The sequence below is a fragment of the Scardinius erythrophthalmus genome, assembly GCF_964197995.2.
Source record: "Scardinius erythrophthalmus genome assembly, chromosome: 2".
NCBI lineage: Eukaryota > Metazoa > Chordata > Actinopteri > Cypriniformes > Leuciscidae > Scardinius > Scardinius erythrophthalmus.
In genome coordinates, this window is record NC_138222.1 from 51,059,551 (window position 1) to 51,333,099 (window position 273,549).

The 273,549-nt window shown below is 37.6% G+C and overlaps 8 protein-coding genes across 14 annotated transcripts; 5 read left to right on the forward strand and 3 right to left on the reverse strand.

The window, feature by feature from the left end:
* The first annotated feature begins 3,917 nt into the window (after positions 1–3,917).
* Positions 3,918–5,027, forward strand: saa (serum amyloid A). The gene is made up of 4 exons (XM_081356186.1): positions 3,918–4,056; positions 4,204–4,299; positions 4,377–4,515; positions 4,647–5,027. The coding sequence occupies exons 2-4, from the start codon at positions 4,212–4,214 to the stop codon at positions 4,783–4,785; spliced, it is 366 nt and encodes a 121-aa protein (XP_081212312.1). The 5' UTR covers positions 3,918–4,056; positions 4,204–4,211; the 3' UTR covers positions 4,786–5,027.
* A 4,660-nt stretch (positions 5,028–9,687) lies between these two features.
* Positions 9,688–15,736, reverse strand: rplp2b (ribosomal protein, large P2 b). Its single transcript, XM_081356199.1, has 5 exons — positions 15,548–15,736; positions 14,867–14,990; positions 14,706–14,754; positions 10,259–10,354; positions 9,688–9,805 (listed from the first exon to the last, which is right to left on the reverse strand). Exons 2-5 carry the CDS (start codon positions 14,987–14,989, stop codon positions 9,729–9,731), a joined length of 345 nt encoding a protein of 114 aa, XP_081212325.1. The 5' UTR covers position 14,990; positions 15,548–15,736; the 3' UTR covers positions 9,688–9,728.
* A 9,121-nt stretch (positions 15,737–24,857) lies between these two features.
* Positions 24,858–33,840, forward strand: slc25a22b (solute carrier family 25 member 22b; the record flags this gene model as incomplete). Its single annotated transcript, XM_081389956.1, has 10 exons — positions 24,858–24,940; positions 25,649–25,774; positions 25,867–25,922; positions 26,058–26,148; positions 27,440–27,497; positions 28,574–28,634; positions 29,491–29,647; positions 29,754–29,908; positions 33,514–33,589; positions 33,687–33,840. The coding sequence occupies 10 exons, from the start codon at positions 24,858–24,860 to the stop codon at positions 33,838–33,840; spliced, it is 1,017 nt and encodes a 338-aa protein (XP_081246082.1).
* Positions 33,841–47,004: 13,164 nt separating this feature from the next.
* syt7b (synaptotagmin VIIb) lies at positions 47,005–181,492 on the forward strand (the record flags this gene model as incomplete). The annotated part of the gene is made up of 12 exons (XM_081359679.1): positions 47,005–47,038; positions 98,960–99,063; positions 113,703–113,794; positions 118,961–119,095; positions 132,341–132,691; positions 139,471–139,590; positions 172,479–172,596; positions 174,791–175,058; positions 176,016–176,185; positions 177,805–177,919; positions 178,274–178,473; positions 181,379–181,492. 12 exons carry the CDS (start codon positions 47,005–47,007, stop codon positions 181,481–181,483), a joined length of 1,812 nt encoding a protein of 603 aa, XP_081215805.1. The 3' UTR covers positions 181,484–181,492.
* Positions 181,493–197,904: 16,412 nt separating this feature from the next.
* On the reverse strand, positions 197,905–201,454 carry sdhaf2 (succinate dehydrogenase complex assembly factor 2). Its single transcript, XM_081394459.1, has 4 exons — positions 201,085–201,454; positions 199,810–200,021; positions 198,443–198,552; positions 197,905–198,254 (listed from the first exon to the last, which is right to left on the reverse strand). The coding sequence occupies exons 1-4, from the start codon at positions 201,109–201,111 to the stop codon at positions 198,127–198,129; spliced, it is 477 nt and encodes a 158-aa protein (XP_081250585.1). The 5' UTR covers positions 201,112–201,454; the 3' UTR covers positions 197,905–198,126.
* A 608-nt stretch (positions 201,455–202,062) lies between these two features.
* On the reverse strand, positions 202,063–203,468 carry polr2l (RNA polymerase II, I and III subunit L). Of its 3 annotated transcripts, none has more exons than XM_081352455.1 (3): positions 203,398–203,468; positions 202,617–202,728; positions 202,063–202,530 (listed from the first exon to the last, which is right to left on the reverse strand). In XM_081352455.1, the coding sequence occupies exons 2-3, from the start codon at positions 202,709–202,711 to the stop codon at positions 202,422–202,424; spliced, it is 204 nt and encodes a 67-aa protein (XP_081208581.1). In that variant the 5' UTR covers positions 202,712–202,728; positions 203,398–203,468; the 3' UTR covers positions 202,063–202,421. The 3 variants fall into 3 exon arrangements, with proteins under 3 accessions (XP_081208581.1, XP_081208582.1, XP_081208583.1); XM_081352456.1 differs by having other exon boundaries at positions 203,423–203,459; XM_081352457.1 differs by lacking the exon at positions 203,398–203,468 and adding an exon at positions 203,262–203,383.
* A 6,415-nt stretch (positions 203,469–209,883) lies between these two features.
* On the forward strand, positions 209,884–252,266 carry dagla (diacylglycerol lipase, alpha). Of its 5 annotated transcripts, XM_081359671.1 has the most exons (21): positions 219,230–219,356; positions 219,477–219,529; positions 223,061–223,162; positions 224,321–224,532; positions 225,128–225,229; positions 227,417–227,555; positions 229,925–230,012; positions 230,122–230,256; positions 230,347–230,424; positions 230,505–230,629; positions 231,798–231,951; positions 234,629–234,712; positions 236,199–236,276; positions 236,366–236,446; positions 237,166–237,308; positions 239,011–239,079; positions 239,152–239,224; positions 242,105–242,313; positions 243,034–243,160; positions 248,541–248,704; positions 249,455–252,266. In XM_081359671.1, the coding sequence occupies exons 3-21, from the start codon at positions 223,068–223,070 to the stop codon at positions 250,578–250,580; spliced, it is 3,282 nt and encodes a 1,093-aa protein (XP_081215797.1). In that variant the 5' UTR covers positions 219,230–219,356; positions 219,477–219,529; positions 223,061–223,067; the 3' UTR covers positions 250,581–252,266. The 5 variants fall into 5 exon arrangements, with proteins under 5 accessions (XP_081215795.1, XP_081215798.1, XP_081215797.1 ...); XM_081359669.1 differs by lacking the exons at positions 219,230–219,356; positions 219,477–219,529 and adding an exon at positions 209,884–210,433; XM_081359670.1 differs by having other exon boundaries at positions 219,330–219,529.
* A 2,335-nt stretch (positions 252,267–254,601) lies between these two features.
* Positions 254,602–268,627, forward strand: arih1l (ariadne homolog, ubiquitin-conjugating enzyme E2 binding protein, 1 like). The gene is made up of 14 exons (XM_081354767.1): positions 254,602–255,075; positions 258,360–258,427; positions 259,020–259,164; positions 259,306–259,398; positions 259,485–259,540; positions 259,626–259,692; positions 260,814–260,920; positions 261,232–261,274; positions 261,385–261,456; positions 262,237–262,367; positions 262,449–262,506; positions 262,743–263,003; positions 265,794–265,906; positions 268,334–268,627. Exons 1-14 carry the CDS (start codon positions 254,767–254,769, stop codon positions 268,416–268,418), a joined length of 1,608 nt encoding a protein of 535 aa, XP_081210893.1. The 5' UTR covers positions 254,602–254,766; the 3' UTR covers positions 268,419–268,627.
* The last annotated feature ends 4,922 nt before the right edge of the window (positions 268,628–273,549 follow it).

The following is a 273,549-nucleotide window of genomic DNA, read 5'->3' on the forward strand; positions in this document are numbered from 1 at the left end:
TCACGTGCGGGTCTTTTCCGCTCGGTGTTTGCGCCGCGCTCTCCGTTCCGTGTGTGTGTGTGTCGGCGCATTGCGCTCTCTGCTCAATGTTCCACTCTGTGTTTGCGCTGCGCGTTCTGCTCCTTAACGGCCCAAACGCCGATCACGCACTGGAAAAGCAAAGTCCGCTCAAATAACGTGAAATTTCTCAGTAGTAGACTTCTGTTTGCAATAGCCCTACTGAGCTGGAATAGCCATGCTGGGCAACAATGGTAAAATTACCTGCTCTGGTCACATGCTCTGGTAATAAGAGCTTTGTATGACTATACTTTATTTTGATAATTAGTCAAAAAATAAATCTGTTAAATCTGAGTATGTTGCATAGAACTGAATGAAGAATAATATATTGATGTTTTATATTTTAATATAGGGCTATTTTCTGTCCAATTTGTGTGGACATTTTTCCTTTTTTCCCCTTTTTCGTGTGTTTAATTTAATTAGTGATTATTCTACATTTAAATATTGATGATTACAAGTTTGGGGGAAATGCGATTAATCACAGCATTACATTTGAGCCCCTGACATGCAAGCTAGTCACCTTTTAAACTAATGAAAAGTTTCATTTGGATTTTAATATTCAAAATGTCTACAGGATAAAATAAATGAAAGTACTGGTTACATGATGATGTATCTAAGTGCTAAAGTGTGTTACAGAAAAAAAGATCAGTAGTGCAGGTGAGGGAGGAAAGAGTTTAATTTTTCCACTATCAATTTCTACCTTACAGCTGAAAATTAACACAAAAGAAAAACATTAATAATCCTGTCCTAATCCTGTTTGTGACCAGTTCAAGGTACGTGATGCAATAATCATGCCTTCTGTTGATGGTATGTCAAATTTGTATGTCTCAAAATGTCCATTTCTATCCACAAAACTTGCCAGAAGTCATGGTTTAAGGGGTTATAAAAAAAAAAAATGAAAAAAAAATCTTGCACCCCCGGACCCCCCGCGACCGGCTTGGTAACAACCTCCGGCACGTAACAGCACCGCTGCTGGAAAATTTCTAGGGGAAACACTGAGCTATGTAGTATTATTGCTATTTAAGAACTTATACATTTGAATATATTTTTAAATGTAACGTATTCCTCTTATACGAAGCTAAATCAGTGTCACATGATCCTTCAGTTACTTTACATCTATTTAATACATCCTTGCAGAAAAGCATTACTGGCCTCAAACTTTTGAATGGTATAGTGTAGGTTGACAATAAATAAACCAGAATTATTTTCATAGCTGTAGCAGTATCTTCCTTTCAGTTTACTCCTGTGTGGGTTTGTGTTTTCTACATGTCACAATGTGACTCATAATTTGCAAACTTTTGCATCAAGTTTTTATTTTTTATGGTATTTGATGGTGATAAATGTGACCAAAGTCGTCACAGTCTTAGAGTAGACTTGCATTGATGCCAGTGAATCTAGACACCCATCTGATCCAATGTTGTTTCAGTCCATTACAACACTGAGTTTATTATGAAGCCACTTATATTACATTTAGGCCTGGTTTCACAGACAGGTCTTAGATTAATCCAGGATTAGGCCTTAGTTCAATTAGGACATTTAAGTAGCTTTTATAAACACGCCTTTAAAAAAAAAACCATACCTGGCATCCATCTTGAGACAAAACAATGACGAGACATATTTTAAGATATGTCACTGCAAGTTGCTTTCAGTTAAAACCGCTCAAACATGCATTTTAGTCTGGGATATTACGCCTTGTCTGTGAAACTAGTGCTATAGCAGTGTTGAAAGTGTTAATATTTCAGCCAGATCTGACATCTAATATCTGTAGTCATTACATCAAAATAACAAAAGTGGTCGAGAGGGAAATAAAAACGGGCTACTTCTCTTTTCATAAGAAGCAGGTTTTATATAACCTGAGTATACACTTCCTCTTCTATCAACAGACCAAAACTGACACAAATTATCCATTTGAAAGTGTTTCAGTTCATTGTGTACTTTTTTTTGTTCCAATACAAATGATTCATTTTAAACCATATACTTTAATTGTCAATTTTTGTCTTGAACTGGTCAGTGTTTATTCATTCGGAATTAAAAGCTAATCACATGATGAATCCCATTTAGTGACTAAGAACCTTTGAACGCGAAGTACAAGACTAAACATGACTGAATAATGAATTCATAATCCAGATTGTCAACAAAACAGATATGAGGAAGGCAGCATTAGAACGTGGTGAAACAAGAACAAGAGTTTGATCCAAACCTGTATTGCGTCTATGTGCTTGTCAAGATGATCTTGCTAAATAAAAAAAATAAAAAAACTGCATGTCATCGTGAGCCCTGCTTTGTTACACTGATTATATATGCAATCTATTTTTACGCTCATTCTTACAGACAGGTTAGTGTCTTACTTTTAAGGCCATGCACATGCAGCAGGGAATAGCAGATTAAAGTATTGGTTGGTATATAAACTATACAATTCTGTTTTTGGATTTACCAATTTTAGCAATTCACTCATACTCATTTTTTTTATTTATTTTTTCAAGAAATTAAAACTTTAAAATTAAAAAAATTAAATTGGTCAAAAGTAACAGTATAAACATTTATAATGTTACAAATGATTTTTTTTTATGTATAAACGCTGTTGTTTTAAACTTTCTATTCATCAAAGAATCCTGAAATGTATTTTTAATCATGGTTTCCAATAAAAAATTAACTGTTTTCAGCATTGATAATAATAAGAAATATTTCTTGAGCAGAAATCATATCATTTAAGAATGATTTCTGAAGGATCATCTGGAGTAATGATGCTGAAAATTCACATTTGCATCACAGGAATAAATTACTTTTTCAAATGCATTCAAATAGAAAATAGTTATTTCAAATTGTAATAATCGCTGCACAATATTGTAGTTTTACTGTATTGTTGATCAAATAAATGCAGCCTTAGTGAGCATAGACTTAAAAAAAAATGTATGACCGACCCCAAATTTTAGTAGTGTAAATAATTAATAAAATCTGATACATTTTAGAAAATGTTTTGAAAATTTGTTTTTAGTTAGAATGATAGTTCTTGTTAGGGGATTTTTTTAAAATACCTCTTTTGTACAATATTCTTTGTCATGCATTTCTCATTTTCATTTCTGTTTTGGTAACTGGAAACTAAACATGTGAGCTGTTGTACGCTTGAGAGTTTAAGAGTCTGAATTTGTAGTTTAGCTAATAATTGATTTATTATCTGACAAAACAATCTTATAAGGTCATAGCCCACTTCTCCGTGTGTGGGTCAACTGGAATTCAATTGGAATTTCCTTCTCCCGGAGTGACCTTTATAAAGATGATTCAACAGCCATGAGAGCTGGAAGTGACAATAGTAAAGAAGTGAAACTGAAATTATTTGCATGAATTTTAAACTTCAGTCAGAAAAGTTTATACTAAAAAATTTATATTTATAATATTTACATTAAGTTGAATTACGTTACAATTATTTATTTTGATTAAACATACTTTTATAAGCACTTTATACCACAAAACTAATGCATTTCTGCCACACTACACTTCCTTTGCATGCATTTAATTATGGTTTCATTTTGTAATGTACATCCAACTATAAAGGTTGCACAATTTGCAGTGTCAATATTTTTTACGAATTACAATTGCATGTTTTAAATTATTCTTTATTAATAATAATAATAAGAAGAAGAAGAAGAAGAAGAAGAAGAAGAAGAAGAAGAAGAAGAAGAAGAAGAAGAAGAAAAAGAAGAAGAAGAAGAAGAAGACGAATTACATTTTTATGGTTTAATTTTGTATTGTACATCTCAGTATGAAGATTACAAAGTTTTGAGAGTTGCATCACAGAATGCTTTGTCTTCTGACGCAATATCTGAAATATAAAGTTATATTTCATAAATTCTGACTTTCCCTGAATTAGAGCTGTCAGATTTTCCTAATGCAATCTGGCGCATCTCAGTTGGGAAAATCCATGCCCAGCCCAGTCCGAGCCTTATAAAAATGGAGCTGGCTGCATGAAGACATGATGTGACTGAACTGAGCAAAACAAAGGTAAGAGACTGACTACACTGACTCACCTCTATATTAATGCAAATCTAATGTCTATGTACAGGGATCACACTTCTCTTTGAGTGTACGATAAGTTGCTAAGGATAAAAGCATTTTCTAAGGATTGTCCAAATATGTTTATGTGTTCAGTTCTAATCATGAAGCTCATTCTTGCTGTGCTGGTGGTGTTTTTGGTGGTTGGGACCCAGGCGCAGTGGTACCGCTTCCCAGGAGAAGCCGCTCGAGGTCACTTATTTTTCCTTTTAATAGCACTATGAGTCAAACTGTAGGCATATTTGAACCATTTTCACTATGTCTCGTAGGTGGGAGGGACATGTGGCGAGCCTACAAGGATATGAGGCAGTCCAACTGGAAGAACTCAGACAAGTATTTCCATGCACGTGGGAACTATGATGCTGCAAGAAGAGGCCCGGGAGGCAGATGGGCAGCCAAAGTCATCAGGCACGTACAAAATCATACTAACTGTGGCAGATTTGATTACTCGATTCCTGATAAGCACTTAGTTTAATTAAAATGGGTGTTTAAATGATTTTGGGGAATTTCGAATCATGATATGTTAATGATGTGTGCAGTAATGGAAGAGAGGCTGTGCAGGGTCTCAGTCGCCGTGGCAACTCTGATTCTGCAGCTGACCAGGCGGCCAATCGCTGGGGGCGTAACGGTGGAAACCCCAACCGCTACAGGCCCAACGGCCTTCCCAGGAAGTACTGAAAACAGAAAAGCTCTCAAATCATCAGTGCCTCCAGGATTTTTTTTTTTTTGCTCTAAAATTGCTTGGTTAAATCTTGCATAACAAATATAAAACTAACACTCTCTTTTTACATCTTGACGATTATCATTCATTAAATCTGCATTTATGACAACAAAAATGTAATCTTTATGTCACTTGACTGTTTTGAGCATCATTTAGTCTATGTAACATGTTTAAGCGTCTGATTAAAGAATGCAACTTATTCATGTGTATGCCTATTTTCATTGTTGTTGTTTTGTTTTTTTATTTGCATTTAACAGTACACTGTAAAAGAATATATGATTGATAAGTTATGACAACATAGGTTTTTACATTGCTTTAACTCATTAAAATAAGTTTTTAACTTTTTTATAAGTTATACAAGATCAACTCATTTTTTAAACTCAGTTTAATATAGTTTAAAGGGGTCATATAATGTCATTTTTGTACAAGCTAATATGATTCTTTAGGGTCTAAATTAAAAGTTTGTAATATAGTTTAATTAAAAATTCTCATTAGTATTGTAAGAAAACACTAATTTTACCTGGTCAAAAACAGCTCTGTTTTCAGCACGCCGTTTCAGTGTATGTGTCTTTAAATGATAATGAGCTTTGCTCACCCCGCCCCTCTGTTCTGTGCGTACGAGATGGTCCTCACTGCAGAGCATAAAATCCGGGGGGAGGAGTCGGATAAAATCCAACTCCTCCCACCTTATATACCTAAACCTACCAATCTCCACCCCCTGATCCCTAAACCCACCCCTTATATAAGATCCGACTCCTCCCCTCGGATCTTGTGTAGCCTACTGCATTGAGGTGCTACTGGAGAGTACACCGTTTGTAACACAATAACACAATAACCAGAGCCGTCTATGGACATTCTCTGACAATAACCATAATGCGTCGTTCATTATAAACGTGGGATTATGAATTATATTGATAACGTCATACATAGAAAACATGCCGTAATGTACCTGAGTGTAAAAATAGCCGCATTCATCGTGAAGCGTGCAAGCTATTTGCAAAGATTAATATAAAGATTAATATAAAGGTCAATAAAACGTTACACTCACTTGTTCTTCTGGAGGTTCAGCAGGAACACGAATAGTTGGTACTGATCCTTTTTTCAGGAGCAGCTTCTTAGCAAATAACCAGGGGCCGGTTGCACCAGCTGGGCGTAAGTTATAACTTAGCCTAGTTTTGACGTAAATGGACACTAAGTTACGACTTGCGCACTTCTAAATATTTTTGCGTTGCACCATTAAACTTAGTTGAAGCGTAACTCTACGTTTAAACTAAATATTTACGGCAGCCTCCGATCAGGAGTAACGGATGGAATAAAATATCAAACACACTGAACTTCATCAATAAGCTATTATTTTACCTGACAGACTTCAATTCTTAATACATATATGATTATGCAGACATTTACACTTGCTTACATTTTAAGAGAGAGAACATTATGTGAAAAGATTACTTTGTTAGAGGCTATCTTTAACACAAACCCATCCTAAACAGCACGTCGCTGTGTGCATCGGTCCATGGTGTGCATGTCAAATATCAGTCATAATCAATAAACGTAATTTCTTATGCTTTTTGTATCAATATTTATTTATTTATCCTTATTCATTTAATTTCAAATACAGTTTCTGAATGTTACATATAAAAACACTTATGCTATTCATGATCAAGTATCGTATTTAATGGAAACTTATTTTTACCGTTAGTAACGTGAGGCAAAAGAATGAAGGATAAACTGAAATTCACAGCATTTCAACACAACATCTGCTCACGTATTTGAAGGCTGCTATTGGATAACCGAGGCTAAACGTCATATTATGCGACTACGCATTACTTTACGGAGAGCTTACGACCTACTAGCTTACGAACAAATGGTGAAACGGAATAAAGTTCAGAGTTAGTTACAAACTAGCTAGTAGTTACTAAGCCTCTAGTGTGGACTTTACGTTCCAATTTAAGAAAGAACTTACGAACGGCTGGTGCAACCCTACCCAGCTTTATACTGACCCTCGTTTGTAAAGCAGTCTGGTGAAATGATTCGCGCAAACATGAAAGCATTGATGATCGTGGGGAATATTCCCTTCGAAAACAAACTCAGCCACTGCGTCTTCAGCTGTACGGATTTAGAAACATCATCAGTATGACTGCTGTGTTCGTTATTACACCCAAGAACAGAGCACCACAATCGCTTAGACGCCACTCTACTCAGTGCTGCAGCTATCAGCAATGAACGCACCGGTTGGCGCGGGCTATGATTGACAGCTCGCTCACGAGGGCGGGTCTGTGTTGAAACGCTGCTTTCAATCAACCATTGTGGGAGGGGCGTCGATTTTGTGACGTCACAATATCGAACAGCTTGATTTGAGACAGGAGGAAACATATAAGATTAAAAAAAAAACACTGGATGGATTTTTATCATTTTATGATGGTTGTGTACAGGCACTGCCAACACACATTTCAGTACAATCAACTTGTAAAAGTGCATGTACCATTATATGACCCCTTTAAGTTGAAATGAATTAAACATAACATGATAACAAGTTGAGTGTCCTTAAAAATTTAAGTCAGCAACTTTTTTTTTACAGTGTAATATACGTATGACATAAATACAAATTTGTCCTTAAAAATGGTAGACACACACACACACACACACACACACAGCCATGAGAGCTGAACTTCATGTCACTTCAACTAAGCTCGTTCCACCATAACACGGGCAACAATTCTCATTCAGAAAGCATACAGTCAATTTACTTGCCAAAGAAAAAAAAAGTTATGGCAAAAACAAAACATCAGCAACATGTAGGTCTATAATAAAGCGTTAAAAAAACATCAAAAACATGTAGTACAACGTATGTGCAGTATTGGAGTCCAAAATGTGCCAGGAGGCCATTTTGTGAAGTTTGTTCTCCCCGTGTTGACTTTGGCTTCCTTTGACAATCCAAAGACATACAGGACAGGTGAATTGGAAACTGTAAGTTTGCCTGTAGGTGTCAGTGTGAATATGAATGTGTGTGTGTGTGTGTGTGTGTGTGTGTGTGTGTGTGTGTGTGTGTGTGTGTGTGTGTGTGTGTGTGTGTGTGTGTGTGTGTGTGTGTGTGTTATCCCTGTGATGGACCGCCTCCTGTGCAGGGTGTTTTCCTGCCTACGACCCGAGGCGCTGGGAAAGACTCCAGCCTCCTCACGACCCAATAGGACAAACGCTATAGCAAATGTATGGAATAGATGGGTGGATGAACAGTACTGTGAGGCTTCTAGTCCTCCCTCTCTCTGCCACTCGTCTTTCCCCACTAATGTGTCTCATTCACGTCACTGGTTGTTTGAGTTGGAGCGCCTCCAGCTGGTCAATCAAACACACTGTCTGTACACGAATCCACCATGCATATATTTCATTACTAATAGTGCAATTCTGGTTTCTTTTAAACCAGCCCTTCACGACTATTATAAAAGAACTAACATTTTGTGTCAATTTTATTTCATTTGGTAACATATTCCCAAGTTTTAACTCATAATGAAGGAGGGATAAAAGTGTTTTAGTTCTTAAATGCTTTAGAAAAGTTGACTTTATGAACACATGAAATGCTTCATATTTAAGAAGGTTTTTGTTTTATTTTTTAATATATTCCCATCTTGCAATCATTCTATGTTGTTTGATGCTCTTGTCTGATTTACTGTTGCACTAAAACTTCAAACTTTCAATAAAACTGAAAGTCAAAATTATTTTGCCAATGTACCTAATGAAAGTGAAATCATATATCATGCAAAGTTGCAAACACAATGTTTTGCTAGTGTTGGCTACATCTGACTGCAGGCATCTGGAATTTCCATGTATTGGGATGATTCAGTGTTTACACTGAAAGAACAAACTGTTTTAATATTTGGGAGTGCAAACAGCAAAATTCCATACAAAAGCAAAACTGAAATTAAGGTAGTCAATGATCTGTTTTGAATCATTTCATAAGGGGGAAAAATACCACAAAAATGATTAACTTCATCTTGGATTCACATCCTGATGAATGGCACTAGCAACATCAAGATCATGGGTTTGATTCCCAGGAATGCATGACCTGATCATACATGTAACTTGAATGCACTAATCACTTTGGAGAAAAGTGTCCGCCAAATGCATTAAAAAATACATATTCAGATATAAACTATTCAGTTATATAATGTTTGGATTAGAATAGTAGATAGCTACATGTACATGTTTTTTGCACCTTTGTGATCCTAAGTAAATAATCATGTTGGACTAAGACAACTGACTTCCCCGAAAAAGTTATGCAACACAGGCATTGGCCACAAGAACCAAAACATTTGCGTCACATAACACTCTGGAAACTCCACGTCCAAGCACAAGCCCATTACGGTCAATGAAAACACTGACTCAGCAAAAAGACAAGATTAGAAACTGCCTCAACACAATGTAAGAATGCCGTGCTTGAGAGGTTTTAGTTTACAATTTATGTGCAAAGATTTAATATATATATATGTAATGTGAGCTTTTAATATTTTTTGTGAGGGAAATATTACACAGACTAAGGATCATCCTTTTTTTTTTTTTTTTTTAAGTCTCAGGCTTGCAGTCATGAAGCTATTTGTAATCAATGTTTAGCGTAGTGTGTGTATTTAAATAAAACACAATATTACAAGATTTCATGCCTTCAACCAATGGGTTTTTGCATAGAAATTACTGGAGGAAAAGTTATTTGAGTGGCATCAGATTCAAAGCAGTGAAAATGTAACTAGATTGTAACTCGTGTATTTGTGTGTGATAGTGGGGTACAGATTCTAATCACTCATCCTACTCCACATTATAAACATTGAAAAAGACCTTAAATTCTGAAATGAACTAGGAAGCAAAAATCATTTTGTAATAAACTTTATTTTGGTCCCGAGGAGACAGATTAGTCAAAGAGTCCGAATCCCATGTCATCTTCGGATTCTTCAGACTCCTCTTTCTTCTCTTCTTTCTTCTCCTCCGCTGCAGGAAAAAAGAAAAGGGATAAAGACGTTAACAACATCACAGGACCTAAAGGAAACCAACCAACACTCCACCCTGAACAGTTCACATTTATTGATTTCATAATACTGCCCTTAATATCATCTAAAATATGCCAATAAAATATAAATTTAAAGACAATGACAAAATGTTTGTTGGTTGAAAGAATGATCAAGACATTGAGAAATACTTGCATCATTCACAATAGATAAATATAGATACAACCATAATAGCGTTTATTTAGTGAAAACATACTTCGATTACTTTCAGCAACTTTACTGTTTAGTTACTTTAAACATTTTGAATCTACTTGCCTATAATTGAAATTTATCATGCTAAAGCATGTTATGCTTTTAGCATTTATATGCTAAAAAGTTGTGAGCTATACTGTCAAACCCCATGAGAGAGATAGACAGGGTAAAATAAGGCACTGACCTGCAGGGGCGGCAGCAGATGCTCCAGCAGATGGGGCGGCAGAGCCGGAAACGGCTACAGCACCACCGGACGGCACGCTGGCCAGCTTACTGAAACCTGACAGACGGCGACAAACACACACACACTGAGACATGCTCAAACTTATCCTGTACCCTTGTTTCTTATCCAGGACACTCTGCAGGGTTCCCATGTATAATATATATAAACACTCAAAAATCAATTCCTATGAAACAATTTTAAAGCTGGAATTTCTCTTAAATTCTTAATATCCTCAAGGTAGACCAAAGTGCTGTACAAGACAATTACATAAATCAAAAAAAGCCTACGTAACACCCAAACGTACAAACTTAAATGCCAATGAAAATAAGTCTTAAAGGTTTCACCCTAAAATGAAAATTGTTACTCATTGACGGTTTAAAACGTTTATAAAAAGACTTAAATAAATCCATATGAATCCAGAAGTTTAATTAAAGTCTTCTGAAGAGACACTAACGCTTTATATGATGACCAAGCTTAATTTGGCTTTTACGCAGGGGACAATCCACGGCAAGATGTGCAATAAACGATTTTAATGCATGACATGGAGGCAAAGAACCACCCGATGTGAAGTGGAGTGTATTTAAATTGTTTAACACACAGTTAGACATGAATATTCCACTTATACCATGGTCATTGGCCAGCATTAACAAGTTAAAACTGTTATTGGTGTTTTCAGAACAATATTTGACCTGGAAAAGTAAAAATTAGGGTTATTTTCATCAGTTATGGCTCGTTTGATCTAAAATTATGCCCCCTTTAAATCAGACTGAGGATCTTAGTGCCGTAAGATCACATTTATTTGAATGAATTATAGCCTTTATTTCAATTAATTTTAGAGAGAAAGAGAAATATGTTTGTGAATCACCTGTCTGTGCAGCATCTTTCCTCTAATAGTCGAGATTCAGAAACTGTATTTTACCCCCTCGTTGCTGAGAAACAATGTAGCGCAATTCAGTAGTAAAGCTATTTTAATTAATAAAAGTTGCGGGCCAGTATTTCGGTGCTCCTGAACGTTTGTGTGCGTGCACAGTGCAATCTCCAATCTCTGTGTGCTTCAATGAAATCAGCGCATTAATACAGAACAGTGATTAAACTGGCTGGAAATATCTGTGCATTAAACAGTTTTAAATGCACACCTTAGAGCCAAACAGAATTGAGTATTCAGACAGACCATTGTATAATCACATTTAAACACTGAGCAATATAAACAGAAGCTCAACCGTGCTTGCTTGATGCGTGAGAACAAACCTCATTGGTTCATGGGTAAGCTCAAACATGTTGGTGTGACGCGATAATCTCATTGGTTCTTGAGCATCAAGCAAGTACGGTTGCGCTTCTGTTTGTTCGCTGGTCAATGTTTATATGTGATTATACCAAGGTCTGTCTGAATACTCAATTCTGTTTGATGTCAGAGTTTTGGGTAAATAGACTATAAATTTAGAAAATATCTACATTTCGAAAATGAATGAAAATCTTATGGGTTTGGAAAGGCATGAGGGTGAATATTGAATGTGTATTTTTAGATAAACTAAGCCTTTAATTATATAGTCAGCGGAATTTTATATATAGTCAACTATATAGTCAGCGGATTTGACATTCAAAACTTTTTAAAGCTTTGAAACAGTTTTAAAATTCCCTGATATTTTTTCAGGTTTTCCATGACCATGGGAACCCTAGCCTGGACTTGAAGGGTTAGTTCACCCAAAAATGAAAATTCTGTAAGTAATTAATCACCCTCATGTTGTTCCAACCCCGTAAGACTTTCGTTCATCTTCGGAACACAAATTAAGATATTTTTGATGAAATCTGAGCCATGTCTCACTCCTCCGTAGGCTTCTAAGATACTATAACTTGCTGGCCCAGAAAATGTATTAAAGACATTGTTAATATAGTCCAAGTGACTCCAGTGGCTCAATCTTAAGTTTATAAAGCGACGAGAATACTTTTTGTGCGCAAAAACAAACAAAATTAACGACTTTATTCCACTTTTCATTTCCTTCTCTCTGGGCCTCGAGTTTTTTTTACGTAGTGTAACAGTGTAGCGCGTCTGTGTTGCACGTCACCACGTAGGCTCACTATTGGGCGACTCTGGTCATGTGTGTGATACGTGGTGGCGTGAAACACAGACGCGCTACACTGTTACACTACGTAAAAAAACTCGAGGTCCAGAGAGAAGGAAATGAAAAGTGGAATAAAGTCGTTATTTTTGTTTTTGCGCACAAAAAGTATTCTCGTTGCTTTATAAACTTAAGATTGAGCCACTGGAGTCACTTGGACTATATTAACAATGTCTTTAATACATTTTCTGGGCCAACAAGTTATAGTATCTTAGAAGCCTATGGAGGAGTGAGCCAGCACTCAGATTTCATCAAAAATATCTTAAAGGGGGGGTGAATTACTGTTTCATGCATACTGAGTTTTTTACACTGTTAAAGAGTTGGATTCCCATGCTAAACATGGTCAAAGTTTCAAAAGTTAAGTTGTACGTTTGAAGGAGTATTTTTGTTCCAAAAATTGTCCTTCCGGTTTGTCAAGTTTCGGAAAGTTTTTTTCGAGTATGGCTCTGTCTGACGTAAGAGAGGGCGGAATTTCCTTATATGGGTCCTAAGGGCACTTCTCCGGTAAGATCGCGGGCGCGCGCGCACTCGTAAAACAGAGCAAGAGAGTGAAAGCAGTTCGCCATCAAAGCGTCCTGCCCGGCTTTTGGGAAGTCAGTGTCACCAAAGAAGCGTGTTTTTAGTTGCCAGGGCAAGACAACCCTGCACAGATTCCCAAAGAACCCGGCGTTAAGGCACCCGTGGATGGAGTTTGTTTTCCTGAGCATAAACGTTGTGTAAGACTGTTGTTCCCTGCATTTCGACGATGATTGTTTTATAAACAAAGCCCAGATCGTCTAATGCTTAAGGATCGAGCAGGATCGAGCAGTCACAATGATAAAGGTTCGCGGTCGTGCGTTGGAACGGTGAGTAAAACTGTTGAACAAATGTCTCTGTGTGTTGTTAGCTCGGCGCGTTAGCACAGCTTTAGCTCCGCCCACACGACCAGCCCCCAGCCGCTCGTTTTTTTCCGGAAAGACTCGGTACAGCCATAGCCTGGCTCCGCCCTCCTACGTACTTCCGCTCAATTTCATTTTCCTTCAGTACTACGTCTGGGACTGCTGTATATTCTTAGGTTTCCAGAAATCAATTTTTTGTAGGACCAATCAGCGAACAGAGGGAGTGGCTGAGAACGATGACGTTGAGATCGTGCGCTAGTTTGAGTTGACATACGTCACGACCAAATGTTAGCGATTGGTTATGGCAGATCCAGAGTGACTCTGGGCAGATCCAATAGTTTTAAACTTCGACAGAGTACCCGCCTACAAGGAAGTTAACGCTTGTCAATGGAGAGAGGCCAGACTCTCTGTACAAATGAAATGTACGAGAGTCTGGTAGAACCAGGCTAGTACAGCCAATCTTTCAATTAAAAATATGTGATGCGATCTGGGAAAACCCACCACATGGTGAAATTTTACCTATTACAGATTTTGATATCATATGGAAGCTGGTATCAAGCCCTTTCCAAATCTGTTTTTATTTTTATCATAGCTTGTTGGTAGCAAAAGTTATGTTTATCTGAAGTCGGCCGATCGCTATGATTTTCTGGAACGGAATTTTGAGAAAAACAGGTTTAATTAACTGTCACCGTCGAGACGCTTCTTGTCCATCTCGCGACTGTTATAAAACTGCGTGACGTTATAGTTTAAACAGGATTGCCGCGAGATGCGCACTATACACATTCACTGTACATGTATGTGGTTTATTTTAAAGGTAAACTATCTTTGTAGTGTTAAGGGACGGACAGATGTATGGGATATACGGCGATTGTTTTTTTTTTTTCACCTCTGCCGGGCGTTAGAGAAATGGTCGCATAGAATGCATTAGAGAAAGAGAGTATTTTCAGCTTGACACTATAAATCGCTGTTTTTCTGCACTAAACAAGGGAATTTTGCCAAGATATTTTCAGAGATAAGAGAAAAGATGTTATAGAATGATAATTTAATGGAAAAAAAAATTGACAAAAAAAATGACATTCAAACTATTTTGGAATTTACTGAAAACGGCCCAGCGCGACATCCGAATGGTTTTCCCAGATCGCATCACATATAATAAAACAAAAGACTTTTTGGAGATATGAAGGATGCAATATTACTCTATAGGTACTCAAGATTAACAGGAGATTGAGTGAAAATGAGCATTTCACCCCCCTTTAATTTGTGTTCCGAAGATGAACGAAAGTCTTACGGGGTTGGAACAACATGAGGGTGAGTAATTACTTACAGAATGTTCATTTTTGGGTGAACTAACCCTTTAAACATCTCAAACACATCTGTAACACTATGCTACCAGTTTAAAACAACCAAACTTACCTTGGACAATCACTTCCTCGACATTTTTGCCATTGAGCTCGGACACAACCTACAATACAGAAAAGTCAACATTAAAGACAAGCTTAATGTATGTAGTCCTTTACAAGCACAACATTTGATCCTCTCTCAGTGTTCATGCGCAGTTTTATGAATAGATTTACCTTGCTCATACGAGTATCATCGGCTTCAATGCCGACGCTCTCCAGGATCTTCTTGATGTCGCCTGTGCTGGGACTATCTTTGCCTCCAAGGGCAGCGAGCAGGTAAGCAGCTACGTAACGCATCCTACATCAAATAAAGAGAAATTAATGCATTAACCAGAATAATGGTCATCATTCAAAAATATTTGAGAGCTGAATGCCTCAATAATGATTTTTTACATTCAACAAATTTAATTATAGCAAACAAAACTTCAAAATGTAAAGGAGTTAATTTTACACTATATTTATTCAATTCATACGTTTAAAAAACAAAAAAAGGTGCATCACAAATGTGTACATAAAACCTTAACTAAACAATATTTGAGTTCTTCTCCTACTAAAGTGATGCATATTAAAAGAATAGGAAGACATTTAGTGTACTTTAAATAAAACAATGTCTCACACGCCATCTTTTACTACATCTTTGCATTTCTTTTACTATCGTAAGCTACTCTTTTGCCACATGGCTGAGTGAATTACTGCTAACGTTAGCGTACTGAGTATAATACATCAATCTGAGCTTCTGTACGATATCAGTCTAGCAAATGAAGGACTGAGGGTCTTTATTGTTTCTAATACATTCATCATTCGCTCGTTTGAACTTTATGTGTGCTTGTTAAATCGGTGCTTTTATTCACTCACTTTGCGGAGAGAGGAAGACTCGCGTGTTCACAAGCGGGCTCGTGCAAGCAGAAAGGAAGCGGAAGGGTGGCGAAAACCGGAAAAACGACACGACCAATGACGTCACCTGTGAGGAGCGAATCGAAAAGACGAAAAGCACGTCAATCACGAGGTTGAGGGCGGAGTCTCTTCTCGTTCCCCCCTTTTTTCGGATGAAATCCTATGGATGAAACATTATGTTTAATTAAACATATTACGCTAATATTAATTAGCGTAATATCAATCACTGAACTATAATAGTTCAGTGTGCCCAGTAGATATGACAGGAAAATTTTCCATAAATGTGCTGTTTGTTTACTGTTTTTGGCTACATCATCGTTTACATTTAGGAAACACATCATTTAAAAAATGTATGGACACTTTTATAACTTTCAGAGAAATGGCAGAAAAGCACAGACTGATGAATGCATGTCCTCTAGGACTAGGTTGCTCATTGTTTGTGGAGTTAGGCCTTCTTTTCTTCTCACTCTATCGTGTTGTTTTCCTTCTAAAAGTCTACAGAACAAAATTAATCTGATAAATTCCAATATATTTCGTTATTATATCAATGAAATCCTCAAAAGCAAAAATGTACCATTACAGTCTAAAACATGCCAGCAGAGGTCATTGTTTATCATCATCCTACTCGTGAGCATATTTAAAAGTGTAGGACTCACTGATCTATATAATGACATTGTTTGATATTGTTGATATTGTCATTCTATATAGATCAGTGGTAGGACTATTACGCAAAATCACAATTACCTGGACAACAGAGTCAGAAAATAACTTGTGAATTACACTTATTTTACTTATTAAAATAATAATATTTATAATATTTAAAAATAATAATATTTTCTAACTTTAAGAAAACACTGTAGGTAAATAATGCTCAAGGTAACAACATTCTAGAATAGGCTACCATTTAAATATTTGTTAGATTACACAGCTGTCTGTATCACACACACAGCTGTTTTAGAATATCAATCTACCTTCATTGTATGCAAAAGAGCAGTTAATGCATTCTGGCTAAAATCTCATTATTTTGTTTTACAGAAGAAAGAAAATCATACAGGCTTGGAATGAATAATTAATGACAAAATTTCATTTTATGTGAACTTGTTTTAATTGCTCATGCAAGTGTGTTAGAAAATCATCATGAAAAGGTTTCTGATATAGAAAGATTGGTAAGAATGTGAGTGTAAAGAGCACATCAGACTGTCTGATTTAGCACTGATGTCAGTGTGACATGGATTTGTGAATAATAGTTCACCCAAAAATGAAATTTCAAAAATGGAATGAAATAATCATGTTATTTCAACCTAGATGACTTAATGATTTTTTTTTTGACAGGATGACCTGACTACTCTTTTCAAAGATGAGATACCTTGATCAAAGTACAATAAAAAATCTTACAGGAATGGTTCTCCACAGACTATAGGCCAGAATACAATGAACATTATGCCAAAAAATATACATATATGCATAGATAACAAAAAAAGTAAAAAAAAAAAAAAAGCATAAATGTCCATACAGTGGAAGTGAATTGTATTCAGAGATAAAAATAATGATATTCTATATAATCAAAATTATAATTAATATAATATATAATAATTATGATGATAACAGTTATAATAATCTATGCAATTAAAGTGAAATAACTGTCAAAAATGAAAATAAATGAATGAATAAATAAAAACGTTACTTGTATGGCTTTATAAAAGACTACATAAGACTATGGACGATATGATAGTTAATAAATGATGAAAGAAAATTCATTTTAGAATATTTATTTTTGCACGGAATGTTTCTGCATGTTGCACCGATACACCAGTAGGTGGCGACAAGTGACCTTCTTGAATCGATCATTATTTCAACCGATTTATTAAAATTCATTCATTCAGGAATGAAAACTGTTGACTCATTCCTTCAACTCACCCGTTCAAAAAAGCCGATTCGGTTCAGAAATCGAGTCATTGAACTGTTCACTCAAACGATTCGGTCAAACCCACTGAATCATCTAGAAACAAAACACCACTACTGTATTTTTGTTCGGCTGTGCTTTGGGTTTGTTTGGAACTATTTTCATTGACAGATAGAAAAAATAGAATGATGTGTGTTTAAAATGTAAGCCAGTACAAGTCTTATTGATTAAATTGTTGCATAAAAGCAATATTGCACTTTGATACTCGGTATCGTGATGTTTATCCGAATGTTTGCTGATGTTTTAGTGCACAATGAGATTGTAAGACACCCATGAGACTTGAGGAAAACTGACTTCACACAACCACAAAAACTATGGAGAAAAGTGACGTAAGTTCTGATAAAAACTCCTGCAGCATTTGCTTGCAGATATTTTATCCAAATACCTTTATAAGGGCCAGTATTGAATCAGACTGCAGTGCAGACACAAGTAAGAAATTGAAATGCTTTAATGCTTCTTGTGAAAATAAAAGCAGAGAGAACATTGAAGGCTAATGTGGGACCCTTTTAGGGCTTTGCTCTCATCTTCTCATCTTCCCTCCCAGGTCTTTTCACTCTCTGTGTCTTCTTTGAACACCATTATTTACTTTCTCTCTTTCCTGCCTTGTACACTAGCAGCCTCTGTTCCTGTAAGTCTTATCAATGGCTGGTTTTGGGTTTCTGAACATAATCTCTCAATGGGATGCATTGTGGAGACTGCCTGTGGATTCAGGATAAATGTGAGTATGCTGGCTTTGCCAGAGTTTTATTTGTCACATCATTCAACAGGCTTGTTTTCGCCGTAGTGCACAGAATAAAAACCTCAAAGCCTTTACCCAGAAGAAAAACACGTCGCACAGAGTTGCTCGTTCATAGCTCAGGAGACTTAATGGAGTTCTCAGTTGGGTTTCCTGTAAGTATCAACTTGGTCTCAGATGTTTCTCCTATAGTTATTTAGGATTAATAAGAATAAATACTGAGATGTTTGTATGGAGCTGTAAATGAATATATGATTGTGAATAGCAGCTCAGCTCAGTTGGTCTTAAAAGGAATTAGATGAGAAATTATGTATAATATTGAGATTATTGACATTTGATTGCAGTCTCTTGGCAAATCTGAGTACTTGTGAGATTCATAGGTCTTTTTCTCAAAGGAAAAGGCTGGTTTCCTTGCGATCTCCATTTAATTTCCTTGCTGTCTGATGAATTTTTTCTTTTCTTTGTATTGGTTTAAAAACTATTTTTATATACAACAAGTGCCTCTAAAAAAGCTGCATTTGGGAAGTTTTTGATTTCTGCTTTTCAAAGAATCATTTTAAAAGCCACAAATCCTCAGTTGTCAATCATATCTTAGAAATGAAATGCGGTGTGCATTTCGTGAAACCAGTGTTGCTGTTGCCATGTTTGCTTGTAAACTGGAGACATTTAAGGCTATTGAGAGGAAATTGAAAACTGATGCACAAAATGTCTTAAATGAACCTGCATTTGGTGACCCAAGTTATGGTTTAGATGGTAGTGAACTCATTCTGGTTTTGCATATCTTAATTGGCACAAATCCCATGTTCTTTAGAGAGAGAACTATTAGGTTAGTTAGATCAAATATTAACTAATGTTAACATTTTTTAACATTCAAAGTTTTAGTTAGTTCCATAACTCAACTAATGCAAAGATCTTGGCTTTGATTCCCAAACATTGCTTAAATTTATAGCTTGAATGCATTTTTTCAGTCTCTTTGAATATTAGCATCTGCCAACAGATTCTTAACGTGTAATTTATGGGAAATACTTTAAGTTTATCAATAATCACAATGCAGTTTTTGGTCCGTTCTGAGTGCTAGCTTAATATTATAATAATAATACTATAATATATATTAAGTATAGCTATAATATTAGCTAACATTAAAGCTGAATATTTTATGTTATTGGAACCGTTAATATGTTTATAAGTTTTGTTATTTCATGTAATATTTAATGTTAGAAAATAAAGCAATAGGCTAACACTGTCACGGGACACTGAACGAGAGACGAGGATTCAAGTGCAGAGGAGATTTAATTAACAAACACAGACAAAAATACAGAAAACTCAGAACTCAGATAATCAACAGACAGGAACATCAAAGACAGGTAACTCGGACAACGAACCAGCACAAGACTACAAACACAAGGAGGCTAAATAGGGGAACAAACAAAGGAGGGTAACGAGACAGACAGGTGGGACAAATTAACCAATAATCACATAACAAGATGGGAGGGGCTAGACAATAGACAGGAGAGCACATGGCACAAAACAACAAACACCCATGTGCAGCACAAGACTGGACAGACATGTGACATTACCCCCTCCTTAAGGAGCGGCTACCAGACGCTCCACAAGACTCGGACGGGACGGGAGGGACAGACCAGGGCGGGACAAGGGGACAGTTCAGAAATCCAGGGTGGAGACGACCCCTCGGGCGGCCAGGGCGGAGACGACCCCTCGGGCGGCCAGGGCGGAGACGACCCCTCGGGCGGCCAGGGCGGAGACGACCCCTCGGGCGGCCAGGGCGGAGACGACCCCTCGGGCGGCCAGGGCGGAGACGACCCCTCGGGCGGCCAGGGCGGAGACGACCCCTCGGGCGGCCAGGGCGGAGACGACCCCTCGGGCGGCCACGGCGGAGACGACCCCTCGGGCGGCCACGGCGGAGACGACCCCTCGGGCGGCCACGGCGGAGACGACCCCTCGGGCGGCCACGGCGGAGACGACCCCTCGGGCGGCCACGGCGGAGACGACCCCTCGGGCGGCCACGGCTCGGGCACTGGAACTGGCACCACCGGCTCGGGCACTGGAACTGGCACCACCGGCTCGGGCACTGGAACTGGCACCACCGGCTCGGGCACTGGAACTGGCACCACCGGCTCGGGCACTGGAACTGGCACCACCGGCTCGGGCACTGGAACTGGCACCACCGGCTCGGGCACTGGAACTGGCACCACCGGCTCGGGCACTGGAACTGGCACCACCGGCTCGGGCACTGGAACTGGCACCACCGGCTCGGGCACTGGAACTGGCACCACCGGCTCGGGCACTGGAACTGGCACCACCGGCTCGGGCACTGGAACTGGCACCACCGGCTCGGGCACTGGAACTGGCACCACCGGCTCGGGCACTGGAACTGGCACCACCGGCTCGGGCACTGGAACTGGCACCACCGGCTCGGGCACTGGAACTGGCACCACCGGCTCGGGCACTGGAACTGGCACCACAAGCTCCGGTTCAGGAACAGACAAAGACACAGACAAAGACACAGACAAAGACACAGACAAAGACACAGACAAAGACACAGACAAAGACACAGACAAAGACACAGACAAAGACACAGACAAAGACACAGACAAAGACACAGACAAAGACACAGACAAAGACACAGACAAAGACACAGACAAAGACACAGACAAAGACACAGACAAAGACACAGACAAAGACACAGACAAAGACACAGACAAAGACACAGACAAAGACACAGACAAAGACACAGACAAAGACACAGACAAAGACACAGACAAAGACACAGACAAAGACACAGACAAAGACACAGACAAAGACACAGACAAAGACACAGACAAAGACACTGGCTCAGGCTCAGGAACAGACACTGGCTCAGGCTCAGGAACAGACACTGGCTCAGGCTCAGGAACAGACACTGGCTCAGGCTCAGGAACAGACACTGGCTCAGGCTCAGGAACAGACACTGGCTCAGGCTCAGGAACAGACACTGGCTCAGGCTCAGGAACAGACACTGGCTCAGGCTCAGGAACAGACACTGGCTCAGGCTCAGGAACAGACACTGGCTCAGGCTCAGGAACAGACACTGGCTCAGGCTCAGGAACAGACACTGGCTCAGGCTCAGGAACAGACACTGGCTCAGGCTCAGGAACAGACACTGGCTCAGGCTCAGGAACAGACACTGGCTCAGGCTCAGGAACAGACACTGGCTCAGGCTCAGGAACAGACACTGGCTCAGGCTCAGGAACAGACACTGGCTCAGGCTCAGGAACAGACACTGGCTCAGGCTCAGGAACAGACACTGGCTCAGGCTCAGGAACAGACACTGGCTCAGGCTCAGGAACAGACACTGGCTCAGGCTCAGGAACAGACACTGGCTCAGGCTCAGGAACAGACACTGGCTCAGGCTCAGGAACAGACACTGGCTCAGGCTCAGGAACAGACACTGGCTCAGGCTCAGGAACAGACACTGGCTCAGGCTCAGGAACAGACACTGGCTCAGGCTCAGGAACAGACACTGGCTCAGGCTCAGGAACAGACACTGGCTCAGGCTCAGGAACAGACACTGGCTCAGGCTCAGGAACAGACACTGGCTCAGGCTCAGGAACAGACACTGGCTCAGGAACAGACACTGGCTCAGGCTCAGGAACAGACACTGGCTCAGGCTCAGGAACAGGAACAGACACCACCGGCTCCGGAACAGGAACAGACACCACCGGCTCAGGAACAGGAACAGACACCACCGGCTCAGGCTCAGGAACAGACACCACCGGCTCAGGCTCAGGAACAGACACCACCGGCTCAGGCTCAGGAACAGACACAGGCTCGACGGCGGCCATCTTGTCAGAGGACACAGGCTCGACAGGTATGACGTGGACACTCTCGGCGGCGGCCATCTTGTCAGGGGACACAGGCTCGGCAGACGTGACGTGAACACTCGCGGCGGTGGCCATCTTGTCCGAAGACACAGGCTCGGCAGGCGTGACGTGAACAGGCTCGGCGGCGGCCATCTTGTCCGAAGACACAGGCTCGGCAGGCGTGACGTGAACAGTCTCTGTAGCGGCCATCTTGTCCGAAGACACAGGCCCGGCAGACGTGACATGAACAGACTCGGCGGCGGCCATCTTGTCCGAAGACACAGGCTCGGCAGGCACCACCGGAACTGGGACCACCGGAACAATTACGGAGGGAACCCTTCTCCTCCTCCTGTGTCTTGAGACCACCGGAATTGGGACCACCGGACTCGGGACCACCGGAACTGGGACCACCGGAACTGAGACCACCGGAATAGTCACAGAGGAGGTCTTCCTTCTCCTCCTCCGTCTCCGGACCACCGGACCACCTCCTCCGATCTGATCACCGTCTGACATGGTGCTCTCCTCCTCCAAAGTCCTCTGAACACATCTGGAGAAATATTCAAATAGGGAAATGGAATTTCCCTTCTCCTCCTCTGAAGAAAAAATCTCGCTCCGCTGAATCCACATTTTGGCTGGTTCGTTCTGTCACGGGACACTGAACGAGAGACGAGGATTCAAGTGCAGAGGAGATTTAATTAACAAACACAGACAAAAATACAGAAAACTCAGAACTCAGATAATCAACAGACAGGAACATCAAAGACAGGTAACTCGGACAACGAACCAGCACAAGACTACAAACACAAGGAGGCTAAATAGGGGAACAAACAAAGGAGGGTAACGAGACAGACAGGTGGGACAAATTAACCAATAATCACATAACAAGATGGGAGGGGCTAGACAATAGACAGGAGAGCACATGGCACAAAACAACAAACACCCATGTGCAGCACAAGACTGGACAGACATGTGACAAACACAAATCATGGTTGTAAACTGAATTCAGACATATATTATAGTAATATTTAGTTTGACCTCCTCAGTGTTATGATTCTGTTTAGTTTCACTGTGTTTCGGTTTCGTCCCAGTTCCTGTTTTCCCTGTGTTCCCGGTCATTATTAATTTCCATAGCTTCTCCTTAGTTACGCCCGTTTCTGTTCCAGTTCTGTTCCACCCTGTGTTTTTAAGCCCCTGGTTTTTCTCAATCGATTGCCTTCATTGTTCCTAGTGTTCATTAAAAGTTTTGTGAATCTTCTTCCTACACATTTTCTCTGTAGATACAGCTACACTAAGGTGGAAAAACTCAAAAGTTTTGAAGGTTATGCTACACTTCTTTTCATATTTCAGAGTTTGTAGAATATTTTCCACTAGGAAAATCCACTAAGTTTCCACTAGGTGTATTTTTCATGGTGTTTCTGGAGAGTATACCAATAATTCATGTGGATTTTAGATTCATAACTCAGATTCATCTCTCACACACACACAGAAACAGAGGTATTATTATTATTATTATTGTATTATTCATAAAAAGCACAAAGCTTAAGGTTGGGTCAGGCGAGTATCAATGAGCAGAATTAGGACGTATTTAACAAAAGCAAGATTGTCACATGTAATTTTTCCATTACACACACACATACACACCTTTGCTTTTATCAAGCTTTCACACACCACACCACCTCTAGAGAGATCCTCTGAATACAGAATAGAGAATCAAGCACATCCTGTCATTGTCTCTGGAATTATTATTTTGATTCTTACTGTGCTGTGTTTTCACTAATGGATACTAGTACAGGCCAGAGTGAACGTGAGCGGCTTTGATGGCATCTGTGCTGCTGTCACAGTGCGTCTTTGAACCTGCATCCTGCCGCTCTAAATTATCTATTCCCTGACTTTGTTGCACATGGTTTTGAAGTCCAGAAAACATTGTGATGTTTGTAGTGTTTTTTAGCTGTTGCCATGGCCACAGAAACTCACCCGTATCCTTGAGCATTTTACAGTTTCATGCAGCACTGGAAAATAAAAACGAATAAATAAATGAATAATTCTCAGTATTTTTGTCTTGTTGTCCTGTAAAAATATCTGTGAACATCCCTAAAACAATAAATACATTAAAAAATTCAAATAAATTTACCCACAAAGCATATTTGTATGGGTTCATAAGGTTTGTTTTCTTTAATATATTAATTTCACTTACACTGCTTTTTTGTGTTATATGTGTGTGTTTTAATGACCAATAAGTTCAATTAAACCTTCGAAATATTGTATATTGTTTAAATATAAGGGAAGAACAAAACACTAAGCTTGTTTAAGGTATTATCTGACAAAATTCTAGAAAAACTAAACGCTCACAGGAAAATGAGCAAAAAAGGAATTTTTGCATGTGTTCATACATTTTTGTCCAGGCTGTCCTATAAACAAATATGTCCGCACAATTTGGCATGTTTCATTGCATTATTATCACAAATAAAACATTTGATTTAAAGCACAACCACGCAATTTGCTTACAAAAACGCGAACACATTTTGTATTAAATTTGAATAAAGGGTGTGGTCACTGGACATCACTTTTGGCCACTACTGTAAATGGATAAAATCTTATGCTAAAATGCAGATTAGTAGTATACAGAGAAAACTAAGTAACACATGAGATGACGCCTGTGCATGTAGTTAGATTGGTTTGATACTAATGTTTATTGTGATGTTTCTAGGAATTATGAAGAGAGAGTCTGTAAAGCAGCCTGAAGTTCGGCTCATCTCCATCTTCTCTCTGGTCGTGTTGGACACCCCTGCAGCTGAGTACATACTGCACAACCTGGAACAGGAATAGAAATGTGCTGGACTTAAATATCAGCCACTCCTGATTCAGTTTCCATCAAGCTTTTGACACTCAAAATATGTACAAATGTAATTTCATAAAATCTGCTCTGTGACATTATTGACCGCTTTGTCTTCAGTTTAAATGGCTGGAAAGCAGATAAGGTGAGTTTTATTTATAGAGAGAAATGGCCAATACTCACTGTAGAGTAAAAATAGTTGGGAACCAGAACGACACAAGTACACAAAAGCAAGATAGTATTTTAACATGGAAAAAATAACATGTTTCGTCTTTAATGATTACTGTGATGTAACGGACCTCACAACTCCACTGAGAGAAGGGTCAAATATCTGTGGCATTAAATCAGATGTGTCTATTCTCATTTCTGGAACACATGAATTTGAGATTGTGTAGCTAGATGCATTTGTTTTGATGTTGTTGACTTGTGTGGAGTCGGGCCATTAGCTATTGCTACTTGATCGGACCCTTATGAATTACTTTTACTGTCAGCTTATTTAATTGTTTGGATTTTGTTGAATTAAACCAGTTAATTTAGATGTTTAAACATTAGCACTTAAGTACAGATAGTTTCAGTAATTAACATGTGGCCTTTGAACACATAAAAAGGTGAACTCTTTTTAGATGGCATGGTTTCTGTTGTGCACTATTAATGTGTAATGTTGTTTCAGCCTGCCTGCTAAACTCATCAATGGAGGCATTGCTGGATTGATTGGTGTCACTTGCGTGTTTCCGATTGATCTGGCAAAAACACGCCTCCAAAACCAGCAAAACGGATCTCGCATCTACACTAGCATGTATGCTTTACGTTCCTTTCATCGTCTGAGCAAATTAATGCCTGTGCTTCATGCATATAATGTATATGTGTGTGGATGTGTTTCATTCACAGGTCTGATTGTCTGATAAAAACCATCCGATCTGAAGGATTCTGTGGGATGTACAGAGGTGATCACAATGTCATACTGTTTCACAATGTATATGTTGGTTTACATCATTTGGAAGTGTTCATGCTCTGGAAAAACTCCATCATTTATCCCCTTTTCTTCTTAATATATCTTTCCTTCACACTTTTATTTCTAGGAGCTGCGGTTAATCTGACTCTGGTAACTCCAGAAAAGGCCATCAAACTGGCCGCCAATGATTTCTTCAGACAGCAGCTCTCCAAAGATGGGTGAGAATAAAAACACTTTTACATACATGTGCGGAAAACAACAAACAGAACTTAATTTCTTATTTAGAAGCTTAAATTTGAATTCTGCAATTTAAGAAATTGAGATACATTAAGGAATTTGCAACTGCATAAATTTAAGTGCATTCACAGTTCTATTCAGAATTTATATAATTTTTAATCATATTTATAAAATTATATTACTATAATCGGAATATATATATAATATTATATATATTTATAATTTATAATAATAATATTACTCGGTTAGCTGTCTTACTTTTTAACCCTGTCCATTAAATTTCTCTATGAAAACTTATATAACATAATATTCTTAACTACAAATAAGCAATTGAACATTTAGAAAAATAAACATTGTTCGACACTATATTCTATGGGGTAAATCATTACACAATTGACATAATTTGAGAAGAATACTTTTGTTTAAAATAAGCAATACTGTCTAGGTTTTTAAAGGACTTTTCTGCTAAATTTAATCAGAAACGACAAAGAATTCATCAAATAATGAAAATAACAAAAATATCAATACAAAATACATTGTTTGGCCAATATAAATTGTAATTATAAAATGCATGTGACAACTTGAAACAACCTGACATTTATGAAATTACCCTTTTGTGCAATCAAAGTTCAACCTTTCAGAATAAACCTTCATAGTTATAGTGATTCATATTCATTTAAATTAATTAATTTGCTCATTTGCATGACTCATTTACAGGGAATGTGCTCAGCAGTGGGACTTAATGGAAGTCTCATAACTTATTTAACAGTTGCACTGATTTAGAAAGAGGAATGCTCATATTTTAATTTATTCTTTTTTGCTGCGGGCATAATGCAGGCTGGATGAAGTCTCAGATCTACGTCTTATTTTTTAAGGGAATGAATCCACTGCACCGCTGGATTTGCGCACAGAGTTTTGAAAACAGAGTTGATCTGATAAAAGCCTTCCATAGGCTTCTGCATTATAGATAGAAATTGCGTTACAACTCAGTACACCTTGAATACCTGGAGCTGGGTGAGCATCTCCGTGGTGACTAATAGCTAGACTGCTAAATTTTTTATTAATGCAGTCCAGTAGACTGCAATGAACAGATAAATTATTCAAATAAATGTGTGTGAGTGTGTGTTTGGGTGTGTGATGTCATCGCACAAGGTAAGAGTCTGACCCCAGAGCTTCTTGTTTACAGAGGAAATGGGCTTATCGTCATCTTAAAATAATGCTCCTTCCTTCTCTCTCCCTCTTTATCTTTCTGTTTTTCTGGCTCTCTCCCAGACAGAAGTTGACATTGGTTGGAGAAATGTTAGCTGGCTGCGGGGCGGGCACATGCCAAGTTAGTCACTCTCTCTGCTGCACTCATACGACCCACATTTCTCACACACACACACACACACACACACACACACACACACACACACACACACACACACACACACACAAGAAAGAAAGAAAGAAAGAAAGAAAGAAAGAAAGAAAGAAAGAAAGAAAGAAAGAAAGAAAGAAAGAAAGAAAGAAAGAAAGAAAGAAATATGTGCCACCTGACTAGAAAACAGAAAAATGCTCTTGTCATCCATTTTGCGAAGTAGGAAAGAAAACTTCAATACCCATAATGCACCGGGCATGTTGCCATCCAAGGCCACTCCCACCAGTCGGCTATGGATACGGTTACCTGAGTCAAATACTGCCTTGCTTTAGTAGGAAATACTTCTTAGCAAACTTTAGTCAAAATTTTAAAAAGGAGTGAGTTTACGTTCGGTTTCCAGTGAAGGATCCAGCAAGTTGTAGGCAGCGGCTAAAGGCTGCAAAGAATCATGAAAATGGATGGAACACTGTGAAGGAAAATCTGAAAAACATCCGTGTTTGTGGTCAACATTTCAAAATGGATGACCAGCAACACTGTGTTTAAGGCCAATCGGAGGGAAAAAACTGAAAAAACTACGCCATTGCGTAGGCTATACATGTAAGAAAGCTTTTGCCATTCCATTTTTACCATAATGCTGTTTATAGAGTAGACAAAGTATGATACAAAATTCAGTGATAAACCTACTCTTACAATAACTGTTCTGTTAATAGACCTGTCTATTATTAATAGATTATAATAGATTAATATTGTTAATAGACTGTCCGTGGGCAGGGATGCAAAAATGCGGAAGTACAATCTGTAGTTTTTAAAGAGCCGTCAAAATAAATGTGACTTTTGCTGACAAATAAAGGTGAATTTCTCGGTCCACGGAGAATGAGAGAACATTGCTCATTTACATATACTACCGAGATTGTAACAATACAAAGCGGGTTGGAAATCTGTGAAGTTACACTTAAAATTAATTATATTAAACCCTAAACATTCCTTCAGTCTTACTAACGTTACCTTAACTAACTTCTTTCTCTATGCGGTCTGTGTTTTGGCAGGTGATTGTAACCACTCCTATGGAGATGTTAAAGATCCAGTTGCAGGATGCCGGCAGAATAGGTAAAGATATACAACTTTCTGCCACCGTTGACACGTCTCTTGTCCACTGATAGTGTCTTGTAGATGAAGGGTAGGCATAATGCCATGCTGTGCATACCATTTCTGCAATATGTGTAATGTGAGCAACATACAAAATGTCTGTATGCACGGGATACTGGATGATTTGGCAAAATGTGGCGTGCACAACAGTGCAATACTGTTGCATCCCACAATGCAATGCACTTAAAATGACCTTGACCACAATATCAACTGTAGATTATAACAGGACAACACTTGCCAAATTAAACATGAAATGTGGACATGAATCAGCAGTGTAGCATAGAAAAACATGAAACCTTGCTAAATACACTTTATTATATTATTTTTATATGCTATTTATCTGATCAAAAACACAGTAAAACATATTATGATATGTTCTGACAATTTTCTAAATCACTGTTTTCTATATTTTAAAATGTAATTTATTCCTGTGATGTAAAGCTGGATTTTCAGCATCATTACTAGTCTTCAGTGTCACATGATCCTTTAGAAATCATTCTAATATGCTGATTTGCTGCTCAAGAACATTTCTTATTAATAATGTTGAAAGCGGTAGTGCTACTTAGTGATTTTGTGGGAACCGTCATACATTTTTTCAGGAATATTTGAATAATAGAATGTTGAAATGAACAGCATTTATTTAAAAAAGATATCTTTTGTAGTATTATAAATGTTTCTACTGTCACTTTTGATCAATTTAATGCTAAATAAATAGAAGTATTAATAAAAAAAAATCTTACTGACCAAACTTTTGAACAGTAGTGTGGAATTAGTATGATTAATATGCTATTCTGAACATAGCCAATGTTTCTGACAGAGGCCCAGAGGAATCTAATTGGCCGGCATGGCGGAGGAGGAAGGGCTAAAGCGAATGCTGTTCGGAAGTCTCCTACAGCTCTCCAACTCTCTAGAGATCTGCTGAAGGACAAAGGCATCACTGGTCTCTACACGGGACTGGGTGCCACTCTATTACGGTAGTCTGACAGAGTCACTCAAACTGTGGGACGCTTTTAGTCATAATGTGCTTTCTCTCCATCCTTTGTCTCACAGTGGCGAACTCTCTCTCTTTCTCTCCCTCAGGGATGTGCCCTTTTCCATCATCTACTTCCCACTGTTTGCTAACCTGAATAGCCTAGGCAGGAGGAACACTGATGGTTCAGCTCCATTTTACATCTCCTTCCTCTCTGGCTGTCTTGCAGGCTGCACTGCAGCTGTTGCCGTCAACCCTGTGGACGGTGAGATGATCTACATTGTATGAAAATGCATTTAATGAGATGCACACTATGGTTCAAAAGTTTAGGGTTGGTAAGATTTTTAAATGTTTCTAAATAAGGTTTCTTATACTCAACATGGCTGCATTTATTTGATCAAAAATAAAAATAGAAATATGATCAAATATTATTGCAATTTAAAATAACTATTTTCGATTTGAATACATTTATAAATTATTCATGTGATGGTAAAGCTGAATTTTCAGCATCATTAGGCTACTCCAGTCTTATGATGATTTAATGCAGAGAACAGCAGTTATTTAAAGTAACACTTTTGTAACGTTATGTCTTTGTTGTTACAAACATAATTGCTGAAAAAGTATTAATTTCTTAAAAAAAAAAAAAAAAAAAAATATTGCTGACCCCAAACTTTTGAACAGTAGTATATGTGAAACAACTAGAAATACAGTTTCACGTTGACCATAAAATTGAAAGGAGCCAAAATCCAGGATTGGGTATAATCTACAAAAATCATAAAAAAATAAGGAAATGTGTTCATTTATTTAAATCTTCAGTGTTTACTCCTTACAAGATCAAGGCTGTTTTCCTAAATATAGTTAGCTGCCTTTTTGTCCATGGCCTACAGCATCTTGAATGAAATGGAATCTCGTAAGTGACTGATTTGGGACACTCTACATATAGTACCTCCATTCATTATACAAGTAGCGCTCCTCGCATGCAGTACACAGGAGATCTGAGTTGATTTCAATCGCTAAGCTAACAACACATGACAAACATAAAAATACATTATATATCAGGTTAAAAAACCTCTCCTCTTAGATTCAAATCTTTCAAATTTAACATCAAATTTAGTTTTGTCAGCCAATATATTATATTGAACAATTGCATTTGATATTAAATCCATAAGGGGCACAGTTTACCCTGGTCTTACACCCAAACAGTTCAAAAGTAAGCTTAGAATGAAAAACAAATCAGAAAAGATTGGTATGTGTGTAATAATGTGTGACTTTTTAAAACGCAATTAAGTCATATGTCAGTAAGCCAATATCAAAGTGATTGCATCTCAGATTTCATTTCAGCACTTAATTCAGTCAGGCAGTGACTATTTTTTACTTAGTGGGAGCGTAAGTATCACAAATGGCAAATGTGGTATTAAGAAGTTTCCCTTTCCCTGCTAAAAACCCCTAATAAAGTCAACAAACATTACATCAGGTCAAAAATATATTGCAATGCTAGAATAGCTATGTTTACATGGACATCTTTTGTTTGTGATTTCAAACAGTGTTTACATGAACGCTAAATAAAGTGATCGGGTTGATGTGTGTGTTTCCTTCTCAAAAGCAAGCCTGCGTCCTAGTGAGGTTGTGTCCTTCCTATATCAGTCCTTCTGAGGCTTCTAAGGAACACGTTCCCACCCTCCAAATCTTAATATCAACTGGATTTTTATTAATGCAATACAGTGAGTGACAACCGTCTGTGGTCTCACAGTGGCTTGCATCATTGGCAGTTTAGTGTTGTTAAGTGATTCATTTACACCAAAACAAAAGATAACGTAAGCCTTAATTTCCGAAAACATTGTTTTTGTCTTACATTTCATAATGAACTTTTTTGTCAGTTTATTTTCGTGAATTGGAATGTGTGCAAAGGATTGTGGGTGATTGAAGGACGAGAAGGATGCCTTCCATTGATCCTTTAAATTGAGACGGCCTTCAGCGGCGCTTAATGATGTGGCAGCCGAGAAATGCAGCCTTCCGTTCGAGAAGCACCCTAATATGTCACACACAAATTGGAATTGATCTTTTGACATGTGCACACTGCACAAATATACAGAGTTTCCAGCTGTTGGCACATTCTAACCATCCTCAAACCATTTTTTTGTTTTCTTTGTTTTAAAAAGCAGACCTAATAATTATCTATTTTAATTATAATTGATCTATTACCTAATTAGGAGACGACGAGCACAAAAGGCATTTTGCCCCGCTGCTTATATTAATCAAGCAGTAAAAATGCCCCTTCTCACACCCCAAACAAGATGTCTTATGGATGAGAGTCCTGAGCAACTTAACTTTACACTAAATAATATATCTCCTTTAGCATACAGTATTTTGAGTGATGATAGTAATAGGGTCGCTACCGCTTACATTTGCTAGCAGTTCAATAGCTACTAAGTTAACGAAGAAAATAGTACAGTATTTACAGATGAAACTGACCTACACTTGAAGCCCTGAACAGGTCAGTAGGCCTAATTTTGCAACATTTTGCTGCTTCTTCTTCGAGTCCTTTCTTTTCTTTGTCCTTTCCCTCTTTCTCTGGCCATTTTCTGTCCATCATCGCATCGCACCATGCTCGCATTTTCTGTTTAACCGTTAAGTTTGGCTGAGGCGTATAAGTCGAATTGTAGCCTTGCCAGTCAAGACTAACAGATTCATGATTTTATTAGTTATAGATATATATTAATAAATATAATAATTTTATTGATTTCTGAATTCGAAAATGATCACTGGTGAAGGTAGTAATATAAAATAATAATAATAATAATAAAAAAATATAAAAAAATAAAACACTGGCTAGCAGGAGGCAAAATTAGTCGCCAGGCCACCGGGAATTCTCCCGGTGCTCCCGATGGCCAGTCCGGAAACACTTTAGAATAATGGTCCGTCATTAATAAGTAACTATGCAGGAAGTAATGCAGGACTAATGAGTAGGCTAGTACATTAACACTTCAGCTAACAAGCTTAACTAATCAGCAAGTAATATCAAAGTTAGGAGATAGTTCCTTATTAGGTAATTAAGAATTACTGAATGAGATTTGCCTCATTATTAACTAACTGACAAATTATAGGCCTAAATAACATTATGTGTGTCTGAGATGTAATCAGTAATAATTTTTACTCTGAATATAGTCATAATGCATCACTAATTACCCAAGCTAGTAATCTGGACCATTATTTTAAAGTGAAAAACATCTTTTTCACTTTAAAGAAATGGTCCATTTCTAGTTCCTCTAATTATTAATGACCTAATAAGGAACTATCTCCTAAATTTGATATTACTTACTGATTAGTTAAGCTTGTTTCTATATTAGTTAATAGTAGTAGCTGAAGTGTTAATGTACTACTCATTAGTCCTGCATAGTTACTTATTAATGACGACCATTATTCTAAAGTGTTACCACAAGGACTAATGGGACAATGTTGTCCTGCAACACTTCACATATGATGAGTGGAGGGAGAATATTAGATTGACACATCATTTATTACACTATATTCAACAACAACAGCTAGTTCCTCTCGTCATACGTCATTACGCCATTTCTACATCATTGCACATGCGCAGAACGTTTGGGTTTTCAATCTGATCAAGTGTTTACATGTCCTATCGAATGGAATAAAAAACATTTAAACCACCCTTTTACAATCTGAATGAAATTTCAATTGTATTTGGCCAATTCATTCCGATTGACGTGGTTACATGTGACTTTTTTTTCCCGACTGTGCTACTTACAATCAGATTATTAGGGTCAATGTAAAAGCAGCTAGTCTCTTATAGAAGACAGAATTTTGTGAATGCAAACTAATCATCTGTATGCGTGTGTGTTTGTGCTGCAGTGCTAAAAACCAGGCTTCAGTCTTTGGCCCGTGGATGTCACGATGAGACTTACAGCGGAATGAAAGACTGTATCCGGTAAACTGACGCTAACATACAAGTTTAGTTTCCTCCATCACACAAAATGTCTTCCATCTTTTTTTATTCTCTGAACATCCCTCAATCTTCCCCACAGTAAGATTCTCCGTCACGAGGGTCCCTCTGCGTTCCTGAAGGGGGCGTACTGTCGCGCACTGGTCATCGCTCCGCTGTTTGGCGTCGTACAGGTGGTTTATTTCCTAGGAGTCGGGGAATTTGTTCTGGGTCTCCTGCATGGACAAAAACACTGAATATTTACTGTGGATGGAGCCGCTACTTGTATTCAAACCGCAGCAATAATAATCAAATGATATTTTTTATATTCATTTTAATAGATATTCACAAAGAATTACAAAGAATCTGCTAGTAACACATTGATTTGAATGTAATATTTTGTAATAATAGTAGAAGGACGGAAGTACTATTCTCTTGTAAAATGTACTCTGGAAATTTTTGTTTTACAACTTTTCAAAAAACAACAAAACATTTTTTACAGTGTAGGTTTGAGATCAGCATTGATAACCAGGTTCAATAATCAGTCTATCAGTACAGATTGACAATAGCTCTGAGCTAGTGAGCTGCCTGTCTAGACAGTATTTTAGCCTGATACTTGTCACTATTTATTGACTTTTTCCCTATGACATATTTTAGTAATCATCAAAAATTAGGTATAATTTAAAACGCTCAAAATTGAACATTTCATTACCATAAAAATGGTACTTTAAAGGGACACTCCACTTTAAAATGAAAATTCTGTCATCATATACTCACCCTCATGTTGTTTCAAACCTGTATGAATTTCTTTCTTCTGCTGAACAGAAAGGAATATATTTAGAAGAATGTCAGTAACCAGTTTCTGGTACCATTGACTTCCATAGTAGGAAAAAAAAAATACTATGGAAGTCAATGGTACCAGAAACTGTCTGGTTACTGACATTCTTCTAAATATCTTCTTTTGTGTTCAGCAGAAGAAAGAAATTCATACAGGTTTGAAACAACAGGAGGGTGAGTATATGATGACAGAATTTTCATTTTAAAGTGGAGTGTCCCTTTAAAACCTTTTTGGACTATGGATTGAATTTTCTAGCAATTTTCTTGTCAAAATTATTTTGTAAAATATACATTGTGTAAAATAAAAATGTTTAGTTCAGTACATTTGCTTTACTTAAATGTAAACTTTATTACACTTTATTTTTTCAAGCTGCTTTCACTTCTGCAAAAATCTGTTGAGTGCTATGGTTGAGTGTCTTTAAAAGACCAACCGTATTCGAGGTCTGTATTCCAAAGCATTTAATAATTAAAACCATTTAAGTTAATTTAATTCAAAACTCCTGACACACATTTGAACACATAAATAGAAATTATTACTTTTATTCAGCAGGGATGCATTAAATTGATCAAAAGTAACAGTAAATACATTTTTAATGCTACAAAAATATATGTATTTCAAATCAATGCTGTTCTTTTGAACTTTCTAGAATCCTGAAAAAAAATGTTTTCACAAAAATATGAAACAACTGTTTTCAACATTGATAACAGTTTCTTGAGCAACAAATCATATTAGAATGATTTCTGAAGGATCATGTGGCACTGAAGACTGGAGTAATGATGCTGAAAATTCAGCTTTGACATGACAGGAACCATTAAAAAAATTTAATGTATAAAAATAAAAGTTTTCAATTGTAATAATATTAACAATAATACTGTTTTCTTGCTGTATTCTTGACCAAATAAATGCAGCCTTGGTGAGACTTCTTTCAAAAACAGTAAAATTACCGTATAGACTGTCATTTTAATAAAAGTATATATCTTCAGCCACAGAATATTTTCCATTTAATTTCTGATTATTGCAGATTTTTAAAAGAGATGTCCTGAACAAGTCATTTATGTTCAGAATGATTCATTTATGGACAATGAAACATTTTAATTCATGTTCAAATGTTCTGCGAAATGAGAGAGAATGATTCCCTGTAGTATGAAATCTGTGATTACGAAGCGTTTTATTTTAAGCTTGTTTTTATGATTAAGATCAAGCACAGCGGTTTCCTTCGTGTAGCGTTTTATTGAATTGTGTTTACCTTGGTCTTATCAGAATCAAAAGAGACAAACAGCTTTCTTTGAGCTTGTTTCTGTGCATAAAGGATGGTAAAGTGCCACACGCACACACACCTAAAAAACAGATAATCTTCAAAACAGATTTTAATTGCACTCTATACCAAATTGCTTAGGGTTAGAGGTTAAGAACAAACCCTGAGCAGAATATTTGAGGAATATTAATACAGTTCAGCCTTGCAAGCACTGTACAACGAGAGAACACAGGGGATTGTGGGCAGACATGCTGCCAACCACTCAAGCAAATCAAGGTGGCAGGAGAAATGCATTGATTGCTGGGTATGTGATTGTATCTGCAGGGGCTTTAGATCACATTTAGTATTCTGAGCACAGAGCCTTTTCCCATGGCAGGCTTTTAATAGCTTTCATGCCATACTGTCCAAGGGGACATTTTGAACTATACACCGGTCGCTATTTTCATCTGTGCACTGTAGTGGCCGTCTCTCTATTTCATTCTAATCTCTGCCATCTCCTCTCTGCTCTAATCATACCTCTCTGGCCTCATCTCGGAAAAATTTTCTATGTCCCTGGTGGCCGCTGTGATTGATTTTTGTGTGTTTTGTGCGCTGGAAGTATATTTCGTCTCATAGTATAAGACAGAAGTGGCGGAATCACAGACATATTATGGGAGATCCGTTTCATCTTGATATCATAGTCTTGAAATGGCCGTGCTTGAGGCGCTGATTGCGAATTCGCAGGAAGGACATGCGATGCATGGACAGCTCTAATAACTATGTTCGTGTCTTTGTCTGTGCCTTGGGGAATATCTGTCTGCTGTCTACATTCTCCTCTGATTTCTGCTCATAATGAAGCCAGACCTTTTTATGTGCAGCCAGCGAAGTCACTTTGTAACTGAGATGCAATAGAGACGAAGGGAACAGTGGGGAGTAAATCTTCACAAAGGGGCTTCAGAAACGCATTTTTTTTACTCGAGTGCCACAATTTTTAGAATGGCGTTGAGAGGGGGACGCTGCAAAAGACGTTGAACACGAGCACAACGGTCAAAAAGAGCGGCCATATTTAGCAAATTCCACAGACAAAATCCAGTCATTTCAATTGGAAACGACGCGTTCGGGAATTTCACACAAATTTTGCATTGGGTTCAGTTGGTAATGCGAATTTGCCTCGTTGACCAATAGAAAGCTGCTTGTTTCGAAAGTTGTGCTTCATACATCGCCACATCTTTGACAAGGGACTTTTTTCCCTGCGAAATTCAGCTGAAAGGTGGTGACAATTATAGGGGCCTCCGCTGCTCAGGGGGCCCCACAAAATCCAGCAGTTATAGGCCCCTGTTGTATGATTAATTCTAATATTTAATTTAGTTGTATGCCTGAGATTTAAATGAAAACCACAAAAACATGCAATTTGGTTAAATATTTTTTCCAAATATCTGCTTCTCTTACCTCCATAAAAATGGTTAAGTCCGATTTAAAGTATTTATTAATTATTGGGTGGGGGGGGGGGGGCCCGAATCCTCTACGGCCCTGGCTATTGTGATTGCATCTAAAAACAACAACAACAACAACAATTTAAGGTATGTTATTTTCCTCAACACAGTATGATCAACTGCGGACTAACAAAAACACTAAAATAAGCACAAAAAACATACATTTATGTAAACCATATCTAGGGGCAAGACTGAAGTCAGTAATCAACCACCCAGAAGAGCATCATCATTTGTTGCTTGCAATGTTGTAAGGGTGGATTTCCTGCAGGGGTTCAGTCTGCAAGACTGCCGTATGACTAAAGAAAGTTATTAGCAAGATGGTAGAAAACTGCACATTTCTTGTCTATTACCACCCAATGCTACTTATACCAACGACGGAAATAAGCACAGTTACAAAGCTTAATATATGGGAGAGCATTGCTATAGAGAGTGACAATATTGTATTGCAATATGTAGCAATTCAAAGTCAATACCAAATCAAAACTAGTTAGCACATTATTTAATTGAAAAGGTTTAATGGCAAAATATGGTTCTGGTTACACTTAAAATAGTTACAAAATAGATGTATGAGATGATAACTTATACCATTAGTCTTACCCAGCATATATGTAAAAATGTTACCAGAGAGAGAGAGAGAGAGAGAGAGAGAGAGAGAGAGAGAGAAAGAGAGAGAGAGAGAGTGTAGAGAGTAAGAGGAAAGAGGAGGTAAAGAGAGAGTGCCCCAGAGAATAAGAAGAGAGCCAGAGCACCCAAGAGACAGAGCAACAGTTACAATCTTCTTTTATCCTTTCCCTGACCATGTGACTAAAACCCAAATGTGAGACATTCAAGCTGACCAATCAGATAATTACAACTTCCCCCATTGTACTAAAGGTGTGACAATTCATCGACCCCCGAAGTACACACATCTTGGCTTACAGGCCTTGATCACTATCACCTCTGTGCCTTTAGTAACTTCAAATGGTCCTTGTGGTAGAAAGAGGGGATGGAAAACAGTAAAGCAAATGTCTTTGTTCATTTCAAATATCTTGGATTATTTTCAATCCTACAATGTGAAATGCATCACTTTATGGATCCTATTGAGTCAAGTCACCTTTATTTATATAGCGCTTTATGTGTAAACACGAAAATAATGATCAGTGATGCAAACAAAATTCAATTCTGCTGTAAAGCAGCTTTAAAAAAGACAACAGTGTTATTATTCAACTGAAGTCAGTTCAGTTACAGTTTATAAAACTATGAAATGAGTTAAATTCATAAAGCAGCTCTGGAGAAAACAGTGATGCCATCATCCAGCTGAGTTCAGTTCTCATCCAATAATGTCAGTGCAGTGAAATCTATAATATTTCTGAATATTAAGTGTCCCCAACTAAGCAAGCCAAAGCTGTCAGTGGCAAGGAACTCAAACTCTATCAGGTGATCTTTTGGAGAAACCAGGCTCAGTTGGTGAGCCAGTTCTGGCCATTTAACATGGTGTGATTATGATTCCAGGCTGCATCACAAGTCAGATTGTAGATTGATATTCAGAATGTTTCATTCAGCTCCTTCTGCTTGAAGATCGGCCGGCGTTTTGTAGAAGGAGGGTTTGAAGCTGGCCATAGGGGTCTGTGCAGAGGACTGTTAGGGCTTTAACCATTTCGTTTGTACTCTACACTTTCTCACTTTCTCTAAACATTGCCCAGTTATTCTATTAATACAGAATTTCACCTGAATCCGTAAAAGCAATATGTCGGCAACAATGTGATGTGCAGCATGCACTGTGTGCGCAAGGTGAACCGATCAGGAGATCAAGGCTGTACAATTACCCAGACCCTTGAGCTTGATTACCCATAAAAACAGTGTGAGATGAAAGGCACGATTGTTGACTTGAGTTCAGAAGCAACCAGCGAGGCAGCTTAAAGAATATTCCCCTCAAAGGGAGCGAGATATGAGCTCTGTTCCCAAACCTAGTGAGCTGCCTTGCTGTTTACTGTCTACATAGACAGCTGTCTTCTAAGGGGCTGTTCACATGTTTTTACTTTGAAAAACATGAGACGTGGGCAGCAGAATGGAAAACGCAAGGTCTTCAGCTGCATTTTGACCTTAGGGGCAGTTCAACGTGTTTTTGCATTTAAAAATGCAGGAAAGTTGAATAGAAAATGCAGTCTCAAGACATTCAACTTATTTTAACTTGAGCGGCACAATTTTTAGAACACATATTGTGCGTGAGACACTGAACAAGACACAAAACGCGAGCACATTGGTCAAAGAAGTCCATCTAGCACTTGATTGCATAGAAAAACAACGGGAAAGCTACACAGTGGAATGCAAAAATGCGATCTGTGTGAATGGTCCTGTAATGGTCACCAGCTGGAGTGCCCTTGAGAGCCACCAGAGGGCACTCCACATCAGACTATTGTCATTCCCTCACAAACTACATCTCCCATAACTCTCTGCCCAGACTTTTCATCCATCATCATATTCACCTGTATCTCATTATCTTGTTTAGCTCACCCCATATAATGCTGCGTTCACACCAAACGCAAATAGAGCGTCTGGCTCGAGTGATTTCAATGTTAAGTCAATGTAAAGACGCATTTACGCGCGTCTGGAGGTCCTGCGGCGCGAATGAGGCGTTTAGCACGGCGTGGTGGATGCGAATTGAGCGTCTGGCGCGATACGCGCAAATTATTTTATTTGGTGCTTTTTGTGCGTTCACGCATTTGGCGCGAATTCGCGTCTGACGCCCAAGTTGAAAAATCTTAACTTTGGCGTCTGTTCGCGCCGCGTTAACCAATCAGGATCTTGCTTGCTGCTGTCACGTGGTGAAGTGATGGGATAAACTCCTGTCCAGAGTAACTCATTCGAAATGGAGTATAGCAGAATATAATATTCAATATAGCAGTTAACTGAGTATCACTAGAAAGTGAGTGTATATACTAGTGAGTATCACTAGAAAGAGCACCAACAGTGGTATCTGTACCACAGATTGAAAAACATTGATAGTTTTTCAATATTTAATATACTGTATTTAAAATTTCATTTACATTTTCTAACCGAAGACAGGCGCTCTGCAGCTGGGATAGAGCGCCTGTAGTTGGTGTCCTGAAGGGTGATCCTCACTCCGATACGGTAACTCTCTCGATGAATGCTCGATCAACATCAGCCACCTTGCAAACAGACAAGCGGATTTCGCCTCAGACGCGCGTCAATTTCGCTTCAAACTTTTGCTTTTTACGCGCGTAAATTTCGCTCTGGCCACGCGAATGGATTCAAAATGTTCAAGCATCCAACTAGACATGGTAGACGTGAATTTGACGCGCTATTCGCGTTTGGTGTGAACGCACAGTAAAGCCTGGTTCACTCTTGTTTAGTGTTACACTGCGATTCCGAGCATTCTCCCTGGTTTCATGTCTCTTGGTTTTTGGATTTCTTGCCTGTTCCGTGACCGTGGATTACTCTTTTGCCCGTGTTCCCTGCCTTGTTGTGTTTGTTTGTATGGTCTGCCTTCCTGTGCTTGACCCTTTGCCTGTGTTTGATAACGATTCTGGATTACTCTAATAAATTGCATTTGGATCCTCAACTTTGTCTCGGAGCAGTTCGTAACAGGTCCCTCATTTTACCTTGAGCACCACAGTTTTGAAACGCAGCGTCATGCGCGAGACGCTGAAAAAAACGTGAGACGCGAGTACAATTGTCAAAGACATCCGTCTAGGGCATGTTTACTTAGATAAACAATGGAAAAGTAGCATGGTGAACTGCGAAAACATGATCTGTGTAAATTGAGTACAAAAATGCATTGTGTTTTTCAAAAGTTTAACTGTGTGTGACAATTTTTAGAACACGTGTCATGCATAAGACAAAATTAAACAAAATAAAAACTAAATTTGGTAAAATATTCAATATTAAATTAGATGTATATATTTATTTTACTAATAATGTCCAGTATTGAATAAATTGTATTTATTTACATTTGGCAGGTGCTTTTATCCAAAGTGACTTACATTGCATTCAAAGTAGGGATAGACAATATATTGGCCAGCATATTGGTATCGGCCGATATATGTTCATTTTCATTGATATCGTTATCAGCCCGATAGGAAAATTTGGCCGATATATTAAAGCCGATAAATAATGGATTATTTCCTTCAGCTGAGACACTTCAGATGTGCACTGTTCACCATGATGGTTTTGAATTTCTTGAAATATGATTGGAATCGCTTTGAAAAGGAAAATACAGTTAAGTGCAACATGCAAGTCTGTCATATAGGCTACATAAAATTATGATGAGAATATCATTATAATTGTGTGATTGGGACATTGAGACTTTTTTTTTTTTTATATATATATATCGGTTATCGCCTTTCAAATATAAAGAATTATCGTATCTGCGAAAAATGTCATATTGGTGCATCCCTAATTCAAAGTTTACACTTTATCAGTTCATTTATATCAACGCTTTTGCATTATCATGTGAAATGCATTTTGTTATTTCAAGTTATCTTTAAAGGCTGCATAATTATACCACCTACAGGGCATTTTCACGTATAGAGATTCCTTAACATGCTGCCCTATGTATGCAGCTCACTAGGTTTTGAATCAAAGCCATGCAGGATGGATAAAATGTGATTTATTCAGAGAGTTTGAAATGCTAAAGTGAAAGGATTATGGGTAAATGTCAAGGATGTTGACACAAATTTGACTTGAGTTTAACTTAATGGATTTTACAATAGAAATTAGGAGTCAAGTGGGTTGAGAAAGCAAGTCTGAGTTAAAAAGAAAATGCTAAAACATCAGTGTTTTTGTTTATGCATGCGTGTGTTGTGTGTAAAAGAGAGCAATACAGACAGACTGATGTAAAAGTGATAGTGTGATATCAATGCGCCAGTGGCAATGACAAGAAGCCAGCATATCAGGTTCTATCTCATTTAGGTGTCCAGCTACTCTAACTCAAGGTTAAGCCCCCAGCAGATGCGCGCGCGCACATACACACACACACACACACACACACACACACACACACACACACACACACACACACACACACACACACACCCCAGAGGCCAGTGAGATGCCAAATGATGCCTGATGCCTTTATTTGTTTTCCCTTTTCAACATTCTTTATGCAAAAACAATACTTTGTAGCCAAACAGTGTTATTTTAGTTTTACTTTAAATGTATTAATATGCTGAATTAGTATTTATTTTAATATTTGTAGTTTTTTGTTGTTGCAATTTCTGTAGTTTTAGTTAATGATAATAATCCTGTCTTGAAAATACAGAAATTCATAGAATTGCAATGCACACTTTACTCTAACTGATCTCTAACAGTGTTTACAGTGCAGACTCATCATGGAAATGATGGTTCTCAGATTGCAGTGGGAGTTTATGAAATACATATGAATGCTTTTACTTGGTCAGGGGGAAAATACATTATGCACAAGGACATAGAGATACTCAAGGCCTTTCAAGGCCGTTCAACGTTCTTATTGAGTCTTTTTGCACAGAATCCACATAAATTATTAGATTCCACTGATCTAGACAGACTGTGTCTGAAACCAGAAAAAAACGCTGCCTTGGCAGGTAGAAATGCTTTAAGGCATGTCTGAGTCCAGTGCCGGTTTACTAAGCAGCGTAGATGCATCTATGATATTCCACAATTCTGTGCTTACAGTTTGGCAGAATAGAAATGGCATCTGATGATGAAGTGGTTAAAAGAAGTCAATTGTGCAAATTATAAAATAATTTCTATAAAACATCAACTATCTGAAATACTCTTTAAACATAAAACAAGTTTTTTTGTGATATACTTATTATATGTATATTTATAATTCAGTGTGATATCCCCAAAAATATTCTGTAATTCTGTAAGGGTTATAAAACCAAAACCATAAACATTGTTTTAATTTGAAATAAAATCAAAATTTGATTTAAATATAATTGCACTCAAATAAAAATAAAATATAAAAACTTCCAAAGTTCCAAAGGCAACATTTGTCATTTTCGTCTTCATTATTATGTACTAAAATAACTGAAATAAAAATGAATAAAAACTATATCAACATATATATAAAAAAAAAAATTACAAAAAAAAAATGTACAACAAAATTACTAAAACTTTGTAATGTAATAAAATTGACAAAAACACAACAAATTTAGGCTACTAAATCATAAACTAAAATTAAAAGGGAAAATAAATAAATAAAAACTAATTCTAAATATGGATAAAACCTATAATAGTATCTCAGTGATACTAAAATAACAGATTCATACCCTGCGTATATAGTAAATGTCCTTTTTAAATTAAGGCCTGATTCCATTTCGATTGCAAAAATAATCATTATTATAGGCATTAAATATGTGCTTGGTATGTCTAAAGCTCTCTTGAATTTGTTCTAGATCATTCTGTTTTGGAAGCCTGTCTGAAACACATTTCTTTAAGCGGTAGCTTTATACAAAAACACCGTCTGTTTCTTCTCTGACTGACTGCAGCATGGCTGCTGTTCCCTCACTGTTCAGAATTATAATGCAACTCTAGTGAAGATCCTCTAGGGGGCGTCAGTATCACTGGGTTTCATTGGAGAATCTGAACTAGCAGTCGTGAGCTGAGAGTCAATTAGTTTGTTGTGCTGTTTTACCAGCTGGGAAAACAGATTGTCTCAGGAGACACACAGTGTAGTGTGCTTTCAAGATGAGTCTGAGTGATTTCATAAAAAGAGACATCTCTGAGTGTTTAGGAGGCACGGTGAGTATGATGGCACTTGGATGCAGGTAATGTTGTCATCAGCACATCAGAAGGTATAATTAGCATAAGCAGCTGTCAATCATCCACCTAGTACAGATGCTAAATAGCTTGCGAAAATCAGCGGGAATGGCAAAACACTGGCTAATCACACACAGCGAATACCAAATTGATACGCTTTCAAGGTAAGGTTTTTAAATCTCGCTTAATTTTGGCATTGTAAAACTGACTATTCTGTCAAACCATGTACAACGTTCTCAAAGCTCTACAAAGTGCAGATAAACTCTTATATTGAATCACATATATTAGTGATAGCACAATTTGTAGTTGCTTATGAACTATATTATTTGGCCAATTCAGAATGGGTAATTCTGATTATTTCTATTAATAAATGCACATTTTTATTGAACATTGTCATTTATATAATATTGATTATGCTGCCGTTGAATAAAAGCACAAAAAAAATCATTTTGACAGTGTTTTTACTATGCCTGTTCAGGGGGTTATAAACTAAAGCATGCCTCGAGACGAGAGACATATTTCTTATAGTGTACGGGTCAGAGAGCAATACATTTAAAGTCATTATGAAATGGAAGCTGCGATAGGCTTTTCTTCCGTATAGAGTGGTTCAGGTATGACGTGACTTTGTTGGCCAATCGGCAGTTAGCATCTTGACAAACCCAATAGGCTTTTTCCATAGGCTCTTGGATTATCGCAACCTCTGTGATCAACAGTAGTTTATGATACTTACAAGTTTTGTCCATCAAGATCATTTTCACAGATGAACACGACTTTTATGAATTTTAAAGCCTAAATGCAGTCGCCAGAAGTAAAAAAAACTAGGCTATAAACGAACTACACCACGCACGGTCCCACGACTTCACCGTCACAATCACTAAGCTTCCGACAACTCTTTTAGTTTTTATCTAAAAACATTTTCCAAGAAACTTTGAGTTAGAATACAATTACAAGCATAACGAGGCTGTAAAAGCAGAGCTGAGCTTATCTTTTCGGAATGATGACGTTTAATGTCCCCAGTCCCATTTAGCCATTGGTTAGCAACTGCCTTTTTTAAGACACTTAAAATCTGTGGGGTAATACTGATGTGTTTTATGTTCTAGAATAAAACGTGAAAGTGTCTTGAGCTTGTTCACCACGGACCTTAAATCCCATTTTTAAAAAAAACATTGACTTCGGGACGATGGAACCAGAAGAGCTAAAATGCAAACTCGTTTCCGCGTTTTGGCCTACAAAGTGATTTCATACCTGCACCAATCTATTGCGACGTATATCCGAGTGAAACAGCTTCTCGAACAAGAAAAAATGTAGGGCGGGGCTTAATTTTGTCCATTGGAAATTGATTGGATGGTTGTGGTTTGCTATTGGTGGATCTCATATGAGTGACAGGTTGTCCCGCCCTCACACCAGAAAACATCATTAGAGAAGAGAAGAGATGTTGCTGCAAGAGGGAGGGGAAAGGTGTGTAAATCATTTAGAATGAATAAAATACTGCAATATTCCATAAGAATAAGAATGGTCAATTTGGTGACTTTAATTGTTTTATTGTCCCACCTACATTTTTAGTGTGGGAGACGCAGTGACCATAAAACTCACAGGTCCTTTTGTAAGATTAAGAGGTAAATGTTGCCCAACATAAAGTGATACAAGAATCAGGATTCATACTTGAGTCAGCTAAAGTTTTAAGTGTAATAAAACTGACAGATATGAAAAGAGATCAAGGCTATAACTTCAAAAGGGTCATCAAATATGGTTAAACAGCAAGCTTGAAATATAAAAAGTGAGATCATGAATGAACACCAAACTGCGAGTGGCCCAGCTGAAAAGCAGTCAGATTGGAAAATATAACAAGGCGAAGAGCCTCGCAACGTAAGTTACTTGGATAGTAACCGAATGCACAAATGTCATGTCAAAGTTCATCAAAAATATACAGGTCAAAGGTATGTGTACAACATATATGCAATATGTCATGTATTCACACAACATACAAACAGAACACTTCATCAAATGTCAAGAAGTTCATTAACTTCTATAGTTATGCTGAAAGTATGAAGAATTCATTTGAGAGATTGAGAGAGCAAGTGTACAAGGTTAGATGATTAAATGCTAAAATCATATTAATTAGCAAATGAAAACCAATAAGCAACACAATAATGATAACACATCACTTAAATTATTATATTACAAAACACCCCCAAATATGCCATAAGCAAATAATTTATTCTTCAGGTGTCTGCATGTGGTTGAATTGCAAACATTAATCGGGTGATGTCAGGTAAAGTTGGGAGGGTCATATATTTCTTTATTCAATATCCAATTATTCCAAATTATTGGAAACATTTGCAATCATAGTGCTTGATGTATGAATTGATTTGATTTGATAGGCTGATGGGAAACGTTTATTCAGCTGCTGTCCCATTTTATCTTGATGACTTTTACAGATATTTATGATTTATCTAAATCATATTTATATTAGGCTACATGATTGCAGTATTCATATAGCTAAGTGCACGTGCATACTGTGAAGCCATATTAGAAAACACATTCAAAGATGTATTTATTCACAATGTACTGTACAGATTCACTGTTTTATTTTATAGATACTAATAGATTTCACCATTTTATCAGAACACAAACACTTTTGGCATTTAAATGGCTCGTGCTTAAACAGTTGTTGTGCCATTTTCAACATATAATCATAAAATAAGCCTGTGAGCAGTCTTCAGAGGTATTTTAACGCTGTTCAAGGCGATTGACGAAAACACGTCCCAATTTACTCGACTTCATCCACACAAACTGAGATTTTAGAGCTCGTGCCATCAGCTGACGGTGACACGGACGCACAACTCACCACTCCTTGCCCTCATCTCTCCCTTCAAACCTTCTCTCTGCCATCTCCCGAATCAGCCGAATGAGAGGACTGGGAAAGAAAAAACAAGTGAGTGAAAGAAAGAAATAAGCTGGGAAGGAGAGAGAGAGAGAGAGACAACGCGCGAGCGCGGTGCTCCATGGTCACTCGCCCATTGGCAGCTCGAGAGCACATTTTGGATTCGACTTTTTCTTGGAGGGGACTTGGGGAAGAAACAAGCGTTTGTTGGCGTGCCAAAGGCGAACAGCCATGCACCTGAATCGGGAGGACGAGGAGGGAAAAGGTGAGATACTTTGGTGGATTCCGCTCGTTTGTTTTCAGCCAGAACGCCCGCCCTTGAACGGCAGACGATGTGGCGGCACCCGGTACCGCTCGTGTACGGGTCAGTACCGTGTCATTCCGAATGCATTTCGCTTCAATTTGTCCTCAACTGCAAACTGTCAGTTGCCGTACGTGCAAACAGGTGCAACCAGGTTTCTCTATATACATTCGTTTGCGTCTGGACACATTTACAGCACCTGTTGTTGTGTTGTACCGTGAAGGTAAAAACATTTACCTTGGTGCCTTTGAGGGAGTTGTCATCCATGCACGCGCAAGGTCATCATCTCTCATCACATAGTCATGATAGGGTATCTGCGCGTGCGTTTATTGTTCCGAGTGTGCGTGTGCTCGTCTTGTCCATTGTATTTGCCAAACATTTATCAAAAGCATTTTGCTCACTTTTTCGTATGCAATTGAGAGAAAGTGTGGATGGGTCATTAGGAGGACGAAGGGACATGGACATGCGTTGGCCTCTGCTCTGCCCCCTCCTGTTGCGCGCCACGAGATTTGTCAGGTGGGGAAATTACGATGGTCAATTGTTATGTGTGTACAGAGATTTGTTTGGAGAGACACTGTGGCAGAAAAAAACAAGCGTGTGTTGCAAGACGTCAAATAATAAGGCACTCATTTGTGATGCGAGATGGCAGTTCAGAAATAAATAAAATAAAAGCCTATGGTTTAACCCTTGAATGTCAGGGACATAAAAATACCTTAGAAAATGAATTTATGGCTATACACCAATTCAGTCATGACGTCAATTTGTTGACCAACCCGGAAGGCTAAATGGGCTCGAGTACCCTTGGGAATTTCTTGAGGGTTTTTAGAACAGTACTGGTATATAGTTTCTCCCATTATAATAGGCTGCAAGATATCCAGGGTCAGTGTTCAGGGCATTTAGATGATGCCAGAGTTTTTGTAATATTTCCCTCAGACACTGGACCCCTCACTCGCTGTAAACATGCAAAAAACAAACACATACACGTTAATTGTATTTGTACTTTTTTTTTAGGTCAAGTTCAGTTATCAGTTATTTTTTCCCCTCAACATGGTACCTGTCATTGCTGGTTAACCCATTTGGTGACATATAGGCAAACCAATTGGAGGCACAAATTACCAAGCCAATTTCATAAAATTGTACTGATTTAATTCTTGTCTGATGAGAGCTGTTACTGTATAGACGCCTGCAAAGTGTTTGCCTTGACAGTATTTCAGAAATCATATGTGTCCCACATTTTCTGTAGGCTGTTTAGAATCAAAGCTATTGAGCTGATTTGTGAGTGAATCACTCTTTTGAGTCGATTATTTTCAGTTAAAGGGATAATTACACACCTTCATGCCGTTCCAACCCTGTAAGACTTCCGTTCATTTTCGGAACACAAATGAAGATCTTTCTGATGAAATTTGAGAGATTTCTGTCCCGCCGTAGACAGCTACGCAACTGCACTTTGACGCTTCAAAAAGTTCATTAAGAGATTGAGCGGCTTTGAATTGAGCGGTTTAGTCAAAATTTTATGAAGAGACACAATCGCTTTATATAATGAGCAGACTGAATTTTTATTCACTAATAAACATTGATCAGCAAACATAAACAGAAGCCCAACTAAACCAGCTTGATGCACGAGAACAAAACTCTTGCTGAAGCTCAAACGTGCTGCATAACATGAGAATGAACCTCATTGGTTCTCGCACGTGAAGCGAACATGCTTGAGCTTCTGTTTACCACAACTGTGCGAGTTGATGAATGTTTATATGTGAATAAAAGCCTAAATTCAATCTGTTCATCTTATAAAGCGATAGTGTCTCTTAAGAATATTTGGACTAAACCGCTCAATTCATATGGATTAGTTTTACGACCTCTTTATGAACTTTTTGAAGCGTCAAAGTATAGTTGCGTAGCTGTCAATGGAGGGACAGAAACCTCTCAGATTTCATCAAAAAGATCTTCATTTGTGTTCCGAAGATGAATGAAAGTTTTACATTTTTGGGTGAACTATCCCTTTAATTGTTTAAATATGTGAGCAATGAGCATAGTGATGTCTGATTTGTAAATGGATCATACTTTTGACATATTTCTTTCAATGACCCCATGTCCATATTTTATGGTTTTTGTCATTTTGTCCCACCCAAATCTTAAAGTCGGCATGAAACAGAAGTTGCTATAGTCTGTTCTTTCCTATTGTGATGTATATCCAAGAACAGCTTCTCGAACAAGAAAAAATGTAGGGCGGGACATGATTTTGTGGAGAATTAATTGGATGTTTGGATGGTTTTGGTTTGCTAATTGGTTGATCTCATGTGAGTGACAGGTTGTCCCGCCCTTACGCAAGTGAACACGTCATCAGAGAAGAGAAGTGAAGAGATGTGACCAGTCCTTAGCATAATTGAGGCAGGTGATCTTCAGACTGCTACATGCAGAACAGAAGGTATTTTGTATTCAAACCTGTTTGCCTGTAACAGCAGCGGCAACTGTATTTCAGCAGTGCGTTTGTCTTGACATTTAACTTATGTTTCTTGAGCAAGGGACATTAATCAGGAACATACAACCTGAGTCTGCAATGACTTTGCTTTTGCAACTTATTTTTTGCAAAACAAAACAACAAACAAACTAATGAAGAACCAATTTTAAAAAACATACCAATAATATTTATAATTATCTGGCTTTAGCTACTGTTCAGAACCAATGTATATATTATTATGGAAATTTAATTAATGTTTAAAAATGAATTATGGTAATATGTTTTTGTTTTGATTGCCAACTATGGCAACATTTAGAGTAGAAATAAAAAATTGTTGTGTCTAAGGGATATAATCCAGTCTAATATGAGAAGAAGCTTGCATTCTTTTATTAATTAATAACATTTTTTGGGGGGTATGACAGTAGTGGATAATACCATGTTCCCACAGTTTTATCATAGTAAAAAATAACTGTAGTTAGTACAGCTATAAGCATTACTGTGGTAATTTTTTGTAAGGCATGTTCATTTTATTAGAAGTTTTATTAGCGTTGTGGATGTAATCGGCTTTAGCTCGTCCTAATGTGAATTCAGCTGGGAATCTCCTGCTGAATGTATTGCCAGAGATGTCATGCTGTACTAGACAAAAAGCAGATTTTGTAAGCACTGATTTGGGAATATCCAGTTGAAGAAACGCTTAGCCCAAGCAACTGAACAGAGAAGTGTTATGTTTTAAAATTCACCATGTTTTTAAGAATTAAGATGTTATATAAAATACAAGTGGTGCTCCCTGTAGAGCCAAATGATGTCAAGCTTTACCGATTGGCTCTGTAGTGAGCAGCCTCTCTAAAATCAGGCAAATCATATACAGTATTAACAAACCCCTCTAAAAACCTTTATATAAAATTAAAACACTTGAGAGGACCTTATTATGCTTTTTTACATTTTCAACTTTCTTTAGTATATAATTATGTTGTTTGAGCATGAAAAATGTCTGCAAAGTTACATAGCACAAAGTCATCCCAAAGGGAGTTATTCTATACAGTGAGGAAAATAAGTATTTGAACACCCTGCTATTTTGCAAGTTCTCCCACTTGGAAATCATGGAGGGGTCTGAAATTGTCATCGTAGGTGCATGTCCACTGTGAGAGACATAATCTAAAAAAAAAAATCCAGAAATCACAATGTATGATTTTTTAACTATTTATTTGTATGATACAGCTGCCAATAAGTATTTGAACACCTGAGAAAATCAATGTTAATATTTGGTAAAGTAGCCTTTGTTTGCGATTACAGAGGTCAAACGTTTCCTTTAGTTTTTCACCAGGTTGGCACACACTGCAGGAGGGATTTTGGCCCACTCCTCCACACAGATCTTCTCTAGATCAGTCAGGTTTCTGGGCTGTCGCTGAGAAACATGGAGTTTGAACTCCCTCCAAAGATTCTCTATTGGGTTTAGGTCTGGAGACTGGCTAGGCCACGCCAGAACCTTGATATGCTTCTTACAGAGCCACTCCTTGGTTATCCTGGCTGTGTGCTTCGGGTCATTGTCATGTTGGAAGACCCAGCCTCGACCATCTTCAATGCTCTAACTGAGGGAAGGAGGTTGTTCCCCAAAATCTCGCAATACATGGCCCCGGTCATCCTCTCCTTAATACAGTCCAGTACACCTCCAATACCTCCAACAGTGGACCTTTTTTCACCGAGCTGCTTGGCAATTTCTGTCATGTGGAAGGAGGCTGATGACGAACCCAAAAGCAGACTGAATGCTCAGACACAGTTTATTGTGACAAAACAGAGAAAACAAAACCCACGAGGGGGCAAAACAAGGGCAAGACAGACGAGGGATGACTAAACTAGACTAACACTAGACAAACTTGACTATAACAGTAACAGGATCAAACATCTACTTAGACAAGACTCTCAACAGATTTACTCACGGACAGATCTCACATTGATTGACAATGAACCAGCACAGGACAGCAAACACAAGGGGATTAAATAGGGAACTAATGATAACATAACAGGTGACACTGGTGAAGTAATAATGAAGACTCAACAAGGGTAACAAGGGGGCGGGGTAACGTGACGAGACAACGCAAGCACATGGCCAAACAAATGGCCATGTGCTGCACATAAAAACATGGGCCTGTCATGATTCTGCCACAAGACAAGAGAAAATCAAGAACAAGATGGCAGAATCATGACAGAACCCCTCCCTTAAGGAGCGGCTACCAGACGCTCCCTAAGGGAAACTAAACACGAGACATAACAGACTGTGACAAGGACACAAACCAACAAAACATGACGAATAACACTAATGGCAAAGATGAAAAAACAATCACAGGGTTAGGGTGCAAAATCAAAAACAATAAACAGGGCAGAGGAGGTGGAGGAAACACAAAGTCCTTGGGGGGCAGTCCAGGGAGAACAGGCGGACTAGGGGTCTTGGGTGGACAGGACGAGGGCTGACGGCGAGGGGTCCGGGCAGACATGGATGGGGACACATGAGGAACAGTCTTGGGAGAAACAGTCCGGGGTGATGTGGTGACAGGGGTGACCGGGGAAACACACAGGGGTACAGAGGGCGAAGAAACAGGAAACCAGACCGGGGGAACAGCAGGGGACACAACATGACACATGACATGGGGTGTAGCAGGCGGCTGAGGCGCGGAGAGAGGAATGGAGCTCACAGAATCTGACTCAGATCCCACGCTCCACATCTCCGCCTTGGAAACAGCGTTGTCTGTGGCTGTCTCTGTAACGGCGCTCACGGCAGCTGACTGGGGTACGGCGCTCACGGCAGCTGACTGGGGTACGGCGCTCACGGCAGCTGACTGGGGTACGGCGCTCACAGACTCAGTGGACTTAGGACTAGACATGACAGGGGCTTCTAGAATCTGGACAAGACGTTTTAGATATTCTGCAAATGTTTCAGCAGCAACGAGGACAGGCATCTCTTGATGAGCCGAAACAGAGCGCAAGACAGCTTCGGCAGCAGAATCAGCTGCTGCTTTCTCCTCAGCACTCACGGCAGTGGGCTGAGGAACAGCGCTTGCAGTAGCGGGCTCTGGAACAGCGCTTGCAGTAGCGGGCTCTGGAACAGCGCTTGCAGTAGCGGGCTCTGGAACAGCGCTTGCAGTAGCGGGCTCTGGAACAGCGCTTGCAGTAGCGGGCTCTGGAACAGCGCTTGCAGTAGCGGGCTCTGGAACAGCGCTTGCAGTAGCGGGCTCTGGAACAGCGCTTGCAGTAGCGGGCTCTGGAACAGCGCTTGCAGTAGCGGCGGGTTGGGGAGTCAACACAGACCCAGGGGAAGACTGAGACAGAGGACAGAGGGCTCTCCTCCTCCTCTTCTTTCTCCTGGGTCGCGGGGCTGAGGCCGTAGCCGGACTTGTGACCGGTAAGGAGGGAGCAGCGAGGACCGTTGCTGGAACAGGGGATACCACTGCAGGCAAGGTAGATTCTGTGGAGGAGGACTCTGAAGCTGACTCCCACGACAACCGTCTACCTCGTTTTCCGCGGAGACTGATGGATATGGTAGGTGTCTTGGGAGTCGAGGTAGAGAGGGCTTGGTCCCCAAGCGTAGCAACGGCTAACACACGACCTTCCGGGATCACTGGCAGTGAGGCAGATGGTGGAGATCTCGAGGAAGAAGCCCTTGTAGAACCCTCTCGATCACCTCCTCTACTGCGGCCTCCACGGATCCCGCGAAACACGACCAACCGGGTCCCTTCAAAAGATTGTCGCTTGAGCTGGGAGGACATACTGTCTGCTGGGTTCTTTCTTGGCTGGTTCATTCTGTCATGTGGAAGGAGGCTGATGACGAACCCAAAAGCAGACTGAATGCTCAGACACAGTTTATTGTGACAAAACAGAGAAAACAAAACCCACGAGGGGGCAAAACAAGGGCAAGACAGACGAGGGATGACTAAACTAGACTAACACTAGACAAACTTGACTATAACAGTAACAGGATCAAACATCTACTTAGACAAGACTCTCAACAGATTTACTCACGGACAGATCTCACATTGATTGACAATGAACCAGCACCGGACAGCAAACACAAGGGGATTAAATAGGGAACTAATGATAACATAACAGGTGACACTGGTGAAGTAATAATGAAGACTCAACAAGGGTAACAAGGGGGCGGGGTAACGTGACGAGACAACGCAAGCACATGGCCAAACAAATGGCCATGTGCTGCACATAAAAACATGGGCCTGTCATGATTCTGCCACAAGACAAGAGAAAATCAAGAACAAGATGGCAGAATCATGACAATTTCCCCGTAGCCCTTTCCAGCCTTGTGGAGGTGTACAATTTTGTCTCTAGTGTCTTTGGACAGCTCTTTGGTCTTGGCCATGTTAGTAGTTGGATTCTTACTGATTGTATGGGGTGGACAGGTGTCTTTATGCAGCTAACGACCTCAAACAGGTGCATCTAATTTAGGATAATAAATGGAGTGGAGGTGGACATTTTAAAGGCAGACTAACAGCTCTTTGAGGGTCAGAATTCTAGCTGATAGACAGGTGTTCAAATACTTATTTGCAGCTGTATCATACAAATAAATAGTTAAAAAATCATATATTGTGATTTCTGGATTTTTTTTTTTAGATTATGTCTCTCACAGTGGACATGCACCTACGATGACAATTTCAGACCCCTCCATGATTTCCAAGTGGGAGAACTTGCAAAATAGCAGGGTGTTCAAATACTTATTTTCCTCACTGTATATTAGTAAGCACTGTTTCTGAACTCCCTGAAACGCCTCCATTGTAGTCTTGAGTTTTCTTACGGAATCGTACATGTCATAATATCCCTCCTTTAAATAATTCCCGCCCAAGTAATATCCAAAAAAAAGGGCAGAGGCCTGGTTGAGTTGCGTTAGTAGTGTGTTGAAACTCTCGAAACAAGCTCGAAAAATGGTTGGCCAATCACAACACACTGATCCATCTGACCAATCAGAGCAGACTGCATTTTTCAGAAGGAGGGGCTTCATAGAGACCAGAACTAAACAGACCACTACTGACTAATGGGAATAGAGGTGCTGCAACAATGTAAAATATGTGGAAAATAATGTTTTTGTTTTTTTTTAACATTTAAGCATGAAATCCTATTCTATTAGACTAAAAAACAAACAAAATCAAGACTTTGTAAAAGGGCTTAATAGGTAAAAAAAAAAACAAATAGCCCAAAATCTCAAAATTAACCAGTGCATAAAAAAAAATCCAGTTTTTGCCTAGTGTCTTGGCTTAAAAGAGAAAATAGACACATTTAAAAAATAAGAAATGCTGGTATTTGCCATGGAAAACGCTGACTAGGTGAGCTAGATTGCAATTTCACGACCATGATGACGGTTTTAAGGACAGCTGAAGATCAAACTGACAGCTCAAGGATTCCCAGGGGTTTGCACAGAGACCTGCCCTGTGGTGGTTTTGCAGTGCTGCTACATGATGAATGATAAGAATGTATATAAGACACTGACAAGGGTTAATCTTTGACAGAGGCAACATTTCAATCACATCAGATAATTTCACACCCCTTAAGCCATCCCGTCTGTCTCTGCGTTCAGACGTCCTCACACGTGACCGTGCGCTCTAATTCACCACGGAAATTGTGATGCTGCTCTGTATCTTTTTTTTAGAACCCTTTTCATGTACACTCTACCCAAGCACACATTGTTTGAAGTTTGTTGGCGATAACAACAGTTGTTTCAGACGCTGATAGCAGAAGAGCTTTGACATATTGCGGTGTCTGTATGCGGGGTCGTTTCCTGGATTGGATCTTAATGTCATTGACATTCCTGGTATGTTCTGATGTTGTTGCAGCGGTATGATAAGACAAACACAGTGAGAAGGTCAACTGGCGGCCGCAAAGCGGATGCTGGATGGGTTGGCGAAGGACACCTCTGGACGGAGCAGGGAGAAAGTGGAGAAATGCAACGGATGTACAGGTGCATTTGGAAGCTCGCCAATTGCTTCCCCTTAGATTGGAGTGACATTGTGAGTTTGTAATGCTTTTAGCTCGCGTCAATGATCACTGATGGCCGGTGTGGGATCAGATGACGCGCCTGCATTTAGAGCATGATGCATCCTGTATGAATTTCTGGATTTTTCAATTTCTTGAGAATGTAGGAGTTTAATGAAAGTTGCAAATGTGAGAGCTCTGTTAACCCTTCTTTGATCACCAGACCCGACTTCTGTTTCCAGCTTATTTGAAAGATAGATTAACTGACTTATTTTTGCAATCTCAAAAAATAATGTTGTTCCAAATTTTCATTAAAAAAATTAAGCAGCAAAAATAGAGGCTACAATGGGGCACTTACAATGGAAGTAAATGGGGAATTTTTTTGGAGGATTTAAGGTCACGTTTATTTATATAGCACTTTATACAATTCATAGTTTCAAAGAAGAGTTATTATTGTCAACTAAAACTAAAACCATAAAAATATTCACTTAAAATAAACATTAATTGAAATAAAATATAAAAAGGCAGCATTTTTCATTTTCATTTAGTTGAAGTTAAAGAACTAAAAATAACTAAAACTATATAGACATATAAAAAAGAGTCAAAAACGCATAACAAAAGTACCAAAACTTTAACTAAAATGAAAATGAAAATGAAAAGAGAAAAAGATAAATATTAAAAAAATCTAGTTCAAATTATTAACAAAAACTATAATAGTATAACAATAACACTTTCAAAGCAGCGTCACGTAATAAAACAGGAATGTTGTCAATGTTGCAAAGTTCTTCATTAATTATGAAACAACTTCAAAGGCATCTCTACAGAAGAATACAGTGTCATTTTTCTGCTCAGTTCAAGTTGTGTGCTTTCATCTGATAGTGTAGATCGCTCAACATATTTTCTGGTTATTAATTGTCTTTTAACTGTCCATTTTTTGGGGGTGGCATTTGAACTGTAAAGCTGTTCTCTTCATTTGTACAGTTGTTTTAGGGTTCTAGGTACCAATGAAGTTGTGAAATGGATTAAAACACACTAAATTCATGTTAACACTCATATTGCTTACACATCGTGGCTATTCTATTGAAACGGTGGGTATTTTAATGTTTACGGATTGGCCCTAGGCTATTTTTTATTTATTTTTACTTTATGAAGAAAAAGAGGGAAGAGCCAAAATTAAGGCTTTTATTTATTAGTCTTATACTCTTAGTTTTGACAAGATCCAAAATAACAACTGAATTCAGCATATTAATGCCATTGTGAAGCATATGTCATTTGAAGCAACAGTCAGGAGTTATTTCATTACATAGTGATTGATTTTTTTTTGTAAATAAAAGCATTTTATTTGAGATGCAAAGGGGAAATTAAAGAGGCTGTGTAGCATAACAGAAATAAGAACAGGGCGTCCCATCATCTGCTTCTAGTGTAGACACTAGACAGTTTGTCGATTATAATTGGATCTTTGTATTATAATTGGAGCAATCTTGTTTTATGCCATCCAGTTGTTTTACTTCAGTTTTGAAAACTACGTGATTAGTACATTATCCCGCTCCGACAGCCACTTTTTGAGACGCAGGTGTTTTTTTCTAGCACACAATGTAATATTATCCACTGAAGGTGAGTTGAAGTGAACCCAGATGCAGTTAAACAAATACAAAATAAACAGAGCTAAGATATGACATGAACTTGAGCAGACTTCAACTTGACATAAACTTAATCAGACTTGAAACAGACAGCGAGTCACATTTAACAATACACAACAAGGAAACATGGCAAATTTGAGGGCTTAAAGGAATAGTTCACCTAAAATGAAAGTAATCCACCTCAAGCCATCCTCGGTGTATATGACTTATTTCTTTCAGCCGAACACAATCAGAGTTATATTAAATAATATCCTGGCTCTTCTTGGCTTAGTAATGGCATTGAATAGTTTCCGAGTTTTTGAAGCTCCAAAAAGAGCATCCATCCATTATAAAAGTAATCCATACGACTCCAGTGGGTTAATAAATGCTCTTTTGAAGAGAAGTGATGTGTTTTTGTAAGAAATATATCCATATTTAAAATGTTATAAACTATATACTGGCTTCCGGCAACGGCGTGTTCACAAAAGAGTTTCGGCAAAAGAGTGACCTCTGACCCGACAGGTCAGACAAACTTTCTAACCAGAATGCATTGCGTTTGACGGGCATCTGTCTGCACGGCGCCGCATTAAGTCAAACTCACCTAAGATAACAAGATAATGAACTAATGAGGACATAAAACATGAACAAGCAGGAAACAGGTGTCACATGACAGGAAATGGGCCGAATTGGTCCCTGGCCTTTGGTGTTATGTAGATGTAGAGTCCCATCTTTGTCCACTTAAGGGGCATTCACACTGGAGGAATGTTTTTATAGCTCCTATAACTATTGGCGGAAGTTCTCTCTTATTGGTGTGCTCACACCGCAGGAACTGGGAATGATTTCAGTTATAGGAATTCCTTTTAAGGTGTGGGGGTAGGGGTAGGGTCTAACCGAGCACAATAGGAACTACCAGTGAGGAAAGTGTATGTCGATTGAACGCATGCATTTACCTGTCACCATTGTCTGCGCCGTTCTGTTCTTTTCTCAGCCTCGATGCATGTAGCACCGAGATTTCATCTCTTTAGCCCTCCTTTTTTCTCTTTCAGTCGCATAACTTATACGTCTACATTCCAGTCTCTATCACGAAACCCATGACACTCAACAAAAACGCTGCTCCGATCGCGGCGTCCTCCATCCTTGAATGCCGGGCTTAAATTATGTCGGCCGGTTTACATCCCTTCAGAGTTCCTGCTGGCAGTTTAAATGCTAGGAAAATGGCCCTAGGGGAAAATTTAGTTCTCGGGGGACCGCACTGGCTAGTTCCTATAACTGAAAGCCCCTTTGCGAGGTGACTGACAGACCTCCAAAGTAACATATCATAAAGCTCTTATCACAAAACCTTCTTCCAGCCCTCACCGCCCCTATAAATCTACAGACATCGCTGTGGTTTAAGGTGCAGTTGTTGCAGTCATCAGTGGTTGAGATAAACCTGCCTGTCTTGCTCAGATGCCGAAAGACAAAAACGACAGATGAGTGCGAGAGACTGGAAGGAAAACACAGAGGCAGGTTGACCTTGTAGTTTGTACACATCACGTCTCTGGGTAATTGCGTGTTAATGGCTGTTTCCAGTCCTGTTGTCAAGGGTCCTATTAATGTTTCATTCAGAGACAGTAAACGAGAAATGAATAGCTTGAGTAGTAGCTTTACTGACACATTAGAGTGACGTGAAAGAAAGCACGAGTGGTGAGGGACAACCAGACAGACAGAGGGAGGTGGAGATGGAGACAGTAGCCGCGTTTCCATTACCCTTCAAATTGCGCAAATTGAAATTGCGAATTAAAAATACGCTCAATGGAAACACGTCAATTTCGCAAAAACTCCCGTTTATCGCAAAAAAGTTTTTACGCTCTCATGAGGTGGTTTTTCAGGCAATTCGAAAAAGGAATATTTCGCAAAACTGCAATGGAAACAGTTTTTGCGCATTTACAGTCACCTGACTTAGAAGACGCGGTGTGTTTGAGGTCCATGTATAGCTACGCAAATAGGCCTAATAATTATTTTATATTATTTTATTTTAACATTTAATAGGCTATATTTAGAAGACGCTTTTATGCAAAAAAAGAACAAAGCGTGAGGAGCGCGCACTGCATGGCACAGAGGCGCGGGCGTGAACACTTGCATTTTCCTATCAACAGTGGAAACAACTTAAAAATACTCTATCATTTCTGGCCATACAGAAAATAATAATACATTATTCTCAACTACTTTTATTTGTGTATACTCACAATAACAAAATAAAACGTTGTGCTTTTGTAAAGTAAAAGAAAACAATCAGACGCACTTTCATGATCTCCGTAAACTGGAGCGCGAGAACTGAAACAAAATATAGGCTAAAGCTTGAAATGTCCACTTTAAAACGAACAAATTCGAATCGAAAGCTAATACCTTCTGATTTTGTAATTCGTATGAAAGGTGCATTTCTCTCTAAAAGCGCATCTGCTTAACAGCGGAGATGGAGATGTGATTTTAGCCAAAACAATAGTTTATTAATAATATTAATGGCTCTTCTCATTCAGCACTGCGGGAAAACATCAATTCCAGGTTCTAATTTGGCCTTAGAAAACCAGTAAAATCGAGATGTTTTCCATATTAATTTGTGACTATTTTAAATGTTTAATAAAGGGGCAAAAAGTCCTAAACAAAAATCTGAAAATTCTTCGATATTTACTTTTTTTTTTGCGCAGCAGTTGGTGTAGCCAGTTCAAATTAAAATTTTGGTGTTCAACTTTGCGTTTTAAAAAGACAACAACCGTTCATTTTTCGTTTTTCAACTACGGGTTAAAAAAGGAAAAACGAATGGACACAAAATAGCCTACATGGATCGTTTGGACAGAATACGAGACAGAGTTCTTTATTAAATTCATTAAAAAATAATAATAATTAGACTATAGGAATACTGGATTCTAAATCTCAAAGAAATGCCACAATCAAAACCTCGGAGCAGAAATGAGGGCGAAACACCCAGAAACATGTGTCGTTCGCATTATAAGGGTCTTTCCCTGATGCTTGGATAACACGCCACGTACTCCTTCCATTAATAATAATAATGTCTAATGCGTTGGCTGTGATATGTTATAAACCAACGTCAGTTGCCGTGATTTTTGGAATGACTTACCGCGAGAGAAAAAAGGACGTTTTAGTCGCATAACATCGGTTAATGGAAACGCCGTCATTTCGCAATAGTTTTTTATCGATATTTAGATAATAGCGCAAAACATTTGCGCAAATCTGTAATGGAAACGCGGCTAGTGATTAGTCAGGTGCTGTGAGGAAAAGCTGTCTGAATATATATTTTTATCCTTTAATGCAACTTGCGGTGGCTGTGTGAGAAAAGTGAGATTCAGTCCAATTACTTTTCTGACTAACAACTAAAATGTCAACACAATGTCCCTGCATTGCAAATTTAGTAAAGCATTATCGTACACAGTTAAATCTCAGATTTGATGATTTTTCCCTTGTTTATCCCAACTTTTGAGTGGAGAGATTTAGCTATACACTGATTTATATAATCCAGGGCTGCGTTTCCCTAAAGCATCGTAAGTGGATTTTATAGACTAGGGATTCCCAAAACTTTTTGTCAGCCGAACTTCTTTGACTCAAAATATTTACTTTTATTACCCCACGAGATGAGATTACTATTTCATTAATTTAACAAATTTTTTTTTGTGTGATTTAATTCGTAGCTTTTCATCATCTTACAACCCCCCTCCAGCGATGCTACTAAGTAGCATAAAATTAAATATTTATTTGTTTACCTGCATACAGTGTTAAAGAGAACTCCGGTCAATTTTAACATTGAGATCATTTTTTGTAAATTTGGAGTGCTGTCAATACAGAGAACAACGACAAAAATCAGTGTTGCCTACACCGTGTTATCATCTTTTTAAAATTTAAACCCTGTTGACTTCAATGGGGCAAGTTTTAAACCTGCTTTTAGCCTCTTAACATCCTTGATGTGTCATTACAAGTGCCCAGCCATGTGGAGTGATTCCTTCAGAGTGAACACGGGTGAATCTGACTGCAGTAGATGTGAAAGATATGAATAAAAGTGATGTTTATTTCAGCCAGCGCACATACCTGTATTTACTTCCTGTTTTCGGTCGAAGTCCACAGTAGTCGATTGTCGAGTTCACGCGCGTGATCATAGGTAACTAAACCTATGTGCGTGAACTCGACAATCGACTACTGTGGACTTCGACCGAAAACAGGATGTAAATACAGGTATGTGCGCTGGCTGAAATAACATAATTTTTATTAATCTACACATGGTGTAGGCAACACCGATTTTTGTCGTTGTTCTCTGTACTGACAGCACTCCAAATTTACAAAAAAAAATGAGCTCAATGTTAAAATTGACCGGAGTTCTCCTTTAATAATTTACTAATATAGATGTATTTTAATATTTTCATTTTAATGTAAGTTTTAGCCATTTTGTTATGTTCGGTTATGTTCAGTTTGATGTCATTGTCCCTGTCTTCTGTTCCTGTTTAACTTGCTTAAGACGGAGAAGTTTTTCCTTTGAGTTTTCAGCATAGACGACATCATTGTCAAAACGATCCCCATTCACACGGATCCGCGAATACAACTAAAAACGCTGTATTCTGCTGTCAGGCCATTAGATGTTCGATGAAACATAGACTGAACATGTAATACGCTTGTGCATGACGTCATCGTCTTCAGAGATTCATGTTTTTTTTTTTACACGCAGACCGTTTTCAAAAACTTGTACTTTGAAACCCGTTTTCAAAAGTTTGCGCTTTCAGTCCCCCAAAATGCCGTTGTCGTGTAAATGAACGGCCAAAGCGCATTAAAGTTTTTAGTTGAACACGGTGTCGTGTAAACAGCCTCTTAGTTCTCTAGTGTTTCTTTGTTCTCATTTTCCCACCACTAATTAGTCTCCTTGGTTACTCATTAATTAGATAGTATTCAGTTCGTTATCTTGTTATAAGCCCTTCAGTTCCTTCTGTTCTGTCTGGCATATGTGCATGCACACTGTTTCGTTGAGTTTGTACCTTTGCGGATTTCCTGAGTTTGCTGATTTTAATAGGCACAAAGGATGAAATAGTAGCGTTTATCTTCATCGGGCTAGAATGACAGTTATGTGACTTTATTTTTATTAGTTACTTTTTAGTTTTAAGTTATTTTAATTTCAGTTTGATTTTAGTAATTTTAGTACTTCATCTTAAAATTATTTAATTTCAGTTAGTTGCCAAGGCAACATTTCCAAATTTTCCATCTAAATATTTATATTTTATTTCAGGTGTGCTTCGATCAATAATTATTCTTAATAGTTTTAGTCAATAATAACAACATTGCCTGCATGTCATAATGTGACCATTAACTGACATTAACCGTGAACATATAAATGTGTTATGTTATTGAAATAATATTAACTTCAAGTAAATATTTCAGGTCAAGAGGTTTGGCTGACAAAAATCAGTTTGGAAATCCCTGGAATTGTGTATAGTTGCTTCCTTAAAATCCAAAAAGTGCAATCAGAATTGGAACCAAAGAAGGAAAGTCTGATTCCTGTCCAGTTATTTTTTTGGTGAATGGACCTTTTCAGGGCATAAACATTTTTAGCGTAAACTTTGACATTGGTTACCTCCTTCCCTTACAAATCCATTTAATATGATGTTCTCTGAAGGACACGGCGGTCAAATGCAGTTCACTACATTTCTCTCATTCATTATCCAAGAGCTGGGCCTCTGGATCCAAGGATGAACAGGATGAGAAAGAGAGAGATCTCAGGCTGAGTGCGTACATCTGTGTGTGTGTGTGTGTGTGTGTGTGTGTGTGTGTGTGTGTGCGTGTCCTATTACATAACCGTCTCTAGATCAGTTCAGTCACACTGAGAGTCTGGGATGCGTTTCCGTATGTCTGCAGACTTGGCACAGCCCAGTTTCCCTCCGCTTTGTTGAGCTCTTTATCTTCTAAGCAAGGACGTCTGTCGCCTTCCTTTTGTCTATAAAGTTTATTTCTAGTTTTTATGGTGAAAATAAAGATCACCATCACTATGTCAGAGAAAGCATGTATAATGTATATACGTCACTCTGATGTATAATGATAGTATACAGAAAGGCATTACGGAAAAGGAGAATATTCATATTGGTGGACAGGAGCAAGGTCGTATCCTGAAGCAAATGTGAGGGGTGTTTGTTTGTGGTCACAAGGGTGTTCTGGGTGGTTGCACAGGTTTTTATGTTTTATTTTTCACAAGTTGATTTTACATGTTAATTTCCATAGGAGAAACGGTGCTGGATGAGTTATGTGCCAAAGTTTTGGTTAATAATTTTAAGGATTTGTACAAATTCCCAGCAGCAATGATAATAATGATGCTTGGCTTGGCAAATGTCATTATTAATTAGGCTTAATGAATCTTAAATGAATATATTCAACATTTGAAGTGGATCAAAACCTTTCATCAAAGTTATACATGAATTTTGAACTTTTTTGATCCGCTTCAAACGTTGACGACTGTATTTGCTTTGACGATAACATTTATAGAAATGGAAAATGCCACACTGAGACTTGAACTGTCAACATGTTTGAGAGGTGACATAAATGAATCATTGAATCAGAGTTTCTGAATTAATTCATTCACAGAAATTAATCAAACAGCTCTAATACCGTTTTTGCTATTGCAATATCTGCCTTTATAATTGCCAAATCTTGAGAAGACTGATTGAAATCAGTGATGGTAAGTTTGGATCATTTTACTGACTCTCTTGTTCGATCTCGTTCATCAAAATGAACGAATCTTTTTTCGAGTCATTTAGTTCAATTAAGGGGCTTTAAGTTTTATAGTTTTAACAGGCAAATTCCCCGAACGCATCCACCTACGCAATCTTGATCATATTCTGAATTAAGAAATCATTATAATGCAGTCAAAAATAATTTACAGGGAACATGAATAATTACTTTACCTTCTGAGTCTTTTGTTCATTTGTCACGTGACAGACGCTCATCGTTCATGAACGACTCATCACTAATTGAAATACTAGTCGAATGCTGCAGTCTTTGGAAACCATGATGGTTGAAACGAGGTCAAAAAAAGGGAGATATCAGACGGGGATATTGGAGAAAAACAAAAATAGTGATGAATGCAATTGGAAAAGAGCAAATTATTCTTCAAAGCTTCAAGCCATATGAGTGGCGTTTTGTCTTCATGTCAAGAGGGAAATAATTTTGGAGGGAACGAAGGAAATAGAGCAAGTGGGAAAAAGGGGATTGATGGTGTTTGGAGGCACCATGTGAGAGAGGAAGAGCCACTGAATTTGTGGCTGAATCAAGCATTTGTTTTGGAGAGAAATAAGGATGTACTGTCACCCAGTGAATTCAGTGTCATAATTCTGCATACTGTAATATCTGTCTGTTTTTGAGGTCATTTGTCATATCAGTAACGCAGTAAATATTTGATGAAATTCAAGAATGAATGAACATCTGTCAGAATGACAGAATCAACACAACCCCCTCATTCCTCATTGATCTGACAAACTGTTAGCTCCGCATCTAAACCATTGCCATTGGCTGAGCCAGTGTTGCTGTGTGATTCTGGTTGGGATACAATGTTTGGATCACGCTGTTTATACTTTTCAGGGGAATCAACCCTGAATCAAAAGTCGTCCCGAAATCAAAATCGACTCTATTTACTTTGTTAGCGCTCATTAGTCTTGTGGTGAACAATTAATCCATGCAAGTTAATACACAGAAAAAACGTTTTGTTTGTCGTGGTAATCTTTAATCAAAATCACAAAATTTGCTTCCGCTCTGGAATGGCGTTCCTTCTCCAATGACGTCAGTTTGACGGCTTGGGTAGAGTATCCATAAACACTCCTCTCCAACCGTCATACTACTATGAGCGAGGGATGGAGAGGAGGAGTGCTAAAATAAAATGCTGCCCTCTGTTCAATTTTCCGTTTCACTTGGAAATACGTCACAGGGGGACTTTAAAGGAATTGTTCGTCCAAAACAATTCAAATTTTGTTGTTCAAAACTCATATTACTGACTGTCCTTTGCTGCTCTTTTTGCATACTCTTTTTCCATGTATGTATGTTCCATATGTTTCAAGTTCTCTTTTTGTAAGGAACTGAATGAAAATCTTGTGCTCTCCCTTAGCCATCAAAGCTCTTACACTAAGTATTATTGGTTCTCTTGTGTCTCATACTCTACTGTTGAAAAGTTTGGGGGGTGTACAATTTTTTTTTATGTTTTTTGAATATACATATATATATATATATATATATATATATATACAGTGAGGAAAATAAGTAAACACCCTGCTATTTTACAAGTACTCCCACTTAGAAATCATGGAGGGGTCTGAAATTGTCATCGTAGGTGCATGTCCACTGTGAGAGACATAATCTAAAAAAAAAAATCCAGAAATCACAATGTATGATTTTTTAACTATTAATTTGTATGATACAGCTGCAAATAAGTATTTGAACACCTGAGAAAATCAATGTTAATATTTGGTACAGTAGCCTTTGTTTGCGATTACAGAGGTCAAACGTTTCCTGTAGTTTTTCACCAGGTTGGCACACACTGCAGGAGGGATTTTGGCCCACTCCTCCACACAGATCTTCTCTAGATCAGTCAGGTTTCTGGGCTGTCGCTGAGAAACACGGAGTTTGAACTCCCTCCAAAGATTCTCTATTGGGTTTAGGTCTGGAGACTGGCTAGGCCACGCCAGAACCTTGATATGCTTCTTACAGAGCCACTCCTTGGTTATCCTGGCTGTGTGCTTCGGGTCATTGTCATGTTGGAAGACCCAGCCTCGACCCATCTTCAATGCTCTAACTGAGGGAAGGAGGTTGTTCCCCAAAATCTCGCAATACATGGCCCCGGTCATCCTCTCCTTAATACAGTGCAGTCGCCCTGTCCCATGTGCAGAAAAACACCCACAAGGCATGATGCTACCACCCCCATGCTTCACAGTAGGGATGGTGTACTTGGGATAGTACTCATCATTCTTCTTCCTCCAAACACGTTTAGTGGAATTATGACCAAAAAGTTCTATTTTGGTCTCATCTGACCACATGACTTTCTCCCATGATCATCCAAATGGTCATGGGCAAACTTAAGACGGGCCTTGACATGTGCTGGTTTAAGCAGGGGAACCTTCCATGCCGTGCATGATTTCAAACCATGACGTCTTAGTGTATTACCAACAGTAACCTTGGAAACGGTGGTCCCAGCTCTTTTCAGGTCATTGACCAGCTCCTCCCGTGTAGTTCTGGGCTGATTTCTCACCTTTCTTAGGATCATTGAGACCCCACGAGGTGAGATCTTGCATGGAGCCCCAGTCCGAGGGAGATTGACAGTCATGTTTAGCTTCTTCCATTTTCTAATGATTGCTCCAACAGTGGACCTTTTTTCACCAAGCTGCTTAGCAATTTCCCCGTAGCCCTTTCCAGCCTTGTGGAGGTGTACAATTTTGTCTCTAGTGTCTTTGGACAGCTCTTTGGTCTTGGCCATGTTAGTAGTTGGATTCTTTCTGATTGTATGGGGTGGACAGGTGTCTTTATGCAGCTAACGACCTCAAACAGGTGCATCTAATTTAGGATAATAAATGGAGTGGAGGTGGACATTTTAAAGGCAGACTAACAGGTCTTTGAGGGTCAGAATTCTAGCTGATAGACAGGTGTTCAAATACTTATTTGCAGCTGTATCATACAAATAAATAGTTAAAAAATCATATATTTTGATTTCTGGATTTTTTTTTTAGATTATGTCTCTCACAGTGGACATGCACCTACGATGACAATTTCAGACCCCTCCATGATTTCCAAGTGGGACAACTTGCAAAATAGCAGGGTGTTCAAATACTTATTTTCCTCACTGTGTATATATATATATATATATATTTAATCAAAAATACAGTAAAAACTGAAATATTATTACAATTTACTGTTATCACATCATTAAAAATATAATTTATTTCTGTGATGCAAAGCTGTTTTTTTCAGCATCATTACTCCAGTCTTCAGTGTCACATGATCCTTCAGAAATCATTCTAATATGATGATTGGCTGCTGAAGAAACATTTCTTATTATCAATGTTGAAAACAGTTGTGCTGCTTAATGATTTTGTGAAAACCATGATACAATTTTTTTCAGGATTCTTTGATAAATAGAAAAGAAGAGCAGTTTACCTAGTGAATAAGATTTGGCTAATCTGGACAGTTTTTCTGGATTGAATGAAGACAGAAATTTCATTTTTGGGGAAATGATTCCTTTAAACGTAATCCATTCTGATGTTGGTAAGGTCTGTGAGGATTCCAAGCTATGGGCTTCAAAGTATGTGTAAATCCTTTGAATGGAAATTAACCCGGTCAAGCGAACGCTTATCTGAAAACCAGACAGGAGGAGTGAGGGCAAGAGAGAAAAGAAGAAAGTGTCCGAGTAGAGGTCAGTAGCACAGTTTGGGTGCCTTGCAATTATGGGCACTTTGTTCATTTCACACAGATAGCAATAAGTGACACATGGCCTTGACACAAAGAGCATATCAAAACACACTCATTTAACAAAACATACTCATTTAAAAATAAAGCAAAAGGTCTTAAATTTATAACACCATTAGTTGTCATTCTAATGAGCTGATTTGCTGCATCGTATTATGATCAATGTTGAAAACAGTTGTGCTGCATAATGTTTTATGGAAACCGTGATTTTATTCAGGATTCTTTAAGGAGTAGAAAGTTCAAAAGAACAGCATTTGAAAGAGATGATAGTCTTTTGTAAAAATGTAAAAGTATTATCTTGCTTTCTGTGCTGAAAACAAAATTTTAATTCTGATGGATTATCCCGAAAAAAGTATTTCCATGTGGTTATGAATACATTTAAACAATTTTGTTGAATTTCCAGGAAAAAAAAACTATTTTAATATATACAGTATATGTCTTTGTCAGGATATAAGATTCATACCATGATATTTTGGTTATGTCAGCCGCTCCTATGACAAGCTGGTACAGTGGACCGGAGCGCTGATCAATTCACACACACATATATACTGAAAGACAGATGCACACACTCACCCTTGTCAAGGAACAGATGGTGAGACACATCTATTCTCAGACAGACTGGCAAGGTATACGAAACACAGACTGTGAAAGTACAAGACACGAATGCTTGTCCACACACACACATACACACACGCGCATATAGACATAATGATTTTTATACTGTACAAACGGTATGTTCTATCCCCTAACTCTATCCTTACCCCTAAACACAACCCTCACAGAAAACTCTGCACTTTTACATTTTCAATAAAACATCATTTAGTTTGATTTATAATGTCATTAATGTAATTTTTTGTCTCGATAACATAGGGTTTAGCTGGACCGCACACACACACACACACACACACACACACACACACACAAATTCAGGCAGTAATGAATTCAGGTAACATCACTGAGTAATTGTTAATTTTTATAGAATTAGTTATTATAATAACTAATTGTATAATCAAACTCTCTGTGTGTGTAGTTCAGTATTCCTTATGTTGTGGGGACATTTTTTTTTTTTTTTATTCCCATGCATGAGGAAAACAGCATATTACAGTTTTTTCCCTTGGCCTTTGGAATTAAAATAGCCCCACATCATCACATAGCCTTCACCATACCTAGAGATTGGCATTGAGTACTTTCCATAAGATAATTTCTCAATGCAAATCAAACTAACTATTAGGCTAACTGAAATAAAACCATGCCAATCTCTAGGTATGGTGAAGGCTATGTGATGATGTGGGGCTATTTTAATTCCAAAGGCCAAGGGAACTTTATCAGGATGCATAGTATCCTGGATCCATGAAGTAACTGGCCTTTAAAAATAAAGATCTGCCTGCCTCTATGGGAATTTAACATAGGGGTGTCCAAACTTATGCACCCTGTATTTTAAGGAAGAACATTTATTCATTTACGATACATTATTCATTCACAAAGAAAATTGGTGTCCTTAAAGGTTGGATTTTTCCTAATTTTTTAAATTAAGGCATTAAGTTCAGTTTCCAAAAGATGATTTTTTTTCCCTCTTTTTAGTCAACTTTAATATGGGTGTCTAAACTTATGCATAGCACTGTGTGTATATATATATATATATGCATGTATATTTACACTATAAACAGAAATTCAAGGGGGTAAAAATGTCTTTCTCAAAACTGAGTTTTGATTTCTATGTGATCAATTTATATATAAGTGTTTTCACACATGATCATTGGGTTAGGTCATCAGTATATGAGTGTGGCATGTAGAGAACTGTGTTTAGAGTTTTGAAAAAAGTTTGTTTTTCAATTTCAAACTGAGTGTAAAGCTTATTATGTGTTTGCAGACTTGGTCTGAAGATTCGGTACATGAGTGAATGGTTTCACTGAGTGGGCCTCATGTTCCACTTTTAGCTCTAATGTGCTTAATGTGGAAGCAATTTGAAAAAACTGTAATCATACTAAATTATGTTTTTTGAACATGTAAAAATGCAGATGGGTAGGTTTAGGGGTAGGGTTAGAGTTGGGGTACAGTATCAAAATCTTTATCTCTAAACTCTTAAAACTTTATTACCTTTTGGTTTACTTCTGTGGGAATGAGACCATCGTACAAGTCACACTGAGACATTTCAAATGATACCAAACATGTATAGCGTTGTATGATATTTTTTCACATTAAACCTTATAGATTTTTGGGTGAATTTCAGATGATATTGGCATGTGGAGAGAAGAGATGAGGGAAGAGGGGGTGAAGGGAAAGCAATGTAAATTAAGACAATACTGAGGTGATTGCGTCTCTGGTTGGGATGCTAATTTTGAGAGTAGAGGTCAAATGTTAATTTCCAGAAAAGTCCTTTGTTTTCTCAGTGAGTAGCACTTTCTGAGTCTAGACAGTCTGGCATCAGTCTTACACTCCAAAAGGTTCTTTTGCAACGAATGCTGAGATAATAATGTAATTGTTAGAGGTTGCTTATAGCTGTAGAAACTTGAGTAAGTGTACAGAGCTATAAAATTAAAGGATAACTGTCGCCAAAATGCAACCTAGGGTCTTTTTGTTTATCTACCCGAGGCAAACTTTCGTTTAAAAGCATAATTAGAATGGAAACGCCACTTTTAAGTTTGACCGTATTTTCGTTTTCGGTCAAATTTGCTTTTGAATGGGAGTGCATGGGGCACTTCTATGATAGCATCAAAAATCGCTATTTTTAAAACACTAAGAAGGCTCGACACAACTTTAAACTGTGCTCGAAGTATCACCAGGGGCTCTACACATGAACTCGAGCATTGAGAACATTGTTTGTGTACACAGTTTACTAAAATTAGCACTCCCATTCAAAAGGCAATTTTCATTCTAACAATGTTTTTAAACGAAAGTTTGCCTCGGGTAGATTAACAAAAAGACCCTAGGTTGCATTTTGGCAACAGTTATCCTTTAATGTTGACTGCCTTGCTCAGAAAATGCATTTTAGGAAATTTGATGAGAAATGTTGAAGCTCAAATTTCTTTACAGACATTGGAAACTTGGCAAATGTGGGTATGTTTGAAATGTTGTTGAGATCTCTTCTTGAAAATGTACCGTTCCATTTCATCTAATTGCTCTCCAGGAGAAACAATTAGAGGTATTAACAAGATGCCATTTGTGGTTTTACTTTCCTAGGCGTGTCTTGAGATTCAGTGGTATTCAGTTGGTGTGGGTTTTAATGGTTTTCAAAAAACAAAAACAAATCAAATACACGCTGCTCTTTAGAACTTTCTATTCATCAAAATATCTCCCCAAAAAATGGATCCACAAAAATATTAGGCAGTTCACAACATTGATGAGCACCAAATCTGAAGGATCATGATGTGACACTGAAGACTGGAGTAATGATGCTGAAAATTGAAAATTGAAAATTGCCAACACATAAATAAATTACAACTTTAAATATATTCATCAAATATACTGATTAAATAAATGCAGCCTTGAAGAGCAGAAGACTTTTTTCAAAGACATTAAAACGACCTATACCTCAAACTTTTGAATAGTACTGTAAATAATTGTAACCATGGTTACTGTACATTATAATGCTTTAATGGTACATTAAAACTCATGGTCCACACCTATTTTGATGTCTTATGCATATAATGCATTATGGGGGTGGTTAAATTTACTTGTGCAATTTGCATAAGAAGACATCATTAAACGTATTGTTCTGACTCAATTCTGACTAGATAAGCTGTGTTGGAAGCATTTGTTAAATACAGATAAACACACACCTGTGACCACACATTCTGTATAAATGCATGTTAAACGTTGCTTGTTTAAGGGAGCCAGTCTGTCAATGCAATTGTCTGCTCAGCAAACGGTTATGTCCTGGCGTCTTGGATTGTAAACAAATGTTTGACTCACATGACATTTGCAGGGACGAGAATGAGAAATGACAGAACATTTGATGATGGCTAAGAAAAGGTTCAAACCTCTACAAATATATCATCTCACTGATTTAAATGGTTGAATTTGTGCTGCTTTTAAATGCTAGCTTACTTGTTGATTTGAGGGCTTATTCAGGTTGATGGATGGATGGATGGATGGATGGATAGATTTTTTTCTTAAAAACAAAATTCTGTTTGTTTTATACTTACAGTAAAAAGTGAGATAACTATTTGTTGATATGGCATTTATAGATTTTTACATGCTAAGACATACATGCTAATTATTATTTTTTATTATTTTTTGTGCATATAGATAACATTGGGTCTGAATTAAGCCATTTCAAGCAACATTTAAAGGGATATTTCACTGCTGGAAAGATGAATGTATTTAAATTGGGTCATTTATGTTGTAGAAATGTGAAATTATTTAAGAAGTTGGTGCCTTCTAGACTGAGAAAAGACAGAAAATGTATTTTTGGCTCATGTGGATTAAAGACAACAACTCCCAGAATGCACTTGCTTTGCTGCCCTACGAGGCCACTCCCAAGCCACGCCTACCGGTTACAGAGGGCAGTATCGGAAGAAATGATACAACTAGGCTACTAGTTGACTCGAAACTGAAAAGACGCTGTTTTATCGTGAGATCCCAGCCCCTATGGGTGGGTTAAAAACATGCAGAACAAGCTCCTACTACTGGCTGCAGTCTCTCGCCTCTGGCCAAAAAAGCCTCCGATGACGCAAAATGACGATTTTGCATTGTCTGACACAATGCAGAAATCTCTCGTCTCAGGGGGACATGAGGGAGGGAAGCACGGTCATTCGAAAATACTACCGGGTTTCTACTGATACAAAGCTTAATGCTAATCGGTGAAGTATCCCTTTAATATTATACTTCCTTGAAAAAGCCAAAGACATCAATTTGGTACTCCCTTCCATGAGTGCTGCAAACATGTAGGCTACACACACAATCTCTGTTGCTGTTGTGGTTCCCTGAGGTTCATCAGTAGTCTGCTCACTGCTGGAACACACTGCTTATCGTCTGCTGCTTGCTTTGCCACTGTAAAACAGGGTGGTCTACAGGGAGACCAAAACAACCTTTCCTTCTCCCTCCACCTCCAAGTTCTCAATTCTCTCTCTTCCTGCCTTGTGAATTTATTCTCTCTCTGTCTAGCATTCACAATACACAGTTTAAAAGCTACTTAATTTTGAGAAGACGTAAAGAGAAAGGATGTTGCTTAGGACAGCTACAGTACTCGTTCTGTAGGTCTGTCATAGTGGAATCTTAGATGTGAATGGACTTTTGGTAATTTCAACCCTTAATATTATAGTAATGTACCAACTGACAGAGTTTCCTGTATGCTTTATAGTTTGATATGTAAACGAGTCCAAACGAATTGATATCAAATCAAATTGAAGCAAGAGCTTGCGAATCAGAATTGATTAGTAAAATATGTGTCAACATCCAGCCCTAGTAAACAAACTATATACTGTAGAGTAGTATGTTAGTATGCTATTCCCGATCAGGCCAGTAATTGGAGTGTGTGTGTGTTTGCTGGTGCATGTTGAACCAAGTGCACAGTGTAGAGGATGTGGTGGAGATCTGTGAAAGGATTGCGGATGCTGCTACCCATTGAAGATCAGTGAATTATTCAGCAAGAGGCTTTTTAAGGACTCTACAGATTAAACCATAAAAAAGCATATAGCTGTTATGTGTCACCACAGAGTACTGGCTCTGTTAGTGAGATGCCTTGCTGTCTACTGCCTTCTAAGACAGCATCCTTCCTGAAACAGAACCTCAGAAGTGACGGATTTGAACCGTAATTTGCATACAATTTTGCATGCATATTGGGTAAAATAATCAAATTTTAACTTGATTTTGAACAGTTATTGCCATTGAATGAATTATACATCTTAGATGGAATTTTTTCTGCATCGCAGTGCATTCTGGGAATGTCTTATGCATTAAGGAGAAATGTGATGGTGCCTGAGAATTTGGCCTTAAAAAGCTTAAAATCTTAAAAGGCAGCATAATCAATTTGATGACTTAAAATGTTGGCTATTTTAAGGCAGCTTTGGAACTGAGACATTATGGTATGAATGTGGATCTTGCAATTTGTCATGATTAGGGGAAGAAAAAAAAAACTTACGCCATTTACCTGGAAATTAAAGTTAATAAATTATATTGTGTTACTGATTGATTTAGGGCTAAACTGTTATAAAAGGTATGAAAGTTTGACAGAAGTGGAAATGACCTTCTAATCGGGCCGAGAGCAGTCTGCTGTGAATAATAAGCCTATATCTGCTGCACAATGTGTTCCCTCGTGCTTGCCAGGGTGTTTGTGTATGTTTACTGTGTGTGTTATTTGCATATGTGTGTTGTGATGCATGTGCGTTTGATGATGTGTTTCGCCAGGGGCTAAGGTGCAAATAGAAAAAATAGTCAGATTAAGCATGTGTTTTTTTAATTCTTTAATTTTTTATGGCTGTGAAAGTGAGAGAGAAATGTGAGGATATTTTGGGCTAAAAATGGCCCTCATAACTGAATAATTTCCCTACAGGCATGCAGTGACAGATAACATATGACTCGTAAGCCCTAGACGCCAAATGAGGTGCTGGTGAAGAACACAGCATTCTGATTGGCTGACCAGTACGTGCCCACTTATGACTGGTTGAACAGTTGTGTGAGGTCACATGATCAGTGGCAATCGGTGTTATGGATGGACGCACCAGCAGTTGTATTGTTGATATGGCATCCAAACAGAAAATAACTGGTAATCTTTTATTTTTAATTGAATTCTAATCTAATCACTGGAGACTCGTTCAAAAGTTTGAGGTCAGTAAGTTTTTTTTTTTTTTTTTTTAAGAAATTAATACGTTGTGTCAGCAAGGAGGATACATTAAATTGATCAAATTTATTGATACAAATTTTGAACATATGTATGTAAATATATATATTCAAATAGAAAACAGTTATTTGAATTTGCAATTGAATCTGAATGTTTGATCAAATGAATGCAGCCTTGATGAGCAAAAGAGACCTCTTTCAAAAACATAAAAATATCTCACTGACTCCAAACTTTTGAATGATGTGTAGTTTAAAGTTTGTGAGATATCTGTGCTTGCAAAATAAGGCAGGTGGGTTGAAACGTAAGTCTGAATACAATTGTCAGACATCAACAAATCAAGTCAAATGTTATTGTCATCATAGTCGAATCTCTAGAGTATCAGCTTTTGCCAAGTCATAGTCATACACCCTTAAAATCAGACTCAACTAAGTTAATGTGTAATAGTGTTTAATATTGTAAGGGGATTTACAGTCAAAGACCCAGAACCAGATATGATGAATGAAGACCCGGAGTCAGAATTATAATAAATTAAAGAAAAGAGTTACTGAAGATAGTTTGCAGTTTCATCAGCAGAAGTCAGCTTCAAGACTCACATGGGAGATCGTAGGCCGCCCCGCTTACATTTACAAAGATCACAGCAGTTATACCCTTCACCAAGGTCTAAGCTACGTCCTTGCTTCAGGTTGCAGTTTCTGATTGGCTAAGAAATAGATAAACACATATACAGATAGACTGAAGCATATCTCCATCGATTATGCCGCTGACACTCTGACCCTGAAGTTAGGCACTTCTTGACCTTCCAGGTCGCAGATTTGGGTTGCTGGGCGCCCAGCGTGTCCAGAACAACAACTCAGTCCATCTCCAATAATGCCAGTGGTTCCTTAACCTGTCACCAAGAAGACTAACACACACACCGACACACAGCTTTTCCAAGGTTGGATTTGGCCAGGCTCTAACTATAAACAGGAGAGTCGTCTCAAAACATCAAGAGAATGCATTCTTCCTCTCAAGGAGAGCTACACTTTAGTTAACTGGAAAGTGAGGCTTTAACAAAGAAAGGATCCCTTAAACTATTGTCTTCAATGGCCCCCGTTTTAACACGTTGAAGACCTTTCTCAAACACAAAACAAGTCCCTATTTCATTTCTGGAATTACTGCATTCATATATCAAATACAGACATTAAAGAATACATGATAACTTCTATAACTAAGTAAAATCTCCAGAGAAGTCATTCAACTCATTTGTTATTTAGAAGGTTTATTATTGATTAATATCTTGATTATAATCACTCATTACATATACATTGAAGCAGCAGTGGATTCCAAAATTCACACCCTTCAATATGATCCAAACAGAAGCGTTAGTCGTCAGCACATCGGTCCCGGAGCGAATGACAGCTCCAGTGCATCTCTCAGCGGATGGGCAGTGGATGCTGATTCCATGCTATTGTTCATGGAACTTTCCTCTGGTTTGTGATTACTCAGCAGTGATTCACAGGGAGAATTTAAATGCCAGCACTGCTCCACACGGTGGCCTCCGGCACGGTTGTTTCGGCCCTGGAGTCAGAGTGGATCAGCTGGCTGCCGAACAGAAGCCATGCACTTATTGAGTGGAAGCAATATTTTGTCTATCTACACATTATACGCTGGGACGGGAGTGGGCGATTAATCAAATTTTATTTTATGATTTTGGCTTCCAATTATTATGAAAACCAGATCATCAAGATAAAATGCCTCATTTATTCCATTTTGTAATGATGCCCTTATTGCTTTTGTCTCTCCCTAAATAATTTTTTTTTAGTAGGTTGTGTAATTGCATGACAACAACATAGTTGCATACAAATTAAAATTAATTTGTATGTAATATTTAATTGTATTTATTTAAATGTTTATGTATTATATATTATTGATTTATTTATTTTTAATAAATTAATCTAATTTTTGTACATTGATTTTTATTTTTATTTATTTTTTTCAGTTATATTATAGTTATAGTATAGAAATATAATACCAAAAAGTTTTTTTTTTTCTTAAAGTTCGATAAATTCATGATGTTTTTAAAGTTGATGAACCACCGGGTTACATTATTGACCAAAATGATGATTTTTTCCCCCACAATCGAGCAGCCTTATTATACACATACTTTTTATTGTATTCGTTTTATTACTTTCATATACATTTCTGTGAGTATCTGTCTGTAAATGGCAATTTTAACTATTGAACTATTGAAATTTTGTGAATTTCACTCTATATCTCATAATTTTAAGTATACTTCCGTAAATATAATTTGACAATCTACATAATAAGCTCAACCCAAGTTAAGTTCAAATTCATTATTAAAAGAAATTCTTGAAAAAAATATTATAATTATACAGTATACATATATTTATATTTTATATTCAGTATAGAGATTTGCACATAATATCTTTAATATTATGTGCAAGTCTCTGTACTCTTGTAAGTTGTAAATCTCTGTACTCTTGTAAGTTCTTCAGTCCTTGTTTCACAAGTTATTCAGTGTTATATAATTTAGCACAAGATTTCTCACGTGGCTTCAGTTTTATACTGAAAATCAGTGGATATGTGGATGGACTGCAGTTGAAACTTTGCCCATTTATTTAGTGATCTCTAGCTAAATCTCTTGTTTCCAAATTTTTGAGTTGGCTTTTCTGTTGTTGTGAGTGTGTGCTCAGCACTGGGGGTTCATTGCCTGAGACTGTGTTCTAATAGAGAGATGGGGTAATGAAGTTAGATAAATGCCAAGAAATTATGCTTAGCTCCAGGTGAGGCTTTAATGTGGTCATAATTAGACTCGTTTTATGACTCTGGACAATATACATATCCTCAAGCATTATGATTTTATAACATTTGCATGGAACTAAATTGAAGTATCTTCAGTGAAATGAAGACTCGTAAAATGCAAACGTCCTGAACTTCCCTTCAATTTAAAATCATTTTGAAGACCAAAGTGACCTGTGTAGGTTGTGGGTGTTCTCTGCATCTCTTTATTAAATTCTCAGTTTTGGTGTGTGCCAGCATGCTACCAGCCAGGGGCGTCGGACTGGGAGTAAAACCGATACTGATTACCAGGGCCACAATGGGAGAGAGGGCCCTTGAAAAGTCTGGAATAAATTTTATTGTACCTGGATATTTTCATTTCCTAATTAAATTTCATAATGAATGTCAGATGAAATGTAAAGTTAGTGTATTGGCTGAATAACATGGTTGATTAACTGACTACATTTTGTATACAAAAAAGTAAAGACTATCTAAGGTCTCACGGTCCCACCCCTTGCTAATGCACCAAATGGTTTAGTCCATCTGCACACATTTTGTTTATGTTAGTTAGTTGAGCATCTGGTGGAGCGCAAACTTCTGCTGTAGAAATCTCTTTCTCAAAGAAAGCCAATTCAGGCCACCGAAAAAGAAAGGAAAGACAGGAGTAGGAAAGAAAACAAAATGAGGGGAAACAATTGGTAACTGACTTCTTTTCAAAGAAAAGTGAGCAGCACAAACTAGAACTCGAAATCTATAGTGCTAAACTGCTTGATTATCTCCGCGATCGTTAGTGCTAAAAATGAACTGAGACAACCCATTGAAAGAGCAGATCATACACGTTCAGATGATAATTTGGTTATACATGTAATCTGAGGTAAAGGCTATATAAATAAACTGTACTCTAACAATGCTGTTTGCATACAGAACACCATTATAATAGCCTAATATGTAGGGATTAGAAAAATAAAATGGTATTTTAAGATGTTTTATAGCCTATGTTTGGTGTTATATACACACACAAAAATATTGTAATATCATTTAGCTTTTGAGGATCATGGGGGCCCATCAGGACTGCCTAAGCATAGGGCCTGGGATCTTGTGCTACGCCCCTAGAGCCGCAGAACATTGAATAAATGAACATAAAATGATTTTACATTTACATTGTTAAAAGTGGACCAGACAGTTTCTGTACAGAAATTTACATAAGCAATGAACAAATCACACATCCAATGCAAACACTGTTAGAAAAATCTGTAGAAATTACAGTATTACTGGCAGCTACTTGCCAGTAACTTACTGTAGATTTAAATTGATGTTATTTACTGGCAACAATTTGTTCAAAATTAAATGAACATTAAACATTAACAAGTCTTTATCTATATAGAATAAAACTAAAATAACATCCTCATGCAAAGCATTCTGGGAACCAAAATCTGAAGGAAAAAAACAGAAAAAGGTTGATGAAGATTTCTGTTTCCCAGAATGCTTTGCATTAGATTGTTATTTTATAATTTTATTCTTTAAAGACAAAGACTTGTTAATGTTTAATGTTCATTTAACTTTGAACAAACTGTTGCCAGTAAATAACATAAATTTAAATCTACAGTAAGTTACTGGCAAACAGCTGCAAAACTACAGCAATTTTTTTACAGTGAAGGATGACAGATTCACCCTTGCTGTCTGGAAGAAGTTTTGTCAAAAATCTCTTGTAGTTCTGACTCTCTTTTGCCCTTTTGCCCTTCAGGATATCTGAACAACTGATAATCTATTTAGGACTATTACAGGCATTTATTTATTTTTTTGTTTTTCCATCATGTCAGTCTTACATACACACACACTTGCACACACACTTATCCTTTAGTTTAGATAGATCTAAAAGGTATCTGTCTGTAAAGGCAAAGAAAAAAATTCAATTTATTTTAAGTCTAGTTGCTTAAATTCAAATGCAATACTGATGTAATGTTTACATATTGTTGTTTAATATTCCAGGCATTTCTTCATATTTTTCTAATTGAAATGTTCTGAGATATATAATTGATTTAGCTTCCCATCATGTAAGTCTTTTGTACTGCCTCTTTAACAAAAGCCAGTTCTTTAATGACATCATCCTCCAGGAAGTGACATCATCTTGGAGGGAAAACAATAGCACAAACATTAGTAAGTATTTGCAATGGGTTTGATTGATAAAATCACAGAAAGCTACATAAAAAAAAATATTTGTTGAGATAACTTTCACTCATTTATTTAGCCTGCATGGATAATGTTATTTATGAATGTTTTCTGAACGTTTAAAATGTCTTAAACAATTAGTAACATTTCAAAAGTATTATACAAACATCCAACTAAAATGTTTCAGAAAAAACGCTCCATGAACAGTGTATAAATAACATTTTGGTGTTAACATTTTGAGAACATTATTATTAGACAACTCGGAACAATCTTTCTTTTAATGTTACTGGAAGAATGTTTGCTCACAACTTTGAGAGAATCTTGCGAGAACGTTCCCTGTTAGCTGGGAAGGAGCAAGGCTGCTCACTAGGTTTTGGAACAGACCCTCATTGTTAATTTTGTATATCAAGTTTAAAGTCAGGTTTCTAATCATATGTATGAAGTTCTTTCCCTCTCAGTCAGCAGATATAATGACTTCAACTTGTGTTAAAATCATTACCATATAATTACAGACAGGGTTTGCGTCGCATTAAAATATTGACTTAAATAGTGCTAATATGCTACTGCAACTTTCTCTGTTAGATCCTGCGTTCAGCTGTGATTTGCAACTGAATTTGGTCTCTATGTCCTTTGATACCGGCACGTATTTTCACACTGTTAGTCATGCTAAGCTAACTCACCTGTCTGTTGTTTTGCATGCGGTGTATGGGCCAATTCAGAAGCAATTTAGTGTTCAGAGAGTTTCTTACATCACAGAAAGACGTGATTATCCGTGCCCACATGGATTATTATTATCATTTCACGCTGTGTGTTTTGCCGAATGGTTATGATAATTGGTGCACCATGTGGCGGGTGAAGAATGACGTTGATTTGAGAGTTTATTATAATAATTCATTTCTGAGATTAGATAAATGTCCTCTTCAAGATTCAGAGGTATGATGTTGGGTGTTTTATCATGGTAATAATATATAATTTGGAGACTGAACACTCACTAGTCTCACCGTCACGATGGCTCAGTGTAATAGAAGCTTGTGCTGCAGATACAATAGGAGGGGCGTGATCTGCAGTCATGGTATAGCGTAATAAAGATCTGGTTAGTTTTTTCTTTTTGTGTGTGGTATGTCATATTAGTATGCCATACTGCATTACGAAATACAGTAATACAGTAGCTTTCCACATAAGGGAGTTTAACAGTGAATTTGCAGTATTATGTTTATGCAATATATTGTCCAATTTTGGAGAGCCCGTGTGAATTGTAGCGCCAGTTTCCTTTTCTCAGCTGACAGGAGTGGCACCCGGTGTGTTCTTCTGCTGCTGTAGCCCATCTGCTTCAATGTTCGACGTGTTCAGAGATGCTCTTCTGCAGACCTCGGATTGTAACAAGCGGTTATTTGTGTTACTGTACCTTTTAATCAGCTTGAACCAGTCTGGTCATTCTCCTTTGACCTCTGGCATCAACAAGGCATTTTTGGCCCACGGAACTGCCGCTCACTGGATAATTTTCTGACCATTCTCTGTAAACCCTAGAGATGGTTGTGCGTGAAAATCCCAGTAGATCAGTGGTTTCTGAAATACTCAGAATAGCCCGTTCAGCACCAACAACAATGCCACGTTTAAAGTCACTTAAATCAGCTTTCTTCCCCATTATGATGCTGAGTCTGAACTTCAGAAGATCATCAGAATTTAGATGTGCTGTGATCTTGTCTTTCAACTACCGATCAGCACACATTAGGCGGTTGGACAGCACCGTCAAACACATTATTGTTATTATTTGATATCTTTTTATTTTACAGTCATTTAGAACTATTACAATTATGCCAAACAAAACGATAAATGTTTACTTTTTCACAAGCCATCATGTATTTGCAAGCATTCAGCGAGAATCTCTTGAGTGGGAATAAGAGACTCACAGGCTTCCGTACGTCATCTATCCACAATGACTTCTGGGATTTTTAATGGATTGATTCTCTAAAATCTGCACTCTATGCAGATAGAGTTCTCTGTACTTGCATTCTTGAGTATTTGATGCTTGATGATGGCAATATAAAATACACACCATATATTTAACATTTAAACACTGTATAAACACCATTTTCAGCATACATCACTCTTGCAGACTAAGAAAATTGTTGCAAAAAAATAAATAAAAATTCCTTAAGTAATCATTCTAATGTCCTCGTTTGGTACTCCAGAAAGCTTTTTTAATCTTTAGCACAGTTGAAAAGGTTTTTCTGTTTGGAAACGGCAGTACAGGGTCATTTTTCAGTTGCTGAAGTATTGAGTACACTTGCATTCCTTGAGTTACTCTACACTTTCAACTCAAATTTTGGTTAAGAAAAAATGGCACGTTTCCCTAATCTCTAGAATTAGACTATTGTTATTTTGAGAAATTGAGAAATGAAGGCTATTCCACGCAGTTCTGTTTTGGGAGAAGAAAGCAGAAATGAATAGGCTATATAGTGCTAATAATCAGTGCAAAAACATCTTCACATTATGTAACCCAAAAACAGCAATGCTAATAAACCAGAGAGTTATGACTGCAATGGGCAAGAACATTTGTGAGCTCTGGCAGAGAGGGAAATTAATTAAAACTGTTTTACACACAAAGATTGTGTTTGAGTTCAGAAGAATTGGAAAATTGTGCAAATAGAGTCAAATAAATGGTTTATTTTTATTGTGCTTTTTGTCCTGTTTGAGCTTACATCACTTTGTCTACTTAAATCTGCGTTTTTCATTTCATGGACATAAGCAGAACATCTCATTTTGTTTTTCATAGAAAATATGTAAATAATTTATAGTTTAAGCAACATAAGAGAGTAAATGATAATGAAATTATAATTTTAGTTTGAACTATCCATTTAAGCTAAGGCTTGTCTGCCACTTTTCTGAGTTTCACCTCTGTTGACTTACTTTGAATACAAACTCTAGGATGTTTAATGAAGTGTCTCAAAGGAAATCCATCTCTGCTATAACTGCATAAAAGGCATTAATATTTATTGCACTTATTGTTTTAAAACTGACCTGGTTGAGAGCCTCTCCTGGCAGCGTCTCACTGGTGTACTGTTAAATGCTAGGTGCATTGAGTACTTACAAGTTTTTTTTCTTGTTCTATAAGGAAGTTTAATGGATGTTGATAGAAGCAGCTGGCTCTACATCTGTAGGTTTACTTCTAGTCTTCAGGCCCTGAAGGGCCTTTGAGGAGCACAGGCGTGCAGACAGCTAGAGGACACATAAGAAACAGACAGGCATAGGATGGTCACCCCGCTCAGATGTATTTGTGTTACAGTATCTTTGCAAAGCCGTCACAGTCGCTCAATCAACATGCTGCTAGACACATGCACACAAATGCATGCATTCCCAGTGGCCACCATGCCAATAATGAAACCATAAAACAGTGACAGCTAAAATGTGTTATGCAGTTGAAATTTTAATGTACTATGTTTTTTTTTGTTTTGTTTTTACCACAGTATATACATGGTGTGACAAAAAAATTATACAGCTGAAGTGTAGACAAAGTAACTGTTATATAAGTTACACTTTCTCAGTCTGGCAAAAACTAAATTGATTGGGTGGCTTTATGCAACTTTAACTGTCTTCATGGAAACCGTCGTGTTTACAAGTGATGTTGAATACCTTTTCCAGGTTAATGGAATCAAATCTTTGAAAGATCCAGAGCTTTGTTTGAGGCACTTAGACTATACGAGACTGTACGATACTATATTTAAACACACACACACACACATATATATACACACACACACACACACACACACATATATATATATATATATATATATATATATATATATATATATATATATATATATACACATATTTATATAAAATTTTTTTAGATAAGATCAGATCAAGAAATGTATGCTTCTGGTCACCAATGTGGCATTTAATATAAAAAAGGTCAAAAACCTCGAGAAGTACTATTACTATGATAAGTACCCAATTGAAATATCCATTGTCAATTGTTAATTTTTTAGCATCAAATTTTACCTGTGAGACTAAAGCACAACTTTCACCTGCCGCATTACTCTCAGTACTCCTGTTGGATGGAAATACATTCTGATAACTGACACTATACACATTTTCTGCATTTATTCCACATGTGTTTTCTGTACGACTGCAACATTCGAATGCCTTTCCAGTAAGCAACCATCCAGAACACTCTAGCAACCTCACAGAAACATGCTAACAATCACTCAGAACATCTTTGATGCTCTGGCATCTTGGCGGTGATCTTTGCACAGGCGAACACCATTCACATTTTCCACAGACAATTTAACATCCAGTGGTAACACTCTCACACCCTCGGGGAGACTGTTTTTGATTTTGCTGAAGCTCATGAGACAGATGTGTGCTCATGTGTTCACTAAACGGTCTGTCAACGCACACTTTAGAATGGTGCTCGTGAGGGAGCAGATGTGACTTAAAGCCCTTCTGAAAACATTGATTTTTCAGCAGTCACAGTGATCGGATGGGTTGGGATATCAGGGATAAACAGCTAACAACCATCTTTACGTCCCCTTCCCAGTGTCCCGTCTCAGGGATGTGCTTTGTTTTGAGTCGTTCCTTCAGCTTCCGCGGTGATAAACGAGCGGCACCTTCCTCTCAACAGCCATTCGAGCCGACCGAGAAATGGCATTTGTAAACATTCCAGTCTGTCTCATTCAATTCGAATCAGTTGAAAGGATGTGTCCTCAAATTCCACATGCAATGCATCATCACGACATCTCTTAAACTGCTCGTGACAGGCTCGGATTCTCCGAATACAGCACTGCTGGTGTTATTTCCTCAATTTGCAAGAACGCCCCGCTTCTTCTGTTATAATTGAGCCACTAGCCATTATAAGAATATGGTGAAATGTCAGAACTGATTGCTTTTCCATAACAGTACTGTAGGTTGATGCTAACAAGGTATAAACAATCATTTTTCTTGTATATTTTAAATCAGTAGTTCTTAATTTGTCTGTTCTGAAAACAATGCTGAAGGCAAACAATTAAATGCAACTAACTAATTGTGCATAGACAGCCCTATCCAATTTTAAAAGGAAGGAGAAAAATCTCAAAGATGTCTTACATCTTTGAGCTTTTTCTCCTTTCTTTTAAAATTGGATATTTTAAAACTAAAACATCAAATATATATTTAATTATATGAATATTATATATGTTAGTAGATATTTTTATAGTTTTGAAGGTTCTTAAAAGTATGAAAGGGTTCTTTATTGACATGATATTTGTTGAATTTTTACTTTATTGCATGTTTCTTAGTCACTTAGTCAGTGATGCCCACTGAAAGCTGCACAAATACTGTATATCTGCTGTGGTATAGCACATTTCTACCATATGGTAATTCAATCTATAGCACATTTAGATTGAATTACCATATGGTAGAAATGTGCTATTCCACAGATATACAATATTTGTGCAGATTTCTGGGTGGTGTGACTATATAGCCATATTGCAACACTAAATGAGCACATCTCACAGAGACTAAACTTAAGTTGGGCATTTAAAACACAAACACTCATCATATTCTTCCTAAGCAAGTATTTCCAGCATACAGCAGACTGAAGGCATCAGACTTTACTTTCCCTCTAATTTATTTCCTCCATCCTTCATTCTCATTCTGTATTCTGTCACTCAAGTGGCACTCAGTGTCTCATCTGTCATACTCCTTCATGAGCTCTCGCTCGCTCCTGTGTGTCCTCTGCCCACATGCCTCCTGCTCTTAATTCACTCTCTTTCTCTTTCATCCCCTCGTCCTCTTCATCCTCCACTCCCAGCTGACCTTCCCACCCTCCTCCATTCTCAACAGCACTTACTGTCTTAACTTCAGGCCTTTTCATCTCCTCTTCCATCCTGCATCAACTCCTCTCTCTCACCTTTCCTCCTGATATTCCCATTCCCTTCCTTCTACTTCTAAAGATAATGTTTACTAACTCCTTTTAAACAAACCAGGTCCAAGCTGGTTTGGTGCTGGTCTAGCCATTGGATTAGTATGGAGTTCGTCGGTACACTCTCACAGTCCATAAAAATAGCAAACGCCGACTGACATGATCAGTTTATGCGGCTTTATGCAACTTCCGGGGGTGACAGCTTTTTAGTGATTGTAAAGGGAGCACTTTTTGCACACTTTATATATAATCAATTCAGAATTTGAATATAAGTTTTGTTTTTCGTGCTGCTAAGAGGGCAAATGGCCACACACATGCTGCAAAGTTTTGGATGAGACATCCACATATAAATGCAGGATTCACACAAAATTACATTGATTTTTGTAGTTGTAACCATAGCAAAGGGCAAACAAATTATGTCAAAATAGATTTGCTTTAAGCGATGGAAATGAAGACTAATAGTAATAGAAAAATATAAAAAAAAATTATTTTTGAAATACTGTTCCAGTTATTTGTGAAAGTATTGAAGTATTAAATCTTTCACTGTACATTGCTATATTTGTTATGGGGGTGCTTTCGGCACTTTACTAGCGCACCCTCACTCATTTCAGAAGCGTCCACGGTGATTTCATTCTGGAACCGGGCCTAAAATATTCATCAGCTAGAAATTACTATTTGTGAGTGCACACTCCTTCATTTCATTGCTCTGTACTGTATGTTAACTACTGTCTTTTTTGTGGCTGTTTCTGGTGAAATGTCTGAGACAAAGTTAATAGTTAAAAGACACAATTATTATTATTTTTTTAAGCCAATAATGACATTGAAAATTGATTTGTCAAAAGGTGTGGGAACCTCGAGGGCACCAGTTACAGGCCTTTTTGATACACTTGTAAATGATGGAGCCTCCCGGCCACTTGCTCTGGAGAAAACAGCTCGGGATAAATCCGGCTGTAAGTCACACTGGGACGCTGGGCTGTGTTTGATTAGCTTACTTTGTCTGAATGAACGGGCAGCTCTGAAGCACAACCCGTCACATATGCATGAATAAGGCATCCAAGCGAGTCGCCTGCCACAGAAGCAAGATGTGTAAAATGCCGTGTGGAGAAACTGAGATCATTTGGTATCAAATGTATCAAGTTTTGCTTATGTATAAAGACGGGGAAAGCTTCACTGGTATTGTAAATAAACTTCAAGGTGACTGTACGCTGAAGCAGTAAATCTAATGTCACTTCACTTTTGTTTTATTTTTTTTCCGTTTCTTTGTTTAAAAATTTTAATTGTGGATTCCGCTTTAATCGTCTAACTCAGTCTTAACAATCACAAAGCACATCTAATCAACTGAATTCATAAAACTCTATGAAATGTGTTTTATTTATTTGTGTTTAAATTTTTCTGGATTTCTGTGTTTTATGATTGTATACACATTTATTCTGAAAAACCATGGTTAATCAATAAATCCATAAAACTTGAACAGTTTAATTGATATTTTATAATGTAATCAAATGAAAATGTACAATTCCTTTCAATTTTTGACAGTGCTGCACAATAGTGTGGTATTCCTTAAAAATAATGCTTTAATAAATTGGATTTATAATTTATTATTTAACAATAATATTATTGTTATTACTTTGAGAAGCACATATACTGTACAAAACTAAGTAATATATTTCTGTCATAATTTCTTCAAGTAAAATCAAACTTTTATTTTGGCGGGCTGTAGTGAAGAATAGACCGCATGAGTTTCAGATGAAATCTTAACAGAAGAAGTTAAGATTTTTTAAAGATATTGAAGTAATAAAATATATTTCAACTCAAACATTTCTTATTAAATGATTACAAGACCAAATAGTTCATTTATTCAATTCCTCTGTACTTATGGAAAAACCTCTGAGACAAAGTTGATAGTCGAAAGTCGAACATAATTAAGAACTCCATCATGTCTCCTGAGCTATGAACAAGCAAATGAAAAGTACCTCTGGGAGGCCAGCAGATACTAATGGACAGAAATTCAAGACACTTCATTTTTTATTGTCTGAAAGCTAGAAACATTAGCTTTAATGAGTAGAGGACTCATTGCCATAAGGACACTAGGACTGTGGCGTAATGTTAGAATGGCTTAATTGGCTAAATTGTTTGATGATTTGCTTGAAAGATCCAGCAACACATGTCATGATCGTACAGTTTTTCCTGTACGGTGCAGAAAATCACAGGGAAAGCGGGACGATCGTGACTCGTGGATCTTGCAAGCACGAGAACAAGTGTGTACGTGGCCATAGATTTCTAGAACTGTACTGTATCTTTATCGTTATTGCACTTAGTGTGAACAGGTCTTAAGTCAGTTTTCAACATTGTGAAAGGCACAAGGTGGCACAAAATAAGCACAAGGTGTAAGTTTGGACATGTTTGTGTGCAGGAATAATCTGGATGTACGTGTCATGACTACAGGAGGGCACAGCAGGGCTCCCATCTGGCCTCTTCAGGGGTCCTGAACGCAGAGATGCCTGGCAGGTTGCCTCTAGCTCAGAATCTAGCAGTGGTTTTGCTCTATAGCTGCATTCACACAGCTGCCAGTCCACTATATTCCATTTCTACTGTTTGGAAGACACTTTTATTTAATTTATGGGCACATTTGTTAGTGTTTGTGTTTCTAGGGAGTTGAACCCATGACCTTGGCGTAGTTGTGCTGTACCAGATACAAAAAAAGAAAAAAAAATAATAGTTATAATGTTAAGACAGTTTGCTTACCATATTCCATATCCAAATTTCAAGAGCAAGTTGATATGTACTTGCTTTACCTTTTGTGTTGTGGTTTGTAATGAAGTAAAATGATATAGTTTTTAATTGATGCACTTTTGGACACATTGCTTCATCTTTGAGACCAAGTTGTAAGAATCTGTGTTTCTGGGTCTCACATAAAGACGAAAAAAGAGTGTAAGTGATTTCAGGTCAGATGTTTTTATGGGTTTTTTTTACCACCAAGAACTTTATTGAACAATATAAACAATCATAAATGGCCTGGTACAAAATATGAAATGTCTTAATTAGACAACAGACAAGCATCATAGCATAAGAAAGAAAATAAAAATAAATAAAGAAGTAAAGTAAAGCAATAAAATAAAAATACATTCAAGTAAATAATAGATAAAGAAAGTATCAGTAGCTTCTGCAGAGCGAACACAAGCATGAAGTCCGTCGTTGTTGTTGCTGTTACGTGACTTAGCAGTGTCTGACTAGGGTCCATAAGTGGGTGATGACATCCTCGTTTCACAAAATATTCGGATTGGCTGTACTCACGAAAACGCAAGGGTGTCGTTTTCAGATTTATCCACTCTGGGACCCGGTTTAAAAAAATAGTGGTTTCAGGCTCCCAAAACAACGGATCCGTTTGGACGAAACGCCGGTACTATACATTTTTTTTTACGTATACATCTAAACGTGTCTCCGTGTGGACAGGGACTGAGGTATGTGTGTGCATTGCATGGGGGTTTGTGAGTTAAAATGAATAATTAAATTTAATGTAAAAACAATTTTAAAAAATACTAATATAGAAAATTGCATGTCATGATGTGACCATTAACCAACATCAGAGAACCACATCCGTGAACATCCAAATGTGTTACATTTTTGAGATATTAACTTAAAATTTCAGCACATACTTAAAAGTTAATATTTTAGGACAAATGGATTCAGTTGACAAAAAAGTTTGGGAATCCTTAGTTATTTTAAAAACTGCCAAAACAACATGCAAAACAATACTCGTTCTGACTATTACGTAATTTAGTTAAAATTCATCTGCCTCATTTTCTGTGCAGATGTGAGTTGTAATATTACATTTATGTTGTGGAAATGGCTGATTCATATTATATTTTCTTTATAATTTTTCATATTTACAACAGTATGTTTTTATCTAGATTGTTCAAGTGTATTCATTTTTGCATATTTTTTTGTCCCGCCTTTGTAAATTAACATTTTTGTCAGTGATTTTATTGATGAGATAAACACTGCGTTTGGGATGGGACTTGTTTTTTTGTTTGACCAGTGGCAGACGGGGCAAGTGTTTGGGAATCCTAATAATAATAATATTCCCAAACGTAGCAAGACCATCCAGGATCAAGCTATGGACCTGTGACTGTTGAAATCCCAGCAGGACATTTTGCTTTAAAAATAGATCTATGCCATAATACAATCATAGATAGAAAGTATCTTGTAATGGAAAGCCGGATCGCCCGGGCCGCTGTACGGTTCCGTAGCTCGGTATTACATGATCTTTGATTGGCTCATCCTGACTGTCTTTATTGGGTCAGACGTTTCTCACCGAGCAGGCCCTGGCAAAGCATGTGGCAAATTACATCTATTTCATCACCGCAGAGAGAGTTTCAGATCGCTCGCCAGATTGTTATTATAAAGGCAACGTGTTCCCAATAACCTGTCAGGACAAATAAATGGTGAATAAATAAAATAGCAAAAAATAGCAGGCTGCTTTACACTTCGTCTTTGTCAAATATGAACGGGGGAAAAAAACAGTTGGTTGCTCCAGTTTTTTTTTTTTTTTCATCTCTTAATGACGGAGAAATGCTGTTCCTCATATAGACGCTGAGTTGATGACACCAGCAGCCAGCACCAGACAGCTGGATCTTTGGGGAGTGCGCCGGGGCCCGAGTTAGCCTAAATAAGCCTCTTGACGTGCTGTGCAGACATGAAGCACTGTGAAACGTCTGTAAAGTAGGTTGCTGGAGACCCAGAGAGCCTCTCACGCTGGTACCCGCTTCTGCCTGTCTGCGTGACCTGGTGTCAGGGTTCGCATTTTGGACCTGGTCCTTTGCCCTGTGAATCTTCCTGGTCTTTAGCAGCCAGTAAAAGATCTATTCCCGCTGGCTTTTATCTCATTTTCTCATTTTGTCTGCAGTCTGCTCTTTTTTCTTTGATCAGATCAAAGAGGGCCCTGTTCTCACTGTAATTTAGCTGGTTTAAGGGCACTCACATCATTTGTTGATACATGGTTTACTAATAGCTTCCCTGTGTTCCTGCAACAGTTGTTGCCTGAAAGCATTTTTCTAAAATGCACTATGTAATATATTTCAACCACTACACTTAAAGGTTGACTAGACCATAATGCATTGTATTTATAATAAGTGAAGACATTTGGATATGATACGATATGATGTGATACAATGATACAATACTATCTGAAATGGCTTTTGTGTGTGTGTGTGTGTGTGTGTGTGTGTGTGTGTGTGTGTGTGTGTGTGTGTGTGTGAGACTTAAAGTAGAGATATTATGAAGTAAATATATCTATATCAATCAATAGATATATCCTTTCGTTCAAAAGTTTGTGGACTGTAAGTTTTGATTTTGCTTTACTTAAAGCCTTTATAATGCATTATAGAAATGTCCATGGATCAGTGGATTATGTCTTGCAATGCACCTTAAAGTGCATTGAATGGTCTCATGAATAATTGTAACCACAGTTATAATACACCTTTAGAAAGTATAATGCATTAAAACATGACAAACAACCAATTTCAGATGTAACAAGTAATCTGTTGATATTATAATGCATTTTAACTTTGGTTACAATTATTTATGAAAATATATTATGCATTATAAATACATTATGAATGCCCTTATAATGCATTAAAAGCTTTAAGTAAGGTTGCCGAATTCTTGAATGCTCTCCAAGGCTGCACTTATTTGATCAATAAAACAGTAATATTGTGAAATATTATGACAATATACAATAACTGGTTTTCTATTGTAACATTTTAGTTTAATTACCATAGCACACCTGCAGGTAAAAGATAAGTGCGTATGAGAGAAGACCAAAAAAAGTCAAAAAAATTAAAAACAAAAGGAAATCCCACACACTATCAATACTAATCGATACAAAAATATTTATTAGCCAGTAAATATTAATAAATAATCAATTTTTTTTTCTACTTTTTTCAAGTACTGATAGTGTGTGTGAATTCCTATTTTAAGATTCTTTGATGACTGGAAAGTTCAGAGGAATAGCATTTATTTTAAAATTGAAATCATTTGTAACATTATACATGTCTTGTAACATTATATTGTCACTTTTGATCAATTTAATGTATCCTTGATAAATATACGTATTAATTTTTTTCTTAAAAAATCTTACTGACCCCAAACTTTTCAACAGTGTAGTTACAAGACAAGTTTGAATATCTTGAATATCTATTGTTATAGTCTATTATTTTTGTTTTTATTATTATGAATACTCATCATAGTTTTGGATCATAATTAGTCATAAAATCCTTATTAAACTCTGCAAGTGTACTGATGATGGTGGGGGTTCAGCTTTAATTAAAATAAGTCACGGTTTTCATGCAGAATCATTTTCATCCTGTGCCCTGTAATATTTGCTATTAAACAATATAATGTAAAGCAGATTGAAACAATATGATGTGATATGATAGACCTAAAAAAGATGGATTTAAACTTCCATATTCAGTGCAACACATTGCAACACTAGCTGTGTGTGCAGTATAATAGATTAAAAACCATTTGAGGTCGCCCACATTCCTCTTGAAAAGAATTTCTTCATATTGTTTCTCACGCACTCTATTTCTATAACGATACCAAGAACCTTCTTGTTTGATTTACCTGCTGTAGTAATCTGAGATACTCAATAAGAGGTCTCTAGGGGGCTCTCAGACAAGCGTCTAGACGGTGGGTTTTCAATGACAAGGGAGTTGAAAGCCTATTTTTACCACCCAGAATGTGCAACTATTGTGTGATTGGGCTTATTCCAAAAATGCAAATGTTTACCAGCAGACGCTGCTTGTGTTTGGGATGCAGGCCTAATGAGTTTTAATCATTCGCCCTTGTTATTCTTATAGTAAGTGTGGCTGAGGGAGGGAGATACACTAGATGGGTAGATCCTGATAGATATATAGTCATGTGAAGTAACTCTTTACCCAAAGAAATGGTTGTAAACCGTAAATTGTTTTGCGTGAACAATCCCTTGAAATCACTTTAAGAAGTGCCACTTTTATGCTATTTTTAAGGTTCCCAATTTAGTTTTGGAGGTCTCCTACAATCGGTCAAAAAACTATTTAATTTTCTCATAGATTAACTGCACATTGCAGCATCACTTTCTCAGAGTGTCTGCAACGATTCGATAAAGGATTCAAGCCTTGTCCACACTAATACATTTTTGTTTGAAAATGCATCTTTTTCTCTTTTGCTCACACTAAGATGACGTTATTGAGCCAATAGATATGTATGTTTGCATTTGTGCCTGTTATGTGCTATTCACTTTCACACTGTTGGTGAAGATACCAACTTTGTACATTCTTCATATCGCAGGCCTGCAAAGATGACAGAAACTTTACTCACAATTGCTGTCCTGCAGCAAAACATAAGAGCAGTTACGTTTTAGTGCGACCTGGACGCAACAGTGAATGGTGATATATTTTGCTAAATTAAAATTATACTGCCAGAAGAACAGCATGATAACTTTATTATGTCTATTCCATCTGTATCTCAGTGCGCTTATAAGGTTTTTCGCATTCGCAGTAACGTGAACTTAGCGTTTTCCGACGTTTCAGCGTGGATGTAGCCTGGCTAACGTCAGACCTCTTCTCATTGAGACGTGGTCTGGGAACCACATGTTCATTTTCTCGTATTTGAGGCGTGGTTTACGAATGCCCAGAGCCGTTTATTGGGCGCTACGAATGTCTATCAAATGCGCCTGTACGTAGCTCATAGCCAATCGTTTCAATTATACCAGATGACGTATGTAGAGCGACAGAAATTCGACGAGGAAGAAGACGAAATAAACTTGCGTTCTAAACTACTTAGAACACTATCTAAGGCTGCACTGAAAGGTAACTTTGCGTCTGATGCCATGTTGGATCCATAGAAATAAACAAACTGCTTCGGTGTGTCGCATAGACGTCGTCATCGTCTTGCTGCTCCCTCCCCGTTCTGTGATTGGTTCCCTTTTTGAGGGGAAAATCTGGTCCATGGTGTCCAGGCTTCCTAGCAGCGTGAATAAAATTGCGCTGCGCGCAAGGCAGCATGGGGAAACCCAGGATAGTGTGGATGAGAAACTTTTGGAAAACGCTTGAAAACGCTAGTGTGGACGGAGAGAGTCTACTCTGCTCTGATTGGTCAGATGGCCCAGTCTGTTGTGATTGGCCTAGCGCTCATAGCGTGTGTCGGAAACAAAACGTCCATTACCATATCTGAATTTCAGCGAACAGTAATGATGGCATCGGTTTCACTGTATCAGTTCGAGCCCAAGTCCTCATCCTTTGGAAGTGCATTCAAAGTGGATTTGCTTTGGCAGTGCAGAAAACAGCATCTTCTCGAAAGGTCGACAACATGAACCAATATGAACTCTTCCAGGCCTCCGCTACAACTACAGTTTTTGAAGCCGGGTCAAAGTAAACGTTGTTCACGGGCAGCCAATGAAAACCATAGGTGGAAATTATGCAAATGTGTTACAAACCTACATAGGTTCATGCAGGAAGTAAGACTGGAATTACTGACAACTCGTTTCAAGCAGTTCAGAATCACTTCTTTATTTTGGGAGACAAAAACAACATTTGTCATGCACTTTGATCTTTGAAACTTTGCAGAACTTTTACATTCACAAAATGCTATATTACATGCTACATGAAAGGTAATATCCGAAAAAGCATAATAGGAGCACTTCGGATAAACAATCATGCGTCTACTTGGGTGTAACAGTTCAAATTACTCACAGATTGGTTTTTATCACGGTTCTAGGGTCAGGGTTTCGGTACGGTTTGGTATGTGCTTTGTTCAGGGAAAAAAGGACTACTGTCAGAAAATAAGAACAAATTATCAAACTACAAGAAACAGCACAAATAAATACAATAGAGCAAAGATACAAATTAAATAAACTGCTTTTCAGGTATCTAACAGTAGTTATCAGGTACAGAAATTGAATAAGGTGATTAAATTTAAAACAACATTGCATATAATCTTCACTGTATAGATTAATCATTATTAAAGTTACAAAAGCTATTCAGTCAAGAGCAGTGTGTGATTTCCTCTTCTTTTGTTTTTTGATTAACATTAAAAAACACATACAGAGAGCAGGAATATTAGGCTGTTGTCACTTTAAGACATAATGCACAGATCCAGTACACTGATACTGAAACATTTTTCTCGACCGTTTACGTTCACTTGAGACAACCTAAGGCATGTTGACAATTTTTGTGTGTATTTGTTCGTTCAAGCACAAGACTTAAAAGAGAACTCAATATTTGCTGTGTGAGTGCTTCGAATGAGTGCACAAATCTTCTCACAGCGCGCGCGAGATCTGTTTCTCATTTTCTTGCACTTGAATGTTTAAATTGGCAAGGCTTAAATGAGTTTAGTTTAAACACGGATAGCAATGTGTATCTTGAGCGGTATCAACACACGGGTGATGACGCGTAAATGACTGGTCATATAGAGCATACGACACATGCACGCCACAAAGTTTAGGAGAAGCCAGAATGCGTATCCGTTGTTAGAAACATACATTAGCCTAACTCTCTCTGTCTGTTTTATTTATTTCCAACAAACCATATTATAGATACATATGTGTCATCAGATTTGAGATGAACCGCAGTGCAAGTGCTTGCTGAACCGTGGGTGGAGAACGGAACAGTTCGGTTTTTTTTTTTTTTTTTTTTTTTTACAGAGAACCGTTACACTGTACATCATCAACTACCCATCTGTTCTTGTTTGACTGAAATTCATCCCTGTCTATCACTCAGTAGGCTACCATTAGGCCTGTTCAGAAGTCACATCACACATAAGTGAAGGATCTACTCTCATGGCTTTGCTTTGAATCTGATCCACAAATAATCTTGTCAGTTATTTGGCACAACCCTGTCAGAATTCCTCCCAACATTGAGAAATGTCCGATGAGACGGCACGGCCCCATTTGTCACACGATGCCATGACCCAAAATGCGCCGGGCCGCTGGGATGTTATTATTTGGGCCAGTGTCTCAGACTTTATCAGGAGGATTTTCTCAGCATTATTTACAGGTGAGCAGAGATTTCCACTTAGGCACTAATTGTCTATATACAGCTCGACCCTGTTCCCAAATCACGGGTCAGAAACCAGGGCTGTGTGCCATACAGAAATTAATTGAGAATGCCTTTTAAATTCAAATTTATTTTTTTCAATTTGAGTTGAGGTAGTATTGTAATTGGATTTTGTGTGCGCTTGGCTGCCGCTTCACACTGGCTCTTTGTTTTGTTCGTTTTGTTAGTTAGAGTGGCTGCGTCTTTTACTGGAAGACTTTTTTGGCATGGTAGCTGTTCCCGTTTTCCGTTTTGAAGTCGTGGAGTTTGCACTTGTTTGGTCTCTGTGGTTCGCCGTGTTGCTTGGTGTACCCACTTCATGAGGGACTACTCTGGTGTTACACCATTTTACTCTATTGCTCATTCTATCTGGACTGTATGGTCGGACATATATTTATATATATATTACTAAACATTTGACTCAGATTCCATGACTCAGACGCCATGTCTGTGGTGGTTGATGTCTATCTATACTGTATTGTTTATTGTATTTGTCCTGTTTTATGTTTATTCATGTTATGTTGATTGTAAAGCAGAAAAAGTGCTATATAAATTAATCTACTTCCTTACTTAATAGAATTAAAATGAATTCAAATTCAATGAAATTCATTTATACCATTAAAAATTTTGGGGTCAGTAAAATTGATACTTTTATTCTGCAAGGACACATTACATTGATCAAGAGTGAGAGTGAAGACATTAATAATGTTACAAAAGATTTCCATTTCAAATAAGTGCTGTTCTTTTGAACATTTTATTAATCAAAGAATCCTAAAAAAAATAAAAGATAGCCCTCATCTCCATATTGTTTCCAGTCCTCTCTCATTGTTTTTGTCTCTAAAAAGACAGAAATGATAGACAAAGTTGATAATGGGGCAGTCAACAGGGAGCGATTTTCAGATATCAGCCCTCAGAGACACTTTAGACCAGAAAGGGCTTCTCGCCTTTCACGGTACAATGAGTGTTGCCAACAGACCAATAAAAGTGAAGAATTCCACAGGTGAATGCACATGCCTAAAGAAAAAAAAAATTCTGATCACTATGTCTTGTACATATACTGTACATCACCCCCCCCCCCCATACGTATTTGTGCTGTTTACAAAAAAATTCTAAACAAGACACATGCACTTGCTTAAAATAGCTTAAAAGATCTTAAATCTTATGCTGAGAAAATAAATGAAGTCGGTAACACTCTTATCATTCTGCACAATTTTACTTCTCCAATGTAACTTGTTTGAAGGGTGTTTAGATGTTTTTACTGGAAAAATAAGACATAAATGCTAATTGAGAAAGTGATTTTTTTGCAAAGTGGTCAGATGGTCTCTCTCTGTCTCAGTGGGCGTCTGTAAATCAGACTTTATGCAATGAATCAAATGTCTGGCTACGCAAGACTTACAATATAAGCTGATAACATTAAATAAAAGGATAGAAAAATTCCCAGAACCTCAGGACTTTCTCTCTCACGCACATTTATCTCCTTTTCCACCTCTCACTGTAATTTTCCTCATTTTATATATTTCTTAGGGGCATTATAAAATCATTTATCCTGCTCCCTTCCGCCCCCTTTCTGACAGAACCTCTACGGTTCTCTTTTTTTCTTCCACAATATATATTATTCCTTCTTTTCTTCGCCTTCTCAGTTACCGGATTACTGTCAACTTTTCTCTCACATTTTTTATCTAAAGTATTACCCTTCCAAACCTCAAATGTGCTTCTAAACACCCGTTTCAAAAGAAAAATAAGAACGTGCCGATCTCTTTCTTACCGAAGATTGCTGATCTTCAACGCCAGATCTCCTCACCTCCCACCTAAATCTCCTCACCTCTAAATGTCTCATGCTGTGACTCAGACTTCGACTAAACCCTTATGGACTCTAATGTCATGACTGGGTCAGTGCAGTTGTATTTGACCAGACTGTTGTATTTCACATGTTTTACTCAGTTTAACTGGATTACACGCCTGCTCTCCGTTCTGCCCCTCTCTGTGAAAACGAATCTATTTCTGAGCAGCTGCCTGTGTTTTACTTCACCACCCACTCTCACTTTACTTCTGCACCATAAAATTAAATCAATCTCTGTTTGTCAAAAAAAGTTTATTTACCTAATAAAAATTGCCAATGAGGCAGTACAAGACAAGTCAGTTCAATCAAATAATGAATTAGATGTGCCCCCGTGCCTAATATACATCCATTAGTGTAGTTTAGTTTTGTTTACTTGACCTTTTATTAATATATTATTATAATATAATTTATTTTTCTTCAGGATTTTGTACTTGATACCTTCATCACTTGTTATATTAGTTATTTGTTCTATTATTTTATTATAAAGCATTTTCTTTAGAATTTTTACTTTTACTTTTATTGATATTTTACAAATATTTTTTTATATTTTAGATTATTTTTTAAGAATGTTTCTTATAGGATTTTTACTTGAGATCTTGATCACTCATATGCTGGTTTCATTTATTTTTAATTTTTTATTTTATTTTATTTTTTAAGCATGTTTCTTCAGCATTTTGTGCTTAAGACCTTCAGCACTTGTACTCTTTTATTATTTTCTTTAATTTTTGTATTATTTTCTTTTCTTTTATTATTTTTTTAAAGGGTTATCACACCTAAAAATTAAAATTTTGTCATTAATTACTCAAACTCATGTCTTTCAAAACCCGTAAGATTTTCATTCATTTTTGGAACACTATATGACGATATTTTTAATGAAATCTGAGAGCTTTCTGTACTCTCCATTGGCAACTACCACTTTGACGCTTCAAAAAATTCATAAAGCGATTGTAAAACGAATTCATATGAATTGAGTGTGTTACGCAGCACGTTTGAGCTTCCACAATGAGGTTTGTTCTTGCATTTCAAACGCCTACAGTTAAGCTTCTGTTTATGTTTACACGTGAACAAAAGCCTTAATTCAATCTGTTCATCATACTGTATAAAGTGATCCAGTCTCTTCAGAAAGTTTTGACTAAACTGGTCAATTCATATGGATTAGTTTTACAATCTCTTTGTGAACTTTTTGAAGCGTCAAAGTGCTACAGTAGTTGCGTGCACTGTTAATGGAGGGACAGAAATCTTCCAGATTTCATTAAAAATATCTTCATTTGTGTTTCGAAGATGAACAAAAGTCTTACAGATTAGGAACGACATGAGGGTGAGTAATTAATGACAGAATTTTCATTTCTGGGTGATCTAAACCTTTAGGGGTACAGCCTAAATGTTTTTATTTAATATTTATTTAATACATTTGTTTATGGTTTGTTGGATATGTATGCCAAAGCTGTGAGTCACATTATCTTACAAACAAAATAACCACTCATTTTAGCAGTGTAACATTTAGTTAAAATGTGTGCATAAACTGTTAAATATGTGCCCCCTTTGAAATGCTAAATGACCCCTAAAGCATCGACAGACTTAAAAAAACTGAACACATTTTCCTTGCTCTCATAAGCTCTGTTTCTAATTGCCACACAAATAGCATCCTGCACTGGAGACTCGACTTTCAATTTATTCCAATAGAGTTTGATGTTAACTTATTAGCAAGCTATTGACACAACTCAAATTAAATAAATGTGTTTGCATTTACAGCAACTTAAGTAATCATGCAGTGTTAACACATTACCTTTGACAGCTCTAATTTTAACGAATTGTCTCTCCACAGGTTCTTTGTCTCTGAGTGTGTTCCTAGTATCATTGGGATTAACGGTGTGTGTTGTGTGGCTGGTGGCACTATGCGGGATCTGTGGATGGTGCCAACGCAAACTGGTAAGTGATTTCACTTCCTGCACAACAAGAAGTGTACAATGTCTTAAATTGACATCTGTTGGTGTATAAGATTAAGTGAACAATAGGTAGTTGGCTTTTGTAGTGCCTTTTTAATGCTAGTAGTGTCTTCTGTTTAATGGTTGTTTGTCGATTACAGTCTGACAACAATCAATGAACATCTCAAAGATTATACATTTACATTATTACATTATTTTTCACATAAATACATTATTTTTTACATATTTTACATTATTACAGCTCTCTGTCCTGAACGCGTCGTTTTCGATGAAGCCCCTCCTTCCGAATTACAAAATGTGCTGTGATTGGTTAGCTGGCTCAGTGTGTTGTGATTGGCAGCGTTTAGCATGTGTTCGGAAATGTCGCGCTAGGGCTGGGAAAAAAATCGATTTGATTTAAAAATCGAGTTGGTAGGTCAAATCGATTCATATTTTCAAAAAATCGATTTTTTTGATTTTTTTTCTCCCAATACATACATTTTGCATTCGCCAAATCTTCCTTCAGGGTTTCCGTAGAACGCTCCCTGCGGGGCAGCCCTCGATGCTTGACGACATCACGACAAAAAGACTAGCATGTTTAATGTTTTAACGGTCCTCCACGATGATGACGACGGCGCGCGCGCGAGTGAGTGAGTGAGTGAGTGAGGGAGAGTGAGTGAGAGTGTGTGTTCGCGAGTGAGTGAGCGAGTGAGTGTGTGTGACTGTGTGCGCGTGTGTGTGTGTGTGTGTGTGTGAGAGAGAGAGAGAGAGAGAGAGAGAGAGAGAGAGAGAGAGTGTGTATGTGCGAGTGAGTGAGTGAGTGAGTGAGTGAGTGTGTGTGTGTGTGTGTGTGTGTGTGTGTTAGGGCTGTGACGGTGGCAGTTTTTTATCACCGCGGTAGTAATGGACCCAAATACCGGCGGTGTTGCGGTGGTTGGGGGGGGGGGGGTGGGGGGGGGGGGGGGTGTTTTGAGAAAAAAAAAAAAAGAAACAACACTCTAAAGCCTGAAAAGCATTGAAATAAATATCAGTAAATACTGGTAACTTACATAATATAATAAAGTTGAATCTATTAAAAAAAAAAAAAAAACTTTCCACACAAAGGTGCGTGATAAAGCCTACCGCTCTGCGCTTTGAGAGGGATGTGGACACGAGCAGGAAAGAGACCATCGATCTCGTTTCTGATATCCACATGTTTTCTACTTGTAAAAGGTATGAAGAGCGAATTTTATCTTCCACAAGGGCAAGGCATTTAAGCTGTTTGCGCGCTGCCAGAGAAAGCAAAACTAAAATCACCCGCGCGTGTGAAACGCGCTTTACAAAATGAACTTGACGCGCCTTACCAATTATCATATGTCTAACAAGCACAAACTGTGTTAAAAATAATTTGACTTACAAGTAAAAATGTTGGCTATCTGTCCTACAGCGTTTTTCTACTTTAACACAGTAAAGAATACGAAAATAATCGACCTAAAAGCGAACAAAGGAAGAAACGTTTAACGCGTCTTTGGGTGAGACGCGAGTGAAGATATGGGAAAAGAAAAAAGAGATTCCATGCAGGGATGAGTCACGATTTTTGAATATTCGATTAGTTGATTTAATTATAGAATATCTAATGTTCTAATGTCTGTTGTGCGATCATTCTCTAAAATAAATTCTCCATGTTCTGGTGCTGATGCAGTGGTGACGCGTTCATGTAACCGGAGGGTGACGCAGTGCTGCAAATAACGCACATAACAGCTGTCACAAAGAACCGGCAAAAGTAATGATTATGAACGTGTCAAACATAGCAAGGAGACATTTGAATTGTTTATTAATAAAGTGTTTTGTGTGCGCGTGTGTGTGTGTGTCAGTGTCGAGCTGCAAAGATGAAGTTGACGATGAGAAATGCACACTTCATACGGAAAACATAATGCTAGTCGGTTTATTTTCGTTTTGAATTGTTTTGTTTAAAAGTAGATAATTCAAGCTTTCTATAAGGAATAACTAATGGAATATTTTTAAATTCGCTAATAATCGGGTGACCAGATCGCAAACCAGAATTCAAAGCCGACAAAGCTTAAGTTTATGGGCTCACGTAGGCTACAACTCTCTCATTCGTCATGAATTCAAACTTTTCCATGGCTGCGATATAACATTTAATTGCTAAACCTATTATTTCTTTTGTAAACAAAGCTTTGTGTGTCATAATATTAATGTAAAACAGCATTCATATACAAACATTTTTTTTAGACAAAACACCGCCGGTACTACTCAGCCACCGCGGTGGCGCTTTACAACCGCGGTGGTGCGGTTGTCAAGTTTACCGGCACAGCCCTAGTGTGTGTGTGTGTGTGCAGGCTATGTGAGTGACCTTGTGTAGCCTATATGTGCGAGTGAATGAGTGTGTGAGACGGCTCGCGATGACTGGTCGTAAAACAATGTGTAGTCTGACATGTTTCTTGTCCACGACATGACAAGATTTTTAGGAGTCAAAATCGTGTAATCTGACAGTGACTATCGTAACAGACAAAAAAATCGTGTAATCTAAACCAGGCAAGAGTTACTTCAGGATTTTTTGTTGTTTTATTAGCTCAATCCAAATACAGTATAAATAATTTGGATGTTTAACAATCTTTGTTGCACACTGACTGCACAGTGACTTTTCAGTTAGAGAAAGGGTTTGCCTGTGCAATTTTATGTTGATGCACTTTAATTAAATACAATACATATATATTTTTAAAATATATTTACAGTTCACAGTTATTTTGTTTTAAATGGGGGGAGAAAAATCGAATCGAATCGTAAATCGAGTTTTTTATAAAAAAATCGCAGATTTTTTTAGGGGAAAAAATCGCCCAGCTCTATGTCGCGCCCCTCCATAAGTGTGAGTTCTGCTCTAGTGTAAATATAAAGGATGGCAGCAATTTTAAACCATTCGAGCCCGATTCAGACCCTGACAATATTAACAAACAAGACGATCATACAGAAAGGATTTCGTGCACGGACTTTGCAAGCCCAGATTTCACAGGACGTTTCAGAGTGGTGTGTTTTTCTCATACATTATAGGTACGGTGTTATCCACCATTTAATCATGATATTTGTCAGAAAACTATGGTTATACAAACAGTAATCGATCACAAAAGCATGCTTAATTTTCCTAAGGGGTGGTGAACAGTCTTACAAAAACGAGAGCTACAAAAGCTATAGTAAACAACACTATATCAACACTAATGTTGGCTAGCAGGCGAGCGTATAGCAACAACATAAACTATTAGAAACTATTAGAAACTTATCAAAAACTAAATTAGAACTGTTAATAGAAAATAACAACAGATTGTACCAAAGTGGAAACTGCTCAAATTGTGTGTATAGCCTGCATTGTGGTTCTGGAAGCTGTTCTTCATGTGCAGTGCACAGATAAGAATCGGGATTATAATGTTCAGGAACAGTGTTTAAAATAAATGTTACCCATTCTAAGTCCATCATCCTGAGGAAGGTCAAACAAATGAGTTGTGGAAAAAAACAGCGTCTTTTTGATAGCAGCAGCACATCCAGGCCTTGTCCGCTTTTCTGTGTATTCTGGAGGTGGGGATTATTTAAATGAGGAACATTATGACTTCATAAAGCTCGGGAATATCGCGTTTTAGTACAAGGTGTTCGTTGTAGTTCTTGGAAAGTGGATTTTGTCTAGTAAAATATCTTCTTTGGAGACTTTGAGCTAACTTTGAGTAACCTTGCAGATCTTTTTTATGCACAAACAGCAACATTGCAGATTAACTAAAGTTAAAAAAGTGAAAAAGCATAATAGGACCCCTTTAAAAGGAGTATTGTTAGTATTGCATGAGGGGGGTGGGGGGTGATGCATGGCATTCCCTCGTTTGTGTTTACATCAGACTTAGATCCAGATTGCCTTTCAATAGCTGCAAATCTTATTTTCTGTCTGGATAATTAGGTGTTGAGCCTGTAGTTTTCCCGTTCAGCCTTAGCATCTGCAAAACAAGATTTGCCATTCAACTCATGCAAAGCAATTCAGCGCAAGGCGGCCAAATGAGACTGAATCATGAGGGAAGAAAGAACATGTATTAAGGAAAAAAGAAATAATTAGTCTAAATGATTTATATATAAACATGAAAATGTGATTACAGACCACTTTTTGATTAATAGCCAGTTGATAAATAATATACACATCCAAATGAATCTCCTGTGCTCAGTTTAATTAAATAACCCTCTTCCTAAAATAAATGGATCACATAATATTCAAAATGAATTAATTACCTTTAACACATTTAACGTGTCACTTGCTTTTTTGCCTAGAAGAGAAGCCGAATGTGAAGGCATCGTTTCACAACCATTCCTAATACAAATCCACACTTTTCATTCATCAACCAGGAGGAGTGATCGGTTTTGAGATGGTCAGCACAGGCCAGACGGAGGAAGTGAAAGGAAGGAAATGAGAGGAGGAGTGAGAGGCAGACGGGAAGACTGCAGGGTGGCTAAAAAGAGATTTCAAGCTTTAATTACACTCCGTAATGGCTTCCCCACCACGTGCCCGGCCTGCGGGCATCTAACGCCTTACTGTTATTACAATGAGGGATTACAAACTCGCTTCTCATTCTATTCGTCACATTTTCTTGTGCAGTTTTTGCTCGTCCTCTTTTGCTGTTTTCATACTTAGTACTTAATGTTTCAATATAAATCAGAATTTAATTGCCCCCTCCTCCTCTTTTTTGATACTGTATTAAGCTGTTCTTAACTGCGGTTAGGTGACCATGAAATGATTTGCAAAATTCTTTTTTTGTCATCAAAATAATGGTGTTTTCACACTAGAGCTTTTAGTGAGGACCAAGTGTTTCATCGAGGTGAACAGCTGGGAGCGTTGTCCTAGAAACTATGAGAGTGGTTCTGCAAAACCAAGTGTGAAAACAGCCACTAAAAGCTAGGATTGACTTCCAGATGTGTAAATCTCATAAAAACATGGGGTTAAAAAAGGGCCTATAGCTGAAATTTCTTCATCTATGAGCCCTTAAAGATTCCCTGTGGTGAAAATCAAGTTTTTAATGTTGTATATATGTCTGTGTGTTGTTTTTATTATCCTTTAAGACAAACCATGTGCGAATTCATCAGTCGACGCCATTGCTGAGTATTTTCTCTTGAAACTGCAGTGTACCAAAGACAGTCTCAAAAATGCGTTTGAAACCACCTCTGTTTCCTACCATCACAAACATGTAACCAATCCCCTCAACGTGCGAGGATTTTCCACACAAGAACACCTTTAAGAAGGGACAGAAAAAATCAGGTACATATTGCAATATAGCGGGTGAATTGAGTATATGATGAATATATAAAGATGTTACGATGAACTATATGCCTTTCTATTCTGTTCAAAGCGTTTCTAAGGATGCTAATTTTTAGAAGGGAGCTGTTTGACTCTGAGATGGCAAACGGGAACATGGCTTGTGTAACATTAGTAACACATTATTAGCTGTTTGATAATATAGTCAAGCCAAAGGCTAATCATATAATTATCGTTGTGTCTGAAGTTGTCGAGAGCATTACATGAAACTCATTACCATTTTGATACACCAACTTGTAGACAACCTTGTATAATTCACTCTTCCTCTTCTTCTTCTGAATCAGTTTCTGGCTGAATTAAATTTCCACTTGTGTAGCATTTACTTCAGTTGACCAAGTGGATCAGGTAGTCCGAGCTGCTGTGATTGAGTGGAGTTATTAGGAGACTAATTTGCATATTCATGGTTGATGAGTTTTAAGGGATAATATTATTGACTGCAGGGGAACTTTAAATGTATTTTATTTCTTTATTAATAATGTTCAACAGTGAACATACATACATCATTTTCTGTGCTGGAAATTAAAAAAATATTAGGTTTTTGCATAATTTGGCTATTACAGCTTTAATATTTAATCTTGTTTTTTTGGTAAACAAGTTAAACATTTATAAAAGTAATGATGGTTTTTCGTATTTTAAGGTTGAAAGTAAAGCAACAAAACCTATACCAAGCATGCATTTAAAAAAGTAATAAAGGAAATACAAATGAAGGCATGTCATGTTTCTAAAACAGCTTTAAACGTCATGCAGTTTTTTTGTATTATTTTTATACCGTTGTAGAAATATTAATATTTTGAATTTGCTTTTATTTTATATTTTCATTTTTCATTTTAAGTTTTAGTTATGTGCTTTTGTTATTTTATTAGTTTATTATTAGTTTTTTATATTTTTACTTTAATTTGTTTCAGTTTTAGTAATTTTAGTACTTGAACTTTGATATAGTTTATTTCAGTTAGTTGCAAAGGCAATACTTCTAATTTTAGTTTAAGTATTATCTATGTTTCTTATTTTTTTATTTCATTTCAGCTTTATTTCAATGAACAAAAACAATTTTAGTTAACATTAACAACACTGGCGTAATGTTCATGTTTCAAAAAGTAAAAAAAAAATATCTGTAATAATTAGTTTTAATAAAAATCAACCTTGTGGAAATAAAAGTGCCTGTAGTAGAAAAAAACACCCAATTATATTTTGCTTAAAGAAAATGATGATTGTTTTAGGACCATTAAGCATTGGTCTGGTATTAAGATGTGTTTTGGTCGATCAGATCACAAGTAGACGAGGGAGACACATTCCCGTTTACACCTGGTGTTTTTAATTTGTCTCTTTTGTCCACTTTCGACCACTTCTGCCCTGATTTCTTCGAGGGGAGGGTCTATGGATGAGTAAATATATGGGCTTTTTCAGATCTAATCAAAAAGCTCACGAAAAAGCTCACTCAATTTACATATGAACCAGAGATGACAAAAAATACACGGAGAGCAGCGGCTTTCGTTTCTGCTCTGATAGACACAAGACCATGCTAAAAACTGTGAGCACGTGTTTGAAATCAGAAATGGCGAGAGAACATTGTGCTTGGTAAGTTTTTCATCTTCAAACCAAACTTACGTCTGTAGGCGGTCTTTTGCGGCTGTTCAAACACATTCGACCAAGTGACCATCTACACTATGAAAGCAATCCGGTCAAATACATTTTCGACTACTTCTAGAAGTGGTCGAAAGTAGACTTGCTCAAAACGGTTTTTTTTACCCCTGTATTTAGCGTCTACTTGTGAAATCAACAACTGGCCGAAGACTTGAATGTGTTTTACTGCAGGTTTTAAAAGCCCAGTCTCACTCCATATACCCACTCTGAACATCTCTCCACACTACAATTAGCACCCCCTACCCACTCCCTCCATCTGCTTTTCAGCCTGTACTTAAGATCTGTGAGGAGAATGTATGCTGGGTCTTCAGGAAACAGAAGATAAAGAAAGCCAAAGGCCCAGACGGTGCCTCACCAGCCTGTCTAAAAGCCTGTGCTGACCAGCTGTCATCAATCTTTAACAATTCACTGGAGCTGTGCAAAGTCCCCTCCTGCTTCAAACGCCCCACAATCATCCCTGTACCCAAGAAACCAAAAAATCACAGGTCTAAATTACGACAGACCAGTTGCTTTGACGTCTGTGGTTATAAAGTCATTCGAGAGACTGGTGCTAGACCCTCTTCAGTTTGCTTATTGAGCAAACAGGTCCGTGGATGACACAGTCAACATGGGACTGCACTACATCCTGCAACATCTGGACAATCCAGGGACTTATGCAAAGATCCTGTTTGTGGACTTCAGCTCGGCTTTCAACACCATCAGCCCAGATATCCTCCTGACTAAACTAACCCAGCTCTTTGTACCCACCTCCATCTGTCAGTGGATCCACAGCTTTTTGACAGATAGGTAACAGCTAGTGAGAATGGGGAAATTCATGTCCAACATCTGTACAATTAGAACTGGCGCCCCCCAGGGCTGTGTGCTCTACAAATGACTGTACTGTCTGCAAAAGACCCCTCTGTCAAGCTCCTGAAGTTTGCAGATAACACTATAGTTGTGGCGAGCAGGACAAGGCCGAGGACCGTGAGAGAGCGGCGCGAGGCCGGTGGCGTGATTGATAATGAGCGACACCTGCGCAACGTACCGGTCTCATATCTCTCACGGAGGAGCGGAAGCATAAAGGAGGAGCGACGACAGTATATGTGACAGCAGTCGTCCGTATTTGTTTATTTAACGTTAATTAAAGTCTTTGAATGTTCACCGGTTCCCGCCTCCTTCCCACAACCTTGCTACATTGGTGCCGAAACCTGGGAAGGAGGAGGAACGCGCTGTCAAAGAGCCCTCGCCGCTGTGGGGAATCCGCGGTGCCATCGAGCATGGTGAGCAGAGTTCGTCGCCATGGACGCTCGAGGCGGTGCGCTGGAGTGAGTTACCAGGGGGACGGACGAGCTCGCTGCCGGCCGCCTGGGTGCTGGAGGGGAGCCTGCTGCCATCCGGCATGATGAGGAGGAGCAGGGAACGGGGGACTCCTGCCGTCTGCCCATATCCGGAGGAGCCGTCGCCGTCCACCAGCCTGCGGAGGAGTGTCGAGCCGTCCACCGAGGGCTATCCAGCGCCACCGCCAGGCACCTTGGAGAAGATCACCCAGCTGGTCGAGGACCAGATGGCAGTGTGTTGTGGGAAACGGACCAAGATTTATTTATTTTTTCCTCTCTCGTATCTGTAGCTCCTCATGCTTCCGTCTCCTTTTCTCTCGCCTTATCTATCCATACCCCCAGGTGCCATGGCCACCATGACTGGTCCCCCCGGAGAGGGGGGGGGGTAGATGCAGTCTCGTGGGTACCCCCCCGGCCTGTAAGGGGCGATGGGGGTATGTGGCGAGCAGGACGAGGTCGAGGGCCGTGGGAGGACGGCGCGAGGCCGGTGCCGTGATTACTGATGAGCGACACCTGCGCGACGCACCGGTCTCGTATCTCTCACGGATGAGCGGAAGGATAAAGGAGGAGGGACGACAGTGGAGATCGAGAGAGGCCAGACCAGGATTTATGTTGTGTTTTGTTATATGTGACAGCAGTCGTCCGTGAGTGGCTGCTGTCTTTACTTTCATTTTGTATTCGTTTATTAAAGTCTTTGAATGTTCGCCGGTTCTTCCCACAACATCTAATCTTGCTATAAAAGTCATCGCCTACATCCACAATGGTGACTAGTCTGCATAAAGACAGGAAGCTGGTGCAGTCATAACAACCTGGAGCTGAACACACTCACAACTGTGGAGATGATTGTGGACTTTAGGAGAAACCCCCCCAAAACTTCCCCCAGAACTTTCTTGTATGACAGAAATGAGAATGTACTTAATTGTCAAGAAAATGTCACTATGCAAAATAGGTTTAATTTTGTCTAAGCAAAAAATGTGGGAAAAAATCTTTTATGGGATTCACCTTTTCTAACATCACCCATGAGTTCTTATGAACCAAACCCCTTTTCAAACAGACTTTCACCATTGCATTAGGATTAATGTTGTTCTTACAATTAAAGTGGCTGTGGTCAGTCTTTTGATCAATAGCAGAAGAACAACAGATCCTTAATGAGTGAATAAGCTGGGATACGTTATGTAAGGCTGCACAGCGAGAGTCTCCCTTTATGTTTCTCATACCTCATACTGCCACGCCGCAGGGCTCACTAATGATTCATATGTTTCTTGCCCACAACACCCCACGCTTCTCTCCGCGCCGACAGACTGCGTGCTTTCTCCTTCTCCTCCCAAATAGATTTGACAGTGCTGGGTACTCTCGGGTCAAGACTACTTCTCCCTGTCTGATCCAGTTCTGACTCTCTGAACAGAGGGAATCTGGAGAAGTTGATGCTTTGCTTGAAAGAACTGTTGAGAGAGATGAAAGATGCGTGTCATACGAGAACGAAAGTCTCACTGAAGTTGATTTCTTTTATCTGCTGAAATGATTTTACTCCATATTAAATGCTGTACAATCATACAGCCCTCCATCCATCCTCCTTTCATCCATCCATCCTCCCTTGATCCATCCATGCCTTCATGGTTACTTAATTTCGGTTTGTGCTTATTTTTTATACATCCATCCATCGTTCTATCTATTGTTCTATACATCCATCCATCGTTCTATCTATTGTTCTATACATCCATCCATTGTTCTATCTATTGTTCTATCCATTCATCCATCGTTCTATCTATTGTTCTATCCATCCATCCATCGTTCTATCTATTGTTCTATCCATCCATCCATCGTTCTATCTATTGTTCTATACATCCATCCATCGTTCTATCTATTGTTCTATCCATTCATCCATCGTTCTATCTATTGTTCTATCATCCATCCATTGTTCTATCTATTGTTTTATCCATCCATCCATCCATCGTTCTGTCTATTGTTCTATCCATCCATCCATTGTTCCATCTATTGTTTTATCCATCCGTCCATCATTCTGTCTATCATTCCATCCATCCATCGTTCTATATATTGTTCTATCCATCCATCCATCCTTCTATGTATTGTTCCATCCATCCATCATTCTATCTATTTTTCCATCGATCTATCCATCCATTCATCGTTCTGTGCATCCATCCATCCATTGTTCCATCCATCCATCCATTGTTCCATCCATCCATCCATCCATCCATCCATCCATCCATTCATTGTTCTATCCATCCATCCATCCATCCATCCATCCATCCATCCATCCATCCATCCATCCATCCATCCATCCATCCATTATTCTATCCATCCATCCTTCTATGTATTGTTCCATCCATCCGTCCATCCGTCCTTCATTCTATAACATATCATATCATTTCATGTATCATTTTATATATTACATTTATTTAGTTTTATATATTACAACAGTTTCATGTCCATCTTTTTTTTGTCTAACACATTCTTTCTGTTGTGTCTGAGGGGAATAATTTTTCAATAGTAAATTGTGCGGATAAGATGAAGGTGAGAAGTGCAGATGTGGTGAAGGAGATTTTCAGCTAAGAAGATCTGAGAATAAAGCACTCTTAACATGTGACAGACAGTGTGAGGGCCGAGTTGGACCTGTTGTGAGACTACCACCAAGAAACCACCTGTGAAAAATCTTCTTCCCTCCTCTATCATATTTCTCCTTGCTCATTCACCTTTTGTGATTGTAAATTCTTTTTGAAAACCTACCCCTTACTCTGCCTTTGCTGTTTCCCTTCCCTTTTTTCTTTCCCTTTGCTTCTCTCACACATACTGCATACCTGTCAGAGATCTCATCTTAAACAAATGTGTCTGTGTGGGAGGATATGCAAGAAGTATGACTTATTAGCAGTTTGTGCTCAATATTTTTTTTTGGGGGGGGGGGACCAAAACAGCAACAGAACATTATTTATTGAGAAGTTGATCTAAAAAATACACAAACCTGAGAATATGTAATAATCTCTAAAATTACCCTAATTTATGCAACAAAGATTTTACGTTTTTTAAGTTTAAGTAATTTTAAGATCTCATTGGAGTTATATTGTTCAATCTAACAAGCAATATTCAACTGTACTGCCTTACAGATTCATTTGGTCTCTTTTAGCACAATCTTTAAACTTTAAAACAGTGTAGCCTGTAAAGTTGACCTGTGGTTTTAATGAGCAGGATAATATGCATGAGACCAGTTATTCTACATTAATTTTAATTGTTCTCCATGTGAATGGACCTTACATCAGCTGAACTACATACGAATCAGTTTCCAGTTCTGCATGAACTTTTAACATTTCAAAAGGTCTTTCAAAGGCAGAACTGGTGAGTTACATCTCTCATAGTTTTTGCATAATTTTAATATAAGGATGTAGAATAAAGATTTAATAAGGTCAAAAAAAGGTCAGAAAACTTCTGTAAGTGTAATTCTTAGTACGTTTCATCTTAGTACGTTTCAATACGTTTCATCTTTCTCTGTAAATGAACCATAAACATGTTATCATACACACCAAATGGGGTAGTTCAAGAGACATAACATTTGCATTCCAAATATTAATATTTCATTTACTGTATATACTGTATATTTCATACTGTTATGGTGGAAGATCATGCTCTAATTTATTCAATATATGATGTAGTCTTTATATTTAAATTTGTTAATATTTATTTTTTTCTAATACATTTCTTATTTATATATTAATATTTATCTTTAAACCTAGGTTATTCTAGTTAATTAAAAGTAAAACATTTAAAACATGAAACATTTTAGTTTTTTAAAATAAATGTTAACTGAAATAAAATATAAAAAACTTATTTAACTGCTCTTAACTTATTCTACTTTCTAATTTTCATTTTGTTTAACTTGATGTACTAAAATAACTAAAACTGAAATAAGAATTAAAAACTACATATGCCTATTTTTAAAAACTAATGAAAAATCACAAAAACATACATCAAAATGAGTACAACTTAATATAAATCAACTAATTTAAAATGTTCACAAAAAATATAATAGTATCCCAGTAATACTAACATAACACCTCTGTAAACATTTATCTGTGGTGCTTATTTAACGGTTAAGAAAAACTGTATGTTACATCTCTGGAAAAAAAAACATAATTAGTCATAATGAATGATGCAGTTTTTTTTTTTTTTTTGCAAAACCTCTCCTCTGTGACTGCTGAATTTCTTTTACCAAATTCCTATTCCTGTAATTCCGATTCAAATTCTACACTAATTCCACATCCTGTGGGGCGTGGCACAAGTTCTAACTCATGTCTCCTGATGTAAATGAGTGCGCTTGCGTCGCAAGTCACAAGATGTTTGTACCTGTGTATGAACACAATTGTTTCGCTTCCTTTCTTTTGTTACTATTCATTACATCGGTAGACAGATCATGGCAGTGGAGCGATTGCATGTTGGCAGCCGCCGTAATTTAAATGCTTGAAACTGGCAGGCTGTTGCTGTGCCCGGGCCAAGAAGCTGCTCTTTCTTCCTCCCGTTCGGATCATTTATCATCTCTTACACAACTGCTGGCGGCTGATGGCTTTCAGAGGACTTTGTAATGAATACTCCACCTGCAGAATCACTTTGAGATGGATTGGCCAATCAAGAGATGGTGGGGAGGAGTGCATCTTTGACAGACAGGAAATGATGTAATTAGCCTTTATGTAATTGCTTGAATCGATCAGTAGAGTTGTCTCAGTTGTCTGCCAATAGCACAACTGTTTGCATATGGTGTATTATTGATGCATATGAGTGTTTTTGACAAGCTAAACTGTAGTCCTTTGGCTTGAATGTCCATTGAAAGGAAGCTTTTCAGTTTTAGAGCGTGTAGGGCATTGCAAGTATGCATGTGTGTTTGTGTGTTTACCAGGGTCAGAAATGAACTTGTTAAAGGGTTAGTTCACCCAAAAATGAAAATTCTGTCAGTAATTACTCACCCTCATGTTGTTCCAACCCCGTAAGACTTTCGTTCATCTTCGGAACACAAATTAAGATATTTTTGATGAAAACTGAGTGCTGGATCACTCTTCCATAGGCTTATGGACACTATGACTTGCTGGCCCAGAAAATGTATTAAAGACATTGTTAATATAGTCCAAGTGACTCCAGTGGCTCAATCTTAAGTTTATAAAGCGACGAGAATACTTTTTGTGCGCAAAAACAAACAAAAATAACGACTTTATTCCAAAAAACTCGAAAAAACTCGAGGTCCAGAGAGAAGGAAATGAAAAGTGGAATAAAGTCGTTATTTTTGTTTGTTTTTGCACACAAAAAGTATTCTCTTATAGTAGTCGCTTTATAAACTTAAGATTGAGCCACTGGAGTCACTTGGACTATATTAACAATGTCTTTAATACATTTTCTGGGCCAGCAAGTTATAGTGTCCATAAGCCTGTGGAGGAGTGATCCAGCTCTCAGAATTCATCAAAAATATCTTAATTTGTGTTCCGAAGATGAACGAAAGTCTTACGGGGTTGGAACAACATGAGGGCGAGTAATTACTGACAGAATGTTCATTTTTGGGTGAACTAACCCTTCAAGTGGAATTGATTCCCAGTGGAGAATCAAAATCTATTTTTGTATCAACAAAATCTTTACACTGTAAATTCCCAACCTTGGCATATGTATTTACTGCAATTGTTGATTTTAATATTGTAATAATGGTTATCAATGTTAATTCATGGAATATACAAAGCACTTTTGTGTTTGGGGAAACTCATTGTGCAGTTTTTGCCCTCTTATCTTTAATTTGGGTGTCACTTTTGTACATTTTATTGGCATTTTTGTCACAAGTGCCTGTTCATTTCCCACTCTTGTGTTTACACTCTCTTTGGCCACTTTTGCTTGTTTGTATTTGAGTCTCTGAGTCTGTATTTAACAACTTTACCTAGATAGCATTCCTAGGCATCACAGTCATGTTCAAGAAAATGTCAACTTTTGCAACAAACTCAGATGTAGACATTGGTTTGTGCTTTTGCTGATCCAATTCACTGTTTGCAGACTGACCGGCTCTTTCGACATCTTGAAAGCACATCTTATGCCTTCCGATCTATCAAAACAGCTTCTCTAATGTGTAAACACCCCGAGGGTCTCAGACTTGTCATTAATATCTGCGTAAAAATCCTCTATTTGGCTGCGCATTAGCTCTATCAGTGCATCTATCATACTTTACTGGTTAATTAAACCATGTAACTTGCAGCAATTGCACAGAATTTGCTGAAATATGCCACCTGACCAGATGATATCAGGCAATATTCTATTTCCCATCCATTTTTTGTTTGTTTTTCTCTTACATTTCTGTCTCTTTCTTTCTCTCTGAAGGGGATGAGGAATAAGCCGGGGGTGGAGACAGCGGGGACCCCAGACTCTGTGTCTGTGTCGGGGAGAGGCCGAGGAGAAAATAAAGCCATCAAGTAGGTGCCTCCTACTGAGATTAACTATTGCATTTAATGTCTTAGTAATGAGTGGAAAACATTACTTTGTGCTGAGTTGTATGTGCTGGACTCAGAATATAACTAAAGGGTCTGTGTTCAGAATGGAATACTGCATACTGCAAAAAAAATTCTGTAATTTCATGCCAAGGTATTGAAAAAAGAAAACTCCAGGTCGTGACAACCGCATTTACAAAAATTCTATCCAGTTTGTACTGAACTGAACTAGTTGTTAATGGCATATACATTCTGCCATGAAACTATAGATGGCACTGGCTGATAGGTCCTTAACTAATCTGCTTGCAATCACATCATTCTCTATAGGGCACAGCTGATTAGCTCCTCCTGTATCAGTAGCCAATGAGCTCGCTGCTCAACCTTCAAATACTGGTTAGCATTTGTTGTAGCAGTGCAGTGTGCTTTCAGAAACTTTGGTCATATCCATTACCATGCCAAAAACTCCAAGAGTTGTCATGACAGAAATGTAAATATGCATCAGGGATGTCTCTTCTGTATGTGTGTAGTGCTAGAAAATCACAGGGATGAGCCATGACTCATTCATGTTGCCAGGTCTTGCTAGAAAAGAAAAAAACAGCACAAAAGAACAAGCCCATAATAAACCAAGATAAATCCAAATGCTTCATATTGAAAATAAGACCAATATTGTGACTCGCATCTGCCCTCTTTAATAACTCTATATACTTGATCGTTTTATGAGCCAACCCCAAACAACAAGCCTGAAAATGCTTATGATAAGTGGACATGGCAACACTTCATTACAGAACATAATGAGTCTTTGGTTACTGTAATGTTGCTTTGGTCAAGAGTAGCGGATACCAAACATGTGCGACACTAATGTGACATTGCTAACTGTGTAAATGATATACAACCTCTACATTTTTAGACACATTTCATAACCCATGCTCATTTGTAATTTCAGGAGTGTTCATTTATATTTCTAGTTTCAGAAGTGTTACATTCGGTTCTCACACCAGCTGTGGTATTTGTCGTGGTCAATACTTTGGATAACACTGGCTTGCTGTTTGCAAACATCAGAAACCGAATATGTTCTCTTGTTCTGGCTAATGCCATTCAGCCATAATAAATTCATATTTACCATATGCCATGTCAATGTGCATACTTACATTTCACACACTGTGCACAGCGATCACAAAACGCCTCAATATGGCAGTGAATTTGACTTGACCATACATTTTCAAAGTGACGAATGAAGCAGAATTCTATTTTCTCTTTTAAAAATGTTTTTTCTAGACTCTTGATTTTTACGCAAATAACTATGGAAAATGCAAAAATAGCTTTTTGAAATTTTTTAAATCTCTGAATTAATCATGTAATGTGAGATTAGTTAACAACAAAGTAGCATACTACCATTTGAAACATTTATTGTTGAGTATTTTAAATAGTTTCACATATTTTGTAAAACAGCAGTAAGAATACAGTGTATGAATTGCTTACTACCAGGGTTGTGCAGTAAGCTGGTGCAGTACAAGTACTGCAGATTTAAAGTGGTTCATGTATTTTGGCTTATGGTGATAATTAGCTAATGTAATTTATTAGTTTAGTCATTGGTGTAGAAAATTAGCTCAAAACGAAAATATGAATAATTTATTATAACTTGTTATAATTAATTATAAATATTTGGATCAGTTAATAGAATTAACGTGATGTGGTTGAATTAATATTACAATCAATTGGTGGCCACTGAAAAATGACTCTTTCTTAACATGTTCGAAGCCTGATAATTCGAAGCCTGTCCGGATGTCAGTCTTTTCACACGAACAGCAACCAGAAGAAGGAAGATCAAAAAGCTGAATGGAGAGGGTGCCCTTCAACTTCCACAGAGGTCACACCTCAGGGGCTCCGGGAGCCAATGGTAACTTAAACTTTCTGAGGTAACGACCCTTTGTCTTTGAGCATGGGGTTTTGCATATTTTACTGGAATGGGTGTTGATGGAGAAACCTTTAAAGATTCTTGTAATATTAATATGTTGCATAGGTATCAACATATTACATAAAGGATCATTCGGATAATTCAAGTAGAAATTCATAGATGCCAAACATGGTGTAGGTAAGGTTACATTAACTAGTGATTCTATCATAAAGCGTAATTGTAAAAGACAGTCATAATCATGCACACAATGTCCTGGAGATATATGCATGTTCATTCATAGAAGATTTGCATATGCATTAATGGGAAGAAATCCTTTTTTTGGGGTCTTACGTGCCTTTCCTATGGGGAAACTCTCCCCAATAGTGGTCACCAGATATATATATCGCCAAGGCCCATACAAATACTGTAATAGGATTTTTTTCATAATTATTTCAAATGTATAAAATACTCATTAAAATAAATATTAATTATATATATTTATATTATATCGGCCATCTGCCACCTTGCTCTTGGCATCGGCCAGTTATTGGCATCAAAAAAAGTGGTTGACCACTACTCCCCACATTCCTGTGAGGGCGTCGTAAAACATTTTCTGTTATGGTGACCAGAGGCCTGGTTCTGCCTGGGTGTTAGTTGCTGATCTGGGGTAGTTCACAGAACTCTAACACATAGTTTGCTTGTTGGGAGAGAGGGTTTGCTGAATTATTTATTAAATATAGTGAATAATTGTGTGTCTGATTGGTCCAGACACTTCATTGGTTTAGTAAATTCCCATTACCTGATACGCAAATCCATCCTTGCCTATTCATTAGTCTACCTACCTACCATCAGTTCATATTGAGGTATCAATACCATTACTTCTACCAAAGCCAAAATATTAGTATTAGGCCAAGCCTAAACCTTATTTCATTCTGAACACAGCCAGTGATACTGAGCAATCCACAGGAATAACCTCAAAACACTTAAAAAAAAATAGTAAGTGTGTGTGAAATGATGGCTTTCACACACTTGACGATGTTTATCAGGTCAGCAGTATGAAGCTGGTCTACTTGGAGCACTTGCTCTGGTAACAACTGCAGCCTGAATATTAATCAGGCAGTGCTCTAATTAGACACCAATGCATCTCACAGCAGATGGATACTGTTTTTATATCAGTACAAGAGGCCAGACTGCTAATCACCTGTGACCGCACAAGGGCACGGAGAGACAATCCGCTGCACATTTCATTGTGTTCTTCAGACTGCGAATGAGACATTACTTTTCTTTTCTTAAAGTAGGATTGGAACCCACAACAACAGTGTGGAACGTTTGCATGCATCATACAATACTTCAGTGTATGTAAGTCTTAGTGCAATGTTAAAATAAAACAAACAAAAAATTATTTTGAGAAAACTTATATAATCATAATGTAAAGGATGAAAAACAATGTAATGTTTTTCATAATGAAATGAAATTGTTAAAAATTATTTAAATGATAATAATTGAATGTAATAATAACTTTGTAATAATAAAAAATGAAGACCATTCAGGCATTTTGCCTTATTTTCATTATATATAAAACTTTGTTCCCAAAATATTTTTTTAAAGTAGCACTTAAACACCATTTTAATTTATTTTGGTTTATATTAAAATATTGTATTGCTTATTTCTCCGAGTAGGACCATTAGAGCAGCTTACAGCACCAGAAATGAGCCAATCAGTGAAAGGAAATATGATGCAATATAGATTTGCTAATTTGCAGCATTAAAAGATCTGAAAAATAAGATTTAAATAATATATTACTGTATGTGAAAATTACTAAATAATTTAGTGCTTAACATTCATGTGTTTCTTATATGTATGTTTACATATGTCTTAATGTACCCCTCTGTGTGTGTGTCCTGGTAAACCCTTATGGGGTCAAAATGTCCCCACAAAGATTGCAATGTCCAAAACCTTGTCCTTGTGGGGACATTTTTGGTCCCTGTGAAAAATAGCTTATAGATCATACTAAGTGATGTTTTTTTTTTTTTTTTTTTGTGTAAGTGTATATAATATACAGTTTGTACAGTATAAAAATCATTATGTCTATGGAAAGTCCCAATAAAACATGAAAACACCTTGTGTGTGTGTGTGTATGGTCCTGTAAACCCTACGTTGTGGGGACAAAATCTCCCCACAAGAATGGTAATACTAGAAATCTTTGAAAAACAGCTTATAAATCAAACTAAATGTTGTTTTTTGAAAATGTAAAAATGAGTTTTCTGTGAGAGTTGGTTAGGGGATATACAGCTTGTACAGTATAAAAATCAGTCTATGGAAAGTGAAAACGTTGGACCACCTCCAACATGTTCAGAGTTCTATTATCATATTAAATGCCTGCATCAACCCAAATTAAATATTAAATGGTAGATTCATTCATAAGGCTTAAAGTTTTAATAGAGACTGATCCGACATTGTCAGAACAGATGAAACCACTAAACATCACAGCTCACCGACTGGCAGTGTCACAGGCCAGTCCGTTTGAAAATATACTTCATTTCTTAACTTCTTTCTGATGTGGATATCCTGGACCTGGAATTCGGAAAAGTATGCTTTTTTATGCATGATACATCTTATGAATTATCTTATCTTGTGGTTTGCAGCCATCCAAGTAAAAATCTGAAATGAGATGAAGTACCTTTCATTTGTAAAGTATTTACTGGATTAAGTTTTGCTTAACTTACATAAAACAACTATATACTGATATATATATCGTTACTATATGATTTCGATCATGCCACCCACCGCTAATTAGATGCCTTACCTCTGATATGATTTTTTCTGTCTTGCTTCTGTTGTTCTTATAGAGATTTGAAGTTTGTTGCTACAGTAGGTTATAAAAGACTATCATCTGTGAGTCAGAGCGAATTTAATGACAGCACAGAATACATATGACTTTGTGCATGATATCCATCTCAAAACCCCTTTAATCTCACCCTCAGAGCTATTTTTACATCATCTCTTCAGTTCAAAATTCTTTTACTTTTTCAAGACTTTATGCCACTTAAAAACACAGGAGTTCTGGAACGATGTTAGACAAGAGAAACCTTTCCTAAAAAGTCTCTCTGTGACTGAATCTTTCCACTCTGCCAGTTACTGTAGTTTTACACCAGTGTTTTCTCTCTCTCTCCGGGCTGTCTGTCTATCTAAACTCTGTTTTTCCACTCAGTTTGACTCATTGTGGCTCTTTCTCCTGTCTTTCTCTTTTGCTGCAGTGATTTAGACAGGGACTTTTGGAATAACAACGACAGCAGTTCTGTGCAGCAGCGCTGGAGCTCCTATCCACCCAAGGAGTTCATCCTCAACATGTCCCCCTACACCCCTTATGGAGACCCTCGCCTCACGCCCAAGTGAGTCTTGGTAACGGCTGGTAAGGGACCCCTTCTCTCTGTGCAGGGCTGTACTGAAAGGGGAAGTCCATTCAGTCCTCTCTATTGTCTTTCATTTCAGCGATCCTCTTAACGTACAGGGACTTATCTGTGTCTCATGAAATCAAATGTCACAAAACAATGTCCGTGGTCATATTTCACCCCAAAATCAAAAAAAAAAAAAAAATTCTTGACAATTGAGCAAATTTAAATCCTCAAATTTTCATTACTGTAATGAAAGAATGTAATAAATAATATGTCTATATATATATATATATATATATATATATACACACACACAATGATAATATTTAAAATATAATATTATATATACATATATATACTATAGAAATAATAACATTTTACTATAGCTTTAAACATCTTACTACTTTAAGGTCAATTTGCATGACCCACAAAGCACACAAAAAAGGCAAGCCATATTTCGCACTGACCCCATCTGTAAGAGCTATGTCTAGGGCAGTCCTTGTCATTTTCTATGGCTTTTTATCATTCAGCGTACAACACAATCCAGACTGAAACGAGATGAAATGTCCAATCTTTAGGTCAACCCATCACTCTCAGCGAAACGTGGGTTGAGTTCCACAGAGGGTAGTGGGGTTCGCTTCAGTCTGCCGTTTCCTTGTGAATTAATTGCTTAATTGAAGTCATTATCTTCGAGGGAAAGTAGTCTTTCTGGATTAATTCCCAGGATAAATCAGAATCTAATTGATAGGAGACAGATACAGACTGCAGGTCCCTGCACTTCTCATCCACATGGTGATAATTACAGTCTACATTCCCTCCCACAAACACACACTCATAACATCAGTGTGTGTTCAATATATGATCAGTAAGATGTCTATTCGGTCATCCACTGAATAATTATTATTGATTTTTTTCCTGACCCCTCTTTTCCATATAATGAAAGTTGGTGGTGGTACCATAAAATCAGTCTATATGACTACTATGTGCTATAAAATGGCATGTGCCATAATCTATAAGTCATGCATATGTGGATAAAAAACTGCAGGCAATTTTTTTTAACGTTTTCTGCACTGATTTTGGTGAACTTTAGATATACATTCCCATTCTGTGAATTTTTCTGCAGGCCCAGATTCCATGTGGGATTTTCGCGCTTCCGCCGCTCTCAAATTTCATTCGCAAATTTCATTTCGGATCCCGTGACGGATCTTGATGTGGCAAGTTTGAAAAACACATCTGCAAATGAAGTTTGAGAGCTGCGATGGGAAGATTAACGATTTATATTTTGGTCTGTTCCTCACACAACGCTATCATGTGACTTCAGAAGGCTTTAAATATAGCACATGAGTCACTGTATGCATTACTGTACAATAAATAGAGTCTTTAAACCAAATAAGAGTTAATGAGAACAAAATAGTATTTTTTTTTTGAGGTGAACTGTTCCATTAAAGGACTGATGGATTGCTAAAACACTTCTCAACCCCCTGTTCTCTACAGCCCTGCCAGCAGCACCAATGTTTCTAAATGCTAACATTTCACCTCCAGCCCATGGATGGTCTCCATGGAGACGGACAACCCTCAAAACCTCTGACCTTTGACCTGAAAGGTCTAGATGCATTCAAGAATCTAGTCCTGATTGAAATTGAGGGTTGACCGTTAGCTCTTCTGCTGTGTTGCTGTGTTTTTTGTGCCTTTATGGTAGTTGTTGTGTTTCGTCTCTCCAGTCACCTGTAACTTCCCCTTTGTAGTTTGAGTCTCAGTATGTACCTGTGTGACACAGTTTTAGGAGTTTACAACAAAACATCTTCACATTTGAGATCTGCTTCTGATGGCTTCTTTAATTTCAGTTTTTACCAGTTTTTCATTATTATTTTCATAGTTGCTGTTTAAGAGAATTTATTTTACAGGACATCTTACTTATTATAGTCATATTATATTTATTTCCGTGTCTATTATTATGCTCTTTTGTACTTAAAGGTGCATTCACACTGACAGCGAATAAATCAATATAAAAGTCGCCCAGTTGCTGTACTGTAGGGTAGCTAGTTATTTACAACTCTAAATAGTAAGTATATCATATATATATATATATATATATATATATATATATATATATATATATATATATATATATATATATATATATATATATTACAAGGTTGCTAATTTGTTAATTTAACAAATTAAATAAAAAAAAAAATACAAAAAAAATATATATATTAGGGCTGTCAAAAGATTAATCGCGATTAATCGCATCCAAAATAAAAGTTTGTGTTTAAATAATATATGTGTGTGTACTGTGTATAATTATTTTGTATATATAAATACACACACATGCATGTATATATTTAAGAAATATTTGCATGAATATACTGTATATATTTATATTTAATTTATATTATATATGAATATAATTTTTTATATATAAATTACACATTTTTCTTAAATATATACATGTATGTGTGTGTATTTATATATACAAATTTAATTATACACAGTACGCACACATATATTATTTAAACACAAACTTTTATTTTGGATGCGATTAATCGCGATTAATCTTTTGACAGCCCTAATATATATATATATATATATATATATATATATATATATATATATATATATATATAATTTTATTTTAGTTTTAGTAATTTTTGTACGTAAACTTTTTTAATTTCCTACATTTCAATTTTTTTTCATCTAGTATTTATATTTTATTTTATTTAATCTTTAATTTAATGAATGAAAATGATTTTTCTTTTCTTTTTTTCAATAGTTTCAGTAAACAATAACTGGTGGAAACGTGGCAGTTTGCAGATCCCCTTACAGAGAGCAGTGAACACCATTTCTCATCATTTCCACTATTTCTGTGAATTATTTTTATTTTGATCTCTTTGATGCTGACCAGTCACTGCAAATCGCTGCCAGTGTGAACACCTTTAATGAGGAGATCTTTGAAGACTATAGAATAAAAAGTGACAAGATTAAGAGGCATTACTTACAGCAGTCAGCAACCTTGTCATCTGCTTTAACAAATGTCAAGGCCCTTCTGTTCCTGTCCACCCCCTGAGGTTGATGCACAAATGTTGCGTTATGGGTCATCTGTGTCTTAAGTGGCTGTCGTCGATCTGTTGCCGTCTATGCTAGTCACGACACCTGTGTTTGAAGTGTTAACCTTTAGTCTGTCTCTGTCGTCGTTGTGTAATCAGTTCTTCTGTCACTGTACTGTCCAGATTTAGTGAACGTCAGTCCTTGTCTCACTTGAAGGGAAAGCAAGAATGATTAATACATGATGGGAAACCCAATATGATCTGGTGGCCTTATACTGTACAGTGCGTACTGATAGAAAGGAATGATGTCCAAATATGTATGTGATCAAATGTAGTATTTTCCCAGGTAACACTTTCCTTGAAGGGGTGTGCATAAGACTTACATGACACCTTCATAATCATGACATGACACATTATGGTTTTATGCATGTTTATGACAACTGTCATTAAGTGTCATTCGCTCAATTATGACATTTTTTATGCAAATGTGACATTGCTTGAGATGTCTTTGTCATGACAACTTGACATAAACCAATAAATCATAACCTGTCATAAATGTGTCATAAACATGACATAGCAGATTAATTATCAAACTTAAGAAACTACTTAGCTTTATGGGTTAACATTACATTAAACTGTCATGTGGTTGGTTTTGACATTGGCTGTCATGAGGCCATTATAACTGTGGCATGAATATATTTCTGACCACTTTTTCCCCCCAGTATTCCTGTATTAGTTATAAAATAATTTGACAGTATTACACTTAATGACATTTTAATGATAGAAATTAAATTCGTATAACTGTAGTTGAGGTCAACAAAAATATTCATGACACTGTTATAAAATAATTTGACAGAGTATTAACACTTAATGACATTTTAACCCATAAAGCCAAGTAGTTTCTTAAGTTTGATGATTGATCTGCCATGTCATGTTTATTACATATTTATGACAGGTACAGTTGTCATAAACATGCATAAAACCTCCTTCATATTTTTAATATGATTATGAAGGTGTCATGTCATGATTATGAAGGTGTCATGTCAGTCTTATGCACACCCCTTCAAGTAAAGTGTTACCTTTTCCCAATTATAAATACACTACCTTTCAAACGTTTGGGGTAGGAAAGATTTTTAAATATTTTTTTGAAAAAAGTCTCTCCTGCTCACCAAGGCTGCGTTTATTTGAACAAAAGTAAAAACAGAAAAAAATGTGTAATAGAGTTTCAATTTAAAATAATATTTTTTTATATACATTTAAAAATGTAATTTATTCATGTGATGCAAAGCTGAATTCTCAGCATCATTACTTCAGTCTTCAGTCACATGATCCTTCAGAAATCATACTAATATGCTGATTTGCTGCTCAAGAAACATTATCAGTGTTGAAAACAGTTGTGCTGCTCCATATGCTTCATAAACTGTGATACATTTTTCCAGGATTCCTTGATGAATTGACAGCTCAAAAGAACCACATTTATTTGAAATAGAAATCTATTTTAGATGTTTTTTACTGTCACTTTTGATCAATTAAACGCATCTTTGTTGAATCTTATTGACTCCAAACTTTTGAATAATAGTTGTGCAAGTGATTTGAATATCATGTAGAAGTGGGGCTGCACGATTTGGTAAAAGAATAATTGTATTGCAATTATTTTGACAAGTACTGTGATTTGAAAGCCAAAAGAAAAGGGTATAAAATGTCATGAAACAGCAGCTCTCATGTTAAACAGCACGTGCGAAAACTGCAAACCAGCGCACAAAGGATTTCGTCTGTAAATTAAGCTGTGTATTGAACACGCTCTGCTGATGATAGAATGAATTACTCTTCACGCTGAACTTCTCTTCTTCTCTCGTTCAGTTGACCCAAAAGTGCAGTGAATGAAATCCAGCTCAGCTTTCTTAGAATTCACACAGCTTTATGCTGGAAAAACATCTTAAACCAGCCTAAGCCGGTTAGTCAGGTCTGTTGCAAGGTTTTAAAATGGTTTTGCTTTTCAGAAATGTCAGGCTGGCAGACCAGCTGGCCGCCCGGCTTAGCTCTGCATTATTTTTGTGTTATTTATCCACTATTATAGTATTTATTCATATTTTGAATTAGATTTTGTTATATTTTCATATTAGTTTCAAGTTTTAGTCATTTTGTTATGTGATTTGTCATTTTTATCCATCCTATTTCAATTTATTTTTATTTCAGTTTTAGTCTTCAACTTTAATGAGAATTATATAAATGAAAAATTTTGATAATGAAAAAAAATTATTGTATATAAAAAGAAAATATGTAGTTAAAAATAACACTGTCTTATCTACAGTGTGCTGGGAGAGTAGCTTAAACCAGATAAGACCAGCAAACTTAATGTCACGAACTGCACTGAGACAAGAAGGTTGAGGATGCAAACGCAGTGTTTATTGGACAGGGTAATCCAAAGATGTAATCCAAATCCAGGCAAGGGTCATACACAAACAAGCAATCCAAACAATAACAGAAAAGGGCTGAGGCAAGGAGAGAAATCCGAGGGAACAGGCAGAGAATCAAGGTAACCAGGACACAAACACGCTCAGAATTGCAGTACAAACACTAAACAAGACTTAGCAGGGAATGAGTGTGAAAACCAGGCTTATATGGGGTGAGCTAAACAAGGTAATGACATAGGCCCTGTCCCACATGGCACCCTAAGCACTCGTGGTCTTCCTACGAGTCGGCACTTTCTTGACGTAATGCCGCTTTGACTGTCGGGAAGAAGTCTGCTGTGGAGCTCGCATCAGTGCGGGCTCGGCAAAAGTGCGCATCGAGGGTGCATATCGACCGCAAAGAGCACCCTTCTGAGGCCTAAAATGACAAATGGGACACTCTACGGTCTCACGGACTTAACGGACACGCGCACGCGGCAGCCATTGTAAGTCCACAAGACCGAAAGTGCATATGAAGTGTGCCATTTGGGACAGGGCCATACAGGTGAATGTGATCATGGCTGATTAGTCTGGGCAAAGGATTATGGGAAATGTAGTTTGTGGATGTGTGGTGATTGTCCGGGTTGGAGTGCCCTCTTGATGGTTATCCCGGGCACTCTCACTGGTGATCGTTACACTTAGGCTGGTTTACGCGTTTGTATAGGTAGTCCACTTGAATATTCAATTGAATAAACTAATAAATAATACAAATTTCATACAGTAGAACTGGAGTAGTACACAATTATAAAACTTTTCATCCTTGCTCATGCATATTAATTACCTAGAGAGTCATACAATCATGAGAGTCATTGTAGTCCTACCTGATTCACTAAAAGTCTGGATGTTGGTAAATAGGCGTTTACTAGAGTAAGATTGCCGCTTGCAGTCATTTGGCAGAGGCTTGGTCTTAAAGCTGTCCTTTGACGGGGCCATTTTATATTCTGTCAGCTACATTCTGTTCTATAATTTATTAAATTGTAGCCTTAAGCTGTTTAATAATCACTCAGGGCCAAATCGTGCAGCACTATAGAGAACACTGAGGTGTACAATATTTGTATCTTTTAATCAAATTCTCGCCCTGAAATTTATTTGGCTTCTTGCAGGGATAGTCTGTACATAAATATTACTTTTCTTAAGTGTGTGACATAGCAAACGTAGGATGCAATTCCAACAACACCTGCCTTCCTTTAACTGTCCGCCCATGTTCCCTGTAAATCAGACCCATCTGCTTGCTCTCTCAGCACCCGAGCGTCTGCCCCCTTCAGACCCCTACCGTCTAGGTTCCCGTTACACCTGCTTGCTTTACAGCTGGGACTCGAGCGAGTTTGTTTTCTACCACTGTTCCTTATTGCTCTGCCCGAAGGGTTCTGAACAATCTGTTCCTCTTCCTTCTGTCTGAATCTTTCGTTCTTCTTCAAACTCTCCTGTCGTTTCTTGTTCTTGCATATCTCCTTATCTCTCTCTTCCCTCTTTCAGTGGATCGCTGGAGAAGGGGGAGGTGGGTGGGGGGGCAGTGGGGGGTCCCAGTCGCAGTGACAGCTGCATAGGCGCAGGGACCAGCAAGTCCGGGAGGTGGCAAACTGTCCAGAGCCACCTGCACTCCGGCGGCTTGAGACCCAACAAGTGAGTGTCAGAGGATGACTTCTTTTCAAGTTTGGGGCAAGAACCAGCATAATGGTTTAGTTAAATGGTGATGTTTTTGGGGTGTGAACTATTCTTTTGTCATTTTGAAGAGATTTTACCATGCTCTTTTCCATACGACTGTGACCACAACTGTCAAGGACAAAAAAGCACCATAAAAGTCACCCATAGTCTTAAGATTAGTTGACATATTTCGCAGGTTTAATGAAATGTCATTGGCTCGCACATGTGTTGTGCACTACCTTTCAAAAGTTTGAGGTCAGTAAGATGGTTTTGAAAGAAGTCTCTTCTGCTCACCAAGACTCTATTTAAAACCGTAATATTTTGAAATATTTTTGCAATTTAAAATAACTGTTTTCTATTTGAATACATTTTAAAATGTTATTTATTCCAGTGGAGCAAAGTTGAATTTTCAGCTTCATTACTCTAGTCTTCAGTCACATGATCCTTCTGAAATCATTCTATTCTGATTTACTGCTCAAGATTATTATTATCAATGTTGAAAACTGTTTTTCTTTTTTCTGATTTCTTCAGGATTCTTTTATTAACAGAAAAGGTCAAATGATTAACATTCATGTTAAATAGAAATCTTTTGTGACATGGCTGATAAGAAAAAAAAAAATCTTTCAAAAATACATTTTTTACTGACCCCTAACTTTTTAATGGTAGTGTATGTGAATGGTATGTATGGAAGCTTGTTTCCGCCACAAAATAAAAAAAATAAAAGATAATTGCGACTTTTTATCTCACAATTGCGAGTTTACATCTCGCAATTCTGACTTTATTTCTCAGAATTGCGAGATATAAAGTCAGAATTGCGTGAAATAAAGTCAGAATTCTGAGATATAAAGTCAGAATTGCGTGATATAAAGTCAGAATTCTGAGATATAAAGTCAGAATTGCGTGATATAAAGTCAGAATTCTGAGATATAAAGTCAGAATTGCGAGATATAAAGTCGCAATTGCGTCTTATAAAGTCAGAATTCTGACTTTTTTTCTCGCAATTGCGACTTTATATCACGCAATTCTGACCTTATATCTCAGAATTCTGACTTTATATCACGCAATTCTGACCTTATAACACATAATTGCGAGTTTATATCTCGCAATTCTGACATCTTTTCTCAGAATTGTGAGATATAAAGTCCAATTCTAAGGGGGAAAAAAAGACGGACTTTTTTTTTTTTTACCTCAGAATAGTTTATATCTCACAATTCTGACTTTATAACACGCAATTGCGACTTTATATCATGCAATTCTGACTTTATATCTCCCAATTGCGTGATATAAAGTCAGAATTCTGAGATATAAAGTCAGAATTCTGAGATATAAAGTCAGAATTCTGAGATATAAAGTCAGAATTGCGTGATATAAAGTCGCAATTGCGAGAAAAAAAGTCAGAATTCTGACTTTATAACACGCAATTGTGACTTTATTTCACGCAATTCTGACTTTATATCTCGCAATTCTGACTTTATATCTCAGAATTCTGACTTTATAACACGCAATTGCGACTTTAAAACACGCAATTCTGACTTTATATCTCGCAATTCTGAGAAATAAAGTCAGAATTGCGAGATGTAAACTCGCAATTGTGAGATAAAAAGTCGCAATTATCTTTTATTTTTTTTATTTTGTGGCGGAAACAAGCTTCCATAGGTATGTGTGCGAATGAACAATGACAGAATTACCATTCCTTTAAATAGCAAGCATTTGCTTGTAAATGCATGCAGTCTTTTTTCAGTTTCACGTCACACCATTAAAAATAGTTAATTGTTTGACACAGTGAATCAATGTCAGTTTAAAAATAATAGACAATTATAGACAATAATAGATAATTTGGGGTTGTGATGATTACATTTCTATATGTTTAATTGTTTATATTACCGACAGTGTAGGAGAGATGCTCCTATAGACATGATTTCTGTTCATTTGCCTTATGCTCAGGCTAGCTGTTTTTGAGCCATGTGAACGGCCCCTTAGTGATGACATTTATGATATCAACCTGTCAATCAAGAAATTAACCATATTTGGTTGTTTTTAATGCAAGCTGAATGGGGGTTTTATCAAGTTTAGGACTGACAGATATGATAGCCCCGTCATAAAGAAAATTATGTTATGATGTCAGATGCTTCACAAAAATGATTATAATTCATTTATTTTGCATTAGTGTGTAGGTAGGAAGTATCAGTTTTATATTTCTAAATATTCCTTTAGCAAATATAGTAATTAAAAGCACATTAAAACAATATTATATTCACAATGTTGCTTAATTTGATCTGCCGCATAATCATCATCTCGCCCAGGCCTAATGTGATGTCAAGTGGGCTTTATTGTGTGATCATCAGCATTTTAAAAATGGAGACACCTGAAATTTAGAACATTTTGTTTCACTGATGAATTAAAATCATTTGCTTACTTTGTTCTTTTCTATTTAGTCGCATATCTTTCAGTCCTCAAAAGCTGTTTCTCTTATTTCATGTTTCTGTCCAATCCCATCTTCAACATATAAATGGTAGAGTGGTTTCCCTTCCCCTCATATATTTCTACCTCTCCTCTTGCACACACACATCCTCCATCAGCGTTTCTAGCACCTGATGTCTTGAAGCTTTGTAATAACAAGCAACTACAGGTTTCTGCTAAAGCCTAATGATTTACTGGAGGACTCTGAGAATCACCAACACTTCTCCTTCAACTCTTATTTGGATGAGTGCAGATGAAAATGTTAGTGTTTGTCAGGATTGCTTTGAGAGTTGTCCTGAGAAAGATTTCTCTTGACAATGGAGGTTAGGTATTTCCTCACTAACCAAATATTTAGCACAGTGAAAGAGAACAGTTAAAGGAATAGTTCACACAAAAATTTAAATTGTTTAATCAACTTCATGCTGTTCCATAGCCTGTTTGGCTTTTTATTTTTTTTTATTTTTTTTTATTATTATTTTTTTTATATATAAAAAAAAATATATATATATATATATATATATATATATATATATATATATATATTCATATTAAATATTCATATTATTTTTATGTATTTTCTTTCTTTTTTTCTTTTTTGACAACTGTTTTCCTTATAATAAAAGTGGACTAGATAATGAGAGTATTTTCTTTTTTTCTTTTTTTATTGGACTATTCCTTTAAGGTGAGACTAGCAAATACATTGATTTATTAAACTTAGTTTTAGCCATGAGAGGATAAGATCCTTTATATCTTTCCAACATGAAATTGCCCTGCGTTACAGAGGATGTGACAGAAGCTTTATTAATGTGATGTGCACTGTTAGCCACTGAATATTTTAAGTTCATCTGAAGAAGTACTGGCCTAAAATTGCCTAAAATTGGTTTTTCGAGCCCGGTCTTTAACAAAGCGTTTGTACTTTAATGTCGAATTTCACACAGTATTCATGTCTGGCAAGGGCTAGAGGCTAGATGAATCCAACCAGAAAAACCTTTCTTTTTCCCCTCTAAAACAATGATGCTTCTTTTGGGGAGCTGTATTTTTTTCATTCTTTGACGCTTTTTTTGCCTCTGTGTTTTCTCACTTTGATCATTGCTTCGACTGAGTCCGCAGCCCCCACACACTTCTTTTTCTTCCTTGCTTTCAAAACCTATTTATAACACAGAACTGAAGCAGAGATGAGAAAACGAGTAGATGAGGAACGTAAGATCCTTAATGACAGCTCAAGCTGCATAAAGGGTGTAAGTGCAGGGTGATATACTGCATTGCATACATGCGCATATTTATATGTATATGCATATATGTATGTATGGAATCGTATGATAAAAGTCATGTGTGAAACTAGTGCCGTCGCAACATGCTTGTGGCATAATGTGATTTAAAATAGGATATGTTCATGTACCAACTTCCTTGTCAGAACAAAATTGCTATCAGTCAATCAGATTTTAGCGTGACGGTTAATCTAAAGACATGACTCACTTCAAGCCTTCAGTTCAACTCTCAAAACAAGAGCCATGCGCTGCTTTGACATCCAGGTATTGTGCCATTTTACTATCAGTCTCAGAATATATCAGATAATTCTACTGATTTGTCAATAACATAATTGTATCTTGTTGGCTAACATAGTTAGCTACAAGTAACAAAGTTTTGTCTTGGAAGTATTGGTATGAAGCCAGTAATATTTTGCATCATTATCATTTGTTTTCCAGCAAAGGTGGGTTTTTGAATTTATGGAACTGTGATTTACAGTTTGTTACTTTTTGTTAATGAAACAAGAAAAAACTGTAATGGAAATCCAACATTTTATTGTAAATATAAAAACGCACTGCTAAGTTAAAAGGTAGGAAAAGCAGGAAAAGAAAAATCATAACTAAACCACAAATAATGCTTGTTTTTTAGCCCTACGTTGTGTTGTACAACTTGAGTTGTTGTACAACTCAACGTATCTGTTTTTGATTATTTGTGTTGGCACCGCCCATGATTTATCATGCAAATTGCCTGGTAATCATTAGCTACACTTCAAAAGTCATTGCAGAAATTGTTTGAAATTTGAATGTCATTTGCACGCAGTGTGGCTTCACTGCATAATGCATTGGGGAAGTTTGACATGAGTCATGTAAAAGGGCCTGTAGGGCTGGTTTTGGGCTATAACCATAACCGTTACTTAGAGTTATGGCTAAGGTTCAACCCGATCTCACGGGAAAACATGTCTTCCACCAGGTGGCATTTTCTATGAAAATGTAAGATTTTTAGAAAGCATTCATGAAGCTAACCCCACCGCTAAATGTAATCATCACTGGGGTATAAGTAGATTGTATGAAAACATACAAATGTGATTGAACAAATTAGCCACTAAAATATTGTTATAGTTTGAGAAAAAATGACAAAGGATGTTGATCCAGGAATACGTCCTATTTGGCTAAATCATGTCATGTCTTGTAGTAAGAAATGTCTACTCACCAACTCTAACAATCATACTAGCTTTCCACTGTAACATTCAAAAGACAGTCACAGAAGTAATTCTTTCATTTAACTCATCTACATGAATTCATGTCCATTAATGCGCCGCTGTTCCTTTTGCAACCTTGAAACATGTATAAAAAGTGTAGTGGCAGAGTTTGAGTTATTGCTGCTATTCATTCCCTTCACAAATACTGTCAGTAGGGACGCCTCCCTTGAGTACTGTGCGAGAATTACAGCACTGGGACCTTGATAAGGGTGTGTGGCGCTTAACCCTGGTGCAGTCAATCCTCCAGTAGAGCATTAGCATCAAACAGAACAGCTCAATGGGACTTTACACTAATCAGACACGATGCAGTGCAAAGGAAGCTGTTGGGAAGGGTTGAATGGGTAGAAATGATAATTGAATTAAGATAATGAAGACATAGAAACACAGTAGATGTAGAGAGATCTTTAGTGGGAGGAAGTTGGGTCTACAAGATATACTCCTTCATCAGGCCATGCCACAAGAAAAGCAATTACCCCTTTTCCATTGAAATGGTGCAGGTGCTCTTCCCGGAGGAACTGTGAATCTTGTCAGAACCAGTGTTGCACAAGATCCTATCCTTCTTGGACTTTATTGTGGTATTTGTTTACTGGTCTTGCGAGTTTTACAAACATATTTTATGACATCTGAAGTTGCTACAGTCAGTAATTTAATTATGCAACTAATAAATCAAAACTGTTTTCTGTGGTAAAAATCCAGTTCAAGATTGTCCAGAGGCTCTGGTACCAGCACCGTCAGTGGAAAATGGGCGAATGCGTGTGTTAATTAATGTTGCACATTTTGCTAATGTTGCTGCCTAACTTTACTCTCTTTTTCTTCCCTCATTCCCTCATTGTGCCTTTGTCCCCCCAATGGACATCTTAAAATGTCTGTTCCTTCACGTTCTCTTACCTTTCCCTCCCTCCCTCCCTCAACTCAATGGTCTTGTTTGTTTCTCTTCTGTGCCCCAACACTCTTCCTCATTATGTCGTCTTTTCTTTCGTGTCTGGCTTCCTCTCCCTTGTCCTTTTCGGTCTCTTTGGTCTTAATTAATCGTGTCTACCTTCTCTTCCCTTTATCTTGTGACTTCCTTTCTGTCCCTGTTTCTCGTGTTCGTCTCGCCCCACAACTTGGCCCCTTTCGTATTATTCGGTGCCAGTTTTGGGGACCCCTCTCTTTCCACCACCTCCACTTTGGAGCATATCCCGTCCTCAGCAGCCCGCCCCAGGCCCCTGGTCAGGCAGCAAAGCCTCCAGCAGCCCCTAACCCACCAGCCCCCTCCAGGCCCCAACGACCCCCCAGCCACCTCCCAGAGTCTGGGCCAGCTGCACACCGGGCCCGTGGGTGGGGGCCACCGGGGGGGCCCGCGGGGGGTGCGTGGTAGCCCGGCTGGGGCAGGGGCGTCCCGCTACAGGTCGGGTGGAGGGGCACGATCGCGGTCCAATCCTGGAAGCTTTGACCACGTGATGGGACAGATCCGGACCAGAGGCATGGACGTCAAGTCATTCCTGTGAGTATCAAATACCAATTTAATCATTTAAAAAAAAATATTTTCTTACCGTTATTATAACTTAATGTTAACTTTCATTATCCCTGTAGCACTTTATTAGCTTTATTGCCTTTTTTCCAGATCACATATTTTAGCAATCATCATAAATAATCATTCGAAAGCTTAATCGCTCAAAATTCATCCTATGAAAACCGTTGTGAAATTGGACGTTGCATTACCATGGAAATGGTGCTTTAAAACCTTTTAGCTGGCTCAATATTTGTGATATCAACTTCAAATATGGAACAGAGCTTGATTAGACATATGACTTTGATTTTCAATCAATTATTTAAATTCAATTATTTGTAAAATATACATTTTGCATAAAATAAATTTTTTCTCCATAAAGTTCAGTACATTTGCTTTACAATAAACGTAAACTTCTATAACCTTTTTACACTTTAATTTTTTCAAGCTGCTATCACTTTTCAATAATCTGTTGAGAGATACCGACCTTAAATCTACAACAATTTTAGATCAGATCTACTTCTGCTCAAATGGGGGTGACATTTAACAGCTTAAAGTTAAGGCCACTAGTAGCGCCCCTAGTGGTATCAACTGGAATCCCAATTATAATCAGAATTTCCAAGTAGTCTGAGCTACAGTAGTTAAACTGCACACTAAACTGTGAATGGAGAAAGTATGTGTTACACACTTCACGTTTAATCTGTAATGCATCTATTTAGTCTCTAATTGGACTTACCCATGATGCTCATCTGCTTCCTTCCAATGTTATGATGTTTTAGCAGCTTATCCTCCAAGTTACCTCATGCATGTGGTACTCCTGACAGTATTGTACTGGATGCAGGGTGTCGAACAGAGGATAATGGTGGAGTTATTTTAATAATCCGCTATATTATACACTGTAGAGAACCCTGTGATTGAAGCTGAAGTTGGGCATTCAAAAAAATAAAAATAAAGAGATGAGAGAGATGTAGCCTATATACAGAAATTGTATATATAGTATTTTACCCCGTATAAAACAGTATTTCGCATAATTTTTATTCAATATTAAATTTGTACATTAAATAAAACATTTTAAATAAAAATTTTACATTTTATTTGTTGAAAACAAATGTTAATTTACTAGCCAAAGCTATTTAAATAATAAATATAGACAGCAAGCTGTCTCGATTTGTTATAATTACTTTTTAATGAATTATTTATTGTTTTAATTAATTTAATTTATTATATCTTTGAATTATTTTTCGTATTATTTTGTGAGTGCGTAAATAACTATTGACTTAAGTCATTTATTGCTTGATTTAAAGGTTATTTCCTATTTATTGCGTTAAATGTCAATGTTTTGTTCGTAAAAGAGTTTTTGATTCTCTGAATTTTATATGGCTCTGGATATTGTGCAAAAAGGTAGAGCAAGATATAGCAATAATATAAAAATATGGTATTGTATTGGTTGTTGTATTAGTGTTTGTTGTATAAGTATTAATTGTATCAGTGGAGTTTTTTTTGTTGTTTTTTTGTTTAGGGGCTGTAAATAGTCCTGTTTCTGGAGCCCATGCATGTGCAGCTGGTTGTGTGAATATTCACCATCTGTTTATAATCTTTACGTCTGTCTGATGAGCTGCAGGTTGCCACACCACTCACTTTATTAATGCTTCCATAGTAACTTCTCTATTTCTAATAAATGCAGAATATGATTGATGTTTTTGCCCCCAAGCAAATCCTTGTAATATTCGTGTCTTTACTCAAATGTTTTTACTCTGTTGAAAAGACCAGTTCAAACCAGAGTAGATTTAGATGATGGTTTACAGTAGGTCTGTCTGGTGTGCTAGAATAGTTATTGATTCAATTTCTCCCTTGTGTTGGGTATGCTATAGGAAGCCTGATGGCGACACCAGCATCCAAAACACCCCACATATGTGTCTTTTGAGCAGGACTGTGTCCCATCTGATCATGCGATGTCCTTTCTTTACACTGTCACTTGGTCATGCTTGATTCATGACTTCTCTTCCGCACTGTTGCTTGCTCATGTCTGCCCAGGCACTTTGTTTCTCGTCGTGCTCTGCCGCTTTACTCATGCCTGATTGCGTCCTGTCTCTCTCTGCGCCCTTCTGTCTCTCTCTCTGTTTGCCCATCTGTTTGGTTTGAGCGTCTTCTTCATGGCTCTCACCTGTCACCTGTGCACCGCAGGGTGGGAGAAGAGCCAGAGGACTTTGATTATTCAACTGTGTCTATCTTTATCTTTAAGCGGACACAAATTTCGATCTGCGTCGTAGAGGTGGGGGAACCTCTTTACATAATAGATGAGTGTTTATCCACGTCTGAGGCCCTGTTTACACCTGGTATTAAGATGCTTTTTGGTCGATCAGATCACAAGTAGACAAGGGAGACACATTCCCGGTTACACCTGGTGTTTTAATTCGTCTCTTTTTTCCACTTCTGTCCTGATTTCTTGTAGGGGAGGTTCTATGGGTGTGTAAATGAATGGGCTTTTTCAGATCTTTCAATCTAATAGACAAAATAAGCTCACGCAATTTACATATGAACTGCACTTCTACAGCATTTATTAATCTTTGTTAATTTCAAAATTTACTAATACATTATTAAAATCAAAAGTTGTATTTGTTAACATTAGTTCATGCACTGTGAAGTGACATGAACAAACAATGAACAGCTGTATTTTTATTAACTAACTTTAATAAAGATTAACAAATACAGTAACAAATGTATTGCTTATGTTAGTTAATACATTAGCCAATGTTAACAAATAAAACCTTATTGTAAAGTGTTGCCAATAAATGAACTTCTTTCTTTACTGTTGTGGAATAGTGGTGCAGTCAACACTGTATTGTTAGAAGAGCTGAACCTAAGCAAAGCCATTATCATGTCTTAACAACTAAATCAATTATCAATATCTTTCCTGAAACCCATTCACTTATGTGAATACAGAAAAGAGAAGAATGAATGAATGAAGTAACTGCTTTTCTATTATCTCTGTGTTTACAAAATTCAATTCTGTGCCTGTGTTTGTGTGTCTGCAATCGTACACGCAAGCCTGTTTGAGTCTGTGGATCTGTACCAAGGTCATTTAGCAGTTTACAATCCCTATAGGTGATGTGTGTGTGTGTGTGTGTGTGTGTGTGTGTGTGTGTGTGTGTGTGTGTGTGTGTGTGTGTGTGTGTGTGTGTGTGTGTGTGTGTGTGTGTGTGTGTGTGTTGTGTGTGTGTGGTCAATGGTTTAGAAGTCAGTATGTGTTCTCCGCTGGCAGATCAACTCTACACAGCATTGATCTCCTGTCCTCACCATCATTACTAGCATGATTAACTGTCAGAGAGAAGTGGAGAGAGAGAGAGACAGAGAGACTCAGTCTAAGGAAGCAATGATTTGCATTTGGTCATAGAGAACTTTAGAGTAGGGGTTGCACCACGACTACTGATTTCTGCTAGTCGATTTCTTATCAAAACAATACTCGAGTTACTCGACTACTCGTGGTTCATGCTACTGTAAATAAAAAGGCATGAAATAGCTAGATCTTATCAATAAACATGTATTAATTCATAGCCTAATGCAACAATTACATAAGTAAACTCTCAAAACATTATAATTATGGCATTTCATTTTTAAATTTTCATGTAACAGTCTAAAGCCAAATAAATAGCCGTTCTTTTGCCTTTCATTTCAGACGTCTGCTTCTAGGGGCCGTTCATATCGCGTCTTTTTCGCGCTCAAGTTCGTTTTTTAAAATGTTGGCGCGCGGCGAGCGCGCTTATAATGGAAGCAACGTGGTGCGCTAGTTTTTCCAGGGGCGCCGATGCCGCGGCAAGATGAAAACATCTAAACTTTTCAGAATGCCTCAAGCGCACCGCAGGTCATGTCACAAAAAACAATCAGCTTCGGCCTTTCCGTAACATCATCGAAAGCTCGGCCGAACAGCTGATCGTAGCTGTACAGGGTATGTTTTCCTTCTCATCTCCAGAAATATACCTAGTAGCTAGTAAAGCTAATGCAAGGGCTAGAAATCAATTAATCCTTTGATGATACTTCTTCGTCGTCATCATGGAGAGCTCAGTCATAGACAGTAGGCGTTTCTCAATGTCAAGGAAGGATCCTCGGATGTTGAAAGTTTGGACACACTTGAGTAAATTTATGTTTCTCATGATTGTAAAAGCATTTTGATGTAAAGTTTTTTGCCTTTAGTAGAAATTCTGCATGAATTCATTTATTTTATTTTATTTTATTTGTGAGCAGAGCTGTAATCTATACAAAAAGCCCATTTATTTATTTATTTATTTATTTAATGCTCTCTTCATAATTTCTGTTCTTCAATTTTTATGGTGTAGCCTAATTATTTTGATGACTCTTATCCTAAAATGCTGAAAATGGTAATAAATTATGAATATGGGTGAGCGTGTCCAAATTCTTGATTGGTAGTGTAAATGTGTGAGGCGTGTAGATTTAATATTTGTGTGTCACAAGTTTCGATTTTAATCTCCAGCACAGTTAATATCCTTTAGCACACTGGCAATAATCTTTCACTTTACAGGATTGTGTAACTGTAACTGGCTCCAGCTCTAATTCCCTGATACCATGATTGTCTGACAGGCAATTAAGCTCGTGCCTGCTCAGGCGACGTGAGTGATTTGTGCTGTATAGCGCCGGAGCCGTGAAGCTCTGGCCTCATGAGCGCTGAGGTTTTACTCTAGTGGACGTTAGCAGTGCTGCGCTTTATTGATTTCAACGCACACAACAACAAATCAATGGTGAACAGATGAATATATTCTGTGAATATAGACAAAAGGGAAGCTTACAATTATTTTATTTAAGCAAAAAAGTATTTGTAATTTATAAAAAAAAAAAAAAAAAAAATTGAGTTTTATTTCACACACACACACACACACACACACACACACACACACACACACACACACACACACACACACACACACACACAAATACATTTATTTAAAAAATTGTTGCAAAATAAAATTTTTTAAAGAATAGATTAAAAAGTTTTATTTTGAAAAAATACATTTATTTAAAAATATTTATAAAAATACTATGTATAAAAAACATTTTTAAAATCAAATTTAGCCGATATAAAAATGTATATTAAAATATTACTTTTCGGCAGTTGTTCCATGCATCTCTGCCCTTTGTTTCTATTCAAGTTTACCAAGAGCATTTTGTGTGCAGTGCTCAATCAATCCTTTGATATGATGCACACGGCCCTGACCACTCTTGCTATCTGAAGATGAAATCAGAGAGGAGACACGACTCTCCCTTTAGGACCCTGCTGTGAATTTGAGCCGATGCCTCTTGTGAAGGCCATTTACAGCCCTTGTAAGGGTGATGTTTAAGACTCACTGTAATCGATAAACGCGTGTGTGTGGGCTTAATGCGCTCCTGTGTAACACTGATTCTGCCGTAGCCGCCAGCAAAGCATGTTTTACATGCCAGTCTGCCAATTTCTTTATGAGCGTAAATCGTTATAAAACCTGTTGATTAATGAGAGTTTTTGTGGTTTAGAGAGAAAGATCCTACCGGATAGTGTATTGCTCAGAGGTTAGTCTTTCATTCTTCAGGAGATTTAATGGAGTTCGCAGTTATGTTTCATATTGGTGTCAACTTTGTTTCAGAGGCCTCTCCAAAAATTCTTTCATAGATCTCTATTTTTTACATCTTTGACAAAGCAGAGGACAGTTTGAGACGTTATAGAGCTCTCGACTGAAGTTCTCCATTTGCTCTCTGTTTAATCTAACTGCAGACTCATTAGTGATTTTTCTTTCCTCTTTCTCTGCAATATTATGAGACATAATGGTGATCTCAATTGTGTTTCATTTAAGCATTAATGTTGTCTCAGTTGTGTCTTCTAAAATTACTGCATTTTATAGCAACAGAGCATTAAAGCTACACTGTGTAATTTTTTAAGTTGATTCTTAGAAAAAAAAAAACTTTATTCTTTCAAAATGATATTTGCTCATTAATGTGTAATTACTTCTACCAACTAATCAAGTATTCTCGTAAGCGTAGAATCTGCCATTTAGAATACATACGAGCGAGTCGCTGGAATGGCGGCAGCCATGTTGCGCCTCCATCTTGAAAATACATTAGCCAAAGAGGGAAACACCTGAAAAATTAAAGCTTTGCCTTTCGCGTTTTTACACTCAGTGGCACCGTGACGAACGCGAGGGGGAGAATACTCGCGACTCAGATTTGAAATAATACGGCCACCGTAGGAGTTAAAACGCCCTCAGAATAAGAGGGGCTAGAAAGTAATATTCAGTTGGTAGTCATAAACAATTTCACCACTAGATGGGAAAAAATCTTACACAGTGTAGCTTTAAATGTGTAAATGTGGACAGAGGATCTCAGATAACTGGAAAATTATAGTTCATGTTAAAATCTCTGAGATTTGATTCCAGACTCTTTTCGTCTAGAAGAAGCATTCAAAATTCTAGAGAGAACTCCTTTATGATTGACAAATTCATTGGATAGAAGGGGGGAAAACAGTAAAAAAAAAAAAAAAAAGCAATATTGTAAACTATTATTACAATTTTTCTACAAACTGTTTTCTGTTTGAATATTTTAAAATGTTTTTATTTCTGAGATGACAAAGCTGAATTTTCTGCATCATTACTTCAGTCTTCAGTGTCACATGATCCTTCAGAAATCATTCTAATACGATGGTTTGATGCTTGATAGACAGACAGATTTCATTTCTAGTTTGTAATGGGTTCTGCTCAGCACTTCTTTGATTCTGCCTCTTTGTTTTGTGACAGAGAGGGGAAGATGGTTGTGCTGTCCCTCGCGATCGGATTGGCTGAGCAAGATGACTTCGCCAACCTTCCAGATCTACAGGAGGTACCAGCGAACCAGGAAACACCTCCCACTGACAAAAGGTAATGGCTTGTTTCAAACATACAGTTAACTTTCCCTATAAAGAATTTGATACACAAATTTCTAAGGCCTTTAAATTGTCAACATGATCAAAACGTTGCTGAAAAACCTGTTGTACACAATCTATGGCTTTTGTCATCTGATCGATTATTCTTTTTTCAAGTACATTTCTTGAATTTCTCTTTCCTCCTGCTCATTTCTCAAACTTAATTGAATCCAGTCACTTTAACCCAAAGGATCTGTTTTCTGTCATTCAGTCTGTTGTTAATCCTTCTGTTAACACACTGTCTGTTGCCTCAGATGCTCTATGTGAAGGCTTCCTAAGAATTTTTATTAACTAAACCACAACTTACTACTTAGTGTCTGCCCTAATTTAACTGTCCCCCCAATCTTGACACCTGCTTCTGCTTTTTGGGAGGTTTTTGATTCTATCAACCTCCAGACACTGAAGGATGTGATTGTCAAGCTCAAACCTTCATTTTGTCCTAATGGTATCATTCACCCGAGATTTTTTTAAATGAATCATTGATTCGGTTGGGCCAGGTATGGTGTATCTTATCAACAAGTGTCTCAAAACGGGCTCTGTTCCTGCCAGTCTTAAAGTGGTTACGGTCACTCCTCTGCTCAATAAGCCTTTACTAGATCCTTCTGTTTTTTAAAAAAAAAATCAGCCTTTCTCTGTCTTACCTTTCATTTCTAAGCTATTGGAGAAAATTTTGCTGGATCAACTCCAACATTTTTTGTCAAATAATTGTATATATGAGGTTTTTCAATCTGATTTTAGGTCTGCTCACAGCACTGAGTCCACACTCCTAAGAGTGTTAAACGATATTTATCTCTCTACTGATTCCGGAGATACTGTGGTTCTTGTTCTCTTAGATCTTTCATCAGCTTTTGATACCATTGACCACCCAACTCTTCTATGTAGACTTGAGTCTTGGGTGGGTCTAAAAGCTTCTGTCCTGAAATGGTTTCCGTCATACCTGTCTGACAGAAAGTTTAGAGTAAAGATGGGTAATTTCTCCAGCTCTATGGCACCTCTGACCTGTGGTCTTCCACAGGGCTCTATTTTGGCTCCTTCTCTATTTTCCCTATACATGCTACCTCTGGGCGCTATTCTAAGGAGTCATGGCGTATCCTTTCATTTTTACGCGGACGACACTCAAATTTATATTCCAATCAAGAGAAACAACCCTACAGCGATGAATTTTCTTCGCCGATGCTTAGAGGAGGGTAAAGCATGGCTAGCCCAAAATTTCCTCTTCCTAAATGAAGACAAGACTGAGGTCATTGTTTTCAGCCCAAATGAAAACTCTCAGTGTTTAAGTCCAGAGTTAGAGAGTCTATCGGCTTTTAAATTCCTAGGGGTGCGGGACTTAGGTGTTCTTGTTGACTAGCCTTATCCGTTGTCAGTTCCAGTTTCTACCAACTTTGTCTATTGGCTAAAATCAAAGGCTTTCTTACCCCGAAAACTCTGGAAATGGCTGTCCATGCATTTATTACGTGTCGGCTAGATTACTGCAATTCCTTATATTGCGGTATATCAAGTTTTCAAATTGCTCGTCTTCAGTTAGTCCAAAATGCTGCGGCCAGACTTCTACATACAGTAAGTGTCGCAAATATGACCACATCTCTCTGATTCTCAAATCTCTACACTGGCTGCCATCTCTACATAACTTAGGTCCTGCCTATCTCTCTGAACTTGTCCATCCCTACACTCCTTCCAGAAGCCTAAGATCCTATGACCCGGCTCTGCTGGTAGTCCCTTGCGTTAGACTCAAGCGTAGAGGGGAGCGTGCATTTGCGGTGGCAGGGCCACGACTCTGGAACACCCTGCCTCTAGAGATTAGAACGGCCCCTACTCTGTCTGTTTTCAAGTCTCTGTTAAAAACCTACCTGTTTTCTTTAGTATATTGATCTCTTGTCTAATGGTTGGTTCTACTATTTTATATTTGAGTTTGATATTGTTTTGCTACTCCTGTTTTACTATTTTATATTTGAGTCTGATACTGTTTTGTCACTCCGGTTTTAAGGTTTCGCTTATTTGTGTTTTATGTGTTGTTATGCAGGTCTTTTTTAAAATATATGCTCTATATTTTAATCTGGTTGTTCTGTAAAGCACTTTGGTCAGCCTAGTGACTGTTGTAAATGTGATATACAAATATACAAATTGATATACAAATTGTATATTATTAGCAACTTAGGTTTACTTGGTTGTCCAAAGATAATTTTCTGAAACAATCACATTAAAAAGTGATTAAATATGATACATCTGGCTTCTGATGAACATTTATTTGTTCATCTCACTCAATTATCATTTTATTGCATTGTTTTGTCTCCCACAATAAAAACTACAGACTTTGATCATAAAACTAAGAATTTAAATGTCATCTTATGTAGACATATTATTGTAAGATATAGAGTGACAAAAGAGTTTTTACTCTGTATAAAATGTAGTATGAGCTCCATATTCTGCATTTAATACTACTGTATATGAGCCATAAAAGCCTGATCAATTACACAACAAAAACACATATGCAAACTTTTTTGTAGATTTTTGTTCCATTGCATTAAAAATACTTTTCAGACCATTGTTTCATATTTCAGGCTTCACATGGTTAAGGTCAGTGCATTATGATGAAAAAATTGTTTTGCGATGCCAAATATTTAATTATCTTATAGTAGATGTTTTACAGTTGACTATTCTTTTTAGAGGGCTTTTAAAAGTGTCAAATAGACGTGAGAGTGACCAAAATCAACTGTTAGTCATTGTTAGTAATTCAAGTTCTGAATCGTGAGATCTGTTCTTTGTCAATCAAGTGCACAATCCACATAAGCTCATCACAAAATTAATGGTCGTCCTTGTGTAGCTCAGCCGGTTATCAATCACCATGTCAATGAGTCGTACCAGTGAGTTTACTCCCTCTGCTCGCAACGTTTGACTTTGTCTTAGTGTTAGAATGGCGCTTGCCATATGCAGAAATAAGAAACAAAAGTGGCTTTCCTGAAATTTGTTGGTTAACATCACAGAGGTGCTAGAAATATTCAAATGGGCTCATGCTAATGTTGGTTTTTATTATTCATGTAAGTAATCCTATTGAGTTTTTAGGTTTGAGGTTTGTTTGTTCTTGTATCCTCGTATGGGTTATTTGGTCTGTCATTTTGAACTTTTTTGCTATCATCTTGCATTCCCTTTGGTAGCCCTCTCTCTCTCTCTCTCTCTCTCTCTCTGTCTCTCTCGCTCTCTCTCTCTCTCTCTCTCTCTCTCTCTCTCTCTCTCTCTCTCTCTCTCTCTCTCTCTCTCACTGTGATCTGTGTTTCAGTGAGGTGTCGGCATCGCAGTGGGGGTGTGCTCATTATAAGAGAGTGTAGTCCCAACTAAAAATACACCCTCCTCCGTCTAGTTGAGACACGTATCATGCACACGCACACACATACAAAGTTCTGGCTTCTGCCAAGAGAATAAGTCTTGACTCTTTAAACACACATCAACCCACACAAATACACACACAGCACTTTATAATCAGACACACTCAGGAGTTCACAGTCTCTCAGCTTCAGACTAGTTAAACTGGAGTGTAGAAGTCTACAACAGGACGGATTTTTTCCATCCAACTCCAGCAAGTTTCATTCCGAAGGCACACGGGAATTTTACTTCATGTCCATCTGCTCTCAATTTATAATCATTTTCATCCCGTCTGCTCAAACAAGGTCCATTCCTGCAATCTGCCATGATCAGGGAAAACCTGGAACAATGTGGTGGTTATTAAATGGTAATTTCCAGGAAAAATCTTAAATAATAAGAATTTTTATGAACAAATAATTAAATATTTATAATTTGTAATATTAAATAAATAATTATTTATAATATTAAATAAATAATGATTAAATAATTGATCATTAATAAATTATAATAATAATAAAGATTGTAATTAACGATAATAATAATCATTATTATTTTAATACAGTTTTAAAACCATCAAAGAATCATATAAATTTGCTCCAAATTTTTTTTTAAAACACCCCAGGCAAAGTGAGGTTTTTGGACAAAATCAGCATAATTTCTTGGTATAAATGTATAAATATAATATATGTTTTGATTTCTAAAACAAATTTTGCATAAATGCATAAATGAAAATTTATATTTATATTTATAAAAAAAAATTGTCCAATAACATTTGTTTTAATAGTTTGTTTTCACCTTTCAAGGCAAATTGAAAAAAGGATTTATGCTGATATTGTCCAAACCCCAACTTTGCCTTTCAAAACAGTGTTTTGGAGGCACTGTATATTTATGCATATTAGAGTAGCGTGTTATTCCTTTTGCTTTACCTCTATTCAAATAAAGCAATAAGCCCCGCAAAGCCTTGCTTTACAGTGAATTTAGAACAGCTAAGGGGCGTTGTGTTACGGGGCGAACAAGACATGAGGCGTGCGGATCCATGTGCAAGCTTTTATTCATAAACATAGTAAACAGGCAGGGTCAGACAACGGCAAGCAGGTTTAGTTAGGGCAAGACACAAGAGAAATCCTAGGGCAAGCGTGGGTCTACGATTAGCAAACAATATCCAACAGGGCCAGGCAGAGAGATAATCCAGGTACACAAGCAAAGATCCAAACGAGGGGCAAACAGAGTCCAAAGGGCAAGGCAGAGGGTTAATCCTGGAAACACGGGCAGATGTCAAAACACAAGAAAACAGGCAAGGCATAAACAACTCGGCTCCGTAGAGTAGCTATCGCTAGGATAAGCGCTAAACAATACTCGGCGATCACAGAGAGAAAGTCCAAGGCTTATAAAGAGTGTAACTGGTGATAGTGATTGTGAGATAGTTCTCAGCTGGGAGAGTGATTAGTGTAATCAGCTGGGTGTGTCGTCCGTGCAATGAATGATGGGAAATGCAGTCCAGTGTGCTGTGTGAGTCAATATGATGGAGAAGCGACCTCTGGTGGCTATCGGGCAGAAGGCCACAGACCGGATTCGTGACAGAGCCCCCCCACAAGGAGCGGCTTCCAGACGCTCCAATACAATCCAGGAGGGTGGTGGAGCGGAGGCGGACCCGGGGGCGGGCTAGAGGGCCAGGCCCGTTGAGCGGAAGAAGGCCCAGAGATTGCAACAGGACGGCAGACCCGGACGGAGCAGGCTGTGCAGGCGACCAGGGCGGGTCAGGTTGTGCAGGCGACCAGGGCGGGTCAGGCTGTGCAGGCGACCAGGGCAGGTCAGGCTGTGCAGGCGACCAGGAAGGAGATGACCCTTCGGGCGGCCATGGCGGAGACGACCCCTCGGGCGGCCACGGCACAGGAACAGACACCGGCTCAGGAACTGGAACTGGATAAGACACCGGCTCAGGAACTGGAACAGACACCGGCTCAGGAACTGGAACAGACACCGGCTCAGGAACTGGAACAGACACCGGCTCAGGAACTGGAACAGACACCGGCTCAGGAACTGGAACAGACACCGGCTCAGGAACTGGAACAGACACCGGCTCAGGAACTGGAACAGACACCGGCTCAGGAACTGGAACAGACACCGGCTCAGGAACTGGAACAGACACCGGCACAGGCACTGGAACTGGCACCACCGGAACAGGCACTGGAACTGGCACCACCGGAACAGGCACTGGAACTGGCACCACCGGAACAGGCACTGGAACTGGCACCACCGGAACAGGCACTGGAACTGGCACCACCGGAACAGGCACTGGAACTGGCACCACCGGAACAGGCACTGGAACTGGCACCACCGGAACAGGCACTGGAACTGGCACCACCGGAACAGGCACTGGAACTGGCACCACCGGCCCAGGCACTGGAACTGGCACCACCGGCCCAGGAACAGACACCACCGGCCCAGGAACAGACACCACCGGCCCAAGTGTGTGCGTAGCCCACACACACCACATGGCTGTGGCCATAATGGCCAGTGTCGCGGTCACTGAGGGCTCAGGAACAGACGCCACCGGCTCAGGCTCAGGAACAGACACAGGCTCGACGGCGGCCATCTTGTCAGGGGACACAGGCTCGGCAGGTGTGACGTGAACAGGCTCAGCGGCGGCCTTCTTGTCCGAAGACACAGGCTCGGCAGGCGTGACGTGAACAGGCTCGGCGGCGGCCATCTTGTCCGAAGACACAGGCTCGGCAGGCGTGACGTGAACAGGCTCGGCGGCGGCCATCTTGTCCGAAGACACAGGCTCGGCAGGCGTGACGTGAACAGGCTCGGCGGCGGCCTCCGGGACAACGGCGGGCTGCTTGGGGACGGCCTCCGGGACGATGGCGGGCTGCTCGGGGACGGCCTCCGGGTCATTGGGGAGGCCGGAGGTCTTCCTCCTCCTCCGCCATCTTCGATGATGAGGTGCAGGTTCAGGTCTGGACGGAATTAATGGCGTATGGAGCTCTGGGCTAGGCAGCGGCGATAAATTCTCTGGGCTGGGCAGCGGCGATAAATTCTCTGGGCTGGGCAGCGGCGATGCATTCTCTGGGCTGGGCAGCGGCGATGCATTCTCTGGGCTGGGCAGATCCAGCGATGAGGGCTTTGTGCTGGGCAGATCCAGCGATGAGGGCTTTGTGCTGGGCAGATCCAGCGATGAGGGCTTTGTGCTGGGCAGATCCAGCGATGAGGGCTTTGTGCTGGGCAGATCCAGCGATGAGGGCTTTGTGCTGGGCAGATCCAGCGATGAGGGCTTTGTGCTGGGCAGATCCAGCGATGAGGGCTTTGTGCTGGGCAGATCCAGCGATGAGGGCTTTGTGCTGGGCAGATCCAGCGATGAGGGCTTTGTGCTGGGCAGATCCAGCGATGAGGGCTTTGTGCTGGGCAGATCCAGCGATGAGGGCTTTGTGCTGGGCAGATCCAGCGATGAGGGCTTTGTGCTGGGCAGATCCAGCGATGAGGGCTTTGTGCTGGGCAGATCCAGCGATGAGGGCTTTGAGCTGGGCGGAACCAGCGGCGAAGAGGGCTCTGAGCTGGGCGGAACCAGCGGCAAAGAGGGCTCTGAGCTGGGCGGAACCCGCGGCGAAGAGAGCTTCAAGGTCGACGGAATAAAAGGAAACAAAAGCTCTGCGGGCATGACGCTATCTGTCACAGGCGCAGCGGGCATAACGCTCACAGTCTCAGGGGCGGCGGGCATGACGCATACTGCCTTGGCTTCGGCAGATCTGGCGTGAAGTGCAGGCTCGGCTGGACTGGCGTGAAGTGCAGGCTCGGCTGGACTGGCGTGAAGTGCAGGCTCGGCTGGACTGGCGTGAAGTGCAGGCTCGGCTGGACTGGCGTGAAGCTCTAGCTCGGCTGGACTGGCGTGAAGCTCTAGCTCGGCTGGACTGGCGTGAAGCTCTAGCTCGGCTGGACTGGCGTGAAGCTCTAGCTCGGCTGGACTGGCGTGAAGCTCTGGCTCGGCTGGACTGGCGTGAAGCTCTGGCTCGGCTGGACTGGCGTGAAGCTCTGGCTCGGCTGGACTGGCGTGAAGCTCTGGCTCGGCTGGACTGGCGTGAAGCTCTGGCTCGGCTGGACTGGCGTGAAGCTCTGGCTCGGCTGGACTGGCGTGAAGCTCTGGCTCGGCTGGACTGGCGTGAAGCTCTGGCTCGGCTGGACTGGCGTGAAGCTCTGGCTCGGCTGGACTGGCGTGAAGCTCTGGCTCGGCTGGACTGGCGTGAAGCTCTGGCTCGGCTGGACTGGCGTGAAGCTCTGGCTCGGCTGGACTGGCGTGAAGCTCTGGCTCGGCTGGACTGGCGTGAAGCTCTGGCTCGGCTGGACTGGCGTGAAGCTCTGGCTCGGCTGGACTGGCGTGAAGCTCTGGCTCGGCTGGACTGGCGTGAAGCTCTGGCTCGGCTGGACTGGCGTGAAGCTCTGGCTCGGCTGGACTGGCGTGAAGCTCTGGCTCGGCTGGACTGGCGTGAAGCCCTGGCTCGGCTGGACTGGCGTGAAGCCCTGGCTCGGCTGGACTGGCGTGAAGCTCTGGCTCGGCTGGACTGGCGTGAAGCTCTGGCTCAACTGGGACTTTGACGGAAAGAGACTGTGGAACGGTGGTTTTGGCAGGACAAGACCCCGTTCGGCTAATCTTCTTGGCCCTCCGTGCTGACATGAGCGGTAGGTCCATCACGCTGGACATTAATCTATGACGTCCAGATACTGATCCGGCGATGGGCCTGATGGGTGGCATGACGTGATCCTCATCCGTGATACCCACAGTGAATAGTGAGCCAACAGTCAAAGCAAAATCAAAAAAGCCACTCAGTGATGAACGTGGACCCTCACGTCTAAGCTGAGATTGCAATGGTTGATTAATGCCATCACAAAAAATCTCAATCAAGATAATGTCCGGTAAATCAGAATAACGAGAGAAGACTAAAAACTCTCTAATATGGTTCTCTAGTGATCGTGAGCCTTGTTTGAGGGTAAACAATAGTCTTGTAGTGTCCATACCTGACAAATGTCCATCTGAAAAGTTGCTGGATCCTTGTGTGGCCGAGTATTCTGTTACGGGGCGAACAAGACATGAGGCGTGCGGATCCATGTGCAAGCTTTTATTCATAAACATAGTAAACAGGCAGGGTCAGACAACGGCAAGCAGGTTTAGTTAGGGCAAGACACAAGAGAAATCCTAGGGCAAGCGTGGGTCTACGATTAGCAAACAATATCCAACAGGGCCAGGCAGAGAGATAATCCAGGTACACAAGCAAAGATCCAAACGAGGGGCAAACAGAGTCCAAAGGGCAAGGCAGAGGGTTAATCCTGGAAACACGGGCAGATGTCAAAACACAAGAAAACAGGCAAGGCATAAACAACTCGGCTCCGTAGAGTAGCTATCGCTAGGATAAGCGCTAAACAATACTCGGCGATCACAGAGAGAAAGTCCAAGGCTTATAAAGAGTGTAACTGGTGATAGTGATTGTGAGATAGTTCTCAGCTGGGAGAGTGATTAGTGTAATCAGCTGGGTGTGTCGTCCGTGCAATGAATGATGGGAAATGCAGTCCAGTGTGCTGTGTGAGTCAATATGATGGAGAAGCGACCTCTGGTGGCTATCGGGCAGAAGGCCACAGACCGGATTCGTGACACGTTGTTAGGCACGACGTGGAGCGGATATTTATTTTAATATTTATTTTATTCATAAAATAAACACCAGCAACAAACATATAACGTTATAACACATTTATTCCTCCGCCAAGCAATGTAGTTCCAAAGAGGTTGCCAAGCAACACATGCAGCAACAAAGAATCACAAACGGCAGTTGCGCAGTAATACTAATGTAATGCGGTCACAGGTGTATGTTTGTTGAGTAATTTACAATGGCTTCGAGCGTGGCTCAACCAATCAGAATCAAGGACCAGAACTATCAGTTTTGTAATCAATTGTTAATGTCATTCACTGTATGTGTGGAGTTATATTTCTGTGATATAGAGTGTTCCAAATCACTCACTTTTAAGGTTCCATTTCAGGATGCTCCCTTAGATGGCAGCTGTCTTTGTAGATGGTAAGGCAGCTCACTAGGTTTTGGACCAGAGCTTTACATTCCTATTCTTCAAAAGGTTAACATAACAATTTAAATTATTTAAAATATTGAATAATTTTAACAACCATCTGTAAACAAGTTGTTCGCTGAAGATTTCAGTGTATTGACCATCTCTGCTCCATAAACTCACCTCTTGTTGTTCCAAACCTCTTATCAGTGGAATGCAATAGAAAGTAAGATAATTTAGATATTAATTGGGTCTAAAATAACATTGGACCCCACTATGGAAGCATGTTTCCGCCACAAAATAAAACATTTTAAAAGATAATTGCGACTTTTTATCTTACAATTGCGAGTTTACATCTCGCAATTCTGACATTATTTCTCAGAATTGCGAGATATAAAGTCAGAATTGCGTGAAATAAAGTCGCAATTGCGTGCTATAAAGTCAGAATTGCGTGAAATAAAGTCGCAATTGCGTGTTATAAAGTCAGAATTCTGACTTTTTTTCTCGCTAATGCGACTTTATATCACGCAATTCTGACTTTATAACACATAATTGCGAGTTTATGTCTAAATAAACTCACAATTGTGAGATATAGGCCTAAAGTCCAATTCTAATGAAAAAAATTACTTTTTTTTACCTCAGAATAGTTATATCTCACAATTATGACTTTATAACACGCAATTGCGACTTTATATCATGCAATTCTGACTTTATATCTCCCAGTTGCGACTTTATTTCTCAGAACTGAGACTTTATATCTCGCTAATATATATATTAGACTAATATATCTCGATATATTGCAATTGTATATACAGCGACTTTATTTCTCAGAATTGCGACTTTATTTCTCACAATTCTGACTTCATATCTCGCAATTGTGAGAAAAAAAGTCACAATTCTGAATTGATATATTGCAATTGTGAGAAAAAAGTCAGAATTGTGAGATAAAAAGTCGCAATTATTATTATTTATTTATTATTCAGTGGCGGAAACAAGCTTCCATACCCCACTGACTTTTTGTAAGGACAAAAAAATAAAGAAGCCTGAAACATTTTCACAATATCTTCTTTTGTATTCCACTGAAGAAAGAGAGTTGAGTCATGAAGGTGAGTAAGTCATGGCAGACAGTTCATTTTTGCACTGTCCTTTTAAAAGAACTGAAATATACAGTTGAATGAATTCACAGAAATGTGTCTCAACAACACTACAGGGAACTATGAACTTGTTTCTCATACGTTTCATTGAAAAACTAACTAAATAACAACCACTCTCCTGCCGACAACGGAATACCTTCCGCATATAAATCATAAATTTAGTCCCACTACAACAAATCTATTGTGGTCCCACGAGAATTTGGTGAGTGTTTGGAAGTCTTGACTAGCTCCATCCTGCCTCAGTGCTTTTCCACAAACCTATGAACAAGCACAGTCATTTATTCTCGAAGGAAGTTTGCCTCTCGATGCCCTGTCTGTCTGCCTTATGTTGACGTATTAGACTCCTTAAAGCAGACACACTAGCACCACTGTAACGCCCAGCGGCCTGTGGTGACATAGAGTGAGATGAACCAGATGAGATCCATGAGAGCATCACTGGGACACACCCACTTTTATTTTCTGTGTCCAATCACGCTGAAGAATGACTGAGTTATGACACCTGTTCTGAGATTCTAAAGATTCCAATCTCTGCTCTGAGATTCTAAAGCTGCACTCAGTCAAACAAAACTGTTCTGAACCCTATTGAGCTGCCTTGTTTCTTACCGTCTACTTTCTGACTGAAATAGAACCTCATAACTGGCTTATGTGGGACACTAGATGGGAAGAAGCAACCTTCACACTCATATGGTCAAACAGTACTTTTGTTATATTAATTAAGCTCTAAGCTTGGAGGTAAGGAAGATTTTTTTAAAGAAATTAAAGGGTTAGTTCACCCAAAAATGATGAACAGATTGAATTTAGGCTTTTATTCACATATAAACATTCATCACTCACACATCAGTTGTGGTAAACAGAAGCTCAAGCATGTTCACTTGATGTGCGAGAACCAATGAGGTTCATTCCCGTTTGTTACACAGCATATTTGAGCTTCAGCAAGAACCAATGAGGTTCATTCTTGTGTGTTACGCAGCATGTCTGAGCTTCCACAAGAACAAATGAGGTTCATTCTCGTGTTATGCAGCCCGTTTGAGTTTCCGCAAGAACCAGTGAGGTTCATTCTCGTGTTACGCAGCATGTTTGAGCTTCAGCAAGAACCAATGAGGTTCATTCTCATGTTACGCAGCACGATTGAGCTTTAGCAAGAACCAATGAGGTTCATTCTCGTGTTACGCTCGCAAGCACCACACCGATATTTTTAATTTCACAATAATACTATTTTTATTGTATTTTTTATCAAACAAATGCAGCCTTAGTGAGATTAAGACACTTCATTCAAAAAGTGAACCTTACTAACATCAAACTTCTCAGTGGTACTGTATCTTAGGCTGATTATAAATTATAAAATTTTGTTTGAAATAATATACAAAACATTTAAATAAACAAATAAGCAAGTGCTGTTAAATATCTTTGCAATCACTCAAATGCAAAAAAAGTCTCTCTTCCTGTCTTTCTCATCCGCTGTCTCGCGCTCTGTTTGGGTAGGGAGCCTGTCAAAGCATCAGACTGTGATCAAAGCTCACCCTGGCCCTCCAGGGCCCGTCTAGAATGGTCGCCATGGAGAGTGTCCTTGCTCTACTAATAACTGCCTTCAATCATTCCACTCAGTAACCAGACCACTGTCACTAGGGCAACAGCAGGGTCACACCCACCCAGCCCCTGGCCTTTCAATGAGCTCCAGTGGACACGAGAACCCATGATCATATAACTCATAAAACCACACTCTTTGTTAATCGACACAGTAAAACAGGATGGGAAAGTGTTGCGAAGAAAGATCTTTCAGTTTATTTAGTTAGTTACTCCCCAACCCTGGTATCCATTACAGTATATCTTCCTGTCTCTCTCTCTCACACACAGCTCATAAAAGCCTACGTCATATTAAAAGAGAAGTGCGAGCCGAACTCTGTGTCCTCTGAGGATAAAACCAGAGAGGAAGAGTGAGTAACATCCTCTCAGACGGTGTCTTAACCTGCTCCCCTGATACCCGGGCTCTTCATCAAAGCGCTTGTGCTCTCCGTGTTAAAATAATCATGCTTCTTTACGCTCTCATCCTTTGCTGTTTTTCCTCCGCCCTCCCGTGGCCCAGTTTGAAATGAATCACGGTGTAACAGCGCCCCGAAGCCTCTCCATCGACCGCCGCCACTCCCCAAGAGCTCCACCGAATCAATCTGTTTGAAAAACAAGCTATTCATCAGCATAACTCTGTGACCATATCGCTCGCGCAATATGAGAAATGCATCTGTATCAGTATCCACCTGCCACAGCTCAATTATATATTTCCATTATATTTTCCTGTGTGAGCCACTTATGAGTATGATTATAATAGCAGAAAGCTCATTCAGATGATGTGTGCTCATGAGAGGAGAGCCATATTACGTTTATGGATCGGCATTGAGTAGCAAAGGCCATTTGGGTTTGTGAATCAAGCAGCGTGGCATCAGATGTAGCCTGTACAGGCAGTGGCCCCTACTGAGTGTTCATGCATTTGGAGCTTATTAGAGAAATAGTTAAAGGGGTAATTCTCCTTAAAATAAAAATCAAGTCATAAATTACTCCTGGAGTTGTTCTTAATGCGTATGCTTTCTTTCTTTTGTGGACCGCAAAGGGAGGATTTTTAAAGGTGCTCTAAGCAATGTCACACGTTTTTTAGGCCAAACATTTTTTTGTCACATACAGCAAACATCTCCTCACTATCCGCTAACCTGTCCCCTGAACACACTATAAAAAAACGCGGTCTCTGTAGACAGCCCAGGCTCCACAAACGGCAAGAAAAACAAACTGGCCCAGCCTGGACCACGAAACATAACAAACAGTCTTCCAGCCAATAACCGACAAGAATGATTTGGGGGTGCGCGTGCACATGAAGGGGGGTGTGTGGGGAGTGGAGGAGAGAGAAGCATGAAGAGGGAAGTTAGCTAGAGGAGAGATGTCCTAGACAACGACTAACATTAAAAAAATGTATTCTTGAGAATTTTTATATGGCTGACACACGACAAATGAGACGACGTTCCAATGAACAAATAACAAAGAATCGGGAAAAGGAGGAGGAATGCGCAAAGTCCCAAATTTACATCGGAAAAGCGTTCAAAAGTTGACGAGAACTCCGCTGGCAGAAGGGCTTCCAATCCGACATTCAGGTGGTTCTGTTTTTGCTGGACAGGGTAAATCCAGTTTGGTTTTTCTAAATGGTTCATGACTGTTTCAGGAAGCACGGAAGGGAGGGGACGGGATGAGGAGGAGGGAGGGTCTAGCTAGCCTCCGTTTTGTTTGACAATACTTTGAACGTCAACAAGAAGTGACGTCACTCAACATCGCTTAGAGCACCTTTAAAAGGTTATGTCCTGCTCGCGTTCGTCCATATGGCAGTGAATAGCGACCAGCATCAAGCTTTTTAAAAAAGACGCAAAGGTATCATAGATTGATCCCATGTGACGTGTCGTATTTTGTTGTGGAGGAATACGACATAAAAATTACGATATGAAATTTAATGATAATCCTGGGGATGATTAGGAGCCTAGGAGGCCATGATGGACAGAGGCCAAGGGGCAATTTTGGTCAGGATGCCGGGGTTACACCCCTACTCTTTTTCCGAAGGACATCCTGGGATTTTTAATGACCACAGAGAGTCAGGACCTCGGTTTAACGTCTCATCTGAAGGACGGTGCTCTTTGACAGTATAGTGTCCCCATCACTATACTGGGGTGTTAGGACCCACACAGACCACAGGGTGAGCGCCCCCTGCTGGCCTCACTAACACCTCTTCCAGCAGCAACCTGATTTTCCCAGGAGGTCTCCTATTCAGGTACTAACCAGGCTTAGCCCTGCTTAGCTTCAGTGGGCAACCAGTCTTGGGCTACAGGGTGATATGGCTGCTTCAGTGCACGACTACAGGACGTGTGTGTTTGTGTGACTTTGTGCAGTTCACACAATTGAGCACTATATGCTTATGCAGTGATATGATATATTATGATTTGAGCTACAGTGATGGACTAATGCAGGCAGTTTGGGTTATGGTTAACCATTGGTTGCTTTCTCAAACAATGTATCCTAATCATGTGACATAATATCTGATCTGAGTTGCCTATAGCTTAAGAGCAACAGATGCACATGGTTTTTACAAACATTTCATAGATGTTTTGTGTACAGAGATTCACAGCATTTCATCCCCACAGATTAAAAAAATTACAGTTTCCCAACATAATAAAATATTGAGGCTTTTACTCCTTACAGTGAAGATATATACATGATATTACCATTGTACTTTTTTGTATCATTTAAAGTATAATATTAATATTACACACTCTCTCATATATATACTGTGTGTGTGTGTGTGTGTGTGTGTGTGTGTGTGTGTGTGTGTGTGTGTGTGTGTGTGTGTGTGTGTAGCCTAATTACAGTCTTATTTTTTATTTTAGATTACAATAGTTATTATTATTTAATATTTGTTTATTTTACAGTATAATAGTAATCTTAAGTAATACATTGTTTTATTTTTAAATAATAAATATTAACATATTTGTTTTTTTAAATAATAATAATGCTAAAAATATTTATATATTACGGATATTTTACATAGTATTATTGATATTGTTGATAATTATTTTCATTTACAGTATAATGTTACAATAGTTGTATTTCTCTTATTTTTAATTGTATAATACTACCACTATTATTATTCATTATTATTAATATATTTTACAGTACAATAGACATCTTAAAATAATAACATTTCTGTTCTTTTAAATAATAATTATAATGCTAAAAAAATGAATATTTTACATTATTATTGTTTTAGTAATAACAACAGTGTGAATGCAAAGTTGATTTGAGTCTAAGATTAAACTAAGATTTGAGTCTTTAAAATTCAAGTACAGTGTTACTGTAATTACATTTTTGTTTTACTGTATTTCACTTTGTAGTTAGCAACAAATCAACTTTTTATTGTAAAAGTTGATTTGTTATTCATCCTGGCATTATAATATCCACCTAGTATGATGCTGACATAATGATCTACTGAGTTGGTGTAGTTCCTGTAGACATGTGTGGTTATACTCTGATGATGTAGGTAAAGGAAATGAGGTATTCTAGCCAGAAACCTGGGCGGCACTAGTCTCAGGCCCAGACGACCGCCCGTGGACCACATGCAAAGTATCCGTGACAGCCAATTAAAGTCATTTATACAGCAACAATCAGAAAGGGCAGCAAAAATTTCACAGAAAAATCTATTTTATGGCGTTTGTCAGAAGTGTGGTTTGTAAGAAAAGAGCTGCCTGGTTTAGCCTGTGTCTCTGTCTGTGGAGAGAACAAGTGAGAGAGAAACAAACGTTTCCTCTTCAAGATGTCCCTGAAGTGGACCCCTCGACTGCATCATGACATAATGGATTCGAAGTGTTTTAAGGTGTGTGTCGTTTCCCAGTTTGCTGTTCCTGTCATGTATTTTTGTTTGTCTGTGGTGCTGGAATCATTGCAGCGGAGACGCACTGATTTGTACACGGGAGGCTGGGTACAAGTGATGATCCCTAGATATCCTGCTATTGTTGAGCAAACTGCAGGTAGGATTTAGGAGGATAAGAACAAAGGGTTGATAACACACATCCTTTTACTATATTCTGGTTTCATTGATACTGTCTGAACGATTTAAAGGGAGATATCACCCACAAATGGTAACCGTGACATCATTTATTCACCCTTATGTTGTTACAAACCTGTATATTAAAATAACCATTTTCTATTTGAATAGATTTTAAAATGAAATTTATTCTTGTGATGGCAAATTTTCAGCATCATTACTCCAGTCTTCACAGTCACATGATCCTTTAGGAATCATTATAATAGGCTGATTTGCTGCTCAAGAAACATTTCTTATGAATGTTGAAAACATTTGTGCCGCTTAATATTTTTGTGGAAACCGTGATACATTTTTATTCAGAATTCTTTGATGAATAGAAAGTTTAAAAGAACAGCCATTTATTTGAAATGGAAATCTTTTTACTCTTATAAATGTCTTTACTGTCACTTTTGATGAATGCATCCTTGAGGAGTAAAAGTAATTTCATTGTATGTGTGACAGAAGTGGCCAGAACATTCCTTGCGTTCACCTTTTGGGTTTTATAGAAGAAAGAAAGTCATACACGTCTGGCATGACATGAGGGTGAGTAAATGATGACAGAATTTGTTTAATTCCTTTAACACTGTCATAACTTTGGACTCTCACAGTTTTACCTTAAGTGATATTAAATGTCAACACTTTAGACTGCTTTGGCAATCCGATCATTCATTCCAAAGATTAATGAAGGTAAAATATCCAGCTTACAGGAGATCAAACACAGATTTCATAAAAACTGCCCACGCATATCCAATCGGCCCCTCTCCAGGAATCTTCCTCACCGCTGTCCTCCTCATTGTTGCCAGATTCACTGCTGTGTGTCATTTCAGAGCAGAAGCATCGTGCTGAGACGGACAGCTTAAGTCATTGTCAGACACACACACATGTTTCCCTATTTCCCTCTTGCGTTCACACATACACATACGTGCACAGATAGCGATGGAAGCACTGAGCCAGAGAGGCAGGGCCGGGCTGGCTCAATATCATCCTCCTAGTGATATGGAAATAAAGACCGGCCAAGCATGACAGCATTGGGCTTAGTGAGCTTGTGCCTACACACACACGCGCACACAGGACATAAATACAGCTTTAACAGTAACACTCTCCGGCCTGTTTGGCGACAGGGTTGACGGAAGAAGACGGGTCGCTAGGCTACATGGTTCAGAGCTCCGCCAGTGCGCGAAGCATATGTGTCCGACAGGTCATCGGCATCTTTTATAAGGGATGATGGTCTAGTGCACTGGACTGTATCAGTCTAGGGTATACAATGAGCTCTGTTACATCATTCACAGCTTTAGTGCTGTAGATCAGCCGTTTTCAAACTTTTCGGCACCTGTATATGTGTAAACTGTGTGAGAAAAATTGGTGATAAAGTGTGATATTACAAAGGCAGAATGTTTCCTAAATGATTTTTTTTTTTAACTGTCATTGTACTAAGGCCGAAACAAATGATTACGAAATTATCTGCAAGATATGTATTTTGTATTGTTGACAGCATTTTTTTGGTCCTAATTTTAGAGTAATATTAGCTGTTTAAATCTGATGAAAAATATTTTTAGCTTAACTGAAATTTATGTGCACAGTACTTCTCACAATAAATATGGTTCCAAAGTAATTTAACAGAGAATATTGCCTTGAAACCCCAGTGAGCAGCTAAAGGCGACCAGTGCGAGGAGAAACTCCCTAGAAAGATCCAGAACAGAAGCACAAATGCAAACTGTTCTTATATGAATTATGTATTTGTGTCAAAACGAAGCAGATATGAACATTACAGTTTTATTTTTACAAGACTTATTTTTACTTTCAAAGTTTGGGATTTTCAATAGAATAAAAAGTACAGTTTTTAATCTTATTTATCAGATTTTTTAGAAAGCATGCATTAAATAAAAAAACAAATTAACTGTACAAATCGGCTATGTTTTTGTTAAACAGAGCAAGTTCAATTTGTCAGCCTATAAATTACATTTTGTAAAATCTTTTTTTCCTCTCTTAAAATGTGTTGTGTTATTTATTACTGTATCCCCATGGAAGCTTGTTTCCGCCACAGACTAAAACATTTTAAAAGATATTTGCGACTTTTTATCTCACAAATTGCGAGTTTACATCTCGCATGTCAGAATTGCGAGATATAAAGTCGCAATTGTGTCTTATAAAGTCAAAATTGCGAGATATAAACTGTACGTAAGTTTATATCTGCCAATTCTGCCTTTAACACGCATTTGCGAGTTTATAATATTTATAAATATTATATAATATAATGTATATAATATATAGTATTTTATATTTAAAATATATAAAATACTCTTTTCTCAGAATTGTGAAATATAAACTCGCAATTGCGAGTTATAGGGCCCTATCTTACACCCTGCGCAATGCGGCGCCAGGCACGACGCAAGTGTTTTTTGCTAGTTTCAGCCCGACGCAGTTATCATTTTCACATCCTGCGCCACGTTGTTTAAATAGCAAATGCATTTGCGCCTATTTGTGCACCCATGGGCGTGCTGGTCTGAAAACGAGGTGTGTTCAGGCGCATTGTTGGCGCGTTGCTATTTTGAGGCAACTGAAATAGACTGAGCCATTGACCAACACAAACCTGGTCTAAAGTCAATGTTGCAGTATTTATTTATTTTTGTTGTTTAAAGGGCACATTAGTAATATGCTCCTATAGGCGGGTGCACAACGCGCGTACACTCTGTTTATTACACACACATGCAGCAGCACACAAACATGCCAAATATTAAAAATATTAAATAAATCCGGCTTGTCCCGTAGATGGTGCGCTTTAACTTCACGCATGAGCAGATCCATTTCTCGCAATTGCGAGTTTATATTGCGCAATTCTGACTTTATAACTTGCAATTGCAACTTTATATCACGTAATTCTGAGGACAAAAATTCCTATATATATATATATATATATAATTCCTATATATATATATATATATATAATGAAAATTATTGGTATTGTTTATATTGGTGCTGTATTACAGTAATTAGAAATTGTGTGGAAAATGTGCATAATAGTCATGAAAAAGAAATTCCACAATGTAAAAAACCTAAGGTCTTAAAATAGCTTCATTTATCAATTCTATCCTTTCTCTCTTATGAAAGAAAATTAAATGTGACCTAAGTATGTTTTCATGTAATTCACCCTGTATCAGGGTTGCCAGGTTTGTGTAACAAAACCATCCCATTAGCTATTCAAAACTCACCCAATCGTGTTCCAGGGGTAAAAAATTGCATTCTGTGTGTCACATGTGTGTTGGTGTCAAAGGGCGTTTAATTGTGGAGGAACATAGACAAATTGAATTTAAAATGAGATGTGCGGCAGCAGCTGTCCAGCTAACTAACAGTGATGCGTGATCAAATGAAAACAGCAGACGGGGAGATGTCAGTCAGCGGCGTCTGCACCTGCTCTCTGGACACTTTCATCCAACACCATTTAATAAAGGAGATGGTGGCCACAAAATTATACATAAAATTTGACGCACAACAACAGCAGCACATGGATGTGTCACTTTTGATCGATTCTGGGTAGTTGATTGGGTGTGGTTGCTATATGGATGCTAGGGTGTTCTGGGTAGTTGCTAGAGTGTTCTGTAGTTGCTAGGGTGTTCTAGGTGGTTGCTAGAGTGTTCTGGGTTGCTCTGTGGTTGCTAGGGTGTTCTGGGTAGTTGATATTGGATGCTAGGGTGTTCTAGGTGGTTGCTAGAGTGTTCTGTAGTTGCTAGGGTGATATAGGTGGTTGCTAGAGAGTTCTGGGTGGTTTATCTGTGGTTGCTATGGTGTTCTGGGTAGTTGATAGGGTGTGGTTGCTATTTGGATGCTAGAGTGTTCTAGGTGGTTGCTAGCATGCTCTGTAGTTGCTAGGGTGTTATAGGTGGTTGCTATGTGATTGCTAGAGTTTTTTGAGAGGTTGCTTTGTATTTTCTAGGGTGTTCTGGTTGGTTGCTTTGTGGTTGCTAGGGTGTTCTGGGTAGTTGCTAGGGTGTGGTTGCTATGTGGATGTTATGAAATTCTACATAAAATATGATGCAGAACATGGGTGTGCTGTTATCTGAAATAAAAAACTTGGACACAGTCATCTCTGATAATAGATCACTCTAAATTGTAATGCATTTTCTGTAAAGCTGCTTTGAAACAATGTATTGTGAAAAGTGCCATACAAATAAATGTGAATTGAATTGAATTGAATTTGATGCTAGGGTGTTCTGGGTAGTTGCTAGGGTGTGGTTGATATGTGGATGCTAGAGTGTTCTGAGTAGTTCCTTTATGGTTGCTTGGGTGTTCTGGGTAGATGCTAGAGTGTAGTTGCTATGTGGATACTAGGGTGTCCTAGGTGGTTGCTAGAGTGTTCTGAGTAGTTGCTAGGGTGTTCTAAGTGGTTGCTGGGGTGTGGTTGCTATGTGGATGCTAGGGTGTTCTATGTGGTTGCTTGAGTGTTATGGGTAGTTAGTTTCTAGGGTGTTCTATGTGGTTGCTTGAGTGTTATGGGTAGTTTCTAGGGTGTTATAGGTGGTTGCTATGTGGTTGCTAGGGTGTTCTGAGTAGTTGCTAGGGCGTGGTTGCTATGTGGATACTAGAGTGTTCTAGGTGGTTGCTAGAGTGTTCTGGGTAGTTGCTAGGGTGTTATAGGTGATTGCTATGTGGTTGCTAGAGTTTTCTGAGAGGTTGCTTTGTAGTTGTGTTCTGGGTGATGGCTGGGGTGTGGTTGCTATGTGGATGCTAGGGTGTTGTAGGTGGTTGCTAGCACATACGCGATTAATTTATATAAATTAATATATTTATTTTTTGAACAAATATATTAATATATTACGCTATTCTGAACACAGCCTTACACTGTGTTCGATGCATCAATGTTTTAATGACTATCCTTGGTTTACACCAAATTCAGAACATGGTTTCTTTTATGTGTTTAGTGTTAGGCTTTTCGCGTAATGAAAGAAACGGAGAGTCAAACTCTCCACATACCATCCCATCATCAAGCATTAATAATGTGGTTTAGCACCAGTGGATCCAACAGCTCACTCATATGTGTCCGGCTTTCAGTTCTCCACAGGCAGTTGGATTTTCATGAGAACATCATCCATCATGCAGCGACGGATTTGGCGTCTCTCCTCCAGTCTGTCCACATGCTGACAGTTTAGCTCCATGCATCATGCACATGTGTATCAACACGCCTCCACATTGTCATGCTCATCTCTCACTCCATCCCTGCCTCATATGTTCACTGCTTTCATTTCCTCCCACCCCATTGCCCCAGCCTTCCCTTCAGTCATCCACCCTGGTCTTCTCCTTCTTCTTCCTCTAAATTTATATAATTTTCTCCCATCTCACTGCACGTTGCTATGTGGCGCATTAATATAGATTTATGTTGATGTGTGTCAGCTATTTTACAGTTTCAAATGTGACTCATTCAACCAGAAAGTTATCTGGGGCTTTCCATGTCAAATTAACCAAATTTCAGAAACTTCCCCGGCTCAAATTTTTAATTTTGTTAATATTTTTTCTGTAGAAAGACAAACATCATGCAAGAAGAAAGCCAAAATATTAAATGTCATGATTGTTTAATGACTGATTAATCCACTAATTTGTAGAGGAGGTCAAAATGACAACTTTCACCTGAGATTTGGAGCCAAATTACAGGGGGGTAAAAATAACTTTAGAAAGATGAAAGCTTCATTATTTTATTTTTACACTGAGATTGGTAGGTCTATTAGTAAAATCTGCTAACGGTGACAGTTCAAAAATGGGAAAAAGCACTCTTGTGCACTCTACAAAACAGTGGATTACTCAGTAAATATACATTTATGACATCTACTATTTTATGTATTAATGCATTAATGTATTTCTTTCACCAAAAATTTAAGCCGGGGACCTCTAGCTGAGTCGACACGGAATGACCCATCTGTTTTATAACATTAGTTCCCTTTCGCAAGGGAACTCCCGCTGCATCAATACTCTTTGAGGAATGCCTTCGGCATGATGTAGGGGCAAAATCAGTTTCAAGAATTTGTTAAAATTCCAGCATGAATAACAATATATTGTGAAAAGTAGAGTGATATAAAATGAGGTGTACAGTGATATAAGGTTTTTGTCTGTGCTGTATACTGAAGTGGTGTCTGTTGGCATGCTGAGTGGCGGTGAGCTGTCAGGCCACATGAGTGTCAGGCCCACGAGCTGAGGAACGTTTCATCTGTATCTTCAGTTCAGAGCAGGACACTCAAACATCTCTGAGGAAACAAACACACATATGTACACTGATACAGTAAACACCTCATTAGTTTACTTCTACTATGACAGTTACAAATAACCTGCCTGCCGGCCACAAAAACACACGGCCAGTTTTATATACACTGTGTAATATGAATTAATCATAAACTACATTCATTGACTGTCATATACTTTTGATAGATTCTGTCCGTTTTGCAATAGACTTTATTTTTTAAGAAATACTTTTATTAATAATAATATTTTTATTCAGAAAGGATGTATTAAATTGATCACAACAACGCAGTAAAGACCTTTATAAACTTACAAAATATTTTTATTTCAAATAAATGCTGTTTTTTTTTTTTTCTGTTCATCAAAAATCTTGAAAAGAATATATGATGGTTTCCACAAAAATATCCAGTAGCACAACTGTTCCAACATTAATGATAATAAGAAATGTTTTTTGAGCAACAAATCAGCATATTAGAATGATTTCTGAAGGATCAAGTGACACTGAAGACTGGAGTAATGATGCAAAAAATTCAGCTTTGCATCACAGGAATACAATTTATTTTTATATAGCACTTTTTTACTGTATTTTGATCACATAAATGCAGCCTTAGTGAACATAACAGACTTAAAAAACATTAAAACATCAGTAGTGTATTACATAACCTATAACATTTTAATAATGCAGTGAATTAGGTACTTTACTAATAATAAGCTATATTATATTTCTTTTAGGTACTTTACCTATAAAAGTTATTTTTATATTTATTATATTTCTTTATTTTTATTTGTCCTTTGGAACTTGATGAACTCAAAACCAGTTGTTAATTTCAAATTATAAGATCTTCTCGTGGCCGTCCCATCTCAAACTCTGGGCCGTTTGTTTTGTCCCGAACCAAAGAAACCCCCAAATTAGAAACCCAGTTTGTCAACTGGTTTTGGTTAAGTAATGCATGACACATGCATATTAAGTAGCCATGTGTTTAATGAGTGTCCATTGCTGTATGTTTTGCAAGTTTCCAGAGCTGTTCAGGACTACATCCAAAATCATGTTCTAGTCCTGGAGGCACCTTTTCACCCTTACTGTGGTGTAGGTAAGGTGAACAGAGACCCTGTTACATGGATTCAATTAGACAGCAGGGCCAGATCGGGCCACTGAGCATGTCCAGGCGATCCCACTGCGGACTGAGAGGAGAAAGGGTTGTTGTAGAAGAAAGCAAAAACAGCAGAATCTTTCTAGATTTATCAGTAGTAAAGAAAGACCTGCTGAAAGAGCAACATCTGAGCAATAAAAACGTTTCTCTGAGGAGCAAGAGAAGACCGACCAAAAGGACAAAGTCTAGTGTCCAATGAAACATCTCAGTGATTTTTAACCACAAAAGCCAATGGGGATGTTTCTAGCCTTTTGTTAAAAATATCGCTTTGATATTTTGGTCCAAAGACGAGAATGAATCCCCTATTCTATTGCAAACGCCCATGTGTTTAAAAGCTAGAATATTCTTTAAAAAAAAGAAAAACACACAAAAAAAACAGCGCTTCCTCCCACACACATCCTCAACACTTCTTCACCATCCACACAATTATCAGCACAATTTGCTGCTCTGAAGAGCGCTGGCTACTCTAATGATGCTCTGGTTTGTTCCTCTGTTTGTCTCACCCACTCTCTCTGACATTTGTTTCAGAGATGATATCGCCTTTCTGCTGTGTGGCCGAATTGCCAGTAATGATGATGATAATTGCAGACTGATTTACTCCCTTGAATTAATGATTGGTGGGTACTTGGAAGCATTACTTCAAAGTAAATGTCAGGAAAGCAACATTTGATGAGTGGCCAAATGTCCCTGGGACTTTCACGGCCTGGTTTCGGTATGTTTTTGGAGCAGTCTTTAAAAGGTGCTGACAGGCTCTGAAATTAACTTTGTCATACTAGCCAATGGCAGAATTGAGTTTTTTTTTTTTTCTTTTTTTTTGCTATGATAGTGAGATTCTGCTGTTCTTTTTGTACATTTGCGCTGTTTTGGAATGATTGTTTGAATGCATTTGCTTACTGGATCATTGGACTGAAAACCTTTAAGTTTAGCTTATAATGTCCTGATTGCAAAGAAACGAAATCGGGTTAAAGGGTTAGATTAGATGTCGACTCCGATAGCCTCGTTGTTAGCGTGCCAACATATAGCGCAGCTGCGCTTCTGGCGACCCGAGTTCGATTCTCAGCTCAAGGTCCTTTGCCGATCCTTTTACCCTCTCTCTCTACCCCATGCTTTCCTGTCAAAATCTCTACAGTCCTATCCAATAAAGGCACAAAAAGGCCAAAAACAAAACTTAAAAAAAAAAAGAATAGAAATTTCCTCCTAGGGTTACAGGGGCTTGCGTCGTCGTAAATGCTCAGTTTGATAAAATCCCGACTCTGAAGATCATCTATCTGCGTGATGTAAATTACGTTAATGACGTAATTTTGCGTGCTTCATTAATTTATTTGCATTATTTACGCTAAATTATTTCAACACATTAAGGATTTTTAATTAATTGCATGTATTAACATGTTAGGGATATTTCACCACTGGAAAGATGAATGTGTATTTAAATTGGGTCATTTATGTTGTAGAAATATGAAATTATTTTAGAAGTTGGTGCCTTCTAGACTGAGAAAAGCTAGAAAATTTATTTTTGGCTCATGTGGATTAAAGACAACAACTCCCAGAATGCACTTGCTTCGCTACCCTACGAGGCCACTCCCAAGCCACGCCTACCGGTTACAGAGGGCAGTATCGGAAGAAATGATACAACTAGGCTATCGTGAGATCCCACCCCCTATGGGTGGGTTGAAAACATGCAGAACTAACTCCTACTACTGGCTGTAGTCTCTCGCCTCTGGCCAAAAAAGCCTCCGATGACGCAAAATGACGATTTTTGCGTCATCTGAGGTTTTTTTCCAGACACACAATACAGAAATCTCTCGTCTCAGGGGGACATGAGGAAGGGGAGGACGGTCATTCGAAAATACTACCGGGTTTCTACTGATACAAAGCTTAATGCTAATCGGTGAAGTATCCCTTTAACCTTGACAGCCCTAATATATATAGCCTATAATAAGCCAGGGGTGGTGAACTTCGGTCCTGGAGATCTATTGTCCTGCAGAGTTTAGCTCCAAACCTGATAAAAAGTCCCCTGCCTGTAGCTTTCTAGGCCTTGTCAACACTAATACATTTTCGTTTGAAAACACATATTTTCCTCTCCGATTTAGCCTTCAGTCCACACTTTCGTGTTGTAGTGTGAACTGTCAAAATGGAGGTATTTAAAAACGATGACGTAAGTTTAGTCATGTGATGCATATTACACCATAGATATCATGTTTATACTGGTATTGTGAATGTTATGTGCTTCACTTTCACACAATTGCTAAAATATGTTACTTTGCACACTCTTCATATCACAGTCCTGCAAAGATGACAGAAAATGTACTCACAAGTGCTGTCCTCCTGAGGCAATACATGAGAGCAGTTGTGTTTTATACCAAACATATGATGACTGAGGGTGACCTGGACGTATCAGTGAATGGTGAGATATTTTGCTAAATAAAATTATCCTGTCAAAAGAATTGCGAGATAACTTTACTATTTAATTTTTCCGTCTGTATCATCTCCGTGAGCTTTTGTGAGGTTTTACCCATGCGCAGTAAGGTGAATTTAGTGTTTACCAGCGGTTTCCAAAAGTCTCTCATCCACACTGAAACGTCGGAAAACGCTAGTGTGGACGGAGAGCGTTTTTAAACGATAATGCTGTTTTCAAATGTATCCGGATATATGTAGATGAAGAGACTTTTTGTCTAGAAGTTTTTGCAAACGCCGCCAGAAGCTGAGAAGAGCTTGATCTAACATCAGAACAATGTTATCTCAAAGCTCCTGTATCTGTCAGACACTAAAAGCTCAAATTGAGTTAATAGCAGCCATGTGTTGATGTTGTTTTGTAGAGAGATTTAGTGCTCAGATTTCGATGGAAATGATGCTAGGCGTGTCACGTGTGCATGTGTTTTATTTTTGTGATTCAGGCCTCAATTAATGCCTGGAATTGAAATGAAAGGGCTTGTTCAGCAAAACAATTTACTCTTCTTCTTTTTTTTTCATTCTCTAGTGAAAAATGTTTTCCAGTTGTTGTTTTTTTATAGGGCTTATATACAGTACATTTTAATTTGTAAAATGAGTACCTGAGGTTGATGATCAATATTTTCTTGAAGGTTTAGTGCCTCCTTCACCGACCATTTGTTGAATTATTATAAATATTTCTAATTGCATGTTTTCTATCTTTAAGGGTTTCAGACTATTTTGTGTCTCTATCATTCTTTCAGTGTTAAGCATTTAAAAAATGGCACTGTCATAATGTCGGGCTTGTTCTGTGTGTTTTTGTGCACAACACAGGTTATAAATAATCACCCAGCTGGCCATCTCCTGTCACCCAGAGAGGCTTACGTCAATCTAGACCCAGACTGTATTTTGTACCTGATGTAATTGTCATGGTACAATATATTCACATTCCTGTAGGTCACTTTGGTAAGAAACCACCCGCCAAGAAAATGAATATGAATGCAAATGCAATCGTTTTGTGTTGCTTTTAGTCTAATGTTGACCTTAGTATCACAATAGAACCCCTGAAACACTCTCTCGAAGGTTATAACAACCTAAGCAGAGTGCGCTAATTAAAATCTGATGCTTACACAATCTCCATCCAACCCTGCGGGAGACATTAATGCAGTGAAAGCTGTGATGACCTCCTGATCTTCCACCAATGGAAGGAGTTTAGATATGAAAACCTTAAGTAATAAAGGCTGCATCTCTTCCAAGTTGCCCTACAGATACTCGTTCATGGTTATGTAAAAATCCACAGGAAACCTTGGATATTGCATAATTGATATAGTGGGAGGAAACTTATAGGGACTTGGGATGTGCAGCTAAATATGTGTCTTGGAAAGTCTGAAAGGAACATTGTCAGTGGGCTATATTTAAGAATTTTCATGTATTAATCGCTTTTTGTATTGCAAATGTGTGAACAGCTTGTAAAGAAACGTAAAAAAATGAGACCTTCCCCAACTTCCTGTAGGTTGTCTTCAAAAGCCTGTAGACTGATTTTTATGTGAAGGACTCCCGGTTTCGCCTGGGAAATCCAAAGGATGTGACATTTGCGCGCGCTCCTGAGAACCTCTCTTCTGTACAATGACATATGAAATGAATGCTTATACAATGTTCAGGATAATGCCAAATGAGCCATTCTGTACTGTAATGTCATAATTTGTCATGCAAAGAAAAGCGATTAATTCAAACTATAGTCTCACTGTTAGGTGTCTGGTTGTAGCAACAAGGAAACAGGATCTCTATGCAGCAGTCTTTATTAATCATAAACTTTAAACGTACAGAAATGCTCAGGAGATTAGGAAACACAGGACAGAACAACCAGGTCAAAATCAACGACGACAGACAACTAGGCAGCACAAGACTCAGGTGACTTAAATACACAGGTGATAGGGAGGAAATAATTAGACTGATTAACAAGATAATGAAAGACACACAGCTGAACCAAATTAACTAATGAAGACTGTGGTCATGGAAACAAGGAGTGGCAGGAAACTGAACAAAGTGAACACAGAAGGAAGTCCAAAAACAAACAGACATGTAACACTCACATAGCCAGATCTAGGGAACGTTTACACAACAATGATATTCTTAAAACGAAGAAGTTTTTCCTTTGAGTTTTCCGCGTACAGATGACATCATTGTCGACATCAAAACAATCCCCATTTTCACGGATCCGTGAAAACGACAAAAAAACCTGTATTCTGCTGCCAGGCCACATCACAATAATCAAATGCTTTCTTATCTACCGCTTTCTCACCGCTGTCATTTTTGTGTTGTGTGTTTATTTTGTTATTGAGAGGAAAGCGCGCAGCACATAACGTCGCTCTGTCATGTGGACGGTGGCGGGATGTTCGCTGTATTTCCAACTTTTTACTTCTAAGCGAAGAACGAAAAAGAATTTTGCGATGAGTATATTGGGGCCTTGAATCACATTCAGTCTCTTGTACATTGAGTGTGAGCATGAGCAATTTGTTGCTGGCTGTAGTTCACTTAACGGCCACCGGCGTCACTAATAACAAGGGTTTCTGAATTCTACATAATAGTATCCCCTTTAATGCACACTCTTGGTAATATAATTTATATTTGTATGTTTTTCGAAAAAATAGGCTAGCTATTAAGGCAATGTTTTAGGCCAGGAGCCCTTCTAACAAATATGATTGTATAATTGTTTTTCTATTGTGATGTATATCTGAGTGATATGGAAGCTTGTTTCCGCCACAGAATAAAACATTTTAAGAGATAATTGCGACTTTTTATCTCACAATTGCAAGTTTACATCTCGCAATTCTGACTTTATTTCTCAGAATTTCGAGATATAAAGTCAGAATTGCGTGAAATAAAGTCGCAATTGCGTGTTATAAAGTCAGAATTCTGACTTTTTTTCTCACAATTGCGACTTAATATCACGCAATTCTGACTTTATAATACGCAATTGGGAGATATAAAGTCGCAATTGCGTGTTATAAAGTCAGAATTGTGAGATAAACTATTCTGAGGTAAAAAAAAAAAAGTCTGTCTTTTTTTTCCCCTCAGAATTGGACTTTATATCTCACAATTGTGAGTTTATATCTCACAATTCTGAGAAAATATGTCAGAATTGTGAGATATAAACTCGCAATTGCGTGTTATAAAGTCAGAATTGCGTGATATAAAGTCGCAATTGCGAGAAAAAAAGTCAGAATTCTGACTTTATAACACACAATTCTGACTTTATATCTCGCAATTCTGACTTTATAACACGCAATTGCGACTTTATAACACGCAATTGTGACTTTATTTCACGCAATTCCGACTTTATAACACGCAATTGCGACTTTATTTCACGCAATTCTGACTTTATAACACGCAATTGCAACTTTATTTCACGCAATTGTGACTTTGTATCTCGCAATTCTGAGAAATAAAGTCAGAATTGCGAGATGTAAACTCGCAATCGTGAGATAAAAAGTCGCAATTATCTTTTCTTTTTTTTTTTTTTGTGGCGGAAACAAGCTTCCATAGAGTGAAACCGCTTCTCGAACGAGAAAAAAGTAGGGTGGATTTTGTGAAAAACATTTTTCATAAATAATTTGTGATGAAATCAAGTTATATTTTTGATTATCCTGATTAATTCAGGTTGCAAACTCTTAAAGGGACAGCGCAGTCAAAAATGAAAAGTCTGTCAGCATTTAAATCATCATTCAAAGTGTTTTTCTCCATGCATTAAAAGTCAGTGGGGACTAAAACAACATTAGATCTCATTAACTTCCATTGTTTGGAGGAAAATATAAGTTTGGAAAAACATCAGGAATAGTAAATGAGAAAACTCTTTTTTTTTTTTTTTCTGTGTGAATTTTTCTCTTTAATTTAGCCTTTTAAGGATCCAGATAAAATTAACTACATGTAGGACTGATTGATCTGAGACTTTTGAACGATTTTCTGTCATGTCACTCTGAACATAAGGAGATGGTTTCCCAAGCAGCTTTTATGGTCACCCCTCGGACACTGACCGTGCCGTACCAGTTATCGTTACAGGAAGAGGAAATTACTCTTGCAGGATTTCTCTTACGGAGACGAATTCAGACAGGGTGTTGAAGAAATGATGACTGTCGCTGTCTTCTGTGTATGTGTTTATGGGTGAGTGGATCATCACTCTTCAGACGGTGTGTCTGTCTTCCCCTCCATGAGTCTGCCTGTCACTCTCAAGCCAGCGATGAGCCATATCTCCCAGCATTCCACACACCAAGTGCTCTTGCCATCTCTCCAGCCGTTGCCGTGCCAACAGCACTTGTTTCTTCTCCCTTTCTTTCCCCGGGGACAAAAAGTCAAAGGCGGCTATTCGTCTCCCCCCTCTGGCAGCCATATAACTACAAACTCATCATAGGTCTATTAGTGCTGGACTCTTTCAGTCCCACTGTGACTTGTAATAACCGGAGGGGCGCCATTACTGTTAGCACACATTTGGTCACCGATTTTTCTATATAGTGTGTCAGTAGGGTTGAAAATCAAGAACCGGTTCTTTTTAAAAGCCGATTTCAGTTTAAAAAAGAAATAGCTTTTGAATGTGTACACTTATCATTTTCTCACATTCATTTGGGAATGAATTGTATGCTTGAGTCTAATTTTTTTATAATTAATGAAGCATGATCGTACTGAATCGAAGGTCATTATTTTATGATCACATCCAGCTAAAAAAATCAAACTACAACCATTAGTGTATTGTGGTTTTTAAGGCTCGTGACACTCACTGTAATTCAGTGTAATTTCGGACTGGTTTGTTATGACAGAATCTAGTTACAGTTACACATTCAGAACTAAGTTTTGTTTATATAGATAGATAGATAGATAGCACAAAACATACTCAAAAATGAAAGAAAGGAAAAGGAAATTAGGAACTTAAATACACCATGATGATCGTGAATGAGTGTCCATGACAACAGATTAATGGCGGGAAAATGTCAGGAGAACAAATTAACACGGGAAAACAGGTGACTAAACATATACTGACAGAAAACGAAACCATAACTAAGGCAACACGTGACAATCGTCTTCATCTTCAGCCAATCCGTGACAAATACATAAGCACTCACTAGGTTTTGGAACAAAGCCTATGTTTGTCAGAGCAATTCACTCAAGGTTTTGTTTAGTATAGTTAGGGCCAATTGCTTCCTCAAAAGCACCAAAAAGATCATTAATTAAGTCATCATGGACCCGGTAAGTTCATTGAAAACCATTAAGAAACGACTAGGCCCTAAGTGAAATTGGAATATGTAATAGAATCATTAAATTCATTACAATTCCCATCCTTAAAGAGTCCGGATGGGAGTCCCATCAGGATGATTTTCAGACTCCATCCATCCACTGCTGTTTTCTCTTCAAAATTCATATGGTAGACTCTTTTGCTATGATTATAATCTTGTTTGTGCTTTGGCTTTCTTTTGATCTGAAAATTCTTTAACAGGAAAAACACCATTTTATCTCACTGTTTTCCCATCCTTTTATCTCCTCGCTGTTCAAACTGAGTAAATACTGAATGTAATGCGTTATAGTAGATCTACTTGCCTCACAGCACCTTGTTTGTTGTGTCTTTTCCTCATACACTTAATCTCAGTTATAACATTGTTGGTTTCACTTCCTTTTCACTTTCACTTCATTTTTCACTTTCACTTCATTTTCTTGTTCTTGCCTTTATTATTGATTCCAAATCTCCACAGAACTGTAATGTTCTTGATTACAAATATGGATTTATTACAATTACAAATTGTATTACATTTTTTAGCTTCCCAGTGAGGACAAATGTGTGACAGTACCTCAATGTGGCATCACTCAGGCTCTGTTCCAAAACCTAGTGAGCTGCCTTGCTGTCTACTGCCTACAACTGAAACCTCATCAATGAGGGATTTGGGACACTTTATATGCAGAGAGATTGCTGTTAGCTTTTTGCTAAGCTAATGGCACAGTTCTCTAAGCATTTTTTTATTTATTTTTTCATTTGATTAATATTTTTAGAAATGCTTTTTGTATTTATTGAATTATGTTCAATATGTCTTTCATTTAACCCACAGTTAAACAGCTTAATAGTCCTTGAGCAAGATGTTTAAGAACTCAACCAAAAAAAATCTGCTGTACGATAATGCAATATTAGTGATACATACAAAAGTTTAGGGTCATTTTTTTAAAAAGAAACTTAATACATTTATTCAGCAAAGAATAAAAATTGTTAAATTGATTAAAAGTGCCGGTAAAGTATTTTGCATTGTTTGTTGAACTTTCTATTGACAAAAGTGTCTCTATTTCCATGCAAATATTAAGCAGCACAAGGGTTTTCAATATTGATGATAGTAAATGTTTCTCGAGCAGCAAATCAGACTATTAGAATGATTTCTGAAGGATCATGTGACTGAAGTGATGATGCTGAAAGTTCATTTACATTACATTACAAATAAATTACATTTTAATTTTTAAAATATACTAAAATAGAGAAAGGTTATTTTAAATTGTAATAATATTTTTCATCAAATAGCCTTCAGCCTTGATGAGCATAAGAGACTTATTTCAAAAACATTTTTAAAAATCTTATTGACCCCAAACTTTAGAAAGGAAGTGTATCCTGCTTGCAGTACATTTTATTTTAATTCATATAATACAAAATATTTGCTAATTTTGAATGGCTGGTAATAGTGGTGTTGTTACAGCCTCTACCAGCACGGTCTAACAAGGCAATGTTTCCCAGCCGAACTTTAGCAAAGTCAAGCAATGGACGGCTTACAGGTGCAAATGAAGTAGTAAGATAGGAGAAAGTATTTTAACATGCATGCTATAAAAGTGACACTTTTCTCTTGTGGTTCTTCCTCAGATCTAATAAACCCGGCAGCAGCCCCAAAGGTCAGACCCCAGATGAGAGCAACCGCCGGACAGACGCGAACTCTTCCGTCTCAGACCTGGCCAACTCCGTCACGAGTGATCTGGTGATGGTAATGTGAACCTGTGGCTGTGGACTGTTTTCTTTTTGTTTTGCCTCTCTAAAGCAGCACTAGATTTGATGGGAATCCTTTAAACACAGGGATGCATTGTGTGTAATTGGTGCGCTCTGTTACTGCAGTCAGTCACACAGACAGATGTGTCAAAGGCAACTTACCTCTAAAAAGCCGGTAATTAGAACTGGTACAATGTGCTGAAGGAACCGCGGATGACGGCCTTCACAGGGTCCGTGTGTCATTACGTGGGTGGTAAGGCGTTTTTAAAGAGAAGTGATGAGAGCTAATGATGGTGCTTCCTCTTTAAGAGGGCGCCTCTCGCAGCTTTGAGTCCCACTGGGGGGGATCCAGGCATCGGGGCATGGCGTGTCAAATTAAGCCCAACTTTCAGCCAAGGTCCTGACACGGATGGGAGTTCATTAATTCGATATGCCGCTGCTTGTCAGACCACTTTAAGTGATGGATTACTAAGGTGTATGTAAAGACCACCAGCTGGTCCTTAACTTTTCGCCCTTCACCACATATTAATGTTAGAATATCACAACTCGTTGGAAAGTATCCCGCTATAATTTTTTGTCTCAATGTTTTGTTAATCATGTTTAGGCGGCAGGGTAGTCCGTTACATTACTGATTCAAAACAATAGCTACTAACTAACTTACATAAGTATTGTGAAGCACGACTCACAGTTGATTTTGATTTGAGCGCGTTAGCATGCTGTTAATCTAAAACTGTGATACTCTAATAAGCAAACAAATACATAACACAAATATTGAATTTACAATTAGAAATGTTTTCGTATTTAAACTTGATAACTAGTGAGTTTGTGAGTGATTATGAATGATTATATAAAAAGAAGTGGTTCTTAAAAATCATGAATCAGATTCAGGGTTACGTTTACATGACAACATTTTTTTTTTTCGTACAAACATTGTCAAATTGATCCCCTTTCACATCTGCGCCTATGGCTAAAAACGCTGTATTATGCATGCCAGGCTAGTAGTTGGCGATGTCAGTTTATAAAGAAACACTACGTGCCACTGAACACGTAATATGTTTGCACCTGATGTCACCGTTTTCACAAATTCACGTTTTTTGTAGTGTCAAAAACTTTGAACCTTGAAACCTGTTTTCAAAAGTTTGCGTTTTCAGGCCCCCAAAACACTGTTGTCATGTAAATGAACAGCCAAAATGCATAAAAAGTTTTATGTTTTTAGTTAAAAATGATGTCATGTAAACGGCCCCTTAATCTTATTTTACTATTATTTATATACTAGTATTTATGAGCTTTATGAGCTTTTATTTTTATATTTTCAGCTTAGTTTTTTATATATATTTTCAGTTAGTAATTATGTTATGTGCATTTGTTTTATTAGTTTTTGTTTTTCAATATATTTATTTTTAGTTTTAGTGTTTTCTGGAATTGCAAGGCAACATGTCTAACAGTTCTATATTTAAGTTTTTGGTAACACTTTATTTTACAGTGTCCTTGTTACACATGTTATATGTACTTACCATAGTAATAACAGTAATTTATGCATAATTACAGGCAATTAACCCTCAACCAAATCCTAATCCTACCCTAACCCTAGTAAGTACATGTAGTTAATTAATATTACTCAGTACTTAAATATATAATTACACTGAAACAATGACACCTTAAAATAAAGTGTAACCAAGTTTTTCATCTAATATTTTCATTTTTTGCATTTTTTTTCTATTTTTTATTTCAGATTCATGTCGATTTAAAGACTTTATTTTTAATAGTTCTATTTTTAGTTTAAGTTTACAGTAACAAGACTTAACAAGACTTTAATTAACAATAACAAGACAGCCAGCGAACAAAAATATTTATATTCTGTTTTGTTTCACCTTTATTTCAATTAACAAAAACTATTTTTAATAGTACTAGTTTTATGTAGCAATAATAAAACTTATCGAATTACACTGGTTGTGCTTTTTCTTTTTTTGTACAGTCAGTAAAAACACAATAGTTGGTGGTGTTATTTTTTTATTTTTTTTTTTTTTTGTCTTTTATTCCATCGTGAAGATAATATATATTTTCTTTAACTTCGTTTCCAGATACAATTATGGTGCATGACACACTACAATATGGTTTTGGTAATAATGATTTAACGTAAAGCGATTTAAAGCAGCTGTTTAATGACAATTTTGTCCACTTTGGTTTGTAAGTTGTCCCCAGGATCTGAGGAAGAGGAACACGAAGGACCCGTGTGCGAGAAGTTGGGACGCATCCAGTTCAGCGTGGGATACAGTTTTCAGGACTCCACACTAACAGTAAAAATCCTGAAGGGTCAGGATCTTCCTGCGAAAGACTTTTCTGGAACTTCAGACCCATTTGTCAAACTCTACCTTCTGCCAGACAAGAAGCACAAACTTGAGACCAAGGTCAAAAGAAAGAACCTCAACCCTCATTGGAACGAGACCTTCCTATTTGAAGGTCAGTTTGTTTTTACATCTCACTACATTATTATGTATTTTGAATTCCTTGTTTTTATGTAATTTAAAGGTGGTTTTCCTCGTGTAGCCAGACTTTTGACTCGGCATAAAAACTAAATTCACATCACAGCTAAATGTTGCCCAAGTCTGTTTAAATATATTGTGAAAAGCCTAAAAATGTGAAGTTTTCAATTAAAATTCAACCCATACTGTTCAAAAGATGTTTTCATGTTTTTGAAAATGTTTTGAACATTCTCTTATTAATCAAAAATACAGTAAAAACAGTAATATTGTGAAATATTATTACAATTGGCTGGTTAGCATTGACTTGTTAGACCCTGCTGTAACAACACCACCATGACAGCTATTCATAATTAGCAAGTATTTATTATTATATTAATTTAAAATTTTCTACAATAAAATGTATTGCAAGCAAACATACACTACCATTCTAAAGTTTGGGGTGAGTAATATTTTTTGAATGTTTTTGAAAGAAGTCTCTTATGCTCACCAAGACAGCATTTGATCTAAAATACTGTAAAATTGTGAAATATTATTACAATTTAAAATAACTGTTTTCAATTTTAATATATTTTAAAATGGAATTTATTTCTGTGAAAAAAAAAATCATTACTCCAGTCTTCAGTGTCACATGATCCATCAGAAATCATTCTCTGATTTGCTGCTCAAGAAAAAATTATTATCATTTTCACGTCTTCCATCGGGTTTGCAACAATTACCTCAAACAAATGTGTTAAACCGAATTAAATAAATAGTTTATATATTAGTTCTTCTTCGCAATTGTTTGCCAGCACAAACAAAAGGCTCTCCAGTGTTGTATGCAGTATGCATCAGATGGTCAATGAACACCCTGGAGCCGGTCCAGAGTATTTTTGGACCCCATTGTGAGCTGTAAATAATTTTGGCTAAAATTATCCCCCTCTCATTTCTCTCACAGGGTTCCCATTTGAGAAGGTGGTGCAACGCACATTGTACCTGCAAGTGCTTGATTATGACCGTTTTAGCAGAAATGACCCAATAGGGGAGGTGTCCATCCCCCTGAACAAGATGGATCTGGCCCACATGCAGACCCTCTGGAAGGAGCTGAAACCCTGCAGCGATGGAAGTGTGAGTAGATCAGCGTGTCTCTGTACTTGCAGAGTTCTGCACGGGCAGGAGGAAGAAGCCAAAGACACCAATGCAGGAACAACAGATGCCAATAATAGTCAAGGAAAAGCAGAGATGAAGTGACAGAATGGGGTCGGCTAGGGAGTAGGGAAAGGGACAATACAACATTAATTGTGCAGTGGGTTGATTATGATGTGCAGAGCTTGTCATGCCTCAAGTAATGACACGCTGGGTGCTGTCAAACGTTTTAGCCCTTTTACACAAGAACAAAAGGGGCACAAATGTGTCGTTTGCACAGAGGCTTTGAAGTTCTCCTGAAAGAGTTTTCTGGCATGGGGCGTCCAAAAGATCACCCACAGATTCATTGATTCCGGTGTGAAAAGTCCATCGCCTGTGATGTAGTTAGTGTTGGAAGCTGCAGGGTTCTGACTACAACTTCATAGTTCATTGAAATGGTCCTGCCGTGTGACAAATCAGTTGTTATAAGTACAAATATTTCATGAAATCACTCGATTGGTATTAGGTGAATAGAACTTAGTAATAAGCAATATATGGTTCAGATTATTAATCAGCTGATATATGATGATTTTTAGGGGTTTTTTCAGCCAAAGCTTGACCAAATTTCACAGTGCACATTTTCATTTAAAAATTGTTTGTTATTGAGTGTCTGATTTGCATTCATTAACTTGTACAGTATATGTGTATATGGTCTATTCCCACGAATGGGTGTCAAATACAACTTTTTTAAAAATATAGATATTTTTTTATTTACTGAATCTAATAATACATATATGTATTGGTCCATCTCAGGTAACTTTATTTAATTTTTACAAAGTTTTTAAGTGGACGATGGATGCATTTTTCTCAGTCCTGTTACCAAAACTAATCTGACATGTATTTTAAAAAGCATGTTTAATAAACATATATTTATTTATTATTATATATTTATTATTTATTCTAACAGGACAGGTAGACACAAAAAGAGATGGTAACAGAAATGATAAATCTGAGGCACGCAATACATTGTGTGAATAGATATATGATATATGAAATAGATGTAATGAGTGGAATAACAACCAGAACACAAATTAAACATCCTATGAAATATACATTATTATGTTTAATTAAATATATTTAATATGGTGTTTATAGTATACCATGTAAATGTAATTAAATGACATTTATATGGTATACCACACTGAAAATGATTCATTGAATTTAATAAAAAAAAATGTATGGTAAGTGGTTGCACACAATTGATTTAAGCTACATTTAAACAAATGCATTAAGTTGAACTAAAATTGAATGTTCAACTTAATGCATTTGTTTAAATGTGGCTAAAATCAATTGTGTGCAACCACTTACCATAAAAAATTTGATTAAATTCAACAAATAATTTTTTTTCAGTGCATATAGTGTGAGATATACAATACTTTTAAATAAAAATGTAAATTAGATAATAAATTGTTGAAAAAATACTTTTAAAAATTACAAAAATAAAAAGAGGTTTGGGTTTGCCTGGTTATTTCACATAAAAAAATTGGGACCTCATATGAACCATCCGCTTGCGTGACCAATGAACCGGTCCGGTACTGACCTTACTGTGTTCATTTCTTCAGGGGAGTCGAGGAGACCTCCTTTTGTCTTTGTGTTACAATCCCACTGCCAACACCATCACTGTGAGCATCGTCAAGGCACGCAATCTCAAAGCCATGGACATCGGGGGAACATCCGGTACGAACATACACCCATAAAACCTCATAGATGAATCATAAATATAACCATATAGCTCAGCTGCTAGAATATGAAACTAGGACACCATCATGTGTTAAATTCTCACAGGACACACTGTATGTGTTTACCTTGAATGCACTGGAAGTTATTCTGCAAAGCATCTGCTAAGTGAATAAATGCAAATATAATATAGTTATATTCTGTGCATGTGGGATTTCTGTGGAAATTAAGTGTCCTTGTCAAGATGCCATCTGCACAATAATTATCTTGAATGAAATTTAGAATTCATCACAGGAATTCTGATTCCTTAGAAGCAACTCACTGTGGACTGTTGCCTGTTTGCGTGCGTTTCAGACCCCTACGTCAAAGTGTGGCTGATGAACAAAGATAAACGAGTGGAGAAGAAGAAGACGGTGGTGATGAAGAGGTGTTTGAACCCAGTATTTAATGAGTCCTTCCCCTTCGATGTCCCCGCTCACGTCCTCAGAGAGACCACCATCGTCATCACAGTCATGGATAAGGACAGACTGAGCCGCAATGATGTCATAGGCAAGGTGCGATGTCACGGGACATTCACACACATACACTCTGGGGCTGGGGGATAAAACTAAATTGTAAATTCATATATATATATATATATATATATATATATATATATATATATATATATATATATATATATATATACACTGAACAAAGTTATAAATCGTCGCTGCCCGATGAAAATCACGTATGTCCAAAACGGTTACTTTTCAGGAAGTGAAAAAAACACCGTAATTTAAAAGCATATGAACATAGCGTTGTCATACTTGGTATGGCATCTTTAAATGTAGCCATATTCTTGCCAGTGTAATGATATAATCCACATTTGACCAAAATCGAGTTTAAATGGACATACGCGCATATTTTACAGTAACGGTGGTCGATACGCGTTTTTCCGATCATTAATTAGAATGGCCAAGTCGCGTTTCATATTGACAGATGAATATGCTCAGTTTATTAAATAGCCTACGTCTCCGTTTATTAAATACGCTCAGTTTATTAAATGTCTCTTGCAAACTATGAAGGGACAATGAATCAATACACTCATTGCTGACCCCAGGGCCGGCGCGTCCATATAACTAGGCAATTGCCTAGAGCGGCACTTTTGTAAGGGCATACATAATCAGAGAGTTGCCTTTTTCTTTTCGTTTTGAATTATTTCGTTTAAAGACTTTTCAAGCTTTGTGTATTTGATGTCTTTCTCATGTCTGTGTGAGGCATACACTGAGTTTCGTTAATGAGATGCGCTCCAGTTAACGTGCAATGCAAGTGAACGCGATGGCGCCTCCATGATTATATTGTCTGCTATATACCGGTTTTTGCTTATTTATTAAATCCATGGTTGATGAAAAATTGATTAAAATTAAGATACAATTTATACAAAACTAAATTCACTTTAAAGAAAGGTTTTCTACAAAACAAAACTTAATGAAGTGGTCAAAATCATGTCTGACCCGTCTCAAATTGTGCATCCTATTACTCGTGCTGTTCACTTTTCATACTTTCAACAGCATAGTAGACCTACAGACTCTATTTGTACAAACTGCACATTCATTTAATTCTGAATTTTGTTGAAAGGCTTCAAATCAAGTTCACGGATAATTGTGCGTGCATTTATTAATCATTATGATACTAAACTCATAACAAAGTAGGCTATGCTATGTACAAAAAAAATACAGCCATTTCTGTTTTTTTCTTTTAAACAAAAAAAAGGAAAAAAAGCTACACCTTTTTTTTTACATTTCATCTTTCATTCCGAAATAGAATAATGAATGGACGAAAAAGTATACGGACCCAACATGTAGGCTATTAGCCTTTTTACCCGTTATCAATCTAAATTAATCTCGTTTTTAATTTAACTTAATTTCGTTTTTCTTTATTTAAATTTCGTTGTTCTTTATTTAAATTTCGTTTTTTTCTTTATTTAATTTTCGTTTTTTCTTTATTTAAATGTCATTTTCTTTATTTAAATTTAGTTTTTTCTGTATTTAAATTGAATTTTTCTTTTTTTAAATTTAGTTTTTTTCTTTATTTAAATTTTGTTTTTCTTTATTTAAATCTACCCTTTACTGTGTCAGTAATTTATTAGTCAGAAAAATATTAGACTACCTTAAAAGTATTGCTTAAGTTAACAGGCCCGTGCGTTAACATCTCCACAATAAACAGTGACAATTACTTCGTCTAGACCATTTACTGGTAAATAACAGTTGTGAATATATTGCGAATATATAATAAACTTGAACAGTTGTCAAAAACAAACGTTTGCTGATACTTTACCTCACAGAGTTATTCGGCTATCCAATGCTGAGCTTCCAGAGACGCTTAGACCGCGCGATGCCTCCACAGGGCGGGAGATACGCGGCGTGATTGACAGCTTTGACACCAAATGGATATACGTGAAAATCAGATGACATGATTTCACAACTTTTCATAGGTCATTTAGATATGTGAAGCATACTGTATACGGAAATGAACCTGGACATTCTATCCGTCGAAAAATCTCAAAATCGGCAAAATGGACATACGCGGTTTTCATCGGACAGCGACGAAATGCAACACTTTTGTTTTTGCCCCCATTTTTCATGAGCTGAACTCAAAGATCTAAGACTTTTTCTATGTACACAATACAATGGTCCCCCCCAATACAAAAAAAAAGGTTGTTGATTGTGGCCTGTGAAATGTTGGTCCACTCCTCTTCAATGGCTGTGCGAAGTTGTTGGATATTGGCAGGACCTGGAACATGCTGTCGTATACGCCGATCCAGAGCATCCCAAACATGCTCAATGGGTGACATGTCCGGTGAGTATGCTGGCCATGCAAGAACTTGGATGTTTTCAGCTTCCAGGAATTGTGTACAGATCCTTGCAACATGGGGCCGTGCATTATGCTGCAACATGAGGTGATGGTCGTGGATGAATATCCAATACAGTAAAACTGCACATTTTAGAGTGTCCTTTTATTGTGGCTAGCCTAAGGAACACCTGTGCAATAATCATGCTGTCTAATCAGCATCTTGATATGCCACACCTGTGAGGTGGATGGATTATCTTGGCAAAGGAGAAGTGCTCACTAACATATAGATTTAGACAGATCTGTGAACAATATTTGAGAGAAATAGGCCTTTTGTGTACATAGAAAAAATCTTAGATCTTTGAGTTCAGCTCATGAAAAATGGGGGCAAAAATAAGTGTTGCGTTTATAATTTTGTTCGGTGTATATATATATATATATATATATATATATATATATATATATATATATATATATATATATATAAACATATATTTATGTGTTGTGTTGCGGTTTTTCAGTTTGTAACTTTTTTGGTGTTGGTAAATTTTATGGAAAACACAATACTTACTTGTTTCTTCCACCTTCTTCTTCTGTCCTTCTCTTCTTTTCATGCCATATTTGTAGATCTATCTCTCATGGAAGAGTGGCCCAGCAGAGGTAAAACATTGGAAAGACATGATGAGTCGTCCGCGCACTGCTGTTGCCCAATGGCACGCTCTCAAAGCTTGAAGGACCCGCCCACCAAAAGTAAACAACACCTTCAAAACCCTGTTGATATGCACAAGTTTAAACACGGGTACCAAAAGCCATCCAACTATCTTTCTTTCTCTTTCTCTCTCTCTCTGTCTCTCTGTCTCCCTTCTCAATTTTTTTCCTGCAGTTTGTTTATGGAGATCCTTCCTTTATTCACTGCTTTTATTTTTTCCCACCAAAAAGAGGCTAAGCACTGCCAAGAAGACTGGGAGAGAAAGTCTTGCGTAACTGAGAGAGGTAAACAGACTCGTCTTCCTTGAGAAAAAGTTTGACAACTCGACTGTTCTCTGAACAGCTGGACCGCAGAACAGGGTGACTTCTATCAACTTCAATCGCTGAACTTGAAACGGCTGAAAACAATCTCCCGAACAGACCCCTATATTGCCATTTTTGTGTCTCACCTCCCTCGTGCCGTCCCTCTGAGCGTACGGAAAGATCCGGAAGGATCGCAACCACAGTGCAATACCTAGTTGAAGGAGGGATGAACTTGTTATGTATTGGACTTCGTCACCTCTTGATGTTTTTTCTCGGAACAGTGTAGAAATTTGTTGGAACTCTTCGTCGTCTGTATGTACTGTGGGTGCTGTTATGTGACAGAAAAAAAAGAGGTCTTGTTTAAAAAAAATGGGAAAACATTCAAATTTAAGCTCACTTTAATTAACTGGATCAGTTCAAGTGCACAGGGGAAATATATTTAAACAATTTTAGGACATTCCAATAAGTGTATAAAACTAAATATGGACAAAAAACGAGAATTGTTAGTGGGTCTACGCAAGTACTTGAATGCTTGTTGTTTCTAGCCATGTAAGCTTGATTTCATGCATTGTACAATTAAGTCCCGTTTCCACCTGGTATTAAGATGCATCCACTTGTGTTTGGATTTTGTCAAGACCCTCCCCTCATATTTTGTCACATTCTACATCACTTTCGAGGAGCGCCAAGTACTGTGCACGAATACGATTGAATGAATGAATTATGCTGCTTACGAGTGATCTGAAAAGGAAGTAAAGGGTAACAGGGATTTCAATTGTTTTGGTACAACATAGTGAAGTTTGAATTGATTGTTTTGGTGAGCTTTCTCAAAACATGTCCAGTAATGCTGACGCTTTTGTGGCTCTCTGAACGCTATTTGACCACATGAGCGACTACACTACAAAAGCAACCTGGTTGAATGGGTCAAAAGTAGAAAAGCTCGAAACGTTTTAGACCCCATTTATACCTGTATTTGGCGCTTTCTAACTGTGATCAGATTGACAAAAATGCATTTTAACATCAGGTGTAAACGGGGAACTTAGTAACACAATGCAAGAACGTGTTGAATTCTCAGTGTTACCACTAGAGGCGCTATGGTATGATTTCTCTTTATTGCCGTAGACATATGAAGGGAGTTCTTATCGCCCCCTTGAAGTTTGTTACCACTACAGAACCCAGCATAAGGGTGTGTTCACACAAACCTGAAGATACAAAACTTGTATGACGTATATTTTGCAACAGAACTTAAGGAACATCTAAAACAATGCCGTGTGCTGGGCTAAATCCGCTCATTGTATGTGCGTACGTACATATGATGGTATTTTTACCAGCTGAAGAGCTAATAAAATGTGTAACAGTACCAGGAATTCCTCCGTTACACACACAAACGAAGATCTGCTCGAAAGTGACGCCGTTTCCGACACCTGTACCGAAGTGTAATAGGCAACGTAGCTTCTATGACGAGAAGAACCAGCTATTCTTGAGCGTTCTTTCCTTTTTAGGGTTGCATCTTGTGACATCACGTCCTGTTTTGGGTTAGTTAAGCTGTGTTTGGTCTGTGTTGTGCTCATATTTCCACCACAGTTCATTTGGAAGTGCACAGAGACCCACATTTTCAGTGCTCTCGGTCCGCTTGTTTGGTGCACACCAAGATTCGGATGGCAGCGTTTACACTTATTCAAATGAACCGCACTAACAGAGCAATCACACCAGAGTTCATTTTAATGGAACCAAAGCTGCAAAATGTGAACACATCCTAAGTATGTACATCAGGATGGCACACTTGCAATGCATTGGCCAAAGCATTTGTGTACTTGCGTAGACTAGAGTACGTTGCTAAATTTCTTCCAAAGCAAAATGAGATAGACAAGAAAGGAGTGTGCGTTTGAAGCGTGTGTCGACATATACGCCTTTGTTGTAGAAACAGAACCACAGAAATCCTTTTATCTAAACTAGCATTCCTCATGTAACGTACACATCTTGCAGAGGATTGCATCAACCACTTAACCAGTATGCAATGACACTGCCTATGTGAGTTCAACGCTGCCAAAATGCTGTTCATTTCTTTTCATTTCCAAAAGGGCTGAAGAAGTTCCCTCCAAAATAAGACGTGCAGTTTAGAACTTAACTAAAGAAAAAGAGCGGAAGCAGAAAATATAATGTAAGTCATGTGATTGTTTGTGCGTCTTTGACTTGGTGTGTGTGTTTGTGTGCGTTTGTTGCTGTCTGTATTTGTGTATGTGTTGATGGTTGGATCATACGATTCCTTACAGTACTTATGCTGCCTTCAAGTCTTAATTCAAAGATTGAGACATCATAATTATAGCAGGATTTTGGCTGGAATAAAATAGACACAAATTTAATAAAATGTTTGCAACAGCATAAAGTCAAATGCAGAGGTTCCGTCTAAATATTTTTATGCAAAATTTGGGATATTGCATTAAATTGTTGAATGGAATCTTCAAAAGCTCAACTGAGGAGGATACATTTTTATTCGTTACTAAGACATGCTTACATTTCTTAAACTATTTACTAACATTTACTAAATAAATTCTTAGATATGCATCACAACATTCATCTAGTATTTATTTTAATTGATTTAATTTATTACATTTAAGAAAACTGCCATAGTTCAATTATTTCTGTGCCTTTTTCACAACTTTTTAGTGTTGATTTTGTTCTCCACTATTTTTGTTATTTTCAAAAATCAAAAATATTTTCACTATTTTCAAAATTAGTTTTGCAGTGTTCACTTTTTGGGCATAAATTAACTTGAATAAATGTGTGTAATTGATTCTTTTGAGCAGGATTTCATGGGGTAACTTCATGGAGTATTTGTTTAATGAAGACCTAATAATAAATCAAATTTAAATAAATAATGAATCATTCAAATAATGATCAAATAAAAAAAAACACTTAATATACTGTACACTTAATATACAAAGTTTACCTGCATATCATTTGAAAATTAACTGGCGTCAGAGAACCCATAAACATGCAAATTTTAAATTATTGAAATGTTAACTTAAAATCTCAGGGGATACTTCACGTAAATATTTTAGGTAAATAAGGGATAAACTGACCCCCCAAAAAATTGTGAATCTCTGCTTTAGAGAATGATGTGCAATGTAGTTTTGTTCCACAAGCTTGTCTGCTCATAAACCGGTCAATAAGTAGTATTTTGTAGCAAGCTTTTTGGTTATTCCTCATGAACAGTGCACAAAATGTGTGCAAACTGAATTGTGCCATGAACATTCACAATTACAGCTTATTATGACGGCAATTAGCTTCTGGCATAATTCTTGAATCAACATGCCCTCAATTCACAAAGTCTGTGCTCAATGAAAATAACTACGCTAATTGCAACAGTGCGATCATATTCATACGGTCTCATCTCGTAAACATGATCATTCCAACATGACTTGAAGGCAGCATTAGCCTAGCGTCGAGGTTAGTATAATGTGAGTTATAAATGGCAGGTCTGCAGGATATAATAGCAATACTATCACATTTTGTTTTCCGAAAAACATTTTGTATGCTGCGTTTGCTTGGGATTTCTGTCGCCTATTAATGTGTTACTTATGTAACAGAGAAAAGGCAAATATAGAAAGGGAAGGTTTCAAATTGTTACCATGTCAACAGTTAAATTAGGAGAAATATCTATACTTATTATAACAGACTACAAAACTTCATTGAAGAAGCAAACTCCTTACTTGAAATTATAAGGCAATGTACTGTAGATAAGCAATATTTATGTACAACAGTGAAAACATTTCTAGGTCAATGTAAGGGTTAACTTCAGGGTTAGGACATCCGTTCATATTCGTTCGACTTGAAGCACACATACATACACACACGCAGTCCTTCAGAAAGTGAAACATCCATCACTTTTCTCCCCTCCATACGCATGTGCTCTTAGTGTCAAAGCAGACGTTAGACGTGAATATCACTGCCAGACGTTTCTCGCAGCTTGTCCTCCCCCCTCGACTAACACGCTGTGACAGACGAGTCCTCAAAAGACACAAAGAGAGTGGGAGAAAAGAGTTCAAAGACCAAAAACAGACCAAAGTGAGAGCAAGACCTAAAAAAATATTCAAAACTTAGAGTACTTTCTCAGTCGTTGGAGGTGGTTTAAAGGAGTAACTAAAAGGATGGATGAAAATGAGTGTGAAAATGAGTTTTATTTGGACTTGAATTCATGGTTGATAAAGAAAGCATCAATTGATAAAAGAGTTCTGTTACATGTTCTTCTGAATTTTTGTCATTTGTTTTCTATTGCGCCATACTGTGAAGTCTTGCCCATAGTGCAATCTTATTGGTCCAAATCTGGCTTTATTTAACTTTTTATTTAAAGAAATGTTTTGGATACAGTAATGGTCACACTTTATATTAGGTGTCTTTAACTACTATGTACTTGCATCAAAAATAAGTAATGTATTTATTGTGTTCATATTGTATTGCAAAACACTTTTGCTCTTATTGCGGTGGGATACGGTTAAGGTTAGGGACAGGTTTGGTGGGATGGGTATGTTAAAGAGTGGGTTAAATATAATTATATATGTAATTACAGCTTTAATTGTATGCAGGTAAGAGATAAGTACAACGTAAAAACATGTATGTACACAATAAGTGCATTGTATCAAATTACTAATTTAAATGTTAGTACATAAGTTAAATACACCCATTATAAAGTGGGACCCAATTAATACAAATACAATTAATATTGACAGCATAATGTCAGTTACAATTACACTTACCAAGTATAATTGGCTAGGCAATAAATGTAAAAATACACCTTATATTAATAACTAGATGTTCATCCACCTTGAAAAGTAGTCCCACTTTAAAAAGGACAATTTAGACAACTTTGCAGATTTTAATAATCAGTATTTTTTTTATTAAAATGTCCAGGGCTTTTAACAAAAATACAAGCACATTTTAAAACCTCAAAGTTCTTCACCCTAAATAACTGATTTGTTTTGAAGTTTACATTTTACTGTACCTGTTGTTGTTATTATTATTAATACTAAATTCAAATGTTTATTAATTTAAAGATCAAAGCTGATTTTAAAAATGATTTTGCCACATTATATCCCAAATGTTGTTAACAGTTTGAACTTATAGGCCTACTGAACTCCTAACATGTCTTTAAACACCAAATATTTCCTGACTGGTTATTATTATTATTATTGAATATATTTATTCATTTATTTACAGTTTTTTATAATAATAAAAATTATAAACGTATAGATGACTACATTTAAAATCAAAACAAAAACTTCACATTGTGCCCCATATGAGTTGAACTTATACTGAACCCATGACATAAAATATTTTTGTTATTGACTATGATTGCATCTCATCGCTTAACATTTTCTCGAGTGAAAACGAATTGTCGTTGGAAACGTCCCAGGTTTCGACGGTCCTGCTTTTAGGATGCACATTTTAGTGAGTTGAAAACGACGAGCACCTGACGTGAAAATGAAATAAATGCACCGGTGAAGCGGCATGCTTTGTCTTGTCTCGTCTAGTTCTGTGACTCACCGCGGTGAGGCGGCTAATGTGAGCTTGTCTGTTATACTGTCGTATCCACAAATTTCTGTTTGAATTAGTTTCTCAGCTGTTGGATTGCAGATGTTTTGGCCTTATGAAACAAAATGCTAAACCAGGTTTGAAACAACCAGCATTAATGGTCACGTCTGTCGACATAGAGGCAGTTATGGACATCAGAATCAGAAGTCGGAACTGAACGTTGATGTGTGTGACGACAACCCATCTAATGACGTTGTGTGAACTTGTGTGTGTGCTTGTAAAAATTAATGTTACCTGGGGAGTTTTGGCGAAGACCCCTGATGTTTCTCAGCATCGCTGTGGTGTGCACAATATGATTTGACATACTGATGATTTATTTTGGCATAAATGTACAGTGTAAATAGATGTAAACCTGTATATAAAAAGGAAACTGACACGTTTCTTGGAGTCTCTTGATTTATAAGTTGAGAGAATGAGTTCACTTTGCTTTAAAAGGCAGTTACGATAGTAATTCTATGATAGAATGGTTTTTGCTTTACCTTTGACTTGCTTTTGTTATTGTGTGATTTGATTTTATCTTTGCACAGATCTAATGTTCTGTAGGGTTTTAATAGCCAAAAAAAAAATCTTTGTTCTGTTCAAGAAATTCTGTGTGTGTGTGTGTGTGTGTGTGTTGCGATGTTCCACCACCTTTTTCCGTAAATCGATTCTCTTGAGTTCTTCTGATTCATTTACAATGACCCAAACTGTAACCCCTCAACAGTGCTACCAGCATCCGAAATGAATCGAGAGTTTTTGTCTGTCTTTTGTTGAAAGAGAATAAAATTGAGACCAATAAACGGAAATTGGTGGAAAACACACCTCACCTGTCCTCTCTGACACACATCAGAAGTAGAAAATAACCTCAATAGGAAAGCGTTATTGCTCAGAGGTTGCAATTTATGTGGACATTATTACATAAAGGAGTCTTCATAATCTTTTATCAAAATGAAATAACTTACTTTGCACCTGAAACAACTTTCCCTTTCATCTGACAGCTAGTTAGTTTTAAACTCTTCTTCTTCAACCATCTGATGTCATTCTGGTATTGTAACAGTCACTTTTCACAATTCAATTAATGGGTAGATGGATAAAATCAAGTTCAATCTTACATTACGTGAATATTCTGTTGTTTTATTTGGAAATTCGTTAAATTATGGATATGTAAAATGGTTTGTGAAAGCATTTCACCTCGACTGTCTAAGATGTTTCTCCTAGAATTCCTTGGGAGAAATTCAGTAAAAGAAGGCACAGGTGAGACAATAGTTGAGCTTCTTCAATGAAGTGGAAGATGTCATAGTTGGGTAAACTTCTGGAGTGGCGAACTGGAACTACAAAACATTTTTGCATTTCCATTTGCCCCAATAGAAGAAAAAAAACACTATAGCATTTATATGACTTTCCAAAAGAGGAAAAGAAGAGAGAGATTGATTCCATTGGTCAGAAGAGAGGAAGATGTCAAATTTGCTGTCACTCCCTCAGTCATTGTATTACAAACACAGCAGTGTTAATGAGAAGATATCAAGAAGCAACATGTGCAACCTGGGGTTCAATATTTCCAAAAGTATTGAGACACCCATCCAAATCATTGAATTCGGGTGTTCCAATCACTTCCATGGCCCCAGTTGTATAAAATCAAGCACTATAGGCATGCAGACTGCTTCTACAAACATTTGTGAAAGAATGGGTCGCTCTCAGGAGATCAGTGAATTCCAGCGTGGTACCGTGATAGTTGCCACCTGTACAATAAGTCCATTCGTGAAATTTCCTCATTACTAAATATTCCACGGTCAACTGTTAGTGGTATTATAACAAAGTGGAAGCAATTGGGAAGTACAGCATCGAGTGGTAGGCCACGTAAAATCACAGAGCGAGGTCAGCGCATGCTGAGGCACACAGTGCGCAGAAGTCGCCAACTTTCTGCAGAGTCAATAGCTACAGACCTCCAAACTGTGTGTGGCCTTCAGATTAGTTCAAGAACAGTGCGTAGAGAGCTTCATGGAATGGGTTTCCATCACCTAGTGCAATGCAAAGCGTTGGATTCAGTGGTGTAAAGCACGCCGACACTGGACTCTACATCAGTGGAGACGTGTTCTCTGGAGTGACGAATCACACTTCTCTGTCTGGCAATCCGATGGACGAGTCTGGGTTTGGCGGTTGCCAGGAGAATGGTACTTGCCTGACTGCATTGTGCCACGTGTCAATTTTGGTGGAGGGGGGATTATGGTGCGGGGTTGGTTTTCAGGGGTTGGGCTTGGCCCCTTAATTCCAGTGTAAGGAACTCTTAATGCTTCAGCATACCAAGACATTTTGGAAAATGTCATGATCCCAACTTTGTGGGAGCGTTTTGTGGATGGCCCCTTCCTGTTTCAACATGACTTCGCACCAGTGCACAAAGCAAGGTCCATAAAGACATGTATGAGCGAGTTTGGTATAAAGGAACTTGACTGGCCTGCCCAGAATAATGGCAATAGTGTACATCCAAAAGCTAATGTGTTTCCAATGATAAAAACCTTTATATACCTTGTTTCAAAGCAGCAGCACAGCGATAAACTGGGAACTAACAATCAAAATGCAAACTTCAACAAATATGAGACAAATTCACAAATTCTTCACCTCAAGGCAATAGTGTCATTGTTATATAGTTTTATACATATAGTTTTGTACTCATAGTGTCATTCAGATCAGTAATACAGTATTTCAGATTATTTGGTGTTACCTACAAAAACTTGATTTTATCCATCGGAAATTAATTGGATCATGAAAATTGGGTGTCCAAAACAGACTGGAGGCAGGCGGTTAGAAAAAGTACGTACAGTTCATGATGTCAATCAAAAAGGAACGCCGTTATTCCTCTGTTATTCCACAGACATTTTCTTCTTTCTTTGGAATAACGTGGACTCATGAATTATGCACAATAAGTCCTAGAGCATTTTGCCCATTTTGATTTCATGTTGATTTTAGGTGTGAAACGCAGCTTTTCTGGAGAGGAAATTGACAAAAGCCTGCGTTTGCCTATGCGATCACTCACGTCATGTTTTGTGAGCGCTAAGAGGAGCATCAACACAGTTTACACCAGTCAAACAGGCAAAGAGTGCTGCATATTTGTGGATAGAGAGGAATAGAGGAGCAGTTTTGAGAGCATGGGCAAGCGATGAAATACACCCCTGTCACGACTCAAACACAGACCACGCACATGCTCGCCGCGGTGGAGGATGACAGGAACATGTCAGGGAGATGTGTGGGCGAACGGCACATCCACACACCAAACAAGCTGGCTTTCTCCATGGATACTGAACATTTATGTTAAGAGTTTGTGCACACGATTTTGTTAATTTTGTTAGTGCAGAAGTCTAACTTGTCTTGAGTAGACGCCCACCAGCTGACGTCTACAGCTCCATGAAGACGGCAGCCTGAAACCTTGGAGACGACGTTCAAATTGGAAGTAGCTGTTATTATTGCTCATATGTGGGTTTACTGATTTGAATAACCCATTAAAACAAACCGGATCTCACCCAAAAATAAACATTCTGTCATCATTTACTCATCCTTATGTTGTTCCAAACCTGTATGACTTCCTTTCTTCAGTAGAACTTGAAAGAAGATATTTTGAGAAAAATGTGTTCTTCAAAATATCTTCTTTTTCTTTTGCAAAGAAAGAAAGTCATAGCCTACAGGTCTGGAACGACATGATGAGTAAATGATGAAAAAAATATATTTTTGGGTGAACTATCTCTTAGCCTCCTTCCAATCTGTGGCTTTTCAAAGTTTTGTAAATGGATTGTTTATATTCTGTTATTTTATTTATTCATATTTGTAATTAGTTTTCATTTTAAAAACATTTTAATTCTGAGTTGCAGTCATTTTATGAGCTTTTTGTCATTTTTACAACTTCAGTTAATTTATTTTTCAGTATCTAATAGATACATTTTATTTCATTTCAGATTTATTTCAATTAACAAAAATGATTTTAAGTTTTAATTAACATGTTGGCATTTGTGTCGGCAGACAATGAAACTACTTTGAAAATAAGACAAAATCCTTTATTTATACAATTTTTGTCTAATAAAATGCTTTGTAGAATGATAAAAGTCTCCAATAGCATTTACTATAAAAAAAAATTAAATGATCAATAAGTCATGGCAACATTTTTTTTCCATTAAAAATAATTTATTTCAACTAAGGTTTTAAATAGTGCGATTAAATGTCCAATACAGATTTGATATGTAAGGCAGCAACTGAAAATAAGCTTTTAAGTTGAAAATTTTGCCATCGTGTCCAACAATGTTCCAACAACTCACTAATCCTCCTCCACTTGTCGTTATGTTAGTTGTATACAACTTTTATAGAAAAGTTAGTTTGCCAGCATTGCAGAGTATCTATCACAAGTACACCACTTCTCATGATGGGGTTCACTAACAAGAACAATCATCGCTCAAAGCTTCAAGAAACCAGCAGTCAGATCTTGCGATGGCTGGCACTTCAGCGGCAGGTCTCACGGGTAATAAAGCAGCTGAGCACTTCATGATTGAAAGCAAATTCACATCATTTCAAACTAAGAAAGCTCAAATAGATCTCATCTCTCTAGTTTTACTCTGTTGTAAGCAGGGTCATGCAGGGTCAGATGAAATCCACCCATTCTTTATTACATGAAACTTACACCATTTTGCCGTCAATGAGATCAGTAATGGTGCTAAGATTGTATTATTTATAATGCCTTTTTAATATTGAAGGCTGTTGTTTTAGTATCATGGATATGCTATTATAGTTTTTGGTCATTTCTTTTGTTTTCACTTTCATTGTAGTTAAAGGGGGGGTGAAATGCTATTTCATGCATACTGAGTTTTTTACACTGTTAAAGAGTTGGATTCCCATGCTAAACATGGACAAAGTTTCACAAATTAAATTGTACGTTTGAAGGAGTATTTCTGTACCAAAAATTGTCCTTCCGGTTTGTCACAAGTTTCGGAAAGTTTTTTTCGAGTATGGGTCTTCGTGACGTCAGATGTAGCGGAATTTCCTTATACGGGTCGTCCCCAGGTATACAAATCGACGGATTTGCAGATCGTCTAATGCTTAAGGATCGAGCAGTCACAATGATAAAGGTTCGCGGTCGTGCGTTGGAACCGGGCGGTGAGTAAAACTGCTTCAAATGTCTCTGTGTTGTTAGCTCGGCGCGTTAGCACAGCTTTAGCTTCGCCCACACGGCCCGCCTTCAGCCGCTCGTTTTTTTCCGGAAAGACTCGGTACAGCCTATCTTTCTTTTATAAATATAATAAAACTAAAGACTTTTTGGAGATATGAAGGATGCAATACTACTCTATAAGTACTCAAGATTAACAGGAGATTGAGTGAAAATGAGCATTTCACCCCCCCCTTTAAAGTTTTAGTAATTTTGTTGTTTTTGTCATTTGTTTTAGTCTTTTTTTGTCTTTGTAGTTTTTTATAAATTTTCATTTTAGTTCTTAAACTAAATGAAAAATGTTACCTTGGCACTTGGCAGGGTTGCCTGCTTGCATGTTCCATAGTAAGTTTCCTTGTTTGTTAATTAGTTCTGCGCACCTGTTTCTATTCAGTTGATTACTGTCCTTTGTTTTTAAGCCCTCAGTTTCTTTTGTTTCATTCTCCGGCATTGTTTATGTGTAAGTGTGTTTATTTCCTGAGCTTCTTCTCTGTGACTCTCCTATGCGGAATTTATTATTAAAGACTCCTTTTGTTATCCTTTGTGATCATGAAATTTGTTCCTAAAATTATGAGGATGCAGCTGTCAGAACATTACCTTTAAATAACACTCTTTTTGTGTAAATTTTTTTGTTCGGTTAGCCGGGTGGGCTGCAGTGTATATGTCTTCAGTGGTTATAATAGGAATGTTTGCAGTGTTGGACGTGTTATGCAGCAGCTCTGGCCGGCTCCGTTTCTCCTCATCTCCATAGAGACAGATGGCAGAGGTCAGTGAGATCACGCAGCAGGCTCTTTCAATGCTATATAAAGGCAGAGCTCACCTGTGAGCCAGGTATCACACAGTCTCTCTGTCTGAGGTGTGTGTGTATGTGTGTGTGTACCGGGTGTCTATCAGTCTCTCACAAGAGCAAGTCTGAGCAGAGCCGGATTAACGCAAAGGCAAACTAGGCACGTGCCTAGGGCCCGATTGGCGGGATGGGGCCCAGACAGAGGGACAAAAAAAAAAAAAAAAAAAAAAAAAATTAAATGTCCTATCTACAATTTATTTCAAAATGTAGCCTATTAATCAACTAAAAATAGTGACGATGTTTATCTTAACCATAGACTGTTACATTACGTCACATTAACGCCAGCCCATGACTGTAGAGGCGCCAGCCAGTTTAGTCCGAGGGGACGTCAGAGGCGATCAGAGGCGGTCAACGAACGCATCCATCAGGTGCTGAGTGCGAAGCAAAAGCAGAAATAGGCACGCAAAGAAGCACAGCTCGTAATGCAGGTCATCGATTTTGGTGTGATTGCAATGTATTTTAAATATAAACTTGTGGGATACTGTAGATCAGCGTCATTTCTGGAAAAACCATTCACCGCTTTATGAGTTTAAAAGAGCGCGAGCGTCATTAACGTGCCCAGACGCGACGCTTTGAATTTGCGCGTACAATCAATGAATAACATCGCGTCCAGAGCTGACTAGTAAAAAAGCTACAAAAGTAAAAGACAAGACGTTTGTATTCAAAGTTAAAAAACCAACACACTGCAACATTTTTAAATGTTTCAAATAAAAGATCTCATATGGGTCTATCTTCTATATTCTGATGCTGATGATTAGATAATACCCTGACATCAAAGCCTATAGGAATATTAGTTTAGATTTTTTTTCCTGCTCAGTAGCGATCGTGTCTTTCTCTTCCACTTGATTTGTGTATAGCATATTTAAGGTAGCAATGCAATACATAATAACATATTACTGATATTAATAATATGACAATATCTGCAGTCAATATTGATTAAATGGGAGGGAAAAATCCTGCCCATAACGCAGAAAAATGATAAAAGCACGTTCATGTTCATCTACTGAAGTGGTATTCTGGAACTGTGAATAAACTGAATAAAACAGCAAAATAACAACAATAACAATAACATCTTCATTAAACAAAAAAAGAGATTAGCTTAGATAAAGTTTGATAGGCTACCAGTAAAAAGTCTGGACCCATTACTATTTTTAATGTTTTTGAAAGAAGTTTATTATTATGCTACAAGCCTGCATTTATTTGATCAAAAATACAGAAAAAAAACAGGAATATTCAGCAAGGATGTGTTAAATTTATAAAAGTGATATTGAAGACTTTTTTAAAACAACTTTTTAATAATCAAAGAATCATGAAAAAAAGTATCACATGTTATAAAATAAATATTAAGCACCATTTCTAACATTTGATAATAAATCAGAATATTATAAAGTTTTCTGAAGGATCACGTGACACTAAATTCAGCTTTGCATCACAGAAATATATTTTAAAGTATAGCCTAGTAAAATAGAAAACCATTATTTTAAATTGTAATAATATTTCACTATATTATTTTTCTGTATTTTTGATCAAATAAATCCAGGCTTGATGAGCATAAGAGACTTCTTTCAAAAACATTACAAATAGTAATTTGTCCAAACTTATGTACTGTGTAAGTAAAAATATACTAAATTTAAAATTAAATGTTGTATAAATAAAAAGGTTAGGAATCATATTTGTTTCAAGTGTGTTTTATTGGGGGTGGGGGGCCTCCAACATGAATTTTGCCTAGGGCCTCCAAATGTCTAGATCCGGCCCTGAGTCTGAGTGTGTCCTTTAAAAGACAAAGAAGTCTCAGATCATGTTCTTCACAGTGAAAACATGTTAAAGACAAACAAGTAGCTAGGATATTACACTGTACACTATTGCTCAACTGGCAGGTCAGGAACAAAGGCTCACAGATATGTTGGTCATAGCATTCGTCCAATCAAACTTTACAGTATTTGGCTGTCACTTGTCTGTTACGCATTATTCTCAAAAAGGTTTTGACACCGAGCAAATGAAGCTATGATGCAGCAGTCAAGATGCACTGAATCTCATTGATGTTTATTTTGGTCAGTTTTCATATTCAGTCTTTGTCATGTTAATAATGTTGCATTTTGTTGGTCTTATGCAGATTATGGTAATAATAATAAGTTTAACCCCTGGTTTTACAGACAAGGCTTAAGTCTAGTCCCAGACTAAAATGTCGGAGCTGTTTTAACTGAAAGCAACTTGCAGTGACATATCTTAAACTGTCAGTGCATTTGTTTTGTCTCAAGATGAACACCATGTTTTTTTCCAATTTACATTTATAAAAGCTACTTAAATGTCCTTGAACTAAGGCTTAATTCTGGATTAATCTAAGTCCTGTTTGTGAACCCAATGAGTATAAGGACTTTTTTCTTTACATTTATATGATAAACAATGTGCTGTGTCAAGTTGATGCCTAATGTAAAACCCAACTGGTACAGGACAGTACATATCCATTCAAGAGGACTTTTTTCTTTTTTAGGAAAATAAATAGTTTTATTCAGTAAGTGCGAATTAATTTGATCAAAAGTGAAATTACAGACATTTACAAGTTACAAAAGATTCCTATTTTAAATAAATGCTGTTTTTTTAAACTTTCTGTATTTTTAATTGATCAGTTTCCATAAAAATATTTTCAACATTGATAATAATAATCAACGTTTCTGGAGCAAATCAGCATACTAGAATGATTTCTGAAGGATCATGTGACACTGAAGACTGGAGTAATGATGCTGAAAATTCAGCTTTTCATTTTAAAATATATTAACATTGAAAACTGTAAATTGTAATAATATTTCACAACATTACCGTTTTTGGTCTGATACCGTGAGCATAAAATATAACATTCAAAAACTATAACTTTTGAAAGGCAGTATATGTCTGCCTTTGAAATTCAGAAACTCTCTTTATCATTTTCCTTTATATGGTTTCCTTTTGCTTTATATTCTGCTTCATTTCCTCCTCCTTTTTCGGTGGTTATGTGGTTATGGATTGGCAACAGTTCTATCAGTTCCTTTTGAATATGACAATTTTACCATCCCTTCATGTTCTTGTCCAAGATTCAGGGTGATGTGTACAGCATACATTATTTCAGAACAACAGTAAAAAAAAATATAATAATAATAAGTGACTGCCTGTTGCTTGCATATTTTCAGTGCTAAGGTATATTGTGGATGTTTGCCTTGGCGTTGCAATGCGGTTGCTGAGGTCTTCAGAGTGCTTGCTATAGACCTTAATCAGGGTAGCGCCATGCTTATGAAAGAGGCTCTGAGGGAAATGAGCCTAGAGTGTTCAATGGATTGTAGTAGCTGATGAAAAAATTTCAGTAGACAAACACTCCAAAAATAAGTTTCCCCTCACAACCTTGTTTTCATCCGTGTTAAATTCAATATGGCGCCTAACCTAACTAAGGTCCATAGGGGTGTGTGTCAATCAACCCCCTTGTTCACCTTGTTCAGACATTTCTAGTGAACTGCACTGGAAGCCATGTGATCTGAGGTATAATTAATGTCTGTAACACAAACAGGATGAGTTTTGGGGAGTTTGTTCAAATCCCAAAACCCACTGAGCAAAAAGAAACAGTCAATCTTTCCTTAGCAAGCCAAGCAGCACTACTTTTTTTTTTTTTTTTTTTTAAAGAAACTGAGATAAATTGGTATAGTCACACTGAAACCCAGCATGTGAACGAAAGCGCCACAGCCCTGTGGCATCTGTGCTTTTTAGCAGTGAGAACGCCTGTGTTTAGTCATTTTTAAAAATGCAGGCTACACAGGTACACGGGACACATATCTGGGACATTGCTCGCTTAAAGGAGAAAACTGTCATGACTAAAAGCTCTCTGCCATCATATCGCACGCCATTTGACGTCTGTGTACCTCAGCATTCAGGACAGTGTCGGATCTGTTTTGGTGAAAAGTGCACTCGCTCCTGCGGCGAACAACCGCTAGTTGAGTATGATGTTAAAGGACTCGATTAGTCAAAATACTTGGATGCATTTCAACAGTCGCTGCACACCTCTTTACATTCATCTTATTAGCAAGGAAAAGTCTGCCATCTTCTGGCTGAGAGCTTTCAAAATGCATGTACACAAAACATATTTGGACAAACAAAAAAATATATGAATGTCATTGCATTGCAATGCTATTTATACACTTTTAAATGTGACCTAAATGTCCAAATACAGCTTGGGGTTATTAAATGACTGACCAGCCACACTAAACAAGCTAAACAACATTCCTGTCTGAAGTGTCTTTAGCGCATTTCAGATCTCATCAAATCTCTTTAGCACGACCCTGTGTTTAATCTTTGAAAACACACTAATGTGTTTTTCACCAAGCTACTCAAGTAAATAACATGATTCACACTCTTTGAGCTTTTCAATGCAATGCCTGTAGCAAAGTACTTGATAACCTCTTAATGCATGAACTCATGACACAAATTTGTTCCATGCGTTCCGAAAATAATATATTTAATTGGAGAAAATCTTTAGATATATTCTTCCTGTGGTTGTTAAACCTACTGAGACAAACACTTCAGTCATCGATAAGAACAAACTTTAATACAACTGGTATTTTCACATCACAGTCACTGTACAGCATTTATATGTATAATTTATGTATATACAGTATGTGTGTGTGTTAATTTACTGTATATGTATCTAAATTCTATATATATATATATGATGTCTGTTGAGATCTCAGGTGCTTGTATGAGCTCAGTTCTGGTTTTCTATGACAGTCTCTGGCAGAAGGCTGAGTTTTAACTGCTCTTGTCCAGATATTCAAGATTAGGGGCATCTAGACGCTGCTCCATGTCCTTGTTCTTGGCGAACTCTTTGAGCATGTCCATCACCTCGCCCTGGTACACATCAGGCGTCGGCTGAGCCTCTGACGGGGGGGGGGAAGACACGTGTGCAAACTCATTTCAGTCCTTTATACATGTTCCTGGTCTTATTGTGCACAATACAACACTACTGTTACTCCACAGAAACATATTCATTGAATGAAATCAAAGTCAATTTCATGCCTGAGCAGAGCTCTACACCACTGAACATCTATTTTATTTGTGTTCATACCTGTAGCCCAGTAGTAGATGTCCCAGTCATTGCTGGGTTCGTTGATGAGTCTGTCATACTGCTTTAGCTGTGATTCACTCATTGTATTCAGGTACCGCTTTGCAAAAAGGCTGGTAACAAAACAAAAAAAAGTAGTCAGAGTAGCTTTCCCTTGATTTTGAATAATATGGAACAGTGTTATTTTAGTATCACAGAGATACTATTATTATAGTTTTATTAATATTTTGAATATTTTTTTCATATGTTCTGTTTTATTTCAAGTTTAAGTCATTTTATTGTGTTTTTGTCATTTATATTAAAATTTTTTATGTCTATATAGTTTTTCATACATTTTTTATTTCAGTTTTAGGTATTTTAGTGCATCAAATTATAATTTATATATAATTTCTTGTAGTAATTACATAAACAATGGCAATTTTTTTTTTACATATTTTATTTTACTTCAAAAATGTTTTAATTGTTTATATATATATATAGTTGTTTATATGTCTATGTGGTGTTTTTAATATGCTTTTTAAGACAAATGTGCAAATTCATAAGTCAACACCATTGCTGAGTATTTTCTCCTGCAGTGAAAAAAAGAAGCGGTTTGAGTCGCTGGTGTTTCTTACATCACAAACTACCTGGCAACCAATCACGTCAACGTGCCAGCATATCATTAACTATGCTGTGAAGCAGTGGAGTCTCAAGAGAAGCCAGGTTATCTCAGTATATCTTTCTGTTGATATGAAAAATCGTGTACATTTAGCAATATAACGGGTGTATGATGTATATTACGATGTTATGATGTGCCTTTCTCCACTGATGCTCTGAGTTGTTCAAAGGGTTTCTAAGGATGCTGATTGTAAGAAGGCAGCTGTCTGACTCTGAGATGGCGAACGGGAACATGGTTTGCGTAACAGTAGCAACATGTTTGATAACGTAGTCAAGCCAAAGGCTAATCATATCAATTACCGTTATGTGTCCAGCATTGTAGAGAGCGATACATAAAACGCATTACCATTCAGATACAGCGACTTGAAGACGATCCTGTATAATTCACTCTTTCAGTCTCTCTTAATCGGTTCAAACATATATGGCTGAATTAAACTAGTATTTCCAATTGCCATTGTGCAGTGTTTACTACAGTAAAGATGAGCGGGTGAATCTCTGAGCTGGTGCGAGTGAATGGAGGCGGGCCTCATGAGCATATTCATGGATCTGCGTATACTAAATGAAGCAAGGGTGTAAAGTTATATCCAAGCTATTTTAAGGCACAAAGACATTTTTTCACAGAAAAAAAAGAACTTTTAAATATAATTTTGGTGATCAAAGATGAGTTTTAAGGGATAAAATGATTGACTACCGGGGGACTTTAGCCTACTAACCTCAGAAGGATGCAGTTCTCCAGCATGCCTCTCTTCCGGCTCTCATACAGGAGTCTTTTCTTCTTGATCTCCAGGGACTCGCCTGTCCTCTCCTCCCACGGTGGCAGTGGGATCTCAATGAGGGTTGGTTCTGGGGCGTCACCTCGGTAACCCCGAGAAATCACTGTGCCAACAGCTGGACGCAGTGAAGCTCGGCAAACCGAACTAACAACCTGGGAATAGATCAAAATCAAACGATGTTAAAAATCTCCTCTGGCCTTGACTCTAATCAGCATCTAGATAGACTATTTTATATGTCTGTGTAGGTTTTATCACATGTAATCAAAAGAAATCATCATTCCATGTACGCATTATATTAAATAAATATGCAATTATGAATGGCATTTAATAACGTCAAAATAATCATCCTGAAAAAAAGTTTTGGCATCATTATAGTGTTTTGTCTCAAGACATATTATATCATATTCTATATCATATATTTTTGTAAAAAATAAAATACATTTCTAAAAAATAAAATCTATGACATTATATTTGGCCCAGAAAATAGGACATCTTCCATACACCAGGACTTTATACAGTAACATGTATGATCCAGTGTTATTTTAATATCATCGATATTATAGTGTTACAGTTTGTATTTTTATAATTTTTGATTTAATTCTATTTTTAGTTTAGATAAGGATTATATACACACACACACAGTCACACTAAACCTTTAAAGGATATGAAAACGAAAATGATAAAAATCCAACCATATATCAGCCAATATACATTATATATATATATATATATATATATATATATATATATATATATATATATATATACACACATTATATATATATATATATATATATATATATATATATATATATATATGTGTGTGTGTGTGTTTATTTTTTTCTAGTTTTAAATCTATACAGTGAGCAAAATGAATTACTGTATCTCAAGAGATGAATAATCTGTTGTATTGTTTAGGAAACTGTATTATAACAAAAGATTGAAATTAGTCTTGTGTGTGAATTCAGGGGTTAGTTTAATACCGATGAAGATGTTATAATATCCTCATCTGTCCTTGCTCAGACATTCAAAACAAAACGACAGGATAAATATCCAACTTTCCAAACCCCTGCTATAATTTTCATTTTATATATTAGTTGGATGACATTAATTTGTGATGGGCTCAGAAAGATGTTCTTGTTATGCCACTTCAGAATCGTGAGGTCAAATTAGATCTTTAAAACCAGTCGCCAAATGCAAAGCAAATACACTTACCTTTCTTGCAATAGCTGCTGAAAACATGTTATCGAGAAGTATCTTCAGTAATGTACGACTGATCAAGTGCTTGCTTGGCTGACAATGTTATATTTTGAAGGAGAGTTCATGCAACTGTTTCACAACAGAAGACCAGGAAACGTAGTGGAGCGGGCGCCATGTTGGTAAGGTCAATATCAGTTTTCTATTTCAATATCATTTGAATGTTGCTTTGAATAGTTATTTGTTTTCTATGCCGTGTAGACATGGCAAGTGTGTATTTCAACCTTGAGTTTGTCCTTGACCACTGGGCGGACACGTGTAAGTTTAAAAGGCAAATCCTAATAAAAAAAAAAAGCTATTGTTTGTTTCCTAGGGACTGTATTTCAGTGAACACTTGTGAAAGCGGATGGAAGTTTTCAGCTTTATATAATTCTTTTAAAGGGACAGTGTTACTAATTATGAACGGTAATTCTCCTGTATGTTCATTTCTTTTACTTTTATTAAACCTTAAGTAAGCACAAAATCTGAATCCGAATGTCTAATCAAAAATAAAGTTATTAAAGTAAACACAGTACTTAAATACAACATAGATTTGTTTTAATCTTCAAATATTTTCAGCATCAATTTTGACAGCAGTGTTATTTTAGAATTATCTAAAAATTATTAGCTTTTAATATTATGAATTAGCTTTTATTTTTATATTGTTTTTGTACATTTAAAAGAAATGCGTCGCTTTACTAGTTACTTGAAAAAGTAATCTAATTACATAACTCTCATTACTTTTAATCGTTAACCCAAACACTGGTTCTTCTAACACTTGACCGATGAGTCATTGCAAAGTTGTGAACCATTGTTATATAGTAAAAAGCTGTGAAAAAAAACTTCTCTTCTTGTGTAACAGAAAAAATGACAGCACACCCGTTTAAAAAACAATAAGGCTGAGTAAATAATGACAATTTCCGTTTTAGAACGAATTTCTTTTTCTTTTCTTTTCTTGTACAAACAAACATGTACAGTAACTCAAATATCAAGATTCACCCTACGATTGGAAAAGCTTCCCTTTTTGGATTCCCTCATTATTTTAATAACACTAGTTAAACACAGGTTCAGTTTGAAATGTAATGAACTGTACAACAGATATATTTCAATCTTTATTTAACAAAATGCTAACAAACAAAATGCTAATAAACAAAACGCAAATAAACATTCCACATAATAAGTTTCTTCAGATGTATTCTAATGAACCAGCCGTGTTTGTGTTGAAGCCCACGCCTGTATATCTTCCATTAGGATCAAGTCTTTGAAAATACGAGAGGCCGAGCGGGATTTTCATCTTCAATTGCACAGAAAGCTCCTCATTTCTCCAGCGGTGCATAATTCAACAACTTCTCGATAAGATCCACGTGGGCCAGAAGCATCCGGCGACAGCAGTATCTCTTCAAACCCAGAGCATCAAGAGCATCACTGTAAAAAATGAGCAAAGAGTGAGATTCAGTTTACTGGAAGATGTGCAGAGAAATCAAACACTGATGGACATTTCATGAACTCACCCCTCTGTGTACTCCGCTTGAAGAAGACCCAAATACGCCTCCCATTTGTTCCCAACGATTTTCCCACAAGTGAAGCAGCGAACAGGGATGATCATGGTGAAGGACGAGAGGCCTGAGAAGAAGACGACAAAAGTGTTTATGAGAAGACAGGGTTTCCACCGTTCTTAGATTGTGATTCTCTATGACTAGACAATTTCAGTCGAATGGAATCCTGTTTCTGCCACATAAGAAAATCAGCGAATCATTATGACAATTATGACACAAGTCAACATATGACTTTATATTCATAAGACAAAAAGTCGAAATTATGACTTAAATCAGAACTATAATACATAAGTTGAAATTCTGAAATACTTGAAAACCCATAATCTTTACTTTTAATCTCAAAATTGTACATTTCAACCTCACAAGTATTAATTATGATAACCTCAATCATAATTAACAATTATAATTTAATGTCATAATTATGATATTTTTGTAATATACTGTATACACTCTCTCTCTCTCTTTCTGATTGAATTACGCCGAAAAAACTATAATGCTGTCAAGATAAACATGTATCACAGTAATGCATGCTGAGATATAAACGCAATGTATTGCTACTAATACAAGCATTTAATAAGCGCCGAAACCTTACAGACTTACTAGTGACTCGTAGAAAAATATATAATATCGAGGTTCAGCGTGAGGTAATTTCCTTAGTTACAAACCCACGACTAAACTTGAACTATTAGTTTATTTTATTATTATTCTAGACTGAACAAAATGTAAGAAATATTACCAAAACAATCTCACACGCTACACACGTTTGTCTTGTGCCGCTTAAACCAGACGCATTTCAAATACGTAAATTCCGCATTGCGTTTGTCAAATACACACGGGTGGAAACAAGGTTATGAGAAGAAGCGTTCCGCTCCCTTCAGAAGCGAGTGAGCAATAAAAACAATATTGTGTTAGTTACACAACTTTTAAATTCAAACGACAATTTGTTAACTTATATCTCAGTAAGTACATTTTGTAAGAGCTTATGAAAGTGATACTTCTGAGGAAATATATGTTATAGACAGTACGTTTATATGAAATACAGATCTTATGAGGAGAACTTTTCTGTAATCTGTTTTTTTTTTTTTATATAGGCTATGCAAGTAAGGATATTGCATAGCCTATATTAAAAAAAAAACAGATTACAGAAAAGTTCTCCTCATAAGATCTGTACTTGTTAAAAAAAATGCAAACACATTTTCTGCCTTGTTCATTCACACCACTTTCCAGTATATCCTTTATTCCTGACCCTGTTAATCCAACTTTTTCTGTTTCTTCCGTCGCGGTTTTCATCTGTCCATCATACAGCCTGTAAATCTAAGCACATGCACCTGACAATAATCACAAAAAAAATAACAGTTGGGTGCTTCCCTGTAATGTATAGTGAACTATTCAAATTACTGTGAGCAATTCTTAATCTAGTCATAACTCTTTTTTTCTTTTCCATTCCCTCCTCTATTCTTCACAGCACCAACTTTATTTTGAATGTTAAATGCTGTAAATGTTTCTTTAGTCTCCCTGTCCCTTCTCTAATGGTTTCATACTATGCTCTTTCCTTCTGACTTTGACAACTTAACATTTACTTAAATGTGTTTTTTGGTCAAACTCCAAAAATCAGTGTAAATTAAAGACACCAAATCTCTGAAATAACACAAATGAAAGTATGAGAATTGTGTAGTTCCCAAAAATGTAAACATATTAAAATTCTTACATAATATAAGACCCACAAATGTGATGCAACCTTCAACGGACACTTCAAAATAATTATTAGTTGTTGTAGTAGAAGTAGTGATAGAAGTAGTAGTTGTGTTTTACTGATACAACTATGGTTGTAAATTCAGTAAATATTATCTTTACTTAAAAAACATTTTTTTGTAGGATTGCAGCAAAACCACACTTACCAAAATGATCCATCAAGTCACTTGATATTCTTTTTACTTTGATTATTGATTTTTAACTCTGTAAGTTATTTTTTTTTGTATCACACCAGACCTTTGTAACTGTTTTTGATGTTTTCATTTTTTCAAGTGGTAGAAACATGTCTACATTAGCATATTTAATAATTCCCTGTTAAAAGTCACTGCTACATTTAGTAGATACAATAAAGGAAAAATAGCAAAGAAATCAGGCTTTAAGCAAGCTTTGAATTCAGCCTTCAAACACGAACAAAAATAACTAACGGAAAAAAAAACACTGAGTCTGGGAAATAGTTCATTGTCCTTTAATAAGGCCATCAAGTCACAAGGGAGCCATCTTATTTTATTTCACACAGGAACAGCAGAAAGGCAGCGGGCGAGGGTGTGTGTAAAATACATATGGCAGGAGGGAAGGGACACATTAGAGGGATAGATAAACTTCAACAAATAAAATCATAATCATTCACCACCACCACCACCAAGACAACCGCCATGTTGCCACATCATCATCAACATCATTACCGTCAGTATCACAACTAATAAATGGTCTTCTTTCTTTTAAAATACAGAGTTCTATTGGAATTATTGCATTATATACGCACTTTAAAGAAAATGTTCTGTAACAGTATGTCGTGTGAAGTGTAAGTGTATATTGTTCGTGTCTGCATGCATTTAGGGATTGTTTCTGTTGTGTAGAGCGCTCATCATAGTGTAACTGTGAAATTGAAGCTGTTGGACAAAAGCCGTCGTAATCTACGTTGCATCTATATTGCATCACACATCTATTTCCATTGGCCAGCTTCAGAAAATCGTCAACATCGTTCAAACAAACGAAAAAAATAAGATTTTGAAATGGCACTATGCAATCCACAGGCAAGGCTACTGAATTATTGAATGACTTATTTTTGGTTCGGGGATGATGACACGTGATGACACATACAAATTGAACACAGATCATTTTAAACTAATAATATTACAACTGCAATTTTCTTTACATTTCTACACCATCTCTCAACAATACAGTCCTAACTGCAATAGATGTCAGAGCCATGTACTTGTACATATGGATTTGCATTAGTATTTGAATATGAAACCAATTGCTTTTTATAAATAGCCTTTAATTTCCATAACCTCCAGAAAACCTCTGTATTGTTAACCTTGAATCATGCACTTTAATATTGTCTCATCTTACAATTGGCAGTTATGGGTTTTGAGACCAGCTTGGAAAAGCTTAAAAAACGTTTGGATAATTGTATTCACGTCAACATTATGGCATGGACGGTGATGTAATTTGACCATTGAACCAGCAGGCAGAAGTGACTAGTTGAGGATGTAGATAATGTGTTGAATGCTATGTGAAAAAGTGTTTGGCCTAAATGCATCTCTAGCTTGCTTTAGCTGGCGGGAACAAACTCTGAAATTAAAGCACAGCTTAAAATTAAGACACCTAGTGACTCAACACCCCCCTTATATAAACTTTAATAGTCTGTGAACTAATCAACCCCCGCCATTTAACAACCAATCACAGGTCTCGGGTCAGTTTTTCTTGGCTAATACGATTACGCCCACCAATACAGCTCCAAGGGCGATGACAGCTCCTCCAATCAGGAAAGGCTTCAAACTTTCTAAGGTTTCACAGCAACTTCCTGCGGACTCCGTCGCCCCCTGTTGGTTGGTGTCTCCATCTTCCGCGGGCTTCTCGGGTTCCGCGGGTTCAGCAGAGACGGGGTCTGGCTTTGGTGGTGGGGCTGCCTCCTTCTTCTCTGCTTTGGAGGCAGACTTCGGCGCTCCTTTAGCTTTTGCTTCCATGTGGGAGTGGGATCAAGGGGTCAAGGAATCCGGCAGGTGCTCTTGGGCTTTCTTTTAGGAATACAATTATAAAGAAGAGGGTGAGATTATAGGTTGGAAATTTATACATGTGCACTATAAAAAGTTTGGGTTCGGTATGATTTTTTTAAAAATATTTTTGAAAGAAGTCTCTTATGTTCACCAAGTCTGCATTTGATCTTTGGTTTTATTGTGAAATATTATTACAATTTAAAATAACTATTTTCTATGTGAATATTTTTTTAAATGTAATTTATTCCTGTGATGGCAAAGATGAATTTTCAGCTTCAGTACTCCAGTACATTACTTCAGTGTCCTTCAGAAATCATTCCAATATGCTGATTTACTGTTCAAGAAACATTTCTTATTATCAATGCTGAAATCAGTTGTGCTGCTTAATATTTTGTGGAAATTGTGATACTTTTTTCAGAATTCTCTAATCTCTAATGAGTAGAAAGTTTAAAAAAAATAGCACATGTGTGAAATAGTAATCTTTTGTATCATTATAATTGTCTTTACTGTCATTTTTGATCAATTTAACGAATTCTTGCTAAATAAAAGTATTAATTTCTTTAAAAATAATCTTACTGACCTCAAACTTTTAAATTTTAGTGCACTGTAAGTAAAAAATCAAATGCAGAGAAGTTAAAGCTGCAGTGCGTAGTTTTTCCTCTTTGTCGCCATCTGTGTTTGAAATCTGCAATTGCAGTTATTCGTGGAGTTATCAACTTTTCGTGGGTTGTGCCTCGGCACGATAGCCTGGTAATACCAGACTCTGCTACTTCGCTTTGCTTCGTAGAGAGAGTCTGGAGTTCCGTAATAGAAAAGCGTTTTCTTTCTCGCGGGGGGGGGGGCGCTAGTCTGAAGCTTAAAATCATTGGTTACCCGTAAGCCAATCACATAACGTTTGGTATGCGCATGCTCAGCCGCATCTAACTTCCACTGTAAACACATGTATGATGCGAAAACAAAACCATCGAGCGAAATACCGGAGTGAACATGGCTGTGAATGACTTTTGCAGATTATGTGAAGTAAATCTACGCATCCACAGTACAATCAGCGTCTACGTCACTGGTGATTGTCGTTTGAACCTTTCTGGCTCCGCCATCAAATTGATAAGTTTAATAATATCAAGTGCTGTGAGAAAAGGCTATAAAACTCCCCCTCCAACATCCTCACACACAACATAGCCTACTAGCCGAGACATCTTCTTTATGTGTATGTGACGTAATGACGCAAAGACATGCTCGAATCTCCTGTGGAAATCCACCAGTGCCACTGGAATTAAAAACATTACTACAAGCTTACCGTTTTGAATCGAGCTAAGGCAAGTGGATAGTTTTGAACACTGGCTGGTTATGTACTTGCTCAAAAATGTATTTTGGATTATTTTTAACCCAAAAAAGTTACGGACTGCAGCTTTAAAGGAATAGCCACAAAAAAAGCCACATGCTGGAAAAATTCTAAAGAATAATTTCACAATAGTTCATGGTGATGCACCAAAAAGCACCATAAAAATACCATAAAGGTCTTGTGTACCATATTTAAACTGGCCTGGTATTTTTATTAATGACACATGTGAGAACCAAAAGTAATTTGACACCAACGATTTGAGGAAGATGATAACTGTTTCTAACACAAATATGATAAATATTGTCATATGGACTGCTTTTATAATTAGTTTTCATTTTTCATTTATTTATTTATTAGACTGAACTGACATTATATGAAAAAAAAAAACTGCTGTTTTTAAAAACCCCGCATGGGTTTGGAATGTAAATAATAGTAAATAATAATGAGAGAATTGTCATATTTTGGATTAACCATTTGTTTTATTTTTGTCGCCCAAACAGAATTACATCACATGAAACATTTGAATCTTTGACCTTGATATGGCAATGACATTATATGCAGTGGCCTACTGACTGAGTCTGTGACATGCTTGTATTAGACAGCCAAAGGGCAGCATCCATTAGTCGTTGCTTCCTTAAAAAGCATGTGTGTCTTTAGTGTATAAAAGCTCTTTTTATAGTATCCGAGGCAAAAGTGACAAGTAACTCTTAACATCAGTCAAGCATCATCATTGCACCCACCGAACATAATGAACAATGTTTAGACATTAAACATCAGAATGACATTTAGTTCATCTGCAGCATGCAGAAATATCCCTGTGAATCTGCATGAGTCATACAAGGGAGGGGAGCAATGTACATTAAAAATAAATGATCGCTAAAAAGAGGTCTGAGACTGACTAAGCCGTGCAGAACCATGCAGATAATGCAGAAAAGAAGGACTGAAAAATGGGTTTATCGAGCTGATGGATGTGATTTCTGTAGTGATGCAGTTATGATGGCTGCACAGGCCAAGGCAGCGCATCACATTCTCTCCTAGTTTTGATGGATGTACATCTACTCAGAAACATCATGATGGATGGAGCTTACCTTCTTTATGTTGCCTCGTAATCCTTTCTCACCTCTTCTTCTTTTCAAAGAAGGGTGGAGAGACGGAGGATGAGAGACCAAGAGATACGCTCTGCAAGAAGGCCTGAGTCCGTCCTCAAGGAGAAATAGAATCAAAGGAAATGGAGTGATGGAGGACACAGCAGCAAGAGGAGAAGGAGGACGAGGAGGAGGAGAGGCACTGGGATGTACCACTCCATCTGTGAAAACGGGGGGGCGTAGTGCAGCCAGGGTGTGTGTGCTTTCGTAAGGCTTGAATTGGTATTATGGTTCTTGCATTGAAATTTTATTTTATTGTATTTTATTTTATTAACGCCATATAGGTGCTCCAGTCTGAAGCAAAAACACAGTTATTATCCTGGGGCAATCATTCCCTTATAACAACAGATGGTGCCTTTTTGGGGAGTGCTGGAACAGGTTTCTCCAAACCTTCATCTCACTTGCATTGTAATGCCAGTCAAGAAGCATTACGTCAAATTCCAACACACCTCAAAGACTGTTTGGTATGGACCTGTTTATATAATTGAAGAGCAAGATCATATCATTGTATATGTGTGTGTGTGTGTGTGTGTGTGTGTGTGTTATATATTTCAAATTTCTAATATATGTAATATTATAAACAGTATCTATCTATCTATCTATCTATCTATCTATCTATCTATCTATCTATCTATCTATCTATCTATCTATCTATCTATCTATCTATCTATCTATCTATCTATCGCCTAGCAACGAAATGTTTTATTGATTAATTTATTTGTCCATTTCTTTTGGCACACCCTGCTGATTACAAAGGCTTCAGAAATTCAGGAAATGACGTCGTTCCAGTTCCACGCCCGGCATACTATTTTGGAGTCTCCTCTCCTCTGTATTCACCAAGCCCGTCCCAGCACAGTGTGCCAGTGGTTCCTAAGCAGCGGAAAATTGCAGCGTCGTACGTCAGTAGCGCAGCGCCAATGGATGACGTGAGATACGCCAGGAGCGCAAGCGGGAAACGGGATGCGGCTTCAGCATGCGCAACTGGAATTGAGAATTGCAACGACGGTGCTTATATGGAAAAAAGATCGTAGGGAAGATATACACAGCAATCAATCTGACTGGGACCTGCTGCGGACAGTGCGGGTCTGGAATTACCGCACGATTTTACTACGCGGAGAGGGAATGTCACGAGCGAGCCTGGGGAATAAATGTTAGATTCGCGTGTAACGTTACGTGAATATTTTTTGCGGAATATGGAGCGGCTTCTGACGCGACGCGCGCTTGGAAAGGCGTGAAAATATCAGTGACGTTACGGCGGAGTGTCAATGAAACCAAGGCGATCGATATCATATAAAATCCGTTTATGGACCGCCGAAGCAACCCGAATTTAACACATCTCCACTCCTTCATGTGCATGTGAATGCAGACGGGACGCCGCATTTACCGGACTGTTGCTGTTCTGAGACCTGTGGCTGGTTCAGAACCGTGATCTGGCTCGGTTCTGCGGTTCTGTGTGCGTGTATTTGCGGAGGATGGGAGATTTAAGAGAGTCCATGCAGAAGAAGGTCTCGGGAAGACGCGTTCATACATCAGGTGAGTTTTTGTACTGGCGACCCTTATGAAAATTTACCATGGTAACCGCAGTTTCCGCCTGAATACCATATTTACTACAGTTAGTGCGCTAACGAAAAAACACAAAGGTTTTTTTTTTGTGTGTGTGGAAATTGTTCATTTATTGCGATTGTATTTTTGAAGTACCTCTGAGTGCATTCAATACCATGGTATTGCAACGTCTCTGTGAGTTTTGTACATACCACATTTGACCACGATTACAGGTTCCCACAGAAACCCATTGGTATTACTGTTATTGCATGAACGAAAAAGTACCATGTTTTGCACATACATGGTAGCTATTCTTTGAAGTACTTTGAGTATGTGAATATAGTAATCATTTCTCTTACAAAAAGTGATACGTTCGGTTTTACCATTGATTGCTTCATTGTACTGCCACTTGGTTTTGAGTCATAAGAGTTGGTATTACCATTTTTACGCGTGTACCACGGTACTAGTAACATGGTATTCTTGGAAGTACATTGTCATTGAAGCATTAAATAGTGAATGAATATGGTAACCGCCAATGTAACTTTTAACATCGTTTTACCACCAGTGCAGTTGTTGCACAAAATGTACCATAGTATTCCCAAGGTTATTTGAACGTGGTACATAGCTGTTACAAGGTTTTCTTTGAATATTGATGAATTATTTGAATATAAATATATATTGATGTTTGTAACTATGGTATTTTGACAGGACCTATGGCTTATTACATTTGTGTCATTTTAAGGTCATACCTTTTACAACCTGTATGAATAACGGTGCGTTTTTGCCTTGCTGCAGGCATGTGAGCACACCCATCATTTCTGGTTCATGCCCAAGCGCCTACAGTATACTGTGGTGTAGAGTAGGCTATGTTAATTTATTTCATTTCCGGTGTATGTCATACCTATCATTATGAAACTTGTTATGGATATCTGAGCTTCTTTTATATATATATATGACAGCAGTAATGCAGATCTTGTCTACAACACACACACATAGTGTGAAAGCACAGGAAAGTTCAGAACCAGAGGCTTTTAATTCTTAATGTAGAGGTTGTGGTTGCATCTTCAAGAAGCCCATCAGTGGTTTGAAGAAGCCAGCAAATGCAAGAGAAAATTGCTGTTAATTACAAAGTGCAGCTTTTTGTACATGGACAAAGATCATTTTGTGGATGGATATTATTGATGGATATGGGATCCTTAGTGGCCGATGTCATTAGTGTGCAGGGTGGCTGATGACCATTAATGAGAAGTGAGAAATAAGTTGTAAATAAGAACTTAAAATATTTAAAAACTGACAATGAACACTATCCCGTTGATAACAACTGTTGGAGAAACTATGCAGAATGATTAATCTGCCGGGCTGATATATGGTTATCACTTATGTATGCTGCTAATGTGCATTTAAAGCAAACAGGTATAGGCTAATCAAATTTGACTTTACATTTTTTAAAACACGTTCTTGGTCGTATTGTGCATGATTCTCAATTCATCTGTGCATTCCAAAATTAGTTTTCTTCGAAAACTCTCATTCAGGTCTGGCTCCATTCTGAAATGAAACACCCACTTTATACAATTATGCTAATTAAATCTAACCATATTATTGTTTGTTTTGTTTGTTTGTTTGTTTTTGTTTCACTCAGACATAAATCACATTATACAAGAAAATGGGTTGCTAAAATTGTTTCATGTACAAAAAACCCAATGCTTCATTTCACCTGGAAGTCTGCTAGACTGCATGAGATTGTTCAAATATGTTTGTTTTGAATCAGATAATCTTCACTTGGGCTGCACGCTTTAATTGTATTATAATTATGATTGCGATCTCTGTTTGTCTCAATAACTTAATTGTAATCATCTGCGATTTTGCTGATTTATCCTTGTTTTTTTTTGTTTTTTCATTTGACATTTGCATTGTCTTGCCTTGCCTTGCTAACAAACCTCACAAAGCAGTCATGCTTGGGGTTGCCAGATGTTAAGGGTTAAAATCCCCTAATCAGAACTTTTCTCCTAAATGGATATATTTTCTGCCCATTAAAGGGATAGTTAGCCGAAAAAATGAAAATTTGCTGTTAATTTATTCTTGCCATGTGGTAAAATAAACTCTGAGTATTATTAGTTGACATTCTCTTGATTGTGTTTACATGAAAGTGCAATAATCTTATGAAATGCATAAACAGATTTCTCCACAAGAACAATTGTGATTATTAATAATCACAATTAGAATTTTTGAGCAAATAATCATGACTAACAGTTTAACCATTACTGTAAAAACCCTATTTTTCATCATCCTCCTTGACTAACAAGCAAAACAATACTATTCTCCAGTCAGATGCTGAACGTCTTGTGTGATATCATGTTGAGGTGTGATATGTTCGGGGTCTTGGAATCGCCTGCAGGCTTCACTTGGCCTTTTAAAGCAGTGTCTAATGGAGTCTAATGTAATACTCAACATTGGACTTGTGACTGTCTAGTCCAGCCTCTCACAGCATAAACAATCATGCAAATCAAAGGATGTCCTTTTGTGGGATAATGTTCATGTAGAGTAATTGTTATTTCTTACTTTGCTCACAGTGATGCAACAGATAGAGTTGAGAAATGATTGCAAGATTGCAGAACACTTCCTATGTGGTGTGTCCTGCAGAAATAGTGATTGAGGCAAGGCAATACAGTGCCTTAATGCATTTACATGTGAATGGTCAATGAACAATTCATACATAAATTTGTTTTGCTTAAGTTTCATGAATGAGATCCAATGTCAGTGTTTGATCTTAAGTTTAACTATTTAAAACCTTTTCCAAATTTGCATTAATGTATTTTTGCCTTTACACTTTGCAGTCAAAAAGATTTGTTTTCTGATAAAACATTGATAGCAGAATAAGATGTGTGCATGATATCCAGTCTCTGCTGCAGAGATGCAGGCAAAGCTCTCCAAAATCCAGCTCTCTGCAACAACAACGGGCACATTGTCCTCTCAACATCCTGCAATCTGTCACAAAAAAAGAAAGAACATCAAGAGATTGTATGTGGCCTTGAGAAATATAGCGGCTGTATTGTTTAAAATTGCATTAGTTTCTGTAATACATTATTGAGCAATGCATAGATCTTCAGGGCGCTCATCACAAACCTCAGATAACTTTAATCACAGACATTCCTTTTCTTTGTTTATGGCACTGCGAAAAATTTGCCTTTTAAAATTTGCAGAACCATGCAAACGTTGTCTGATAAAGATCTATCTGAATAAAAGCAATAGGTTTATTAAAATGATTGATTGCATCCTAATATGTTCCTTTCAGTGGTTGACTGACCGATATGGGTCCTTTTAATGTGGGTCATTCTTTGAATAATAACAGGTTTAATAGTCAGTCTGTTTCACCACATGGTTCCTGTTCAGGCAGATCTGTGTTTTATGTTAAACTAATTCACTCTGGGAGTTAATCATCACCTCACATTGATTATAATGGGCTCAGATTATTTCGGATTCCCATCAGCGCCGGGTCTTCTATCTCTGGTCAGGCTTTTCAGTCAATGTCTTGAGTTATTAAGTGATTCGTGTATGAATCAGTCCATTGATTGACGTTTTCTTTGGTGCTATCATCATCATGCATGTGAAAGTGCGTTCAAGCTTCTAATAAAAGTAGCAAAAAAAATTCTTGTGCAATGAGCAGAACAAGAGACCAGCATTTTTGCATTCTATCTGCACACATTTTTTAATTGTTTGTCATTTTTTTTTGTTTCTATACACGTGTCAGACAGACATCTCCAATCATTGTGTTGCATCTTGCTGTTTTTCTTATCTTGCATTTTTATGACACTGTATTGAAGATTAATTTGTGGCACCTGCATTTCTGCAAGTTTATGCAGCATAATGTTACCAAAAAATGGGCCCAGAAGCAATTGCTACTTTAATTAATTAGGCTAGTATGTCCATTTAGAATAAATATTGGGTACAGTTCAATTTTGTGTGCATCATTTGCTATCATAAAATGTTATGTAATTTATTCTGTTATATGCTATGTACAAATCATCTCCTTGTGAACTGCTACCAGACAACAACAAAAAAGAAGGAAAATATTTTCTCTTCACTTCAGGCTGCTTTAATTTATGACTCATTGGTATGAGGTGTTATGGATGTACAATCTCATAATATTAATAAGGCCTCTGAATGAGGCATGTACTTCTACAAGCATTTTACAAGCTATTATTTTGCTACCTAATGCAATGCCATTCAGACGTTTTCAAGTATGCCTCAAGTACTTTTCAGGGCCTCTGTAAGTGGGCGTCCTGACATCCCACCCATACCTCACTAGCGCTTTATCAGGACTGCATGACATCGAAGTCATCTGAAACATCATCTTACAACAGGACGGTTGTTTGAAATATGTGTCATCTGGCTGAACAAACCAGTCATGAGATTTTCTAATCATAAGTGAAGTTAAACCACAGCAGTTAGCTCATGGCTGAGGCAAATATTTTTTTAGGCGTAGCAGTCTGAAGGTAACTAACAAGCCACAAGACTTGTTCTTTTGTTACAAATTTACTTGCAGTGGCCGCCCGCTTTTTGTTGCTTTGCTTCTAGATCGATATTTCCTGTTTATTTTCTCCATAGGAATTTCTAACCCAAGCTAGCTCAGAGATAAAACATGTTACAACCTTTCATTTGAAGCACAGGTATTCAAGCTTGATCATGTTTGAAAACCAGAAGAAAGACAAAGGTACAACACATGAGTAAAGGTGATGTTACACGGGGCAATGTTGAGCAATGTTGACGTCAACGGGCAACCAGGTGAGCAACAGGGCCCACGACCGATCTAAAGAATCCAGATAGAAATTTGTTGCCTATTCTGGAAAGTGCCCAAGCAACATTGCTCAAAAAAAGTTGCCCTGTGTATCATCACCTTATGTGCACTTAAATGAGGTAATAATCCCATGAAGCAATGAATGACATAATTGAAACTAGAACTACGTGTTTGATAGTCCTACTACTATACTATACTATACTATACTATACTATACTATACTATACTATACTATACTATACCACACCACACCACACTATATTATACTATGCTTTTACTTATAAACATTGATAAGCATTAAAAAACAATATATATATAGGCTATACAATATATAACAACTATATTTTGTCTTGTTACATGTTTAAAAATCCATTAGTAACTTATAATAGTTAATAAAATCATTTTTTAAAATGTATATAGCCAATATTATTTTATTATTAAATGTGTTATTAATAAATCTTATATATTAAGATTGTTTAATTATAGAAAATACTTCTTATTTAAGTTTATAGCATTTAATTTTTATTTAAATGGTTAAATTAATGTTTAAAGATTACATTTTTAATCATGTATCATTTTAACATCTGGTTTGGTGTAGTTACAGCCTAAACAAGAGTATATTTATATATGTATGTATGTATATGTGTATATATATGTGTGTGTGTGTATATATATATATATATATATATATATATATATATATATATTATATATATATATGAGAACAGGAGGGCTTCTTAAAGAAAAACTAACAGGTCTGTGAGAGCCGGAATTCTTACTGGTTGGTAGGTAATCAAATACTTATGTCATGCAATAAAATGCAAATGAATTACTTAAAAATCATACAATGTGATTTATATATATAGTTTTTCATTTTTTTTGTTATCTATGTAATACATCTCTGTATCATTGCTTACCAACCTCAACAAAGATCATATTAGGTCTGTCTTGAAAGATTTATACATTTTTGTTAAAAATCAGTTTCTCTATGCATAATGCAGATGTTTGGAGATGTTTATCACGCCCCATATGCTGCACCTCCAAATTGAGATGATGTGCTGGTTGTCCCAAGTTTAAGTATTTTTAAGTTGATGTGACGTGCTTATGTCAAGAGACATTGAAAAAAAAAAAAAACAGCCAAAGACGTTTGCAGGGTAGCGCAGACAGAACGCGTCCCGTGTGATTGTCTCCAGAGCGCACAGAGGCAAACGTTCAGTCAAGTACAGTGTTGTTGATACAAGGATCCGGCATGAACACAGCTGACTGTATCCTGCTCTGTGCTGTCTTTCTATTCTCCCTGCTACGCGCTCAACACTTTTTTCCCCTGTCATGCCCTATTTATTTTTCAACATGCTGCGTTCCACCCCTACTCATTCCTCGGCATGCCAATACATAATCCCTCTTTTCCATTATGAAGTCAACACTTAATTTGATGCATTTCAGGGCCAAACACTGAATGTGTTTCCACTTTAAAACCATTTTCCCTTACTGTTACCTTCAAATCATCACTTGTGTCTTTTATTTTTTGCCCAGCGTTTGAATAATTGACCAGATTCGACCACATGTAAATTTTTTCCTCACCTGCCTCTTAGTTCTAATAGTGTTTTTGCATGTAGTCTTTCTCATTATAAATCACATGGACTTTCATTTACATCACTATGGTTTTGTTCTTCATAAGTAATCAAATGTAAAATATCACTGCATAGTCTTCATTGTATAAATGAGAGATTCTGATTAAGGTTATAAAAGTTGTTCAGTCAAGAGCAGTGAGTGATTTTTCTTTGTCTTTTGTTGTTTGATTAACATTAAGGACACAGATGGCAGCAGGGTTATTAGGCTGCTGTCACTTTAAGGTCACCTGCATGGATCCAATATACTGTTAACGTGTTTTCTTTCTCAACTGTTTATGTTCACTTAGGACATAACTGATATGTGTATGAGGATACTCGCCAATACAGTCTTTTTCAAGCGCATGGCGATGTGAAAGAGCTCAGTTCAGTATTGGTGTGCTGTCTGAGATGCAGATTTCTGGGTGTGCGGACTGTGCGCTTGCGCTTTAATGTGAACGCGAAAAGGTTACCATTTGATTTATAGTATCGACCAGATTTAAATATCATCGTTGTTCATCCAAACTTGACTAATTTTCCTTCCATTTCATTTCTCCAGCGAAACGTCCTTGTTGTGTTTTCACCATAGCTGCAGTCGTCTTTCTCTGTCTTTTCTCCTTTTCATCTCGCTCATCCATACTCCGAGTTTAGCTTCTACCGCTCTCATCCTTTTTTTAGATTGAGGACCATGTGCTACACACACCCACTCTCCCCTGCCTCTCCTCTCATCTCTTGCTCCAGATTCTTCCTTCCCTCCTTCTCTCTCTTCCTCCTTCACTCACCCTTGCTCTCTCTTACCTTCTGTCCTTTTTCCTCCTAAATTTCACACTAGTCCTCCTTTTCCCTGCACCCTCATCATGTTTCACTTTCACTGCCGCCCACTCGGTCCTTTCAACATCTTCCAGCTCCACCTGCAGTGTGTGTGTGTCCTTGTGTTTGTGGGTTCATGTCTGCTTCGAATGAGTGTGTATGTGTGAACACGCTGTCTTTTTCTTTTTTTCATGTTTTCTACACTGATTTTGGGGTGAAATCTTCCAAATGGATTTCAAATTGTAAAATGTGTTACCCTTTATGCTGACTGTCAAAGTCTGGCTTTGGAAAAGAAAGTTTCTGCAAATTCTAAAAGACTTTCCAGCCTTGAGTGTTCATGGACACTATAGCAACCGCATAGTCCTTGTGGTTTAAAATTTTTCTTTTTATTGCCTTTCTATTAGGTAATGTCTCACTTTACACAAATTACCGATAAGAGCCATTTCTCTGTAGAAGACCCATTAAAATGGAATGATGAACAGATTGTATTGTATTTTCAATTGAAGCAAGAAATCGTGGCGGGACTTACCAAAGGTCCCCATTTTTTAGTGTGGCCAAACTAAGTTTAGCGACTTGGATTTGTTAGTCTCTGGCAGGAGGGACATTTAATGTTCTAGAGAGCATGTGATTGGACCTAAAGAATAAGGAGATACAGTATTAATACATCAATACTGTATTTTCATCAAATATTCCTGCAATAGAAAAACTGTAAATTTGAAACGCATATACACAGCTCACATTTATTTAATCAAGAATATAATAAATAAAAAAACAGTAATATTCTGATATTTTGAAATATAACATAATAATGACATTTCATTATTCCAGTCTTTTAAGTGACACATGATCACTCAAAAATCATTCTAATATGCTGATTTAGTGCTTAAGAAAAATTATTATTATCAATGTTGATAACAGTTGTGCTGCTTAATATTATGCTTTGTTCAGGACTCTTTAATGAAAAAAAATTTCAGTACAGATTTGAAACAGAAATCTTTTTCCTGTTACTTTTATTTAATGCATCCTTGCTAAATAAAAGCATTCATTTCTTTTCAAATAAATTCATTACTACTAAAACTACTAGCAGATTAATTCATTTAAATATGTTACAAATGCAATTGATTGTAATAAATGAACACATGATAGTTGCATGATAGCTTTTTGGACTATAATGGGAGTCATTTTTGTTTTTATTTATTGTATAAATAGTCTTAAGACCCAATCACACCAAGGGCGATAACTATAACGATAGACACAGTTTTAGAAATCGTTCTAAGAATAGCAGAGTCCACACCACAACTATAACGATAACAACACAGAGAAACAATATCCTTGGAATCACTTTCATAATGATTTTTTCCAGCTGATGAACGTTTGGCATTGACAGCTAATAAGAATCCAACCTACTTTTAAGTGCTCGAGCATTTAAAGCAGCAGATGACAGAAATGCAGCGTGTGCGCACTTTCGTAGCAGGATACAAGATCTCTGTTGCCCCGTGGGTTTATTCTTACCTTCCTGAGGATGTGAGCAGGATGTTTATATGATAAGATTGAATGTCATTTTGTTTTTACTTTAGGTTAACAAGTGTTTTAGCTGTTTGTGGTGTCCTTCAGACTGGCTTCATCATATTTGTGTTTGGTTTTAGGGATGTGTCTCCATGGATAGATGGATGGTAGGAAAGAGAGAAACGGAGAGAAGCAGGTGTGAAGAGAAATGGGAAGATTGAGAACTGATAAACAGCTAACAGTGTGATATGATGGACTGTGTGTTCTTGTACAGCTGCTGTGAAAACCATTTGCAATCTGTCGCTTTATCTGGCAGGTCTGTCGGGAAGGAGAATGATTAATTAGCATCTCAAGATTACTATTTTAAAGGTAAAGTGTAATTTTTTATGTTAAAAAGTCTGCCATTCATGTTGATTTTCCAAAAGAGAGCTTTCGAATGTTATGCTATGTTTGTTTAAGGGGTTTGCCATGTCAACTCCTGGCTCGACCAATAGCTCGAGTTTGAGCCGGAACTATTTGTTTAAACAAATGATGACAAAACTCATTGGTAAACCTGTTTAAAAATGATCATTATCAGTGGTCAAATTACTCTTGTAGAATATGGTTAGGGTTTGGGATTTTAACAAACTTGAATGGTCCATTAAAATGGAAGTAAATGTTGATTTCATGTTGACTTTAACCTCTACTCCACACACACCACACACAAAATAGCACAAATGTTTTGGGGAAGTATCCAGGGCGTATTCCTTTACCCCGATCCATAAAAAGATCAACAAAACACATGGCCGTCACATCCTGTTTTATCATCAGCCATCTAGTTTTGCCTCAACAACACAGTCAAACAAGGACATCATCTGTGTACTCTAAAAGTACCTGTTGATCGATTAAATGCTTTGAGTGAGATTTGTGTAAGTAGAGCAATTTTGCCACACAATGAAAGTTTGCTGGGTCAGAGCGTTGCAGTGTCTGAACTGGAATTGGTATCCATGGCAACCATCAATAGCCCTCACTCTGTTTGTTATCGTCTTGTAGTTAATGGTGATTGCTGAGGCAAGCATTACTACAATTGCTCAGAAAAGGTTTGAGATTTTTAGAAAGCCATAAAGGTAGGGTAGGCATTTGTTTTTATAAACACCTTTTGTTAAACTGGTAGAAACTCTCTTCACATCCTTATGGCAATCAAAAATAGAAGAGGTCTAAATGTTAAAACATGTACATATATATCTTCTGTGGAAGTCTCAGGACCAAAAAATGTTTGTCCAATCATTCGGTCCGAATGCAATGTTTTGACGTCCTACCTGCCTGTCAACATATGTATATCCACACTTCTGTGCACCTCACATATCACACGCCATCAGCGCGTTGTAGACAGTCACCGGCCGCCGTAATTTAAACAAAAAGCAGTCATCTTTTACAGATTCTCCTGAACCAAAACAACATGTATAAATATAGGCCTTAAACGATTCTGAACAAACAACTAAACAAAATAACGTAATTTACTAGAGGTTGACAGAATGGTTATATTTAAAATGTTTAATCTGAATTACTTAAAGGGATACTTCAGGATTTAGCATTGAGCTTTATATTAGTAGAAAACCTGTAGTATTTTCGAATTACCGTGCTTTCCACCCTCATATCTCCCTGAGACGAGAGATTTATGTATTTTTTGTCTGGAAAAAATCCTCCGATGACGCAAAATTTTGCGTCATCGGAGGATTTTTTGGCCAGAGGCTAAAGACTACAGCCAGTAGAAGGGGCTGTCCCGCATGTTTTCAACCCGCCCATAGAGGGTGCGATCTCACTCACAGAATGTACACATAAGTGTCAGCCATCTTTCTTCGGAAGCTAAGCTAGCAGGCTTTTGTTCTGTGGAGAAAGCTGAGTAGTAGGGGTTACCATCCTCCTTTTCCCGGACATGTCCGGCCGTCGAGATCGTCTAAAATGTCCGGGATTCGGCTTTTGCTTTCTGCAGTCGCCATTCATTGTTTACATGCACACCTTTTGTTTCAATCTAACTGAATTCATTCCGATTGGTGAATCTGAATGTAGTGTTTACATGAACGCTAAACAAGTGATCGGTTGATGTGCGTTTTAACATTGCTAAGAAAATTCCCGCTTCTCCATGAGAGATACGAGACCAGTAATCACGCCACCGGCCTCTCATCGTTCTCCCGCGGCCCTCAGTCTCGTCCTGCTCGCCACAGTAAACATAATGAATGGCGACTGTAGAACGCAAAAGCCGAATCCCGGACATTTTGGTGATCTCGAAATCCCTGGCAGACTCGTCACAGAGACTCACTAGTAGCCTAGCCTTTTTGTTTAACAGTGCTCTCCTATCGGTAGGCGTGGCTTGGGAGTGGCCTCCTAGGGCAGCGAAGCAAGTGCATTCTGGGAGTTGTTGTCTTTCATCCACATAAGCCAAAAATACATTTTCTGGCTTTTCTCAGTCTAGAAAGCTCCAAATTCAAAAATAATTTCACATTTCTTCTACATAAATGGCCCATTTTAAATACACATTCATCTTTCCAGAGGTGAAGTATCCCTTTAAACTGTTTAAAACAATGATTCAATTACTTGAATTGAAGTCAATGACAAATCATTATTTTAATAGTCTCTTGTCGCCACCTGGTGGCGTAAAGATATAATCGATATAATCGCTATTTGAAGTGCCAAGTCACTTTCAAAAGGTGATTTAGCTCTATTTTGTTCACTACTGTAGACACCAGTGTTTATATCCAAGCTATAAAAATGTATCCCAGTACTTCTGTGATAATAAGAATATTTGTAACAAAGAAATAGCAATACTGTGTGGTTGAAAAGACTGTTTGTGAAGCTGTTTCATTCCTACACATGACAACTGCTCTCTCTCTGGGTCAGTAACCAACGCAGATCTAGCCTAAATGTTGCGGTGTGATTTTATCAAAGGTTTAATAGACATGTGAATCGTTGTCATTTAGGATTGAGATCGCGTGGGTGTTTGAATCAAGATTGTGATCTTTTCGCAATTAATCACGCAACTCTGATATATATCATTTGGATTGGCTTTATCTGATTAACCAAATAATTGAGGAAATAATAAACAGATTAATCGATTAACACAGTATTTGTTATTTGCAACCCTATGCTTAAGCACTAAGCAACCACACACACCGTTGAAAGCAACAGTATAGCAATGCACTGACCGCAAAGTACATCCTAGCAACAGTATAACAATGCCCTGGCAACCACCTAAACATCAATCTTTGTTTTATTTGCAACTTGGAAAAATATCATTCAATAATCCACTCAAAACACCACTCAACAGTAAAAAATGTAAAACAATAAAAAATAGTACGCAATGCTTAAGATACCATGCTTAAACTCTAATTAATTCATGCATTAACTCTCATTACACTTACCAAATATTGGATTCTTTTTCTGTTAACATTCACTTGGGTCACTTCCTCTTTGAATTTCTTTTCCTCTTTAATAATGTCCACACTCCTTCTTTTTCTAGTGTCTTATCCCTATCAGACCATAAGCAGTTTCAGTCTCTGATGCACAATTATAGAAATAGTTCACTCAAAAATTAACTACTTTATAATACTTGAAGGGTTTCATATATTGATGGTGAGTGTGAATAAAAAGCAGAATCCCCCCCCAAAACTCCCCCCCCCCATAAACTACAGGAATATTGTCCTTTCTGTGAGGAAGAGCTGTTGTTCTGGTTTGAATGTAATGCAAAGCTGAAGACAGCAACAGTGTTAGTGTGTGCATGTGTGGATGTGCTCTGTTTTCTTTTACTTTGGCATTGTTACTCTCTTGTCTTTAACGCAGAAATGAGGAAGTGGGTAATGAGAAGTCTTTCTGTGCGTGTGTCAGGCGATCGGTCTGTAACTGGAGTGTGTTTGTGTGTTTCAGGGCAGTGATGCCGGGCATGGTACTGTTTCGGCGACGCTGGTCAGTCGGCAGTGATGACCTGGTGCTGCCGGCTTTCTTCCTGTTCGTACTACACTGCATATGGTGAGTCTGTGTTTGTCTGCACAATCAACCCAGTATGAAAATAAGCTCTTATAACCAGACCTGATGTCAATAGAAGTATTAAGAGGTGGTCCCCGAACATTTTTTGGAGTTTTGTTATAATGTAACTTATTTGTTTAAAGTAATGTTAACCTTTCAAAATATAGTACTTTTTACTAAATAAATTGTAATAGAAAATGTATTCTAATTAAAAATGAAATGTATGAATTTTGGTAAAATTATATTTAATTTAGTTTTAATGTTTTAATGATTTAATTATGCCCTGCGTTTCCCTCACTAGAGGCGAACCCCTGTTTGAGAAACCCTAAAAAAATATCAAATCAAATGATTGCTTGTTACGATGTCTGTTGGACAGTTGGAATTTATGTATAACTTGTTCGTAAATCAATGCTTATGTAAATTGTAACATTTAGTTAAATGCACAAATTGTTTACACACAAATCAGTTCTGCTCATTCTTCATGGAATTGCATCAACAACACACAAACAGCTGGACTTGATTCTTCAAGTTTTTCCAGCATAAATATGATTATAAAACTTAATATTTTTATTTAAGCCCTGACTTTCCTGAGTTGATTAGTTTTAATTGTTGGTACTGACCAAAATAAGTTGTAATTGTTATTGACAGTACTGTTCATTTCATACACATTTTGTGCACTGTTAATAAATAATAATGATAAAGCTTGCCAGAAGATTACACTCATTTTGCCTGTTATGAGGCAATAGACTACATTTTAGGGCTGGGTAAAAAACATAGATTTCTCGATTTTAGTTGATTCTCATTTTTATGAACTGAATTAACTAAATATTTATAAATGAACAAGAAATCTGAAATTGTTCAGCTGTTCAGCTGTTTTCCGAAAATCACTGGGGATAGTTCACCCAAAAATGAAAATTCGGTAATAAACAGTTGATGGACCCCATTGACTTCCATATATTTTTCTTTCCATACTATGGAGGCCTATGGGGCCTATCAACTGTTTGATTACTGACATTCTTGAGGGTGAGTAAATGATGACAGAATTTCCATTTTTGGTTGAACCATTCCTTTAACGCTCATGATGTCATAAATATCACATTTCTGTAGTGTGTGGGATCATTTGTATGTTTATGTGATGTTGTGACTGTGCTCCTTCGGCAGGCTGGTGGTTCTGTCCTTCGTTCTCTTTGGGCTGCCGTACAGTTCAGAGCAGTCATGCTCGGTCACACTAGTGGATCACGGTCGTGGTTACCTTGGCATCCTGGTCAGCTGTCTGATCTGTGAGGGTGCCATCATGTGGCTGAGCATGAGAGGTAGCATTCTGTACACACAACCCAGAGAGGCAGTGCAGTACGTGCTCTATATACGGCTGGGTAAGACTCTTGCACACTTGCACTGAGACTGCATAAAGAATACCACAAAAAAAAAAAAAAACTTCCATTAGTTCTCTCAGTACATTGGATCTCATATGTCAGTTCTGTTGAAGTCGCCATTAAATGGAAAGTTGCGATAATCTTTTCTTCCCTATTGTGACATATATCCAAGTGAAACAGCTTCTCAAACTAGAAAAAAATGTAGGGCAGGACTTTAATTTGTTCATGGGGAATTGATTGGATGGTTGTGGTTTGCTATTGGTCAATCTCATGTGAGTGACAGGTTGTCCCGCCCTCACGCCAGTAAACACATAATCCGAGAAGAGATGTTGCTGCAAGAGAGAGGGGAAGTTGTTTTGATTAATTAAAGGCACATGAAATGAAAAAATAAATAAATAATGATGTGCACAGATTAATCATTTTAATCATTGCATAGAGCGTATTGTGTACATTTGCGTCTTTGATACTTGTCGTAAGATTTTTTGGAGGGTTGCATTATTTTATTGTAAAATCATATTGTACTGAAAATTAAAATTCATACTCAATGTGATTAGGCCTTAAATCAACACTTGGCATTCATTGCTCCTCTCTGCAGCCATCCTGCTGGTGGAGTTGGTGTACGCGGTGGTGGGCATCGCCTGGTTGGTGCAGTACTACCAGCCCTGCTCCGACATCACCGCCAAGAACCTCGCCTTGGGTAAGACATGAATAAAAACAATGTAAGGGTGTGAAATATATTTTGACATTATGAGTAATTTTATATTATTGTAATATTATACATCACAATATAGTTAAGATTTTCTGTAAATTAAATGAAACATTTGTTTATATTTCTAATACGTGGTAATGACTATTTTTGGATAATCCAGTACATTTAAAGGTACACCCTGTAACTTTTGGCCCTCTAGCGGTTAAAAACAAAACTTCATGCATTTTGCAGAAGAACATTGTTTTGGTTGTGCTTCTGCTATGCGTGGCTGAGTGGATGAATATGGTTTATTCTCATAACTTAAAAGAGAGATTATCCTACTGTTCATAAATCATTCACTACCAACTACTTTTAGATGGAAAGAATCACAAGCTGAAGATGTTACTGTAGCTACACCCCTTAATAGACATGGCACATGACAAAAACAAATTACAGCACAGCGGTATAATGACCCTTCGCAATCAATAAATAATGCTTTACAATGAACTCTGCCATTTCACACAGCGTGTTGATCCTGAGAAATTACCGTAAAATTGATAGAGTGCCTTCTGTGTGAACGCAAACACGTCCTGGGATTGATGCCGGGATCGAGGCCGGGATGGGGACCTAGTAACATTGCCGGGATCAGTCCCGGAACGCGCCCTGTGTGTACAAAAGCCAGGACCAATGCTGTAAGGGGTATTTTGTTGCTCTTAGAAGAAAATTTGTGTTCGTCATCAACAAAGAAAGAACCAAAAAATGTCGTTCTAGAACTAAAATGAAGCAGAGACCAGGGAGCTCCTTACTATCCACGCTGAAGCTGAGATCGTACGCCAGCTTTGTGGAACGGTACGTGACGCGTTAGTTAGGCATAAATTATAGCAATTTTTAACTATGCAATTTAAAGAAATTAGGCAATTTATCTGTTCAATAAAATATCTCTGTCTCTTTTAAAACATTTCAAATCTCTCAGGTCTCGCATTCTCCGAAAAGCTAAGCCAATGTTGATTCTTGTTTTATTACGAGCTGTAATGTTCTTTTTTGGCAGCAGACTCTCCCCTCTGTTCGGCGTTTGTTTAAAATGGGTGATTCCCCGAAGGTTCGAGATTTAGCGTGATCCATGTCAACCTTTCTCACTCGTTGTGACAACTAACCTCTGCCACTCACACACCATACACACGTCAAAGTAGCTGGAGCAACTTTTCTCTATTTACGGATATGACGAGACACGCACGGGTGAATTACACATATATGCAATTTCCCGCGAAGACCATCATTCCCATCCTGAAATATAGACACTTATAATAGGCTTACCATAGTGATTCAGGGTAAGACAAACACACGTTTTGGAGGAAGGATTGATGTATTATTTTAATTTAGCTAATTTTGAACAAAAACTGTTACATAGTCTACCTTTAAATACTTGAAAAATAAAAGCTTTTCTCTCTTTTTACTTGGATGGTTAAAAAAGATTAATTCATATCAAATGTATTATAAGTCTGGGATCAGAGCCATGTTTGAAGCCGTTTTAAATTCTGTATTAATGTTGCAAATCGCATCATCGATCGGCAACAGTAAACATCTTGACTGGGACATGATCTGCTATACATTATCATATTACCCTTACAGTCAGTCTTATGTGTAAATATAGTCCAGCAGACCTGTGCACTAATAGCCACAAAAGCATATCTGCCAATGTATTCAAAAATCTCTACATTTACACTGTTCCACGGTACTGTATATACAGACACAACGACGTGCGGCACCGCTGTCAGCAGCCAGATCAAAAACACAGAGAAATTGGCGTGTCCTTGCGACATGAGGCAGTCCAGGCATGTTAAAATCTCATGAAACCTCCCCTTGTTAATTTCAGAAGATTCTTGTAAATTTGATAGCCATTTATAGCCGTTTATGTCCTGGAATCTTAACGCACGCTGTCTAACAATACGCCTAGTGTAGCTTTCCACATGTCTGTGCTGACCGTGAATCAGTGTCGCTCATTGTCCACCCCCATCCCATAATAGCACACTTCACTTCCATGCCAATCATCTGTCTATACAAGACACGGAAGGACGAAGAGACAATTAGTTTGTTTTACAGTGGAGAGCTTCCTTCTGTGCTCAATCTTAAAACATCAAATGAAGATGTCTACAGCACATGTAAAATATTAAATAAAACTGTATTTATTTTTAACAGGAATCGTTGTGTGTAACTGGTTGGTCATCTTCAGCGTGTGTTTCACCATGATGTGTACCTTTGACCCCACCGGACGGACCTTTGTGAAGCTGAAAGCAACTCGCCGCCGTCAGCGTAACCTCACGACATACACCCTCAGGTACAACGCTTTATTGTTTCCTCGCTACACTCTTATAAATAAAGGTTCTTTATTGGCATCAGTGGTTCCATGAAGAACCTTTAACATCCATGGAATCTTTCCATTGCACAAAAGATTCTTTATAGTGGAAAAAAAAGGATTCAGATTGTAAAAATGTTTTTCAAACTATGAAAAAAAAAATGGTTCTTTTAAGAACTGTTCACTTAAAGGGGTCATCGGATGCCCATTTTCCACAAGTTGGTATGATTCTTTAGGGTCTTCATGTAAAGTATGTATTATACTTTGGTTAAAATTCCTCAATGGTTGTGTAAAACAACACCCTTTAACCTCCTCAAAAACCGCTCTGTTCACAGTGACCCGTTTCGGTGCATGTCTCTTTAAATGATAATGAGCAACTGCTCACCCCACCCCTCTCTTCTGTGGGGCGTGTCCACACAAGATGCGTAAAGTGCAGCCTTGGCAACCTGCCTTGGCGGACAGTTTACAAATGGCTGAGGGCGGAAACATGCTAATACAGGAAATATGCTAATACGGGAAATATGCTAATACGGGAAATATGCTAATATGGGACAGTCGATCAGTAATTTTTTTTTAATTTTTTTTTTATTTTTTTTGCTCAAGAACCAGTCCATCAGTGGTCATGGGCAGAGCATGAGCAATATGACATCATAGTGCTTAGAAAATCCAAACGGCATTATTGAGAGTGGCTTTTTTTTTTTTTTTTTGGCTTTTTGAGGATAAAAAATAAGGAGTGAATGGATTTTTTTCATTGTACTGTATGGTGGTTGTGTCCACACACTGCAAAGACACATTTATATGCATTACATTTGCTGCTGCAAAAAAGATCTTATTTATTTATTCGTGTTCGTAGTTCTAATCGAATCCTCATCCAACGCGCAGTGGGTTCTGGGCAATATTAGTCGTTTTACAGTCATTTTACCCATTTAAATCATTTCTATAGGTTTTTGGCCAAAATTTAAATAGAAAATTATTATTTTTTTATAGGGTTTTTTAATTGTATGTATTGTATTTATCTACATGGAATAAGTGTATGTCACCATTATGTTCAGTGATATTCAGTTCATGGACTTTTAGTTTGTTTTCATTCCTCACATGTGTTTCCTTGTCTGTGTTTCCCGCCACCGATCTGTCACCATGGACACGTGGACACTCTAGTGTCTGGTATTGTTTGTGTGTTGCACGCTGTCTCGCCTGTTGGCTGTGTTTCTGAGTTATTTATTAAACAAACTTGTTACCTTTCAATCATCTCCGTCTTCCTTGGATCTAATCGTGACACTTCAGATACCAAACCCATGCGTCACAAGTTCAAATTCCACAAAATTATTACCCTGACTAACAAAACAATAAAATAAAATAATAATCAGAACAACATAATACATAAAAACAAATACATAAATGAAAAATATATTGAATAGAATTGGAGAATTAAAATTAAAAATTTAAAGGGGTGGTTGATTATGATTTCACTTTTTTAACTTTTAGTTAGTGTGTAATGTTGCTGTTTGATCATAAACAACACCTGCAAAGTTACAATGCTCAAAGTTCAAAGCAAAGGGAGATATTTGCTTTTAAAGAACTTGTTTTTTAAGGACTACAACAAAAGGCTGGTTGGGACTACACAAGCTTCCTCCCGGGTTAGTGACATCACCAACCCTAAAATTTACATAAACCCCGCCCCCGGAACAAGATTTATAGATTATCAAGACAGAATAAGCTAATCAATGACTAGAAGATAACTACTTAACTACTCTCAGCTTAAGTGTTTGTAGTCTCAGAGTTGTTATTGCTAAATAAAACTTTAAAAAAACAATTTTTGTTTTTCAACTAACCGAAATTAAAAAGTTGTGCTGAAATAAAACAAAAACTGAAATAAAAATAAATTAAAGCTAAATGGAAATAGAAAAAGCGAATAAAAATGACAAAAGCACATAACAAAATGACTAAAACTTAAACTAATATTAAAGTGAAAAATGAAAATATGAAAATAAAACCTAATTCAAAATATGAATAAATATGTAGATGTATAATAGCATATAAATGTGTAAATAATACTAAATTAACTGAATTGTATGCATATTTTATGCTAATAAATTGAGTAAATATTGTCTAAATGAAGTGTTTGTTAAATTTCAACAATATTGTGCACATCCCATTTGTAAACATTGTGTATACGTATTGCCATTATGTCGGCTGTCAACTAGTTTGGTTCCTATCAGGGTATGCAACACAAAATTTGCACAGATTTCTGGATATGTGTTTGCGTCATTGCCATTCCAGTATCTATAGACCTATAATTCCCAAATCTTCTCATGATGTTTGCTCAGTTGGGTTGCATCTGTCTCTTTCAGACACAGGCTAGAAGAGGGTCAAGCCAGCAGCTGGAGCAGGAGGCTCAAATTCTTCATGTGCTGCACTAGAGCGAAAGATACACAATCTGTAAGACTCGAACACCATCTCAAATACACTCATGCCAGTTACTGTGAGAGCGTCTCATACATACTGTACACACACACACCATTCTCAGTAGAAGATTTTTTTCTCTCAGGATGCTTATTCTGAGGTGGCCAGCTTGTTTGCCGAGTTTTTCCGGGACCTGGACATCGTGCCGAGTGACATCATCGCTGGCTTGGTGCTCCTTCGACAGAGACAACGAGCTAAGCGATCAGCCATCTTGGATCAGGTTTGCAGAATCGTGGCATTTCCTTATCAGTTTCATTACTTTCGATTGAACGAATATTCCTCAAAAAATAGTTTTTCTGTTCATTTGTAGGCAAACAATGACGTTTTGGCCTTTCTGTCCGGGATGCCTGTAACTCGCAAAACTAAATACTTGGACCTCAAGAACTCGGTATTTCAAGAATACGGTAAAGGTGTGTGTTTGTGTCGATATATGTTTTTTTATTAATAATGCTCTCCATCTGTTTGCAGTCTGAGATGGCCATGTATAAGGAAGTGTGTTACTACATGCTGTTTGCCATGGCGGCATATGGCTGGCCCGTATATCTTTTAAGACAGCCAGCGTGTGGACTCTGCAGACTCCTCAGCACCTGCTCGTAAGTAACAATGGTTGTGAACGTTCCACACAGGTGGCAGTAAGTGAGATGAGCGAATAAGAGATGCTCCTATAGTGATTTAGTTTCCTTCCTACCATCTTGTTTTGGTAGACTTGCCTATACACCACTATATGTAATGCTGAATCAATCAATCTGAAGTTTAAGCCTATTCCTAACTACCAAGGGTGAACGGCTTCCAGAATTTAATTGAGAATATTCCCCTTGATACCTGATCTTAATACCAAATCAACAACGGCATAATCCGAGGAGAAAATTTCAGTTTTACTGCCGGTCAAAAGTTTGGAATAATTACGATTTTGTTTTCTGTTTTTGAGAGAAGTCACTTATGTTCACCAAGGCTGCATTTATTTGATCAAAAAATACAGTAAAATAGTAATATTGTGAAATATTATTAAAATTTAAAAGAACTGTTCTATTTAAATGTCATTTATTCCATTGATGGCAAAGCAAAATATTTAAAAGTAAAAAAGAAAGTAATTAATACTTTTATTCAGCTGATGCATTCAGTTGATCAAAAGTGACAGTAAAGACATTTATAATGTTACAGGAGATTAATATTTCAAATAAATGATTTCTGAACAATCATGCCACACTGAAGACTGGAGTAATGGCTGCTGAAAATTCAGCTTTGCATCACAGGAATAAATTATATATTCTATATATTATTATAAATATATTATAATAGAAAACAGTTAGTGCTTTTACAGTTAAACAGTAGAAAACTTTTAAATTGTAATAATGTTTATTATATATATATATATATATATATATATATATATATATATATATATATATATATATATATATATATAAAATTATATAATTTTTTTTTTTCTTGCATTTTTATTGATAACTGATTTATTATGTGCATAAATGTATAATTTATTCTCAATAAGAACACAAACAAATGTATCTGTGTAAATGTGTGTGTATGTGTGTGTGTATATATAGATATATATATATATATATATATATATATATATATATATATATATATATATATATATATATATATATATAAAATTAATTATCTACCTTTTTTGCATTTTCTCATGGTTAACAAATGTCCGTTTAGGACACATGGATGAAATTGAATGCCTTTAATTTTTTCTCTTTTTGTGTCTCTTCCTTTCTTTTCTCTCGTCAGCTGTAATACTTCAGTTTCAAATTCACGTCTCTCTCAGTCTGTCACCGTTGAGGAGGATAACTGCTGTGGCTGTAACGTTCTTGCCATTCGACGGCAATTCCTGGACCGAGACCTTAAAGAAGTCCAAATTGTCTACACATCCTGCCATGACGCAGTATGGCATCTTACACTAATTCTTTAACTCAGGGGTTCCCAAACTTTTTCATTCGAGGACCCACCTAGACAAGTATAATCAATCTCAAGACCCACTTGCACTGGTGCTACCAACTTTCTCAGTTGGTCGCACCAGCATGATTTGGTCGCACTTTTTTTTTTTTTTTTTGCTACATGCCATGGGATTAATCAATGCATGCTGATGGTCTTAATATACCCTAGTTTTGCACTGATGTAAAAAGACTGACAGTGACAAGACCTCATGTTAGCAAAATATTTTAAACTTTTAATTTTTTTTAAAAACTTAAAAAAAAACCATGAATGTTCTTTAATGTTTGATTATAATTTTACCGTCTTCACATAGGGATGGGAAATGATAAGATTTTATCAATAATAATAATGCCACTGACGATTCTGATTGTCGATCCGATTCTTTAACGATTCTCTTATCGATTCTTGATAGCACTGTGTGGAAAAAATTCATATGCTTTTAAAAAAAAAACAAGGGGTTTTATTTATTTTAAAGCTTAAGCTTGAGTAAGCAAACTGTACTTTTTATGTAATTTATGTAGCCTAATAAAATAGAAACTTATTGTAAAGTGTTAGCCTACTGATTATACACCGATTCAGACGTCTCCTGAGTTCACTGTTGGAAAGATCAGGGGCCTCATTTATAAAGCTTGCGTACGCACAAAACGGGGCTGAAAACATGCGTACGCCAGTTCCTGCGCAAAAGGTGGGATTTATAAAGAAAAACTTGACGGGAAAATTTGCGCACCTGCACGCAAACTCTGACCCATGCGTACGCACATTTTGGAGATGGAGCACTTTGGCGACACCGATGGTGAGCTGGAGTTAAATGTATTTTTGGTCACTTTTATACAGAAAATCTAAAGAAAATTAAACATATACAGAAAGATTATATAAATACAGTTTCAATCACCAAGCCTGTCACTTGAAGCAAATATCCATCCCTTCTTAAATGTCCGCGGCAGCGAGCGCGTTGAGCCGTTTAGTGAAACTGACGCAAATAACAGTTTAAATAAATAAAATACTTCTGATATAAACATTTATATTAAATATGCCATTCAAATTAATGGAGTTAAACACTTAAACATGCAATCATTACTGAAGTTACAACATTTTTTTTAATTCAATCATTAGAAATATTTGTTGTGGATGCGATTGTTTTTGAACACTTTTCCTGTGGCGTGCTTTAATGTTTTAACCACAGAGATAATTGCTTATCATGATAATACCAGATTGTCTGAGAAAATAGTTTCGTGCAAATAATGCCCAAGGCCTATCTGTTTCCATTAAAAATATAAATCAATTAAAAATACAATTCGGCCAGTGGAAAAGATTGAGAAAAACTTTCTCTGAAATGTATTTTACACTATTTGATTTATGTAGGCTATTCAAAAACAAGGCAAGGATAGACAACTACTTGATTTGTATTAATGTAATGTTTCTTGTACCGTTTATATCATTTGCATATGATTATTCATCCACGTGATAACGTTTAAGTTATCACGTGGATGAATAATCATATGCAAATGATATGTAGATGAGGATCTGCATAGTAAAACTAGGCGTTGTAAGCTCCATATGGTTATTTCGGGGTGGAGACGCATGTGCGCACAATCTTCCGCTGACTGGGATTTATAAAGTGAATTCTGCGCAGGTTCTGGCGTACGCACGGTTTTATAAGTCTGAATATTTTTTTGCGTACGCCATTTTTGGCTTTTGTGCGTACGTACACTTTTAGTAAGGTTCCTACGCACAGTTTTATAAATGAGGCCCCAGTTGTTTTAACCATTCATTAAAATGAATCGGTTCAAAGGAGTCATTAGTTCGCGAATTGGACGTGTGCATGTGCGCGTTGTGTGATTGTCCCAGCAGTTAGGACATGGACATCCAAGATTTGTGTCAACACAGAAAACATTTCATCACTGGATAGGTTTTTTTTTTTTCGTTTAATTAAAGTGTTGTTTTATGTCAGCAGCTGAATGTCTGGGACGCTTTTCAGAGAAGATAAGGCAACTTATTTAGCACAATTCACACCCAGCAGTAATTCAGGAAAAAAAAAATCTCCGAATACTCCACATGAAACTTTGGTCTTCCGACCTTTTACCACCATGTTGATTTATTTTGATTAATATGTGCGAGGGAGAGAGAGAGCAAGACAGCGCTTAGTTTGGAGATGGTGAAGTCTTGTTTCACTTTCGCCTGGCTCCGAAGAGAGAGAGAGAGAGCGCGCGCGCGCGACCGAGTCTCTCTCTCTCTCTGCTCGACGTTCTTTCAGACAAGCGCAGCAGTTCATCTAATTACTCACCGATCAAATAAGATTTTGGCGGGACAAAAAATCACTTTGGCGGGCGCTAAAACTCACTTAAGAGTCGTTTGGTCATTAATCGGACTGGTTATGTTTCACTCATCATAACGTAAATTTAGCTGCAGCTAAGTGCCTTTTTGCGACCCACCTTTTCTCACTGTGCGACCCACAAGTGGGTCGCGACCCACAGTTTGAAAACCACTGCTTTAACTCCCCTGACCCCTGAAATCCTGTGGTCTTGTGTAATGAATGTCTTTTCACATCAGTGAGTCATTGCCTGACTAACATATTTGAGAAGCCGTGTGTGACAATTTATTGTCCATATTTCTGATGTGATTTGTAGGTTTATGAGACACCCTTCTTTGTAGCAGTGGATCATGCAAAGAAAAAAGTCGTGATCAGCATCAGAGGGACATTGTCCCCTAAGGTTAGTCAACCACGCGTGGACTATAACAGCTCTTTCTCTTTTTACAGTGAACGTGCTTGTGTGTATGTTCAGATAATTAAAAACAGGGTTATTAGGGTATAAAACTATTATAAACATTTATGTTAATTGAAATAAAGCTGAAATAAAATAAATAAAATATAAATATTTGTTGAAAAACTAATATTGCCTTGGCAAAAAAAACTGAAGGAAGTTTAAGTTGAAGCACTAAAATTATTAAGTTGAAATAAATAAAAAGTAAAACTAAATAAAAAATCAATTAAACCTAAATAACAATATTTAAATAAAAAAACTAATAAAATGACAAAAACACATAAAAATTATAACTAAAAATATAAAATTAAAGCTAATTCAAAATATTAAAGTGCCCCTATTTTGCTTTTTGGATATTAATGTTCATGTAGCGTGTTATATAGCTGTTTGTGAATGTAAAAAGTATGCAAAGTTTTAAAGTGCATGATAAAGGGAGTTATTGTCTCCCGAAAAAAAAAAAAATTCTGAACTGCCTAAAACTAGTCGTCAGTAATTCAAGTCTCACTTCCCGCTTGAAACAACGTAGGTTTGAAACAAATTTGCATTGTGCCAGCCTATGGTCTTCATTTACTGCCTGCGTATTAACATATACTTTGACCTGTCCTCAAACACTGATGTTGTTGCTGAGACTGGAAGAGTTTGGTTCATGTTGTCGACTTGTCGAGAAGATGCTGTTTTCTGCACTGCTAAAGCAAATCACTTTGAATGCATTTCCAAAGGATGAGGACTCGCACTAGAATTGATATGGTAAAATCGACGCCATTGATTAAGATAAAAAAAATTCAGATTCAGATATTGTAGTGGGCGTTTCATTTCCGACATGCACTGTGAGCGGTAAACCAATCACAAAAGACTGGCCCATCTGATATATACATATATCTGATATATACATATATCTGATATTTAAACTTATTGTAGGAGACCTCCAAAACTAAATTAGGAACCTTTAAAATACCTTAATGGGGTACTTTAATAAAACTATAATGTAAGTAAAATAAAAACTGAATATACATTCAAATATAGGCTGTTTCTAAGACGTATGTTTAAGCTATGATATAAGAAAGTACTTTACCCACACAAGACCATTTTAAGGGCAAAAATTATAATTTAATGGTCTGGAAGCCCTTATAAAATTACACTAAACTGTACATCCGACTGTAGTACCAAACTATCGATTTCATACAAAGCTTTGCTAGTTTCATGTTTCTTGTATCACTCTGTGGTCTCTTTCTTTTCACATAATAGAATAACTCAATATTTAATGTCCATTTATTTATTTATTAGCCATATAATAAGTGGCCTAATGTATAGAGTCAACATCAACAGTCAAGACTGCAAAATAAACCCAATAGTTTTTATGCGATAGTGGCTGGCTTGCTGTACGTTAGTCTCTGGTTCACCATTTAATAAGTGTATCTTTCTCCCTCTTTCTCAGGACGCTTTAACAGATCTCACAGGCGATTCTGAGCGTTTGCCTCTAGAAGAGCAACACGGCACGTGGCTCGGACACAAGGTTCTACACAAACACTCACAAGCAGGATACATAATATTGATGGATATTAATACGAACTCATTCTTTCTTTTTGTGAATCCTTTATTTAGGGAATGGTTTATTCAGCTGAATACATAAAAAAGAAACTAGAGCAAGAAATGATTCTCTCCCAAGCCTTTGGAAGGGATTTGGTAAGTATAAACGCTTTTATAAACGTATAAAAGTATAAAGCGTAAATGTTTTAAACACACTATAGGTTGATTCTATACTTTATGCCATTGCTATTTTATATATTACAAAGCTTAATCTTATTAATTAATTTAATTTAAAAGAGAAGAAACTGTTGAATAAAGTTTTTTTTTTGCGCACAAAAAGTATTCTCTGGGTTTAGTAGTAGCATATACATTTCACAGGCTTAAAATAAAAGTCTGCATTATGCATACAATCTTTACTTTAGGTATTTTGATTACACAGTATACTGTACCTGGTCCTTAATTCAGTGTAATATATTGCGGCTAACAGACTAACACCATTATTTATCACACTCAGTACATAAACCATCTTCAATACATGTATATATTGAATAAAAAATGTCTTGAATATTTTGAACTTGCAATTATCCTGTTTTGCAGTTGAATGTGTGCCTGTTTAATTAAGTACAAGAATTTGAGATGCATAATTTATTTTGCGATTGAGTGGGTTTGTTAATTGTGGGGGTCTTAAAAAGGTCTTAAAATGGATTTTAAAAACAGATGGCCTGAGCATGGTAACGTGACGACTGTCATGTAAATTCTCTCCAGTATCCTCAGACAACATTTGCATGTTGCATGCAAACATTTTCATTGTGCATGATATCATGTGACGCAAAAAGATGTAGATTGCTGTGCTTGTGTATGTCCATGTGTCTCAGGGTAAAGGGACGATGCACTATGGGCTGGTGATTGTGGGTCACTCTCTGGGTGCGGGAACGGCCGCCATCTTGTCCTTTCTCCTCCGGCCGGAGTATCCTTCATTGCAGTGCTATTCTTACTCCCCTCCTGGCGGCCTCCTCAGGTCAGTGTGACCTTGCCGTTTTCCCATTGTTACTGTTTTGCACTGCATTTATAGATTATGCTGAAAACTGTACTCCTCTAAGAGAAAGAGTGTGTTCAGCAGGCATGATGACTTTAGATAAGACTCATGCGCAGAGATTAAACTATTGTGTTAAAGGATTAGTTCACACAAAAATGAACATTTTGTCATTATTTCTCATCCTCGTTCCACTTCTATAAATTATAAGTGATTTTAAAAAACACTATAAAAGTATTGGATGCCATAGTTGAACAAAGCATTTTTCAGTGTTTTTCATATTCTTATGTTCTCTTAAATCAATACTTGCAGTGTTGAGATCGGTCACATGACATGTGAAAAAAGTCAGTCCTGGCAATTTTCTAATAGTGTGTGACTGAGATTTAAAGCCCCGGGAAAGGGCAGTGAATTGCATTATAAATTAATTATCTTAAAAATATTTTTTTAAGGAAACTAATACTTTTATTCTGCGTGAATGCATTAAATGGATCCAAAGTCCCCCTGAAATCAAAATGTAAGTTTTTTAGCTTTTAGTATGAATATGTTAGTCTTAAGGTTATTGAATAATCTGGTGTGTTCTAAAACAATGTAAAAATTCACATTTAGGAGATATAAGCGTTCAAAACTTACAGTCCCTCACTTACGCTAAAATGGATCACAGATTTTTATGACATCACCGCCGATTTCAGCTTCTCATCACATCTTCTGTCCAATCAAATGCTCTCTAGAATGTAAAATGTCCCGCCCCATGCTATAAATACCACCTGGCCAAAGCGACCGTTTTCACTTCACGGAGCAATATGGGTTGGAGATGTGTTTTTGGTTGCTCAAACGTTCGAGTTTTATTCCGTTTTCCAACTGTACGTTGGTTAAAAATTAAATGGCTAGAATTTATTCACACCTCTACTATTGAATCCAACGTATCATCAGCGCTTGGATTCTCTTCCATGGCGTTGTCAAATACGAATTGCAGTCTGTGAGGTAAACTAAACACTATTGGCTCTTTGAAAAGGGGGAGGAGCCATTCAAAATATCCCGCCTCATCAGTTCTTTTAAATTGTATTAATACTTCACAATATTACTCTTTTACTGTCTTTTTGATCAAATAATTGCTGCCTTGGTGAGCATAAGCGACTTCCTTCAAAAACAATAATAAAATCTTACCGACCTTACCAAACGTTTCAACGTTAGTGTAACTTTCAGCTTCATACATTTAAAAAAACAATCAAAAGAGATCGGTCACAAACTACAGTTCTCACATAAATGCACGAATCCACCGGATGCACTAATCTTTCGGAAGGATATTATTTGAATTGAGATTCACCCCAAAGCCTTTTTCTGAAACACAGAGTTATTGGTTTAATTCGGTAGGTAATGTGTCTCACAACTACTCTTTCATGTTTATGCCGTTCATGATGTCAATTACAGATTAGAGAAATTCTTGCCTGCCATTCTTGATATATACTTTACACCGTTAGCACAGTTTTTTTTTTTTGCATAAAGAGATTGGAACTCTAAGATGAACAACATATTCCTTGTAAATTTAAATATAAAGTCAGCATTAAATCGATTGTTAGATGTCAGATTGAAATGTGATATTCGTCACGTTATGGCAGCAAAACAAGGTTTGAACAGTTTTCATGTTGACGTGTTTAACCCCAAACTTCTGTTTCTGTTTAATTCACAGTGAGGATGCAATGGAGTACTCGAAAGAGTTCGTCACCTCAGTCGTGTTGGGAAAAGATCTGGTCCCCAGGTAAATGAGTGTTGTATATATTTGTAAGTCTAAGCAGACGAACGTTTATCTTATGCTTTTATGTTCATTCAGGATTGGCCTCTCTCAGCTTGAGGGCTTCCGTCGCCACCTACTTGAAGTCTTACAGAAGAGTGATAAACCAAAGGTGAGCTGCTTTAACTTGCTGATTTCCCGAGTTAGAACATAGACTCGATGTGCCGCCATCAGCATCGCTGAAATGAACCGTTTACTGTTTACTGACACTATTTCATTGATTCCACTCCAGTCAATGTGAAACAATTCCAATGAAACAAAACTGAATAATACTATAAAGGAAAAAAGACTCCCTTCTGACTTCACCTTGATAAATGTTTTCCTTTTTCAATAATTTTTTTTCTTAGCTTGAAAGGATTTTATTATGTGAGATGAAAGATAATGTGAAGTGACTTGAAACTAGCACAGCTGTGCAGGAAATCATTTGCCTGTGACTGCGGTCAATTATGCAGTTTAGCGTCACTCTAAAATAATATTTGGCTGCAGAATGTAGACTGACCAATCAGAATCAAGCATTCTCGATAATCTATGCATGTGGGTGCTGTAGCATTTGTTATTATTTAATTGTGTCAGTAATTAAGTGCCCTCATTAAATCTGTCACGTTGTGCTTTCCCCATGTCTTTTTCCCTTTGGGCAAATAAAGTAAAAGCTAAATTGTAATGTTACTAATTATAACTGCAGCTGTGGGGGGTTTTATGCAATGCAAACTGATTTTTTTATTATCCTATTCTAGTTCAGTTAGTGGGGCATTAAACTCTGATTCTCAAGGTTGTGGATTTGAGCCTCACATTTGGTGTTTACTTTCTACAGTTTAAAAATCTACACTACTGTTCAAAGGTTTAGGATTGATAAAATGTTTTTGAAAGAAGTCCCTTATGCTCACCAAGCCTGCACTTATTTGATCAAAAATACTGTAAAAACTGATATTGTGAAATATTACAATAAAAAAAAAACTGTTTTCTGTTTTAATATATTCTAAAATGTGATTCCTGTGATCAAAGCTGAATTTTTAGCATAATTTTACTGCAGTCTTCTGTGTCAAATGATCCTTCTGAAATCATTCTAATAATTTTTCCAATTTCAATTTAGTTGCAAAGTTACTTATAGGGCCCTATTTTAACAATCTAAGCGCATGGTCTAAAGTGCACGCCGCAAGGTCACTTAGGGCGTGTCCGAATCCACTTTTGCTAGTTTAACAACGGGATAAATGGTCGGTGGACTCGGTGCATGGTCTAAAAGGGTTGTCCCTATTCTCTTAATGAGTAATGGGTGTGTTTTGGGCGTAACGTGCTATAAACCAACTAGAGTCTCATCTCCCATTCCCTTTAAAAGCCAGTTGCGCTCGCGCCATGGCAGATTCGCTATTTACATGGCAGAATTGGAAAGCGGAAACACTGAATGAGTCTCCAGAGAGGAAACAGATCTGCTCGTGCGCAAGGTTAAAGCGAGCAAGCATCAACCATCTACGACCATCTACATTCCACCATATCTTTATGTACACAATAATATTTTACATTGTAATCCTTTTAGTTTTAATATTTGGCATGTTTGTATGCTGCTCTGCGTCCCTGTGTGTTTAATAAGCAGAGTGTACGCGCGTTGTGGACCCGCCTATAGGCGCACATTACTAACACGCTCTTAAATAACAAAAAAAAAAATTGCGCCATTGACTTTAGACCAGGTTTCAGTTTGTCAATGGCTCAGTCTATTTCAGTTGCCTCAAAATAGCAATGCGTCAACAATGCGCCTGAACACACCTCGTTTTCAGACCAGCACGCATGGGCGCAAATGCATTTGCTATTTAAACAACGTGGTGCAGGAGATGAAAATGATAACTGCGTCGGACTGAAACTAGCAAAAAACACTTGCGTCATGTCTGGTGCTGCATTGCAACGGGTGTATGATAGGGCCCATAGTTAGTAGAATGTCTAAAGTGGACTAAAGTAACTTTATTTTGATAATCCATTTTAGACATTCTACTTACTGAAAGTAATTTTGCAACTACATGTCAACTTTTTCTATTAACCCAAACCCTAACTCTAACAGTTTACTAATACTCTCATGAGAGTTGGTTGACATGTAGTTGCACATTAAAGCGGGGCTCAGTAACTTCGGGATTTATACGCTGTATTTTCGCTTTTTGTCTAGAGCTCCCCCCACAGCTTCGGAATAGATATTTGACAACACTGTTGTAAAAACTCTTTGGTGATTCTCAGACACCAGAGGCTATAGATCAACGACATCAAAGCAGATGGGACATTCTTTAAAACGTCTTCATTCGGGTTCAAACAGCGTGAGGGAGCGCAATAATGACAGCATTTTAGCAGATTTCTTTTGGCCGTAAAGCAATTATTTACATCGCGAGACCTGATATCACGCGAGACTTCTTGACGCGGCGGCCAGCGGCCCGCCGGCTCAAAGTTGCAAGTGCGTATTTTCCGCTCACGGGCACCAGGGGGGTGCGAAACGACCACCATTCAACCCGAAATAAGTAATGTAACCATTCCAATGACTCCGAAGCTGTTCAGCCAAGGTAAAAAAGTTACTTAGTTCACCTTTAATGAGAGTTAGTTGACATGTATGTGCAAAGTTAGAATACTTATTATTAGAATACTTAATAGTAAGTAGAATGTCTAAAGTGGACTATCGAAATAAAGTGTAACCCTGCATTGACATGCAGCTGAGATGATGAATGCAAGAATTAAAAGTATGCACACCTTCATTGTCAGATTAATGCTGCTTGCATCATGAATCGTGTCTCATGTCTCTCTTATTTTTTGACAGCCTCTGATTAGTTTTGGCATTAATGTGAAGTACCTCAGATTTCTGCAGCTCCAGCACAGTTGGCTTGTTAATAAGCATAATCACGCTGCCTACTTTGGTGGTTAGCTGCTCTCAGCAGGAACTGCTGATTTGAAATGATGTCTGCGTAGGCAGCTCACTAGGTTTTGGAACAGAGCCTGTATTTTTCTCTCTTTCTGTTTCCATCAGTGGCGGATCATTGCTGGGGGAACGAAGTGCATCCCTAAATCAGAGCTGCCACTGGATGATGAAGCCCCTGTTTCTCAGGGCGTGACCCCCTCTAACTCTCGCCTGTGGCTGCACCCCAGTGATCTGAGCATCGCCCTGTCAGCCTCCACGCCACTGTACCCACCAGGACGAGTCATTCATGTGGTGCACAACCACCCGCCCGAGATGTGGTGAGTGGAGGGGAAGTAAATTGAATAGATTAATGGATTAAGGCAATCTGACAGCATGTGCTCTTTAGACATTAATACGTTAACTAATGTAATTTATTCATGTGATGCAAAGCTGAATTTTCAGCATCCTTACTCCAGTCTTCAGTGTCACATGATCCTTCAGAAATCATTCTATTATGCTGATTTGCTGCTCAAGAAACATTTCTTATTATTATCAATGTTGAAAAAAGTGCTGCTTAATTTTGTGGAAACGGCTTAATTTTTTCATGATTCTTTAATGAATAGAAAGTTCGAAGGAACAGTATTTTTATTTGAAATATAAATATTTTGTAACATTATTACTCTCGTTAATTTCACCATTGATCAATTTAATCTGTCCTTGCTGAATAAGATTATTTAAAAAACAAATTTAAATCTTTTGAATAGTTGACACAATCAAATGATCAATATTTCATCAATTTGTAAAACCTATTTCTCTCTGGCAAATCTTTCAGCCACCTTGCAGTGTTTACAAAGTTGTTCTTTACAGAGACGTTTTATAAAAAATAAATCTAATGAAGTTTGGGACCTTTTTATTTTAAGTAATGAATACTATGTCATTTTCAGTAATGAACTCTGAATGCGTCACATCCTGCATCTGTCTGAGTCAAAACTGTGCAAGAGTCTGTACAGGTATTTTTTTTATTTTGTTTTACCATCTTTCTCTCTCCTTGTCTGTAGTTGTGGTCAGGAAGAGCCCACTTACTCCGCTCTGTGGGGGGATAACAAGGCCTTTGATGAGGTCATCATTTCTCCAGCCATGCTGAATGAACACTTGCCCCATGTGGTGATGGATGGCCTCAACAAGGTGTGTGTTTGTGTATGTGAGCATTTGTGTGCACGCTTTTTTGTCTAAAATGCAAAGTCAGTGATTGGATTGGGGATGAAATGCCATTCTGGGCAAATCTGAGTAAAGGCCGGTTCACAACAAGGATGATAACTTTGACAATAACGATAAAGATATAGTTCTAAAAATCATTCTAAATACTAAAGAATAGCAGAATCTACACCACAACTGTAACGATAATTGCAGACGATGTAACTGCAGCGCATGCTTCGAATAAACAGTATGAATAGTCCACTAGTGTGGACACTAATATAGTTATTGATATAGTTATAGTTATCGTTATAGTTATCGTCCTTGGTGTGAACGGGCCTTATCACCAGATCCAGCATCTTTACATATATTAATGCAATAATAATATTAAGAACAACCTTAAATGTCCCACTAGGGCTGGACAATATTTTACATTTTTGTAATATGTATGCAATGATTTTGCTGGTGATATAAAAATACACAATCATAAATATTGTGTATTGAGTACTTTTTAAATGGCCATTAATTTTCCATAAAACTTATTAGACTATCTCCACAATCCTTCCTTGTCTTACACTTTTGATCATAAGAGCATTAAGACCAGGATATTTTAATAATGCTTACAACAAAAATGGAGTTTGATTGATTTACTTGAATTAGACTGTCCATTTGTAATTTGATTCAAAACGAATAAAAAACGTTATTTAAAAGCATTTTCAAATGTCATTCAATTCGGTGATTGGAGTAATGATGCTGAATTGACTTTTGATCAATTTAATGCATCCTTGCTGAATAAATGTATTACTTTCTTTCCAAAAAAAGAAAAAGAAATCTTTCTGACCCCAAACTTTTGAACTGTAGTCTATATTGCCCAGCCCTAACATAATGCATAGCATACAGTAAGTACCAAAGGATTCTGGTGTGCCCAGATCTGCCATGTTTATTATTATGGCTTTTGGGTTTGTGACTGCTGGCTTAAGAATCAATTGCTTATAATGCTTTTGTAATGCTTCAGTGGACTCCAGGTATATGTGTTGCAGGTCTGTTGCAACATCTTCGCCATAATGTGTCTTTTGTCTGTTTTTTCTGTACTTAAAGGTCTGTATTTGTATTTGTCCCCTGAAACTGCCGTCATCGGAATTACATGTGCATAAAAGCATTTCTGGCATGGCTGATTCTTCTTCTTTTTGGTGCTTGCTAAGACAGTTAGATCCCTAACCCTAAGTATTAAACTTTGGGTGCGTAACTGCTACAATGGAATGAAACCTCAAATCACTACATCAAGTCTACACTCTTAAAAATAAAAATTCTTTATTGCCATCAGTGGTTCCATGAAAAAGAGCCTTAATTATCCATGGAATCTTTCCAAAAGGTTCTTTGTATTGGAAAATGGTTCTTCAGGTTATTAAGTTCTACACGCTAAGGCCCGTACACACCGGGACGAATATCGGCGCGCGTTATTCGCCAGCGTTTTTCAACGCGTTTTTTGTGTTCACACCCAAGCGATTTTCGCTGACGATGAGCCGAGTGAACATGCAAATTCATTCCCTGACATTAGATGGCGCTTAATACCACTCCATAACAGTTCTCTTTTATCAAGATTTTTGTAGTCGCTGTCGCGTTTGTCATATAGTTCTTTATGTTCCGACACCAACGAGACCAGCAGCTCTACAATCATCTTGCCTTGCATCTTCCTCGTCTTATTTCTTCCCGGCAGTGTTTAGACGCTACTCGGCATATATCTTCTTCGCCGTTGCGTATGTGTGCTCGGCAAGACCGTTTTGTGTTTGAGCGCCCCCAAGTTGTGTTTTACTGTAACTTCAGAAGCTCCAGACACGTGAGCAAAAGCGCCAATCTCATTGGTCGGATATTTTTTGACGCAGTGCGTCAAACCAAAAAAACGAACCCGAGGCGTTTTTAAAAAAATGACGCTTTTACGCGTGGCGTTTTTCGCGTCGGTGTGGACACTCACATTGGCGCCCTTTGTTTAGTCACGAGGCGTTAAACGTCAGCGAATATCGCGCGCGAAATTCGTCCCGGTGTGAACAGGCCTTAAGGGTACGTCTACACGACAACGATATGTTTAAAACGGTCCCCATTCGGATCCTAAAAACGCTGTATTCTGCTGACAGGCATGGTGATGAAGCACTATAGATTGAACATGTAATACGCATGTGCATGACATCATCATTTTCAGAGTTTTTGTTGTTTACACGGAGACCATTTTCAAAAACTTGTACTTTGAAACCCGTTTTCAAAAGTTTGCGTTTTCAGGCACCCAAAATGCCGTTGTCGTGTAAATGAACGGCCAAGTTTTAGTTAAAAACGGTGTTGTGTAAACAGCCCCTAAAAAGAAAGTGGTTCTTTTAAGAACTGTTACATGAAAGGTTCTTTGGGGAACTCAAAATGGTTCTTTAATGGCATCGCTGCAAAAAAAAACCCAACCTTTTTGAACCTTTAAGAGTGTAGTAGCTCTTTAACTAGTCTTGTTTTTTCTTGTTTCTTCTGAATGTATGTTAATTTGTTCATACTGAATGTCTGTTGTATGGTAATGTGTTGGTTTGTTTTCACAGGTGCTGGAAACCCCATATTTAATTTCAGAACTGATTACTGCACAGGTTGGAAGCCAGAGGACTAGAATCCAATCACATGTGTCTGTCACTAACTCACTCCCAGATCCTTCTCTTATGCCTCTTCGTTCAGATGAATGTTTTATTGTTACAGAAACATGCTCTCTTTCTCAAGCTCCCAGTGAAACAGTTTCTGTCCAACCACGAGGTTCAGACACTCACAGGAACGGTTTATCACTCGATAATACCGTCAGTCTTTTAACGGCAACTTCCAGCAATCGTCCAGAGACGTCAAACACTCAAAATACAGGAACTCTCACTCTAATCCCATCACCTACAATGTCTGTTACTGTAGATACATCTTCCATTAGGTCAGATACAAAGCCAGGAGACATTTCCTTTGACCTTCCACAATCATTAACTTCTCAGTCGGAATCTCCAGCGGATGCATGTGATCCCAAAAATATTCCCCCGTTGAACATTACATTGACCTCTATGAAGTTGGACTTGCCAACGTTAGAAATAACCTCATCTGTCCATGACTCAACCATCCCCTTTAATGACTCTTTATCTTCCAAAATGTCAAATACCTCCTCGGATGTGTCTGTTGATGAGTCCCGCTCTCAATTCCGTAAGATAACTTCCACTAGTAGCACTCTATTCCCAAACACATCAGATTGTCCTTCTTCACCAGAGTTCCTGTTAAAAACCAGTGTAAATCCATCAGAGATCCCCTCAACCGGTCTAATTGGTGAAAGCACAAAACCCTCAATCTATGATAACACACCTTTAACTTCTCCCCAGGATAGACTGAGTTCCTCGACCACTAGTGCCACATGTTATGTCTCAAGCCTGTGATATACACTACCGTTTAAAAGTTTGGGGTCATTAAGATTTATTTTGAAAGAAAAGAATACTTTTATTCAGCACGGACGCATTAAATTGATCAAAAGTGATAGTAAAGACATTTCTAAAAAAATATGTATTTCAAATGAATGCCGCCCTTTTGAGCTTTCTATTCATCAAAGAATACTGAAAAAAAAATGTATCACAGTTTTCACAAAAATATCAAGCAGCACAACTGTATTCAACATTGATAGTAAGAAATGTTTCTTGAATCACCATATTAGAATGATTTCTGAATGATCATGTGACACTGAAGACTGGAGTAATTATGCTGAAAATAAAAATGAGAATAAATTACATTTTAAAATATATTCAAATAAAAAACTGCTATTTTAAATGTAATAATATTTCAGGTTTTACTGTGTTTTTTATTAAATAAATGCTTCCATGGTGAGCATAAGAGACTTCTTTCAAAAACATTTAAAACAAATCTTATACACCCCAATTTTTTTAATAGTTGTATAAAATGTACAGCCAAATGCATGTGCCTTCTTCCTTTGCAGCTAATAATCTACGTTCCTCGCTACCAGAAATATCCCTCAGCTCCAGCTTTGGGCATCTGTCGTGTCATTCTCTTTCTTTCTGCAGGTTCCTGGTCTCTGTCACTTTTTCTTAACTTCCTGTTTTGATGTCTGGTTTAAGCTTTAGCAGTTTGCAGCAGGATTTCCATTGCAGCTTCTTTCCCTCTGCATGTGCCTTGAGTTTGTCACCCGGTGGTTTGGAAAAGAACCGTTCTGTGTCTTTTATGCTTTGTGCTTTACTCTTGGAGTTGGATTTAGCCCGGTTCTTGTGGTGGGCATCAGTGTTTATTTACCCTGCGTGTTGGTGGTGGTAGTTCTGCCTCAGAGGGTACATTTAAAACCTGGATTAAAATCTCCTTTTGTGTTGCGTAGAAGAATGTGGAATGACTTTTTTTTTGCACTAAAATTGGGTAGAAATCTGTGAATTACTGCAGAAAATGTGCTAACCATTGGACTAGAAACCATGTTTTCTCACCAATCAGTGCCAAAATTACCTAACATGCAGTTCATTGTTCATTCAAGATGCTTTATATACAGTATATATACTCTTAGAGGAAAATTAACACTTACATTTATCTCTAACGGCCTGTACTTGTTTTTATAAGGCTCACATTGACTGAAGTTTATATAATTGCTCTTATTTCAAGTAAATGGTTTTGTGTCCTGTATTATTACTTTATTGTCGTTTGTGGTATATGCATGTTACTTGTACATCATTGTTTGTTTCACACCATTTCGTCCATTGCATTTCATCGCATCCATTTACTGATATATTTGTGATTATTGTCTCTAACTTTATCCATACTCATATGTTTATGCACATATTAATAAAGAAAACAGCATCATCACCTTGTGGTTGTGTAATTGGAGTTTTTACCTTGATTTTTCCACTAAACTTTGTCCTTGCTGACTTGAAACTATGAAATATTTTATGTAAAGTGACTAAATTTGGGGAAAAATATAATATTCTGTGCTCAATTTCACTTTCACAACAAAAATAAATAAAAAGTGAAAAAACTTACTAGAAGCACTTGCAAGAAGATCTACAGCATGGGATCTTCCTAGTATGTGTACAAATAATTTTCCTAGTGATTTATTTAAAGACAATTATGCTTAATCTGCATGTTGACATCGCAACTATTAAATATGTGAAAGTTCACTTTTCCTTATAAAAATGTATTCAGGTGCATTCATTTTGCACCACTAATGATGAATTTTTTGCACATTTGTATATAAATAACGCTTTTCACTATGTCAAGTAGGCTGTGAGACCTGCTTGTTTTTGTCTTTTCATAAATTCATGTACATTTTATTCTTATTTGTGTTTTTTTATCACTCTTGCATTCTCTTTCTATGTCCCTCTGTGTCATGTAGGTGTTGGAAAACTATAATAAAGGGAAGACAGCTTTACTGTCTGCTGCTAAGATAATGGTTAGTCCTACAGAAGTGGACCTGAATCCAGAAACAATCTTCCTCGATGCCTCTAATTCACCACATCCCACGCCTGCCACACATCACCGCAGAAACAGTAGTGTCCGGTGAGTTCTGCAAGGGCCAATCACTGTTTGAAACAAGCTGACTGACCAATCAGTCCATGCCAATGAGTGATAAATGATGTTGATTTTCTTGAGGTGTTTTTAAGCATTTCTTATCATTTGATTTTAACACCTTATCGCCTGTCCTCCTCACTCATGCTGACTGCAGAGGTACTGTGTATGGTAGTATACAGTTCCCCCCTCGTCCTCTCTGGTTCAGTAGAACAGCACAGCCTAGGCGTTAGTCACCTTAGTGTTGCCTAACCATAATCCTCTTCCCCTCTTTCTGATTTTCCCCCTTTTTTCCCTGTTCTCTCCTCAATTTCTTTATTTTATTTCTACTATTCTTATTATTTGTTTGTACACTTAACAACACATTTTATATTATTTGTCATCTTTATATATATATATATATATATATATTGATGTATTGATTAATTGAATATTAATAAATGTAAAACATTATGTAATGTTTACATATAAAATGATATATACTTTTTTATTATTTTATATAATTTTTGATATGTTGAATTTTTTTACATTTATATTTTTTGTCTTGCATCACACTTGTTATTTCCCCCCATTTATGGCATCTTTTAAATATGCTCTTTTTTCACTTTTGGATTTTTTTGTTCATCAAACTTTTTTTTTTTATTCCCTTATTTTATTTGTCATCAACAACTCTTCCATGCTGGCCGTTTATTTTCTCCACATGCTACTCTACTCCTGTGCCCACTTCCTGTCCTGCTGTAGTTCCTGTGCCCGCTCTGAGATCTCACTGGATGGCTTCTCGGAGTGTCCGCCTCCTCCTGTTCCTGTGGTGCTCACCGGAGCCCGTGAGCGATTGGCCGTGGAGCTGCGGGAGCGAAAAGCTCCCCTGGCCATCATGGAAAGTCTTTCTGACGCTGAATCTGTCTACAGCTTGGACTCCCGGCGATCATCCGCCGCCCTGAGGGGCTCACCCTGTCTGGGGAGTCTACCTTTCCCTTTGGATGCTCCCATCCCAGAAGAGAATCCTTCGCTGTGCTCCCGCACAGAGCTGCTGGCCGCAGACGGCTTGAGCCAGGGCACAGTGGACCTTGAGCTGGGGGAAACCGGCCCTTACTGCCCTACTCCTCCGGAACTAGAAGTAACCTCCAATGACGCCCATCATCTCCCTGTCAACACCCGCAACGGCAGGCACTTCTCTTCACTCTTGCTTGGACAAACTATTGCAGATCAAGCGACCATTCAGGGCAAGAACTTCCGGCGGTCTTCAGAAACCCCTGTGGCTTGCCAGCCATCAGCTGTTCGTAACAGTCAAGAATCCTGCCCTGTAGCACCCCAGTCTTGTTCTATGCCAGAAAACCTCAGCGAAACGCCCAAGGATAGAGAGTTTGAAGGGGGAGAAGTCAACATTGAGCTTGAGAGTGGCCGGTCCCAGACTCTTCCATCAGTTTCGCCACTGTCCAATGGCACTCCCAGTCAGGCTGTCCTGGAGTTCGCCCAATACCTGGACTCTCTGTTTAGGCTCGATGGCAGCAGCTCTCCACCTCTCGAGCTGTCCGATGCAGAGTCCGAGTCTGGAAGGGGATCTTACAGTCAGGCGGAAGAACACCAATCGGATCAGTGTGCGAAAAACGCAGACAGTGACAGGCAGCTACTGGCCAGAGCAACTCTAGAGCCCAACTTGGTTCCCAAGCCCCCTCGCACCTTTGCTGGCTCGGCCGACCCTTCCTCCGGCATCTCCCTTTCTCCGTCCTTTCCACTCTCGTCCTCCGGAGAACTCAATGATTTCTCTCCTGCTGATGGAGCGCTACCCACCAACCATATGTCGATGCTACGAACTTCTGTTGCTTGCCCCAACCCCAAGGAAACTGCATTGTCATCAATGGTGTAGTGGTCCACTGTCAAACCTCAACATATTCTGTTTATTTATTTTACCCTACAGTTACCCTACGGTTTTCTTTCCCAACACTCAGTGGGACCACTTTCTTTGCTCTTTCTGAACCGATTGTAGAAACGTGCATGCGTAGCAACGCGGCCAGTCCGAGACTTCCAGACTTATGGACCGTTAAGGATTCATCAAGAACAGAAGACCTCATTTTGTACTATTGTAAGACATGTATTTGCTGAATGCATTGTGTCTTGTGCATCACCATTATGAAGTGTCCTAATCTCTGCCTGCAACACATTAGGTGCTGAGAGGCTCCTTTGAACACGAAAGATGTTGCTAGCATATAAAGAAGCTTGCACAATGACCATACGTTCACATTGAAACTAATGTTACGGTAATGTTTACATTGACGCCACAGAACACCAAGCTATCACAAAGGTTGGCAGTTCCATATAAGGGAAACGCTGGGATAGGCGAAAAGGCACGACTGAGTTACGGGGAGGGGAGCACACAACAAGCTGTGGGGTATATTTCCTCAGGACTTTCAAGAATGAAGAATGGGACAAAGATGTCTCAGGCAAAGGATAATAAATTTTGTTGGATTGTACTTTTTCATTTTTTAATTGAAGATTGTGTGGAATATCCTGCTGAGTATGTGTAATTGGTGGCACTGACGATTGGTGGACATCTATGAGTTCTTAATGTGCATGAGAAAATACTGTATGCTCGTGTAAAACGTTTAATTTTGCTAACTTTTGTCATCTCTTATTTACATAAATCCACTTGAATTTACGCATGCAAGTTTTATATCATTTTTTTTCACCTGATTGCCAAAAAGCCAACTTCATACAAGTCAAAAGTTTGAACTGTGTGATATTAATATATAATGATAATTACTATTATTATTTATTTTTACAAACCACTGCCCATAAATGCAAATGACATCAGGAAGAGCTGAATGGTACAGGACATGCTTCAGTCACAAAATGCGCCCTTTAAATGGTTTGCCTGAAACTGCGATGCAGTACATGTCCTTCAAGAAAAGTCTCATTCGGTATGGGTATGGAGTGCAATCAGTAGCAAAATAAGCATAGAGAGATTTCTTCTCATCTGCTTTTTTTAAAAATCATTTCTACTGTTGTTGCTATATTATAATAAAAATTGGTTTATCTCAACGGCAAATATTTTAATAACTTAGACTTGCTTTTTATATATCGTTTTAGGATAAAGTGTTTGAGTTTTTGGGTGGTTGTGTGGAAAAGTACAGCGGTCTGTCACAACAGTTTCGCAAGTCACAAATGTGTCAAGTGACAAGTATTTTATTTTGTATATTGATTGTTTCAAAAAATGTTATTTAGCACAATTCCCATGCTTTCATGCTTTGATCGCATGCAATAATTTGTTCTATAGGTTCAGATTTAGCTTTTTGCCAATTTGGCTTTTTTTCCTGATGTAAATGTACAATAAATTATCAAAAGTCTGGGATATTAAGTACTTATTTTCCTGTTCTATAGTTGCTGCTTTACTAAATAACTAATTACTTCATAAACTGTGACTGCTGTACTTTTTCACAAAAAGTTGTGTTGAGCACTGCCTTTTCACGTGAGTGTAAATACTGTCTTGTTTCAGTTGTTGTGTTCAAAAAATAGATATAAAGTCAATGGGACTTAACAATAAAAAAAAAGCTCTATCATGTACCATAGTGATGACTTTATCTCAGATGTATAGCTATATTGATATATCTACAGTATAAATTATAAATAGAGAAAAATAATTACTATTCAGGAACAAAACTCTGAGACTGTGGCCATATGTTTACTTAAAAAAAAATATATATAAGGATTGAACCATCATTCTTTGAAAAAAAGAAAAGAAAAGAAATAACTCTTTTCATGTCTGTCACTATACCCTGCCAGTCTTTTAACTTTTAAGAATGAGAATGTATTCAAATGCACACACTTACACTGCCCTGCCTGTAATAGAATAAAACATATGGATCTAAGACTGACTTTGTTTCTTGAATTTGTTTCTTGAAAAATCTTGAATTTATGAGAAATAGAAGAATATAAATGTCTACTAAACAACAGTTAATCCTGTTGGTTAAGCACTTCCTTTCACTGACCATTTGTTACTGTCTTGGTTTAGATCGTATCTCTTCGTTCAGATTTTCCAATCAAAATCACCGCTGATGTTCCTCAGGGTTCTGTCTTGGGTCCTCTTCTATTCATCATTTACATAATTCCTCTTTTAGGTATTTTTAGGAAATATGGGTAACCATTTTCATTGCTACGCTGATGGCACCCAGCTCTATCTGTCTTCCAAGCCCTCTGGTTCCACTTTCTTCCACTCTCTCTGTCTAGTTTAGCTGAAATTAGAGATTGGCTTTCTGATAATTTTCTAAAACTCAATTGGAGTAAAACTGAAGTCCTCCTTGTAGGCAGTGCTGGGTAGATTACTAACTACAAAAATTGTAGTTAGTTATGTAATCTAAATGACTCATTTTAGGTCATGTATTCTGACTTTTTGATTACTTTTGATCTGACTCGTTTATCGATTTGAATAGGATAATCTTGTACCTATTGATATAAAAATACAAAGAGAAGTAAAGGGATATGATGAGGTGTTACTGTTGCCTCTGTCACCGCCTGGAGAGTTTTGTTAGTCCTGTTTAACAAATATTTATGAAATCCGGTAAAGCTGTAAAAGTGACATATGTGATCAGTCGTGAATTGTATCCCTTCCCAATAAAAACTTAAATAAAAAAAAATAAATAAATAAAAAAAATACAAAGAGAAAAAAATATATTCCATTATGTGTTATCAACAACACGAAATGCATTAAATATTACATTACATCAGGGTTTCCCAGACAGGGGTTTGTGAGTTTAATAAAATGCTATTACGTAATTAAATCCTAATTAAATAATAAATACAATCAATAGATATTTTTTAAATAAAAACAACCAAAATAAAACATTTATTTAAAAAAAATATATATTTGTTTACCTGTCATGTGACCATTAACCGACACCAGAGAACTGTTAACTTTTTATTATTATTTATTATTGGCTTGATTTTATTATTGACCTTACTAAGGACTTGTATTTTAAATATATTAGGACAAAGAGGTTCAGCTGACAATAAAGTTGGGGAATCCCAGTTTAGAGTCTGGGTGTCATCCTCAATAACGCTTGATTCTTCGAAGCAATGATACTCTTATATTTACATTAATACCAAATGTGTTCACTATAGTGTCAGGCCCAAAATAAAAGAATGACAGTTTCTGTGTGAATTTGGCAAAATGAAGATTTCATTAATAAATATAAAACTGATATTGATTCAAAATGTCTGACAGGGTAAAATTCATTTCAAGGAGACTTATTTTACTATATTACTGAGAAAATATTTTTGTTGAATGAAGGACCACATTTTTTCCCCTCCAATTCATATTTTCAATTATTACAGTAAAAGACTATTACTGAAAATTTCAATAAAAGGGGTCTTTATCATTTCTACCCCTTTGCAGAAACACATTTTATTTTCTATTTGGCTCAGGAAAATAATCAAGAGTATGCAATATTATTAATATTGAATATTATTTTGGATTATTTTGGAACAAACCAAATACAAGTACAATCCAAAAAAATCTTGAACAATTAAGTAGGCCTGCTATATAACATTGGATGACAGCTTATTTAAAATAAAGTATGGAAGACAAAAAATCAAAAATAAGATAAATGTATATTTAAATACAATTATATGAAATTAAATATCATATTACGCTACATTCAAAAGTTTGTCATACAATTTTGCCGCTTTTATTGTTAATTATTTTTAGTGTCATAATTAAGCAATTCAAGTCATGTAGGAAATGATTAAATTTGGGTAATTGTTAAGGAAAATGTAGCCTACATTTATGAATAAAAAAAAATGGCAATAAAATAACTACATGTCCTATATATTCTATATCATAATTACAACGCGAAAAATAACAAATATTACAATAACAGACATTACAGTTGAGAATCGGCGACTGTATTATGTATTGGTCAGGATGTAGTGAGTGACGCAGCAGTGACGCGGCGGGTCTCTAATAAGGATCCGCTCAGTCAGTAAAGCGCAGGTCAAACAGCAATACACACTCACACACACTGACACTTTATTACAGTCACCCTTTACAACACTGAGACATGGACTCGGACGAGGGCTACAATTATGAGTTTGATGATGAAGAGGAGGAGGAAGAAGAGGAGGAGGAGTGCAGCGAGGACAGCGGCGAGGAGGAGGCCGAGGATGACACCCTGGACCTGGGCGAGGTGGAGCTGCTGGACCCCGCGGTGGCCGGAGGAGAGCCCGACGATTGCGTTGACACCGGCGGCGGCGGCGGCGGCCTGGGGCCCGGGCAGGAGGACGAGGACTACCGCTTCGAGGTTTTGACCACCGAGCAGATCCTCCAGCACATGGTTGAGTGCATCAGGGAGGTCAACGAGGTCATACAGGTACATAGCAAACAGTTTTATTGTGATTTTTCCAACGACTTTATAAGTTTGTTTATATGGATGACTGATGCTGTTAGCATTAGCATTAGCGAATAACTGAAACGAGAGGCCGAATGATGCGAAAATGAAGCGGGTTTTTTTTTATACCTCAATGGTGTTGCATTAACTCTTATGTTTGCGTTTTTGTGTTATTTTAGTGAATTCAGGTGTTTTTTTATGAGCTATATTTAGTTAGTTGTTCTGCTAGCGCGACCCAGCTTACAGATACTGAACTTTATTTGACAGATTTTAAGCATATCTAGACGCATCGTATTTCTTAAATCGTATGTTAACGTTATGAGTCACATATATGTGCGTTTATATGTGATTTGTTGTTGTTGTTTTGTTGCACACTAAAGTTCAGCCCTGTCACTTCAGCTAATGCTAACGTTACTTGACTCATTTGTTTTTAAAAATTTGACAGTTTTTAAGCTTGTGGAGCATGTTTGCTTCTCCAAACACAAACACACTTTAAAAGGGTTTGGGGTGTTTAAACGTTTTAAACTCAAACCCACATTTATCAAGCATACTAGCGTCCAACTTAAGTGGAGATCAGAAAAATTAGGTGAAAAATTACAAATGTTTATTTGTACATGGATGAATGACAACCGCTGGTACCTGCTGTTGTGTATTTTGTAAGTGTTTAGATCAGGTCCAGCAATACGTTATATGAAAAACACATGAGCTTTAATGGCTTTTCCTTCTTTAAAAGAAAGCTGCATCAGTTTCTGGCATAACGTTACATGTTGTTATACAAAATAACATGTTAATCATGTAATATTGGACAATGATGTTGAGTACTTATACATTTGTATAGTTTATGAAAAAAAACTTAAATATAAGATAACCCTGTCAAAACAATACCAGACAGTTTTCCTTGATTTCTTACATCACCCCTAAGTTGAACTGTTGAAGCCTTCATGGTGCAATAGTGAAAATAAAATGTGTCTTGTTTTGGATGGACACCCATTCAGTCTCAGGTTGGCATTTGAATGAACCTCAGGATTCTGAAACCGAAATGAAAAAGTACAGTTATTTTTCTCAAAACCAACTGAAATTAAAAAAAAATTGCTTATTATCCCTGCTGCCTGCACGTGAGAGACTTTATGGAAACTTGTTTCTGCTACTGAATAAAAAATAATAATGGTCATTTTTGCTTATTTTTTATTCCGTGGTGGAAACAAGCTTCCATAAAACTTGCTGTTTCCAAACAAAGGAGAAATGTAGCGTATGTACAGTCAGGTCCATAAATATTGGGACATTGACACAATTCTAATCTTTTTGGCTCTATACACCACCACAATGGATTTGAAATGAAACGAACAAGATGTGCTTTAACTGCAGACTTTCAGCTTTAATTTGAGGGTATTTACATCCAAATCAGGTGAACGGTGTAGGAATTACAACAGTTTGTATATGTGCCACCCACTTTTTAAGGGACCAAAAGTAATGGGACAGATTAACAATCATAAATCAAACTTTTACTTTTTAATACTTGGTTGCAAATCCTTTGCAGTCATTTACAGCCTGAAGTCTGGAACGCATAGACATCACCAGTTGCTGGATTTCATCCCTGGTGATGCTCTGCCAGGCCTCTACTGCAACTGTCTTCAGTTCCTGCTTGTTCTTGGGGCATTTTCCCTTCAGTTTTGTCTTCAGCAAGTGAAATGCATGCTCAATCGGATTCAGGTCAGGTGATTGACTTGGCCATTGCATAACATTCCACTTCTTTACCTTAAAAAACTCTTTGGTTGCTTTCACAGTATGCTTTGGGTCATTGTCCATCTGCACTGTGAAGCGCCGTCCAATGAGTTCTGAAGCATTTGGTCACAACATGCTTTTCTTCACAACATTTGGCCAGATCAAGAACACTCTCCAGGAGGTAGGTGTATGTGTGTCAAAGTCAAAAATCAAGAGAAGACTTCACCAGAGTGAATAAAGAGGGTTCACCACAAGATGTGAACCATTGGTGAGCCTCAAAAACAGGAAGGCCAGATAAGAGTTTGCCAAACAACATCTAAAAAAGCCTTCACAGTTCTGGAACAACATCCTTTGGACAGATGAGACAAAGATCAACTTGTACCAGAGTGATGGGAAGAGAAGAGTATGGAGAAGGAAAGGAACTGCTCATGATCCAAAGCATACCACCTCATCAGTGAAGCATGGTGGTGGTAGTGTCATGGCGTGGGCATGTATGGCTGCCAATGGAACTGGTTCTCTTGTATTTATTGATGATGTGACTGCTGACAAAAGCAGCAGGATGAATTCTGAAGTGTTTCGGGCAATATTATCTGCTCATATTCAGCCAAATGCTTCAGAACTCATTGGACGGCGCTTCACAGTGCAGATGGACATTGACCCGAAGCATACTGCAAAAGCAACCAAAGAGTTTTTTAAGGTAAAGAAGTGGAATGTTATGCAATGGCCAAGTCAATCACCTGACCTGAATCCGATTGAGCATGCATTTCACTTGCTGAAGACAAAACTGAAGGGAAAATGCCCCAAGAACAAGCAGGAACTGAAGACAGTTGCAGTAGAGGCCTGGCAGAGCTTCACCAGGGATGAAACCCAGCAACTGGTGATGTCTATGCCTTCCAGACTTCAGGCTGTAATTGACTGCAAAGGATTTGCAACCAAGTATTAAAAAGTAAAAGTTTGATTTATGATTGTTAATCTGTCCCATTACTTTTGGTCCCTTAAAAAGTGGGTGGCACATATACAAACTGTTGTAATTCCTACTCCGTTCACCTGATTTGGATGTAAATACCCTCAAATTAAAGCTGAAAGTCTGCAGTTAAAGCACATCTTGTTCGTTTCATTTCAAATCCATTGTGGTGGTGTATAGAGCCAAAAAGATTAGAATTGTGTCAATGTCCCAATATTTATGGACCTGACTGTATATCGGATATTGGCAAAAATCCAGTATCATGCATCCCTTGAAAACATATTTCAAGAGTAATAAGTACAGATAAATCTGGGTTCCTTGTGACTTAGTTCCTCTTACAAAATTCTGAATATTTTTCTATGATTTGATGACAAAATCCTAAACTTTGATCGATCCAGTAATTAGTTCTTCCTCAAAAGCACAGACTGTGTCAAGTTGGTACCTTGAAAATACAACAGGGAAAAACCTCTACAGAAGCCCAGATAAAGTTGCATAAAGTCAGCTAGGTTAAAGATAATCTTTTCGGATTAAACTGAGACTTGGTTTAACTAGGCCTGTCACTCAATATTGTCTTTTTCAGAACCCAGCTACGATAACCAGAATACTCCTTAGTCACTTCAACTGGGACAAAGAGAAGCTTATGGAGAGGCATGTAATTTTTCTTCATTTATTTTACTATATTTATTTATTTTAACATTGTCATAAATTTGCAATGCTTGGTTAACCAACGTTATGATTAGGGATGCACCGAAATGCCGAGACCGATGCACTTGGTCGAAAACGAAAATAAATGAATAATAATCAATTAATTATTTAGCTATCAACACTCAAATAGCTAAAATGGAGTTGTACAAACAAACATTTAAAATAACACAAGGCAGGTTTTATATCATATATTTAGTAAGAAACTTAATAGAATACTTCAGCCTGTTTTCAAGACATTAAATAATGAATACATCACTAACAGGTTAATTGTTTACACTAACATGTTTAACTGCTGTAGTTATTTTGTGCACGAAACAGATGCTGGACAGTCAAAACGTTCGATCGGGTTTCGGTCACTGACTTCGGTTTTTCCCTCAAAAACCATTTTGAGGTGGTCGAAATCGAAATTTTTGGCTCGGCCAAAAAAATCGGTGGCCAAAATGTCTGTGCATCCCTAGTTATGATAACTTTTAATTGATCTGTTTGCTGATTGATGAGTTGTCGTCTTCTTCCTCTCAACATTTAAATGGTGCAGGTACTTCGATGGAAATCTGGACAAGTTGTTTACAGAGTGCCACGTCATAAACCCCAGTAAAAAAGTCAAAACGCGACCAATGAGCACACGGTCCTCCAGTCAGGATTTGCCCTGCCAGATCTGCTATCTCAACTATCCAAACTCGGTCAGTGTCAGTTAGAGCCAAATGTCTCTTCATCAGTTCTTTAGAAAAGCTTATGATACCAAAACCGTGAAGTCCGTTGCAGTGACTCATTTTACACAACTTGATGACTTATTCGACAGGAATGTATGTTTCCTTTCCTAGTATTTCACAGGTCTAGAGTGTGGACACAAATTCTGCGTGCAGTGCTGGGGTGACTATTTAACTACCAAAATCATTGAGGAAGGGATGGGACAGGTGGGTTCCTGTTCAGCTCATTGTAACCTGATATTGGAATCTGCTCTACAATTGTATAACTTTGTTTTTTTCTTTTGTTTTTCCAGACCATCTCGTGTCCTGCTCACAACTGTGACATTTTGGTTGACGATAACACTGTAATGTGAGCGCTTTTGTGAATTTAACCCATTTATTTTAAGATTTATCTGTTTTCAATTATTTTTAAATATTTGCTCTTTTTTTGGCAGGCGACTGATCACAGATTCTAAAGTGAAATTGAAGTATCAGCATTTAATCACAAATAGTTTTGTAGAGGTAAGAAGTTCTTTATGTTGTTGGCAAAAAGTTGTGTGTTTGAAATGAAAATTACATTGTGCAAATGGCACATTTGCAACTCCCTGAATAATCTGGGATAGAGATTCCAAATACTAATACCAATATCAAATCTAATTGAGAAACAATCAGTTTGTTTTTATAAACTCAGTTAACTGATTACTAACTAACTTTTGTGTAATGTGTGTATTTCGTAGCTGTCGGGCGGAAACCTTGCATGTCCAAGACTGATACTTTTCTGGAAATGGAAAAAAACACTGTTTTTTAGATAATTAAACTCTGCGATGATATTGTGGCGTTATACATGTTCAGACACTTGCATGTGTCATTATATTGTTAACATTTGACCAACATCAAGCTTAAATGGAGTTACGAGGATTTAAATGCATGCTTTGTCTCTCACTATCACGACCGCATCTGAGGCAGTGAGTGCATCGCATAATGTTTTCATCAACTTACAGATTATTTACTGTAGCTATTTGGGTGCTCAGTTTTTCTGTCATTTGGCCATAATATCATGTTATAAGAGATGAAGTGCTTCACACAGGCTATTTAAGACCGTATTGGCTGTGACTCGACAACAAATTCTAGACTAAGACACTCTTTTCTGCTCCTCAAATACATAAAGCATTAGAATTGATATATTGTGCTTATTCTAATAAACAGTTTGTTATTTACCGTTGCATTGCAAACAAGCAGAAATGGTCCAAAATGTGTGCTGCGCTTCATTTAAGATCGAGACGGGGAGGTTTGACTGACAGTTTGAGGATCCAATGGGTTTAGTCAAGCTCTTTTAATACTTTCCATTGGTTAAATAATTGCAAAAACTCACAGACACACATAAAGAGTGACCAACAGTAATGATTTATGAAAAAAATAAAAATGACATAATATGGAGATACAAGGTTTCCACTCAACAGTGATGATATATTAACCGTTCTGATGGTGAACCCCTAGCTGATGCTAAATCTATAATACATATGTGGTGTCTTTGTAGTTAAGCTTTCGAATGGCATGAATGTGACGTTTGGGTCAACATCTGTATGCATGCAGTGAACTGTTTTGTAGTCTCTCTCACTGGTTGTCCATCTGCTCTTCTACAGTGTAACAGACTGTTGAAATGGTGTCCAGCTCCTGACTGCCACCATGTGGTCAAAGTTCAGTATCCTGATGCCAAACCAGTTCGCTGCAAATGCGGGAGACAGTTCTGGTAAGAGTCTGATGCAGAATGCAATGCAGCGCTTCAGTGGATTTGCAGCATCCTGTAGCTTTATAAGTCACCTCTACAAAAATAATAACCTCACAGGTGATCAAGCTTAACAATTTGCTGTTTGTATACACCGTTTTTTCTGCTGCGCACCCTTTTCTGTCATTATTGACTCAGCCTTATGCTGTTGTTATTTTCAATATGTAATAACACCATATTGCTTTGAAACAACATGAAGGTGAGTATATAATGACAGGATTTTCATTTTTGGGTGAACTACTCCCTTTAATTTATTTTCTTTTTTCAATATCTAGTTTCAATTGTGGAGAGAACTGGCATGACCCTGTTAAATGCAAGGTATGTTCGCACTCATATTAGGTTAGAATTTTTCCATTGATGTTATTAAATTAGATTTGTCATGAGAGGTTTTCATTTTCTTTAATAATATTGCTACTCTTCTCTTCAAGTGGTTGAGGAAGTGGATAAAGAAGTGTGATGATGACAGTGAAACATCAAACTGGATTGCAGCAAATACCAAGGTACAAGGACCCCTGAACAGTCAATTGATGATACGAAGTTTATGTTTAGTTTTTTTTTGTGTGTGTGTGTGTGTGTGTGTGTGTGTGTGTGTGTGTGTGTGTGTGTGTGTGTGTGTGTGTGTGTGTGTGTGTGTGTGTGTGTGTGTGTGTGTGTGTGTGTGTGTGTGTGTGTGTGTGTGTGTGTGTGTGTGTGTGTGTGTGTGTGTGTGTGTGTGTGTGTGTGTGTGTGTGTGTGTGTGTGTGTGTGTGTGTGTGTGTGTGTGTGTGTGTGTGTGTGTGTGTGTGTGTGTGTGTGTGTGTGTGTGTGTGTGTGTGTGTGTGTGTGTGTGTGTGTGTGTGTGTGTGTGTGTGTGTGTGTGTGTGTGTGTGTGTGTGTGTGTGTGTGTACTCTTACGATATTGAGTCCATAAAATTCAGTGTGCTGTGGTATGGAAAATGTGAAAGTGCTATTTTGGGTCCATACTTTGTCCAAAGAGAAAAGGATATTTATGTTAAACAGGTCTGGCCATTTGTTTAACAAATTAATTTACATTTATTTTACTGGCAATAGCAAACAGACACGCAGGACAAAAGAGTGAAAAATAGAAATACAATAGAAAAGCTTCACGTTTTGAAAATTGTACTGCCAGCAATATATTTTTTAATTTAAAGAACAAGGCAAGTATATTTTTGGTTGTAATCTGCAACAAGCCACAAATGCGCAATAAAGATGTCAATAAACCTAACTTGTAATTAACCCAGAATATTCCTGTTTCATTTGGGTATTCCCATTTTTCTTAGGAATGTCCCAAATGTCATGTGACCATTGAAAAAGATGGGGGCTGTAATCACATGGTGTGTCGAAACCAGAGTTGTAAAGCAGAGTTCTGCTGGGTTTGTCTCGGCCCTTGGGAGCCCCATGGCTCTGCTTGGTGAGTCTACTTCACCTCTTATAAATGCTTATGTTTTCATATACATATGATACATTGAAATAACATGTACGCTGATTATAGGTACAACTGCAATCGCTACAATGAAGATGATGCTAAGGCAGCCAGAGATGCTCAGGAGGTACTTTTAGTCGTCATTTGATGCAACATCTCCAATGTACAGCAGTCACATGTCATCCTTTATCTAAGTTGAATTAGCTCTTGCAGGAAAGCATGACTTATTTGTGGTGGTGTGGCGTGTATGCTTGTTCAATCTCTGTTCTGAGCTCGATTCATGGACCAATAACTTTGTAAATTTCAAGTAAACTTTGTAAACCTATAAATTTGGAATGAGTGTATGTTGTATCCATATTGCAGCGTTCCCGTGCAGCCCTGCAACGCTACCTCTTCTACTGCAACCGCTACATGAACCACATGCAGAGTCTGCGCTTCGAGCACAAGCTGTACGCGCAGGTGAAGCAGAAGATGGAGGAGATGCAGCAACACAACATGTCGTGGATCGAGGTGCAGTTCCTGAAGAAGGCCGTGGACGTGCTGTGCCAGTGTCGGTCCACGCTTATGTTCACATACGTCTTCGCCTTCTACCTCAAAAAGAACAACCAGTCCATTATCTTCGAGGTGAGGAGGAAATCGTGCTTCATGTGAATTTCACGAAACCATGTGGTAGACTGTTTTATAGATACAAAAATAATTGTATAATATATATATCAGGGGTGCAAACAGCGCGCTTTTCGGCGCCTCCCGCTTTTTTCACGTCAGTTTGGGTGACTTGTGTGAATCGTGCAGATCCGAAGAGTTTTTTTTTTAAGGGGGGGGGGGGTCTGATGGTTTGAGAGGGTCTGATTATAATTTATATCTATATATAGATATAAATCTATAGTAATTCTGTAATTCTGGATTGCGTCCACCAACAAGTAAATAGGAAATAAGCGAATCAGAACACTGCGCGCCAAACCAGCAGTATGTGCGCAAGCGTGAACCACTAGTGTTTCTGTCTCTGCATCTGCCGCTGCATCACATTTCTCTCTGCGTGGCGTGGAGTGTCCGTTTTTATGTCGGCTCTCATATTAACTGGTTAGAGCTTGTGTTAGAGCACAATGCCTGCGTGACACACACACTTCTCGAGCCGCGCCGAAACCGTGTGCTAGAAATAGAACCGCAACCGACGCCTATTTTTCACGCGACACGCAAGAGTGTTGCAAGTTTTCAGACAAAATAGAAGGCGCAAACAGCCAGGGCCGGCTTTGCCGACAGGCGACACAGGCGGCCGCCTGGGGCGCCATCTGCTGGACGGGGCGCAAAATTGCAGAATAAAAAAAGTTAATTAAATGTATCGTATTATGAAAGCTGCGCACACGTTGTACACTTTTACTGTGCACTGTCCACACACTGCTTGTATTTGTCCATTTCTTTTACTAGATTATACAATCCTAAAAAACGACTGAATCACTCTGACAGCTGTCAAACTCACGCGCGTTGCTCAGCAACCGGGAGTGGCGCGAAAACATCTGACAGCTGGTTTTAGCGCTTTAAATGATGGGGTAAAAGTCCGGGGGCGCGCGCGCCGTACCGGTTTCAAGTTTCTCACTGATCAGCTTCGGGGCGCATAAAAGGATCGGAACGAAGACAGCGGAGGACCTCACCAGACATGGACTTTACTGTGTGTGCGTGTATGTGGTAGTCGTCCACGAGGGGCTGCTGCTTTTACTTTCGTTTTGTCATTTGCGTATTAAAGTGGAATGAGTGGCCGACAGCAAGTGGAACGTGTGGCCGACTAAAAAAATTATTTTAACTATAAGCAAACCAATTTGTCTAGATCTGTATTATTTCCTTTGTATAATGAGCTTAAATATTGCTGCGCAGTCGTGTGATTTAGTCTGCTTGATTAACATTATTACAATGTATTCCTATTTAACTCTGATATGTAGCCTATATATATATATATATATATGGTCCTCGAGTCGAATGTGTTCGAATATTTCACCAGCATCAGTTTTTCACAGTTTGTATCACACCGCTTGTCTGTGTTTGCGCAACTTGCATCATTAAGCCAGTAAGTGGTGACAAGTGACTTTATGAGTGAACAATTGAAATTTAATTGAACTGATTTAATAGTGCCAAAAACACTGATTAACTCAAGAAAGAAACAAGTTGCTGAAACCAATCTTTAATGCTAAAAAGTTTACATATGCAGAATAATCCTTGAAAGATTTCTCATTTAAGGCCATTCCTCTTTGGAATATGTGATTGTGTATTGTCAACAATAAGCACATTTTGCATTTCCATTTTCTAGTGTGGATCATTCATTTCAACATTTATCCTCATTCTCATGTTTAAGAATCAACATCAAAATCAAAATTTTCTCGGGGGAGCATGCCCCCGAACCCCCCTAACTCTCGCCTTGGCACCAAATAACCTAGAGCCGGCCCTGGCCGCAAATACATATTAATAAATTACATTTTGATGCTTGAAAGTTTCTCGGTTTTGACAAATGCATATATAATTGTAATTTAAAAAAATAGGCCTAATTTTCGATTTTCAAATATTGCCCCTGTCAATAGGCCTACAGAACGAAATATTCTGTTGCCTATTTTGCCGTCAATACTGCCGACGTTGTCTTTGCTGTATCAGGCTATATATATTATGTTTAACATCCAAATGTAGATGGTCTGTCGGCGCACAGAGCCACGCAGTCGCAGACAGCACGTGAAGTTCGTGAACACCGAATTCCCTTTTATTTCTGATCTATTTGTGTTTGAACAGACGTGCACGAAAAAATAAGCCAGTGTCCGTCTCAACGAGTTTCCCCGTAAACGCAGTCAAAATAAAATTAATTACCGGTATTAGATACGTGCATTCGTCTTAAAGAGACAGCACCCAAATACCTGTAGCTGTTTGTGTCACCAAAGTTAATCAAACAACAAAAGAGAAAGAGAAAAATCACGTTTTGTCAAAAGATAAACTGTATTAATACTTAATACAGTTAATTTACCTGAAAAACATAAAGCACTGCTTTTTTCTCGTGTATTTGTGTTTTATTGTAGCCTATTTTTGTATTTTGTTTATTAGTTTTTATTCAGATGCACTAGGCCTACCCTACACAATTACCCTAATCATCCTAGAATTATTCATTCTTTTCATTTGACTCTATGTGCCTATAGGGGTGGGTTGGGGTGGCAATGTAGTATCTGGATATTTGCCGCGGGACGAGGGCTTCGATTACCTCTCTCTTTTTTGACCATACATGTGTTTGCACCCCTGATATATATATATGCTAAAATAATAATACACCTGCCATTGGTGGGATTAACATTCAGACTATGTTGTAATAGCATCACACTGTTTACACTTCATAGAAATCAACATACCGATGTCTTGATACTTTTTTTTGTTTGTTTTTTTGTAAAGAACAATCAGGCTGATTTGGAGAACGCTACAGAGGTGCTTTCGGGTTATCTAGAGCGAGATATCTCCCAGGATTCTTTGCAAGATATCAAACAGAAAGTTCAGGATAAGTATAGGTGAGACATTTTTCCAAATGCACAATATTATGTCTGTTTTTGTTTCTTAAAGGCACACTATGCAAGATTTGTACCTTAATATAACAGCTTCGAAATCATTTAGATGGTAAACAAACTTGTAGGAGGGCGATTCATCCCGATAGCAAAGCATGGGGGGGACGCCGCTGGAAAAAACAGCAATGCAAGTTTGAGAGGTGGCGCCCCGCCAAATCTCCCGAGAATCACGACTTGCTTTACGGCACGACGTCACATACATCAACAACATATGAACAAGAGTCCGGACAAGAGTCTCACTCGGTCAGGCTTTCACTCGTTGGCGAGAGCTAAAAAGCAGCAATGGATGCAACAGCAATGCTTACCTGCCGGTCTTGTTGATGGACTAGTAGACATCTTCGGAGGTTATCTGTGCCTGTTCGATGTCCGACGCTTTGTAACGCGTTGTGTCAGGAGGATAAATAGGGAGAGCTCACAGATTAAGTTATTACAGAGGCCAGACAGACTCACGGAGGCGATTGGCATCTCACAACTTGCACTTTATTCCCCAGTCGAACTCGTGTAACTGTCAGTCACCCGTTCTACCGTCCACAGCTTTACTTGATGAACAAAAGTAGGATAAGAATGAGCATCAAAGTGAAATAACCCGCATACATGGGGTGTTCGAGGTGCACATACAACACAGACTGCCGACAGTTCAACAGGGCGCGCGCAGCTCTTAAAGGGGCCACACCTTATTTCCACTCATTACAGCTTCCATCCTATTGAACAGGTACCAGTATAGAGGGCGGAAGGGATCAGGCCGTGAGTGCAGAGACGGCTCGGCGTGAGTGGTATTTACGACAGTAACGTTAAATACAAGTACTCCACAGCGACTCTAGGGGTCGCTGTTTGACAAAAACGGAAAGCTGCATATTGTGCCTTTAAATGCATGACATTGTTGACTGCTGCAGTGTTATTTTATTACTATAAAATATAAGTTATATAAGTAATTATATTATTTATTCTTATTTTTTATAAGTTTTTTTTTTTATATGTTCAGGTTTCATTTTAGTTTAAGTTTTAGTAATTTTGTTATGTGCTTTTATCCTTTTTTTTAAATATATATTCCCCTCCATGAAGCTGTGAAAAAAGCACCATTTTTGAATCTAACACATCGGGCAGGTTTGATGTCATTGATGGCAAAACGCCATTGATTCTTGCTTGTATTCTGGGGAAAGTGTAAAGCACAAGTTTGAATATGTGGGATGGAAAATGAGAGAGCAAAGGGGAGGGTATCAGTGAATGATGCATGGACACATGATGATTTAGACTTATTACACAGTGAATGTTATGAAATGTACACACTAATGATGCACTGAAATGAAAATTCTTGGTTGAAAAAGAAACTGGTGATTTCTGGAGACACTGGGTTGAAAATTCTCATTATAAATTAGCATTTATTTGAAACGACTTTTCAAATTATCTAATGATTAATCTTTATTTTTATATACAAATAAAAATAATTTATATATATTTAAAAAAAAAAATAATTACACTAACTTCATTGGAGTAAATTTACAACAGTCTATTTTTTTGGAATATTGTTTAAATAAATAGACAGCTGTATAGAAAAAGTTTCTTACCGTATTTTACACAGAGATCTTTCTTTTTGTGTTACGATATGCAGAAAGTGGAAGGCAGTGACTTCAAAATAACTCTCAAACAGATTTTATGTAATACAAACACATCTGTGCCTGTTGCCTCCAACATCTGTTACGATGCTTTACATGAGATGTTGGTTAATCTCTGTCAGTGTAGTGCATGTGCACAATCTGTTTGAGAACACACAACTTTTTCTATTTATCAACCAGCATTCAAAGAGGAGCATCTAGACAAATATATAATATATATATGTATGTATATGAAGAGTTCAGATGCAAAAGCCTCTAAGTGCCATCTGAAATTTTCTTCTTGAATAATCATTTTTATCAAGCTTGTATATTTAAGTTCAGTAGTTTCACTTAAATAGCAATGAAAATTACCTATTAATTGTCATTTAAATGGCACTTTCAGATGGCACTTATATATATTTAAAATATTTGTCACATCGTGCACGTTAATAAATAGGATAAGCAAAAGTATGCTAAAAGTTCCTGTTAAAGTTTCATTTTCCATTTATGTTTTCTGCCTATTGTCTCTTTCCGCTGAAAATGTTTTATGGCATTTCCAACGGCTGTAATTTTGGGGTATCCCTAGTACAGACCCATTTGAACTCTGTATTCTCCAGTGAAATGCCTTTATAGAAACCCGTGTGCACTGGAATGATTTCCACTACAAATCCAAATGTTATAAAGCAGTCACTAATAGGAAACATTATTAAAACTTTCCTATCAAAAAATGTGTTGAGCTTCTCACATTTGAGGACTTTTCTGCGTTTCTCCTCCCGTTTAGATACTGTGAGAGTCGGCGACGAGTGCTGCTACAGCACGTTCATGAGGGCTATGAGAAAGACTTGTGGGAGTACATTGAAGACTGAGCAAAACTGCTGCATCACAAGCATATTGGAGCAAATAAAAGCAGTGAAGTGCTGTGGTCTCCAGTCCAGTCACAGCTTTGGTGTCGCCATCACCGCAAGCCCCTCTCCATGTTGCATCCTTTTTACGTGGCATCTGGATTTTTGTCATTATTTAGAGTTTGTTCATTTTACTGAAAAGGTAGAATATTCAAATAAAACTCCTACGTCAGTATTGCAGTCTGTAAGAGTTGATTGTCGACACGGCACGGAAATGTATTCCGTTCTCCATGCTTTCCGTGGAGATTCTTCAGTAGTCCGTTTTTATTTTTTAAGTGCTTTTCGTCTGAAGTTGTTTTTATAGTTCAGATTGGCTTGTCTTAAGCATAGCTTTTACAGGTCTGAGCCATGCAGAGTGTGTTGTGCTTTGGGGATGCTTTGTGTTTTGGGCGGAAGTGTGTATTTCAAGCTGTAAATAGCACACTTGCATGTAACATGGAGTGGGATGCATCTTTTTTTGTTTGTTCGTTTTTTTTGCTAAAATATTTATTCTTTACAGATATTCAAGAATGTGTTTAAACAACATGAGAATAGGCCACGGGACAGTTTTTCCTCGTGGTTTGTTTTTGTTTGCACACCCAAATCAGAGGCATAGTAACAGCAGGGTAACTGTAGCCTTAATTACATATATATATATATATATATATATATATATATATATATATATATATATATATATATATATATATATATATATATATATATATATATATATATATATATATATATATATATATATATATATATATATATATATATATATATATATATATATATATATATATAATACACACACACACACACACACACACACACACACACACACACACAATGAATAAAAAAGTAGAATTCGGTGAATCTCACACGGAAATATCTGGGTCATATTTAACCCTGAAATCAAAAGAAAAAGAATTTAGTTATATTTTGCATAAAGAAAATATAGCCTCATTTTAGAACCAGTAGATTTTTTTTTCTACATTATAACAATTATGCTCCATTAAATTCATGAAAATTAAACCTCAAATTCTCAGTACCTTAATGCAAAACAACTCATTAATTTAGGTATTTCAGTAATTCTTATCCAGTCTTATTCATTTGATTTTGAAAAATATCTGCATTTGAGGTTTAATTGTCATGAAAATGTCAGTGTTTAGATATTATGTAATATTCACCAAAAATATTTTTTTATTTTCTTTATTCAAAATACAATGTCTGTGGTGAAATATGACCCAGAAATGTTCTTGACCGTTTACATGAGATTCAACAAATTGCTCTCATTGTCTGATGCAGTTTTGGAAGTGAACATTTTAGATGTTTGGTTTGAGCAAAGATCGACTAGATAGAACATGCACTCGTACCTTTTTATGAACCATCTCGTCCTAGTTGATGTTTAGCTGAGCGTTTATCTCTTTAAAACAGCTGTTATATCGAACACACACTACCAGATGTTCCATGAGAGCAAACTTGAGTGACATTCACTCACTAACAACTAAAGTCTCAAATGCTTTTACCTGTTTTACTTTTCATTTACTTTTTAAATGTATGCACCTTTTGTTGTGTGAGAGAAGGCCGATGGTATATTGAAAGCACTGTCGTATTTCTTTACATGACTGCCAAGTGGTTATGAGGCTTACTGGTACTGACTATCAAAGCACTATGTGGAGTAGATATAACTGAAGCCTTGCATTGATGAGCCTGGCTGTTAAGAACAAAAAGTTGGCCTTTTCTGGTAAACTTACAAGGAAAGCTTACGAGCGCTGTGTTTACACTAATGTCAGAAATGGCAAGAGACATCAAGTTCAGGACAGAACGTGAGCAGATGTGACACTCGTTGTTTTTATTCTTGTTATTCTGTAAGAGCTTACTGGCAAGTCACTGTTTGTACTTCCTTTAGGTCATTACTTCACACTGTTTGAATGCATGGTATTCATTCTCAGTGCATCAAACATGTTTGCATCTGAATTCGGTTTACAGCAGCTTCTACTAATTCTAATGTCACATTTTATGGACTCCATGATTGGCACCCGGAGTTTGTGCTCATGTTTTATTAAACCCTCATTTGGGGGGACAGCAATGTTCCCTGTGCTGACCGATGAGATTTCTTCACCAAAGTGTGAATATATGGATTAAAAATGAACAGTCTCTAATTTAGAGAAATGTTCATCTACGGTGGCTTTCCTGTGTTATAACCATTCTTATAAAAAAAAAAAAATGTCCTATTTAAATAAATCTCATTCAAAAGTATTTGGGTGGAATCATTGCTTTATTTGGTACTACCTGAAATTTTTGAACAGTTTGTCTAGTCATGCATGGTCTTTATAATTAGTTCTGTATATTTATTTGGTAACACTTTACAATAAGGTTTCATTAGTTAACTACTTTAGTTAACATGAACTTCTACAGCATTTGTTAATCTTAATGTTAATTTCAACATTTCAACTAAAATCGAAAGTTGTATTTGTTAACATTAATGCAATGTGAACTAACATGAAAAATGAACTTTATTTTTATTAACTAACATTAACAAAGATTAATACTGTAACAAAAATGTATCGCTCCGTGTTAGTTAATAGTATAATGTGCTCAAAATGTTGCTGCTAATGATGTTATTGTTAAAGGGATAGTTCACCCAAAAATGAAAATTGTCATCATTTACTCACCCTCAAGTTGTTTGTTTCTTCTGTTGAACACAAAATAACATATTTTAAAGAATGTTGGTAACCAGACAGTTGACGGCACCCATTGACTTCCATAGTAGGAAAGAAAAATACTATGGAAGTCAATGGCTACTGTCAACAGTCTGGTATTCTTTTGTGTTTAACCGAAGGAAACTCTTGAATCATGAACAGATGAGTACCAGTAGGGGGCGCAATATGCTTCATAAACACGAGGCAGAAAATAAAGGAGGGTCTTTCTCTGCTTCCCCTGTCCTCACTGCGGATGGGTGCGGCTCCACATCACTGCAAGATTCACCGCACTTCATTTTAATGCATGCATGCTTTTGTTTATCACACCATATGAAATAGTTAAAAGCATTGTGTTATTTCCACACTAATGTAAATGTGTAAAAAAACGCATCCCTCATGAGGATGAATGGTTATTGTATGAGGTTGGGAAATGTGTAAAAGCAAAATATGCATGTAAAGATATTCAAATGTCTATATACCAACAAATATAATGAAAAAACTCATTTTGAGGTATTAAGTGCATCTTTGAAGATCCTCCATTGGGTTGTTGAAATGTTAATAAATGCTGTGTTTTTCTATATGAAACAGGAACTACTACTTCACACACACACTCTACAAGTGAAGCCACATAGCATGTTAATGAAATATTAACTTCAACCCGTGCACTAGTTGTCAATCATCAGCCATGCTATTACTTCCTCTTTTGTGGTTCTCCAAATGCATTAAACAATGTTGAGAATGGGCAAGGATGCATTTAAAAAAGACCTACTACCTGATAATCATACATCAGAGAAACTCAGACATGAGTACTGAAGCCTCAAGGCTAAAAACAGACCTGTGTGGTTTCAAACGCAGCTCAGTTGGAAGAGTGCGTGGTTTGAGTGGTGTGGCTCTATGCTGTACAGGGGAAAAACGTGGTATTGACTACAAAGCAACTATATATTCCATGCAGTTTGACTTAAGCATGCTTAAGTTGAGTTTGCTGACAGAATGTGGCATAGATTGTAACATGGGGTATTTATACTTGTAGCTACTTTTGAGTTTCACAAGAAGTGTGATAGACTACTATTTTAGCAGAGGCCCGTTTTGGTTTGATGACATTTGTAAACCAGAATGTGACTTCTGAGTGATGAGCATGCGAATATAGGTAAGTTCTCAAAATGAATATCCCAGATTGTACTAAGGTCAAGATAATAGCTATCTGACAATCTTATTTTAACCTAAAGCCTTTTACCCAGAACAGGAACTAGTGGCCATCTTTAAAAATATCAGAAGATGTGGGTAAGTGAAGAAACCTGGTTTCCACAAGAAAATTTCCAGTGCTCACTGGCAGTTACAACCTTCATGGGGGTACTAATTCACATCTGTCATTGTGCTTGTTATGTGATTATTAGGAAACTGGTTGCATCCTCTTCCTATTCAGATATGACACATTGTGACGTGCTCCACACCCCCATGAAGTGCAACGTATCTACAGATATATCCTTTGGCCTGCTTGTGCAATATAGGGACATTTAAATTAAGGTTTTTATACTTATTTGCACTTTACATGAGCTTGTTTACTTCATACTGTGTGTGAAACATACAAAAGAATATTTCTTCTATCAGTGTTTTCACAAACTAATTTTATGCACTTTTTTTTTTACTTTGATAGAATGTTATATTTACACGTGTGTAGCATATGTTGTTATACTAGTTGTACCAGTTTACCTTGCATTTGCATAATGCAAAACACAATTATGCTTCGTGAGAGTATTATTTACAGCTTTCTTTGTTACCAGTGACATTTGTTTTGTTATTTATGACAATAATTTATTTGTAGACAGCCTATATTTCCCTAATCTGTCTGCGAGTTCAAATGAAAAGTCTTAAGCAAATGCAAACATGAACATTTCTAATAATATTTAGATAATTAATTGATACAAAAAAAAAGACCTCCACTAACCATGTCAAATTTGAATGTCAATCTAAAGTGTGCTTCCTAAAGACAGCATCTTTGAGCATTATAGCTTAGCAAGTTGTCAGGGTGTGAATTATGATGAGTTTTTGGGGGCCCTAATTTGAGGCCTGCTAAAGCCGTCAAAAACATATAATTGGAAGGTCTTGTTTATTTTACGTATACATTTATCTTCACTTTAAAGGTTTTTTTTATAACATTTCAGTAACCTAAAAAATCGCTTGACCGAGGAAGTAACGACTCGAGCTAACTCGAGGGCTGCATTCGAAACCACATGCTACTTGCTTACTATTGGCCTAGTAGGTGAGAAACAGTACGTGACAAAAGTATGTCCGAATTCACAGTAGGCTACTCATAAAAGAGTAGGGGGAAAGTACTTATTCAAAATAAGAAGCTACTCAAGAGTATAGCTATGCGATTTCGGACGCAACCCGATTATTTCCGTTATGGT

What these genes read in the sequence shown, in the direction of transcription:
- saa (XM_081356186.1), top strand. Translation starts at nt 4,212, where the DNA reads ATGAAGCTCATTCTTGCTGTGCTGGTGGTGTTTTTGGTGGTTGGGACC. An exon ending in CCCAGGAGAAGCCGCTCGAG is followed by an intron (nt 4,300 to 4,376) that starts GTCACTTATTTT and finishes TATGTCTCGTAG; the next exon opens with GTGGGAGGGACATGTGGCGA. An exon ending in TGGGCAGCCAAAGTCATCAG is followed by an intron (nt 4,516 to 4,646) that starts GCACGTACAAAA and finishes TGATGTGTGCAG; the next exon opens with TAATGGAAGAGAGGCTGTGC.
- rplp2b (XM_081356199.1), bottom strand. Translation starts at nt 14,989, where the DNA reads ATGCGTTACGTAGCTGCTTACCTGCTCGCTGCCCTTGGAGGCAAAGAT. An exon ending in ATGATACTCGTATGAGCAAG is followed by an intron (nt 14,755 to 14,866) that starts GTAAATCTATTC and finishes TCTGTATTGTAG; the next exon opens with GTTGTGTCCGAGCTCAATGG. An exon ending in CGAGGAAGTGATTGTCCAAG is followed by an intron (nt 10,355 to 14,705) that starts GTAAGTTTGGTT and finishes GCCGTCTGTCAG; the next exon opens with GTTTCAGTAAGCTGGCCAGC.
- sdhaf2 (XM_081394459.1), bottom strand. Translation starts at nt 201,111, where the DNA reads ATGTTTTCAGCAGCTATTGCAAGAAAG. An exon ending in GAGAACTGCATCCTTCTGAG is followed by an intron (nt 198,553 to 199,809) that starts GTTAGTAGGCTA and finishes TTTTGTTACCAG; the next exon opens with CCTTTTTGCAAAGCGGTACC. An exon ending in CATCTACTACTGGGCTACAG is followed by an intron (nt 198,255 to 198,442) that starts GTATGAACACAA and finishes CCCCCCCGTCAG; the next exon opens with AGGCTCAGCCGACGCCTGAT.
- polr2l (XM_081352455.1), bottom strand. Translation starts at nt 202,711, where the DNA reads ATGATCATCCCTGTTCGCTGCTTCACTTGTGGGAAAATCGTTGGGAAC. An exon ending in CAAGCGGAGTACACAGAGGG is followed by an intron (nt 202,531 to 202,616) that starts GTGAGTTCATGA and finishes CATTTTTTACAG; the next exon opens with TGATGCTCTTGATGCTCTGG.
- dagla (XM_081359669.1), top strand. Translation starts at nt 223,068, where the DNA reads ATGCCGGGCATGGTACTGTTTCGGCGACGCTGGTCAGTCGGCAGTGAT. An exon ending in GGAAAAGATCTGGTCCCCAG is followed by an intron (nt 239,080 to 239,151) that starts GTAAATGAGTGT and finishes ATGTTCATTCAG; the next exon opens with GATTGGCCTCTCTCAGCTTG. An exon ending in AGAAGAGTGATAAACCAAAG is followed by an intron (nt 239,225 to 242,104) that starts GTGAGCTGCTTT and finishes TGTTTCCATCAG; the next exon opens with TGGCGGATCATTGCTGGGGG.
- arih1l (XM_081354767.1), top strand. Translation starts at nt 254,767, where the DNA reads ATGGACTCGGACGAGGGCTACAATTATGAGTTTGATGATGAAGAGGAG. An exon ending in AAATGCGGGAGACAGTTCTG is followed by an intron (nt 260,921 to 261,231) that starts GTAAGAGTCTGA and finishes TTCAATATCTAG; the next exon opens with TTTCAATTGTGGAGAGAACT. An exon ending in CAGCCAGAGATGCTCAGGAG is followed by an intron (nt 262,507 to 262,742) that starts GTACTTTTAGTC and finishes TCCATATTGCAG; the next exon opens with CGTTCCCGTGCAGCCCTGCA.